Here is a 251,000-nt window from a genome sequence, read left to right as displayed (position 1 = left end):
AATGGCCTCTCCTTATCTTTGCAAAAATATGCACGAAAGTCCAGACTATGCAGCCATTGAAATGAATGGTTATTTATTTGCTAAACGAGAGCCCTATGTTTAATGTTCCTTAGACATAAGGTAGTCTGGAAAAGTCGCATTCCTACAGCTCCATACATCATTTATTTTACATACCCTAACTTCTCACAACAGGCAGCAGAAAAATATCTCTGAACAGCATTGTAAGTTGCTGAGAATTTTGTTTCCAACTCCATTACTGGAAGATTAAATGTTAACATGTTTACTTGCTTCTTTAGCAACAAAAACAAATTCGTGTACCATCTTGGTGCCCAACACATAAATGAATATAAAATGGGAGAAAGTTTGCAAATACCATAAACTAAAATCAAAAGCAATGGATGAAGAGTGAAAGTTCAAACACCAAAGAGAAAGCTTCACATAGTTTAGGTTTGTATGCAAAAAAAAAATATACTAATAAACGGCAATTTCTAACAATGTGTTCTTGCTCTTTCAAAGTAGAAAGAATTTTTTTTTCTTTCTATAACAGGGTTAAAATATAAGCCCAAACTTGGATGTGGACACATTCATTTTTAATATCCATGCTGACAGCCTCTCTTGCCTCACTTATCACTTAAACTCATGGCTCATCTTGATCACTGCAGTTTCTAACTCCTTTAGGGTTGGAGCACAAGGAAGAAGATGAGGTAAGAGAAGGGTAAGAGGAGTCAGAAAATTATTACTCAACTGTTACTTTCTGGAGAACCTATTTGGAGTACTATGCTCTTCACAGGTATGTTCACCACCACTTTCTCTTGAGGTTATTTCTGGGTTTGTCAGAGCCTCCCATCCCCAATCACCCCAGTGTTTCTAGACAGTTAGAATGCATTTTATTTTTCACTACTTCTCCAGCCCCTAGGAAGTAGGCCCTGTCTCTAGCTTCTCTCAGCTGAGGTCTGTTTTGTTTCCACTTCAAGTCAGCCCTTTTCTGTGACCCAACATGAAAGAATGGGGGAAAGAATAAGGACTTTGGAGTCGGACAGCCCTGGCTTTGAATGCCCACTCTGGTTTGGGGCAGTTTATTTTACCTCTCTGAGTCTCAGTTTTATCACCTATAAAATGGATATAGTAACTACCCACATCATAAGGAGAATGTCTGATTTTAAAAGATAACTGATATAAAGTACCGCCAGTTCCCTTCCAGCCTTGGACTGATTCGCAGAGGTTACAGCTCATGCGCACGTGCACGCATCAAAGGCTAGGAACTGAACCAAAGGGCCAGTGGTCCCCAAGGCGTGGTCCCTGGACCAGCACTATCGGCATCACCAGAGAACTTAGAAATGTAAACCCTCGGGTCCCAGCTCAGACCTATTGAGTATGCAATCTATGTGTTACCAAGCCCTCCAGGTGATTCTGATGCACACAAGTTTGAGAACCACCACCTAGGACTAACAGAAGTCAGGATAAAAGCAAGAAACAACTTTAGAATTTTTGCAGGTTGCACTTGCAAAGTGCTTTAAGTTGCATTGTTACTGTGTTACCGACAACTGTGTGGAAATAGAATAGTTTGTTGCCTGTAAGCCTTTTTGGGGCAAGACAATTGCAAATAATTGCTTTATTTGAGTTATTTAACATGCTTACTAAGTGCCAGGCACTGTTATAAGCATTTTGCAAATATTAACTCATTAAACTGTAAGGACAATCTTCTAAGGTAGGTACTAGTATGATCCTGTTTTTTGGTGAGGTATACTGAGGTTAAATAACTAGCTGAGGATCAAAGAAAGCTGGTGCGTGTTTGAGCCAAGACTCCAACTAGGCAGTCTGACTCCTGGGTTAAGATCCATGCTTTTAACCATGACTTAACGCTCTTGACCATCTGTTTTTTGCTTTCTATACAATGGAGGGTTGGACATTTACTTAAACTTCTTGCAATATTTAATGGATTCTTTGGTGATCAGCAACTAAATTGGTATTTTACACCTTTATGTAATAAAGAAACAATTATACAAACTCAGAATAATACCATATATTGGAAAATAGAATATTAATTTTTTTTACTTGAAGAAGATTCAAACAGGAGAGCAGGAGAAAAGAAATAACTCTATTTCTTGAAATTCCATTATGTATTTAGCAATAGCACCAAATCCTCAGACACATCCAGGATACACCCAAGGGAGAGAGGGTGTTCAGATGTTCACAGCATTTCCACAGACTAGGAGAATCCAGAGTTGAGAGCTGGGGATGGCTTTCTGGATTTTGTTTTACACCCAGAAGTAGTCCCTTTACAATTAAGGGCCGTGCGGAGGGACACTATTATTATTAAAACAATTGGACCCACGCTGATGTCTGGCAGTTGCTTTCCCCATTAAGGGGGATTTATAGCTTTTCTTTGTTTTTAATTTACAGGTTGATGAAGAATGTGTAATGTTTGTATTGTCACTAACACCAAACAAAAAGAACTGTGACTTGATTTCACAATTTATGAGGCTCATTTTATGTAACTGAGTATTTCACATTCTATCACATTAGGGTACTATATGGGCAAAAAATATATTTGGGTTTGCACATGATCTTCCCATCCTTTTCCAATGCTACAAATATGCCTGCAGGGCTCCTCCCAATGGTTCCAGTAATTCTAAATTTGATTTACCTTTGAGCCTCTCATCCATCTCCCAGCTCCTCTCATACCAAACCCTTATCCTGCCGCCCCCTCCCACTAAGCCTCCTCTTCCTCCTGAGCACTCTGAAATAATATCTATATTCCAGCTAGCCATCCTGCATTGTTTTCTTACTTTGGGTCAACAGACAAAAATTTCAGCCCTATCTTTGATGGACTGGGTGGAAGGAATCAGCTTTACTAGTGAACTGAATCCTACATTCATCCCACCACTAATCAACCAAAGGCTTGCAACCCTGATTCTGTTGTTGACTCCAAAATATCTCTAATAGCTGCCTGCCACAGACTGCCCCATAATGCTCATTATTCTCCTCCTTGCACTATTCTCAGTTTTGTGCAGCATGAGTCTCACCACGAGGCTACCCAGGGCTATATCCAGAATGGCCCCATCACTAGGGGTGGGATCACTTCACCAGTGTTTTTAAATAAGTGTCAATAAGCACACGTCCTTATGCCTCCAACCTTACCACATGCTCTTTCCTGTGCTGAAATAGTCTTCCTTGGCCACCCCACCTCCTCCCACTGCTTCCCCTCACCCACATCTGATTTACCCATCCGGCTTCAATGTGTCCGTCATATTTTAGTTTCAATGTCATCTTCTCCTGTGAGCATTTTCTGATTTGCCTTTCCCTCCCAAATCAGGCTCTGTGCTTGTGGTATCCTGTACCCCTATTAGGGCCCGTTAGACTTACTGATCACCACTAAGCTTAAGAGGACATGATCCACTGCACAGCAGCATCTAATTCATAGTCACACAGTAGCTGCTCAATAAATATTCTATGGCAAATGACTATGTTAAGGGATGGATGAAATGAGTACATGCATTAAAGCTTCCTCTACAACCCCAGAGTCCCACAGTCCCTGGGTCTCAGCCAGTTGGGTGAGCTGTAGGCTGAGTTGGTGACTTTAATGACCATATTGTAGTTTGGGAGTCTCCATGACAGGTAGGTACAAAGCGACAGTCTCACCTTTGGTTTGGGACAGAAAGAAACCACTCTTAAAGGCCAGAACAGTGGGGACAGAGTTAGCCATGGGTGTTCCTGGCATGAGTATTCGTGAAAAAACTGAAATGCACATTTCATAATGGTGTTATGAAAAGAATGCTTGTCTAAAATTAGGGAGGCCAAACATAGCCATATACACTTAATGTCATGAACTGCCTTTTCTAGAAGAGCCTTTAAAAATTCATTGGTAAAATGGAAATTATAATAGATTTATTTCAAAGGGTGGTTGTGGCAGTCCAATGAGAAAATCAAAATAAAATATATGGTACATAGTAGCCAGTGAATGTTGGCTACCATTATACTTATTTTTTAAATTTTGAATTTTCAAAGTATTGACTAGTGCCATGCTATGAATACAATAAACATTTAAGTATTCTTTTGAAAGAATAAAAGAATGATATATTACCAAACCCTAGTTCTAGTGCCGTGTTTTCCTTTTTCCCCCGCTAGGCGACACCACTGATCTACAGTAATCCACTGTCTCCAGCAGATAGTGCAGAGGTCTTTAGCATTCAGTTGATTAAGGAACAACAAAAGAGATGTCTATTCTAGAAAGTAACTATCCTAAATTATTCCTTTGTTTGAGTCTTCTTATTTCTCAGAATTGCCACTGGCTATCTGGGATAAATTTATTATTTTATTTCAGTGTGTACTAAAAGAGTCCTTGTTACTTAGGGAACGGATTCAACATTTACCTACAGGATGGAAAGCGGCACTCTACTACAGTTCCACTCTGCTGCTTCTTTTTTATAGAGATTTATTGTCACAAGAAAAGGGCACAGTTTTCCTCTAATTTCACAGCCTGCTTTTGTATGACACGTTGATACAATGTAGCAATTAACTATTAAAATATCACATAAAATTCACAGGAATGTTACAGGCAAGCTAATTTAATCCAAGGTCAAGTCCCCAAATCAGCAAAATAACTATGAAGGCAGGAGAGAGAGAAAATAAATGAAAGAAAAGGTAAGCAACAGCTGCTATTAAAAGTAACACCAGGCTTCTAAAATAGGGCTGAGTGTACTCCTAAAACTTTAATTATCCAAATCCTTCCAGAAACTAAACCATCAAAATGACATTACAGTACACTATAAAAATGTATTTACAGAGCAAAAGAGCAGTTGTCCCAGCATAACACTATGTCCTGAGGGTTTCTCTGCTCACAAAGAAAGATGCAGAAGAGAAATAACTATTGGGCCATGAAGAAAGTTCAAATTGTCACCGATATATTTTGTGAAATGCTAATTCCTAAATCCCTCAGCAGGGCTAAAGTTGAAAATGAATTAACTTAAGGTGGTTGTTTTCTGGTTTCTTTGTCATCTTATGGAGTGACTGAAATCTTTAGACTCGAAGTCTGCTTCCCAAATATCACTATTTATTAACAAGAGAGGAAGTGGGTTTACCAATGTTGTGGAGCTTATTTCTCAGAAATTTGGTGGACATTGAGATTCCGTTTCCCTCAAGAATACAAGTGCCAATTTACCTCCTATTTATTTCCAATAAAGCAGAGTTGCCTGTTTTGTACTTCAAAACAGAGATCCAGAAATATATGACTTCTATTTATATAAGATGCAGTGAATATCTTATATATTCATATATTCATAAGTGTATGAATTTATTCAAAATGCCTTCTGATAGTATGCCCATCTGCCCAAAGGCAATTGTGAACTTAAAAGAGAGGTCCCCAAATAAGGTGACAGGGGTGGCAGAAACATCCCACCTAAATGGAGAGCACAGGCATTTTGATGACATGCAGAAAGACTTCTTATTGGCTTTTTAATTGCAAGTATGCCTTCTAAGGGTATTGGAAGGAAGTATGGTAATACTCAGGGAGGAGAAGAGGCAATGAAGAGTGGAACAATGTTTCTGGAAAGCAGCATGTGGACATATGAAAAGGGAGAAACCTTGAAAAACATCCTCAGCAAAGGGAAGATGGAAAATGAGAAAAGCAATACCAAAAATTCTTGATATGGTACAAAGAGCATTACCAGAAGACACTAGTTCAGCTCGTGATGGTGAAAGCTGAGGAGGAAATCGATTACAGTCCAGGATGCATTACTGGAGAGAGTAGCTCTGGGCTGTAGCTGAACAGGAGGGAGCAGAGAGCAGGGAAGAGCCCGAGTCCCCAGCAGAAATGGTGACTGGTGAGAACAGGCAAGGATAACTGTGATGCTTGGCGTTCAAATAGGGAACACCCTAAAGGCTAATTATTTGATGCTGTTCAGTACTTTAAATATTCCTGTTATTTCTAGCTGCAGGGTGACCCTACCTACTCCTTTTTATGCAATTTTATTGAGATACATTCACATACCACTCAGTTATCCAAAGTGTACAATCAGTTGTTCAGAGTATCATCACATAATTGTGCATTCATCACAATTTTTTAACATTTTATAAGAATAAGAATAAAAATAAAAATAAAAGTAAAAAAGAACACCCAAAACATCTCATATTCCTACTTTTCCTGTATTATTCATTTACTTTTTGTCCCCCTTTTTTCTACTCATTTGTTCATACACTGGATAAAGGGAGTGTGAGCCACAAGGTTTTCACAACCACACAGTCACACTGTATAACCTATATAGTTATATGATAGCTTCAAGAATCAAGGACACTGGATTGGCCCTACCTACTCTTAATAGGAGCTAAGATTAGTTACTGTCAGAAATATGACACATTGGCCAAAGTGCATGAAACCAGCTAAGTGATCAGGAATCATAAATCCAAGCAATACTTCTTTGATAGTTTAAAAAAACAATCACAATTCCTTTGTTTACATAAAAAAATCAATGAGCACTTCAGCTATAATATCTCACAAAGAGATCAACTTCTACTACACATAAGTGGTTGGTGCCTGACCCCCTAAATTCTATTCACCCTATACTTATAGCCCAGCAACAAACAAACTGTACACTAGTGGCCCCTGTATGTGGCAGTTAGTAGTGGATAAGGAGAGGATGTATAGTGGAAAGTCTAAGACTCAATGACACAAGCCATAGATGCTACAAGTAATTCCCTTCTTTCGTAAATTGTCTCCAAAAGTGGTCTCCTGCAATCCCTCCCTTCTCTATCAGCACGTGCTCCTCCTCACACCAAGAAAAGGGGTCTAGTGACCAGGTGTGTGCTGGAGCTGACTTATACAGGTTGACTAAGAAATATGTCAAACCAACGGCTCACAAATTAAGCACAGGCATTATTTAAAATTGTTAATAATGTTAATTGACACAAAGTTAATAATACAGATTAAACTTAAAAAAGTATCATTTCTTGAGTCATCACATTGTGAATAACACCCCCCACCATAAATAAACAAACAAAAAAACCTGAGGAATATTCTTCCAGTGTTTGAAAACCATTGCCCAATTCAGCAAAGAAGTTACTCATCTCACTGACACACAGGTTATGTTCGGACATGTCTTTACTGTTTCACTGTCTTGTTAAGGTAAACAAAAATATCAACTAACATTCTTGTCAGAACTATACTCACTCATCAGTTTCAATACAAGAGTTGCACAAAATTAACTAAAGCATTCTGTGAGAAAGAATTGGCTACATGCAATTTACAATAAGAGTATAGTGTCTTACATATCCTATATATCCTTAATATCATTAATGGGTGTGTATGTATGTGTGTGTATGTGTGTGGGTATTTTTTTTTTCCTCCAAGAGTCAGTTGTTAAATATTTACCAACACACCTGATAACTCCCCCTGTCTTGAATCTGGGCTGGCATAAGGACTTGCATGAAAAACGGAATGTGATAGAAGTAAGATTCTGAGACTTTTGAGATTAGGCCATAGAAGACACGCAGCTTCCACCTGGGTCTCTTGGAAAGCTCACTCTCCGTAGCTAACTGCCAAGCCAGTTGACAGTTCCAGTTCACCTCGGAGTTGACCTCCATCTGACTGCAACTGCATGAGAATCTGAGCAAGAACCACCCAGCTGAGCTCAGGAAACTCACGGAACTGTGAGACATAATATCTTGTTGCTTGAAGCCTCTGGTTTAGGGCTGGGTGGGGTGAGATGGAGTGCCTTGCTACACAATAGTAGAAAACTGGAACACCATTTTATTCTGGGGAGGAGGCAGTGAGCCAATTGGACCCTTCACCTCACCACCCCAGGAACCCCTGGTTGGGGCCCTGTAGCCCTGTTTGTTCCAGGCCCACAGTGCAAAGACGGACAGACAGGCATGTTGGGATGGGGATGCAGTGAAAAGGGGTGATGGTTACAGAGAATACACATCCATGTTTGCATATAAATCTGAATCCCATAAAGCAAGTATCCACCAGAGACACAGCAAAATTCCGTCCAAAGAAACCTGACTCTACCCTGTTCACTCATTACTGGTCAACGACATGTGGGCCTCCTGGAAAGGCATGCAGCTCCTCCCACAGCTTCTTCCTTTTTGCAGAAGAAAAGTAGCCATTTCTCAGGCTAGTGCCATTTATATCACCACAGCCTCTTGATAAGGCTATGTCCTCACTGTATCTTATCTCATTATCTTATTCCCACTTCATAGTTGCACAGGGAAGTCAGTGAGGATTTCTGAGCCTGGGGGAGGGTACATGCCTGGAGCAGGTTCTGTGTTTTCTATACTTCCTCTTTTTCACCTGCTCCAAATGAATGCATTTTTATCAGTGTTTCAGAGAAGGAGAAAGTCCCGGGCACTTCCTTAAACCATAAATGCATAATCAGTAACTTTATTTTCTCTAAACATTGGGTCACCTTGTCTTGTTCCTGATGCAAAATGATGGCTAGAAGGGCTGTATGGAAGTACTTTGTACAGTTTAGAGAAGTAAGGCTGGATGGACCAAGTTTTGTAAATCACTTAAGTCCATTTAAAATTGGCCAACAGGTAAACACATATTTGCAGAGAAAATTCTCAATGAAAGCATCAAGTTTCTTAAGTGTAGCTGTATTTACAAAACCTGAATTCCATTATAAGGCATTTCTAGATAAGCAGGTTTTGGAGACTTTGGAATATTTTTGGCCATCTGCAGAAGGAGCTACCTACATACAAACTGGGAGGTTTCTATATATTATAAGCTTCAGCTCCTTAGTACATGTTATTCAAAGATAAAGTGCTGTTGCTACTGGTGTGATAAACTGTTCTTTAAGCAGGGATTTTCCATTCTCTCCTATACTTACCTCTGGTTACCAAGAACCATTCACAGCTCAGTAAGAATGAAAGTCAACTTTTCTGGATTCATGTTTCACTTTTTCATCCTGCCACTGCCCTCAAGAAGCTACGAATTATTAGCACTAAATTAATTTCAAATTGTAATTCACACTTCACATGCTTCATGAAGACCAATTGTTAAAATCGCTCAAGGAACATTATCTAACCATATTTGTCATTTGCTTTAAACCCCCTTGGACTCTTTGGCTGAGCATGAATTGAGAATTCCCAACTCTTCAACTCCTCAGGGTTTTGTTATTTGGAGTTACCATAGTGCTCGAAAGAATTACTGTTTCATTTCAACAAAATGTCTCTATCATTTAAATTTTTCACTAACTGATTGGGCTGTTTTCCACTTTGAAAACAGATTCAAAAAAGCTACAGTCACAATAAGGTAAACCAAAATACTCATGACCTTGACATCTAGAGATAGGCTGAGAAAAAAATCAGACTTTTTCCTTCCTACATGGTATGTCTTATTCAGTTCCTTGCCCCATAATCTTTTCCCTATTACTTTTATCTACTTGATTTATTTTCCAAACCTCCTCTATTTGGGGGCAGGGGCGTGGATAATTAGTTTCACTACAGTTACTTAGAACTTAGATGGTGTTTACAGTTCAAAATTAAAATTATTTTTTAAGGAAGCAAAGATATCAAGATAAAGAGGAAGAAAGTTTGGCCCCATGAATAGAGCAAAGAAGAGTGCCAACCAAGAATTGCTTAAGGATGTCTAGCCTGTCTGTCACCCAGAATTTGGGGCAATGATGGGGAACTGATGATCCCTAACAGGCTCATACTATACAATTAGCCTTACCACCCTGTACCATGTCCCAGGCAATGTTGGAGCAAGACAGAACTGGATTTGGGTCCTGGCTCTACTCTAGACAAAGGATTTCACTTCTCCAGAGTCTAATTTCCTCATTTCCAAGATTGAGATTGTGGCAGAGACTAGCTAATTTTTTAAAAAACTGGTTTCTCTTCCTGAGCACATAACCAGGCCACATTCCTCAGCCTCCCTACAGTTAGATATGACCCTGGGACCAAGCCAACAAAATGAGAGCAAAAATGATGGATATCAAGACCAGGCCAGACCCATAAAAAACTCCTACCCTTGGCCCTCCAAGCTCTCATCCCTCTTAGTAGATAGGACAGAGATGACACACAGGGCTACCTTGAGAGCCATGTGTTGAAGATAGTCTTTAAGTCACCCCTGGCCACTTGCCTGGGAGCACCAAATTGGACTGTTGCATGAAAAAAAAATAGACTTCTGTGGTGTTGAGTCTCTGCGATGTGGAGTTTATCTGTTGCAGCTGTCAGTGCTACCTTAACCAATACAGGAGTAATGACAGCACCTCCTGTCATTAAGTGAGGTAATCCTTGTAAGTCACATATTCTGTCTGGTACATGGGGAACACTCACCAAAAGTCAGCTCTTATTATTGTAGCAAGAGAAGCTGGCAAAACTGGATCCAGAGGGAAGCAGAGCACTTATACCTTAGAACCTGGAGGGGCGTTTGCACCTATTTCCATCAGTTTGGCAGAATGACTTTGAAAATTCACCTTCAGTGTAAGTGTTTGGCATTTTGAAGAATACACTAATTAAACATAAGAAATAATTGCTCCTCCAAAATACTGTACCACAAATAAGGTAGATAAATCCCCTAAATATACTTTCATCTTGACTACCAAAAAACTCCTAGGTCAAACAACAAGAAACCATATTTGATGACCAAAATTGGTAAACCAGATTTCAGTTTGGTTTCTTTAGTTTTAAATCCCTAGTTACAGTGACTCAGCTAGGCTTCACGAGGCCTGAGTAAACGTCCCCACTTGGTGAGGAACTTTTAACGGGAATCTCGGGAATTCATTCTGGTCTGTGCTCTGAATGTTAATGGAAAATGTTGGTATTTTTCCTTCTGCTGTGTTCCAAGGAGCAGCCTGACTTGTAATCTCCATGCAAGGCAGAATGAGTCAGCAGTCTCTGAGTCACTTCAGCAGAATGCATCTAAGTGGTCTCTGTCTCAGGTTTCAAATAGCAGCACGGCTGGTCAGGAGAAGCTCTGGGCTGAGAGCTCAGCAGAGCAGCCCAGAGCCCCAGAGAGAAAACAGGCCTCAACAATTCCATCTGAATGCAGCCCCAGATAAAGGCAATAAAATTTCAAGAGTTGAAATTGGCTCCTCAATTAAAGGAATAACGATTTGAAATAAAAAGATAAAGGAGAAATGGTTGAAATGGGCTTGGCAGGCAATAGGCTTGCAGGGACAGAAATAGTGTTTCATTCATTTAAGTTGTGGGGAAAAGGACTACTTTCAGGAACAGTATAGACACAAGAATACATCATGGTGGGATTGATCGTAATAAAGAGTGACCAAGTCAGTGGCTGGTTATTGTCCCTCCATTGTAAAGATGCTAATGACTTACAGCTTTTTGGGAGATGCGTTAAGGGGTGTAATAACATTACATGTTACTGAGGGCAACATTAAGGTGCTACCTCCAAGAGCAGCCCCAGTTGTTTCACTGGTACTTTATTAGAACAGAGAGATCTGTTCCTTTCCCCTAAAACTTAATATAATGCTTTACTAAGGAGTAAGCTAGGCCTGGGAAGCATGATCATGAACCCAGTTTGCTCATAAAAAAAGAAAGCCAATATTTGTACCAGCTAAGCACATACTTTGACAGCAATATCATTCCTTCTGATAAGCAAACTGGGAAGCAAAAGATAAGAGACAAGGAACCAGTACATTGATAATCAGTGACATATACGTTGAGAATCAGTGACATGGATTCCATTACGCTGCTGTGTGTGCCCTACAGGATTTGTGCTATGTTCAGACCCAAAGGGCCCAGATGCCACATCTGTGAAATGGGACTGCAGTATCTTTTCCATAGTTTTCACTTCCCATAGTCCTCTCGGTAAGAAGGGCTGCCCCTCTTACCGAAAAGCCATTTTACCCACGAGTCCTTAAATACTCATTCTGATCTCATATATTGAGCATCTCTCATTGGAAAGCATGGAAACTCTGGATTACTATGATTATTTGTTTTTCATAGTAGTTCTGGCAATAACATATAACCTTTATCAAATTACAACTATCACTTGTGAGATATACTAAAATAAAAATGAGAGACAAACAGATTTTTGTAGCTTTCTCCCAGTCACGTAGAGTGCTGGAGGTAACCCATCTGTCAAAGACAGTGGTTTCTGTCTTCCATACCAGAGAGCCTGCCTCTGAGGAATATGCTGCTTATGATATAAAGACAGATCCTTATAATTTTCTGGATATTTCCACCCAAAGAATTGGGTCATCAGGCAAATAAAGGTCATGACATATACAACTGTAGAACTGCAAAGGACCACAGAGAAATCAGGAATCCCCTTTCCCATATCCCTGACATGCCAAAGAACCTCAAGATGATTCCTTCCAGTGACAGACAGCTAACTACTTAGCAAAGTCATCCTCTCCATTTTTGGGCAGCTGGATAAGTGGTCCTATCTATAAATACATGGGCCATTCTTATCTTATCCTAGCCTTCAGCCACAGTTATCTGAGAAAAAACTGATTGGAAGGGAACAAAGAGGGTTGCCTTGGGTGCCTAGCTAGGTGGCTTTGTTTTCTTAACCTATTTATTTAAATTCAAGAGGAAATAAAAATCAGATATCAGCAGAGCAAATGGTAGCACCAATATGTGTTAACTAAGTATTTTCATTTATGTAAATATAACTAAGTGTAAGTATTTGTATTAAATAAGTATTTATAGTTACTAAGCTGCTACTAAGTACCCAGCACTAAGCCAGGAAATAGTAGGGAAACAGAAGTTGAAGATACTATCTGTGCTGGTTTGGATGTATTATGTCCCCCAAAAGTGCCATGTTCTTTGATGCAATCTTGTGGGGGAAGATGTATTAGTGTTGATTAGGTTGGAACTTTTTGATTAAGTGTTTCCATGGAGATGTGACTCAATCACCTGTGGGCAAGACCTTTGATTGGATAACTTCCATGGAGGTGTAACCCCACCCATTCAGGGTGGGTCTGAATTAAATCACTGGAGCCCTATAAAAGAGCTGACAAACAGAAGGAACTCAGTGCTGCACCTTAGAGAGCCATTTTGAAGAAAGCCATTGAAAGCTGACATTGACATTTTGGAGAATGCCATTTTGAAATGCAACCTGGGAGCAAGCAGATGCCAGCCACGTGACTTACCAGCTAACAGAGGTTTTCTGGATGCCAATGGCTTTTCTCCAGTGAAGGTACCCTATTGTTGATGCCTTATCTTGGACACTTTATGGCCTTAAGACTGTAACTTCGTAACCAAATAACCCCCTTTATAAAAGCCAATCCATTTCTGGTGTTTTGAAAAACAGCAGCATTCGCAAACCAGAACACTATCATTACCTTCAATTGATTTAAAACATTGTCGAAGCGTGATGAAATACATGAAAATAGTATATATATATATATACACTATATATATATATATAGTGTGTGTGTGTGTGTGTGTGTGTGTGTGTGTGTGTGTATGGTATGGGTCTTAACCACATATATACATGGTGCCTGGGTCTTAACCACACTTCAGAAGATAAGGAGGAGCTCTAGGGGAAGTCGTAGGAGCTAAGAATACTTCTTTGGAAATCAATGTATATTTAGAGGACAATAGTACAGTTGTTTCCAAACACCCAAATTAACATTGTCATTATTTTTAAAAGTGTGATCAACGGGAATGGCAAAGTAATGCGAAAGGATTCAGATAATCAGTAGGAACTGGGAAAATACTACTGCATCACAGAATGAGCTATGGAGAAAACCAAACTCTGCCTTTAACTTGGGTGGTTTTCAATTGATAGATTAAATAGCGTGTATTTTCTCTTTCAAGGAAGAATGTTACCAAGGAGTTCTTTCTCCATTTCTCTGCCACTTTTAATATCTCCATTATGCAAAAAGTGAAACTCTCTCCTTCAGTTGATAAGCATTTAAACTATGTACCCTTCTTTATACATGCAAATGTCCTTCTCCCTCCTCCCGAAGATCACACGGTGCTTCCCAAGATGTACTTAACAACCTGATTAATTACTGGACCTGTGTTTGAATTACTGTCAAGATTAAGATGATCATTTTTTCACTTATTCAGACTATTAAACATTCACAGTTTAAGTACCTGACAAAACCATTCGTATACCCCTATAATATAATGAAGGTATGATAAAGCCATGGTAAGTCTATAATATTAATAGCCATAAAATACATCACTAACTACACACAGTTCCTAAACAATTACAAGATTGTTTATGTTAATTTAGAAAGGAATTCCAAACAAGGCATTTAAAACCTAATAAGACACCATTAATTGAAGGGAGACAGGGGAGGGAGTGGGAAGAGAAAGAAAACCCTAAGGCTTGAACTAGTAGAAATGATTCTCAGAGCTACTGACCCTTGCAAGATCCATGTTTTCCTTGAATTTCTAGACACAAGGCAGATTTCTAATTGAAGGTGATTATCTGGTTACTACATCCCAAATTGCATGTTTTTCTTGTATTGATTCACATAAACAACTAATTATATGGAGCATGTATCAATCTGAAAGTCCATAGAAATAGTTGAGTCAATCTATTGACTACATCCAATGAGAACATGCTCCATAAACTATGGAGCATAATTATCAAGCGTGATGATCTTTAGTGATGCAGGCTGCCTCCTGGTACTCATATAAATCTCTGAGCTAAATCATGATGCCAATCAACCAGGAACAAATTTTACAAAGCCATCACAGAAAAAAAAAGTATCTGGCTTGCTCTTGGTTGTTCTGTGGTGTGGATACTGATATGCATGCCTGCCATTGTAGAAATATCATATTGATACATATTGATATATTCACCATCACCGTGAAAAAAAGAGAGTAGCAACATACAATTCTAAAAATCCAAAAGATAAATTCCTAATGCAGCAATTTTTGTCTCCATGAACTTGACCTGGGAGCTAGACATCTCAATCAAAGGTGGGTAGCTTAACGAGGGCAATACCACAGTAAAGAAATTAACAACTTCTGCACAGCAAAAATGTGCCTTTGTAAAATACAGTTCCCATTAGTTAGGTTAATTAAGATTAACATACAAGTCAGTGAAAACACCCAAAGTAGATAAAAGATAATTTACCAACAAAATGCAAAGGCAAGAGTCTCATTCATTCTGAGTCATTCACTTAACAGATTGAAGGAGGTTCCTTATTAATATTTTTGTTGTCACTCTTGATTACCAAAATAGCATGCATCCAAATAGCTTACAAGGCCTCTTGGAACAGTTTTGTGGACAAGGCACAGTGGTTAACAGAAAAACTAAAAGTGAACCTAATCACGTACAGTATATATCATCATTGCTATTATACATGTTACACATACACACACATATGTGGGTGTGTTTTAAGTTTTGTTTTACTGAGATGAACGAACTAGCACTTATCGTAGGAATAAAGGTTTGGCAGTTTTCATTGACCTGGCATAGTGTTTTCACCCAAAATAAGAACCTGCATCCCTAGCTAAATATATCACAAAGAAGCATTCACAGCAAAAGACGAACAGTGACTCGTGGGATGGAGAGAGCTGCGTTCCAGTTGCTCAGGCTGCAATTGTGTAAAAATCCATCATTGCCAAAAAAGCATTCCCATCCTTACCTCCAGGGCCATGCTCACATTGCTAATGGCCACTTTTATTTCCCCATCCGACAGTTCCTTTAGGTCTTTCAGCATTGCCTGTTCAATACTTAAACCTGTAGATGACAGAGAAAAACAGGATGTTATACTTGGGGAATTTTTTTTTTTTTTTGGTAGTATTAGGGGATTACATTAAGCATTAGCCCTGCTAATTTCAATATTTTCCCCTCTAATACCATTTTTATCCATAATGAACATGTGATGGTTTGAAGCTGTATGTACCCCAGAAGAGATCATGCTCTTTTAATCTATTCCTGTGGGTGCAGACCTATTGTGGGTGGAACTTTTTGATTAGGTTACTTTATCTGAGGAGTGGCCCGGGGTAGGTCTTCATCCTTTACTGGAGTCCTTTATAAGAGGATAAAAAACAGAAAGAAGACACAGAAAAGAGTCCAGAGAAGCTGAGAGAGAAAGGACACACACAGAAACTCAGAGAGGATGCCATTCCAGCCAAAAGCTGAAAGCAATGGAACCTGGGAGAGGGGACCAGCAGATGCTGCCATGGGCCTCGCCATGTGACAGGAATCCCAGATCACAAGCAGCCTGTCTTCAGGAAGAAGGTATCATCCTGTTGATGCCTGAATTTGGACATTTTTCATGGCCTCAGAACTGTAAACTTGTAAGTCAATAAATCCCTATTGTAAAAGCCAACCCATTACTGGTATAACACATTTCATCAGCTCTAGCAAACTAAAACAGAACATACACACATCAAGGCAAAAATTACCTTACTGCCCATATCTGCATCAGTTAGGATCCTAGCAGGAAATGGAACTCACTCCTTCTGGTTCAAAAGAAAACCCTCTAATGGCAGGACACTCACAGAGATGTGGTAGGATTGAGAAAACTAGATGAGATGGTGGGGTAGGTAGAGACTAGCAAAGGGACAGGGAAGGAAAGGGGAAAGGGATGCTCTGGAAACAACACTAAGCAGGCTATATGACAGCCTCTCTTTCCTCCTTCCTCTCCTGCTTCGACATGTTGCTAACTCTTCCCATTGACCAAACCCAACCAGAAGCCAATGTCAAAGGAGCCAAAAGATGAAATATTAGAAGCCTGAGCAACAAGGTCTGATGATGGAAAGCAGGGAGGGGAGAGGGGCAAATGAGGAAATACCAGCAGAGCCATTCAAACTTGCTGTATAATACCAAGTAAGGCCAAAGTTTGTTTTCACATTACATTTTGGTGAACCCCCATGTTTTCCAGATTAATTTTATTCAAAATGCACCTTATAGATAAATGTGACCCACAGAAATATTGTAATTAAGTTGGCTACCTTCGCAATAGGCTCTGGCAATAGGAGGTGTCAAATTCCTTCAATGTTAGGAGGAATAATCCAGAATGGTTGAATTACCCAGAACTGCAGAGTTTTAAACAGTTGACCAATGTGCTTCAATAAAATCTTTCACCAAAAAAACAGGAAAGGGGGGCTGGCTAGACATTTAATTCTCACTGTATGCTATTACATCTGATCAGGGCTAACCCCTTGGTAAGAAGATTCCTAAAAAAGCCGAGTAAAGCACATACATCTTTCCCAGATGCACATTAAGATCAGAGTCAACACCCTGCCCGACCAACTTGGAACACCCTGTTGGTCACAGCAGCATGGGGAAACAGAGAGGTACTAAATAGTTTTCTCTGGCTTGAAGATTGAACAGCCACAATCTATCACACTGCAGCATAAAATGATTTATAGAATATATTGTAACATAAAAAGGTTGGTCTAACTTTGAAAATGAATGACAAAAGGTATATCATTCCTGCCAGTGCCCCACCTACTTCAGACTTTCCCATCTTAATATATGCCAGCATGACTCCAAACCACCAGCACATGCATCTCTTTTCCTGAGGGCTTTCTTTGGCCACCAAAGCCTACTCTGCCCTTCTCAGAGAGAACGTTGGCAGTGTGGGGAATTAACACCCCCTGGCAGCAGCCCTAACATCCCAGTGGTATGCTGGCAAATGTTTAGCCACCAGCTCTCAAAACAAGAAAGGGAAAAACCCCACCTGATTTGTAATGTTTGCCCATTTCTGTGGTGTAAATATTCCCACCATGGCTGATTTCAAGTCACCAATGTGACTTCAACCAACTCACGAAGTTCCTGAAAATTTAACAATCAGCTCTTACAAGCCCGGGTTAGGGGTTCCAGCTCATCACTGCACCGGGGAGGTGGGATAATTCTGAGGTGCAATTCTACACTTTTTCCCAGAATTCCCTTATGGAATTTAGCTTTGGTTTCCACAGAGCTAACTTGCTTGATAATGTACCCCATTCCTCCATCTGAGTTTCCTGGGATCACTTCCCAAAAAACCACTTGCATTGGAGTCTTTGTCTCAGACATTGCCCCTAAGGGATCCCAAACTAAGGAAGAAAGCAATGTAATTTATGTTTGTACCCTAAAGATACATTGGCTGGTGTGCCAGTTTGAATGTATTGTGTCCCCCAAATGCCATTATCTTTGTAGTCTTGTGTGGGGCAGAAGTTAGATTTGCTTGGAATGTGCCCCACCCAGCTGTGGTTGATAATTCTGATGAGATGTTCCCATGGAGGCATGGCCCCACCCATTCGGGGTGGGCCTTGATTAGTGGAGCCATATAAATGAGCTGACTCAGACAGAGGGAAGGGAGTGCAGCTGAGAGTGATGTTTTGAAGAGGAGCAAGCTTGCTAGAGAGGAACGTCCTGGGAGAAAGCCGTTTTGAGGCCGGAGCTTTGGAGCAGATGCCAGCTGCCTTCCTAGCTAGCAGAGGTTTTCCGGATGCCATTGGCCATCCTCCGGTGAAGGTACCCGATTGCTGGGGTGTTACCCTGGATGCTTTGTGGCCTTAAGACTGTAACTGTGTAGTGAAATAAACCCCCGTTTTATAAAAGCCTATCCATCTCTGGTGTTTTGAATTCTGCAGCATTAGCAAACTAGGACAGCTGGGTTTAAATCCTGGTCTGGTCACTTGCCAGCCGTGGGGGTGACATTGAAAAAGCAAAGAAGTCTTTTTGTCCTTCAGTGTTCTCCTCCAGAAATTGGGTATAATAATAGAACCTGACTCTTAGAGATGTTGTGAGAATTCAATGAACTAATCCATGCTAGGTTATAGCATAAGAACCTGGTATACGTTAAGCACCCAATGAACTATGGCTCTTTATTAACGCTACAAAACAGATGATCCAAGAAATTCCTTGTTTGTAGAAGTTTTTCTTCTTTTCTAAAAACTTCTTGAGAAAGCCTAAACCAAGAGAACATATCATCAGCTCAGCTATCACTCTAAAATTAATTGACTTATAAAATTCTATTGTGCTTGACATTGCTCCTGCCACATTCTCAAAATAGAACCATCTCAGCACAGGGATTTCATTTAATGATGCATCTGGGGTGCACATTAGCCTTGTGAATTAACCACACATCCAGATACGAAGACTCAGAGAAGCTCCAGTACAGGCTGCCTGCTCCCAGGTGAGCCAACATTATGTGCCCCTAAAAATCTTCCACCAGCACAAACAAGAGGGAAGAAAATGAAGGCCCATGCAAGTTCGCCTGCTGGGGCCTGACAACAATGAATTCCACAAACTATCCCCACACAGGAGCTATAGGAGAACTGGGGGACGGTGTCACTCACCCTGAGCACTAGATTGGGTCTCCTTCAGGATGTCGATAATGTCTTCTCTTGGAGGCAAGTTAGGAAATTTCTCTTCCAGGATGGAAAGAATTTCCTCCTGTTTCTCTGAGATCTTCTCTGATTCCATGGTCATCCACTGGAAAAGTATGCTACCTGAAATGCATGAATAAACACAGCCTTGAAACCATCCAGTAAAGCCAGGACAGGGGCCGGGAAAATCAGTGTTTCCTGGCCTCTTGAGCTTTGTTTCCCTTTCCCTTTTTTTGCCTAGACCAGGGGCTTCCAGAGCAGAGAGTACAAGAAATGACTCTTTGAGAACCCTTCAGATACCATCTACCCAGCCTCACTTTTCCCCAAGCCATTAAGCTCTAGAACTTACCAACCCCTAGAACACACCATGGCAGAGTCCAAGGAACAAAATATGAGACTTTCCCCACCCACACAGACACTCAAAAATGATACCCATTGGTTTTAAATCACTTCAAAATGGAAGCTAATGATAAACTATTTAAAAATATAGTCCAAGTTATTCCCTTTAAAAGACCACAGAGAATATTGTTCCCACTCTTCTCATTATTGATTTTTATATATGAACTTCTTCATTTGAACAGCAAAATGATTGCAAAGTCCTGCTGCTGAATGTTCAGGAATTTGTCAAAGGTAGTTACCCTGGAGTCTAGTCCTGATTTTCCAGGCACCATTCACATGTTTCTGAAGTAATTTACTATTACCTAATTACAAGGATTCACAAGTTGGGTCGAAATCACAGGTTTAGATTACAAAGTAATTTGCTTATATGAATGACCTCTTGAACTTTTTCAAAGTACATGTTGAAAAAAGAGGAGTCACAACCCATCCCATTCCCTTGTCCCTCATCAGTGCCCAGAGTAACAAAGGATCACAAAGAGAGAAGTTTCACTTAATGACTCTGCACTGAGAAAGTGAAGTGAGTAAACCCATTTGCCCATTTTAAAAACAAATAATATTGCTTTCCCAGGTTACAAGGTTATACTGAGAATCAAAGGAATGCAAACATCATAATAAAAATTAAATGTTGCCAAATATACTTAAAGGATTCTATTCACTCATTCATTCGGCAAACAATCTCTGACAACTTGTATGTGCCAAGCACTGTGCTAGATGCTACTGATACAAGACTGGAATAGAGATAGCCCTGCCCTCGTGAAGCTAACAGCAGTTTAGGACCACACATAGGGAAGCACATAAACCTTCAGTGTAAGGAGATAAGAACTATCACTAGGGAAACAGTACTCTGAACCTAGATCAGAATTTTAAGGTCAGGGAAGATTTCCTGCAGAGAACAAATCTAAACGGAGACTGGAAGGATGCCTAAGGATTTAGAGCAAAGGCAAGGTAAAATGGAGAACCTATCCCAGGCAGAGCACGTGCAATGGCATCATGGTGGGAGCCAACTTGGCCAACTCAAGGAATGGAAAGCAGTTAAGTGGAGATAGATAATGAGGTTTTAGGGAAGAAATGTTGAAAACTTTGGTTGGAGAAGTAGACAGCAGCAAATCAAGAAGGAAGGGACTTACAAGCCTTCTTAAAGTTTGTCTTTCATATTCTAAAGGAAATGGGGAATGCTCAAATCTATGTTTCATAAGAAGCCTTGAGGCTTCCAGGTGGAGAATGTCTTAGACAAGAAATATTGGGAATTCAGTTAGGAGGCCAGCATGCAGAGGAGTGGACAAATGCAAGATAAATTATCATTTAAAGGTGGCTTCTGAATATGCCCCGACTTCTAATATACTCTGTGGTCTGACAATATCTGACATAAAATTCAAGGTGCAAACATGATTTTTCTACCCTTTGGTATTTTGAAAAAGATCCCCTCATCTTTTTTGGCTCTGATGGGCTAGGTTGTATTAAGAACAATGAGAAAAGCTGGATAAAATAAAAAATAAATCTGTGAAAGCATCAGAGAGTTACCCAGGCAAAAACAAAAAACAAAAAGCAAAAAAAAAACCAACACCCTGAGAAGCTAAGATCTTGGAGAGAAAGTAAATGCAGAGAAGAAAGCACAACATTTGATTGCTTTTCCCCTCCAGGTGTTACCGAATTCATTTTAAGTTGTAGTCAGTGGGTTAAGAAGATTAGCAGCTCTATCAGCAGTTTTACAGGACTAGGGAGACAAAAATTGGAGTTCAGAACCCTCCACAAAGAATGAGTCTTGGATAAATAGCCCGGGTTTTCAAATAGGACCCCTGAAGGGTTACATCCTAATACAAGGGTTGAAAAAGTATGATGTGCTGGGCCAAATTTGGGCCACTGCCTGACTTTTCAAATAAAGTTTTATTGGAATGCAGTCACATCCATTCATTTACATATTGTCAATGGCTGCTTCTGTGCTATAACAACAGAGCTGAGTAGTTGTGACAGAGACTAAAATATTTACTATCTGACCTTTAGAGGATAAGTTTGCCAACTCCTCCTGCCCTAGGAGAAGGGTGAAACAAAAATAGACCCATCTTTGTGAAGACTGAAATCCTGATTTGAGTCAGTTCAAACACAGACTAGTTTATGTTGATCTTCCCATCTTATAACTGCCATCAAGTACAAAAATAAATACTCTCCAGAGCAAAAGAATTACACCATCCATAGCCCCATAATTGTTAACTTTTCACATCCAATATTCAGCAATCAATAAAAATATTTCCAGGCATAAAGAAAATCAGATTAGATTACTGGAAACTCAAGAGGGAAAACAAAGAATCGAAATAGAACCAGAAGAGGTCAAATATTAGCTGGAGAATTACAATAAAGAGTCAAAATTTATTACAAAATAATCAAATGAAATTGTAAAATTGAAAATTTAATAACTGAATTTAATAACTCAAAATGTATTTAACAACAGATTAGACACACTGAGAAAAGGAGAACCGAATCAGAAAACACATCAGAAGAAAATATTTATACTGAAGCATGGAGAGAAAAAGATTAAAAATATAGAAATGAGGATGAGAGACATAGGGCACCTAGAGAATAGGACTAACACATGTGTAAGAGGAGATCCCCTTGGAATAAGAGAGAGAATGGGGCTGAAACAATATCTGAAAAGGTGATAATCATTTTTCAAAATTAATGAAAGGTATTGGTCTAACATTCAAGAAATACTATGACTCCAAATCAGGATAAACACAAAGAAAAACACCTCTGGGCACATTAGAGTAAAACTGCTAAAAATCACAAAGAGAAAAATCTTAAAATCAGTCAGTAAAAACGGGCATAGTGCTATGAAAGGAATTACAATGAAACTAAGAGCTGACTTCTCAAATGACATGATGAATGTCAAATGCAATGGAATTACATCTACAAAGTGCTGATATAAATAAAATACTGTCAATCTAGAATTCAATACTTACTGAAAACATTTGGAAAAAAGAGGATGAAATAAAGACGTTTCCAGAAAAAAAATCTGAAAGGATTTGTCACCAGAAGGCACATACTAAAAGAAATAGTAAAGCCCAAGGAAACTTATTCCACAGAGATGCAAAGAAATGCAGGAAGGGAAGGAGAATATTAGAGAATGTAAATATATGGGTAAATATAAATGCACACTGACAGTATAAAACAATTATACTACTATCTTACAGATTTAAAAATACATGTGTGCAATTCAAATATATTTCAATAGCACAAAATGCAGAAGTGGCCTAGTAGAGGTAAAGTGTTCTAAGGTAACTGGATTGTCATGGAAGTTATAAAAATATTAATTTATAAAATATTTAATTGCATTTAATTAGTTTCTATTATAACTACTAAAAGAATTTTTTTAAAAGAATTCAAAACTAAGAAGCTACTAGTGAGAGAAAAGTAATAAAATATACTTATTCAGTATAATAGCAGTGGAGAAAGGAGAGAAAAAGGGAAAAATGAGACAAATAGAAAATAAATAGCAAAATGATTACTTTAAATACAAATATGACAATAATCACATTAAATGCAGAGACAAAAGAAATCAATTAAGAGAAAAATTGTCAAACTTGAATTTAAAAACCAAAAATAAAGTACTGTTTACAATATCACACCTTAATAAAATGATATAGACGGTTGAAAGTAAAATGATGGAAAAATATATAACATGCAAAAACTAACCACAAGAAAATCAGTGTAGTATACTAACATCAGGCACAATAGTCTTTAATGAAGACAAAGATTTATTTTTTACTAAAGCGTCAACCTTCAGAAAGATACATCGATTCTGAAATTGTACCCACTAATATCATAACTTCTAAACATATAAAATAAAAATTGACACAACTGGATATATAGAGAGAGATAAATTCACTGGGAGAAATTTTAACAGAACTTTGTAAGCAACTCTAAAAGTAACAGACAAATAAAGACTAAAAATATTTGAGCAACATGAATAACAAAGTTGATATAGTTGATATATATTTGATATATATTGATTGCTGTTATCAACAAGTTCTGACCATACACTCTTTTCTAGAGCAAATAAAACATTTACCAAAATTGACCACTTTTTGAGACAAAATCAAATCTTAAGAAATTTCAAAGGACTATATTCATTGAGTGTGTGCTATGGTTACAGTGAAAATAGTCTAAAAATCAATAATAAAGCAATAACTAGAAAATCCTTTAATGTTTGAAAATTAAACAATATATTTGTAAGTAACTTATAGTGAAAGAAGAAACCACAATGTAAATTGTAATATATTTTTAATGGAATTATAATGAAAATATGACATTTAAACTTGTGGGATGCATCTAAAGCCATACTCCGAGGAAATTTTATAGCCTTAAGTGCAAATATCAAAAAGGAAGAAAGTCTAAGAATTAATAATCTAAAATATCCATCTCAAGATATTAGAAAAAGAAAAGATATTAGAAAAAGAAGGAAGGTATAATAAAAATAAGAGCAAACCTTAAAGACATAGGAAACAAGCATATAAAGGACAAAAATCAGTAAAATGAAAAGTTGATTTCTAGAAACAATTAATATAAATAGTTTTGAAAACTGCACAAGAAAAAAGAGAGAAAAGAGAGAAGTATAATTTACCAATATTAAGAAGGAAAAAGTGACAAACTACAGATTCCAAAGACATTTAAAGGTAATAAAAACAATAGCATTTTAATATGCTTTAAAATTTAGAGAAAATGGATGCTACCAAAAAAACTCAACCTACCAAAGCTGTCAGGAAAAAGAAATAAAAAATCTGAATGGTTCTACATCTATTTAAAAAGGAATTCATAGTTTTAAATCCATAGTTCCAAACATTTAAGAAAGAAATTGACCAATTTTACACAAATTTTTCCAAGGAACAGAGAAAGTGGGAACCCTTCCCAACTTATTTTATGAATCCAGCATAACCTTGATGCCATTACCTGATAGGGACATTATCAGAGAGAATTAGAGGTAAGTCTCTCAGAAAAATAGTTGCAAAAATTTTAAACAAAATAGTACCAAATCAAATTCAGTAATCTATAATACGATATTGCTTAATGACCAAGTAAGATTTTCCCAGGAATGAAAGGAGAAATTAACATTCCAAAGACAATCAATTCACCACATTAATAAAATGAAGGAGAAAAATCATATGATTATCTCAATAGGTGTAGTAAAACTACCCAGTAAAAGCCAACACTTTATCACTAAATGAAATTTCAGCAAAGTAGAAGACAACTCCTTTAATTTAATGAAGGGCATTTATAAAAACCAAATAAAGAAAGCAAACATCTTATTTGATTGTTTCATTTTGATTGTTTCTAATACTGAAAGACTCCCACCTTGATTCAAATATGAGACACGGATGCCTGCTATTCCTATTCCCATTTAACAGTGCACTGTGGACACTGGCCAGAGCAATAAAGCAAGAAAAAGAAACAAAAGTTATAAGTAAAGAAAGGAAGGGATAAAGATTGTCTTTCCTCATAGATGATATGATTATGCATGTAAAAAACTCAAAAGACTCTACAAATGAACATAGAATGTAAAACGTAGCAAGTTTGCAGACGTAAGGATACAAAACTGCCTGTAAGCACAAATAATTAAAAAAATCAAACTTAAAATATAATAAAATTTATGATAACACCAAAATATAAAATCCTTAGGAGAGGCGGGGCAAGATGGCAGACTGGTGAGCTGTATGTTTTAGTTACTCCTCCAGGAAAGTAGGTAAAAAGCCAGGAACTGCGTGGACTGGACACCACAGAGCAATCTGTCTTTCGGCATACTTCATACAACACTCATGAAAACGTGGAACTGCTGAGATCAGCGAAATCTGTAAGTTTTTGCGGCCAGGGGACCCGCGCCCCTCCCTGCCAGGCTCAGTCCCGGGGGAGGAGGGGCTGTCAGCTCCGGGAAGGAGAAGGGAGAATTGCAGTGGCTGCTCTTATGAGAAACTCATTCTACTGATTCAAACTCCAACCATAGATAGACTGAGACCAGACACCAGAGACTCTGAGAGCAGCCAGCCCAGCAGAGAGGAGACAGGCATAGAAAAAAAACAACACGAAAAACTCCAAAATAAAAGCAGAGGATTTTTGGAGTTCTGGTGAACACAGAAAGGGGAAGGGCGGAGATCAGGCCTTGAGGCGCATATGCAAATCCCGAAGCAAAGCTGATCTCTCTGCCCTGTGCACCTTTCCTTAATGGCCCTGGTTGCTTTGTCTATTAGCATTTCAATAACCCATTAGATCTCTGAGGAGGGCCGTTTTTTTTTTTTTGTTTTTTAAATCCTTTTTGCTTTTTCTACAACAATTACTCTAAGAAGCTCAATACAGAAAGCTTCAAAGAATTGAAATTTGGGCACGTCAAGTCAAGAGCAGAACTAAGAGAGCTCTGAGACAAAAGGCAATAATCCAGTGGCTGAGAAAATTCACTAAACAACACAACTTCCCAAGAAAAGGGGGGTGTCCGCTCACAGCCACCATCCTGGTGGACAGGAAACACTCCTGCCCATCGCCAGCCCCATAGCCCAGAGCTGCCCCAGACAACCCAGTGTGACGGAAGTGCTCCAAATAACAGGCACACACCACAAAACTGGGCGTGGACATTAGCCTTCCCTGCAACCTCAGCTGATTGTCCCAGAGCTGGGAAGGTGGAGCAGTGTGAATTAACAAAGCCCCATTCAGCCATCATTTGAGCAGACTGGGAGCCTCCGTACACAGCCCAGCAGCCCAGAACTGCCCTGGGGGGACGGCACTCACCTGTGACATAGCACAGTCATCCCTCAACAGAGGACCCAGGGTGCACAGCCTGGAAGAGGGGCCCACTTGCAAGTCTCAGGAGCCATACGCCAATACCAAAGACTTGTGGGTCAGTGGCAGAGACAAACTGTGGCAGGACTGAACTGAAGGATTAGACTATTGCAGCAGCTTTAAAACTCTAGGATCATCAGGGAGATTTGATTGTTAGGGCCACCCCCCCTCCCCGACTGCCCAGAAACACGCCCCACATACAGGGCAGGCAACACCAACTACACACGCAAGCTTGGTACACCAATTGGGCCCCACAAGACTCACTCCCCCACTCACCAAAAAGGCCAAGCAGGGGAGATCTGGCTTGTGGAGAACAGGTGGCTCGTGGACGCCACCTGCTGGTTAGTTAGAGAAAGTGTACTCCACGAAGCTGTAGATCTGATAAATTAGAGATAAGGACTTCAACTGGTCTACAAACCCTAAAAGAACCCTATCAAGTTCAGCAAATGCCACGAGGCCAAAAACAACAGAAAATTATAAAGCATATGAAAAAACCAGACGATATGGATAACCCAAGCCCAAGCACCCAAATCAAAAGACCAGAAGAGACACAGCACCTAGAGCAGCTACTCAAAGAACTAAAGATGAACAATGAGACCATAGTACGGGATATGAAGGAAATCAAGAAGACCCTAGAAGAGCATAAAGAAGACATTGCAAGACTAAATAAAAAAATGGATGATCTTATGGAAATTAAAGAAACTGTTGACCAAATTAAAAAGATTCTGGACACTCATAGTACAAGACTAGAGGAAGTTGAACAACGAATCAGTGACCTGGAAGATGACAGAATGGAAAATGAAAGCATAAAAGAAAGAATGGGGAAAAAAATTGAAAAACTCGAAATGGACCTCAGGGATATGATAGATAATATGAAACGTCCGAATATAAGACTCATTGGTGTCCCAGAAGGGGAAGAAAAGGGTAAAGGTGTAGGAAGAGTATTCAAAGAAATTGTTGGGGAAAACTTCCCAAATCTTCTAAACAACATAAATACACAAATCGTAAATGCTCAGCGAACTCCAAATAGAATAAATCCAAAAAAACCCACTCCGAGACATATACTGATCACACTGTCAAACATAGAAGAGAAGGAACAAGTTCTGAAAGCAGCAAGAGAAAAGCAATTCACCACATACAAAGGAAACAGCATAAGACTAAGTAGTGACTACTCAGCAGCCACCATGGAGGCAAGAAGGCAGTGGCACGATATATTTAAAATTCTGAGTGAGAGGAATTTCCAGCCAAGAATACTTTATCCAGCAAAGCTCTCCTTCAAATTTGAGGGAGAGCTTAAATTTTTCACAGACAAAGAAATGCTGAGAGAATTTGCTAACAAGAGACCTGTCCTACTGGAGATACTAAAGGGAGCCCTACAGACAGAGAAACAAAGACAGGACAGAGAGACTTGGAGAAAGGTTCAGTACTAAAGAGATTCGGTATGGGTACAATAAAGGATATTAATAGAGAGAGGGAAAAATATGGCAAACATAATCCAAAGGATAAGATGGCCGATTCAAGAAATGCCTTCACGGTTTTAACGTTGAATGTAAATGGATTAAACTCCCCAATGAAAAGATATAGATTCGCAGAATGGTTCAAAAAAAATGAACCATCAATATGTTGCATACAAGAGACTCATCTTAGACACAGGGACACAAAGAAACTGAAAGTGAAAGGATGGAAAAAAATATTTCATGCAAGCTGCAGCCAAAAGAAAGCAGGTGTAGCAATATTAATCTCAGATAAAATAGACTTCAAATGCAGGGATGTTTTGAGAGACAAAGAAGGCCACTACATACTAATAAAAGGGGCAATTCAGCAAGAAGAAATAACAATCGTAAATGTCTATGCACCCAATCAAGGTACCACAAAATACATGAGAGAAACATTGGCAAAACTAAAGGAAGCAATTGATGTTTCCACAATAATTGTGGGAGACTTCAACACATCACTCTCTCCTATAGACAGATCCACCAGACAGAAGACCAATAAGGAAATTGAAAACCTAAACAATCTGATAAATGAATTAGATTTAACAGACATCTACAGGACATTACATCCCAAATCACCAGGATACACATACTTTTCTAGTGCTCACGGAACTTTCTCCAGAATAGATCATATGCTGGGACATAAAACAAGCCTCAATAAATTTAAAAAGATTGAAATTATTCAAAGCACATTCTCTGACCACAATGGAATACAATTAGAAGTCAATAACCATCAGAGACTTAGAAAATTCACAAATACCTGGAGGTTAAACAACACACTCCTAAACAATCAGTGGGTTAAAGAAGAAATAGCAAGAGAAATTGCTAAATATATAGAGACGAATGAAAATGAGAACACAACATACCAAAACCTATGGGATGCAGCAAAAGCAGTGCTAAGGGGGAAATTTATAGCACTAAACGCATATATTAAAAAGGAAGAAAGAGCCAAAATCAAAGAACTAATGGATCAACTGAAGAAGCTAGAAAATGAACAGCAAACCAATCCTAAACCAAGTACAAGAAAAGAAACAACAAGGATTAAAGCAGAAATAAATGACATAGAGAACAAAAAAACAATAGAGAGGATAAATATCACCAAAAGTTGGTTCTTTGAGAAGATCAACAAGATTGACAAGCCCCTAGCTAGACTGACAAAATCAAAAAGAGAGAAGACCCATATAAACAAAATAATGAATGAAAAAGGTGACATAACTGCAGATCCTGAAGAAATTAAAAAAATTATAAGAGGATATTATGAACAACTGTAAGGCAACAAACTGGATAATGTAGAAGAAATGGACAATTTCCTGGAAACATATGAACAACCTAGACTGACCAGAGAAGAAATAGAAGACCTCAACCAACCCATCACAAGCAAAGAGATCCAATCAGTCATCAAAAATCTTCCCACAAATAAATGCCCAGGGCCAGATGGCTTCACAGGGGAATTCTACCAAACTTTCCAGAAAGAACTGACACCAATCTTACTCAAACTCTTTCAAAACATTGAAGAAAATGGAACACTACCTAACTCATTTTATGAAGCTAACATCAATCTAATACCAAAACCAGGCAAAGATGCTACAAAAAAGGAAAACTACCGGCCAATCTCCCTAATGAATATAGATGCAAAAATCCTCAACAAAATACTTGCAAATCGAATCCAAAGACACATTAAAAAAAATCATACACCATGACCAAGTGGGGTTCATTCCAGGCATGCAAGGATGGTTCAACATAAGAAAAACAATCAATGTATTACAACACATTAAAAACTCGAAAGGGAAAAATCAATTGATCATCTCAATAGATGCTGAAAAAGCATTTGACAAAATCCAACATCCCTTTTTGATAAAAACACTTCAAAAGGTAGGAATTGAAGGAAACTTCCTCAACATGATAAAGAGCATATATGAAAAACCCACAGCCAGCATAGTACTCAATGGTGAGAGACTGAAAGCCTTCCCTCTAAGATCAGGAACAAGACAAGGATGCCCGCTATCACCACTGTTATTCAACATTGTGCTGGAAGTGCTAGCCAGGGCAATCTGGCAAGACAAAGAAATAAAAGGCATCCAAATTGGAAAAGAAGAAGTAAAACTGTCATTGTTTGCAGATGATATGATCTTATATCTAGAAAACCCTGAGAAATCAACGATACACCTACTAGAGCTAATAAACAAATTTAGCAAACTAGCGGGATACAAGATTAATGCACATAAGTCAGTAATGTTTCTATATGCTAGAAATGAACAAACTGAAGAGACACTCAAGAAAAAGACACCATTTTCAATAGCAACTAAAAAAATCAAGTACCTAGAAATAAACTTAACCAAAGATGTAAAAGACCTATACAAAGAAAACTACATAACTCTACTAAAAGAAATAGAAGGGGACCTTAAAAGATGGAAAAATATTCCATGTTCATGGATAGGAAGGCTAAATGTCATTAAGATGTCAATTCTACGCAAACTCATCTACAGATTCAATGCAATCCCAATCAAAATTCCAACAACCTACTTTGCAGACTTGGAAAAGCTAGTTATCAAATTTATTTGGAAAGGGAAGATGCCTCGAATTGCTAAAGACACTCTAAAAAAGAAAAACGAAGTGGGAGGACTTACACTCCCTGACTTTGAAGCTTATTATAAAGCCACAGTTGCCAAAACAGCATGGTACTGGCACAAAGATAGACATATAGATCAATGGAATCGAATTGAGAATTCAGAGATAGACCCTCAGATCTATGGCCGACTGATCTTTGATAAGGCCCCCAAAGTCACCGAACTGAGCCATAATGGTCTTTTCAACAAATGGGGCTGGGAGAGTTGGATATCCATATCCAAAAGAATGAAAGAGGACCCCTACCTCACCCCCTACACAAAAATTAACTCAAAATGGACCAAAGATCTCAATATAAAAGAAAGTACCATAAAACTCCTAGAAGATAATGTAGGAAAACATCTTCAAGACCTTGTATTAGGAGGCCACTTCCTAGACTTTACACCCAAAGCACAAGCAACAAAGGAGAAAATAGATAAATGGGAACTCCTCAAGCTTAGAAGTTTCTGCACCTCAAAGGAATTTCTCAAAAAGGTAAAGAGGCAGCCAACTCAATGGGAAAAAATTTTTGGAAACCATGTATCTGACAAAAGACTGATATCTTGCATATACAAAGAAATCCTACAACTCAATGACAATAGTACAGACAGCCGAATTATAAAATGGGCAAAAGATATGAAAAGACAGTTCTCTGAAGAGGAAATACAAATGGCCAAGAAACACATGAAAAAATGTTCAGCTTCACTAGCTATTAGAGAGATGCAAATTAAGACCACAATGAGATACCATCTAACACCGGTTAGAATGGCTGCCATTAAACAAACAGGAAACTACAAATGCTGGAGGGGATGTGGAGAAATTGGAACTCTTATTCATTGTTGGTGGGACTGTATAATGGTTCAGCCACTCTGGAAGTCAGTCTGGCAGTTCCTTAGAAAACTAGATATAGAGCTACCATTCGATCCAGCGATTGCACTTCTCGGTATATACCCGGAAGATCGGAAAGCAGTGACACGAACAGATATCTGCACGCCAATGTTCATAGCAGCATTATTCACAATTGCCAAGAGATGGAAACAACCCAAATGTCCTTCAACAGATGAGTGGATAAATAAAATGTGGTATATACACACGATGGAATACTACGCGGCAGAAAGAAGGAACGATCTGGTGAAACATATGACAACATGGATGAACCTTGAAGACATAATGCTGAGCGAAATAAGCCAGGCACAAAAAGAGAAATATTATATGCTACCACTAATGTGAACTTTGAAAAATGTAAAACAAATGGTTTATAATGTAGAATGTAGGGGAACTAGCAGTAGAGAGCAATTAAGGAAGGGGGAACAATAATCCAAGAAGAACAGATAAGCTATTTAACGTTCTGGGGATGCCCAGAAATGACTATGTTCTGTTAATTTCTGATGGATGTAGTAGGAACAAGTTCACTGAAATGTTGCTATATTATGTAACTTTCTTGGGGTAAAGTAGGAACATGTTGGAAGTTAAGCAGTTATCTTAGGTTAGTTGTCTTTTTCTTACTCCCTTGTTATGGTCTCTTTGAAATGTTCTTTTATTGTATGTTTGTTTTCTTTTTAACTTTTTTTTTCATACAGTTGATTTAAAAAAGAAGGGAAAGTTAAAAAAAAAAAAAAAGAAAAAAGACAAACAAGGAAAAAAAAAAAAAAAGATATAGTGCCCCCTTGAGGAGCCTGTGGAGAATGCAGGGGTATTTGCCTACCCCACCTCCATGGTTGCTAACATGACCACAGACATAGGGGACTGGTGGTTTGATGGGTTGAGCCCTCTACCATAAGTTTTACCCTTGGGAAGATGGTTGCTGCAAAGGAGAGGCTAGGCCTCCCTGTATTTGTGCCTAAGAGTCTCCTCCTGAATGCCTCTTTGTTGCTCAGATGTGGCCCTCTCTCTCTGGCTAAGCCAACTTGAAAGGTGAAATCACTGCCCTCCCCCCTACGTGGGATCAGACACCTAGGGAAGTGAATCTCCCTGGTAACGTGGAATATGACTCCCGGGGAGGAATGTAGACCCGGCATCGTGGGATGGAGAACATCTTTTTGACCAAAAGGGGGATGTGAAAGGAAATGAAATAAGCTTCAGTGGCAGAGAGATTCCAAAACGAGCCGAGAGATCACTCTGGTGGGCACTCTTACGCACACTTTAGACAACCTTTTTTAGGTTCTAAAGAATTGGGGTAGCTGGTGGTGGATACCTGAAACTATTAAACTACAACCCAGAACCCATGAATCTCGAAGACAGTTGTATAAAAATGTAGCTTATGAGGGGTGACAGTGGGATTGGGAATGCCATAAGGACCAAACTCCACTTTGTCTAGTTTATGGATGGATGTGTAGAAAAGTAGGGGAAGCAAACAAACAGACAAAGGTACCCAGTGTTCTTTTTTACTTCAATTGCTCTTTTTCACTCTAATTATTATTCTTGTTATTTTTGTGTGTGTGCTAATGAAGGTGTCAGGGATTGATTTAGGTGATGAATTTACAACTATGTAATGGTACTGTAAACAATTGAAAGTACAATTTGTTTTGTATGACTGCGTGGTATGTGAATATATCTCAATAAAATGATGATTAAAAAAAAAAAAAAATCCTTAGGAATTAGTTTGACAAAAATGTGCCTCGCGTACAGTCAAACCAAGAACACAGTTTCTTTGGATTGAAGAATTGAAGATCTCAACTTTAAAATATGCAAAAAAGGCAATATTCATAAATTAATCTAATCAATACTGCACTGAACAGTCCTACAGAAAATTCAATGAAAAGAGATTTCTTACTTTGGCTTTTTGATTAGCTTAGACTTGACAATTAAAGGTGACACGCTGACAAAAGGGGAAAAATAACTCAAAAAGATGCTCAGTCATACTCTGAGAGTTTCCTGCATAAAAAAGGCATGCTTTGATGCAACTTTATCCCAGGGTCTTGTCCATGGCAAATTCTTCTACTTCACATTAGAAACCCCTTTAGTCACATTCTTTGTTAAATATCAGTAGCAGGATATACATCTGCCAAAGACACCTCTTAGCAAAATCAAACCTGTTTTTGTAGTGAAAGTTGAATTATTTCCAGCAAATTCCACAGTACCAAAGAAATACTTAAATCCATACACAGTAACCAAAAGTATCCCAGCTATTCACAGGCCATGAGGATTGACAACAAGCAATATGAAAAGCAATTATGAAAAAATACTAACAAACATTTTGTTCCACTAGAAAAAAACTTCCCACAATATTCTTTGTTCAAAAGAATGGAGAAGTGAAGGACCTCTTGCCAAAAGCAGTTGCAGTACATTAATATTAAACATGATCTAATGAAGTCACAAGTTGTTTGGGGAAAACATTCAGCACAGTAAAAGCATATTCTCCATGATAAAATCTTAGCAGAAAAGAAGGGATTTAAATCTCTTTTCCTGTTCCATCTGGGATTGATTTTTTCATACTGAAACAAAAATATTAAGGAATGAACAGTAGAGGGAGGGAAGGAGAAAGGATAAGAAAAGAGAAAGAAAGTATAACTTAGCTCACATTTTTGCCTGGAATGGTATAAAAAGAAGCATATTATTTGAGTGCTTCATAATCTAATAAGTTTAAAATGTTAAAAAGTTTAAGGTTAAGCTTATCTTTTTATGGCAGAAGAAATAACACTCCAAAGTTGAGGGAAAGTTTTGACTGTATATCTAGCTGGAAAAAAATAATTTTTTCCCCTGCCACCAGTCTTTTCTCTTCCTAAGCAAAACAGGCAATGTAATTCCCTTTGGACTTTGTAACCATTTCTGGAGGGTGATGATTCACTCTTTTGGGCAAGTGGGAAAGAGAGAGAGAAAATACCTGGCTCTGTTCCTTGCCTGTTTGACCTCCTTAAAAGGATCTTTTAGAAGCTGTTAATCCAGGCTACTAAAATAGCAAGCAACTATTCTTTATTAAATGTCAGATAGAAAGGAGATAATTTGTTTTTTAAAAACATAGGGCACAATTTTTCTACATCCTAAATTAAGAGCAGTTGCTGTTAGTTTGACTTTTCATCATGTAGCATCTATTTGTCAAGAGATTATACAAACAAATGGTAAAGGCCATTTGGATAGAGTGTGGTCTCGATGGAAACATGCCTGATAATCAGTGGCTGGAATCTCATCATTGCCAGCTGGTTCCCAGAAACACAGACACGTGTATACACACACAGTCCCCCAATGTGATGAGTCAGTAATTTAATACATCTTAAATTTGGCAATAGTTTTCAAGTACATGTCTCTGGGCAAGTAAAGAATACAGGCTGAGGAGTCTGGCAGGTCTTTAATTGTTTGCTTTGGCATAAACCCAGGGCATAACCAAGCATTAACTTAAGCTACCATGACTATATAATGTGGCTTTTAGGTACATTCCGGTTGCAGCTTGTTTGTAAAGGGTAACAAAAAAGATCTTAATGACAGATAAGGAGGAGGAAAAAAAAAGAAGAAGAAGGTGTAAAGGAAAAGAGGAAGAGGAAGGGGAAAAAAAACAAAGAGAAAAAAGAAGAACCACCACAACAAAAACAAAGATAATGAGGGAAAGGAAGAAGATGAGTCTACTTCTGAAATCAGGGTCATTATGATATCATCTGAATGAGCACATTCTGTTCATATACAAATAATTAGAAAGTTATCCTTTGACAATCTGTACCTTCCAGATGAAAATGATGCTAATAATTTGTATTCTGAAATGTCTACAGCTTTAGAACCTATTTATTGTAAGAAGCATTAACTTGAGAAAATGGGAATGATTTCAACTCTGTTCAATCCCCCACAAAACCTGATACACATTGGCCATAGCTGAGTCACCTATTGACATTCATCCATAACTGCCCTGCCGGGGCACAAAGCACAGAGCAACAGGGGAGACTGTTAGAGAAACGTAAGCAGATTATTTCTACCCTGGCAACATGGCACCTTCCTACTAATTGGCATGTAAATGATCTTTTAAGCAGCATCCTAATAATCAGGTTTTACCTCAATATTTGAATAAATGTTATCCCATAAGGCAAACAGCTTGATATATAGCTGCAGTGGTGAGGATAAAACTAAAAAGATTCCAATGTGATTGAGTTTAAATATCTATTTCCTGTATTTACAGGCAAACATCAGCATTGTCGAAAAGAATTTGGGACAGAAAGTAAGATTACAAGACTAAAGGTGTTGCTGATTAAAGAATAAAGTTACTAAAACAGTCCCTGTATGCTGATTGAGGCACGTGAAGCATCTGACACACTGTGCACTATTCTTGCATAAAGCGCTAGTGCATCAGTGAAACGGCTGTGGTTGGGGGGTATCTTAATAGATACCAGGTGTCTTCTTTAAGAAGACCAATGCAAGGAGAAAACTTTATAGATTTTGTTTTTAATGAGGAATATGATCATTGCAATTAATCGCTGTTCTCTTTTTTTCATTGACCGTTCATATCCAAAGTTGCAAACTGAAGGCTATTTTTACTCCTCCCAATTTATTGTTATATCTTGATTTCATTCCTTTCTCTATGTGATTCTAGTTTCATTGCTGAGTTTTTTATGGTTTATTATATTGCATACATTTTTATAAGCCACCTCAAATATTCTGGGAAGAAAGCATTTGCTTTCTCATAAATAAAAAAGTGAATAAGCTATAGATGGACAATTGACATGTGCAAGTAAATATTACATTTAATATAAATATAAAGCTAAAAGGACAGTGAGAGCATATACCATATGATTCCATTTATATAATATACAAAAACCATCAAAACCAATCTGTAATGTTAGTGGATAAATGCAGGGAAGTACATACCATGAAAGTCAGGATACCGTTTAGTTAGGAGGGAGTAAGTAGTGATGGGAAGGGGCACAAAGGTGTTTTATTGCTCTATTTCTTTACCTGAGTAATTGTTAGACGGGTGTTTACTTTGTGATAATTCACTGAGCTATCTATGTTTTGTATTCTTTTCTGTACATGCATTATACTTTACAAATGGGTTAAAATAAGAAATTATATATATATATATATAAAATAACAACCAATAGATGAAAATGAAAACAAATGCTTCCAAAATACCAAAACAAACTCTACTGGAAGTTCTAAAAGCTAAATAAAAAATGACTAAAAGAAAGGGTTTCTTACTGGAAGGAACAATAGCAAAATTATGTATATTAAGAATGTTGCAGGGGGAGGCGGGGCAAGATGGCAGACTGGTGAGCTGTAAGTTTTAGTTACTCCTCCAGGAAAGTAGGTAAAAAGCCAGGAACTGCGTGGACTGGACACCACAGAGCAATCTGTCTTTGGGCATACTTCATACAACACTCATGAAAATGTCGAACTGCTGAGATCAGCGAAATCTGTAAGTTTTTGCGGCCAGGGGACCCGCGCCCCTCCCTGCCAGGCTCAGTCCCGGGGGAGGAGGGGCTGCCAGCTCCGGGAAGGAGAAGGGAGAACTGCAGCGGTAGCCCTTCTCGGAAACTCATTCTACTGATCCAGACTCCAACCATAGATAGACTGAGACCAGACACCAGAGAATCTGAGAGCTGCCAGCCCAGCAGAGAGGAGACAGGCATAGAAAAAAAAAAATAACACGAAAAACTCCAAAATAAAAGCAGAGGATTTTTGGAGTTCTGGTGAACACAGAAAGGGGAAGGGCGGAGCTCAGGCCTTGAGGCGCATATGCAAATCTCGAAGAAAAGCTGATCTCTCTGCCCTGTGGACCTTTCCTTAATGGCCCTGGTTGCTTTGTCTATTAGCATTTCAATAACCCATTAGATCTCTGAGGCCCCTTTTTTTTTTTTTTTTTTTTAATCCTTTTTTCCTTTTCTAAAACAATTACTCTAAGAAGCCCAATACAGAAAGCTTCAAAGAATTGCAATTTGGGCACGTCAAGTCAAGAACAGAACTAAGAGAGCTCTGAGACAAAAGGCAATAATCAAGTGGCCGAGAAAATTCACTAAACACCACAACTTCCCAAGAAAAGGGGGGTGTCCGCTCACAGCCACCATCCTGGTGGACAGGAAACACTCCTGCCCATCGCCAGCCCCATAGCCCAGAGCTGCCCCAGACAACCCAGTGTGACGGAAGTGCTTCAAATAACAGGCACACACCACAAAACTGGGCGTGGACATTAGCCTTCCCTGCAACCTCAGCTGATTGTCCCAGAGCTGGGAAGGTGGAGCACTGTGAATTAACAAAGCCCCATTCAGCCATCATTTGAGCAGACTGGGAGCCTCCGTACACAGCCCAGCAGCCCAGAACTGCCCTGGGGGGACGGCACTCACCTGTGACATAGCACAGTCATCCCTCAACAGAGGACCCGGGGTGCACAGCCTGGAAGAGGGGCCCACTTGCAAGTCTCAGGAGCCATACGCCAATACCAAAGACTTGTGGGTCAGTGGCAGAGACAAACTGTGGCAGGACTGAACTGAACGATTAGACTATTGCAGCAGCTTTAAAACTCTAGGATCATCAGGGAGATTTGATTGTTAGGGCCACCCCCCATCCCCGACTGCCCAGAAACACGCCCCACATACAGGGCAGGCAACACCAACTACACACGCAAGCTTGGTACACCAATTGGGCCCCACAAGACTCACTCCCCCACTCACCAAAAAGGCTAAGCAGGGGAGAACTGCCTTGTGGAGAACAGGTGGCTCGTGGACGCCACCTGCTGGTTAGTTAGAGAAAGTGTACTCCACGAAGCTATAGATCTGATAAATTAGAGATAAGGACTTCAATAGGTCTACAAACCCTAAAAGAACCCTATCAGGTTCAGCAAATGCCACGAGGCCAAAAACAACAGAAAATTATAAAGCATATGAAAAAACCAGACGATATGGATAACCCAAGCCCAAGCACCCAAATCAAAAGACCAGAAGAGACACAGCACCTAGAGCAGCTACTCAAAGAACTAAAGATGAACAATGAGACCATAGTACGGGATATGAAGGAAATCAAGAAGACCCTAGAAGAGCATAAAGAAGACATTGCAAGACTAAATAAAAAAATGGATGATCTTATGGAAATTAAAGAAACTGTTGACCAAATTAAAAAGATTCTGGACACTCATAGTACAAGACTAGAGGAAGTTGAACAACGAATCAGTGACCTGGAAGATGACAGAATGGAAAATGAAAGCATAAAAGAAAGAATGGGGAAAGAAATTGAAAAAATCGAAATGGACCTCAGGGATATGATAGATATTATGAAACGTCCAAATATAAGACTCATTGGTGTCCCAGAAGGGGAAGAAAAGGGTAAAGGTCTAGGAAGAGTATTCAAAGAAATTGTTGCGGAAAACTTCCCAAATCTTCTAAACAACATAAATACACAAATCATAAATGCTCAGCGAACTCCAAATAGAATAAATCCAAATAAAACCACTCCGAGACATATACTGATCACACTGTCAAACACAGAAGAGAAGGAGCAAGTTCTGAAAGCAGCAAGAGAAAAGCAATTCACCACATACAAAGGAAACAGCATAAGACTAAGTAGTGACTACTCAGCAGCCACCATGGAGGCAAGAAGGCAGTGGCACGATATATTTAAAATTCTGAGTGAGAAAAATTTCCAGCCAAGAATACTTTATCCAGCAAAGCTCTCCTTCAAATTTGAGGGAGAGCTTAAATTTTTCACAGACAAACAAATGCTGAGAGAATTTGCTAACAAGAGACCTGCCCTACTGGAGATACTCAAGGGAGCCCTACAGACAGAGAAACAAAGAAAGGACAGAGAGACTTGGAGAAAGGTTCAGTACTGAAGAGATTCGGTATGGGTACAATAAAGGATATTAATAGACAGAGGGGAAAAATATGACAAACATAAACCAAAGGATAAGATGGCCGATTCAAGAAATGCCTTCACGGTTATAACATTGAATGTAAATGGATTAAACTCCCCAATTAAAAGATATAGATTCGCAGAATGGATCAAAAAAAATGAACCATCAATATGTTGCATACAAGAGACTCATCTTAGACACAGGGACACAAAGAAACTGAAAGTGAAAGGATGGAAAAAAATATTTCATGCAAGCTACAGCCAAAAGAAAGCAGGTGTAGCAATATTAATCTCAGATAAAATAGACTTCAAATGCAGGGATGTTTTGAGAGACAAAGAAGGCCACTACATACTAATAAAAGGGGAAATTCAGCAAGAAGAAATAACAATCGTAAATGTCTATGCACCCAATCAAGGTGCCACAAAATACATGAGAGAAACACTGGCAAAACTAAAGGAAGCAATTGATGTTTCCACAATAATTGTGGGAGACTTCAACACATCACTCTCTCCTATAGATAGATCAACCAGACAGAAGACCAATAAGGAAATTGAAAACCTAAACAATCTGATAAATGAATTAGATTTAACAGACATCTACAGGACATTACATCCCAAATCACCAGGATACACATACTTTTCTAGTGCTCACGGAACTTTCTCCAGAATAGATCATATGCTGGGACATAAAACAAGCCTCAATAAATTTAAAAAGATTGAAATTATTCAAAGCACATTCTCTGACCACAATGGAATACAATTAGAAGTCAATAACCATCAGAGACTTAGAAAATTCACAAATACCTGGAGGTTAAACAACACACTCCTAAACAATCAGTGGGTTAAAGAAGAAATAGCAAGAGAAATTGCTAAATATATAGAGACGAATGAAAATGAGAACACAACATACCAAAACCTATGGGATGCAGCAAAAGCAGTGCTAAGGGGGAAATTTATAGCACTAAACGCATATATTAAAAAGGAAGAAAGAGCCAAAATCAAAGAACTAATGGATCAACTGAAGAAGCTAGAAAATGAACAGCAAACCAATCCTAAACCAAGTACAAGAAAAGAAATAACAAGGATTAAAGCAGAAATAAATGACATAGAGAACAAAAAAACAATAGAGAGGATAAATATCACCAAAAGTTGGTTCTTTGAGAAGATCAACAAGATTGACAAGCCCCTAGCTAGACTGACAAAATCAAAAAGAGAGAAGACCCATATAAACAAAATAATGAATGAAAAAGGTGACATAACTGCAGATCCTGAAGAAATTAAAAAAATTATAAGAGGATATTATGAACAACTGTATGGCAACAAACTGGATAATGTAGAAGAAATGGACAATTTCCTGGAAACATATGAACAACCTAGACTGACCAGAGAAGAAATAGAAGACCTCAACCAACCCATCACAAGCAAAGAGATCCAATCAGTCATCAAAAATCTTCCCACAAATAAATGCCCAGGGCCAGATGGCTTCACAGGGGAATTCTACCAAACTTTCCAGAAAGAACTGACACCAATCTTACTCAAACTCTTTCAAAACATTGAAGAAAATGGAACACTACCTAACTCATTTTATGAAGCTAACATCAATCTAATACCAAAACCAGGCAAAGATGCTACAAAAAAGGAAAACTACCGGCCAATCTCCCTAATGAATATAGATGCAAAAATCCTCAACAAAATACTTGCAAATCGAATCCAAAGACACATTAAAAAAATCATACACCATGACCAAGTGGGGTTCATTCCAGGCATGCAAGGATGGTTCAACATAAGAAAAACAATCAATGTATTACAACACATTAAAACTCGAAAGGGAAAAATCAATTGATCATCTCAATAGATGCTGAAAAAGCATTTGACAAAATCCAACATCCCTTTTTGATAAAAACACTTCAAAAGGTAGGAATTGAAGGAAACTTCCTCAACATGATAAAGAGCATATATGAAAAACCCACAGCCAGCATAGTACTCAATGGTGAGAGACTGAAAGCCTTCCCTCTAAGATCAGGAACAAGACAAGGATGCCCGCTATCACCACTGTTATTCAACATTGTGCTGGAAGTGCTAGCCAGGGCAATCCGGCAAGACAAAGAAATAAAAGGCATCCAAATTGGAAAAGAAGAAGTAAAACTGTCATTGTTTGCAGATGATATGATCTTATATCTAGAAAACCCTGAGAAATCAACGATACACCTACTAGAGCTAATAAACAAATTTAGCAAAGTAGCGGGATACAAGATTAATGCACATAAGTCAGTAATGTTTCTATATGCTAGAAATGAACAAACTGAAGAGACACTCAAGAAAAAGATACCATTTTCAATAGCAACTAAAAAAATCAAGTACCTAGGAATAAACTTAACCAAAGATGTAAAAGACCTATACAAAGAAAACTACATAACTCTACTAAAAGAAATAGAAGGGGACCTTAAAAGATGGAAAAATATTCCATGTTCATGGATAGGAAGGCTAAATGTCATTAAGATGTCAGTTCTACCCAAACTCATCTACAGATTCAATGCAATCCCAATCAAAATTCCAACAACCTACTTTGCAGACTTGGAAAAGCTAGTTATCAAATTTATTTGGAAAGGGAAGATGCCTCGAATTGCTAAAGACACTCTAAAAAAGAAAAACGAAGTGGGAGGACTTACACTCCCTGACTTTGAAGCTTATTATAAAGCCACAGTTGCCAAAACAGCATGGTACTGGCACAAAGATAGACATATAGATCAATGGAATCGAATTGAGAATTCAGAGATAGACCCTCAGATCTATGGCCGACTGATCTTTGATAAGGCCCCCAAAGTCACTGAACTGAGCCATAATGGTCTTTTCAACAAATGGGGCGGGGAGAGTTGGATATCCATATCCAAAAGAATGAAAGAGGACCCCTACCTCACCCCCTACACAAAAATTAACTCAAAATGGACCAAAGATCTCAATATAAAAGAAAGTACCATAAAACTCCTAGAAGATAATGTAGGAAAACATCTTCAAGACCTTGTATTAGGCGGCCACTTCCTAGACTTTACACCCAAAGCACAAGCAACAAAAGAGAAAATAGATAAATGGGAACTCCTCAAGCTTAGAAGTTTCTGCACCTCAAAGGAATTTCTCAAAAAGGTAAAGAGGCAGCCAACTCAATGGGAAAAAATTTTTGGAAACCATGTATCTGACAAAAGACTGATATCTTGCATATACAAAGAAATCCTACAACTTAATGACAATAGTACAGACAGCCCAATTATAAAATGGGCAAAAGATATGAAAAGACAGTTCTCTGAAGAGGAAATACAAATGGCCAAGAAACACATGAAAAAATGTTCAGCTTCACTAGCTATTAGAGAGATGCAAATTAAGACCACAATGAGATACCATCTAACACCGGTTAGAATGGCTGCCATTAAACAAACAGGAAACTACAAATGCTGGAGGGGATGTGGAGAAATTGGAACTCTTATTCATTGTTGGTGGGACTGTATAATGGTTCAGCCACTCTGGAAGTCAGTCTGGCAGTTCCTTAGAAAACTAGATATAGAGCTACCATTCGATCCAGCGATTGCACTTCTCGGTATATACCCGGAAGATCGGAAAGCAGTGACACGAACAGATATCTGCACGCCAATGTTCATAGCAGCATTATTCACAATTGCCAAGAGATGGAAACAACCCAAATGTCCTTCAACAGATGAGTGGATAAATAAAATGTGGTATATACACACGATGGAATACTACGCGGCAGTAAGAAGGAACGATCTCGTGAAACATATGACAACATGGATGAACCTTGAAGACATAATGCTGAGCGAAATAAGCCAGGCACAAAAAGAGAAATATTATATGCTACCACTAATGTGAACTTTGAAAAATGTAAAACAAATGGTTTATAATGTAGAATGTAGGGGAACTAGCAGTAGAGAGCAATTAAGGAAGGGGGAACAATAATCCAAGAAGAACAGATAAGCTATTTAACATTCTGGGGATGCCCAGAAATGACTATGGTCTGTTAATTTCTGATGGATATAGTAGGAACAAGTTCACAGAAATGTTGCTATATTAGGTAACTTTCTTGGGGTAAAGTAGGAACATGTTGGAAGTTAAGCAGTTATCTTAGGTTAGTTGTCTTTTTCTTACCCCCTTGTTATGGTCTCTTTGAAATGTTCTTTTATTGTATGTTTTTCTTTTTAACTTTTTTTTTCATACAGTTGATTTAAAAAAGAAGGGAGGAGGCGGGGCAAGATGGCAGACTGGTGAGCTGTATGTTTTAGTTACTCCTCCAGGAAAGTAGGTAAAAAGCCAGGAACTGCGTGGACTGGACACCACAGAGCAATCTGTCTTTGGGCATACTTCATACAACACTCATGAAAACGTGGAACTGCTGAGATCAGCGAAATCTGTAAGTTTTTGCGGCCAGGGGACCCGCGCCCCTCCCTGCCAGGCTCAGTCCCGGGGGAGGAGGGGCTGTCAGCTCCAGGAAGGAGAAGGGAGAATTGCAGTGGCTGCTCTCATCGGAAACTCATTCTACTGATTCAAACTCCAACCATAGATAGACTGAGGCCAGACACCAGAGACTCTGAGAGCAGCCAGCCCAGCAGAGAGGAGACGGGCATAGAAGGAAAACAACACGAGAAGCTCCAAAGTAAAAGCAGAGGATTTTTGGAGTTCTGGTGAACACAGAAAGGGGAAGGGCGGAGATCAGGCCTTGAGGCGCATATGCAAATCCCGAAGCAAGGCTGATCTCTCTGCCCAGGGCATCTTTCCTTAATGGCCCTGGTTGCTTTGTCTATTAGCATTTCAATAACCCATTAGATCTCTGAGGAGGGCCGTTTTTTTTTTTTTTTTTTTTTTTTTTTAAATCCTTTTTGCTTTTTCTAAAACAATTACTCTAAGAAGCTCAATACAGAAAGCTTCAAAGAATTGAAATTTGGGCACGTCAAGTCAAGAGCAGAACTAAGAGAGCTCTGAGACAAAAGGCAATAATCCAGTGGCTGAGAGAATTCACTAAACAACACAACTTCCCAAGAAAAGGGGGGTGTCCGCTCACAGCCACCATCCTGGTGGACAGGAAACACTCCTGCCCATCGCCAGCCCCATAGCCCAGAGCTGCCCCAGACAACCCAGTGTGACGGAAGTGCTTCAAATAACAGGCACACACCACAAAACTGGGCGTGGACATTAGCCTTCCCTGCAACCTCAGCTGAATGTCCCAGAGCTGGGAAGGGGGAGCAGTGTGAATTAACAGAGCCCCATTCAGCCATCATTTGAGCAGACTGGGAGCCTCCCAACACAGCCCAGCAGCCCAGAACTGCCCTGGGGGGACGGCACTCACCTGTGACATAGCACAGTCATCCCTCAACAGAGGACCCGGGGTGCACAGCCTGGAAGAGGGGCCCACTTGCAAGTCTCAGGAGCCATACGCCAATACCAAAGACTTGTGGGTCAGTGGCAGAGACAAACTGTGGCAGGACTGAACTGAACGATTAGACTATTGCAGTAGCTTTAAAACTCTAGGATCATCAGGGAGATTTGATTGTTAGGGCCACCCCCCCTCCCCGACTGCCCAGAAACACGCCCCACATACAGGGCAGGCAACACCAACTACACACGCAAGCTTGGGACACCTATTGGGCCCACAAGACTCACTCCCCCACTCACCAAAAAGGCTAAGCAGGGGAGATCTGGCTTGTGGAGAACAGGTGGCTCGTGGACGCCACCTGCTGGTTAGTTAGAGAAAGTGTACTCCACGAAGCTGTAGATCTGATAAATTAGAGATAAGGACTTCAACTGGTCTACAAACCCTAAAAGAACCCTATCAAGGACAGCAAATGCCACGAGGCCAAAAACAACAGAAAATTATAAAGCATATGAAAAAACCAGACGATATGGATAACCCAAGCCCAAGCACCCAAATCAAAAGACCAGAAGAGACACACCTAGAGCAGCTACTCAAAGAACTAAAGATGAACAATGAGACCCTAGTACGGGATATGAAGGAAATCAAGAAGACCCTAGAAGAGCATAAAGAAGACATTGCAAGACTAAATAAAAAAATGGATGATCTTATGGAAATTAAAGAAACTGTTGACCAAATTAAAAAGATTCTGGACACTCATAGTACAAGACTAGAGGAAGTTGAACAACGAATCAGTGACCTGGAAGATGACAGAATGGAAAATGAAAGCATAAAAGAAAGAATGGGGAAAAAAATTGAAAAACTCGAAATGGACCTCAGGGATATGATAGATAATATGAAACGTCCGAATATAAGACTCATTGGTGTCCCAGAAGGGGAAGAAAAGGGTAAAGGTCTAGGAAGAGTATTCAAAGAAATTGTTGGGGAAAACTTCCCAAATCTTCTAAACAACATAAATACAGAAATCATAAATGCTCAGCGAACTCCAAATAGAATAAATCCAAAAAAACCCACTCCGAGACATATACTGATCACACTGTCAAACATAGAAGAGAAGGAGCAAGTTCTGAAAGCAGCAAGAGAAAAGCAATTCACCACATACAAAGGAAACAGCATAAGACTAAGTAGTGACTACTCAGCAGCCACCATGGAGGCGAGAAGGCAATGGCACGATATATTTAAAATTCTGAGAGAGAGGAATTTCCAGCCAAGAATACTTTATCCAGCAAAGCTCTCCTTCAAATTTGAGGGAGAGCTTAAATTTTTCACAGACAAAGAAATGCTGAGAGAATTTGCTAACAAGAGACCTGCCCTACTGGAGATACTAAAGGGAGCCCTACAGACAGAGAAACAAAGACAGGACAGAGAGACTTGGAGAAAGGTTCAGTACTAAAGAGATTCGGTATGGGTACAATAAAGGATATTAATAGAGAGAGGGAAAAATATGGCAAACATAATCCAAAGGATAAGATGGCCGATTCAAGAAATGCCTTCACGGTTTTAACGTTGAATGTAAATGGATTAAACTCCCCAATTAAAAGATATAGATTCGCAGAATGGATCAAAAAAAAATGAACCATCAATATGTTGCATACAAGAGACTCATCTTAGACACAGGGACACAAAGAAATTGAAAGTGAAAGGATGGAAAAAAATATTTCATGCAAGCTACAGCCAAAAGAAAGCAGGTGTAGCAATATTAATCTCAGATAAAATAGACTTCAAATGCAGGGATGTTTTGAGAGACAAAGAAGGCCACTACATACTAATAAAAGGGGCAATTCAGCAAGAAGAAATAACAATCGTAAATGTCTATGCACCCAATCAAGGTGCCACAAAATACATGAGAGAAACATTGGCAAAACTAAAGGAAGCAATTGATGTTTCCACAATAATTGTGGGAGACTTCAACACATCACTCTCCCCTATAGATAGATCAACCAGACAGAAGACCAATAAGGAAATTGAAAACCTAAACAATCTGATAAATGAATTAGATTTAACAGACATCTACAGGACATTACATCCCAAATCACCAGGATACACATACTTTTCTAGTGCTCACGGAACTTTCTCCAGAATAGATCATATGCTGGGACATAAAACAAGCCTCAATAAATTTAAAAAGATTGAAATTATTCAAAGCACATTCTCTGACCACAATGGAATACAATTAGAAGTCAATAACCATCAGAGACTTAGAAAATTCACAAATACCTGGAGGTTAAACAACACACTCCTAAACAATCAGTGGGTTAAAGAAGAAATAGCAAGAGAAATTGCTAAATATATAGAGACGAATGAAAATGAGAACACAACATACCAAAACCTATGGGATGCAGCAAAAGCAGTGCTAAGGGGGAAATTTATAGCACTAAACGCATATATTAAAAAGGAAGAAAGAGCCAAAATCAAAGAACTAATGGATCAACTGAAGAAGCTAGAAAATGAACAGCAAACCAATCCTAAACCAAGTAGAAGAAAAGAAATAACAAGGATTAAAGCAGAAATAAATGACATAGAGAACAAAAAAACAATAGAAAGGATAAATATCACCAAAAGTTGGTTCTTTGAGAAGATCAACAAGATTGACAAGCCCCTAGCTAGACTGACAAAATCAAAAAGAGAGAAGACCCATATAAACAAAATAATGAATGAAAAAGGTGACATAACTGCAGATCCTGAAGAAATTAAAAAAATTATAAGAGGATATTATGAACAACTGTATGGCAACAAACTGGATAATGTAGAAGAAATGGACAATTTCCTGGAAACATATGAACAACCTAGACTGACCAGAGAAGAAATAGAAGACCTCAACCAACCCATCACAAGCAAAGAGATCCAATCAGTCATCAAAAATCTTCCCACAAATAAATGCCCAGGGCCAGATGGCTTCACAGGGGAATTCTACCAAACTTTCCAGAAAGAACTGACACCAATCTTACTCAAACTCTTTCAAAACATTGAAAAAAATGGAACACTACCTAACTCATTTTATGAAGCTAACATCAATCTAATACCAAAACCAGGCAAAGATGCTACAAAAAAGGAAAACTACCGGCCAATCTCCCTAATGAATATAGATGCAAAAATCCTCAACAAAATACTTGCAAATCGAATCCAAAGACACATTAAAAAAATCATACACCATGACCAAGTGGGGTTCATTCCAGGCATGCAAGGATGGTTCAACATCAGAAAAACAATCAATGTATTACAACACATTAAAAACTCGAAAGGGAAAAATCAATTGATCATCTCAATAGATGCTGAAAAAGCATTTGACAAAATCCAACATCCCTTTTTGATAAAAACACTTCAAAAGGTAGGAATTGAAGGAAACTTCCTCAACATGATAAAGAGCATATATGAAAAACCCACAGCCAGCATAGTACTCAATGGTGAGAGACTGAAAGCCTTCCCTCTAAGATCAGGAACAAGACAAGGATGCCCGCTGTCACCACTGTTATTCAACATTGTGCTGGAAGTGCTAGCCAGGGCAATCCGGCAAGACAAAGAAATAAAAGGCATCCAAATTGGAAAAGAAGAAGTAAAACTGTCATTGTTTGCAGATGATATGATCTTATATCTAGAAAACCCTGAGAAATCAACGATACACCTACTAGAGCTAATAAACAAATTTAGCAAAGTAGCGGGATACAAGATTAATGCACATAAGTCAGTAATGTTTCTATATGCTAGAAATGAACAAACTGAAGAGACACTCAAGAAAAAGATACCATTTTCAATAGCAACTAAAAAAATCAAGTACCTAGAAATAAACTTAACCAAAGATGTAAAAGACCTATACAAAGAAAACTACATAACTCTACTAAAAGAAATAGAAGGGGACCTTAAAAGATGGAAAAATATTCCATGTTCATGGATAGGAAGGCTAAATGTCATTAAGATGTCAATTCTACCCAAACTCATCTACAGATTCAATGCAATCCCAATCAAAATTCCAACAACCTACTTTGCAGACTTGGAAAAGCTAGTTATCAAATTTATTTGGAAAGGGAAGATGCCTCGAATTGCTAAAGACACTCTAAAAAAGAAAAACGAAGTGGGAGGACTTACACTCCCTGACTTTGAAGCTTATTATAAAGCCACAGTTGCCAAGACAGCATGGTACTGGCACAAAGATAGACATATAGATCAATGGAATCGAATTGAGAATTCAGAGATAGACCCTCAGATCTATGGCCGACTGATCTTTGATAAGGCCCCCAAAGTCACCGAACTGAGCCATAATGGTCTTTTCAACAAATGGGGCTGGGAGAGTTGGATATCCATATCCAAAAGAATGAAAGAGGACCCCTACCTCACCCCCTACACAAAAATTAACTCAAAATGGACCAAAGATCTCAATATAAAAGAAAGTACCATAAAACTCCTAGAAGATAATGTAGGAAAACATCTTCAAGACCTTGTATTAGGAGGCCACTTCCTAGACTTTACACCCAAAGCACAAGCAACAAAAGAGAAAATAGATAAATGGGAACTCCTCAAGCTTAGAAGTTTCTGCACCTCAAAGGAATTTCTCAAAAAGGTAAAGAGGCAGCCAACTCAATGGGAAAAAATTTTTGGAAACCATGTATCTGACAAAAGACTGATATCTTGCATATACAAAGAAATCCTACAACTCAATGACAATAGTACAGACAGCCCAATTATAAAATGGGCAAAAGATATGAAAAGACAGTTCTCTGAAGAGGAAATACAAATGACCAAGAAACACATGAAAAAATGTTCAGCTTCACTAGCTATTAGAGAGATGCAAATTAAGACCACAATGAGATACCATCTAACACCGGTTAGAATGGCTGCCATTAAACAAACAGGAAACTACAAATGCTGGAGGGGATGTGGAGAAATTGGAACTCTTATTCATTGTTGGTGGGACTGTATAATGGTTCAGCCACTCTGGAAGTCAGTCTGGCAGTTCCTTAGAAAACTAGATATAGAGCTACCATTCGATCCAGCGATTGCACTCCTCGGTATATACCCGGAAGATCGGAAAGCAGTGACACGAACAGATATCTGCACGCCAATGTTCATAGCAGCATTATTCACAATTGCCAAGAGATGGAAACAACCCAAATGTCCTTCAACAGATGAGTGGATAAATAAAATGTGGTATATACACACGATGGAATACTACGTGGCAGTAAGAAGGAACGATCTGGTGAAACATATGACAACATGGATGAACCTTGAAGACATAATGCTGAGCGAAATAAGCCAGGCACAAAAAGAGAAATATTATATGCTACCACTAATGTGAACTTTGAAAAATGTAAAACAAATGGTTTATAATGTAGAATGTAGGGGAACTAGCAGTAGAGAGCAATTAAGGAAGGGGGAACAATAATCCAGGAAGAACAGATAAGCTATTTAACGTTCTGGGGATGCCCAGAAATGACTATGGTCTGTTAATTTCTGATGGTTGTAGTAGGAACAAGTTCACTGAAATGTTGCTATATTATGTAACTTTCTTGGGGTAAAGTAGGAACATGTTGGAAGTTAAGCAGTTATCTTAGGTTAGTTGTCTTTTTCTTACTCCCTTGCTATGGTCTCTTTGAAATGCTCTTTTATTGTATGTTTGTTTTCTTTTTAACTTTTTTTTCATACAGGTGATTTGAAAAAAGAAGGGAAAGTTAAAAAAAAAAAAAGAAAAAAGACAAACAAGGGAAAAAAAAAAAAAAAAAAAAAAAGATGTAGTGCCCCCTTGAGGAGCCTGTGGAGAATGCAGGGGTATTCGCCTACCCCACCTCCATGGTTGCTAACATGACCACAGACATAGGGGACTGGTGGTTTGATGGGTTGAGCCCTCTACCATAAGTTTTACCCTTGGGAAGACGGTTGCTGCAAAGGAGAGGCTAGGCCTCCCTGTATTTGTGCCTAAGAGTCTCCTCCTGAATGCCTCTTTGTTGCTCAGATGTGGCCCTCTGTCTCTGGCTAAGCCAACTTGAAAGGTGAAATCACTGCCCTCCCCCCTACGTGGGATCAGACACCCAGGGAAGTGAATCTCCCTGGCAACGTGGAATATGACTCCCAGGGAGGAATGTAGACCTGGCACCGTGGGACGGAGAACATCTTCTTGACCAAAAGGGGGATGTGAAAGGAAATGAAATAAGCTTCAGTGGCAGAGAGATTCCAAAAGGAGCCGAGAGGTCACTCTGGTGGGCACTCTTATGCACACTTTAGACAACCCTTTTTAGGTTCTAAAGAATTGGGGTAGCTGGTGGTGGATACCTGAAACTATCAAACTACAACCCAGAACCCATGAATCTCGAAGACAGTTGTATAAAAATGTAGCTTATGAGGGGTGACAATGGGATTGGGAAAGCCATAAGGACCAAACACCACTTTGTCTAGTTTATGGATGGATGTGTAGAAAAGTAGGTGAAGGAAACAAACAGACAAAGGTACCCAGTGTTCTTTTTTACTTCAATTGCTCTTTTTCACTCTAATTATTATTCTTGTTATTTTTGTGTGTGTGCTAATGAAGGTGTCAGGGATTGATTTAGGTGATGAATGTACAACTATGTAATGGTACTGTAAACAATCGAAAGTACAATTTGTTTTGTATGACTGCGTGGTATGTGAATCTATCTCAATAAAATGATGATTAAAAAAAAAAAAAAAAAAAAAAAGATTCAGCCTCAAGGGCTTATTTCAGTGTGTGGTCTAGAATAGTCAAAATTTGGAAACAACCCATATGTCCGTCAATAAGGGATTCCTTAAATGAATGGTACAGCCAAGTAATGGAGTACAAGGGTGCCTTTAAAACTGTAACTGCAGGAGAATATTTAATGATATAGAAATATGTTCAAGTCATATCAGTAAATGAAGAGACAGACTGAAAAGTACTACATATAATGTTTTCCTAATTTGGCCAGGGAAAAGATGGGGATTTACATTATGTTACGTTACGCTACATTACATTATGTCACATCATATTTTATCATATTATTGATATGATATATATACATAGAAATAAAATGAGAATGACATATATAAAAAAAAAAAAAAAAAAAAAAAAAAAAGAAGGGAATGTTAAAAAAAAAAAAAAAAGAAAAACAAGGAAAAAAAAAAGATGTAGTGCTCCCTTGAGGAGCCTGTGGAGAATGCAGGGGTATTCGCCTACCCCACCTCCATGGTTGCTAACATGACCACAGACATAGGGGACTGGTGGTTTGATGGGTTGAGCCCTCTACCATAGGTTTTACCCTTGGGAAGATGGTTGCTGTAAAGGAGAGGCTAGGCCTCCCTATATTTGTGCCTAAGAGTCTCCTCCTGAATGCCTCTTTGTTGCTCAGATGTGGCCCTCTCTCTCTGGCTAAGCCAACTTAAAAGGTGAAATCACTCCCCTCCCCTCTACATGGGATCAGACACCCAGGGGAGTGAATCTCCCTGGCAACGTGGAATATGACTCCCGGGGAGGAATGTAGACCCGGCATTGTGGGACGGAGAACATCTTTTTGACCAAAAGGGGGATGTGAAAGGAAATGAAATAAGCTTCAGTGGCAGAGAGATTCCAAAACGAGCCGAGAGATCACTCTGGTGGGCACTCTGACGCACACTTTAGACAACCCTTTTTAGGTTCTAAAGAATTGGGGTAGCTGGTGGTGGATACCTGAAACTATCAAACTACACCCCAGAACCCATGAATCTCGAAGACAATTGTATAAAAATGTAGCTTATGAGGGGTGACAATGGGATTGGGAAAGCCATAAGGACCAAACTCCACTTTGTCTAGTTTATGGATGGATGTGTAGAAAAGTAGGGGAAGGAAACAAACAGACAAAGGTACCCAGTGTTCTTTTTTACTTCAATTGCTCTTTTTCACTCTAATTATTATTCTTGTTATTTTTGTGTGTGTGCTAATGAAGGTGTCAGGGATTGATTTAGGTGATGAATGTACAACTATGTAATGGTACTGTAAACAATCGAAAGTACAATTTGTTTTGTATGACTGCGTGGTATGTGAATATATCTCAATAAAATGATGATTTAAAAAAAAAAAAAAGAATGTTGCAGGGATGAGCTGGCATTGAATGCAAATTTAAGTATCATAGCACTCACTGAAGCAATGCAGTCACAAAAAAGAAAATATATAACAATCTTGCAAAATTAATTTATGAGCCAAACAATGTTCTAGGCACCAGAGACACAACAGGGAAGCAGTAAACAAACACACTTTTGTTTTTTGAAATGAAGCTTTCAATCTGGAGTGAGGGAGCAAGAGGGAGGTGGAGACTATTGATAGAAAGAGAGATAAGTAGATGGATAGAAACAGCATTCCAAGAGGAGGGAACAACTTGTATAAACACATAAGACTGGAAAGAGGTTGGCATATTTGAAAAGTAAAAGGCCCTAGTGGCCAAAGCACAGTGGGAAACGGGGAAAAGAGCATCACACAGTGTTAGAGGTGGGCAGGGGAAAGATTATGTTGCAATTTGTAAGGGTGGAGTACTTGGATTGTGAGTGTAATGGATTTTACGCAGGGGAATGACATGCCCTGATTTACATTTTTAAAAGTTCATTTTGACTACTTTGTAGTCAGTTGACTGTATAGAAGAAATAGGACAACAGTTAGGTGGCTATTTTAGTAGTTGAGGAGAAACAGATTGGCAGCTTGGGTTGGTTACTAGTAGCGTTCATGGGGAAATGTGGATGGATCCAAGTTCTGTTCTACATGTTGAGCCAGCGGGACTTGCTGACAGTTCAATGTGAGGGCGGTGTTCCGGTTTGCTAATGCTGCTGTTATGCAAAATACCAGAAATGGATTGGTTTTTATAAAGAGGGCTTACTTGGTTACAAATTTACAGTCCTAAGGCCATAAAAGTGTCCAAACTAAGGCATCAACAAGAGGATACCGTCACTGAAGAACGACTGATGGTGTCTGGAAAACCTCTGTCAGCTGGGAAGGCAAGTGGCTGGCATCTGCTGGTCCCTTGCTCCCGGTTGCATTGCTTTCAGCTTCTGATTCCAGCGGCTTTCTCTCTTAAGTTCTGGGAGTCCAATCTTAGCTTCTCCAAGGCAAACTCTGGGCTTCATCTCTTAGCTTAGCATCTCCAAATGTTATTTCGTCCACATCTCCAAGCATCTCTTAAGCATCTCTGTCAGCTCCTAGCATCTCTGTCGGCTCCCAACAGTCTCTTAAAGGACTCCAGTGATCTAAATAAGGTCCACCCTGGATGGATGGGGCCACACCTCCATGGAAATATCTAATCAAAATGTTTCACCTACAATTGGTGAGTCACATCTCCATGGAAACACTCAAGCTAACGTTTCCACCCTACTCAAAAGATTAATAAATCTGCCCCCACAAGATTGCATTAAAGAACACAGCTTTTGGGAGGATATAATATATCCAAACAGGCACAGGCAGGGAGTGGGATGGGGTGGGAAGAGGAATGAATCGAGTATAACTCCTAGATTGTGGCTTAAGGAATTGGATGGTTGGTGGTTGGCACCTTTTACTGAGATGAATAAACCAGGCTAAAAGCAGGTTTGGAAGTACAAGAAACTCAAGCGTTCCAGTGGCTCTGTTAAGGTGATGGTACTAATTAGACATGCATATGAAGATGTCCCTTGGGCAATGGATATGAATCTGAAATTCTAAAGGGAGGGTAGGTACAGCTTGAGATGCAGGGAGTAATAATTAAAGTCTTAGAAGTAAATGAGGTCATCTAAGGATAGTGTGTGGATAGAGAAAAAATGTTGCAGGACAAAGTTGTAGGACACTCCAATACACTTAAAAATTGAGAGGAGGTGCTAACAAGCAAGACTGAGGAAGAGTGGCTAGAGGGGTAAAAGGCAAATCGGGACATTGTGGAGGAGGCAATCTACTGTGAAAGACTACTAAGGAGTCAGGAAAAATAAAAACAGAGAAATGCCATTTGGCCACATGGAGACAACTGGTGACTGGCAGGAGCTGTCTCAGGGGAGCGGTTGTGATGGAAGCTTGATTGGTAACAGCTGGAGGAGAGAACAGGTGAGGAAGTGAATGCAAGTATGGACAACTTTTCAAGGGGCTTTGCTGTAAAGAGCAGGAGAGAAAAGAAGTCATGGGGTTAATCTGGGGTCAAAGAAACCTTAAGGTATTTTTTATTTGGGTTTTTCTTAGGAGATATTAACTGAAAAGAATGGTGATGGGAATAATCTGGTAGAGAGGAAGAAACAGATGAAGCAGATTGATGGAAAGAGATGAGATCATTAAAAGAACAATTCTAGAGAAAGCAAAATGGGAAGAGATCTGGAACTCAAGTAAGGGGTTGATATTTGATAAGAACACTTTATCCATAATAATAGAAAGCACGATGGGTAGAGATTGGTAGATTGGTGCATTGTGGGATGGTAGCAAAGAAGTTCCTAGCTGATGACTTCTGTTTTCTCAAAGACGTTATGAAACTGTTCATCTGCAGAGAGTAGACGGGGGAGAAGGCTTGAGGATGCAGGAGAAAATGTGAACGGATCATTTTGAAGAGCAGAAAAGGGAACACACCAGGATTGCTGGGCAGTTGCCTGCTGATTTAAGATATGTTGCCATAAATTAAAAGTGACGTTATTTTCTCTGGTTTTTCTTAAGCAATGCCTAGCAGGTTGAAGCCAGTCAAGGAGCATGTGTTTATCCAAGGTTGAGGATTTGTCAGACAAGTAAGAAGGGAGAGAAGGGTAAAGTGTGTTTGCCAGTGAATAATCACAGTTAAGAGCATGGAATCTAAGTCTTCTAAAGAAGGAGGTGAGCCCTTGAGGGGTCATGGTTGATAGTGAGGAAGTGGCCAGGTCTTTGAACTGGAGCCTTCAAAGAGGTGGAAGAGCCTAAGGCAGGTGAACTGGAAGGATAGGATGTGGTGGTCAAAGAATAGGACATGAATTGGAGATTCTGGAAGTAGTATAGTTTTGTGTGCTTTCCAAACTTTTACACAGTGAGGAACACATTGAATATTGCAATTTTTAATAGCATATTGGGCTAAAAGACAAATATTTGGAGTGCTCTCCATGGACTGGGGGGGATCAATGTCTCTGCCCAGCTGAAATTCACTTACAGCCCACCAGTGTGCTTCAGCATGGAATGTTCTAGAATATGACCATGAAGATGAGAAGCAAAGAACAATCAAATTAGTTAAGTACCTAGATCATGGTAAATTCAGATTTTTTTTTTTTGGTACAAAGTTTATAATACTCTGTAAGTTCATAAACCTCCATAGAGATCTAATTATGATGCTTTTAAAGACTCGTCCAAGTCTCAGCAGTAAATATCTAGTCTCATGATATCTGGAAACACATTTTCAAAATTTCTTATGGCAAAGGAATGCACAAAAATTTTGCATTCCTTCAAGACCTGAAGAATATATACATGTTCCAGAAATGTGTGTCAAATTAATGATTATTTAGAGCATCCTCAAATACAAAGGAACATCATAGCTGCTTATAACATCTTCTTAGAAAGAGAACTATTCATATTATGAAAATACAAATGCTCAAATTTGTTATGGGAACATAAAAAAAAAAACAAATCCCTTTAGGTATTAATACACAATTGGACAACTAGGAAATCTAAATTTGAGTTCAACTAGTGCAGCGAAATTTGACTTGATTCCTTTCTTACATTTACTAAAAATTCAGGAGCTCTTTAATACTGGCCCATTGCCTTAAAGTGCTTCTCACCTCTGAACACATCGTTCACCTCTTTAAAGACAACCCCCTTGGATCACCACCCTGTAGTTCTCTCCTGCCAAAACTGTTCAGTGATGTTCCACCTCCTCTCCACATCCATGTATCCATGTACACCCATATGAACAATTTGGGCAAGGATCTCCAGAGCCCTCTTTCCACTGTAATAAATCACCTATTCTTCTACCTCCCAGCCTTAAGTGAAATCTGGCTGTCTCATGATAGTACCCATATTGGCCATCTTCATGAGTAGGAGTAATTCATTCTTTCACATCCCTATCCTAAGGGACAAGGATGTCATGTCCACATTCTGCATGCTTCCCAATGCTTCTTCAAGCCTAACTTTATGAAAAATATGCTTTTTTTAAAAAAAAACCTAGATCCTTTACCATAGCTTTAATTCTAAAAAAAAAATTAAACCAAGGTAACTAACAAAACAGTCTATATCCCTTTTAAATCTGAATATCACCATCACCACCAACACCATCACCATATCTTAGTACCAATGTATTACAGTTTGATATTATTTTACTATTTATAGAAAATCATGATGATAAGCTATTCATTGATTAGCTAAATAGACCATGTATTTTTTAAGAATAAGCCAAACTTGTCAGTTTGCAAAATATTTAAACAAAATATTCTGTTGTGCCTGCCTACACCCTACATTTGTGTTATCAGACAACTTCCCTCTTGACTGAGAGCCCCAAATGGCTTTATTTTCCTTCTACTCTATCACGAAGATAAATGACTGTGCTTGCTTGGTTTAGTTGAGGGCACAGTTTGCTGTAGAACATTTTTACAAATGTCCTTAGCCAGAAAAAATATTTAAGGACAGGTTTATTGGAGTCATTTGTTCTAAACCATTTATAGGAACTACATAATTCCTGGACCCCTTTTCCTCCAAATAGTGGTAGAGACAGAGGAGTGAAGGAAAGAGTCCTTAAAAGAGTTGTCAACATACTCTTGGTCATCTTCCTCCTTTTTCAATTTTTTCCATCTGTTAGCCACTGTTTTTCATTTTCTTGTGTTAAACCCCTCTGAGAAAGTTCTATAGCTAACCACTGTTTTTGTTTGCTAGGGTTGCTGTAATAAAGTATGACAAATTGGGTGGCTGAAAACAATAGAAGCTTATTCTTTTAGAATTAGAAGTCCAAAATCAAGATGTAAGCAGGGTTACTTTCTTCTGGCAGCTCTGAGGGATAATCTATTCCATGCTTCTCTGATAACTTCTGATGGTTGCTTGCATCCTTGGCATTCCTTGGCTTGCAGCCAATTCACTCCAGGCTTTGCCTCTGTTCATCACATGGCCTCCTTCTCACTGTGTGCGCTTCTTCTATTTTTTTGTGTCTCTTCTCACAGAATACCTCGTCTTAACTTTATTACATTAGCAAAGACCTTATTTCCCAATTAGATCACATTTGCAGGCACCAGGGGTTAAACTTCAACATATCTTTCTGGGGGACACAATTCAACCCACAGCAACCCATATTTAAGATCGATTGTTGAAAGTAAATGCCTTTAAGCGAAAACAAAAACAGTGTCCTAAGTGAGAAAATAACTGATTTTTCATGGTAATCTAGCATCCAAGTCAACTTGACACTGACAATTTCCAGCTTGAAAACCACTCTTTGGAAGTAGTAAGCTCCATCAATGGAGATGAAAGAGAAATTAGTGGGATAATTTATGACCTGGTGCTGCTGGGGAACCCTAGTACTTAGAGCAAGCTGTGACAAGGTGGGGGACAAGGGAGGTAATAATTTGTCTATTAAAAACTCCAACACAGTATCTTCAAAATGAGAAGTGAATATTTTGCCATCCAAATAGTACTACATAAGCCATGCCCATGTGGGTTTCGGGAGATATTTCCACATGGAAATGTGGAATTCTGAGCCATGTGCATGCTGTCCCTGGGCAAGAATCACCTCTGGAAGCTGTGAAAATGGCCAGACAAGCTACTCCAGCTCCCCAGCTGAGGTGCAGCAGCACTGTTTAATATTCTTGTCTAGTGAAACAGCAACGATCCTTTGAGCCTATTTTTAAATGCACATTTTTAATATTCCATATAATGCCACTCTTTAACAAACTCGTTACTCCCTGCTTCTCTGATGAAGCTTCCCATGGTCTTTAAAGGGATTGTTAACCAAAGAATGGATCGCACTCTTTCTGCATGAGCAGGTTGAGGCACTCCATTAAGCCTTCCAGTATTTACTAGAATGAGGCATTTCTCACCTCTGAGGAGATGAGCCAGTTGCTCATTGATGAGCTCGGGAGCCTCCTGGAGAATCTCGTTCACCACGAGGGAGGAGGAAGACTCTCGGAACTCAAACCCAGCATCACTCTGCTCAACTGGATTAATGACTTTGACAACTGCTGATTCTAAATTTTTGTCCTCACTGTAAAGCAAATGAAGGAGAGAATGAGAAAGAGATATAACACATTTTCTTCTTACTGTTTGGAATTATTTAATCTCTAGGTGTACACACAAATGCTATCCTCTATCCATTTTCTATTATCAATAGCTAAAGTAAACTCAAATGACCCAGAAGAGTAGACCCTTATTCTATATGTTTTCATGTTTCATTTCAACAAATCTTCAAGATTCTTAATATAACCTCCATCTCCATCTCTTAGCAGCTCCAACTCTTATTTTGCTGTTACAATAATAATAAAAACAGCTAATGCTTATTGAGCTTATTGAGCTGGTATGAGTACATACCAGACACTGTTCTAAGTAGTTTGAGTATATCATCATGCTTTCTTTATACTTTAAAATAATCCTATGAAATGGGTTCTATTAACATTATGCTTTTACAAATGGGGAAACTAAGGCATAAAGTGTTTAAGAAATTTGTCCAAGTTTATACAGCCAATAAGTGGATGAGCTAGTATTTAAATCCTGACAATCTGGCTCCAAAGCTTGAACATACAATCACTGTGCTATAGAGAAAAAAAAAATGCTACTGGATTATTTATTTCCACCATTATTCTTCATACATGAGATACAGTTGTATTTTTCAAGTCAAGAAGAAAGTGTGGATAAAACTAATTTTATTCATTCTGCTGTCAAACTCAAAGGAGTGGCAATAAAAGAAATGAAGATCTCAGTTTGCTTTTGAAAACATTCTATTGCATAAATAATCTCAAAGCCTGAATTCACAACTTCAGTTTGAAGCCCAGTATAACCTTTTCAATTTTAACAAAATTCTCCTTAAGCTTTCGGTTGACACACAGTTTTCATAGTTCGCACCTTTGGCTTCTTACATTGTCTTTATCCTTACCTATGTGCATTAGTTGATTTGAAAAAGTTAACACATAAATTTAGTGAAGCATGTGATTGTTCTGAATAACAATAATTGAAGTTAAATAGTCTACCCAGAACTCTCAGCCAGTTATCAACAATTGGTTGATAAATATCATTCAAAAGAATCTTGTTCCCAACAGCTTAAGAATAAAGATAGCCCTGTGCAGACAGATTATTTTTAAATAATTCTCTAGAATTGTATGTCTTGTACAACTGACATTATAATGCATTCACACATAAATATGCTTCTCAAAAAGTTTAAATAAAATTAAGCCTTGCACAAGTTTTTATTTCATATATATTAAGATATGATTCAATGTGTACTAGATAATATCATCAGCAATTAGCAAACTAGAAAACTGCAAAAAATTATCATCTCAAACTACTAAGGTGTTTAACTGATGACTGTTCCATTCAGCAGCAGTAAAAAGCTTTTCAAAAAGGCATTTTTGTGCTGGTTTGTAAGGTCCTTGAAGGCAGAGTATTTGTCTTGTTCTTTTTTATGTATCTTCAGCTTCTTGCACCATTTAGCAACTCTCATGTACTTATTGAAGGAGGCAGAGACAAAGTTCTTATCCAAATTCAACTAATTACTGTATGTAGGATCTTGGGCAAGTCATTTGTGACACTTGGTTTCAGGTTTCTTATCCATAAAATAAGTAATTTGAACTATATGAACTTTAAAAAATCCCATTAAACTCTTTAGTATAAAATACTACAAATGAGTTAACTAGTGACTAGTGAGTATGAAACAGAATAACCTATCTCTACATAATCTTACATTTTACTACCGAAATTTCCCTCTTAAAACTTTCAGTTTTAGTGTATAATTTTAAATTTTCATTATATATTTTCAGGATTAATACATAAGACTTCTGTGTTGCTATAAGAAAATGTTTGAAGTTATTTATTTTAAAATTATAATCTTAGTCAACTTTATGAGAACTTTCTACTTGAAGATGTCATATATGAAGTGCCAAAGTAAACATGGAAGATTAGCATAGCCCGAACTTCTCCATAAGATAAAAAAAAGATAATCACTTTCCTCTGATCATCTTCTGCCTTTAACACATCAACTAACTCACAAAAATTCTGAATAAGGTGATGCAATGCCCAGAGGAGCCTTCATTAAAAGAGGAGACTTCAGAGCCTCACACTGAGCCTTACCTTGCCAGCACATTGCTGCTAACAAGCGTTAGAGATAATTTCCCTTCATCATTGAGCTGATGCAGATTAATTTCATCTCGGAATATGTGGAATGATTCAGAGATATTTAGCTCTTCTAAAATAAACCTCGTCTCAGTGAAGTAGTTGAATTCAGTTCTTGGTATGTTCAGCACTGGCAGACAGAGAACCCCCGGTGGACCAACCTACCGGGGAAAAAGTTGACTTAATCACTGAAAACAGCAGAAGGAAAGAATACTACTACATTTTCTCAAGCCCAAGGATAACCGGTAAAGGAAATGTAAGTCCTTTGGCCTTGCTAAACCTTTTGACATTCATAGCCAATTTTTCCTGAACCTGATTAGTAGGGACTTATTCATTAGCATTGGCCCCTAATATTTTTTAAACTCTTGTTCCTCCATATGAAATTCTCATGCCTTATTTGAAATGCTTTATGTCTCACTTCACCTCCACAATTAAAATACATAAACACACACATCCTTCTCTTCAGGGACAACAAACTCCCTTGTCCTTAGGGAATTGTCAGGAAATGAGATGCCAGAAGCTGGCCTGTGGTGAAAAAGCTATGTCCCATCTAACTGGGATGCCTGTCACCTCAGCTCCTGCCATTTGTTTATATGCAGAAATTCAGGCCCAGTGTAGCTAAATCTTTAAATTATTCAAGAGAATCCAGAAATCTAGCTTTGGGGGTATTAGCTGTGATGTTGAATTATTACAATTTTTTTTTTTTTAATTCAAAATACTACAATGGTCAATGAAAACTTGTTTGTGAGCTAAATACAGCCCTTAGAACTACCAGATTGTTGTTGCCTTCTTAACAAATCTCTTATATTCTTTTTTTTTAAATGTTGCGATAGTGGGAAATAGGCAATGAGTAGGAGTTGAAGAATTTCAGAATCATGATAAAGTCATTTTTCTACAAATTTTAAAAATAAATGTGCTTTTAAAAAGAACTATGAATATATAAGAATAAACCTTAAATATCAGTGAGAAAATACAGGGCTTGATAACATGGAATTTTTGCATTAGGTAAATGGCCTTTCTTCTCACATCATCACCAGCTCTGTCACAAGCACAGTGCTTATTGCACAGTTGTAACCTTTTTATCATCAGTCTCCTGTAACTAGCATTAAGAGGACAGGGAATTTTATCTGGATTTTTTTTTCAGTTATTTTTCCAATTGCCTAAAAGAATTTGGCACATGGTAGAATTTAATAAATATTTCCTGAAAGAATAAGTGAATGATTCATCCACTGCTATGGTACACAAAGCACAGAACTACTCCAACAAAGTGGTTTATTCCCCACCTGTCATGTTAATACTGAATCACAATTGCATAATATACATTAGCAGTTTATATATGTGGATTCATTTTTCCTAATTAATTGATAGAACTATATCTAACTCCTGCTATTGAAACTTGAGTACAGAAGAAGAATGGCTCCATAGTCAAGAGCATGTGATCTGAACATATCCTGGCAGGACCTATACTAGAGTTGGAGTCGGAAGATCCAGATTCTAGCCCAGCCTCTGCTGTGCAACTTTGAGAAAGCCACTTTCCTCTCTGAGCCTCGGTTTTCCCCATCTGTAGAACTGAGCATACCTACCTGAATGAAAAGGATTTAAATGAGGTTGTGCATATGAGGTTACAAAGCTACTATATGCTGTGTGATAATACCCTGTGATATGTAGCCAGGTTCTCAGGAATAATTAAAACGAAGCACAGACCTCTTAGTGGATCCTGCTAAACTATGCAGAAAGCACAGAATTATAACAAATTCCCAAAATGTGACCGTTTGGTAGTTTCGTATGGATGAAAAATTTGGCCACTTCCATTTTTCTCTATGCTTGTGGCAAGCCTTAGAAGAAGAGACATCATGGATTGTTTATTTGTACATGACTTTATTTTTTGGTGAATAAAACAACTAATTCCCCCACTCCTTTTTGCTGGCTTTCATTATATTCATTCAAAGCATTATTGTTAGTGGTGGTATTATTATTATATATACTTTCCTCAAAAATCTATGCCACTAACAGACTAAAAATAAATCTGGTTCAATCAACTCTCTAGAAAAGAACATTTTTTTATTTCTAGTGTGTCAAAAAATACAGTAATCCCACAAAAACAAGAAGGATCATATAAGGATACAAACAACTGTATGTCAGCAAATTGGACCACCTAGACAAAATGGACAAATTCCTAGAAACATGCAAACAACCTAAGCTGATTCTAGAAGATCTCAATAGACCAACTGCAAGTAAAGAGATTGAATCAGTCATCAAAAACCTCCCCAAAAATAAAAGCCCAGGACCAGATGGCTTCACAGGGAAATTCTACCAAACATTCCAAGAAGAATTAACACCAACCCTGTTCAAACTTTTCCAAAAGTTTGAAGAGGAGGGAGCACCCCCCTAACTGACTCTATGAGGCCAAAATTTCCCTAATACCAAAGTCAGATGAACATACAAGAAAATAAAATTACAAACTAATTTCACTAATGAATATAGATGGAAAAATCCTCAAAAAAATTCTAGTAAACCGAATCCAACAGCACATTAAAACAATTACACACCAGGATTAAGTGGGATTCATCCTATGTTTGCAAGAGTGTTTCAACATAAGAAAATCTATTAATGTTACATACCGCATTAACAGAACAAAGGGGGAAAAAACCATAATCAAATCAATTGACACCGAAAGGCATTTGTCAAAATCCAGCATCCTTTCTTGATGAAAACGCTTAGAAAATGAAGAATAAAAGAAAACTTCCTTAACATGATAAAGAGCATATATAAAGAACCGACCATTATCGTCATTCTCCATGGTAAAAGAATTAAAACTTTTCCTCTAAGATCTGGAACAAGACAAGGATGCCCACTGTCACCAAAGTTATTCAACAATGTACTGGAAATTCTAGCCAGAGCAGTTAGGCAAGAAAAAGAAATAAAATGCATCCAAACTGGAGAGGGGAAGAAGTAAAACTTTCATTATTTGCAGATGGCATGACCCAATATGCAGAAAGTCCCAAAAAATCTACAACAAAGCTACTAGAGCCAATAAATAAATTCAGCAAAGTGGCAGGGTATAAAATCAACAATCAAAATCAGTAGTGCTTCTATACAGTGGTAATGAACACTATGAGGAGGTAATCAAGTCAAAAATTCCATTTCCAATTTCAACTGAAAGAGTAAAATATCTAGGAATAAATTTAGTGACAGATGTAAAGAACTTATATGTAGGAAACTAAAAAACTTTGCTGAAAGAAATCAAAGAAGACCTAAATAAATGGAAGGTCATCCCATACTCATGGATTGGAAGAATAAATATCAATTTATTTGATTAAAAATGTCAATTCTACCCAAAATGATGTACAGATTCAACAAAATCCCAATCAAAAATCCAACAGCTTTCTTTGCAGAAATGGAAAAGTCAAATCAAATTTATTTGGAAGGGCAATGATCCAAATACCCTTGAAAAGAAAAGAACAAAATTGACAGACTTTAAAACTTATTACAAAGCTACAGCGGTCAAAACAGCATGGTACTGGCACAAGGATGGATATCCAGACCGATGGAATCAAATTGAGAGATCAGAAATAGACCCTCACATCTATAGCCATTCATTTTTTAATGCAATTTTATTGTGATATATTCACATACCATACAATCATCCAAAGTGCACAATCAATTGTTCACTGTATCATCATATAGGTGTGCATTTATCAGCACAATCAATTTTTGAAAATGGCCAATTGATTTTTGATCCAGGCTGCCAAGTGTATTCAATTGGGAAAGAATAATCTCTTCAACAAATGGTGCTGGGAGAACTGGAAGTCCATATGCAAAAGAATGAAGGAGAACCATTATCTCACACCTATACAAAAATTAACTCAAAATGGATCAAAGATGTAAATGTAAGAACTAGGACTACAAACTTCCTAAAAGAAAACACAGGGAAGCATCTTCAGGATCTGTGTTAGACTTTACACCTAAAACATAAGCAACCAAAGAAAAAATATATTAATGGTACCTCATCAAAATTAAAAACTTTAGTGCATCAAAGGCCTTTATCATGAAAGTGAAAAGACAGCCTACTCAATGGGAGAAAATATTCAGAAACTACATATCCAATAAGGGTTTAATATCCAGAACATATAAAGAAAGCCCACACCTTACCAATAAAAATACAAACAATCCATTTTAAACATGGGCAAAATACTTGAATAGGCATTTCTCCAAAGAAGATATACAAATGGCCAACAAGCACATCAAAAGATGTTCAACATCATAAGCAATTAGGGAAATGCAAATCAAAACCAAAATAAGATACCATTTCACACCCACTAGAATAGCTACTACTCAAAAAAAAAACAAAACAGAAAACTACAAGTGCTGGAGAGAATGGGGGAAACATGAACACTAATTCATTGCTGGTTGGAATTAAATTGTGCAGCCACTATGGAAAACAGTTTGGCAGTTCCTTAGAAAATTAAGTATAGAATTACCATAAAACCCAGCAATTCCACTTCAAGGTATATACACAAAATATTTGAAAGCAGGAGCTCAAATAGATATTTGCACATATATGTCCATAGTAGCATTATTCACAATTGCCAAATTCATGGAAGTAACCTAAGTGTCCACCAACCAATGAATGGATAAATAAAATGTGATACATTCATACAATGGAATATTATTCAGCCATAAAAAGGAATGATGTTTTGATACATGTGACATGTATGAACCTTGAAGACATCATATTGAGTGAAATAAGCCAGACACAAAAGATCTTCAGTGTATGATCTCACTGATATGAAATAATTAGAATAAGCCAACTCACAGAGTCAGAATCTAGAGCATAGGTTACCGGGGTCCAGGTAGGGGTAGGGAATGTGGAGCCAATGCTTTCATTGTACAGAGTTTCTATTTAGGCTGATTGCAAAGTTTTGGTAATGATGGTGGTGATGGTAGCACAACATGTCAATATAATTAACAGCACTGAATTCTATACCTGTGTGTGTGGTTAAAAGGAAATTTGGGGTTGTATACATGTTATTAGAATAAAAATTTAAAAACAAGCAATCTTAGTACTATACCATACAAACAGTGAACCCTACTGTAAACAATGGACTATAGTTAATAGTACAATTATAAAAATGTTTTTTCATGAATTTTAACAAATGTACCACACTAATGCAAGGTGTTAATAATAGGGTGGTATATGGGAAGTCTATTTTATGCATGATTTTTCTGTAAACCTACAACTTCTCTAATGAAAAAAAAATCCATTGAACAAGATTAGAGTTTAATATGCATGTCTTGACACAGACATATTTATCTCCTAATACCAATTAATCTCCCTTGGAAAATTCAACAAATTTTAAGATAAATTTGATATAAAGCACGCACACAGAGAACAGAATTTTTATGCAGCATTTTTGTAGCTGCTACCCTAAAGCATTTCTTGCCTCCCACAGCTCATTCTGGAAGAGTGGTTTTCATGTGAATTTAAATACTCTAGATTAGCTATGCACAGTGTCAGAAGCTAAGGATCCAAACACAATTGGAATAAAACCAATCAGATTCTGGAAAATTTTAAATTTTGATGAAATTCATGGTGTACTTTTTAGGCTTTAAGGTGAAGCATATTACGAGCTGGTGAATTTTATGGAATGGAAATTCTAAAACAATTTATTCAAATGCCTTTTCTACCTCCATAGGCATGTTATATACTTCATATAGTAGAAAGATTCTTGCTCAAGAGAGATTATCACAGAAAAATCTCCTTACTGTGTAAAAAGTTCATGCTAAAGGCAAAATGAAACAGGAACTTACAGAATATTGATTTGACATATACTACCTCTGTTACTGAAAATTCCAGGCAATACACTTTGTATTACATGTAATGTTCATGCAGGTTATTCTGCACAAGACCATCCAGAAAGGATAAACAAGAAATTCTGACCCTTACTTTCATTAGCTGTCTTAAGTTCCATAAAAATAACCAACCATTATAAACATTTTTAAGTTTTAATTTGAAAATATTTATCTTATTGAAGCAATATTTTATGAAGAATATCAGTAAGGAATAACTAGAACAATGCCTTACATATAGCAGGTACTCAATAAATATTTGTTGATTAATGGATTGTAATACTTTTATTCTTTGTAATAAACTAGAATATGAGATATTAATAGGTTCATTGTCTTTCCAGAAAATGTTTGTTTTTAAAGGTTAGATATTAATTCAAATATAAAAACACAATATTTTTTCCCTCACCTTGTCTAGAAAGTAAGCATACGTGAAGGCAGAAATTAGAGAATCCAAGTCACAGGATTTATGTCCAATAACCACATGGACTTTCTCCAAGCGTTTGCTTCGATTCTGAAACAAATTCAAATGAAACATCACAATTTAACCTGCAACAGATCAATATATATATAAAAAAAACTTCGATCATTTTTAAAAGTATGCCTTAGCTATATTTATAAATCAAGGCTGAAATTCATAAATTTATCATGAAGTTTCACTTGAGAACATAAAATTGCACGTGTAACATTCATAAATGCTCACGTCATGAAGAGATTTAATAAGATTATTCACAACTTAACTGCATATGAACTGTATCTCTGAATCATAATTTTTAAGTAAAAATTTTGTTCTAGAGAGCTTTTGAATAGTTTTCTATATCAGTTCCTAATGAAAATGTTCTTCTTAATTTGAGAAACAAACAAGGTGACTTTATTCATATGTCCCTGGAATGCAATGTAAATACACAAACACAATTTGGTAGGGATTTATTTTTTCATGTCAGGTGACAGGATATGGTCTCTCTCCATTATGTTCTATAATTTAGCAAATGAAAATTGCAACATTCTCCCCCAGAGAAAAGGATATGATTAGTATTGTTGCTCTAAAAATACAAATTAGTTGTTATTTGTTATTTAAAAGTGTGGATAGTCACCTCTCTGGAAGAGAAGAGACTCTTTTTTCCTGGTTAACTCAAATAGCTACTTAGAATTTGTTTTAAGAGAAGGCTGATCCTTTTGAAAACTGACTGGGTTGGAGATTCCAAGAAACCAACAACTTCTTGAAAATTCTGTACCAAAACTGTCCAATATGGATAATTGTAACAAATTTGTATCTTTACAGCGTGTCAGAAATGACACAAGGGTACATTTCCCCATTTCCATTCTTTGTGTTAAAATTCTCTTTTCAGGACCCACTAGGAAGCCCAGCTGATTGTAATCCTTTTCTAAAGGGCTATATAAAAGATTAGACTGTTCACAACTGCTTCAACTAAAATGACTTGTTTATTATATACTTACAGGCAGAACAAGAAGAATTACTTAGTAACTTACTAGTTATTTTTAAAATGAATCTGTAAATTAGTTAGTGTTTATATGGAATTGCTGGTATCAGAATTGGAGACAAGTTATTAAACAACCAGGTTGTGGCCCAATGAACATAATAATGTAAATCTTGAAGGGGGCTGGATTAAAAGCATCTATCAGTTATAGACAAAGATTGCAGGATCAATGCTGCAGATGAGTCATCCAATATGTAGTATTGCCGCATTTATTCAAATAAACTAATATTTTAAAAATATTAAGGAGATAATGATCTTTAGTAAAATAACACAACTTAAAACTATTATAGAAGCTCTGAAGATAATTACAACACTCACCCCATCACCACTCTCCCAGCTTCCTTCCTCTCACCTCATAAATCTATATCTGGCCCACTTGGCTGAGTATCTTTTGATACTCTCAAAGCCTGGCTGCTTCTCCTATGTAAGACGGTCAAATATTCTAGAAGCACTAAATAAATTTAGGCAAATGGAATTATACTCCATTACAATACAAACAAGTGCATTAGAAAATCATATTACTGCAGAAAGCCATGATTCCGAGAAGCTCAAAGGTCTAAACAGACATTACCTCATTTTTCTCCTCCCAAATCCTGTTAGGCAGACAGCAAGATTAACAACACTTTTTATAGGTCAGAGGAATGAGGAGGGGCAGGATTGTCCCCAGAGCCCATGACCCAGCACAGCGAGCCCTGACTCTTCTGCCCTGTGCTAACTACCCCATAATGCCATAATGACTTCAGTTGTCTATGCAATGGATGAGCATGGGAATTGAGGGAAAACAGAGAATGTTAAATATGCATTCTAAATACAGTAAGCCTTCAGACATCTGTAGCATCGAAATTATCCCACAGTTGACCTATATGCTTGCTTGTCAAAGTTTGATAATTCCCTAGGTATGACTCTGCATTCAACTTTCATCTTGCACAAAAAAGGATATGGGAGAAATAAGCAGATTTGTGTATCACTTCATTTCCAAGCCCAAATCCAATTATTACTTGGAAAAAGAAAGGAGTCAAATAAGGCTTGTGAATCCAAAGCATCCTGGAACAATTCTGACAATGCCAGAAACTTCTAAGATTATGATCGATTCCTCCCCTTCCATTTAAAAAGAAAAAAAGTATAGTTCATCTTGCAGATCATGGTAGATGCTGGTGCAAAACTATAAGGGCTCTCTTTGGTGCCATATGTCTCTCTTTTCAGGTTCTCTTGTTTCTTCCCTGATCTCTGTTCTTCCCACCCATCAAGTTGCCTCATAATCAGGGCCTCTTCCAGGGCCATTCACTCATGTCTGCCATTCTCAGCTAAAGCACCAGGCCCCAGGTTCCAACACCCTCTTCCCTCAACCTTTCTCCATCACAATGCAACATCCTGGTGCCAGCTATCAGGGACCTATCTGTTTCTCCATTAGCAATTGCAATGGACAATTCATGCGAATAAGTGCTCCTGGGGTTAATGCATTACCCACCAAGGTAATGTACTTTCATTTTGAAGAGACCTTCCAGAGATCATACCATAATCCACAAAGATGACTGGAAATTTCAGGCTGGCTGAGAATGCTGGCCCAAAGAGAATGGACATGACAGTCAGAAGATACCTTTGGGTGCCTGCCAATGAACCTTAGACCAATAAGATATTAAAAAAGAGGCTAGTAAAAGGTGAATACTATAGTAACCATGCTCAGAGCCCTGCCCCCTTGGGGGAATAAAACAGGAAATGAGTTGTGTAGACTCACCCAGTAGGTGAGCTCAAGGAAGGTGTATGGTTTAGCTCTTCAACTAGAGGTCAAGAACAAGTACAGGCCCCAAGCTCTCAAGTTTCACGTCATAGATGACCTTGACAGTGTGAACAGAGCAAGCCGAGCATCAGCCCAAGTCAGAAGGGTCTGGGGACTTGGTTTCTGGGTGTCTGGGGCTGGCAGCAGGTGGTGCCTGAGATGCTGGGTCCAATCTGTGGCAATGGTGGCAACTGCAAGAGCAGCAGTGAAACTGGTTCACAGAACTCAGGAAAAGACTCCTGCCCAAAAAGATTCTTTTGCATCTTGCATGGTCCAACTGTAGGCTCCTTCCCCTTTCACATCTCCACATATTTATAGAATTAAAGATGTTCAATATTAATATATATGTCCTTGGATGCATTTCAAACTGGGGTCTGGATTATTCACCAGACAAATCACTCCCAAATAAAAGTAATATATGTACAATTTTATCAATTCAACTCATTATTTTCATTTGACAAATACTCAATAAAAATTTTTTGTGCCAGACACTGGTTCTAAGTCTGAGGGTACAGCAGTGAGTCAAAACAGACACAAATCCCAGCCCTCACAGTGCCTATATTTTATTGCAAGAAGACGTGATGAAGAAAATAATCAGATAATAGAAAATGGAGAAAAAGAAGTCAGGAAATGGGGAGAGGGCATGCTGGAGTGAGCATTGAGAAGGTGACATTTGAGGAAAGAACTGAAGTGAAGGAGAGGGACCTAAGGACAGCTCAGGCCAAGGGCATAGCAAGTGATAGAGGCCCTATGGTGAACACGTGCCCAGCACATTCAACACGTAACAACTGCTCATCGTGTTCACTTTCTGAATGTGTCTTCGCAAACTCCCAATCCGAAGTGAACAGATACAGTAAGTAAATGCCCATTCCCTGGTACCAACATATGCACATCAGACAATAATGCATCTTGGGAGCTAGAAGACTTACAGCTAATGCCTCCACCCAGCACTGCCGAAGCCCAACACAAAATGGAATACTGATAAGGGGTTGAAACAGATACCACACTGCTCTGTCATCTAGACTTTCTTCCAAGTTGATGGACAGAATCTTTCCATAATCGATATACAAAAGAAATTACATTGAACATGGCAGAATTCCAGATCATGATTTTAATATGCTTTTAAAATGTAAACCTATACACCACTAAAATGAGACTTCTTAATGAGGTTCACTTCTTATTTCTTTTAAAAGTCACCAAAATGTCTAAGCATGCAGATTCAACTGTCCATTAAAGGAAACTGCATTTGTAAGGAAAAAGCCCTTCCAAATACACTCACAGAAAATAGCAGAATTGATCAGAAAGAGTGCTTCTAAGTCCCTGCTGGAACTTTATACCCCTCCATCAGCTTTCCATAACTCCAGCCTCTCAGAAACCAAGGCTGCCCCTGCCTATAATTTTCCACATCTAAAGTCCCATAATAAACCTTTTTAATCAATAAACCTTGCAATATCGTTATACTATGACTTCACAATATCCATCCTCCCCAACTCTTTTTTCTTGAATATCCTGTACTTTTTTCAAAAATAATTCATTGAAATTAACTTTTTAAAAAATATTTTAGGCACAACCCACAGAAGTTGGAGAGTCCCTTTCCTTACACACTAAAGGAAGGCACATTTTTTTCTCTCTTCCCTAACCAACAAATGAAGAAACAGGAGAAAAAGAAGGCTCCTGATTTTCCAGGATAGTATCTCCAAGGAAACCTGAAAACGGAAATGAGTGGGAATTGGAGCTAGTGCTTCCCTTGACCACTTACTAACTCCAGGTCAGTGAGGGGTCTGCCTGCCCGGAAGCTGGGGGCGGGTGGTACAGGAAAGGGCCAGGGTTCCTCCCTGGGAGACCCCCGTCCCTGCCGCTTCCCAGATTCTAAGGTGAACTCAGAGGACCAGCAGGAGGAGACCAAATAGGTTGCTCATGACCTTGACCTTGGAGGTCCTTGATTCATGCTGGTTACAGTCAAAGGAAAGTCAGGCGGGAGGGGGTGTATAAAGGCACCCCTGCAAAATGGGCAGCTGTAGAGAAACGCAGAGAAACCATGTCTGCTCATTTGGTAAACAAATGAGATGTCCAGGATATGAGATGGTTTCTAGAACTCCTGACCTCTTGAATTTTCATAACCTTATCATTCCCTGGAGAGAGGTTGGGACCCAGAGGGAGAGAACGCTGGAGGTCATAAAGAATAGGGAATCAACCAAAAGTTAAAAAGCAAAGAAGGAAATGCTTATGTCTCCATCTTATGTCTCAGAGCAGAGGTATCTACACACACACACACACACACACACCCCACACCACATCACATCACATCACGTCACATCACATCACAGCATTGCAACATGTATATTCTGCCTACTTCCTGGAGTAAAGTTCAAAAAATACATTAAAATGATTTTGTAAAGTGTTGGATATTTGAGTATTACGTCATCACACATTTTCACCTTTCCTCTTAAAATTCTTGATTTTTGAGTCTATTCCACATTCTAATTTCTCCATTACTCTGGAAGACGTAACTATTGTGGTCATTTTATTTCCTAAATGTCTCAAGCACAGGAACAGGTACACCATGGGACTTTAACAAAACATGTCTTGATATACGTACATGTATAACCAGCAGGTCCAATCCTGGGCCCTGAACTATATCCATAAACCCCCAAGAAGAGAGAATTGTAATTAGCTACCAGGCATTACTTAGCCCTGACCCTAACATCTGGGTGATTAGTGGATGCCCAGTGTAATTTTAAAATTCAAGCTTAAATTATTTCCTGGCAAAAAAAAAAATTGTATTAACAATCAGAGTTTCTGGGGTTATTACCCCAGGCATCGATGCTACACAGTGATTTCTAAGGAATTCCAAAACTTCATAGGCTGCTTGTTCCCTCCTTCAGTGGGAAACGTGTTGTAAAGATCAAATAACTTCATATTGCCTATTCATAAATAGAATGACAATAAGACATACAAGCGCTTTCTCCAAAGGCTGGTAACTATCCAAATTTAAAAAGTCTTTTTTTTACAAAATGTTGATAATTTTTGAAGCTGGTGATGGGTATGTATTCGCTCTGTTCTCTGCTGGTGTATGTCAGAAAATGTAAATAATAATAATAAAATAACCCAGAGACCGGAACACAGAAGGTTTGCAAGGAAGGAAGAGAGGAAGAAAGGGAGTGAGGGAGGGAAGAAAGGGGGGCGGGGAAGGAGGGGGTTTTACTTGGCTTTATGAAAAGGCCTTTGATAAATGTGCTTGGCAACTGGTCAGAGGTGAATAAGCACCTAAAAAAACACCTGGTAAAAGCAGTCACTCTCTAAATATCTCTAAAAGAGTGAATCGAAGCAATAAAAAGCCCAATTGAGTTCAAGCGCAACCTATAGCCTAAGTTGGGATTAGAGTAGCAAAAACAGGAAAAGTGGTTTGTCTGCTGCCTCCCGTGCTTCCTTTTTCCTCCTCCTCCTGGAGTGTCCTCACCCACAGGCCCCAGCACACTTCCCATGCATTTTGAGTATTTTTTATCTTTTATCTTATGGGGGTGAGGGGGTGAGGGGGGTGGAGGGGGGTGGAGAAGAGCAGCAGTTTTTATTATACCATAAGCACACAACAAAGAAGGAAACAAGCCATCTCACGCCACACAAAGCCATCGCATGCCACCGTGGCGTGATTCAAACGGAATCTTCTGTGAATAACCGAACAAAGAAAATATTCTCAGGGGAACTAGAATTTAGGTTAAATCAGCAATACTTCCAAGGGCTGTCAGATTGACTCAGTGTCAGAGAAATTACTGGAGGAAAATAAAAGATACGGGAGGCTTGACCTTTTTTTTTTCTTTTTTTTAAATATTGACAGCCAAATGTTATATATATGCTCTTACGTGCATATATCTAAATGTCAATCCTGGCTGCAAATTAAGTCAAAACCAACTCATAGAGGTGGAGAAATAGCCCTGAATTGTGATTTCAATCTTGTTCACATGAGCACCCAGACATGCTTCCCTGTTTTTCACTTTCCCCGTCTATAGTAAAAAGAAATGTACTTCTATACAAGATGTGGATATGGACAGGGGATGTCTTCATAAACTGTTTTCTTCTCCGCCGCCCCCTCTCTTTTCAGCAACTTGCCCAGAGTCACACACTAGTAAATGGAGCCGAATCAAGGGACCGTGAGCTCCATGTTTAATTATGACTCTAGGTTGCGTTTTTGTTTTTTTAATAAACTGTACTTTAGAGCAGTTTTAGATTTACAGAAAAATTGCACAGAAAGGAGTTCCCATATCTTCCTCAAACATAGTTTCCTCTATGATTCACATCTTCCCTGAGTGTGGTCCATTTGTTAAAACTGATGCTCCAGTATTGATACATTATTAGTAACTAAAGTTTACATTAGGGTTCTCTTTGTGTTATACAGTTCTCTGTGTTTTGACAAATGAGAAATGCTATGTATCCACCATTATGGTATAAACTATTTCTTAACGATACATTATGGGAAAACTTAGTGTGACTCATAGAACATACTTGGCATGCATTAAATGTTTGTGTGGGACCTTTAAGGCACCCTTTATCAATAACAGAGAGAAGGGATCCAAATTGCAACAGGTACAATGCCCTTTGAAATGCTTTAATTTCCCTGTCTTTTCCCATCCTTTCAAACACGTTTTCATGACCCTCTGCTAAGAATACAGAACTTCCTGAAAAGTAAGTTGCTCATCTTTGTGCATACATGCCGTTGACTGCTCTGTAAGCGTGCAAGCATGTGTTTCCAGTTCTGCCCCGGTTTACATCTGTGCCATTACTACCGACCACTGCAAAGAGACTCACATGGAAGTAAAGAGGAAGTGAAATTACAGCTAACACCTATGTAGGATTTTAGAAACTGGATTGGCCCAGGCTAAGGGAATCCCATAAGATAGAGGCCCACCCACATTGGTTATTCGCCCAATTCCTGATGGAGGAACTCGCAGCAGAGGCTCCAGGGACAAAGGATTCCAAATTTTTCAACAAGGAACTCATGTCACTTACTTGAGCTCTCAAGTTACATGGTCTGATCCCCAGACCTGTTTCATCCGGAGCCTGACCTACCTAGCTTCAAATTATATTATCAGTCAAGGGGGGAAAAAGGTTAGAAAGCTGTGTATATGTTACTACATCTCAAATTTGCCCTGAAGAATGATATTTTAATAGCTAAATGACCCAACTTCTTACTGTTATTTTTTCTTCTTTAAAGTTGGTATAAGTTGTTAAAATTTGTTTTCTTTCTTGATTAAGGTATTTGCATTTCTACTTGAAAAAAAATCATGATTCATAAATAATTTTATTTTTCTTTAATCACTCCTTGTGCAAAAAACTAAGGAAAAAAAGGCTTCTGCCACTGTACACTAAGTTCACAGAACTTCCTTTGGGGAGCCTTCTGTCACATCAAGTCCTCTTTACATGTTGCCCCTTCTGAAGCCTGCCACTATGTGCTACAGCCTGCTCCAGATACTTTAATTATTTTTTGTCCCTCGGATCAGAAGGGCTGAGGCTAATTAGTCAGGTTTCCTCCTCCCATGAACAAGCCAAGGTGCGCTCAGACAACTTTTCCCAGAAGCTTTGCTTTTCTGCAGTCAGCTTTTCATTGTCACAAGGAAGAAGGAAGATCTATTGCTTTAATACTCATGAGCGTAAATGTCTCTGTTTGGAACAGACGTCAGGCAGGTGACACCACACACCTGGCATGTCTGACACTCGCTCCGACATGACTATAATGAACAGATCGGCGGCTGGAAGCAGGCAGGGGGAGATATATTTCCAGTGTGAGGCAGTCATGCAGGTTCTCAGGGAAATGTACAAGGGATATGCAGAGCAATTACCGCACTTTGCAAAGATGACAGTTTTTAATGATGCCATTATTTGCTACACTGTGTGTTTTTCAGTGAGAGAAGAACCCTCACCTTCCTGGTGACCTCTCATGTTCTCCACCTTTCCCTCACTCTCTAACCTCCCCTCTTAAAATATTTTGCAAATAGAAAATATTTTTCAAAACTAAACAATACTTGGCACACAGTAGGTAGGTATTCAATAAAGGTTTCTGTAAAATACCTGTTTTGTGGCACAGATTAGTGTAACAGGATGCAGATATAGATGAAGATACAGAAATACATCCATATATAAATTCTTACTTTAAAAGCATAAACATATTAACACTAATGTAGTACCATGATCTGGTAAGAACAGGCTTTCCCAATGAAAATTTACAAGTCCTCTAAGCATCAGATGGAGACTTGAGGTCCTTCTAACCTTGGAATAATAAGATTTTCTGATTCCAAGTATTAAATAACCTACTTTTCAATTGCCCAAACATTTTCCCTTTTCTACTCTTCTCTGTTGAAAAAATTGCCTGTAGTCTCTAAACATGGCCCTTTAATTGGAAATTCTTCAATGTATCAATATGAATTTTACATTTGTCATTTTAAGGGGCATAATCAATTGAACAGACTATGGAAAAGACCTTTAATACAGAAATATTTGAACAAGTTTTTCTGCCTTGATGTTCTAAATAAATCAGATGCCTATAAAAAAGAAAACTGTAATTATAGGAAGATTTCATTATTTCAATTTTTTAATTTATGTTTTTATCATAGTAGTATATATGTAACAAAATTTGCTATTTTAGCCATCTTTAAGTGTACAATGCAGTGGTATAAATTTCATTTACAATGTTGTGCTACCATCACTATTTAATTTTTAGCATAAGCAATATATTGGACTTTCAATTAAAAAGGCATATCCAGAGATTGATAAATGAGAAAGATTCAAAAATATTATAGAAGCCTTAATAATAGATAATAAAATGCAGCTTACCACCAAATCTTTTCCCATAATGAACAGCTGTAAAATATATGGCATCAGCTTTTTAATTTTTTTACCCATCTTATAAAATAAATCTTTGTTCATTTTAGGCTAGTGGCATGTTCAAAGACGAATCATGTCTTAATTAAAGATGTGACATTTTCTTACCATTTTAATTTCCTTAAGATAGTGTTTTTTCTAAGCAACTTCCTTAGAAGGAGGCTAGAACTCCAACAACAACCAGGATATTATATAGTGTTAAGCAAAATAAAATGGCTGCCTGCACTGGGCATTGCTGGGAGAGACTCCTTTACGAGAAAGGATTTTTCAGAAGACAAAACAATTGGCCTGCAGGATCTTTCTGAGAGAATAAAACAATGGAATGTACCCTACAGAATTGCAGATAAGCAACACCTGTTAATAAACCAGTTTTGATCCTGTAGGGATAGCTAACAGAATGGAGAAGCACACCATACCAATCAACGTATACCTGCTCCCCATTTTCTAGACCCCACTAGGTAAAATGGAAACTTAGTGTCACTTAATGTCATTCAATCAGAAAATTTCCTTGCTCACGTCCAAGTTTGCCCTGTATCAACTTCTCCTTTCCACCCCTTAGAGAAGCTCCTTTTCACATGTGGTTTGCATGCTGCCCAATTCATGAATTGTAAACTGCTCAAACAAACTCCCGTAAATAATATACTGTCTAACATTTTATTTTTACAGTTTTGGCATCAGAAGTGGGATCCAAAGGAGATTCCCCAGCAGGCCCCAGAAAAGCAGAGAAAAGACCAGGTGAAAGTTCCTGCTCAGCCCGTTTGTGTTCTCTGCTCTCTCACAGCACTGGGAGGTTGATGGCCGATTCCTCTGGGATCTGAGTTCCATAAGTTTCATTGGACTCTCCAGCTTTGTTTGAGCAGCATTAAAATTTGGGGAGCAGACTAAGGAACCAGATGAAATAAGTCTGAGGATCAGACAAAGGTGGGGTCCAGTTTGAGTTCCAGATGAAACAGGTGTGGGGATCAGAACATATAACTTGAGACCTCTACTTAATAACATGGGTTCTTCTTTGACAAAAAATTTGGAATCTGAGGTTCCCCCAGCCGGGATGCCAGACAGGTACTAGTCTTAAAACTATGGATCCCAAACCTTGTCTATTTTTACAAAAATGACTGTTCTACATTAAAGATAGCTTGAAGCTATAGTGACCACAATTGATATCCTTTTAAAAAAAATTTTAATTTTATTTTTGCTGCTAGATGACAATCTGCCTGCACAATAGCCTCACTTAAAAGTTATTAGAAAAAGAAAAAGCCAAAAGCAGATAGGAGGGGAAGGAACTACAAACCAACTCTATTGCACCTCAGGGTCCCTTCACAAAACCTTCCTCCATAACTGCCATAAGCAGTTCCTCCTGACCCCCTAAGGGAACGTGCTCAAGTCCAGAATCCTTTAAAGATTAAGCCTTCTACAGAACCTGACAAGCTCCTTAGCACGTAATTTAACCCTTGGACCCAAACTGAATTTAGAGCAATAATCAAGGATTTCCCTCAAACAAGACAAGCAAATATTCATAGAAGAATTTAGAATTATTTTAGGTGCATATGATCTAGGGTTACATGACCTGTATCAGCTTGTAAACCTGTTGGTATGAACTGCAGATGCTAAATCCTGGAAAGCAAAAGCTGATTGGACTGACTTAGAAAGGAGCCTACAGAATCCCTCTTTCTGTGATAAACCTGAGAGTTAAAAAGACCTGAGAAATGAGGCAAAACGTCTATGAGATTACACTTCAGGCTAAAGAAAATCTTAAAAGTCTTCTCCACAAAATTAATTGGAAAGCTTTAGCTCTCATAGTAAGTAATTAACCTCAACTTATCCCACCTGCCAAGAACAAAATTCTAATAAAAATGTAAGAGTAGTGCAAGGCCAGAAAACCAGTTATTTTATATAAACTAGTGAGTTTTGCATATCTATGTTTTGTGTCCCTATGTTTTTATGTCAGACTATAAGCTTTCTATTTTTGTCCACATGTTTGATGTATGATATTTCCTCTGAATGGTATTACCAAATTAACGTACAAAATTCCTTAAAAGAGCTCTAATTAAACTGGCTTAAAGAAAGATAGTGGCATATATATAAATTAATACTCCTAAATTTCCAGAAACTAAGGAAACTGAATATCTAATATTTCCAATAAAAAAAGAGTATTTGTAGAATTAAACCCAAATGTTTAAGAAAAAAATCAAGTTCACATAATTTTGGCAAAACTTTGGCAAAAGCATTAATTTAATGTTCTGGAAGCCCAGAATTTTCCAGACCATTAACTTCTGGTTTCTTTGTACCCAAGAGTTCAGTTCTCAGCTTATCTCTTTCCTTTCACATTTTACTATAAGTTGTAAGGAGAAGCCAGTCTGTGTTTTCAACATTTAATTTGGAGATCTCTTCAGTTACGTATCCCAGCTTGTCGCTTTCAAATTCTGCCTTCCATCCAACACCAGGACTCAATTTTGCCAAATTCTCTGCCACTTTAAAACAAGGATCACCTTTCTTCCAGTTTGCAGTGTTACATTCAACATTTCGGTCTAAGGCCTCATTAGAAATATCCTTAGAGTCCATATTTCCATCAACAGTCTCTTCAAAGCAGTCTAGGCCTTTTCTATCAAGCTCTTCACAATTCTTCCAGAATCTTCCCCTTATCCATTTAAAAAGCCATTCCAACATATTTGGTATTTGCAAATTCAGCAGCACCCCACTTCTCTGGTACCAAAATCTGTTCCAGTTTGCTAATGCTGCCATTATGCAAAATACCAGAAATGGATTGGCTTTTATAAAGGGGATTTATTAGGTTACAAATTTACAGTTCTAATGCCATAAAAACTAAGGCATCAACAGAGGATACCTTCACTGAAGAACGGCCAGTGGCATCCAGGACACCTTTGTCAGCAGGCACCAACACCTGGCCAAGTTGACACATGAACCTAACAATCTCAGACAGTATTCAAGGTCTTTAAATATATAAGTTATGAAAAATGTACTTTTGTTAGGGAAAAAGAAAATAGTTTTGTCCTAGAGTAAACTGACTGCTTATTGCAAAATGAGAAATAGGGAAGTGTAAGACAAAACCTGAATGGATATAGAAAGTTATTGAAAGTTTGCAGACATAAATTTTGTCAATGGTCAAAACTGGTTAAGATTTGATAGGTTTATTTATAAGATTTTTAAAAGAGTTTTCATATCAAAAGGTGTATACAAGCAAAATTAAAATTTGGTTTTCTTTCTGTTAAAATAATGTAATTTTTTTAGATGATTGGTCTCTTCTTAGTAAAGAGGTTGTAAAATATTTTTCTTGACCATCTGGGCAACCTGCCTAGAAGACGAAAGTTCTATATCTGATCAGTGTAATCTCCTGTGCTTTCTATGACCACATCATCCCTTATTGTTTTAGGGAACAAGATTTCTCACTTTTAAAAGAACTATTTTTTTTTTAAATCATGTTAACTCCTCTATTTACTTTTGAAATCTTTTATTGTCACTTTGTTTAAATAGGGAACCAAATACTGTTTCACAGTGAACCAGGATTTTATTTAACAAAGTGTTCAAATCTGACAACTTTGGACATTTCCGCGTCCAAAAATAAATGCTAAACATGATGTCTTCTTGATCTCAGACTGTCTTTGAGATTTTCCAGAGGGCCCCTGGAAAATCACGAAGGATGTGCTCTTTCAGCTTGTAAAGAAAGATGCTAAAAGTAGTTAAACTTTTTGAGGTTGTGAGTTACATATGAAATGTCAAATTAAAAAGGATTTTCTAACCTTCTGTTGGTTAAATTTGTATGAGTAAAATGTTATTAATATGAATATTTCAGAAATTATATAAAGCTCCTAGAGATTTGCCAATATCTTTACTGTCCGTGGGATAGACTAGTACTGATGTGCCTGACATCAAACAATAGGATAGTATAATTGGTCATAATTTTGGTTATTCTTAAAAAAATTACATGTCACAGAAACAATCAGATTTCCTTCTCAGTTGCATTATTTTTGTAATGTACTCTCATCAGAGCTTTCACTTTTGTAAAGCAGTAATAAGTTAGCCATGGCCATTTTAAGTATATTGTCACTTACAGATAATTTTTATCCTGATGCTTCCCTGAAAACACTTTGAATCAGCTAGAGGCCAGAGTGCTTCATCTTCAACACAAAGGGCTATCCCAGAGATCCACGGAAAGGACCATCCACAGGTTTCTAATGACATTGCTTAAATAACTTTGAGATCATATCACTGGCCTAAGTCAAGATTCCAAAATTCTAGTGGAGAAGTCAATGTGGTCATGAGATTACTAACATGAAATTGAGCAGAACAAGGATACATCACCTAGTACTGAATGATTATGGAATTTGTGAACATTATTGCTAATGTTCTAGTGTTCTATTTTCTAGTTACAAGGAATCCCTAACTCTTTTCCCTTAAACTATCTATAATTCATAAAACATTTATCTTCTTCTCCCTGCCTGATCTTTCCAGAATTCAGAAACTCTTATTGAATATTCTTCTTTTTAAGACAATATAATCATTGGCATAGATTCAATAAGACTCTGTCCTCCTTGTTAACAGGACATAACTGGAAACACTGGTTATATGATCAAAGATTTGACAAGAATGCCATGTTTGAGAATAATGCTCATTTAGCCTGATATGACCAGAGTCTTTAAGGACCTAAAGAGCCAATGTGTACAAAATCCTCTTGGAAAAATCAGCCTGGCAACTGACTCCAGGGTTCCCAGTCTCACAGGTGAGTATGGAAAGCAATTTCTGGCAGGCATAGGAACCAGCTGATACTTCGGGAAGTTAGAAAAAGAAGAATTCACCCAAATTTGTAGTACCTACAGGTGAAATTTGGTGCTGTGTTCTTGACTTGGCTTCCTGGCCTCAAGAGGCTTTTAAAAGTCCAATCTGAGGAGAGCTTCTGGTTGGCCAAGATGGTGGTATAAGATGTTCCAGGTTGCTGCTTTCCCACAGAATCTTTGAACAACTAGCAAAAAAGACAGTACCATCTTCTTCAGAACCTCAGACAAGAGTAACTGGTTGTAGTGACAGGGTGAGTAGAAATCAAGAAAATACAGCTTAAAAATGGTAGGAGAAGCATGTGGCACCCTTGCTGGCCCCTCTCTTTGGGAGACCAAAACAGAGCCAGCATGTGCCCCAATCATGAGTCCCTGGCCCTATTCTGCAGGGAGCAGAGTAACCCTTATCCTTGTACTACAGTGTCTGTATGTCAGTACCAATCTATGGGGTGGCAGTCTGAAAGACCAAACAAGGAAACTCATCTTTGGCTCACCCTCCCAGAACTTGCTATAAAGGCAGAAGCAGATTGCAGACAGCTACATCAGTGTGAAAAACAATTAAGTCCAAATGTCCTGGGACAAAGGATCACCTGCTTTAAATCATACACTAGAGTAACCAGAAGGGGAAGAAAATCTATTTCATAGGGAACAGAGGGGGCATTCAAATTCCTGTAAGTGGGGGAATTCCTAAGGCCACAAAGCAAGCATAAGCCCAGGACAAGACACAGGCTCAGAAAATATGGAGAGGAGCCTGCCTTTTATGTTCACCTCATGCTGATCTTTTTGATTCGAAAGCTAAACTCTGAAGGAGAGCAAGGCAGAGCCTATTAGCAAAGAAGTGAAAGGTGTCTTTTGTGTCATTTATTTGTTAGTACCTGGCACTCAAGAAAATACCTGTCATGTTAACCACCTAGATACAAACTTAAGGAACAGAAACCTCAGGGACTATGTCCCAGAGTTAACACTGTAAAATATTAAAATGTATAGTGTGCAACAAAAAATTATAAAACAAATAAAGAAGAAATGATGGTCCATACAAAGGAACAAAATAAAAATCCAGAAAATATCAATGAAGATGACCAGACTTTGAACATACTGGACAAAGACTTTAAAAAACTGATCCTCAATATGCTCAAAGAGATAAAGGAAAACACAGAGAAATAACTAAAGGATATCAGGAGAACAATGAATGGGCAATATGAGAATCTCAATAAAGAAACAGAAATTTTAAAAAGGAACCAAACAGAAATACTAGAGTTGAAGACAATAATTACTGAAATACAAAATTCCCTATAAGGTTTCAGAAGCAGATTGGAGCTGGAAGAAGAAAGAATCAGTGAAACTGAAAACAAGAAGATTGAAATATTCAGTAATGTTCACAGTGGCACTACTCACAATTGCCCAATGTTGGAAGTAACCCTAGTATTCAACAACTAATGAAAGGATAAATAAATGTGACATACACAGACACTGGAATACTATTCAGCTGTAAAAAGGAATGAAGTTCTGATGCATGCTACAACATGGATGAACTTGGAAGATATCATGTTGAGTGAAATAAGTCAGACACAAAAGGACAAATATTGTATGATCTCACTAAAATGAAATAGTTAGAATAAGCCAATTCACTGAGGCAGAAACTAGAATACAGGTTACCAGGGGACAGGGTGGGAATAGAGAATGGGGACTTAATGCTTAATTGTTGCAGAATTTCTGTTTGTGGTGATGAATGGTTTTCATACTGGATGGTGGTAAAGGTAGCACAACATTATGAATGTAATTAACACCACTGAATTACATATTTTAATGTGGTTATAAGGGGAAATTTTAGGTCATGTATAAGTTACCAGAGTAAAAAAATTTTAAAGAACCATAGGACTATATAACACAAACAATGAACCCTATGTAAACTATGGAGTTTAGTTTAATGCTATAATAACAATATCGTTTCATCAGTTGTAACTAAGGCTAAGTGTTAATAAAAGGGAAAACTGTGTGCGGGGGTGGGGCTAATAAGGAAGGGGAAGGTTGTTGTAATCTCTGTAGTTTTTGTATTTTCTGCATGATTTTTCTTAAATCTATCACTTCTCTAATTTAAAAAAAAAAAGGAGTCCAATCTGAGGTTCTTTATGAAAATTTCCAGCAAAACAAACTCATAAAAGCCTATATAATAAATTCATAAAAGCCTATCTATATTCTTGCTGTACCTATGTAAATAATCAGGCAAAATCTAACTAAAACAGTCTTATTTTATAATCAAATTCCTTGTCACCCTAAGACAAATGGTTGTTCTTGAGATAACCAATAAAAAGAAAAGTGAGATAGAAATGGAACTCTTTCTGATAGACTGAGACTAAAAATAAAATTTAAAATAAAAATAATAGACATTCTGACCTGGAGAGAGGGCTGTCCTGTCATCCACCCAACTGAGTAAATAACCCCACTCCAAGAGTCTTAACTGTAATTTAACAGCCACCCAATAAAACTCACTGAAATCAACAAAAGAAGAAAAAGGAGAATAGCTGACAAAGCCTATTCAACCGCCTGACAAGAAAAGAAATCATCAGTGGTGACTGGAGTGTTTTGATCAAGTTTCCTATGAGATCACTAGAAAAATGGCCATAAGGTGGGACTGTAAAATAAAATGGCCACCTGCACTGGGCATTGCTAGGAGTGACCCATTTCCAAAAAGAATTTTCCAGAAGACAAAAAACAATTGACCTGCAGGGGCTTTCTGAGAAAACAATGGAATGCACCCTACAGAATCACAGATAAGCAACACCTGGTAATAAACAGTTTGGGTCCAGTAGGGATTGCTTATCAGAATGGATAAGCATACCACACTACTCCATGTATATCTGCTTCCCATTTTATGAGCCCTGCCCCCATGTAAAATGGAAACTTCACATCAGTCAATCAAAACATCTCCTTCTTTGCTTCCACTTTTGCCCTGTATCAGAGCCCCCTATGCACCTCCTGGGTGAAGCTTCTTTCTACATATGGTTTGGATGCTGCCCGATTCATGAATTGTAAACTGCTCAAATACACCCTGATAAATAATATCTTGTGTAATATTTTATTTTAACAATACTATTCTTTAAAACTCTGTGTCTGCTCTGAAAATTCTAAATATTTTACAGTTGTGAGACTGTACTCTTCTCACTTTAACACTTCTACTTTATGACCAACACAAGGCCTAAGGCATAGACGTGCAGCCTTTTGAGGTAGTAATGTAGAAACAAATAGCTCCATTATAAATACTTGTCAATTATGGATGATGAATAAATCTGTGGTTTGAAGACCCACAGGAAAATTAATATTTTAGCAATAATGATCCTGAACTGATTAGGAAAGTATCATTTATCTTCACAAAGACCTGCCCTATGCTCCCCTCACAGAATTTTTGTGTTTTTGTTTTGTTTTGTTTTGGTCTTTTGCTTTTGTTTTTGTTTTAGAAGCAAAACTAAGGATCCTTAGATGTTTTTAAATATAAATTTTCACCAAAAGAAAACTATAGAGTAAGACTCCCCAATTTTTTTTGGAGCAAATTTTTAATTCATTCAAATATTGAGATTTCCAGAGTTAGAGTGTGACAAGGAGGGAAAAGATGCTTAAAACCAAAATCCTTGACAGGTTGAGCTTCTAGACGCAGTGATAGTACAGTATCAATAGTAAAATATGGGGTGGGAGGACCAAGAAAAGGCATGGTGAAAGGGTGGGACCATTGGATCTGCGAGGAGGTCCTCTCTTTCTACAGCTTTTCCAGCAAATCCCAGCTAACTGGAGAGAGAAAGCCAAGGGGCAACAACCAGTTAATAACAGAAGTGACAGCAAACAGTACTTCACTGTCATATGACTGCAGGGGCACATGTTTAAAAATTAGTGTGGTCAACTCTGAATTATCTTGGGGTCAATGAAGCAAATAGGGATTACTATAGTAATTTTTAAAAATTACATTATAAGTAGTGCCCCTTGATGAACTTTTAGAAAAGCCTCTCCTTCAAGGAAGGCTGGTGAAGGGGACAGAACAATGAGTTACAAAAAAGTCCTTTTCGTTTCTACTCCAGCCAGCTACAAACACAGTGTGATTATTTGTACACAGCAGTTCACTGTAAAACAGCGTGGTATGCAGAGGACAGGAGCTATTGAATGCCCTAAAGTGTTGGGAAGACTTCTCTCCAGGTGACCTTTTGTCAAGGGAAGTGAGATAAGCACTTCACAAGCCAAGAAGGAGCAGGAGCTTCTACTATTCTTTCCATGTTATTCATTAAGTTAAAAACCACTGTGCACCTGCCTAACAGGGAAATGATTATTGTAATGGTCCCTGGCTTGTAAGCTCTTACAGCAGTCAAATCTATTCCTGAATTGTAATGGCTATCTCCAAACTCTGAGCTGTTGATCCCTTGGTGTATAACCTGATTGGTCTCTGCAACATTGGGTATCTGTGTGACACCTGAAACTCAGAGCTAGAGCTCAGGAGATATGAATGTCAGTATTAACGCATACAGCAACTGTTAAAAAAAAAAAAAAAAAAAGCTGAAAAAGAGCCCAGACTTCAATTAGATATATGAATGAAGCAGATCTGGTTAAGACTAGGGCAAACGAGGCCAAAAGGTAAAGGTTGAAACTGATTGTGTGTTAAAACTTCAACTTCCATGTGAGACCAAGGGAAGAAATGTTTCTTTGGTGTAGGATCTATATTTTCTTAACAATATAACTTCTACAGTCAGTTTGTTCAAACACCACAATTACATGGAACTTTGAATAGGTTAGAGTGAAATAGCAACACATTCCAAAGTAATATGGGTGGAGAATAAAAATATATATTTGGAGCCCCCCTGAGGAGCTGGGGGAGGATACACAGGTGTTGGACTTCCTCACCTGGATTGTTGCTGACGTTCTCACAAACACTGGGGACTGACGGCTTGATGTGCTGAGCCCTCTGTCTTGGGGCTGGCCCCTATGAAGCTTGTTACTGCAAAGGAGAGGCTAAACCTGCTTATAATTGTGCCTAAGAGTCTCCCCCTGAGTGCCTCCTTGTTGCTCTGATGTGGCCCTCTCTCTCTCTCTAACTAAGCAAACTTGGCAGGTGATCTCACTGTCCTCCCCCCTACAGGGGACCTGACTCCCAGGGGTGTAAATCTCTCTGGCAACATGGGATATGACTCCCGAGGATGACTCTGGACCTGGCATCATGGGATTGAGAACATCCTCTTGACCAAAAGGGGGATGAGAAATGAAATGAAATAAAGCTTCAGTGGCTGAGCGATTTCAAATGGAGTCAAGAGGCCACTATAATGGACATTCTTACGCACTATATACATAACACTTTATAGGTTTTATTGTTTTGGAATAGCTAGAAGTAAATACTTGAAACTACCAAACTCCAACCCAGTAGCCTTGACTCCTGAAGATGACTGTATAACAATGTAGATTACACAGGGTGACAGTGTGATTGTGAAAACTTTGTAGATTGCACTCCCTTTATCCAGTGTATGGATGGATGAGTAGAAAAATGGTAACAAAACCTAAATGAAAAATAGGATGGATGGAGAGGATGATTTGGGTGTTCCATTTTATTTTTATTTTTATTCTTATTCTGATTCTTTCTGATATAAGGAAAATGTTCAAAAACAGATTGGGGTGATGAATGCACAACTGTATGATGATACTGTGAACAGGTGATTGCATACCATGGATAACTGTATGGTATGTGAATATATCTCAACAAAACTGAATTAAAAAAAAAAAAGCACCGGGCACAATGGTCAAACACACACACTCACACAAACAAATTCCTTATTGTTTAGAGACATATATTGAAGAATTTATAGGTAAAATGACATGAGGTCTGTGATTTGCCTTAATATATCCCAGGAAACAAAAGTATATATGTGTGTTATAGAAACAGATGAAATAAGATTGGCAAAATGTTGGTAATTATTGAAGCTAAGTCATAGGTCCACTGAGTGTCCATTATGCAATTCTTTCCACTTCCGTACGTATATGAAAATTTCCATAATAAAAAAGTGGTGGGGGGCCTTGTTCATCATCTCGGAAATATTAATAATTCAACTGCAGTCTTCCAAGCACTCCCCAAAGAAACCACCCAAGTTCCGAAGTAGTTCTAATATCCAGAAATACAGCTGGTCCCTCTTCAGTCCAGGAGTCTAATTTCACATCTGTAATCCCTTTACAAGGGATCACTGGTAAATCTCCCAAAGAAGGCACAGAGCTCTCAATTGTGCCTCCTGGCTTTTTGGGCTCCAATAGCACATCCTCTTTGGAAGCGTAATTGAAGGCAGGCTCCCAGTGCCTTTGAAAACTGCACCGCAGGAGGAATCAGAAGGCATCCTGCAGCACAAACCCACCAAGAAAGCTTTTTGTGAATTAGTTCCCTGCCCAGATGTGAACCAGCCATGGATACACTGTATACTGATGACATTTCACCCTTGGTAGATAGGTTAAGAAAAAGTAAGCTGCATTAAATAACCTCATAAGTACATTTAAAGGCTATGTGAACCAGGGCCACCACGAGTACAAAAATACATAACAAAAGCAGTCAGCATTTTCCATACCATATGCTTGTAAATGCTATTCTGCAGGGAACCAATTAAAACTATGGAATACTTAGAACACAGACATATGGAACTAAACAGGGCAACTTATCTTGTCACCATGGTGCTTGCTCAGTACATCTATTAGGGAGATGTAATACTGAATTGTTAATATAAATAAATGTTATCTTAATTATGAATACCAAAAGGCAACACCGGCACATAAAGCTTCTCACTCTCTCTCTTCCTCTCTCTCTTTCTCTTTCTCTCTTTCTCTCTCTCTCTCTCTCTCTCTCTCTCTCTCTCTCCTTTTGGTGGTGGTGGCATTCTTTAGAGTTTTAAATAGAAGTAAACCTGCTGCCTCCAAATACGTCACATTAAATATACAATACATAATTACGATAGAAAATAAGGCTAGGTTTTCTCACCTGTTACACTGGAATGCTAACAATAACATTCCACCAAACTGACAGGATTCTTGGTAAAATCCATTTTTAAGGTGTATGCAAAAGCACATTGGGAAGTATAACCCTGAGCTGGTGCTGGATATTTTTTTTCTTGTTACTGATGTAGAGAGAAGATGTAGATAAAACAAAATAAGCAATTATCAAGAATGACTCTGACAGAACCATTACAGTAAAAATAGAAAGAGGGCTTTATTAAGTTTTCCTGACATTAAAAAGAAATGAAAACTTAAAAAACACTCTGAATTACATTCAGAGGTCAGTCTAATAAGTAAAAGACAGTCGACATTTTCCATCCCATCACTGGAGTTTCATTTGGCATTACTGTTTAACTTAGAATTAGCGTTTAAAAGAACCAGATGCATAAATTCTAATGAGATGATTCAAACACGATAGGAATAATGTTAGCAACTTCAGGCTATAGCAATGCCTCAGATCCAGAACATGTCAGAAATATAGAAGAGATTAAGGAAAAGAGTAGAAAGAGCTCACAACTGAACTGAAGAAGTGTATTAACTATCACAAGATAAGATCAGAGAGAGGTGCCAGGGATGTTACTGTAGCTCCCAGGGACTATATTAATTAATCATATATTAACACCAAAATATCAGTAGCCAGTTTTCAATCACTAATTCGACACAACACAACCTGCTTTCTTATCAATAACCCTGCTGCAATTGTCTGTTAAAATAAGTTTACACTGCTTAGCCATTTTCCAGGCTTTCCTCCTGTGACACACCCCTCAGTAGGAAGTGTTCTAAACTTGCACACTTTCCCAAACCCCACACCTCTGCACAGGCAGTTCCTCTATCCAGAATTCCTTTACCTTCATCAGCCCAGCCCCAACCACCTCATCCACACAACCTTCAGGACTCTCCATTTCTGAATTGTTCACAGGTGTCACCGTATCTATTTGTCCTAAATTGTGAGCAACCTGAGGACAGGAACTGTGTTTTAGTCATCATGTAACACCAAAGCCTACAACATTCTGTGCACACAGATAGGTGCTTCACAAATGTTTGTAAATGAATGAATGAGGAACTTCGGCATAGGGCTCCCCAACATTTAATCCATAGCATTTCTAACCATCCTTCTTTACTATCTGTGTCCCTCTAACATGTATCTCAAACTTGGGAGAACATCAAAATCGCAGGGTAGAAGTAGGAGGCACCAGGAAGGACTTTTAAAACTAACATGACTTGAGCCCATTCTGCTATTTCCTGATTAGATAGATCCGGAGTGAGGCTGGGATGGCTATGTTTTCAGCAAGCTCCCCTGTTGACTGTAGTGCATGTCAAACTACGAATCAGGGCTCTTTGACATATTAACAGCAGAAATTCCTATTTCCCATGAGATTGGGGAAATCACTTCCATGGATCTGCTTGCAAAACCCATTTCAAAAGAAACGACTCAACTAGACACAGAGGGTCAGTCTTGGATTTTAGAAGAAAACTATTTAAATGGACAAATGAAAATAAAATATACAATTAAAAATCAGAACTCAAAGTCTCTCTGGATTTGACTGGGTGAAATACTGCAAACCATTAAAGACATTTCTATAAATGGGAGGAGTGGCTTGTTTTGCTTGCAAGTCCAGGAGCACTCCGAGTTCTGGTCCACATTGCCAGAGAGCCTGGGGCAAGGTTCCTCCTGGCCACATCCCTGCCTCTCTGTGGGGTCAGCTTTCCCCTGACTTTTCAGGACTTTTCCACAGCAGGCAATGGGGTGATACAAATTGAATGGAGACACTTCATAAACAGCTGCCTTTTTAACTTCCTTTCCTTTCTTTGACGTATCCCCAACTCTTGTGCTACCCAGGGCTCCTCCCCTCACACACAGACACACCTATTACACTTGGTGGTGGTGGACAAGATGAAACCCAACACCATCCCATTTTTAGTGGAATTAGCAAAAAGCTCTTCCATGCCTGTCACTCATTCAAATTCTTCTGTCTCTAGTATCACTGCTACCCAAATATGCTACTTTAAGCACCAGTTTTTAAATAACCATTGGTTCTTGCTAAGAGACTTGGACCCAAGAGGAAATTTTACATATAATTACCCCAATGCTTGACATCTCTAGAATTGCAGTGACTCGAGAGAAACGCTAATCAAACAACATTACATGAAATATTTTTAGGCATGGAATTTAATACAGGTTGATACATTTAAAAAAAGGTGTCTCCTCAGGACTTCGGAAGATACGTAAAGCTTTCTGGTAAAGAGGCAGGAGACAGAGGTTCTGATCCTAACTTCACCGCTAACTAGCTATGAGACCTTGATCAAGACACTCCTGTCTTCTCAGTGTCAACCTCTTCATCTCTCAAATAAGGAGGTTGGATCAGATGATCTCTAAGATTCCTTTCAGTTTTAATGCTCTAGAAAAGTCTACGAAAGAACCTGGATGTGGAAGGGGGATCTATGTCACTTAAGCTAACACCTCCCAAGTGGACTTGCACTTTCAAAGAGGATCTATAAATTTTTTTTTTATTAAATTCAGCTTTATTGAAATACATTCACACACCATACAATCATCCATGGTATACAATCAACTGTCCACAGTATGACAACATAGTTCTGTGTTCATCACCACAATCTATCTCTGAACATTTTCCTTACATCGGAAAGAACCAGAACAAGAATAAAAAATAAAAGTGAAAAAAGAACACCCAAATCATCCCCCCATCCCACCCCATTTGTCCTTTAGTTTTTATCCCCATTCCTCCACTCATCCATACACTAGATAAAGGGGGTGTGATCCACAAGGTCTTCACAATCACACTGTCACCCCTTGTAATCTACATTATTATATAATTGTCTTCAGGAGTCCAGAATGCTGGGTTGGAGTTTGGTAGTTTCAGGTATTTACTTCTAGCTATTCCAATACATTAAAACCTAAGACGTGTTATCTATATAGTGCATAAGAACGTCCACCAGAGTGACCTCTCGACTCCATTTGAAATCTCTCAGCCACTGAAACTATTTAGTCTCATTCTGCATCCCCCTTTTGGTCAAGAAGATACTCTCAGTCCCACGATGCCGAGTCCAGATTCATCCCCGGGAGTCATATTCTGCATTGCCAGGGAGATTTACAACCCTGGGAGTCGGGTCCCACGTAGTGGGGAGGGCAGCGAGTTCACCTGTCGAGATGGCTCAGTTAGAGAGAGAGAGGGCCACATCTGAGCAACAAAGAGGTACTCAGGGGGAGACTCTTAGGCACAATTATATGCAAGTTTAGCCTCTCTTTTGCAGTAACGAGCTTCATAAGGGCATGTCCCATGATCGAGGGCTCAGCACATCAAACCACCAGTCCCAATGTTTGTGACAACATTAACACCAGTCCAGGTGAGGAAGTCCAACACTTCCGCACCTTCCCACATCAAAGGATGGCTTGCTAATGATGGAATTCCAGGCATTGTTGCACTCAAGACCTTCTGGGGGCCTTCTAGGAACCTTTCCAAACATACCACCCAGAAGTGATCTCTCTTTGCTAATGACTTCCTCCTGAGGTTTGTTTGATCAATGCTTAAAAAATATTGAGACTTTAGAGAGCAATAACCAAGTGCAGTCAAATCAATGATATACCATTTAAAAAAGGGAAATTTTCTCTGAGTGATAAATAATGCACAGCTGAAGGCTTTTACAAGAATGGGCAACTCCTACATTTTAGAATATCACTTCCAGCCACTGGGACTCGGAGAGAATAACCACCTAGTGGAGGCACTGACTTGATCAAAATAGAAAACAAAATCTACTTAGGTATAGTGTAAAGATATACCATGACACTTAGTGGAGTGGGGGTGGGCGGTCTGGACTTAGCAGGAAGTGAGGATTTAGCAGTGGTGGTGTTATTGACAGATTCTGGGGCTGATCAGGCTATTTAGCAAAGAAGAATTAGGGATCAATAGTCACATTAGCAAGACACTGCAGGTCCTGCTGATTACTCAGAGATTGTGTTCTACAAAAGAAACAGATCAGCACTGTGGTCCATCAGATGAAGCTTGAGGCCCCTGGAGATATAAGGTATTGATTCTGAGCGGAAGACTGGAATAACCTCAAGGGCAGGTAGCTGTTCTCTTTAAAGGCTGCCAAAAAGGAGGAGAAGGAAAAGGAATGGGCAGATGGAGCAGTCTAGTCTTAAATCACATGGACATACAAGAGGCTCAGAGAGGGTGAGAATTCTTTGGAGGAAGGAAGGTGTCATGAACCAGAAGGAAAACCACAAGGTCCTTTTGCAGAAGCAATTGCCCCCTTTGCATGGTTTTTCTCATTTGCGGTCAAGATTCTAGTTGTACAATGAAAAGTTAATTAGAGAGGACCAGAAGTGACCAAGTGTCCAGAGAGTTCTTGACTCCCTAGAGCAGTGTTCTTTGGCTATTTTCTAAGAGATTTAGGGTATACTACCCATTTTAGAAAAGTTGGCAAGGAGCAGAGCAAAGATTCCTGATGAGGAATAGGGTTATTAAGCAGTGTAGGAATATTCTCCTTTTATGACCTGTAAATGAAGAAGCAGACAAAGTTTTCATTTCTCTAGGTTTATAGATTTTCTAACAAATAGTAGAAATGATAAATAGATTTTCTGTGCCCAGGTACTGTTGGTATTAAAGCATCTCTCAATTTTTTTCTAAAATTATAAAAAATCCAATTACCTGTTCTGATTAACTTCCTCCCTTACCCCAAAGCAGTTTCAATACAAGCAGTTAGTCTTGTGTTTAAGAACATATTTTTAAATATATAAATACACAGATACTTCCCTTTTCAGCCTTTTGGATCACCAAGATATTTTACTAGCACACAGAATTACAAAATGAAACACTTTCTATTATCGTGTGGATGAACTAACGATAATTCTTTTTATTGGAATAGTGCTCTAGAGTATAATAAGCAAATCCACAACTTTTATACCAATTGACCTTCACAACCACGCTGAAATGTAAACCAAAGAGGCTGTCTATAGGAAAGCATTTCCCAAAGTGTGTTCCAGAGACTATTAGTAAATATTCTGGAAAACGTTGATTTTAATGATGTAAACACATTTCCACATCTCAGAGCTGTTCAGATGCTTCATTGTGTTAATGCATTGCAAATATCTATGTGTGTGTGTGTGTGAGAGAGAGAGAGAGAGATTTCACAAACTTAATCTCTTTTTCATTGCATATCTTATAGACTACCAATTGAGATTGTTTATGCTCCACCATTTTGTTCAGACGTGATAGATGTCTACATCAAAATTTTAGCTATGTTATTTTCAACAATATTCAATAAATATTTATTAACATCTATTCTAGGAGCTGTGGATACTGCAAGCAACAAAACAGAAAAAAAAAATCTCTGCTTTTATGTAGCTTATATTCAAATGGGGTAGAAAGAAAGTAAACCAGGTAAATAAATAAAATGTGTACTATATAAAATAGTGACAAATGCTAAGGAGAAAAAAATACAACAGGGAAGTATAAGAGAGTGTGCATGTGTGCATTTATGTATGTGTGCATGCATGTGTGAGTGCATGGGTGTGTGGTAGGGGTGATAGTTTAGATAAGGTGACCAAAGTAGGCTCCCTATGGTGACTGCTAAGTAAGGCCCCATAGGAAGTGAAGGACGGAATTACTACCACATCTGGAAGAAAAGCATTCTGAGTAAAGGCTACAGCAAAGGCCCTGAGACGGGAGTGTATCGGGGAGAAGAGTTCAAAGCCTCATCTCCACTGTAAAGTTTATTGATTCTTTCAAGAAATGGGTCTAACATTTTGAAAAGCCAATAGTGTGCATGTTCTAATCACGCATCATTCTTGAGTCTTGTACTTCACTAGGAGGACTCAAAGAGTCAGATCCCTGGGGGTCCCCAAAACCTTTTCAGGGCATCCAAGAAGTCAAATCTATTGTCATAATAGTAAGTCAGCATTCTTTGCCTTTTTCACTGTGTAGACATTGGCACTGATGATAGCCAGTAAAACTGCTGAAGCCATGGTAAGAGTTGAGGCTGTGGCACCAAACTGCACTTGTATTCTATAAAACTACTCACGCAGTACAAACATTGCCATTTTCACTCAAGAATGTCCTTGATGAAACAGTAAAAATATTAATTTAATTAAAACTCAATCCTTGAGCACACATATCCCACATCATTTTAATATTCTCTGTGATAAAATGGGAAGTATGCAAAAAGCCCTTCTGCTACATTCTAAAAACAATGGTTGCCTAGAAGGAAAAACACTTGTGCAATTATTTACGCTGTGAGCTGAACTAGTTGTTTCTCACTAATTATTGTTTTTAAAAATATAATTATTTTTAATAAAAATCTATTATTTTATTAACTCTTCATGTATATTTTAATGAATTATAAGTGTGTTTTTTTAATTTTTCAGTTTTAATTACTAATATGGTGAATATAGATAGCTATAACACAAATAAAAGCTTTTGAATGTCCTCAGTAATTTTTAAGAGTGTAAAGGGGTTCTGGGACCAAAAAGTTGGAGAATCACTATATTAATAGAATAACCAGAAAGCCATACATGGCTACATATATGAGTATATACATATGTTTATATATATATACACACATGTATATATTTGTTTTTATTTATCTTTGTTTTAATTATCTTACACATGCTTTCTGATTAGAAAACCTCCACCTTAATCTAATATAGATGCACAAGTATATGCTTATAAGGTAATATATGTCTCAAAGTCAAAGCATATATAACATATTATGGACTTCAAATGTTCACAAAGTTATTTCTGTTTATGGTGTGAGTCTACAAAAAAATTATGAGAACCCTCCCTCAAATACTGAGGTTAATGTTAAACTGATGGTTAAGACTGTTATAATCACCAGTTTCATCACCAAGTGTATAAAGTGTTTGATTGAAAATGGAAGAAGTAGTATTTATTTTGTAACATTTCCCAATGAAATATGTTTGCACATGTAGGTCATTTTTGCTTGTTTGGGTCACTGATTTTGAAGGAATGAAGAAAGCTTAGTATAGTGGAAAGAAAATGAATTTTGAGACAAGAGGCAGGCTTGGAGTCCAGATCTGCTCATTACACGTGATACTTTTAGCAACTTACTTCCTCTTTCAGGCCTCAAGTTTCTCACTTTGAAAGAAGGTTCGCCTGTCCAAGCTTGCATACACGTGACTCCACTTACCAAGAATGCCCTTCTTCCCTTTCTCTACCTGTTAAATGCCTTCTCACCCCTCAGGACCTTCCTTAGATGTCTCCTCTCCTTTCAGTTCCCCCAGGCAGAGTTAGATGCAGCTCCCTCTTGACCCCTAGCCATTTCTACACATCTCTGTTTTGACAGGTATATTATATTGAAGTTGTTTGAATGTTTCCCTCTTGTAATTCATCCATTGATGCCTTGGAAGTATGGAGTGTGGCTTACACATTTTCCTATCCCTAGGGCCTAGTACAGCACAGGATACACACTAGAACACAATAAAAGTTTATGAAGTGGAAGGTTGGATAGGCAGACAGATGAACTAACTGCTTATCCACTTCCCCTGGAAAGTCCCTGGAGTATGTGGTACATGCCGTTTTTATTTCTGAGTGCTCTTATTGAGAACTTACTGTACAGGACTTATGAAGCTCAACAGATCTCCAAAAGACACACTGATTGTGATGGTTAATTTCATGTGTCATCCTGGCTCGGTTATGGTGTCCAGTTGTTTGGTCAAGTAAGCACTGGCCTGCTTGTCACTGTGAGGGAATTTCATAGATTGATTGCATCTGTGACTGATTATATCTACAATCAACAAAGGAGACTGCCTTCAGCAATAAGAGGAATCTCCTCATCCAATAAGTCTCTCAAAGAGAGAATGGAGGATTTTAGCAGTTGGAGACAGGAATTTCTATCTCTGCTATGGCCAGCCAGCTTCTCCTGGGAAATTCATCATCACCTTCCTCAAATTGCGCCCTGCCCTGTAGAATTCACACTTGCCAATCTCCACGATCACGTGAGCCAATTTCCTGTTGGTTCTTTTTCTCCGGAGAACCCTGGCTAAAATACTGATTTTAAAAATCCTGTTTCCAAGCAATATTTCCAAAAGGATGCGCAAGAAACTGCTAACTGGTTGCCTAGGAGAAGGGCACTTGGAGTGTCTAGAGAGAGAGAAGACTTGATTGTCAGTGTAGCCTTTTTGTAATTTAGCATACAAAAACTAAATAATAAAAATCTTATTTTCTACCATAAAAATATTCTCTACCATAAAAATATTGTGAGATCATCAAAGACAAGGTCCATATTTTAATCATTGGTGTATTCCCATGGTGTATTGCACACCCTTCATTTATTGTAATCCATCAACAAATGTTGGTGCAATCTCTTCCCGATCCAAAATTCTAGAATTCTAGGAATGGGGGTAAATCAGTAAGCATCACCTTTTAACCAAGGAATCTGAAAAACAGATTGGAAAGAAATAAGAGATAACAGAATAGAAGTAAAACACAGCATTTAGGCACCAGAAGAAAACATAGAGATATTCTAGTTCAGTGTCTCTCAAAGTTCAGCCATTCACATACCACCTTCATGATTTTTGCCACATCCATATATCACCTCTAATATTTGCTTACATTTTAATTGACTTACTTTTTTACTAAAGTAAATTTATTTCATAGGAAAACTGCATTATTCCTATAAATATGGAAAACCAATGTTACTTGCAAAGAGAACTTTAATGAACCACCTCAAGTTACCCAAGGACCAACATAACATCATCTGAATTCCTACAATACAAACTATCCCACCTTTTGGATAAAACTCTTCAGCTGTAACCAACCTTTCTCAAGAAACAACAAGCTGAAGACTTGATTACTTTTAGAAGTTAAATTTCATTATTCATTCTCTCTCCTTGGGAAGGCTGGTGGGAATATAAACAGCTTCGGGTAGCACTTGGAGATAACTGATAAGTGACATTCTTAGGTTGGCGTTTGTTTTGCACGTGAGAACCCAAGTGAATCCAGAAAGTGCAGAATTCCCTAACTGTCTCAATAAGGAAACTGAGTATGTCAAAACAATTGGCCCACAGTTCAGTTTTACTGCTTCTAAATATTGTTTAGGACTCTACTTTCTGTACTATTTATATTATGGAGACTGTTGCAGACTGACTGCAAAACTGGCCCCTTTATCCAACCCCTACAATGTGACTTTGCAGCTCTATCATCCAGAGGAGGAGTTCATTTCTCAATCTCTTAAATCTGGGCTTGCCTAAAGACTTGCTTTGGCCACAGAAGCACTGTGCTTTATCACTCTTTTTCTAAACAGCCTGCCACCACCATGTGAACAAGCCCAGCCAGCTTGCTAAAGGATGAGAGACCCCTTGGAGAAGAGCCCAGTTGTCATAACAAGGCCCCCTCGACCAGCTTGCTGCCAGCTGATGCCCAAGCACATGCTAGGGCCTAGTTAAGAGCAGCAGAGCTGCCTGCCTGATATATAACAGACCACAATGCATAAGGGAACCCAGCCGAGATGAGAAAAATCAGCCAGCTGACCTATAGGCTCAAAAGAAACATGAATGCTTACTGTTTTATACAACTATTACTCAGTTGGTTTGTTAAGCAGCAGTATCTAACTGTTACAGAGACCACTGATATTCAAGGGACAACAGTTACATACTGCATGTGTTTCTTGCTAAATACTCATTTTAAAATCCAGAACCTAATCAATGTTTTTCTTTCCCCAATCCAAATAGTTTGTTAAAAAAAAAAAAAAGGTAACTGAACAAGTAGCTATTCTACACTATTTCCCTCTTAAAACTGTTAATTCTATTAGCTTACAGCAGCCTGGATCCCTTACCCTTTGGCATTAAGGTTCCTAATATTCTGTTTCTTTTTGATAAGATTCTTTGGTGACCTTAAACCTAGTATTTTGTATGCTGTACCTTCTCTCCTCAAGAATGCTCAATCTGACTCCCTTGATGCATTTCCAGATACCTCTTAAAATCAACAGCAGTGGTGCCATTCTTAACTTTAGGCAGCAACACCTTGCCAGGGCATATTTCCATGATCACAGCCCTGCACGAATGGCCAAACATTTGACACACCAAAGTTACCACATGACAAGAAGAAAAAATTTTTCAATGGCTCCTCTTGCCCTAGCACTGTAATCTCTGGGACTCTTCCAAACAAAGCCCATATTCCTGCTACTTGAATAATGTGTTAGCCTGAAGAAAAATGAATGTAGAGTTTCTGCAGGTCGAAAATTCCACACCAAGAGACAAACTCATTAAACTCCCATTGGGTCAACTGCCTCTGTTCTCCATGTCTGAGAATGAAGCCTCTGGAATAATCAGTGTTGCTTTAAGGCTTGGCCTTCGGAGCACAACCAACCTGGGCTTGAATCCTTAATGGCTCTGTGATTTTAAGGAAGTGGCTACTCATCCTCTCCACAGCTAAATTTCGTCATAGACAGAAGACCTCATAGCGTGGCTGAGAGAATTCAAAAAGACAGTGTATCTGAAGTACTTAGCACAGTGCCTGGCACACAAGAGCACTGGATAAAGGGTAGTGACTGTCACTGAGCATGTGTATGCTGTCAACAACATGCACTACGAATGCCGCCCTCTGCTCCACGGACTTGTCTCCATATGCTTCCGCTGCCATGTTCCTCTCTTCTCCCCACTCACCTACCTCTGGCAGCACCCACTGTTACCAAGTCATGGTCTATCCAGCTGAAGGGCTGGCACAAAGGACGTTTGGGTTGTAGTTCCTGAGAAAGCAGGAATTAATTAGTCCATCCTTAGTTTCACCACAACCCCAAGAGCTTCAGTTCCATCCTAGAGTTAAGGAAATGTATGCCATAATCTGGTGGGTGTTAGTTTAACCTGGAATATCCCCCTTGGGTAATTACGAACCCACATTGAAGAACAAGAAAAATAGCTGCAATGTATTGAATAATTGTATTGGCTAAGTGCTTTATATGCGTTGTCTCATTTAATCCTCACAGCAACCCTCTAAGCTCTCTGCGATAGATTCTATCTTATCCCCAATTTACAGATAGAAAATTGAGGCTCAGAGATTTGAAAACTTTGCCCATTGATTATGTTGAAGGCACTGTAAGAAAAATAAATAATAAATGATTTTTGTTCTACAACTTTCCACCACCAAAGATTTCTTTAATAGTCTGTTTTCTCTGTGGAGTCCATGTTTTGAAAGTTTTTATCTCCCCTTTAACTGCATTATTAGTTTTGAAATATTAAAATGGATCATTGTCTTGGAGGAATCTCAAAGAGCTAGCACCCCTGGATTGGAACAGCTGAACTTACTCCAGCTGCTCCTTGTGCAGCTGAGGAAACTGACTCCCAGGAAGGGTCAGTGATTTGCCAAAGTGACACGGCGCCTACTTGCAAGGCAATGCATCAAAAACCAGTCTAGTTATTCCTTGGGGCAATGCTTTTTTCATTGCATGGTGCTACTCACAGGGGCTATTTGGAACCAATCACAAGTAGGAGGAAAGGAATTAGGGAAACAGAACCACTGAAGAGGTTTTTGTGATATAAAATCTTCATGCCAGCTGCTCTATATTTGCCACACTTTGGGCTTAGTGGTTACTTACCCCAAGGGAAGGAGTGAGGAGGTCCCCATTTTGAAACCAGGCAGCATAAAGGGAAATTCAAATGATTTTTTTAAAAGATAGATGATGCCAAAGGTGGATTTAAATACAGATAAAAATCATTCATGTATTATTGAAGTAGGAAGTTTCCATACAGGAATATGATGTGATGTTGGGAGGAACAATGAATTACGTGTTCATTCTTTTAAACTCTGGAGCTTGTTTTTACAATATGATATCACGTTGTCTAGGTGGGTGCTATAAGGACAAATACTGGAAGAAAACATCCCTCAGTAAATGGAACACAAGTAGGACTTTAAAATACAAACTTGAGAGTTAGGTGAGACCCTGCCCAGGGCAAATTAGAGCTTCAGACTTCTCACCACTGTCCTCAGCACCAACTAATCTTGGGTCCCTGGGAGGGGAATGGGAGTAACCACTAAAGTTAACTGAGCACCTTCTAATTACATGACAGATAGTAGACTAGGGATTTAGAAGAGATGAGCGGATTTGATCTTCACAGCAGCAGCTGCAGGGAAAGTGGTGACTGCATCAAAGGCAGCAAAACCAGGCAGGTACCGATGCAGACTCTGGAGCTGGACTGAGTGGGTTCAAACCCTGGCCCACTCCTTTCTACCTGTGTGAGTGCAAGTGAGTTACTCAACTTCTCTCTACATCTGTTTCCCCATGTGCACAATGGGGATAAGAGTATCTACCGATCAGGGTTGTTGTAGAAATTAAATTATTTAGTGCATGTTAAAAGAATTCATATATTGCTGTTGCACATGGTATGGGCTCAATAAATAATAATTTATTATTATATTTATAGTAAACTAAGGTGCAAAAAGGTAAAGAAACGTACCCAAGTTCACACAGCTGTGAAGTAGCCAAACTTGACATTCTGATTCCATGACCCTTGCTCCTTTTCTTATACCTTAGCTACTCAATCTGAGTGGATTGGATGTAAGGTGAAAGCAGTGGTCTAGGCTAGAAGCCTTATGATGCTCCTTTCACCAGTAGATGCCCCACACAGCACTAACCTGCATACCAATCTGAACCCATTTTCCCTAAAGCCTGTCCCCCAGGGCCAGCTCACTGAGTTCTGTAAAGAAAGCACTGTGCCTCCACTCTCTGCCTTTGTCTGGAATTTTCTGGCAAACTGTGCTGCTTTCCCACTCACACAATCACCAAAATGCACTTGGTCACCAAATAAATCAAGAGCTTTATGGAAACGAAAGGACTTTCACTTCCCACAATGACTGAAGAGGGCAAAACCACAACCTATGTAATAATTTTTCTAAGAGAAATTGTGACTACTTTTATCAAGAGGCCAGACATGTAAGCCCCTACTTTCTGTGTTAAATTTTATTCAAGTACAAGTAAATCTGATACTCTGAAATATGTCTGATTGTCTATTGGCTCAAAAATGGATGATTTTCACTTCTGGGAAGATGGCGGATTAGGAGAGACAGACCAAAATTCTCCTCCATGAAAAACATGAGTTAAAGGACAAAAAGCACTCCAGAACAGCAGTTCCAGGGTTCCACCAGCTGGACAGGGACTTCTACACCCATAGTGAGTGTGCACTTGGAGAAGATGAGAGACTGCATTTAAGATTGGTGAGTGTTTGGCCTGGAACACTACGGGGGGGAATGACATAAATATGCAAATCAAAGATGTCCAGCAAACTCCAAATAGGTTAAATCCAAAAAACCCACTTTGAGACACATACTGATCGGATTGTCAAATGATGAAGAGCAGGAGCAAGTTCTGAAAGCAGCAAGAGAAAAACAATTCACCACTTACAAAGGAAACAGCATAAGACTAAGTTGTGACTACTCAGCGGCCACCATGGAGGAGAGAAGGCAATGGCATGACGTATTTAAAATTCTGAAAGAGAAAAAATGCCAACCAAGAATTCTTTATCCAGCAAAGTTCTCCTTCAAAATTGAGGGGGAGAGGCGGGGCAAGATGGCAGACTGGTGAGCTGTATGTTTTAGTTACTCCTCCAGGAAAGTAGGTAAAAAGCCAGGAACTGCGTGGACTGGACACCACAGAGCAATCTGTCTTTGGGCATACTTCATACAACACTCATGAAAACGTGGAACTGCTGAGATCAGCGAAATCTGTAAGTTTTTGCGGCCAGGGGACCCGCGCCCCTCCCTGCCAGGCTCAGTCCCGGGGGAGGAGGGGCTGTCAGCTCCAGGAAGGAGAAGGGAGAATTGCAGTGGCTGCTCTTATCGGAAACTCATTCTACTGATTCAAACTCCAACCATAGATAGACTGAGACCAGACACCAGAGACTCTGAGAGCAGCCAGCCCAGCAGAGAGGAGACAGGCATAGAAAAAAAACAACACGAAAAACTCCAAAATAAAAGCAGAGGATTTTTGGAGTTCTGGTGAACACAGAAAGGGGAAGGGCGGAGATCAGGCCTTGAGGCGCATATGCAAATCCCGAAGCAAGGCTGATCTCTCTGCCCTGTGCACCTTTCCTTAATGGCCCTGGTTGCTTTGTCTATTAGCATTTCAATAACTCATTAGATCTCTGAGGAGGGCCGTTTTTTTTTTTTTTTTTTTTTTTTTTTTAAATCCTTTTTGCTTTTTCTAAAACAATTACTCTAAGAAGCTCAATACAGAAAGCTTCAAAGAATTGAAATTTGGGCACGTCAAGTCAAGAGCAGAACTAAGAGAGCTCTGAGACAAAAGGCAATAATCCAGTGGCTGAGAAAATTCACTAAACAACACAACTTCCCAAGAAAAGGGGGGTGTCCGCTCACAGCCACCATCCTGGTGGACAGGAAACACTCCTGCCCATCGCCAGCCCCATAGCCCAGAGCTGCCCCAGACAACCCAGTGTGACGGAAGTGCTTCAAATAACAGGCACACACCACAAAACTGGGCGTGGACATTAGCCTTCCCTGCAACCTCAGCTGAATGTCCCAGAGCTGGGAAGGGGGAGCAGTGTGAATTAACAGAGCCCCATTCAGCCATCATTTGAGCAGACTGGGAGCCTCCCAACACAGCCCAGCAGCCCAGAACTGCCCTTGGGGGACGGCACTCACCTGTGACATAGCACAGTCATCCCTCAACAGAGGACCCGGGGTGCACAGCCTGGAAGAGGGGCCCACTTGCAAGTCTCAGGAGCCATACGCCAATACCAAAGACTTGTGGGTCAGTGGCAGAGACAAACTGTGGCAGGACTGAACTGAAGGATTAGACTATTGCAGCAGCTTTAAAACTCTAGGATCATCAGGGAGATTTGATTGTTAGGGCCACCCCCCCCTCCCCAACTGCCCAGAAACACGCCCCACATACAGGGCAGGCAACACCAACTACACACGCAAGCTTGGTACACCAATTGGGCCCCACAAGACTCACTCCCCCACTCACCAAAAAGGCTAAGCAGGGGAGATCTGGCTTGTGGAGAACAGGTGGCTCGTGGACGCCACCTGCTGGTTAGTTAGAGAAAGTGTACTCCACGAAGCTGTAGATCTGATAAATTAGAGATAAGGACTTCAACTGGTCTACAAACCCTAAAAGAACCCTATCAAGTTCAGCAAATGCCACGAGGCCAAAAACAACAGAAAATTATAAAGCATATGAAAAAACCAGACAATATGGATAACCCAAGCCCAAGCACCCAAATCAAAAGACCAGAAGAGACACACCTAGAGCAGCTACTCAAAGAACTAAAGATGAACAATGAGACCATAGTACGGGATATGAAGGAAATCAAGAAGACCCTAGAAGAGCATAAAGAAGACATTGCAAGACTAAATAAAAAAATGGATGATCTTATGGAAATTAAAGAAACTGTTGACCAAATTAAAAAGATTCTGGACACTCATAGTACAAGACTAGAGGAAGTTGAACAACGAATCAGTGACCTGGAAGATGACAGAATGGAAAATGAAAGCATAAAAGAAAGAATGGGGAAAAAAATTGAAAAACTCGAAATGGACCTCAGGGATATGATAGATAATATGAAACGTCCGAATATAAGACTCATTGGTGTCCCAGAAGGGGAAGAAAAGGGTAAAGGTCTAGGAAGAGTATTCAAAGAAATTGTTGGGGAAAACTTCCCAAATCTTCTAAACAACATAAATACACAAATCATAAATGCTCAGCGAACTCCAAATAGAATAAATCCAAAAAAACCCACTCCGAGACATATACTGATCACACTGTCAAACATAGAAGAGAAGGAGCAAGTTCTGAAAGCAGCAAGAGAAAAGCAATTCACCACATACAAAGGAAACAGCATAAGACTAAGTAGTGACTACTCAGCAGCCACCATGGAGGCGAGAAGGCAGTGGCATGATATATTTAAAATTCTGAGTGAGAGGAATTTCCAGCCAAGAATACTTTATCCAGCAAAGCTCTCCTTCAAATTTGAGGGAGAGCTTAAATTTTTCACAGACAAAGAAATGCTGAGAGAATTTGCTAACAAGAGACCTGCCCTACTGGAGATACTAAAGGGAGCCCTACAGACAGAGAAACAAAGACAGGACAGAGAGACTTGGAGAAAGGTTCAGTACTAAAGAGATTCGGTATGGGTACAATAAAGGATATTAATAGAGAGAGGGAAAAATATGGCAAACATAATCCAAAGGATAAGATGGCCGATTCAAGAAATGCCTTCACGGTTTTAACGTTGAATGTAAATGGATTAAACTCCCCAATTAAAAGATATAGATTCGCAGAATGGATCAAAAAAAATGAACCATCAATATGTTGCATACAAGAGACTCATCTTAGACACAGGGACACAAAGAAACTGAAAGTGAAAGGATGGAAAAAAATATTTCATGCAAGCTACAGCCAAAAGAAAGCAGGTGTAGCAATATTAATCTCAGATAAAATAGACTTCAAATGCAGGGATGTTTTGAGAGACAAAGAAGGCCACTACATACTAATAAAAGGGGCAATTCAGCAAGAAGAAATAACAATCGTAAATGTCTATGCACCCAATCAAGGTGCCACAAAATACATGAGAGAAACATTGGCAAAACTAAAGGAAGCAATTGATGTTTCCACAATAATTGTGGGAGACTTCAACACATCACTCTCTCCTATAGATAGATCAAGCAGACAGAAGACCAATAAGGAAATTGAAAACCTAAACAATCTGATAAATGAATTAGATTTAACAGACATCTACAGGACATTACATCCCAAATCACCAGGATACACATACTTTTCTAGTGCTCACGGAACTTTCTCCAGAATAGATCATATGCTGGGACATAAAACAAGCCTCAATAAATTTAAAAAGATTGAAATTATTCAAAGCACATTCTCTGACCACAATGGAATACAACTAGAAGTCAATAACCATCAGAGACTTAGAAAATTCACAAATACCTGGAGGTTAAACAACACACTCCTAAACAATCAGTGGGTTAAAGAAGAAATAGCAAGAGAAATTGCTAAATATATAGAGACGAATGAAAATGAGAACACAACATACCAAAACCTATGGGATGCAGCAAAAGCAGTGCTAAGGGGGAAATTTATAGCACTAAACGCATATATTAAAAAGGAAGAAAGAGCCAAAATCAAAGAACTAATGGATCAACTGAAGAAGCTAGAAAATGAACAGCAAACCAATCCTAAACCAAGTACAAGAAAAGAAATAACAAGGATTAAAGCAGAAATAAATGACATAGAGAACAAAAAAACAATAGAAAGGATAAATATCACCAAAAGTTGGTTCTTTGAGAAGATCAACAAGATTGACAAGCCCCTAGCTAGACTGACAAAATCAAAAAGAGAGAAGACCCATATAAACAAAATAATGAATGAAAAAGGTGACATAACTGCAGATCCTGAAGAAATTAAAAAAATTATAAGAGGATATTATGAACAACTGTATGGCAACAAACTGGATAATGTAGAAGAAATGGACAATTTCCTGGAAACATATGAACAACCTAGACTGACCAGAGAAGAAATAGAAGACCTCAACCAACCCATCACAAGCAAAGAGATCCAATCAGTCATCAAAAATCTTCCCACAAATAAATGCCCAGGGCCAGATGGCTTCACAGGGGAATTCTACCAAACTTTCCAGAAAGAACTGACACCAATCTTACTCAAACTCTTTCAAAACATTGAAAAAAATGGAACACTACCTAACTCATTTTATGAAGCTAACATCAATCTAATACCAAAACCAGGCAAAGATGCTACAAAAAAGGAAAACTACCGGCCAATCTCCCTAATGAATATAGATGCAAAAATCCTCAACAAAATACTTGCAAATCGAATCCAAAGACACATTAAAAAAATCATACACCATGACCAAGTGGGGTTCATTCCAGGCATGCAAGGATGGTTCAACATAAGAAAAACAATCAATGTATTACAACACATTAACAAGTCAAAAGGGAAAAATCAATTGATCATCTCAATAGATGCTGAAAAAGCATTTGACAAAATCCAACATCCCTTTTTGATAAAAACACTTCAAAAGGTAGGAATTGAAGGAAACTTCCTCAACATGATAAAGAGCATATATGAAAAACCCACAGCCAGCATAGTACTCAATGGTGAGAGACTGAAAGCCTTCCCTCTAAGATCAGGAACAAGACAAGGATGCCCGCTGTCACCACTGTTATTCAACATTGTGCTGGAAGTGCTAGCCAGGGCAATCCGGCAAGACAAAGAAATAAAAGGCATCCAAATTGGAAAAGAAGAAGTAAAACTGTCATTGTTTGCAGATGATATGATCTTATATCTAGAAAACCCTGAGAAATCAACGATACACCTACTAGAGCTAATAAACAAATTTAGCAAAGTAGCGGGATACAAGATTAATGCACATAAGTCAGTAATGTTTCTATATGCTAGAAATGAACAAACTGAAGAGACACTCAAGAAAAAGATACCATTTTCAATAGCAACTAAAAAAATCAAGTACCTAGGAATAAACTTAACCAAAGATGTAAAAGACCTATACAAAGAAAACTACATAACTCTACTAAAAGAAATAGAAGGGGACCTTAAAAGATGGAAAAATATTCCATGTTCATGGATAGGAAGGCTAAATGTCATTAAGATGTCAATTCTACCCAAACTCATCTACAGATTCAATGCAATCCCAATCAAAATTCCAACAACCTACTTTGCAGACTTGGAAAAGCTAGTTATCAAATTTATTTGGAAAGGGAAGATGCCTCGAATTGCTAGACACTCTAAAAAAGAAAAACGAAGTGGGAGGACTTACACTCCCTGACTTTGAAGCTTATTATAAAGCCACAGTTGCCAAAACAGCATGGTACTGGCACAAAGATAGACATATAGATCAATGGAATCGAATTGAGAATTCAGAGATAGACCCTCAGATCTATGGCCGACTGATCTTTGATAAGGCCCCCAAAGTCACCGAACTGAGCCATAATGGTCTTTTCAACAAATGGGGCTGGGAGAGTTGGATATCCATATCCAAAAGAATGAAAGAGGACCCCTACCTCACCCCCTACACAAAAATTAACTCAAAATGGACCAAAGATCTCAATATAAAAGAAAGTACCATAAAACTCCTAGAAGATAATGTAGGAAAACATCTTCAAGACCTTGTATTAGGAGGCCACTTCCTAGACTTTACACCCAAAGCACAAGCAACAAAAGAGAAAATAGATAAATGGGAACTCCTCAAGCTTAGAAGTTTCTGCACCTCAAAGGAATTTCTCAAAAAGGTAAAGAGGCAGCCAACTCAATGGGAAAAAATTTTTGGAAACCATGTATCTGACAAAAGACTGATATCTTGCATATACAAAGAAATCCTACAACTCAATGACAATAGTACAGACAGCCCAATTATAAAATGGGCAAAAGATATGAAAAGACAGTTCTCTGAAGAGGAAATACAAATGGCCAAGAAACACATGAAAAAATGTTCAGCTTCACTAGCTATTAGAGAGATGCAAATTAAGACCACAATGAGATACCATCTAACACCGGTTAGAATGGCTGCCATTAAACAAACAGGAAACTACAAATGCTGGAGGGGATGTGGAGAAATTGGAACTCTTATTCATTGTTGGTGGGACTGTATAATGGTTCAGCCACTCTGGAAGTCAGTCTGGCAGTTCCTTAGAAAACTAGATATAGAGCTACCATTCGATCCAGCGATTGCACTTCTCGGTATATACCCGGAAGATCGGAAAGCAGTGACACGAACAGATATCTGCACGCCAATGTTCATAGCAGCATTATTCACAATTGCCAAGAGATGGAAACAACCCAAATGTCCTTCAACAGATGAGTGGATAAATAAAATGTGGTATATACACACGATGGAATACTACGCGGCAGTAAGAAGGAACGATCTGGTGAAACATATGACAACATGAATGAACCTTGAAGACATAATGCTGAGCGAAATAAGCCAGGCACAAAAAGAGAAATATTATATGCTACCACTAATGTGAACTTTGAAAAATGTAAAACAAATGGTTTATAATGTAGAATGTAGGGGAACTAGCAGTAGAGAGCAATTAAGGAAGGGGGAACAATAATCCAAGAAGAACAGATAAGCTATTTAACATTCTGGGGATGCCCAGAAATGACTATGGTCTGTTAATTTCTGATGGATGTAGTAGGAACAAGTTCACTGAAATGTTGCTATATTATGTAACTTTCTTGGGGTAAAGTAGGAACATGTTGGAAGTTAAGCAGTTATCTTAGGTTAGTTGTCTTTTTCTTACTCCCTTGCTATGGTCTCTTTGAAATGTTCTTTTATTGTATGTTTGTTTTCTTTTTAACTTTTTTTTTCATACAGTTGATTTGAAAAAAGAAGGGAAAGTTAAAAAAAAAAAAAAAAAAAGACAAACAAGGGAAAAAAAAAAAAAAAAAAGATGTAGTGCCCCCTTGAGGAGCCTGTGGAGAATGCAGGGGTATTCGCCTACCCCACCTCCATGGTTGCTAACATGACCACAGACATAGGGGACTGGTGGTTTGATGGATTGAGCCCTCTACCATAAGTTTTACCCTTGGGAAGACGGTTGCTGCAAAGGAGAGGCTAGGCCTCCCTGTATTTGTGCCTAAGAGTCTCCTCCTGAATGCCTCTTTGTTGCTCAGATGTGGCCCTCTCTCTCTGGCTAAGCCAACTTGAAAGGTGAAATCACTGCCCTCCCCGCTACGTGGGATCAGACACCCAGGGAAGTGAATCTCCCTGGCAACGTGGAATATGACTCCCGGGGAGGAATGTAGACCCGGCATCGTGGGATGGAGAACATCTTCTTGACCAAAAGGGGGATGTGAAAGGAAATGAAATATGCTTCAGTGGCAGAGAGATTCCAAAACGAGCCGAGAGATCACTCTGGTGGGCACTCTTACGCACACTTTAGACAACCTTTTTTAGGTTCTAAAGAATTGGGGTAGCTGGTGGTGGATACCTGAAACTATTAAACTACAACCCAGAACCCATGAATCTCGAAGACAGTTGTATGAAAATGTAGCTTATGAGGGGTGACAGTGGGATTGGGAATGCCATAAGGACCAAACTCCACTTTGTCTAGTTTATGGATGGATGTGTAGAAAAGTAGGGGAAGCAAACAAACAGACAAAGGTACCTAGTGTTCTTTTTTACTTCAATTGCTCTTTTTCAATCTAATTATTATTCTTGTTATTTTTGTGTGTGTGCTAATGAAGGTGTCAGGGATTGATTTAGGTGATGAATGTACAACTATGTAATGGTACTGTAAACAATCGAAAGTACAATTTGTTTTGTATGACTGCGTGGTATGTGAATATATCTCAATAAAATGATGATTTAAAAAAAAAAAAAATTGAGGGGGAGCTTAAAAGTTTTACAAACAAATGCTGAGAGAATTTGTTAACAAGAGACCTGCCCTACAAGAAATACCAAAGGGAGTACTACTGGCTGAGAAAAAAAATGATAGGAGAGAGAGGACAGGAGAAGGGCACAGAATTGAAGAATTTAGTAAGGGTACCTTAAAGGAAATAGAGAGAGGTAAAAAATAGATCTGACAAATAAAAACCAAAGGATAAGATGGCTGAATGAAGAACTGCCTTCACAGTAGTAACATTGAATGTGAACCAATTAAATTCCCAATTAAAAGATATAGACTGGCAGAATGTATTTAAAAATATGAACCATCAATATGCTGTTTACAAGAGACTCATCTTAGATCCAGTGACACAAAGATATTGAAAGTGAAAGATGGAAAAAAATATTCCATGCAAACTATAGCCAAAAGAAAGCAAGGGTAGCAGTACTGATTTCAGATAAAATAGACTTTAAATGCAAGGATGCCATAAGAGACAAAGAAGGACACTAAATTCCAATAAAAGGGACAATTCACCAAGAAGAAATAACAATCATAAATGTTTATGGACCCAATCAAGATGCTCCAAAGTACATGAGACAAACATTGGCAAAACTGGAGGAAGAAATAGATGTTTCCATAATAATCATGGGAGACTTCAATACATCACTCTCTCCTATTGATAGATCAAGCAGACAGAGGACCAACAAGGAAACTGAGTACCTAAACAATGTGATAAATGAATCAGACTTAACAGACATATATAGAGCATTACATCCCAAATTACCAGGATATATATTCTTCTCTAGTGCTCATGGAACTTTCTCCAGGATAGATCATATGCTGGGGCATAAAACAAGCCTCAATAAATTTAAAAAGATTGAAATTATTCAAAGCGCATTCTCTGCCCACAATGGAATGCAACTAGAAGTCAATAACCATCAAAGATCTAGAACATTCACAAATATCTGGAGGTTAAACAGTATACTCCTAAACAACCAGTGGGTCAAAGAAGAAATTACAAGAGAAATTGCTAAATATCTAGAGATAAATGAAAATGAGAACACAGCAAATCAAAACTTATGGGATGTAGTGAAGGTGGTATAGGGGAGGATTTATAGCTCTAAATGCATACATTAAAAAGGAAGAAAGAGAAAAAATTCAAGAACTAACAGAACAACTGAAGAAGCTGGAAAATGATCAGCAAACCAATCCTAAAGCAAGTAGAAGAAAAGAAATAACAAGGATTAGAGCAGAAATAAATGGTATGGAGAACAAAAAGACAATAAAGAGAATAAATAAAACCAAAAGTTGATTCTTTGAGAAGATCAACAAGATTGACAAACCTTTACCTAGATTGATAAAGTCAGAAAGAGAAGTCCCAAATAAATGAATTAATAAATGAGAGAGGGGACATTATTGCGGATCCCAAAGAAATTTTAAAAATCATAAAAGGATACTATGAACAACTGTATGCCGATAAACTAGACAATTTAGGAGAAATGGATAATTTTCTGGAAACACATGAACAACCTAGACTGACCAGAGAAGAAATAGAAACAAACCAATTACCAGCAAGGAGATCTAATCAAGCATCAAAAAGCTTCCTACAAATAAAAGCCCAGGGCCAGATGGCTTCACAGGGGAATTTTACCAAATTTTCCAAAAAGAACTGACACCATTCCCACTCAAACTCTTTCAAAAAACTGAAGAAAACAGAACACTACCTAATTCATTTTATGAAGCTGTGCCAGTTTGAATGTATTACGTCCCTCAGGAAAAGCCATATTCTTTGATGCAATCTTGTGGGGCAGATGTTTTAGTGCTGATTATATTGGAATCCTTTGAGTGTTTCCACGGAGATGCACCCCACCTAACTGTGGGTGATGACTCTGATTGGATAATTTCCATGGAGGTGTTACCCCACCCATTCAGGGTGGGACTAAATTAAATCACTGGAGCCATATAAATGAGCTGACAAACAGAAGGAACTCAGTGCAGCTGAGAGTGACATTTTGAAGAGGAGCTATGGCCAAGAGGGACACTTTGAAGAATGCACAGGAGCTGAGACGAGAGGAGCTGCAGATGAGAGACAGTTTGAAGATGGCCATTGAAAGCAGACCCTTGCTCCGGAGAAGCTAAGAGAGGAAAAACATCCCAAGAGCAACTAAGAGTGACATCTTGAAGAGGAGCTGTGGTATAGAGAGGAACATCCTGGGAGAAAGCCATTTTGAAACCAGAACTCTGGAGCAGATGCCAGCCATGTGCCTTCCCAGCTAACAGGTTTTCCGGACACCATTGGCCATCCTCCAGTGAAGATACCCAATTGTTGATGAGTTACCTTGGACACTTTATGGCCTTAAGACTGTAATTTTGTAACCAAATAAACCCCCTTTATAAAAGCCAATCCATTTCCAATGTTTTGCATCCTGGCAGCATTAGCAAACTAGAACAGAAGCCAACATCACTCTAATACCAAAATCAGATAAATGTACTAAAAGAAAGGAAAACTACAGGCCAATCTCCCTAATGAATACAGATGCAAAAATTTTCAACAAAATAATTGCAAATCAAATTCAAAGACATTAAAAAAATCATACACCATGACCAAATGGGGTTCATCCCATGCATGCAAGGGTGGTTCAACATAAGAAAATCAATGTAATACAACACATTAACAAATCAAAAGGGAAAAATTTAAGGATCATCTCAGATGCTGAAAAAGCATTTGACAAAATTCAGTATCCTTTTTTGATAAAAACATTTCAAAAGGTAGAAATTGAAGGAAATTTCCTCAATATGATAAAGGGCATATATGAAAAACCCACAGCCTGCATAGTACTCAATGGCGAGAGACTGAAAGCCTTCCCTCTAAGTTCAGGAACAAGACAAGGATGTCTGTTATCACCACTGTTATTCAACATTGTGCTAGAAGTTCTAGCCAGAGCAATCCAGCAAGACAAAGAAATAAAAGGCATCCAAATTGGAAAGGAGGAAGTAAAACTGTCATTATTTGCAGATGATATGATCTTATATTTGGAAAACCTGAGAAATGAATGGCACAAGTACTTGAACTAACAAACAAATTCAGCAACGTGGCAGGATACAAGATTAATGTACCTAAGTCAGTAATGTTCCTATACACTAGAAATGACCTAACTAAAGAGACACTCAAAGGAAAGATTCCAGTCACAACAGCAACTAAAAAAAAATCAAGAACCTAGGAATAAACTTAACCAAGAATATAAAAGACCTCTACATAGAAAATTACATAACTTTACTAGAAGAAATAAAAGGGGACCTAAAGTGATGGAAAGATACTCTGTATTCATGGATAGGAAGGGTAAACATTGTTAATATTGTCAATCCTACCCAAACTGATCTACAGATTCAATGCAATTCCAATCAAAATTCCAACAACCTACTTCGCAGACTTGGAAAAGCTAGTTATCAAATTTATTTGGAAGGGAAAGGGCCTCAAATTGCAGAAAACATTGTAAAAAAGAAAAATGAAGTGGGAAGACTCACACTTCTTACTTTCAAGCCTACTATAAAGCCACAGTAGTCAAAACATCATGGGACTGGCACAAAGATAGACATATTGGTCAATGGAATCAAATTGAAAATTTAGAAATAGACCCCCAGATCTACGGTTGACTGATTTTTTATAAGGCCCCCAAATTCACTGAACTGTAACAGCAAAGTCTCTTCAACAAATGGGGCTGGGAGAGTTGGATATCCATATCCAAATGAATGAAACAGGCCCCTACATCACACACTATACAAAAATTAACTCAAAATGGATCAAAGACCTCAATATAAGAGACAGTACCATAAAACTCCTAGAAGATAATGTAGGGAAACATCTTCAAGACCTAGTATTAGGAGGTCGCTTCTTAGACCTTACAACCAAAGCACAAGCAACAAAAGAAAAAATAGTTGAGGGAACTCCTTAAAATCAAAAGCTTCTATACTTCAAAGAAATTTGTCAAAAAGGTGAAGAGGCAGCCAAAGCAATGTGAGAAATTATTTGGAAACCATGTATCTGATAAAAGACTGATATCTTACATATATAAAGAAATCCTACAACTCAAGGACCATAGAACAAACAGCCCAATTATAAACTGGGCAAAAGATATGAAAAGACATTTCTCTGAAGAGGAAATACAAATGGCTAAAAAACACATGAAAAATTGTTCATCTTCATTAGCTATTAGGGAGATGCAAATCAAGACCACCAGTAAGAATGGCCATTAAACAAACAGCAAGCTACAAATGCTGGAGAGGATGTGGAAAAATCAGAACTCTTATTCATTGCTGTGGGAATGAATAATGGTACACCCACTGTGGAAGACAGTTTGGCAGTTCCTCAGAAAACGAGATATCGAGTTACCCTACGATCCAGCAATTTTACTTCTCAGTGTATACCCAGAAGATCTGAAAGCAGTGACAATGCCGATGTTCATAGCGGCATTGTTCACAATTGTGAAGAGATGGAAACAATCCAAATGTCCTTCAACAGATGAGTGGATAAATAAAATGTAGTATATACATACAATGGAACACGACACAGCAGTAAGAAGGAATGAGGTCATGAAACATATAAAAACATGGATAAAACTTGAAGACATAATGCTGAGTGAAATAAGCCAAACATAAAAGGAGAGATATTGTATGTTACCACTAATGTGAACTCCGTGAAAAATGTAATATGAGTGTCTTATAATGTAGAATATAAGAGACCTAGAGATAGACAGAAGCTAGTGAAGGGTGAATGATAATCTAATATGTACAGATATGATAATGAGGGTGAACTTAATGGTATGGAAATGATCAGGTGTGACTATGGTTCCTTAATAGGATTATAAGTATCAATGACACATTGAAGGTGAACATGTTTGTAAATGGTTGTTTAAAGGCATGTAACTCACAGAGTAGCACCGAAAACCTAAATAAGTGGTAGCATGATATACTTATACAGTATGACACTGGTGCAGAGGGTTAACAACAGAGTGGTATATGGAAAAAATACCCATTACATATTAAAGACTATATTTAATAGGAATATCTTACCAACACTACACTAATATTAGTGATAAATAATTACCAGCTGATAAGAGGTCTGGGATGTAGTATGTTATGATAATTGTTTAAAGTTGACAGTGATGATAATTTTACAACTAAGTGAAGAAAATGTAAGAAACTGTTTATCTTGGGATAGAATACATATATTAAGTGAAATTAGAAAGCCACTACTTAATAAATCAAGCCCTCAACTTGAGGCATTCTCTTGTGAAACTGAGGGTTGTAAATGGGAGGCTGAGCCCTCCTATAATTATGCCTAGGATGCACCTCCAGGGAATGTTTTTTATTGCTCAGATGTGGGCTTTCTCTCTCTAACCCCAACTCGGCAAATAAATTCATTAATCTACCCCCCTGCCCCAATGATGGACATGACTCCCAGGGGAATGAATCTCCCCAGCAACATGGGACATGACTCCCAGGAATGAGCCTGGCCCTGGCAGTGAGGGATTGAAAACGCCTACTTGATCAAAAGGGGGAGGAAAGAAAGGCAACAAGCTGAGGTCACAGTGGCTGAGAGATCCCAAAAAGAGTCGAGAGGCTATCCTGCAGGTTTCTCTTATGCAGGCTCCAGCTAGACATCCCAAATGGCCACAGTATGTTATGTCCTTACCAAAAGTAGTCCCCAAATACCTAGGTCCCTACCTGAGATTCTATAAAAGATTTACTCACTAAGTTTTATTTCTCAGAAACTTAAATCCACCAGAGTGTTCCCTATACCAGACAAGCCCTAAAACCCAGAGTCAACAACCTCTTTAAGAACAACAATCAGATGTGGCCCCCTTCCCCATGCTGTCAACACCCCCTTTTAACATGAACAAGTTAGGGTGCTCGCTGCCTAGACACCCAGGAAGATGGAGAAAGAGATTAAGTGAGAGGAAGGGGTAGCAACAAACAAGATAAGACTTAGCAAAAGTCTATGAATACTGAAACTTAATATAAATATGTATACTTTTTTAGATGCTGGGTTGTTAGAATAGCTGGAAGGAGGTAAATGACGCGGTGGAACTGTAACTTATAACATCTTTTGAAATTTGCTCTATAGCTATCGTTGAAATGTGCTTTGAAAGGCTTCACCTTTCTTTACATACCCTATATTGAATAATAAGGAAAGAACTCTGCAACTGTAACCCATAACAATTTTTTAAATTACCTATATAACTTCTTGTTGAGCTGTACATCAAAAGTTAACACCTTTTTATATGTATGTTATATTTTACAATGATGGAAATAGCTGAAGTTGTGGAACTGTGACCCATGAAATTCTTTGAAATTTGCTAACTACTTGTTAAATCATACTTTGAAAGTTATCACTATAATATATATATATATATATATATATATATATATATATATATATATATATGTTAAAGTTCACAATAAAAAACGTATTTAAAAAATTGATGGTTTTGGAAACCCCAGTACGAACTTCAGGGGTTCAGACACCAAAGTAGGAGAAAGCAGAAGCAGCAGCATTGTCATAAGTACAAAAGTAAGTGCTCAAATATTTTTTATTATGTACCTAACACAGTTTTAAGAGTTTTACATATGCTACTGAATTTAATCCTCAAAATGCCCTACAAAGGTGATTCTATTGTAGTTCTCAATTTATATATGAAGAAACTGATGCACAGAGAATTTAACTGATTTTCCCAGGGAGACTTGTTCCATAAATGCTTCCCTGGTGATCTCAGAATTAATCCAGCTCTCCCAAATGCCTAAATGGGGCACAGATGTAGCCTGAATTCATCTCAAATGTGGCAATGGAAATACCCCTATGCCAAGTCTCATATAAACACATGTGCCCAAGAGATGACCAAAGAGCTAATAGAGATTTTCATGGATTAATAATGTACAAAACTGTCAAAGAATCTCATGTTTCTCAATCAGAATCTTTATTTGGTGAATATCTACTCACTGCTATGACCATTAATAGAATATAAGTGTGGTTCTGAGTGAATTTCTAGCTTTAAAGCACGCAGTAGATTGCAATATTATTCCTAATTATTGACTATTCTTCCTGCAGGAAAATAATAATATGTCCCTGCACAATGCCATGCCACTTGCAATACTCCACCTCACCCCCATCCCACCACTCAGTATATCCCCATTTGGGGTTGGCTAAAGGACTTGCTTCAGTGGATGAAATATAAGTGGGAGTGGCTTACTCCAGTTTTGAGCAGAAAATCTTTAAGAGCCATCGCTGGATCCTCCCAGCTCCCTTGCTCTTCTCCTCTGCCAGGCAGTTGCTGCTCCTTTAGCCTGGATCCCAGAACAAAGAAGCCATATGAAGCCACAGCTGACCCTCAGCAACTTGTAACATGAGCAGGAAAGACACCTTTGTTGTTGACAGCCATTGACATTGGGAATTTTTGCTACCACAGCATAACCTAGTGAAAGGTGATTTAAGCAGTACAATGCCTAAATGATTCCTAAAACCCTCAGATGTCTGCTGGTCATTCCCAAACTGCACAAGGTTACCCAGCCACTCTGCATTGCCCTCCGTGTTAAGAAAAACAGAATGCTGTGTTGAGAAAAAAGGAACTGGGAAGGGCATGGGTTGTAGGAAATAGAGTATGAACAAAGATCACATCAGAGAAGCACAGTGACTAAACAAAAGTCATCAACAAAGCTAGAGGGGCATAAATAATGAAGAAGTCCCACAAATAACAAAGTATCACATAAGAACATGTATGTACCACTAACAATACGGAGGATGAGGACAAGAAAACAGAAAGCAAATAAGCATCCCAGTATCAACAGGGTTGCCCAGAAGATGATAACAAATGAAGAGAAGAAAAATAAAATATAATCTAAATAAGGGAAAAGACTGAAAAGGGGTAAGGGAACTATGTACTGTTTTGCTTTAAGAGGGAAAAAAATGTTTCACTCAAACACAATGTTTCCTGCAACAAACCCTTGGGGAAGGGCCACGTGTGTGTTTTATCCCTGAGATGATTCAAAGAATCCAGGTGGAAAGCCCTGCATCTCCTCAGACACTGCAGTCCCTTCACTCCTCTTCTCCCATTCCTGCCCTAAAGCCTGTTGACATATTTATGGTCCCCTCCTTCACTGCCAGGCACGGTGAAGCCAAAGGCCCCATTTTTTGTATGGGCAAAGCATGAAGAATATTAAATAACTTTAACAGCCACACATAATAGTACAAGCATGTATTGTGTGCAGGGCCTGCCTGCCTTATAGGTAATCGGAATCGATGGCTGCCTGCATGGTGGGATAGTAAAAAAATTCTTTCTTCCTTCTATACCTATTAGTCTCTCAACTGAGCTACGATAACTAAAGATGTGTTCCCTTGGCTTAGACTTTAAAATCCTAGATGACATGCAGCAATGTCTTATAGAGCACTTCCCCTGCAGTGGGATCAAGCAGCTGCAATGAAGAACGCAGGGAGGCATTTCCTCTGGGAAGCATTGCGTTGCACTTAGGGGACACTTTCTCCCATCTGCACCATCCCCTCCAGATTCGAATGCAGCCCTCAGATGTGGCAGGAACAAGCCTCTCACCTCCCAGCAAATCGATGCTCTAGACCTCCTCTACCCAAAATGTGGTCTGGGAACCCGCAGCTTTAGCATCTCCTGGGGGCTTGTTGGAAATGCAGAATCATGCCCCACCCAGACCTGCTGAATCAGAATCTGCATTTTAACAGGCTCTCCAGATGGATCCGTATGCTTGTTAAAGTTTAAGAAATACAGCTACAAAGACCAATCTTACTAAAGTAGGTGTATTATGTCCAGGGGTGTGTTGAAATGGTATAACAAGCTAAGACGCTCAGGTATAGTGTACTAGACATCTAGCTCTAACATTCATTAGTTGTGTGTCCCTGAGTAAGTTACCTAATCTCTCTGAGCCTCAGTTTCCCCCTCTGTAAACTGGCTTAATAATGTCTGTCTTCTCAGAGGATTGCCGTGAAAGTCAAATGAAATAACATAGGAAGCTGCAGAGGAAACACTGGTAGATATGAATGAACTCCCTTGCTTGCTGACCCAGAGTAGGTTTTGTTGCAAGGTAGGAAGCAGGATAAGAAGCAGAATAAAGATGTTTCCAGGAAATGAGGGCAGGAAAGAAGGCAAGAAATACTGGGCTCAATAAGACTAGCTTAATTTGAATGTTCCTGTCGGGCCCTCCATGTTTTCTGCTCTGTCTTTAGAAAAAGAGAAGCGGGTTCAAAAAGGATTTGGATAGCCAAGAGTGCTGGCACACAGGATTTACTTCCAGAGCCTTCTACCCCACAGCATGCTAATGATTTAGCCGTTGTGCATGATTTAACAACTACTCAGCTAAGTCTCTTAGAGTCGGTGACTTCCACTCCCATTCCAACCCTTACCAGAAAACATCTTCCCATGGATATTTCCTTGGGCATCTATTAAAGCTTCCCAACACACACCCATAAAGAAATTACTGTACTACATACAAGTCATTGTTGGACAATAGATTTGTTATCATGTTAGGCTGTTAGAACATCTGGTATCCTAAAAACCTGAAATTTTCAGAAATACAGAATTTCAAGCCCAGACTAACTTAAGCTCTGTCTCCCTAAATTTTCTTTCAATTATGTTTCAATGTTTCTCTTCAATTGTTTCACCAGTATGAATTAATCAAGTCATCAAGAAAGTTCAGAAAACACAGGCAACCCAGGATCTCTAACCACAGGCCAATGTATGTGATGTACCTTCATCGTTGTGCATGTTGAGTTTGGCAATCATATGGCTCTGTTCTGCTATGTAAAAAAAAGCTGGTCCAGGGATATGGTATGAGTCTTTACAAAAAGGAAAAATTCAGCTTAAACTACACCAAATTAACTAAACAAAATTAAAATAAAATTACTCCCTATTGCATCAATGTTGGATGTATTTAGGCTTTGGGTCAGTTAATTAGTATGAAATATAGTTGGGAGAGTGGGAACAGAGTAAAAGAGAATGAGAGAGAGAATATGAAAGAAAATTTGCCAGTATCACTTCTCTGCTGTAGCAGGGAAGGAGCTCATATTACAGGCAATAGGCTTCTTTTCCCCATAACTTAGAACTCTCAGTTGAAGCCACCAAAGCAAGATCCAGTCACCTGTTGCCCCTTTCACAGGTTTATCAGTGATGCCCAGAGCCCCTCTGGAGACCCTGCCTCTCAGCTGCCTTTTTCCCTTCACAAATGTCAACTTGGTCTCCAGAGCCTGTGGAGCTCAGTATGTTGCTCATATTCATTAGTCTCACTTTACAAACTATACATCAGAGTCCATCACACACAGCTCATAAGCTCAATGGGCTTGTTTTCTTATACAGAGGAAAACATAGCTTCAGCAAAATGTATTTCACCTTGGAATGTTTTCCCCTCAGAAAAGTGCACCATGTTTTTATTCTGCCATTTTCTTTCATGGAGATGAATCCAAACCACCAAACTGTCTATGATACTGGATCAATTTTTTTTTGTTCCCAAAGGCTTGGGAATTGGAAGACATGGATTCTACACACAACTCTGCAATCTGCAATCTCCTGGCCATGTGTCCTTGGACGAGGCCGGCCTTGTTTTTCTCATCTGTGAAATATAGTAATAGCTGCCCTCCCAAAGTTGATCAAATGAAACTATAGTTGAAAGTACTTGTGAAGTACTATATTATGTCCTGAGTTACCACACCAGGTGTAACAGCTACTAGTTTGCGCCATAAGGCTCAATCCTTTTTTAAATAATTGAGAGAGGAAATGAAAAAGAGGCAACGGCCTCTCTAGGAAATTCTGTTTCATGGTCTCAAACTATGGAGCTGTAACAGGCTTGCCATACTATGTGTAACAAAAATTTTAATTTAGCAGCAATGCAGCTTCAGATCATTTTCTCAGATCCATAATTTACAAAACCATCATAGTACTACACTATGACGTAGTACTACACTACACTACTACACTAAACAGCCTCTCAAATTTGTCAGGAGCACAGACCTATGTGACAAGAGGGCTAAAACCTATGTTTGGCTCTGTCACATTGTTCTTCTATGGGACAAGTTAATCCCTCGGAACCTCTCTGAGTCTTTAAATTTGGGGGATGTCACCCAGAAACCATTTGGAAAGACTTATCAGGAAATTTAAGAAAATATCTTTTGCTCAAATTACACATTTGACAAGCTATTTTTAGGGCATAATCCTAAACAGGGTAAAATATTTGATGTACAAATATATTTATTATAGTGTGATTAACAATAGCAGGAGGGGTACTCCCTAATTGTTTGACTATGGTATATATTTTTTATTAAAGAGTAAACTATTATTTAAAATGTTGATTCTGAAGAACATCTAATAATATAAATATTAAACAAATAATATTAAGTAAAAACAAAATCAGTATACCAAAATGTATGACTATCACATTTATGACCATTAAAAAAAATCTTATGTACAAGAAAGACTGAGGAAACTACTTGCTAAAATATTACCAAGAGTTATATTTCAATGAAAGTGGGCAATTTTAATTTTTTCTATCTCTTACGGACAATTTTTTCAGCTTTCCTATACTTCCCAATTTTGTTTAATGTTTATTATTCATATGAAATTTTAATAAGGGGTTTGAAATAGATGAAATATAAAGTTACCTGTTTCAGTGTAAAAGATCTATGGTTCTATAATAGTTTCAAATTTAAAGGTCTATACATTTTACATGTGGAATCCTGATGCTTGTTGTCCCACCACATCCTGAGATGACATCGTGATTAGGATAGCTGAAGATAAATCTTGTGGAGAGCAAAAATTTAAAAAAGGGACCCATAGTAATAAAAGAGGCAGTGCTTATGAGATTCATCAAAGCAATCTACACATATGCTATCATGTGTATGAACTGGTTTTTACAGAAATATCAAGCTTGGTCAGGCTATTTGGCCATGAAATAATTCCATACAAGTAAGAAATACATTTTTTCTTATAAGGCTCAAGTGACCTAATGGTTGGAGGGCTAATAAATTTTTCAAAATGTTTTAAAAGCCAGTTCTGTGATGGTGTTTTGATCTAAATCCCACCTCAGTGAGTTTATGTCTGGACTTTTCTGGAGTCTGGAGCCAAGAGTGATGGCACTTCAGGCCACAGTCCAGGGATACCAGCCAAGTCGCAAATACATGATAGCTTACAGACCCACTGCAATTGTTTTGGGTCCCAGACATTGTTCTATTTTAGAGTCTTACAAAGTAAAGCCACAATTAAATAATTGAAGGACTATTTCAGCTGGAGAATAAAATGTCTCCCTCTTACCATTTTCTATGACCCGCACACATTTCCGAAGACCGTACTTTCACTTTGCCCGTAATATAAAAGAAAATAAGTTCACCCAAAGATCTTGGTAAACACAGAATAAAGCAAAAGCTAAATCAAAAGTTTAGGTTTGTATTAATCCACAAGATTCAGTCAAAATACTGCCACCTTTCCATGGAAGAGTCCTGTCCTCCAAAAGGAAGTGGCCCTGGGGGTCTGCTTATGTTGTAGTCCCCGAAGGTTGAGAGCATATTTAGATCAGGAGCTACAGCACACAGAGCAAATCAACCTGCTAAGCCGGTGGTGGGCTGGAGGCTGTGGAAGGGGCTGAGGTGTAAAGCAGCAAGATTATGGGGGCAGAGAGGACTGTCCATTGCCTCCGTGGAGAGGGGCCCACCCTGCCGTCCCAGGGGAGTAGCAGGACATATGTCCTCTCAGGGGCTCCTGCAAGGGAGCAGCTGATCTGTCCACCTGCTGTGACAGTTCTGTGCCTTCTCAGAGCCATGTGCTAGTCTGGCCAGCACCACCAACCACTTGCTACAGAAAAACATGTTCAAAGAGTGCAGACAGGAGCAAAATGCTTCTAAATTCAGATTAAACATCTGCCTCTGCTCTTTCTCCATTTTGGAAAGCAAGAATCAAGCAGACACATGTCTCTAGTGCACCCTTTAATTTTAATGTAGAGGAGATCATTTTTTGCAGCAAAAACTAGATAATACCTTATTGAATTGATGGAACTTTTAAAGAAAAAAGCACCAATCATCTTAAAAGTTCTGTTTTTTTCAACTGAGGGAAAGAAATGGTTCTTATGGGTGAGAACTTATCCATCAAAACCTTTCAAATCACTGAAAGCCCTCTGCAGTCTCCCCCTCCCTCTCAGGCTTTTTTTCTCTGAGATCTTTTACGTGCCTGTGGTCACTGCTGTGGATTTTCTGTGCAGCCCAGAACCAGATTTAGTCCTCGACTCAGGATGGGTTTAGTAAGGGGGCTGCTCACATCTTTTACATGCCCAGGCCTATTATGCCTCCCACACCAGGCTCACTTTTTTAGAACCATCATTCTCCATCCTGACTCATGGTCACTTGTATAAACTGTGACATTTTGTATATCTGGCTTCACTGTAGAATGAGGTCTTCTACACAGATGACTTTTTCAGACAACTGAAGCTTACTCTGCATGTGGTTTCTTTTCTACATTTTCTACTTCAATTATCTGAGTTGGAAATTTTTCTGAAATTGATTATCGACCCCCTTTTCTTCTTTAATGGAACACTAAGCTTAAATTACCTTTTTTTTTTCCTTGATTATTTGGGGTCATTCCTATGAACATCAGTTATGTACTCACATCATTAACGCTATGCTTTCCAGAAGCTGTGCAGGTATTTAAGACTATTTATGCCAACAGACCTTATTGAGGGCCTGGGTCTGCTTTTTAAAGGGTCTGTTTGGTTTCGGTTTTGTTTGTGCAATTCCCTCATTGCATATTATCAACTATTACAGCGTCTGGCAACCATCTCTCTATCATTCCTCTCTGAGAAAACCAAGCTCGTGAATATTGTGACAAAACAAATATTGAATAATAATAATGACAATGATAGTTAACATTTGTGCATCTTTGCTGAGTTTCTGGTATTGTTCTGAATGATTTGCAGGTGTAATATCACCTATGGGCTCAGAGAGATAGCTTTGGGGATTTTTCTGCTAGGAAAGAACTAACTTTAAAGATAGATTTTCAACAATCAATTTTAACTGTTTGAAGGAAAGCTGCCTCTTCCCAGTTTTCAGATGAATGGGCGTTGGCTGATGTTACCACATAAGCAAATTCCAGACACATGAATTGATGCAAGTCATTCCAACGTGGTGTTTGGAAAGGTTTTCTTCCATGCCCCACCACGTTTCAAACTTGTTTCCCTCTGAATCCTTATTTCAGAAATACTAGGTTCAGGAAATTTAAGCACCAATATAGCTTGAGTTTCCTGGGCAGCCAAAAGCCAGGAACATTGATAATGGAGCAAAGCTCTGCAATTTTTCGAGATGTCCATCATTTCAAAAAGACTCCTGCATTGAAGGCTAGTAAGAGTACCTGGAAAGTCTGGTCCCATTACTTTGAATTTGCTGAAGTGGCAGCCCTGATCATGCTCTATCACAAGCAGTCTGCTGGAAGTATGAGGGGTCCAACTCAGGCTTTGTAGGAATTTATTCCGGGCATGGAGCCTGCAGTGTCACAGCTGGACAGAAATGGTAAAGAGGCCTGTCTGGAATGCCTTAACCTTTTCCTCCTGAGGTATCTGAAAGGTTTCCCTGCCAAACTCTCGCCCAGTATCAGTACTGCTCTAGAGGTAGCAAGAGAGCAGTCTGGGCCAACTCGGTGCAGTGGTTGGAATTGGGGGAGGCCAACTTTTAGTCTCTGAACCACACAAAGGAGGTCCTAAGGCTCTAATTGTTCCACTCTTTTTCGCAATCTACCCAGTGTGTTTTTGCAGAGACTTTTAGTGCCTCCATTTCCCTCTTCTGACTCTCTGCAATCCATACATCCTCTAATTCAACCAATATCTGCAGATTCCAATCAGTCATGCATAAAACTAGCCTCATTATTTTTAATAAAATGTAGAATTAAGTAAGTACTTATCATTTTTGTATGTATTAAGTATGTATTATAATGTCAGTGACCAGTTCCTACCTTTGAGGCAGACCAATCCAGTCTGTTTACCCTGAAAAAGTACGGGTCTTCTCTGAAGGTCCTGGGGCTAGGACAATCCCCAGCAGTCTGTCTGAAGGCTTGGCAGTTAGAAATGGAGCTGACTCAAAGACTAAAGCAATAAAGGGCTCATTTCTCATCAGCCCCTAAGGGATGGCACCACATTCAAAGAAATGCTTTGGATTCCTGAGTTTCTGGCTAATAAATGTTCTGGCAAGAGGCACACGTCTCGAGTACCTGACTTTGCTTTCAATGAGGAGAGAACCGATCCCACGGTCTCTGACAGGAATGAGCTCAGCTCCTCAGAGGAAACGGTTCTGCCAGCTTCTCCATCATCCCTCGCCCTTACCGCAGCAGCCCTTTAACAGGTATGGAGCATTCGTTTTAAGGATGCATCTTTATTGATACACACAAACTTCTTCCTATACAGAAAGTCAGGAAAAATACTTTCCTCAAATTCCCAGTCAAGATGATTACTCTGGAGACACTACAATATCTGTCTTTCTTTTCCTTCCTTCCTTCCTTTCTTCCTTCCTTCCTTCCTTCCTTCCTCCCTTCCATCTCTCTCTCTCTCTCCCCATCTCCAGTATCAACTCTAATATGGTTATTCATTTAGAGTTTTAGATATGCTTTCTTGACCCTATACCACATACTATAGAGCATGAGTTGATATATAGGTCACCCAGAATGTTTCTTCTGTGGAAGCCCATGTATTTATTGACCTAAACCCACTGTAGAAATGTCCCTGCTGAGGTTGTGTATGCATCCCACAGACTGCAGTGGCATCCACTCTCCCCACCTTCTCTTTGATGACAGCATTCCTGGGACACTGGTGAGTCTTGCATCCTTCTAGAGGCAGCTGACAGCCTCACCCCAGGCTCATGACCTACGTCTTGGGGCACATGGGCTGCAGTGACCTCCACCAATTACCAGCTGCTTGAATCACATCAGCTGGTAGCTTGTGAGTAGTAAGGAAAATTCAGCTGCCAGTCTGCCCTGTGCAGGGACCCTGACTGCCTGGCTAGCCAGATCTCCAGGGCTCTCTATCAGTCCCCAGATGATTCTTCAGGTACTTTTTTTTTTCTAAAGTTCATGTGAACTTGGACCATTTACCACCATGGAGTCTTCCTTGGCCTGAATATGCTTCTTTGCTGACCGAGTATGAAGTTGTAAGACATTTCCTAAATCACAGCCCAGGGTACGGGGCCTTCATTTCCCACTCTCCTTTTGTCTCTCTTGCCACTGGAAATGGTGTAACTAAGAATGGAGAGTATGACTAAAATTTAAGAACTGACCTGAACTACATGATTTGATTTCTGTCCCTATTCCAGCCCTGAATGGCAGGTGGAGGAAAAACCAGGTGGGCATTAGAGGAGAAAATAACCTGTGTTTTCACTCTCATTTCTAGTTGTAGTAGGGAGTATCCAGATCCAAAACATAGTCGGGTTCTCACTTGGGAGAGGGGCAATGGCTTGGAGGTGGGTAGTGAGTCCAGGAAAAAAAGCCCCACCCTTTGATTATCATCTCTGCTAGCTTGGGGTCCTGCTCTCACATTGCTTACTCTACTGCCTTTTCTCTATCGTTTTAACAACCATTGTGCTTATTCTGTATCTGTCAAGAACATACTATTTTTGGAGACCATGCTTGAAATGAGTGACTACTTCCCCTTTTGCCCTCTGTCTTCTGCTAAGGTTTTTTACAAAGATGCACCAACCACCAAACTCTGTCCTAACCAGGCAGAAGGCAGGTCCCCTCGAGAACCATTTGCGCCCTGGGCAGGAGTCATCCCTCTGAGGCCACATGGGGTTTACTTTTGCCATTCCCAATAAACAAATACCACATATCTAGGGAATGAGAGTTGGGTGACAGAAGGGGAGATCTAGAAAGGGGTGGGAGGTGTCAGGGATTCTGGCTTAATTTAAGACTAAAAGAACACACTGAGATGAAAAACAGAATTGAGAAAGTGCTTTCCCAACTTTAACAGAAATAAGCTCCAAATTACGTATTCAAAAACATTCTTTCCCCTCCAAAGATTTCTGTTCAACCCCAGGGCCTGGTCTATGATGCGAGAGTTCCTTTTCTCCTCACAAGGACAAACGAGTAACAAAGATCCTAGTTGGAGAAAACAGGCCCACAAACAATTTCTCTAAAGTTTTGACTTTTGGAGATGTGATCTGTGGCTAACAGCAATTACATTGTGCAATTTAAAATTCCTTTGTCTATCAGAATTAGCTGGGTCTAAACATGACGAGGTTACACAGGGCTGTCAAAGAGACTTTGATTATTTCAAACCATTAAAAGATATACATCATGCCTGCAGAATATCAAAACAAGCATTCAAGTAAGTAGGAAAAAATCTGGTGATTAGATTTTTGGGGGTGTCACAGAGATAAAATTTATATTCAACTTCCGATGGGAAATGGCATCAACATAACTCTTATATTCTATTTAATTCTGGTTAAATAAGCATCAATGAAAACCAGCATGATACATTTCTTCTTAAATTGTTTTTCAAAGTATTAACCTAATTTAAAAAAAAAATCCTACCATTTTATTCTGAATGAACTTGCCACAAATGAATGACGTAATTTTTGACAAAACTTTTCCTCCAAGGCCTAAAGCACAGATATCTAATACTATACTTGCATATTATATATTAAGTAAAAAGTGCATTACCTGGAGAATGTAAGTTATCTGGAGAAATGTGACACAAACAGTGACCAAAACACTTTTGCTGTGGCTAAATATGAGAGGCTAATTGTAATCTCTTACAAGAATCCTATTCCAAGAAGAAATAAAATCAGCAGTAATTGTTCTTCTAGCTAAAGTAGGAAGCTGGGAACAGTATTTCAAAAAACTGCTTCTGTCTCCTGCCTTTTTTTTTCTTAATGATATAGAGCGACTGCTCATCTAATGAAGGGACTCAGTAAATAAACTTATACATTACTTCAGACTGATTACTATGAAATAGGGAATTTTTCCATTCTGGCAACTGCTCATCAGAAATAATACAAACCTCCTGCTCACATCAGATCCTGCAATCTAAGTGTTTATTGTTAAATTATCATCTCTAATGGAATGGAGCAGAGGTGTGCCCAAAGCTCTGTATTTACCACCACTGATCACCATTCATTTTCAGCCACACAAAAATGTGGCCTAACTTGACTTTTATTTTTGACCATTTCTCACCCCTGACCAGGTAAAGAAAAAGAGATCATACTATACTTTCAGAAATGCAAGTCACTTTCTGCAATTCATATTTTCCTTCATGTGCCCAAGTGAAAATATACAGGGGTCAGCAACAACAAGTGAAACGATCACAAACCTTCTCAATTTTGAAATCCCAAAAAAGGCTCAACTCTCTGGCAGGCTTATGGTAAAAGACAACATACTTATATTAGCATTAATCAACTTTAATATATTCCTAAAGATACTTACAGTTAACTCATTGTAAATATCACACCTTCTCCTGCACTCTGAAAGGCGAAGTGGACACCTTTGCGTTTTCTCATCCTGCACTTCCTTTGTGGTGCCAAGGTAAATGAGTTACAGTAATAACCCTGCAAATATCCCACTGTGTGATTAAGACATCACCTTCATGCAGACTTTGTATTTTGGCTTCTACGAAGGTTTAAAGGTCGAAGGCATCATAAATTATGCATTTCCTCCTTTGTCAGGCCCATCAAAGGTATTTTCACTGTTCATTATAGATATTGCTTCTAAATGGGCAGAGACTCTTTTTTAAGTGCCAAAACAGAAACATTTCCATTACATTTATTACAGCTATGCTTGAGAGCTAAAACAATTTGAAATTAGGAAACTGCTGGAGTCTGTTGTTCCAGAATGTGTAGCAAATGTCAACATAACACAGTGAAATTATGGCTCACTGTTTGGACAGCAATAAAATGGAACATACCAGCCAATATGCTGGTCTCCTCCCAGGAGAACAATAGTCTGGCAAACCCCACATCACCAGCAACAGTTGGGGCTTTCCTCTCTGCCACCGTCCCCAATTTACAAATGAACTGGACGAGGGATTAGAGGGGCTCTATGATACACACTAGAGCATCCCTAACTCCTGCATTTGAGCAACCTCTAAGCAGGGGATCCTCGGGTAAACTATATGTTCACACATGTCCTGCCTACTGGGCACCCTGACTTCCTCACCTCTGTTTTGTCATCTCCAGCTGAAGTACAGTCCTAAGGGATTTTTTCTTTCTTTCTTTTTATTTTTTCCTTTTATACATCTGCAGAAAGCTGGGCTCTTTTTCTCAAGGAGGACCACACCCATTCATTCCCAAGGCTTCTGGAGCAAACTGCAGATTTGGCTGGATCTGCTTCTTTCTAACCTCAGGCCAAAGGATCCAAAGCTGGACACACTCGATCTAACTTCAGCCAAGCCAGGGCCACCCCCAGTTATGCGCCCTGTCTGGCTGTGGTGGAGAATTCTGGAGACAGACTATCCGCTGTATGGTCCAGAGTCCTACAGTCCCAGAGATTCTTTCCAGGGGACAGCCTGAACACCCTGAGAAGTAAGTGGCAAAGTTCTTCCTTTCTCCTCTGCTGCAACGCTCTTTCCTCCCCAACCACACACACATATACACACATATAGCCTTGCTTCCTCAACTTACCAGTTTGGACTTGGCGCGTTGCAAAAATTCTTCCATGTCTTTTCCAGAGGTTTGAACCTGGGGCTCCCGGAGGGGCACAGAGGGAGATCTCCGTCAAGAGGAGAGGAGCGGGGTCGCAGGAAAGTGGCCCGCCCAGACGCAGCGGAGCCACCAGCTGCTCCCTTCCACCGCTCGGAGGCGGCTGAGGCCGTGGCTGTGCCCTCGGCTGCCTCGGTCCCAGGCGCCCCCGCCCCCGCCGCGGCCTGCGCCCTGGAGACCGCTCCCGGCGCCCGACTCTGCCCTAATAAGGAAAGTGGGTGTGCCGCCCGGGAGCTCCAGGGCGCGCCCCGCACGCTTGCTGGCACGCTCTTCCGGGGCCGGGTATCGGCACCGGGACGAGGGGGCGGAGGTGTTGGGGGATGGCGAGGGGCTCCTCGGCCAATCGCAGGGCCCCGCTGCGGCCTCCTGACGTGGCGCGCCGAAAGATGCTGCAACCATGGACAGCGCCCAGAAGTGCGAGCCAAGTGCAAGGGGCTGCTGCAGAGGGAGGCTCTGCCGCAAGCACCGCTACTGTCAGAGAGGAGAGGTGGGAAGGAGAAACAGGCCTGGGGAGAGACCCCTCCTTGGCCAGCGCCTCCCTGGCTGGCTGGCACGCTCAAGATTGCTCCAGCGGTCACTTAATGAGCTGGCTCTGCTGGGCTGGCCAAAGGATGCACGCAGCTAGATTGGGGGGAGGGAAGGGGGAGATTGCTGAGCTAAAAAGCGGTACGACCTTGATGGAAAATTATTAAAAGAGCAGACTTGGAGGTTGTGCTTGGCTGCCTGTATCCCTCTATGCTCAAAATATATCCATTCAGCCATTGGCACCCACAATTCACCCCAACTGGGTGCCCTTACGTTGGCCCTGGGGCTAATGCATAGATAGATCTTTCTGCAGTCCCAGTCCACGCTCTGGCATATATGCTCAGAAAAAGCTGGTGCAATAGAACCTTTACTCAAAGCATGATCCACAGGCCAGCAATATCAGCATCGAAGAGCTTATTAGAAGTACAGAATCTCAGAACTGCATCCCCTACCTACTGAGTGAGAAGAGCCTGCATTTTTACAAGATCCTCAGATGATTACTAAGCATATTAAAGGTTAAGAAGTATTGCAATAACCACTTAAATTTATAGCTATAAATCTCATTTATGCTGTGGAGTTTTATTGTGTGTACTCACCAGCCTTATCAGGTCTCTGTCTCATCACACCAGGCTTTCTCTTACATCTTTGCACATCTGCCTTCTTACCCCCTCCCTAGGCTCCATTGCCTGGATAACTTACGCTTCAGCTGTCGACTTAGAGAAGTGGTCCAAACTCTGACTGCATATTAAAATCACATTAGATTTACCCAGGGCTTTAAAACATACTGCTACCCAGTCTCTATCCCAGACCAATTGAATCAGTATCTCTGGGCATGGGACCACAGCATCAGTAAGGTGTAAAAATGATCCAAGCAATTTTAATGTGTGGTCCAGATATGATCCACCAGTTTCCATGTTTTCATCTCTGTCTCTTTCTCTGTGTGTCTGTGTCTCATGATCCAATTATTTTTGATTCAGGAGAAGCCAATGAAAAGAAATCAGCAGAGTCCCCAATGTGATTAAAGCAGAGTGTTAGGAATATTAAGCTCCAGGTTACATTCAGGTGATGAGCTGTGTGGAAGCTGCAGATTCTATCAGCTCTCTTTGCTGACTTCAGTAATTTAAAACCATCCAAGTAATATAAGCATTTTTTTCCCAGACAGGGCTGCATTCCTTTCTGGAGACTCTAGGGGAGAATCCATTTCTTTGCCTTTCCCTGGTTCTAGAAGCCACCCATATTCCTTGGCTAGTGGTTCCCTCCCTCCATCCTCAAAGCCAGCAATGTTGCATCTCCTTGACAATTCTTCTATAGTTACATCTCTCTCTGACTCTCTTCTTCTACTTTTCTCTTCCACTTTTTAAGGTCCCTTGAGATTACATTGGGCCCACTAGCATAATTCAGGATAATTCCTCTATTATAAATATCAAACATAATTCCATCTGCAACTCTAATTTCTCTTTGCCATATAACCTAAGATCTTCTAGATTCCAAGAATTAGGATGTAGACATTTTTGTGAGGCCATTTTTCTGCCTACCACAAGTTATTCAACTGCTATCAGTGTGTGATCCTCAGTTTCTTATATCTTCATCCACAGCAGCCAGAAATCTAGTGCCTTTAGCTCTAGATCAGAAATCTTCAACCCTGGCTGTATAGTGTAATCACCTGTGTGGGGGGTGGGGTGGGGGTTGTGAAAAATACTGATGGCCGATCTCTGCCTCCAGAAACTCTGAATTGGGCCGAGGCATCCATATTTTTTGAAAGCTCCCCAGGTAACATCTAGTGTAGCCAGAGTTGGGAGCCACTGCTAATGTTAGAAAAGTATGCCTTCCCCCAGTCACTCAGGTGCAAAGCCCGAAGTCCCCTTTGACTTCCTCCCACCCCTGTGGCCTTACAGTCCCCAGGTCCAATGTCCTCAACCTTCAAACAGGCCTCCTCCAACTTCCTGCCTTTCTATTCCAGGCACTATCATAGTAATTCAATTATTTGCATCTGAACTTAATGTCTGTCTCCTCCTCTCTAAAACCCTCTGCACTTGTCTCCAAAACAATCCCACTTCCTCAAGTTCTTTTCTTTTCACTCTCAGATTGAAATTCTGGAGATCCTGGATCCCTCTCATTTGAGATCTCTATCTGATCTCTACTTATTTTATCATTAATTATCTTGGGTAGATTAGCAAAATGACAGTGTTGGAAAAAGGAAGGGATTTTAGGGATCATCTAATCCAGTCCCCTTATTTTTCATGAGAGGATGCCAAGGCCCAGAGTAGTTCAGCATCCTGCTCAGAGCTTCTCAGAAGCTCTTTCGTTCATTCCTTCAGTGCTTATTGAACACCTACTATGTTTGTTAGGCATTATGCCTAACCCAAGATGCATGAGGCATGATCCCTGCATTCAAGGAGTTTATTACTATAATACAAGATAAATTCAGTGATTGAGAAATGAATCTGGTACTGTATTAGTTGCAATACAATATGGTGTGATGACTAAAACCTGGATTCTCTTATTGTTCGGCAATATTGTAATGCAAATTCCTTGATATTTCTCAATGAAAGAAAGTGAGAGGTGGGATCAGTGTTTCCTCCCCTTGAATCTAAGAGGGCTCTGCAACTTCCTGACCAAGAAAACATAGCAGAAATGGCACCATGCCAGTTTCTGGGACTAGGCCTTCAGAGATTGCAGCTTCCACTCCTGCCTCTTGGAATAGCATGCATTTGGAACCATCACTGTTCTATGATGCCACATGGAAAGGCCCACACAGAGAGGCGCCAAGGACCCTGGCTAACAGCCCAGTGGCCAGCTTGTGAGTGAACCATCTTGGAATTAGATGCCCCAGACCCAGTGATACCACATGGAACAGAGTTAAGCTGTTCCTGCTGAGCTCTGCCCAAATTCCTAATCCACAAAACCATGGGATATAATAAAATTATTGTTATATAAGGCTTTAAATTTCTGGGTAATTTGTAACATAGCAATCAATAACCAGAACACCTGGCCATTTATAGGCTAAGTAACTTTGGGCAAGTTATCCTATCTAATCTTCAATGTCTTCATCTACAAAATAGGAATAATCCTCTCTCTTAGAATTGCTGTGAAGGTTAATATCATATGTAAAGCATCTAATTCCTGACTGAGAGCTGCCATTATTGCCATTACAAAGGGTCTGTTAAGATGATAAAAATAATGCAGTAGCTTAAAGTGGAAATAAGGGTCTCCATGAAGAGAACCCAATAAGAAAGAATCTCTAGCTGAATTGCAGAATGGATCAGCAGTCATTAAAAATGTGGCATGATCAGATTATACTATAATTTGTGTCTATCCTCCACCAAGCAACAACTCCTCCTAAGGATTGCATTCCTTTGGCAATCTGGACTTCATGCAAAGAGAAACCTGTTTCAGAGAAAGGCACAGCAGATGCTCCAGCCAGTGATGTTCGCTACAATAACGCATCTGCCTGCACTACACATTGATGAAATTTAAGCTCCTTGGAGCAGGATTTATGTTTTATATTCCCAAATTACCCTGCCCTTACGTGACACTGGGTTTTTCCTTTAGTAGGCTGTCATAGGAACATTGTACCTCTGCAACACCACAAGGTGTTCTTATTGGGATGAAATTTTCCTTTTCAGAGTCGGCCCCTGGTGCTTACACTGGCATTATGTTAGAATCCTTGGATATGAGATCCAGCTGTTTGCCTTTGGGCAAGTTGACTGACGTCTCTGATCATCAGTCTTCTCATCTGCATTACTGAAGAGAAACATGCTCTAGTTACTTTATATGATTGTTGTATAACAATCCCCACACATATCAGAAAATGTTAAATGTGGAAAGAAGAATAAAAAGGAAATCTCATTATTTCTTCATTTTCGTTTTTAAAAATACCTGACATGTACCATCCTTTTAAAATAGAATGTAATTGGAACAGCAGTTGCTGACTCACCCTTTGGGCATGTTTCCTTGCTAGCTGTCTTACTGACCAAGAGGTGTGGTCTCTTTGACGCATTGTGTGTTAATGTTTATGTTTGCTGGCTTTAAATTATTTCAAGTGGAAAAAGATGTTCAAGAAATTGCATCTCCCACTTGGACTAGATTTAAAAGCATTTCAATCTGTTTTTAAGGATGAAGGACAGGAGCTGAACCAAGGTATATTAACTAGTGCCTCTCATTTAGCTTGTAAGCAACCATTAAATGCCTGCTTTTCACCCTGCGGATGGTCAAATGCTACTTTTTTTTTTTTTAAGGAGACCATATACTGTAATTGTCTCTGAGCTTCTTTTCAGAAAGAAGAGGGGTTATTAGAATTGTCCATGGTTGTATTCGAGTGGCTGGTCCCAGGTTTATTTGGAAGATCATCCTGAGAGTCAAATGTCCAGGCTTTGAATAGGGCACATTCCACCTGCGTCATTTCTGGGAAACACAGACATCTTGTAGAACAATGAATTTAATTTGAAAGGACAGCAGAGGAGAGGGGAAGTACGCTGGCTCGATGAGTCATCAGGATAATGAGGCAGTAGCTGTTGCTTTCAGATCTGTTCTGCGGCCAGTGAAAGACGAGAGGTGATGACCTTAATGCCACCACTTCCTCTCAAAACGACACTATTAAGGACAGGTGGTTCAAAGTTTATACACTCTCCTCCCACAGAGTGGAAGTGCGTGTTTCAGAATTACAGTATAAATTCTAACTTGAGGTCCCGTCTTGCATTTCCATTGGGAAAGTATTTGGCAGGAAGAGTGGATTAATTACAAAATGTCTAAACTCTGAGAGCCTGCAACCATGATGTTGCTTCCTTGTAACAACCCTACAAGGTTTGAGACAATGGAGACTAAAACTATTGCATTTTAGAGATAAAGAAACTGAGGCCCCAAATTGTTTATTGACATGCCCAAAGATTGAAATCCAGAACTCTGGATTCCAAAGTCCAAGCTTTTTTCACTGAAAATGCTAATGTTTATTGAGCAGTTACTTTACATGAAGCACCATTAAATTAGTCAAGGTTTCCTAGGGAAACAGAATCAACAGATGTCTGTAAATATGAGATTTTATAGAAGTGTCTCACAACTGTGGAGATGCATGAGTCCAAATTCTGTAGGGCAGGATGCACACATCCAAATTCCATAAGGCAGGCCATAAGCTGGCAACTCCAATGAAGATCTTCGATGGAGAGGCTGGCAAGCTGAAGCAGAAATGAAAGTTCTTTATTCTCCAGTCTTCAAGTGATTGGATTAAATCCAACTGATTGTATTCTCTCATTGCAGAAGACACTCCCCTAGTTGACTGTAGATGTAATCAACCACACATGCAGTCAACTGATAATTTAATAAACCAGCTTTCTGGTTTATTAACCAGCCATGAAATGTCCTTGCTGAAATGGTTAGGCCAGTATTTGCTTGACCAGACAACTGGGCACGATCACGAGGCCAAGTTGACACATGAACATAACTATCACAACCATGCTTATCATTTTACATGTATTAATGCATTCAGTCCTCATAACAAATGTATAAAGTAGGCAATATTATTATTATCCCCTGTTAAAGATGTGAAAACTAAGATACAAAAAAGGCAGTTTGCCCCCAAATTACCCAACTAGTAGCCAAGCCAGGATTCCAACCCAGGTGATGAAGTCCAGATCCCAAGTCTAACGATTGCATGCAGCTGCCCAACTACACTACCTAGGAGGTCGCCTGGGAAATTCCAACGTCAAGAAAAGACTAGAGAAGAAAGAAATGCTTGCTCTGATCCTCTTCCGATTGCTCTTTTGCCACACTTAGCAGAAAGCCCAGGAAGGAGCTGGTTGCACCCTTGCCTGACCAATACTACTTGGCCACATAAATTTCATGTCTGCTATTTGAAGATGCAGCAGAATAATCACAAGAAGGGAAGACGTGAATGCCCCAGATGCCTGCATTTCAGGAGTGACTAAAACTCCCTGCCATATATTCTGGCTCAGCTAAACACTTCTTCATTCCCACCCGGATAAAGTGGAAAATCACCGTGTACTGTGGTCAAGAGGCTTGAATTTAGTCCTTTGAATGAGTTACTTTAGCATCTCCAGGTCTTTGTTTCCTATGAATAATGAAAGACTCAAGTGGATTTTTCCAAACTTAAAATTCTATGACTCCAAGACAGACTCATACAATCATTATATCCATGAGGATAAATTAAGTCTTATTTTCAATAAAAAGTCCTTGAATATATTTTTATCTTTAGATGTTTTATAGGACTCAGAGGGATTGTGTCAAAACGGCATAAAAATATTTGCTTGCAAAAAAAAATCATGTGTTTTAAGGAATGTCAACTTATAGTTCAGTAATTAAGAGATATAAACCAACAAGCTTGGAAAGAGAAAATTAACAGGACTTGTTAAAGTTATCTGGTTTCTTATGGTTCAAATGCTGATGTCCTCAGAGGAATTGTCTATTCATGACAGGAAGCCTAAAGAAAAATGACTCAATGTTCAGATTAAAAAGATTGCTGAATGTTGCTTAACAGACCACTGATCTCTTTTCTTAAACAATAGTGATATTTCACTCAGAAAAAAGGAATTCAGCATTCAATGTGTTTCCAATAATATTGCTTAGAAAATAGTAAAATAGAAATGGATATTTTAAAACAATCTGTCAATTTAAATGAGGGTAAAAACTTATTTATTCTGAGTTTCCTTACTCCAACTCTCTGTATCGTAAAACCACTGGAATTCCAAGAGTAATGGAAGAAGAAAATCCAATTTTATTAACATGGAGCCGTAAGGTCCAGCCACAGAATTTGTCTTCTTTGCTGTCTTTTCTTCAGCCTGGACATCACAGCAAACAGCTTGCTTCCCAATAAACATTTCTGCCATGCTCTTTCTGGACCCACTCTAGATTATATCACTTGGAATTAAGCACCCTTGGGAAGTGTTGGCATCCAAGTATTTCCATCACCTCACAGTTAATCAAGTTAATATTCCACCAGTATTATCTCAGAAATTCCAACAGTATTATCTCAGAAAATCAAGTTAGGAACAGATACTGTCTTCTGGATTCCTGCTCCCCATCCCCTACTCCAACACTTTACTTCCTATGAATGAAGCAAAAAGCCTTTATTTGCTTCAAAGCAATTTCAGGATGTAGCTCAGCAGATGGGGAATGCCTGCTCTATTATCACCCCAAAACAGCATGTAAGAACCTAATTTGTCATTTCCTTATTTAACAACAAATTGACATAGATCCATTTTCCCCAATATTCTAGTTAGTTGAAAAACTTCATTAATGTACAAATCCCAAGAGGAAAGTTATTGTTTCTGGGAGGGAAAGAGTCATGAAAATCAACAAAACCATCCAGTAACAGTGGGCAGACCTGGGGTGGCAAATATTTTAAGTGAAGACTATATCATTCACCAAGTTCCAACTTAAGGTATTCAGTATTCACATCTGCTCCCTCTAGTGGGACCGTACAGCCCCAGAGAGCAGGGCTTTGGTCTGTATCTACTCACTGCATCCCACACAGTATCCTTTTTATAGTAGCTCTTCAAATAATTATAATTGTTGATCAATTCCTCTGAAGCCTTAAAAAAGAAAAGCTCATTAGCCATATAGAAGCTGGAGGTAATGCAGGTACTTTTGAAATATGTTAACGTTTTCTCTAAAGGTATCAAGAGGGTGGTTTGCAATTGTATTCAGACATTAACTTCCAGAATTCTGACTCAGGTTAACACAGACTGGAAACATGCTATATGGAGAAACACAGTAAATCACTAAGACCAGAATTACTGCTGGACCATAAAAGTAAAGAAAACAGGAAAACCAAAACATATTTTTAAACGATCTCAAATATACCTCTTTTAATGCCATTTCAATTCTTAAAATATTTGCAAATGCAAATATGCCCATTCAACACTGAATAATTAAAATTGAGGCTGACAGTTAACTCTGCACACAACAGCCTGGAGCAGAGAAAACTGACTGGGGTTGGAGAGAGGTGCAGGAAACCTGGATTGTTTCCCTTTGTGATAAGGGAATGTACTACTAATCCAGAGAGTCTGGGAGCACTGAGAAGTGACAATTCTAAATGGAGAAAGACACTTAGAGGGAAGGGAAAAGAATTGAGAATTTGTTTGGACTTCACCAACATGCCTATAGCAAATCCCTGCATAATGAAATTCTCTTCCTCATCATTATATTGTCAGTCAGTCGATGTTTATTGTTTCCTAATTTAATTTCAGATTATTCATTGAAAGTGTATAGAAATACAATTTTTTTTTTGTACACTGATCTTGTATCCTGCTAATTTGCTGAACTTGTTTATTAGTTCTAGTAGTGTTCTAGTTTGCTAATGCTGCCAGAATGCAAAACACCAGAGATGGATTGGCTTTTATAAAAGGGAGTTTATTTGGTTACACAGTTACAGTCTTAAGGCCATACAGTGTCCAAGGTAACACATCAGCAATCGGGTACCTTCACTGGAGGATGGCCAGTGGTGTCTGGAAAACCTTTGTTAGCTGGGAAGGCACGTGGCTGGTGTCTGCTCCGAAGTTCTGGTTTCAAAATGGCTTTCTCCCAGGACATTCTTCTCTAGGCTGCAGTTCCTCAAAAATGTCACTCTTGGTTGCACTTGGGATGTTTGTCCTCTCTCAGCTTCTCCAGAGCAAGAGTCTGCTTGCAATGGCCATCTTCAAACTGTCTCTCATCTGCAGCTCCTGTGCTTTCTTCAAAGTGTCGCTCTTGGCTGTAGCTCGTCTTCCAAACATCCCTCACAGCTACACTGAGTTCCCTCTGCCCATAAGCTCATTTATATGGCTCCACTGATCAAGGCCCACCCTGAAGGGTGGGGCCATGCCTCCATAGAAATATATCATCAGAGTTATCACCTACAGTTGGGTGGGGCGCATTTCCATGCAAATCTAATCAGCACCAAAACGTCTGCCCCACAAGACTGCATCAATGAATATGGCTTTTTCTGGGGAACATAGTATATTCAAACCAGCACAAGTAGTTTTTAAGTGGATTCCTTAGGATTTTCTATATACAAGATCATGGTATCTGCAAGTAGAGATAGTTTTAATTCTTCCTTTCCAATCTGAATCCTTTCTGTTTGCTTTTCTTGCCTAACTGCCCTGTCTAGAACCTTCAGTGCAATGTTGAACAGAAGATACAAAAGTAGATATACTTGCTTTGATCTCAGGGGGAAAGTATCCAGTCTTTCACCTTGAAATATGATTTTAGCTGTGGATTTTTAGGAAATGTCCTTTATCAGGTTGAGGAAGTTCCTTCTATTTGTAGTTCCTTGAGAGTTTTATCATGAAAGAGTGTTGGATCTTGTCAAATGCTTCTTCTGTGTCTTTTGGGGTAATTGTTTGGCTTTTGTTTTCTTTTATTCTATTAATATGGTGTATTGCATTAATTGACTTTAAGACTTTAAACCAACCTTACACTCCTGGGATAAATCCTATTTGTTCATGGTGTACAATTCCTTTTATATGTTACTGCATTTTGATTTTTGGTGTTTTGTTCAGGATTTTTGCATCCCATATTGGTCTATTTTTCTTTTCTTGTGATGTCTTTGATTTTTGAATCTGAGTAATCCTGGCCTCATAAAATGAGTTGGGAAGTGCTCCTCCACTTTCTATTTTTTTGGAATAGTTTGTAAAGAATTGGCATTAATTCTCTAAATATTTAGTACAATTCAGCAGTGAAGTCTGTACCTGGGCTTTTTTGTGTGGGCAGTTTTTTTAACTACTAATTCAATCTCTACTTGTTGTAAGTCTGTTTCTTCTTGAGTTAATTTCAGTAGTTTGTGTCTTCCAAGGATTTTGTCCATTTTGTCCAGGTTATCTAATTTATTAGCATACATTTGTTCCTAGGCTAATTTTGACTCTACTTTGTTTTCATTTTAGTAACTGACTTTATAAAATGCAAATCTACCAAACATCCAACCCAATGCAGGGTGTAAACAGGGACAGAAAACCCTGACAATACACTTGAGAAGAAGGTATCCTGAAGGGTAGATGAAAGGACAGAAGTATGGAGAGTGGAGTGAGGGAGCACGAAGGGATTATTATCAGTTCCTACATGACACATGTTGTGTTTGTCTTTTTTAACTTTGAATCCACAGTTCCTGAAAAATATTAAGTATTTAATAAATGTTTGCTGAATGGATGAATGAATAACAAATAAACGAATGAGGCATCAGAAAAAAACAACACCTACGCAATGGTTTAGTTTTAGTCACATTCCCAGATTCTCTCATTCCATCGACACCATGAAGGTCAGTGATTTGTCAGACCAAAGAATTTGGTTGCCCAGTGTTCTGGTTTGCTAATGCTGCCATTAAGCAAAATACCAGAAATGGATTGGCTTTTATAAAAGGGGTTTATTTGGTTGCAAAGTTACAGTGTTAAGGCCATAAAATGTCCAAGGTAAGTCATCAACAATCAGGTACCTTCAGTGGAGGATGGCCAATGTTGTCGGAAAACCCCTGTTAGCTGGGAAGGCACGTGGCTGGCATCTGCTCCAGAGTTCTGGTTTCAAAATGGCTTCTCCCAGGAAGTTCCTCTCTAGGCTGCAGTTCCTCAAAAATGTCACCCTTAGTTGCTCTTGGGGCGTTTTTCCTCTCTTAGCTTCTCCAGAGCAGAAGTCTGCTTTCAAAGGCTGTCTTCAAACTGTCATCTGCAGCTCCTCTTCTCAGCAACTACACGTTCTTCGAAGTGTCCTTCTTAACTGTAGCAAGCTTGCTCCTTCTGCCTGAGCTTATATAGTGCTCTAGTAAACTAATCAAGGCCCATGCTGAATGGGTGGGGCCACATCTCCATGGAAACTATCCAATCGGAGTCATCACCCACAGTTGGGTGGGGCACATTTCCATAGAAATAACCTAATCCAAAAGTTCCAAGTTCATCCACACTAATATATCTGCCCCCACAAAATTGCATCAAAGAAAATGGCTTTTTCTGGGGGGCATAATATATACAAACTGGTACACCCAGGAAACCCAAAGGTAAAGTTATATTTGTATGCTTTCAACACTCTTTCAGAATAATTATCCAGCTGAGTGGAAATTTATTCTCCTTTCCTCATCCCCAATGCTTCTCACATTCCAGTGTAGTGTCATGATGCTATGTATTTTTTTTTTTTCATCACTCCAAACAGAATACTTACCCTTTAAGTATTAACACCACATTCCCATCCATGCCCCACCCCCCACCCTGGGTAACCTGTAATCTACCTTCAGTCTCTATGAATTTGCATATTCTAGGAATTTTATATCTTTTAAATCATATAACATTTGTACATTTGTGTCTGTCTTATTTCACTCAACATAATATCTACTATATTCATCCATGTTGTAGCATGTATTAGAACTTCATTCCTTTTCATGGCTAAATAACATTCCATTGTATGTATATACCACATTTTTTATCCATTCATTCGTTGATGGACACTTGGGTTGTTTCTGCATTTTGGCTATTGTGAACATGGGTGTACAATTACCTGATCGAATTGCTACTTTCAATTCTTTAGGATATAAACATAGAAGTGGAATTGCCAGGGCCGAATGGTAATTCATGTCTAACTTTCTGAGGAACTGCCAAACTGCTCCCTGCAGCAATATGCACCATTTTACATTCCCACCAATAATGTACAAGGGTTCCTATTTCTCCACATTGTCACCAACACTTCTTATTTCTATTTTTAAAATAATAGTCATTCTAGTGAGTGTGAAGTTGTATCTCGTGTGGTTTTGATTTGCACATTGCTTCATGTGCTCACTGGCTATTTGTATATCTTGTTTGGAGAAATGTCTATTCAAGTCCTTAGAATGAGTTAGGAAGTGTTTCTTCCTCTTCAATTTTTGGGAAGTGTTTGAGAAAGATTGGTATTAGTTTTTCTTTGAATGTTTGGTAGAATTCATTAATGAAGTCTTCTGATCCTGAGCTTTCCTCTGCTTGGAAGTTTTTGATTAATGACTAAATCTCTTTAGTTGTTTTTGGTCTGTTGAGATCTATTTCTTCCTGAGTTAGTGTAGGTATTTTAAGTGTTTCTAGGAATTTGACCCTTTCATCTAGGTTATCTAATTTTTTGGTATACAACTGTTTATTGTATCCTCTTTAAAACGTTTTATTTCTGAAAGGTTGGAAGTAATGTTCCCCTTTTCATTTCGATTTTTGTTATATAAGTCTGTCTCTCTTTGTTTGCTTGTCATTCTAGCTAAAGTTTTGTCAACACTATCAATCATTTCAAAGAACCAACTTTGACTTTCATCAAATCTCTCTATTGCTTCCATTTTCTCTATTTCATTCATCTCAACTAAAAACAATATATTCTTGAACAACCAATAAGTCAAAGAAGAACTCACAAGGGAAATTAGGAAATGCCTTGAGGAGAATGAAAATAAAAATGGTTTATAGTATCATCCAAATCTTCTATTTCTTTATTGATCTTCTGTCCAGACATTCTAACTTTTATTGAAAGTGGCATATTGAAGTCTCCTAGTAATAATGTAGAACCATCTATTTCTCCCTTCAAAACTGTCAAAATTTGCTTCATATATTTTGGGTCTCTATTGTTAAGTGCATATATGTTTGTAATTGTATGTTTGTATTATTTCCTCCTTCTGTTCACTTCGGATTTAGTTTGCTCTTCCTTTTTAGATCCTCTATATGTGAGATTAGGTCTCTGATTTGAGACCTTTCTTCTTTTTTAATGTAAGCATTTATAGCTATACATTTCCCTGAGTACTGCCTTTGCTGCATCCCACAAGTTTTGGTATGCTGTATTTTTGTTTTCATTCTCCTCAAGGCATTTCCTAATTTCCGTTATGAGTTCTTCTTTGACTTATTGGTTGTTTAAGAATATATTGTTTGTACACTTAGGATGGATTGTATGGTGTGTGAATAAAACTGTTTTAAAAAGTGTATTGTTTAATTTCTACATATATGTGAATTTTCTAGTTCTCCATCTGTTACTGATTTCTAACTTTATTCATTCCACCATGGTCAGAGAAGATATTTTGTATGATTTCATTCTTTGAAATTTACTGAGACTTGTTTTGTGACCTAACATAATGTCTCTCCTGGAGAAAGATCAATGTGCACATGAGAAGAATGTGTATTCTATTGTTTGATGAAGAGTTCTATATACATCAGTTAGGCCTAGTTGGTTTATAGTATCATCCAAGTCCTCTATTTCCTTATTGATCTTCTGTCTAGACGTTCTATCTTTTATTGAAAGTGGCATATTGAAGTCTCCTAGTAATAATGTAGAACCATCTATTTCTCCCTTCAAAACTGTTAAAATTTGCTTCATATATTTTGGGTCTCTATTGTTAAGTGCATATATGTTTGTAATTGTATATTTGCTTGATGAATTGACCCTCTTAATTAATATATGCTGTCCTTCTTTTTCACTTGCAGCAGTTTTTTACTTAAAGCATATTTTGTCTGATGTTAATATAGCCACCCCAGCTTTTTGTTGGCATTTTCATATTTTGTTTTGTTTTGTTTACATTGTCACTCTCAAAATACTTATGTCTTTGAATTTTTCATTCACTTTCAAACTACTTGTGTCTTTGAATTTAAGGTGAGTTTCTTGTAAACAACATATATCATGTCATCATTTTTATCCTTTCTGCTCATCTTTGCCTTGATTGGAGTGCTTGAATCCATTTACATTTAAAGTAAATGTTGAAAACACAGTCCTTTCTTCTGCCATTTGCTATTCAGTTTTTTAAGTCATACTTTTTTGCCCCTTAATTTTTCTATTACTGCGTACTTTTGTATTCGACTGATCTTTTGTAATGAATCACTTAGAATTTCATCTCATTTCCTTTAGCATTTATTGATGGACAGATCTAATAGTGACAATCTCCCTCAGCTTTTGTTTACCTGGAAATGTCTTATTAATTTCTCCCTCATTTTTGAAAGACAGTTTTTCCAGATATGGATTTTTGGTTAGCAATTTTTTTCCTTTAGCACTTTAAACATGTCATCCAACTATCTTCTTGCTTCCATGTTTTCTTTAAGAAATCAGCACTAAATCATATTGAGTCTCCCCCTGAACATGGCGGATTGCTTCTCTCTGGCGGCTTTATGGATTCTCTATTTGTTTTGACAGTTTTATTATATGTGTCTCAGTATGGATTCTTTGTATTTATACTTTTTGGAATTCATTGAGCTTCTTGGATGTGTATTTTCATGACTTTCATTAAATTTGGATATTTTTAACCTATTATTTCTTCAAATATTCTCTCTGCTCCTTTCTTTCTTCTCCTTCTGGGACTCTCTTATGTATATACTGGTATGCTTGATGGTATTAAACAGGTCTCTTAGGTTCCATTCACTTTTCTTCATTCTTTATAGTTTCTGCTCCTTGGACAGGATAATATCCATTCTCCTAACTAAAATTCACTATTCCTTCTTCTGCCAGCTCCAATATTTTGTTGAAACCCTCTAGGAAACTTTTTATTTCTGTGTCTATGGTCTTCAGCTCCAGTATTTCTGTTTGGTTTCTTTCCATGATTTCCATCTCTTCATTGAAATTCTCATTTCGTTCATATATTTTCTTGATTTTCTTCAGTGCTTTGTCCATGTTTTCCTTTAGCTCTTTCAGCATATTTAAGACATTTTTTTTTGAAATAAATTCAAACTTACAGGAACAGTTGCAAAAACAATACAAACCCCATACACAGAACTGCAGCATACCCCGACCCCCCTCCCCTGATACCCCAATTTTAACATCCTGTCACACCCTTTCTTTCCCTCCCTCCCTCCCTATTAAGACAGTTTTTTAAAAGTACTTATATGGCATGTCCAAAGTCTTGATTTCCTCATTGATTATTTTTTAACCTTTATTTTGTTCCTTTGAATGGGCCATCATTTCCTGTTTCTTTGTATGCCTTGTGTTATTTTTTGTCTATGCAACAGTTTAATATTTCAATCTATTAACTCTGGAATTTTATGTTTTAACTCTGGAACTCTGAAGTGTATGTTCCTTAAGCTTGTATCCAGCTAATCTTATGACAGAGATTTCCTTGAATGCCAGGAGCTAGCAAAAGAAAAAAAGGAAGGAAGGAAGGAAGGAAGGAAGGAAGGAAACACCTAACCCAGTCTTTGCAAACTGACTCTGTATGAGTGCTTTCCTTCAGAGCTTAGTCAGCCTAACAATGAGCCTTAAAAAACAGCCTGGGGGGCAAGGCGAGAAGGCGGCATAGGGAGGTGTGGAATTTAGTTAGTCCCTTGGAGCAACTAGTAAGCAGCCGGAACAACTAGAAAATAGTCTGGAACAACCAATGGGGAGACATCTGTGACTGGACATCGTACACCAGTCAGGAATGGGTGGAACGGCTGAGATCACAGCATATAACTGTAAGTAAAGCTCCCCAAACTGCAGAGCTAGTGCCCCTCCCCCACTGGCATAGCAGGCTGAGTTGCAAAACTTCATTGTGGGAAAAAGAAGCACTCCCTGCCAGGAGCAATGGAATGTAGCTCAACCAAGCTCCAATTGTGGTTTTAATTAACAAATTTGGACTACTGAATAAATGCTATGAACAAAGATAAATCCAGAGCAAGCAGGAAAGGAAACCAGAGGTTGAAAGAGGAAGGCTAAGGGTATATATGACACCAGAAGGAAAGGTGGAAGATAAAGACTGGGATTGTATAACTTAGTGAAATCTAGAGTGATCAATGATGGTGATTAAATGTAAAAATATAAGAATGCTTTTTAATGAGGGAGAACAAATGAATGTCAACATTGCAAGGTGTTGAAACTTGGATGGTATAGGGGGGAAAATACAATCAATGCAAACTAGAGTCTATACTTAATGGTAACATTGCAAGATGCTTACATTAATTGCAACAAAGGCAATATACCAAAGCTAATGTCTTTAAGAGGGGGATATAAGGGAATGATATGGGTTTCTTGGTGGTGGTGATGTTGTCTGACCTTTTCATTGTATTTTATTTCTATTTTTCTCGTATCTTTTGTATTTTTATTCTTCATATTCTTTTCCCACTTTTTCTCTTTCTTTGGGGAAAAGATGCAAATGTCCTCATATAGATTTGGTGGTGAAAGCATAATTGTGTGATTATACTGGGAATCACTGATTGTTTACTTAGGGTGGATTGTATGGTGGTGAATAAAACTTAAAAAATAAACAGAGGGGACAACGCACCCCTCTGCCCGCGCCGCAGATGTCCCAGGCCCGGGAGGTGTGGGCTCGGGGCTGTGGCAGAGGCAGGGGTTAGGGGCGCCAGGCATGCCCTAAGCGGAGCCGCCAGCGGCCAGGGCCAAAAGAACAAGCGGGGAGAGGCGGGGCAAGATGGCAGACTGGTGAGTTCTTTGTTTTAGTTACTCCTCCAGGAAAGTAGGTAGAAAGCCAGGAACTGCGTGGACTGGACACCACAGAGCAATCTGACTTTGGGCATACTTCATACAACACTCATGAAAACGTGGAACTGCTGAGATCAGCGAAATCTGTAAGTTTTTGCGGCCAGGGGACCCGCGCCCCTCCCTGCCAGGCTCAGTCCTGTGGGAGGAGGGGCTGTCAGCTCCGGGAAGGAGAAGGGAGAACTGCAGTGGCAGCCCTTATCGGAAATTCATTCTACTGATCCAAACTCCAACCATAGATAGACTGAGACCAGACACCAGAGAATCTGAGAGCAGCCAGCCCAGCAGACAGGAGACAGACATAGAAAAAAAACAACACGAAAAACTCCAAAATAAAAGCAGAGGATTTTTGGAGTTCTGGTGAACATAGAAAGGGGAAGGGCAGAGCTCAGGCCCCAGCTCAGGCCCTGAGGCGCATATGCAAATCCCGAAGAAAAGCTGATCTCTCTGCCCTGTGGACCTTTCCTTAATGGCCCTGGTTGCTTTGTCTCTTAGCATTTCAATAATCCATTAGATCTCTGAGGAGGAATCTTTTTTTTTTTTTTTTTTTAATCCTTTTTTCTTTTTTTAAAACAATTACTCTAAGAAGCCCAGTACAGAAAGCTTCAAAGACTTTCAATTTGGGCAGGTCAAGTCAAGAGCAGAACTAAGAGAGCTCTGAGACAAAACACAGTAATCCAGTGGCTGAGAAAATTCACTAAACACCACAACTTCCCAAGAAAAGGGGGGTGTCTGCTCACAGCCATCATCCTGGTGGACAGGAAACACTCCTGCCCATCGCCAGCCCCATAACCCAGAGCTGCCCAGACAACCCAGTGTGACGGAAGTGCTTCAAATAACAGGCACACACCACAAAACTGGGCGTGGACATTAGCCTTCCCTGCAACCTCAGCTGATTGTCCCAGAGTTGGGAAGGTAGAGCAGTGTGAATTAACAAAGCCCCATTCAGCCATCATTTGAGCAGACTGGGAGCCTCCGTACACAGCCCAGCAGCCCAGAACTGCCCTGGGGGGACGGCACTCACCTGTGACATAGCACAGTCATCCCTCAACAGAGGACCCGGGGTGCACGGCCTGGAAGAGGGGCCCACTTGCAAGTCTCAGGAGCCATACGCCAATACCAAGGTCTTGTGGGTCAGTGGCAGAGACAAACTGTGGCAGGACTGAACTGAAGGATTAGACTATTGCAGCAGCTTTAAAACTCTAGGATCACCAGGGAGATTTGATTGTTAGAGCCACCCCCCATCCCTGACTGCCCAGAAACACGCCCCATATACAGGGCAGGCAACACCAACTACACACGCAAGCTTGGTACACCAATTGGACCCCACAAGACTCACTCCCCCTCTCACGAAAAAGGCTAAACAGGGGAGAACTGGCTTGTGGAGAACAGGTGGCTCGTGGACGCCACCTGCTGGTTAGTTAGAGAAAGTGTACTCCACGAAGCTGTAGATCTGATAAATCAGAGATAAGGACTTCAATTGGTCTACACATCCTAAAAGAACCCTATCAAGTTCAGCAAATGCCACGAGGCCAAAAACAACAGAAAATTATAAAGCATATGAAAAAACCAGACGATATGGATAACCCAAGCCCAAGCACCCAAATCAAAAGACCAGAAGAGACACAGTACCTAGAGCAGCTACTCAAAGAACTAAAGACGAACAAAGAGACCATAGTACGGGAGACAAAGGAAATCAAGAAGACCCTAGAAGAGCATAAAGAAGACATTGCAAGACTAAATAAAAAAATGGATGATCTTATGGAAATTAAAGAAACTGTTGACCAAATTAAAAAGATTCTGGACACTCATAGTACAAGACTGGAGGAAGTTGAACAACGAATCAGTGACCTGGAAGATGACAGAATGGAAAATGAAAGCATAAAAGAAAGAATGGGGAAAAAAATTGAAAAAATCGAAACGGACCTCAGGGATATGATAGATAATATAAAACGTCCGAATATAAGACTCATTGGTGTTCCAGAAGGGAAAGAAAAGGGTAAAGGTCTAGGAAGAGTATTCAAAGAAATTGTTGGGGAAAACTTCCCAAATCTTCTAAACAACATAAATACACAAATCATAAATGCTCAGCGAACTCCAAATAGAATAAATCAAAATAAACCCACCCCAAGACATATTCTGATCACACTGTCAAACACGGAAGAGAAGGAGCAAGTTCTGAAAGCAGCAAGAGAAAAGCAATTCACCACCAGGAATGTAGACCTGGCATCGTGGGACGGAGAACATCTTCTCGACCAAAAGGGGGATGTGAAAGGAAATGAAATAAGCTTCAGTAGCAGAGAGATTCCAAAAGGAGCCGAGAGGTCACTCTGGTGGGCACTCTTATGCACACTTTAGACAACCCTTTTTAGGTTCTAAAGACTTGGGGTAGCTGGTGGTGGATACCTGAAACTATCAAACTACAACCCAGAACCCATGAATCTCGAAGACAGTTGTATAAAAATGTAGCTTATGAGGGGTGACAAGGGGATTGGGAAAGCCATAAGGACCACACTCCACTTTGTCTAGTTATGGATGGATGAGTAGAAAAATAGGGGAAGGAAACAAACAGACAAAGGTACCCAGTGTTCTTTTTTACTTCAATTGCTCTTTTTCACTCTAATTATTATTCTTGTTATTTTTGTGTGTGTGCTAATGAAGGTGTCAGGGATTGATTTAGGTGATGAATGTACAACTATGTAATGGTATTCTAAACAATCGAAAGTACGATTTGTTTTGTATGACTGCATGGTATGTGAATATATCTCAATAAAATGAAGATAAAAAATAAATAAATAAATAAATAAACAGAGGGATACAAGTGCTGGAGAAAATGTGGAGAGAGGGATGTACCTATTTCCTATTGGTAGGAAAGTAGAATGGCACAGCCCAGCTGGAGGGCAGTGTGGTGGTTCCACAGGAAGCTAACTATATGGTGGCCATATGGTTCTGCAACCCATTATTGGGTATATACTTGGAAGAATTGAGAGCAGGGACATGAGTAGACATTGTACACTGGTGTTTACAGCAGCCATATTCATGATTCACAATGGATGGAGGTGGCCTAAGGGTACATCGACTGATAAATGGAATGGTGAACTGTGGTATATACATACCATACAATCCTGAGCGGCAGCAAGAAGAAATGAAGTTATGAGCTTTGCATCTAGGTGAATGGACCTTGAGGACAGTATGTTGAGTGAAATAAGCCAGAATCAAAAAGACAAACATTATAATGCCTCACTAATATGGACTAACTATAATGTGCAAACTCTGAGAATTGAATATGAGAGCATAGGTTATCAGGGGAAGGTTTATGGTAAAGTCTCCTAGATTGTAAGCTCTTACAGCAGTCACATCTATTCATGAGTTGTATTGGTTACCTCTAAATTCTGAGATTCTGAGCTGTTTGTGTATAACCTGGTTGGTCCCTGTAACTTCTGGTATCTGTGTGACACCTGAGACTCAGAGCCAGAGTTCAGCAGCTATGAATGTCCGCATTACCCCATACAGCAAATATTTAAAAAGCTGAAAATGAGATCAGAGTTCAATTAGAGTTATGAATGAAATGGATTTGATTAGAACTAAGGTAAACCAGACTAAAGGAAAAAGGAAGATATTGACTATGTTTTAAACCCTCAGCTTCTGTGTGACCAAAGAAGAGATGTTTATTTGGTGCAAAATCTATACTTTCTGTAGCAAGGTATATAATTTAACTTGTATGGTCAGTTTATTCAAACACCATAATTACATGGAAACTTGAATAGGGGGTGAGATCTGATTGGTTTGTCCATGTTAGTGTGAAACCTCAATACATCCCAGAATAATTTTGGGCAGAGTGTAAGGAGTATTTGCACAGTATTTCCCCAGGGCCTGGGGGAAAATGTGGAAACATTAAACTTCCCCACTTGGAGAATTCCTGATATTCTCACAAGCACTGGGGACTACCATTGTAGTAGGCCAAGTCCCTCATCTTGGGGCTTGCCCTTATGAAGCTTGTCACTGCAAAGGAGAGGCTAAGCCTACTTATAATGGTGCCTGAGAGTCACCCAGAGAACCTCTTTTGTTGCTCAGATGTGACCTGTGTCTCTAAGCCAACCTGGCACGTAAACTCACTGCTCTCCCCACTATGTGGGACATGACTCTCAGGGGTGTAAATCTCCCTGGCAATGTGGAACATAATACCTGGGGATGAGCCTGAGTCTGGCATTGTAGGATTGAGAAAGACTTCCTGTCCAAAAGGGGGGAAGAGAAATGAAACAAAATAAAGTTTCAGTGGCTGAGAGATTTCAAATGGAGTCAAGAGGTTATTCTGGAGGTTATTCTTATACATTATATAGATATCCCTTTTTAATTTTTAATGTACTAGAATAGCTAGAATAGCTAGAAGGAAATAGCTAGAAGGAAATTCCTGAAACTGTTGAACTGCAATACAGTATCCTTGATTCTTGAAGACGGTCGTATAACCATATAGCTTATATGGTGTGACAGTGTGATTGTGAAAACCTTGGGCTCACATTCCCATTATCCAGTGTATGGACAAATGAGTAGAAAAAGGGGGCCAGCAAGTAAATGAATAATGGGGGGGGGAGTATGAGATGTTTTGCATGTTCTTTTTAACTTTTATTTTTATTCTTATTCTTATGTTTTGGAGTAATAAAAATGTTTAAAAAAATTGATTGTGGTGATGAATGCATAACTATGTGATGATACTATGAACAATTGATTGTACGCTTTGGATGGCTGTATAGTATACAAATGTATCTCAATAAAATTGCATTAAAAAAAAAAACAACCCAAGGCAAAAGAGCAGGGCTCTTTCCAGTTTTTTCTATGCATGAATCTTGTCCTGGGCATGTGCAGGTGGCCTTATGAATTCCTCCATTCATATGGACGTTCCAAATGCCTCTCCTCCCCCAGGAAATTTCCAGTACTCCCTCCTGGTCTAAGGTACTGTATTATATGTCATAAAGCTGGTAATCCTTTGTCCTAGGCAGCTGTGGTCTGGACTGTTTTGTTACAGTGTTTTAGTTGCCCTCTGAGCTCCTTGTACATCCAGAGCAAGTTCTGGGAACAGCAGGCCAGAGATGAGCATCCTGGTTCAGTCCTTCAGGCTTCCACCAGACAAGATGGCACTAACATACATGCAACCCAAAATGTACATAAGGGATACTCTGCTCCCTCTAGAACCAGGACCAAGCAGCCACTCTGGGAGCAAGGGCTGGCTCCATACTGAGCCAGGAAGGGGTGGAAAGGGCCAGCAAATGTTCAATGAGGTAATCCTACCATTTTTAAGTTGCTATTTTCTTGATTTGGCACTCACCCAGTTACTGCAACCCTGTAACCATTTTCTGGACATCTGAATAAGATAGTTATGCCAGTTTCTGCTTGTTGTTTAAAAATTTTGAGGGAGTCATAACTCCGGAGAATCTCACTCCACTATCGTGATGTCACTCCTTGATGTTACCTCCTTAAATCTTTATTTTTACCATCACTTGAAATTGAAACTTATTCATCCTGTATCCCTTTCTGTCAAGACCTCCCTTGCTGACTGCACTGACCATTTCAAGCCAACATTAATGATAAATTTATATCGTAATATTCTTAACAATGGAATGGTGGAAATAAAACCCTAAAAACTTGATTTCTCCATCTCAAGTGGCAAACATTTCAAAGGCATTGGTGAAGAAGATATTTCAGGGGTATGGTGGTGATTTTAGTTGCACCCTTCAGCAAATGTTTGGTGGGCAACTGCCACTGATACATATGAAAAAAGAAAGCATGCAGAGGCTACACAATTTAAGGTGCCCATAGTTCAGCAGTATGAGGAACAGCTCAGATCCAGAATCTGATCATACTTCATGTTCATATTACTTAATAAAAGATAATTACTTTGTACATGGCTTTCAAATAATTAGAATTTTTCCAGTGACTTTGCAATATCATTTGATGTCTATGTGAAAGTGAATTATAGACCTTACAATCATGGGGCTCAAGCATTCCCTAATGGCTTAATCTCATAAACAGCTTCTTATATCACTGCTGTACTTTTCTAGTGAGAACAAAATTATAGCATACATAAAATATGACATCTTAGCATTGTGTTCTCACAGAGCACTCTGTGGAAGCTAGCACAAATCCTTCTTTTAAGGGTATTTAGTTTCTATTGTCAAGGGTATTTTGATCCCACATTTGTTATATAGGCACATTAGTTTCATAGAATCACTGAACTTCAGGTTTTACGTATTGAATCCAACCTTATCACACTTCCATTCTACTGATGAGTAAATTGAGGCTTGTCCAAGAGCATACAGTTATTAGTGGTGAAGTGGCTACTACTATTCTCTTATCTGGTGGACGGCCATTACTCATCTAACTGGGAATTTCTTGAGAAGCTTCCCTTAGGGAAAACCTACAAGGAGTGGTGAGGGAAAAATGGAGCAACAATCTATTTGTCTAAATCAGCAAATCAAGCCTGTTGTGCAGAAGGGTGATAGACAGGGCCGTCAGATTCCTTGCAAAGCCCAGTAGCAAAGTAGGACCTAGAATTCTGGGGACTTTGATCCCAAATTAGCACTATGTCCATCATGCCAGATGTTTCCTCTTCATTTATAATTTCTCATAGAATTATAGTTCCCTACAGTTAGAGTACTCAGTGGCCCAAACTTATATTCCAATGCAACACAATTCCAAATTCTATTAATAAAAGTGTTTTACTAGTAACTGTGGGACCACAGGAAAATGTTAGGAAGATCCCAGCCTGTGGGCTTAAATGAAGGATATGAGAGACAATGACGGAAAGTTAAATAAAGGCCTCCTGGGGACTCTGATCATTCTATTCTTTTATCCCTCTCTGAGTCACCAAGTTTGATGTTCCTTACAAATCAACAATGTGTGCCAAAGCAATTAGTTTAAAGGTTTTTATAAATAACAATTTTCCAAAGTGCAGAGTTCTCTTGGATTACTACACAGCCATGCCAAATCCCTGCAAAATATAGTTGTCCTTAATTGACCATACTTGGTTGAGTACAAAATATGCCCATATATACCCAAAATTGTTTTCACCTCTAATCAAGCTACAGGAAAGAAAAGCAAAAGAATACAACAGATATTACAAATTATCAATATTATAATATAAAAATTATGACTAACAATCATTACTGCTTTAAACACTGGCATGGATTTTGAGGTGAAAATAATGGGTCCTCATAAACTGTTAGGACTGAAGATCTGTACACACTTTCTAGCTGTATAGTAGTAAATGTTTAACAATCAGCTCTTTAGAAAACAAAAGCTCTATGTTGTAGCATTTGTCAATTTCCATGATGCAAATTCCTTAACCGTGGCCAATTTCAGCTACCAACACAACGTCAATGAACACGAAGTTGGGAAGAGATGCAGACAATCGGCTCCCACAAGCTGGTACCAGCCAGCTCCATCACACCATTGACTCTTTCTAAAAATATACATCAAAGGTGCTTAAAATGTGCCTACTATTTGACTCAGAAAATATAGTCTTAGGAATGTAATCTCAGAAAATAAAGTAGAGTAAAAAGATGCACACGCAAGAATGTTTCCCACAAGGTTGTTTATAATATCAAAAATTTGAAAAAACTTATTATCCATAAATAAAGGTTGATTAAATTATTTTCACCTATAAAGTGAAATAATGTTATTAAAATAATATTTTACCTATTTATATTTACATATACACATCTATATATATATGGGTATATTGCTGATGTAGGAAGACATTAATGGTATTTTGTTACATGAAAAACCCTTGTTGCAAAAGTCATATCAATAGTGAGATCTTGCTTTTCTAAAAGCATATGTTTGGCAGAGACTACTGTAACTGAGAAGTTGGATTTAAGTGATGATTATGATGACTGAATCTTTATATAGATATTCCTTTTTTCTTTCTTGTGTATTAGAGTAGAAAGAGGATAACACCTGAAATCTCTGAGCTGTAATCCAGCTGCCTTGATCTCTGATAACGATTGTATAGCCTTTATCTTCTGCCTCTGTGATTGTAAAAACCTTATGACTGACCTTTACTTGTACCCATTTTATCCAGTGTTTTGACTTTAGGGTCTTATGATCACTAAAGAGGGTCCCTAACATTTATTAATAAAGGGCTTTGGGTCAGCCTAGAGCTAACCCACCCCAACTTCAAAGCTATCTTGATAATCAAAACTGGATCTAACCTAAATGGGCCCCCTGACATGTGCATTAGCTTAGACTTTAACCTATACCTCATTAAAATACTAAAAATCATGCCCATCATCATAATAAGGCCACCAATTTCTTACATATGTTCTGTGACTAAGCATGTAATCAATCTGCACATGGTAAATTATTAGATCACCTCTAAACACATCATCTGGAACCATGGTGCTCCTTATGCTAAAACCTGCCCATTTTTTGATACTATAAAACTATCAGAATTACTATAATTCAAGGATACAGATTTTTAGGATGATAGGCCATCTGATCTCCTGCTTTGTGCCTAGTAATAAACTCTTTCTCTCTTTGAAACTCGAGTGTCTCAGGAATTGGTCGTTTGAGCGCATCAGGCAGAGAATACACTGCTTTTGTCCCGTATCACTATCATCTACCAATATCCATTTTTTCCTTCCTTTTTAGTTAACAGAGTCTCCAATGGTTATTTCAAATAAAGAAAACATTTTCCCGCCTCCCTTGCAGTTAATGTGACTAAGTTCTGATCAATAAGGTATACAGAAGTGTCTTTAAAGGAGTGGGTTTGCTCTTCTTCACACCTTCCTCATCCTGCAGACTGGAATAGAGACAATGGTTGGAATTTAGGCAGCCATCATGGACTATGAGTTGAAGGTATGTATATGAAATCATGGCTCAAGAAGAAGAGAAGATCCTGGGTCCCTGGGCAGCTTATCTTCCAGCTTATATAAACTATATTAGTTTATACAGAAAACCTAATACTATCTGATACATACACATATTTTTGCATTGGAAATATCTAAAAAGATATACATCTAAGCTGGGTTGTAGGAGATCTGTGATTTTACTTACTTATTCTTTCTATTCATCTGTATTTTCTAATCTATCTTCTACCAAAAAAATCATTGTGTAGTTTCAAGGGGAGGAGTATTACTAGATAGGAATTTTGAGGACAGAATGTCATTAAAGACATAAATAAAACATGATACAAAAGGGCAAAAAAAAATTATCAGTTTCAAGTGCTTTAGTGTATCACTACCACTCCCTTCTTCCAAAGAAGGAGGTGAGGGGTGGGTAGTAAAAATGGTGGTCCTTGATTTAAACAGTTGGATAAATTGTTCTTATCAACAAATCTTTTTTTCCCCAAAGCTAGTTTAAAGTTAAAATAATGTATTTTCTTTTTTAAAAAAAATATCACCAGGTAAGTAGAACCAATCCAAGTAGAAAGCACTTTATTCACTTTGGGAAGAAACAAACTTCAAATGAAGATGCTATACAACCGCCCTGAGAAATTGGAACTGACTAGTTAAAGAAGATAGAAATAGCAGTCCCACATAAGTAAACAGAGACCAAAAGATAAACCTGTTAAATGATCCAACCCTCTCAGTAGTATGTATTTAAGGAGTAGTATGTATTTACAGACCTATGGCTTTTGGGATGAGATTATCACTGCCAGTTTTTAGAACCCTCCACTTAAAAAATTCAAGGGAGTCACAGCCTCCAGAATTCATCCTATCACTTCAATGACATGGGGTTTTAGAACCAAGCATTTCCGAAATTAACTACTGGTTCTGCTATATACCAGCTGGAATAGTTTTTTAAATTCTTTGAATCTCATTTTCACATCTGTAAAAGAAATAATAATGCCCACCTGGAAGTGTTGTTGTGAGTGCTCAGTAGGATGATATATAAAGCTCCTGGCACTTAGCAGATATTCAATAAACATTGGTTCCCTCCCTGATCAGTTCGGATATGGGCAATTTCTTAGGCTGAATAATGCCACCCCCCCAAATATGCCAATGCCCTAATCCCTGTGAATATGCTACATGAAAAAGAGACTTTGCAGGTGTGATTCTCCAGCGGCCCCAATGTAATCACAAGGTCCTTACAAGAAGGAGGCAAGAAGATCAGAGTCAGAGAAGGTGATGTAATAACAGAAGCAGAAGGGAAAAAGAGATATGATTATGGAAACAGAAGTCAGAACAATGAAACCATGAGTTTAGAAATGTGGGCAGCCTCTAAAAACTGGGAAAAACAAGGAATGTATTCCCCATATAGGTTCCAGAAGGAATGCAGCTGTGCCAACACCTTGATTTTAGCCCTGTTAAGACCCATAGCAGACTCAATTTATGTTGTTTTAGGCCACTAAATTCATGCTAGTCTGTTACGACAAATAGGAAAATAATGCAGATGATTAGCTCCAACAGTCTTTCACCCCCTTCTAGTGTGCCTTCCTGAACTGTAGAGATTAGAAAGCTAAAAACCCCGTTTTCCAGAATCTCTTGCATCTAGAGTTCTGACCACACAGCCTCAATTTGTTATACTTCTGCAAACTTTGGAAAATGGAAGTGAGGCAAAGTTCGTTTTCCTGCTGTTTTTAGTTGAATTTCACTGGGAAACAAGGTTGGGAGATGTACTTCTGCAGCAGCATTCTGGCTGGGAGCTCTCAACTCCCAACTTTCATAGAATTCACGAGGCAGTTGCAGAGAAGGCAATGGCAGGTTCCCAACCCAGCAGCAGCCTCCAGACTCCCCACTTTCATGGAAGGGGTGGTTACTCCCCTAACTGGCAAGTTCTGCGGTGTCCTGGAAGTGATTCCCAAGGGTCCAACCTTGAGCTTGCTCCCCCTATCTTTCCACTGATTTTGTAAGCAATTCATTCTCTTTGCTGCAACTGAACCCTGACTAACACAACCTCCATTCTTAAACCATCCCAGGTAAGGCAAAGTTCTCCGCTAGGAATCCTGGATGTTCTGAGATAATATACATCAAACTCTCAGGTAGTTTTAACAACTCAACTATTATCTCAAGACCAACCAACTTTTCCCTCGTATCATGGTGCGACACCCTTTACCCACATTTCTTTAACAGTGTCTTCCCAGTTTTGAATTTTCCTTTTAAACTGGATCAACACATGATATTACCATTTTGATGGGTCTGGGAAGTGAGGATTGCTTTTAAGAAATGTAAAGACATTGTAAGGTAATGTCTCTTAGTCCAATGAAATTATCTATTTAATTTGGATTTAATCCAAATTATCTATTTAATATGGATTTCGTATAATTTTCACATCCCAAAATATCATTCTTTTTTTAATTTTTACCAAATATTTAAAAATGTAAAAATCATTCTTAGTGCTCAGAAGGTACACAAACAGGCAGTGGCCCAATCCCTGCTATAGAACCTAGTCTGCCCCTTCCAACTTGACCTCAAATTCTCACAGTGATAAAAACATGGTTAGACAGCCATGACAGAGATGTTGCCTCCTAAAGGTCAAAGTGACCCTATCTAGTGCACATCTCCTCATGGTCTAGCTGCCACCTCCCTTCCAATTCCATCTCTTGTATCCCCCAACCCAGCTTCCATACGCCACATAACCCATCTCCAGTCACATCAGATGACTTGCTTTCCCAAATAAGTCAGATCATTATAAACCTCTGTGGCTTGGTTCACGCCATTCCCTCCAACCAGAACACCCTCCCCCATGCCCCTAATTCACTGATCTTTGCTTATTCCTCAAAACCTAGCTCAATGTCACTTTTCCTTTCCCCAGAAAAGTGAGGTGAGGACAGTGGTTGGTAAATAGTCAACATGCACAGAATAGAATGAATGAGGCAGAGCCAGGTGGGAGCCCTTCTGATGGGAAAAGGGGTCTTAGCCATGCATAGTATAAGGTGGTCTATCTGCAAATTAAAGATGAAAAAATGGAGGGCAAGAAGAGAGTACTGAAGGCAAACAGCTTACTTCTCAATGTCACCCAGGCCCAACCTGTCCAGAGGAATGTGAGTGATTTGTCCCAATGAGCAGAAAGGTTCCCTGATGCTGAAGCTGCAGAGGCAAGCACTCTTCTGGCAGCAGTCACCAGCGCAGATCGCTCTTTCCTTGGCACACACTTGGCAGCATCACCACTGGGATCTCAGAGGAGATGTTACAGAACACTTTAACATTTTCAGTAAAAATCCCAATTTATTTTTCTTGTTTTTTAGAAAGCTAAAATAAACTTTGATTCTGTAAGGAATATGCTCATAATCAATGAATCTTAAGAAAGTGAACAAAGTGGAAGATTAATTTTTAGTAAGGAGAGTGGAAGGGCAAATTGCAAATAAATTAAGGCATTGTTACCTTGTTAAATTGTGTAAAGATAAAATGGCACAATGATGTCACTGCAAAAAGTAATGAGTCACAGCTTTGTTATAGCACAAAGAACCATTTTTTTCTGACCACTTAGATGATTCAAAAACAGAATTCTATAATTCTAAAGTTTTAAGTAGACTGGAGGGTTTCAAATTCTAACACCAAACAAATGCTGACTTTTTATTTTTAAACAAATTTTACTAACTTTTCCTAAAAACAAAGACTGAATAGAGCCCAGGCTTCCTAAGTGTTCCAGTCCTGCTCTCGTTATTTCAATTTTAACCATTTTCTGTTCATAAAACACTGGCTGAGCCATGCCAGCTTCTAGCTTCTTGCATTTTTCTGTTACGAGTTCTTGAAGATTAATACAAGATAAGAGACAATTGAAGAAAGTTTTGCATTTATTGTAGTTTGCTTTCACAAGGATTTTCAGCCAAGACTTTTTGCTGTAAATCTAAGTTTGGTCATTAACGATCATTAGTGTCACATCTAAGAAACAACTCCGGTCAGCGCTATTAATTAAAAACAATCAAAATGTGCCATTATGCTCCTAATTACAATATTTACTCAGATGGCATTATTTATCCACAAGAAAAAAATTATGCCAGGCAGCTGCTAGAACTTCCACACTAAGCACAGGAGAAGCATGAAGCCCCAATACACTGGAACGACATCCTTAAAGAGAAATAGTCACCTCTTGCACTTATATAGAATACTTTGTTGATAACTGCAATAATGCATTGCACCTTCATATACATGCAGCCGTTGAATGAGATGAGACACAAAGGAGCTAAAAGAAGCTTCTGTTCCTGAAAAGACCTGGACCCATACCTCCCCCAGGTCAACTGGGAAGAAACTGACTGTGTTGGCTACTGCTCTTGTTTCAGCTGTATATTTTATTTTACTATTTTTTTTATTATTATTTAAGGCTTTCCTTATTTTTTAACTTTGAGCTTAGCAATGAATTTTAAAGTATATTACTCTAATTTATTCATCATTTGAGCATTTTGTAGTAGGAAGGCATTTCAGAGTATCTGATCTCATGAAGCTCCTAGAAATGGAAATCTCGTCATATCTGTTTTTTAAATTTCGTATCAGGTTAACTTGCAGATTTTACAATGACACCTGTGATGAACACTGTTTTGTTTTGTTTTGTTTTGTTTTATCTTCATTTTATTGAGATATATTCACATACCACGCAGTCATACAAAACAAATTGTACTTTCGATTGTTCACAGTACCACTACATAGTTGTACATTCATCACCTAAATCAATCCCTGACACCTTCATTAGCACACACACAAAAATAATAAGAATAATAATTAAAGTGAAAAAGAGCAATTGAAGTAAAAAAGAACACTGGGTACCTTTGTCTGTTTGTTTGTTTGTTTCCTTCCCCTGTTTTTCTACTCATCCATCCATAAACTAGACAAAGTGGAGTGTGGTCCTTATGGCTTTCCCAATCCCATTGTCACCCCTCATAAGCTACATTTTTAAACAATTGTCTTCGAGATTCATGGGTTCTGGGTTGTAGTTTGATAGTTTCAGGTATCCACCACCAGCTACCCCAATTCTTTAGAACCTAAAAAGGGTTGTCTAAAGTGTGCGTAAGAGTGCCCACCAGAGTGACCTCTCGGCTCCTTTTGGAATCTCTCTGCTACTGAAGCTTATTTCATTTCCTTTCACATCCCCCTTTTGGTCAAGAAGATGTTCTCCGTCCCACGATGCCAGGTCTACATTCCTCCCCAGGAGTCATATTCCATGTTGCCAGGGAGATTCACTCCCCTGGGAACACTGTTTTTTTAATTGCTTATAGTTTACATTACTTTTAAATTTTTATCGTAATAGTGCATGCACTTTGTTATAAAAGTCAAATAGAGCTAAAAATATTACAACAAAAAAAACTGCAGTCTCTTGTCTCCCAAGTACTTTCACCTCGAGTCCTGTTTCTCAAGGGCAACCACTTCTTGTACTATGTGTCTCCATATTTTTAAAGAATATATTTTTATCAGTATTTCTTGATTCATCAATTTTAGATGTTATATATTGTTCTCTGGCAAAGGAAGCTAAGGATCTGGGTTTCACCTCCACCCCTCGCTTTCCTTCCCACATCCTCCTAATATAGTTATACCATATCTGGTTAAATCAATACTCAGTTTTTACATTATTATGACCATGTAAATATTGTTGATTTTTGTGTCAAGTATGGTAATTACATTTCCTTTCTTGGACAACATTTTGTTCTTCCTGAAAGCAATTATTTTTCTAATTTTTTTTATTAACAAGGTTTCCTGTGTATCTTAATCTCTCATGCATGTTTAATACATGATCACAGCCATCACCTGTGCCCCTGAATTCCTCATCCACAGAGTTCTCCCTCAGTGCTCCTATTCAACATGGAGCATACTGCACAGCTGCCACGTGGAGGTTTTCACTCCTTGTGCCCTTGTGCTGGGATCCCATTCCTGGATGCTGAAGTTTCCTTTTCCTTGTTTGTTTTTCCCTCTCCAGGCCCTTGAGGTAAGTAAAGTAGACATGTGCTCAACAAGCATCAGTGTCCTGCATGGATGTGCCAATGACTCAGCAGGACCTCTGATGGGGTTAGCTTGTGTGTTTGCTGGAGGGACTAAACAATCACCATAGTTTTCAGGTTGCACAAAAGCTGCTGGTGTCCACAGTTGGTTTAGAGGCTATTGAGCCTTTCACCTTTTAGTGATCCATGTAGGTTTGCACTAAGAGGCTTCCAGTGGCAAAAATGAGGGACCAAAGACCAGAAGCTCCTTCCTAAGTATTTCATTAACATGTACACCATGCCAGGAGGGAAAGTTGACCTTAGTATTGACCGATATTGGGTGTTTTCCCATCCTTGTGAATGGCGGTTTAGAGCCTGATATAATTTAATTTTTAAAAAAGCTAAGTTATGCAATGCTTCTTTCACATTGTCAACAAATTCATGATTTTCTATTTGTTATATAATTTAATATTAATATATAATTTAATATACTATATCATATAAATGATATAATTATTTCATTTAATCATTCAAGTAGTACTTTTTTTATCTTTTTAAACAGGAGACACACAGAAGTAACTATAAACTTAACGGGCTAGCACAGAAGAAGGAGACAGGATGCAAAACTCCTTTTTATTGTGTGAAATCATTTGAAAGCAAGTTTGAAAACAGTTAAACTGTTTTAAACAACAATAGGAAAAGTATTGGCTCAAGTAATTGACAAGCCTGGGATTAGGACCACATTAAGGCAGCAGAGTGCTTGCTGAGACTCAATGTCCTCAGGATTCAGTTTTCCTGTTTCTTGGCTCTATTCTTTTTGTGCCTTTTCACATGGTGGAAATATGCCTACCAGCAATTTCAAAGTGATATTTTACCATGTCCAAGTGCAGCTGAAAATACAGTGTTTCTCTCACAGAAGTCCCTACAAAAGTCTCATTGTCCCTTATTGAGTGTGTCTCTATTTGGGTCACATGCCCTTCAATGAACTAATCCCTAGGGATGGAAGGCTTCTTTTGGACTAGGGGAACAGAATTGAAAATTCAGAATAAACCCTCATACCTTTGGCCAACTGATCTTGGACAAGGCTGCCAAGTCTAGTCAGTGGGGAAAGAAAACCCTCTTCAACAAATGGTTCTGGGAGAACTGGAAAGCCATACACAAAAGAATGAAGGTGGTGCCCTACCTCATCTCACATACAAAATTAACTCAAACCTTAATAAAAGAACAAAACCATAAAACTCCTAAAAGAAAAGATAAGGGAACATCTTCAGGACCTCGTGTTAGGCAATGGTTTCTTTAACGTTACACCAAAAGCACAAGCAACAGAAGAAAAAATAGATAAACAGGACATCATCAAAATTAAAAACTTTGTGCATCAAAGGGCTGTCTTATGAAAGTAAAAAGACAGTCTACAGAATGGGAAACCAAATATTTGATAAGGGTTTAACATCTGTGCCAGTTTGAATGTATTATGTCCCCCCAAATGCCATTACCTTTGATATAATCTTGTATGGACAGACCTATCAGTGTGAATTAGATTATAATTCTTTGAGTGTTTCCATGGAGATGTGCTCCACCCAACTGTGGGTGATGACTCTGATGAGATAATTTCCATGGAGGCGTGGCCCCGCCCATTCAGTGTGGGCCTTGATTACTGGAGCAGTATATAAGCTCAGACAGAAGGAGCAAGCTTGCTACAGCCAAGAGGGACACTTTGAAGAATGCACAGGAGCTGAAAAGAGAGGAGCTGCAGAATGAGAGACAGTGTGAAGACAGCCGTTGAAAACACACTTTTGCTCCAGAGAAGCTAAAAGAGGAAAAACGCCCCAAGAGCAACTAAGAGTGACATTTTGGAGGAACTGCAGCCTAGAGAGGAGCATCCTGGGAGAAACCCATTTTGAAACCAGAACTCTGGAGCAGATGCCAGCCATGTGTCTTCCCAGCTGACAGAGGTTTTCTGGACATCATTGGCCATCCTCCAGTGAAGGTACCCAATTGTTGATGCGTTACCTTGGACACTTTATGGCCTTAAGACTGTAACTGTGTAACCAAATAAACCCCCTTTATAAAAGCCAGTCCTTCTTGGTGTTTTGCGTTCCAGCAGCTTTAGCAAACTAGAACAACATCCAATATATATAAAAATTTCTACAACTCAACAACAGAAAGACAGGTTGTTAAAATTTAGGGAGGTGGATAATATGAGTATTGGCAAGGATATGGGATTTAGGAGCCCTTTTGAACTGCTGCTGGGTGTGCAGATTGGGGAAATTGTTCTGGAGATGTGTATGACCAAGAACTGTGAAAATTACCCTACATATGCTAGGACTCAGTATATATTTCCAGGGAAATTCTCATACAGGTCTATGAAAGGACATGTACAAAATGTTCATCACAGTATCATTTGTGGTAGAGAAAGTTGGAGGCAATCCAAGTGTCTACCATTAGGAATAACATATAAATGAAATGCTAGAGAACACTATGCAGCAATTAGAAGCAATATAAGCCACATAAATATACAGCAACACAGATGTGGCCCTCTCTCTCTAGCTAAGCCAACTTGGCAGGTGAAATCACTGCCCTCCCTGCTACATGGGATCAGACACCCAGGGGAGTGAATCTCCCTGGCAACGTGGAATATGACTCCCGGGGAGGAATCCAGACCCAGCATTGTGGGATGGAGAACATCTACTTGACCAAAAGGGGGAAGTGAAAGGAAATGAAATAAGCTTCAGTGGCAGAGAGATTCCAAAAGGAGCTGAGAGGTCACTCTGGTGGGCACTCTTACACACAATATAGACAACCCTTTTTAGGTTCTAATGAATTGAAGTAGCTGGCGGTAGATACCTGAAACTATCAAACTACAACCCAGAACCCATGAATCTTGAAGATGATTATATAAAAATGTAGCTTATGAGGGGTGAAAATGGGATTGGGAAAGCCATATGGACCACTCTCCTTTGTCCAGTTTATGGATGGATGAGTAGAAAGATGGGGGAAGGAAATAAACAAACAAACAAACAAACAAAGGCACCCAGTGTTCTTTTTTGCTTTAATTGCCCTTTTTCACTTTAATTATTATTCTTGTTATTTGTGTGTGTGTGGTAATGAAGGTGTCAGGGATTGATTTTGGGGATAAATGCACAACTATGTAATGGTACTGTGAACAATCAAATGTACAATTTGTTTTGTATGACTGCATGGTATGTGAATATACCTCAATAAAATGAATTTTAAAAAAAGAAAAAATATATATATACAGCAACATGGACAACCTTAAACACAGTTGTTAGCAAAAAAAAAAGTAAGGAAGAGAATGAAATCTACAGCATACATCATTTTAATAAATGTAAATACCTTCACACAGAAAAACCATACACACTCTACAAAACAAATGTTATATAAGGATCCACCCCAACAATATTAGAATGGTTGCCTAAGAGTGGAGGGGAGTAGGCAGGAAAATGAGAATGGACAAAATCAATAAAAGGAAAATAAATAAAATAAGAGAGGATGTGATGGTTACGTTCACATGTCAACTTGGCTAGGTTATGGTGTCCAATTATTTGGTCAAGAAAATATTGGCCTGACTGATACCGTGAGGACATTTTGTGAATCTAAATCAATAGTAGTTGTGCCAGTTTGAATGTATTACATCCCCCAGAAAAAGCCATATTCTTTGATGCAGTCTTGTGGGGCAGACATATTAGTGGGGATTAAGTTGGAATGTTTGGGTTAGGTTGTTTCCATGGAAATGCACCCCACCCAACTGTAGGTGATAACTCTGATGAGATATCTCTATGGAGGCTTAGCCCCACCCATTCAGGGTGGGCCTTGATCAGTGGAGCCATATAAATGACCTGACAAACAGAAGGAACTCAGTGCAGCTGTGAGTGACATCTTGAAGAGGAGCTACAGCCAAGAGGGACACTTTGAAGACAGCACAGGAGCTGCAGATGAGAGACAGTTTAAAGACAGCTGTTGAAAGCAGACTCTTGCTCCAGAGAAGCTAAGAGAAGACAAATACCCCAAGTGCAACTAAGAGTGACATTTTTGAGGAACTGCTGCCTAGAGAGAAACGTCTTGGGAGAAAGCCATTTTGAAACCAGAACTTTGGAGCAGACTCCAGCCACGTGCCTTCCCAGGTAGCAGAGATTTTCTGGATGCCACTGGCCATCCTCCAGTGGAGGTACCCGATTGCTGATGTGTTACCTTGGACACTTTATGGCCTTAAAACTGTAACTGTGTAATCAAATAAACCCCCCTTTTATAAAAGCCAATCCATCTCTGGTGTTTTGCATTCTGGAAGCATTAGCAAAGTAGAACAGTAGTCAATTGCATTTATGGCTGATTACTTCTACAACAACAAAGGAGATTGCCTTCAGCAATGAAAGAAGTCTCATCCAATCAGTTGAATGCTTTAAAGGGAGAACTGATAGTTTCAGCTGTCAGAAAGAATTTATTATCTCTACTTCAGCCAGCCAGCTTCTGGAGAATTCATCAAAATCCTCATCAGAGTTCCTAACTTGCTACCTGCCCTATAGAATTCAGACTTGCCAAGTGTCATGATCATATGAGTGGCATGAATAAAACTCATGATATGTCAGTTCTGTTTCTCTGGAGAACCCTGACTAATACAGAGGAGTTGCACAGACCACTGACAAGAGTATGCAATGACATGGGGAGTGTATTAACCCTCTACTCATTAAGTTCAGGGAGAGGAATTAAAACACTTGCCCAAAGTCATCTAAACTATAAGATGCAAAGCAAGATCTTGATACCAAATCTTGTAAATTCAAGCCTAATCAGATAACTATTCGTAAACCCTAGTCATTGTTTAGACACATACTATCTCATTTGATCCAGCAATCTAGTGAATTAAACAAGATAGATCTCATTATCACCATTTTACCAATTAGGAAACTGAGACTGTGAAGTTACTTGACCATAGCCATAAAGTTAGCAACTGCTAGATCTGAACTTAAAATGTGGACTTCTGCTTCCATAGAAATGACTTCATCTTTTGGGGATTGAATCATGTTCTCCACAATGGCATGTTCAGGTTCCAATTCCTGGTCCTGTGGGTGTGAACTCATTTGTAAATAGAACCTTTAAAGATGTTATCAGAAAGGTTAGAAGATAAAGTCAAGGACATCTCTCAAAAAGTATAATAAAGCAATGAAAAGTTAGCAAATAGGAGACAAATGATAATAGTTTTAGTATACCAATACAGGAAGACAAATACCTGCCTAATAAGAAAGCCAGGAATAAATAAGAGAGAAAATGGGGAAAAAAATAGATTAAAGAAATGGTAAAAGAAAATCACCCGGAACTTAAAGACACAGGTCTCTAGACTGAAAGGGCACATCAATGTCAAAAAATAAAAATAAAGGAATGGAAAAAGATCCTTTCAAAGGTACATTTTCATGAAATCTAAAATATCGGAGATAAACTTTTAACAGGGGAAAATACTTCACTTGACCTTCAGTCTTCTCAACAGCAACATTTAAACTTTGAGAATAAAATTGTTATGCAGAAATAATTTTCAACCTAAAATTCTACACACAGCCAAAATACCCAGTTTCAATTATTATTCTAAGGTCCATAAGTTTCCACATATTAGTATTTTATAAAAAGTTGAATACATCTTGCAATTGTTAGCTTCAATTGCCAATCAGTTGTCATCAAGATCTGTTTGTGTCCCATTGACACTTTCTGGTAAAATTAAGACAGGGCCAACAACAAAGTATCACTAGTCAATAGTAAAATAGACATTTTAAAACCTGCCAAAACTCTATTAACCCGCCATGCACCCTTTCTAAACACTTGATGAAAGCCATGCTCCAAGAAAACTAAATGAGCAAACCAAAGAATAAGGAAGACAAACGATCCATAAAACTGAGGATCCCATAGAGGAAAGTGGTAAAGTCCCAGGATGACAACAAAAAGATATGCCCAGGATAACAGGTAAGTAATACAACTAAAAAGCAAAAGGATGGAGGTCTCTGAGAAGAAGAAAGGGACTCTTAGGGACCACATAACATGCTTAGGCATGTAAGGGGAAAAAAATCTGTTGACAGACATAAAATAGATGTGAAGGGAAAAATTATGGATAAGCCCATAGATATATGAAATTTAAAAATTAAAAATAGCCATTAATTCTAGGAAAAATAAAAAGTTATGCAAAAAATTATATAATCATATAAAATACTTGGCTCTACAGTGAACAATATTTAAATGATCATAATAATGCAAGCACTGAATATGGATTCAACCAAAAATCCTTTGGAAGGATGGAGAATGGAAAGTGACTGACATTTAAAGGAGCAAAATCTTCATCTATCCTAATAGGAAATCAATAGGTAATGTCAAAATGATTATAAATCAAGAAATATCATTATAAGCATAATCTTAAGAAATGCATAGACCAATACAAAAAGAAATAGCCAACATAGTTAAAATGTTTGGTTCTAGGGAATGCAATTGGGGTCGTAGGTGTAAGTAGTACAAGGGACTACTATTTAGGGTTATAATACTTTCGGTACTATTTGATTTTTTACCCTTTATTTAAAAAGTGTTTTTAAAAATCACTTTTATGGAAAGGAGTTAATAAGATAGAAAAATGTGTGTCTTCTTTCTTATATCTTGCCCAACTCCCCCAGAGTTATTTCTTCTTTCTTTGAGCCCCAATAATACTTTGTATATTGCTCCATTATAACCTTTCTCACATTTTACAGCCACTGTTAGTTCCTGCCAAGCCCTCTTACCTCTGTGGATATGACCATCCAACCTCAACAGATACCACCTGGCACCAAAAACAGCTAGCCTGATAGGCTGTGAAAACAACCTCTCCATAAATAAACGCATCTCTCTAGGTCTGAGAGCTACAGCTAGCCCACTTGCCCACCCACTCCTTCTTCCTCCTTCCCCATGGGTGGTCAGTCTGCTTGATTTGATTTCTATACAAGTGCCTGGTTTCTAGTCCCCACTGTGGTATTTCGCTATGATTTGAGCCTATTTCTGGACCCTCCGACTCTGCAATTAGGATCTTTTGCTCTTAACTGGGTCTCATCAGCAACTCTGACTCTAGAGATGGGCTGGGCTTCCGACATCTCCCTTCCACTCTCTGGTATCTGCATCCACCTTGCAGAAGCTGAGATCCTGGCATTCTCCTGAGAATGAATCTCCACAGTTCAGAAGTTCCCAGCATCACAGCACACCCAGGGGCCCTCAAGTCAAACCCCATAAATATTTCTTCTAGAGTAGAGCTGACTCCAGTTTGCTCTTTTCCTAGGAATCTTTTGGTCCATTAACATCTTATGGAAAAACGCTGCCTCTTTTTTCTTTCTTTTTTTTTTTTCCATCCAAATGCCATGTTTACCTCTACAGCTCTTGGAAGAAGTAGAGTTGGATGGACCTTAAGAGATTTTCAATAAATATTTGTTATTTAATATTAACCAAATTAGTTCTTCCAAGTTAACACCAACTTTCCCTATCGACTGGTTCCTTCCTCCTCACTATTGTTTCCAGCCCACCAATGTTTTTGAGCTGTGACAGTCACAATAGAATTAATTCATTTGCAGTTCTCCCCACTCTTGACGTGAGATCCCTGAGTTTCTTATGCATTTTTATCTCTCTCAGTGCCTAACACAAAACATGGAGCATAGTAGGTGCTCATGAATGTTTGCTGGATAAATGAATTAGATAAAAGATTGGATGAATAAATGAATCGCTATTCCTGATAATCTCAATAGAGGCCACAAATACATTTTTCCATCCATTAAATATTTATATGCAGAGGACAACAAAATTTCCCATAAGAACAGTTATTTGTTCTTTAGGAAAAGTTTCAGTTCTCTTATAACAGTGGAAAGTACAAGATGGTTTAATATAATTTGGCTGGGAATCCCATATACTCATCAGTGTCAACAGAATGGGATATCTAAGAGGTACGGTTTCCCAAACTTATCACTACTGAAGTTCAGCTTTAAATGGTGCACCAGCCCTGCCATATGTAACTGTAATTGTCGCAAGACCTCCATCAGGTGGGGAGACCTCCTATCCAGAGAGGCCTCCCTGATCAGCCCCCTTAAAACTGACGCCTTCATACTCCCCATTGCCACCACAGGAACTCTCTGTCACCTTTCCTACTTCACTTTTCCCTGTAGCTTACCACCATTAGAAATACTCAAATTTTACTTACAACTTTGTTATTGTCAGTTTGCTCCATCCCCAGCCCTCGCACACTAAATGTGAACAAAAATTTTTGTCTGTTTTTATAGTCTCTATAGCCTTAGAACACTGCCAGGCACACAGAAAGCTAGGGGAAAAAAAAAAAACAGTGTTGAATTACTGGTTTTTCAAAAAGTCACCTTTTTCTTTGTTCAAAAAGAAAATGGAAAAACGAATAAATATTAGCCCAAAATCATTCTGTCCTTTTCTCTTTTATTTTTATTTTTTATTTTATTTTTTTTTAAGATAGAAAGATTTCTTTATTAACGACCCCAACCATATTTCTTTAGATACAGGAGTTTTGAACTCAAATACTTAGGAGAAAACAAGTTAAGACTGCATTATCCTGCAACTCATTACCAATAACATATTGCAAAGCAAAACAGCTCGGGAAAGAGGGTGGAAGGAAAGGGGAGGGAGGGAGGGAAGATAAAGAAAAAGTTGATCAAGTGAAATTATTCTTTGTTTTTTGTTTTTTAATTCTTGGGAATTATGAAGTCCTTACAAGCACAGCTCATTTCTGCAGATTATTTTCCAAATGTGTACAAAATGGAACCAAAACGGAGAATCCCTTAAGAAACTGAAGAGGTGCAACATTCAAAGCGACGATTACCCAGTAGCAAGTGCTCCAGCCTTCAGTTGCCAGCCACTTCCTCCTTCTGTGCCCAAGAGTTAGCGGGATGAAAATGTCTTCCCCGTGATTGCTTTTATTTCCTTTTTCTCCGCATCCATGTCTTTTCTCTTTTAAAAGACCTCAGTACCGGCACTGATCTTCCTAAGCACATTTCAACTTCAGGAGAGGAGCGCCAGCTTACAATATTAATGAACATAAACTCACCTGTAATCCTCTTACTTAGCCAAGAAAGAGGATTTTAACAGGTATAGAAATTTGCTTAAACACCAACACCCAGGAAATCATGGAAGAACACAATACAATGGAGTAAATAAAAACATTGAGACATACCATCAATAGGCAACTGGTGATATCAAAATGCCAAAATTTGAAACACTTCCTAAAAAAACTATTTGATCTCTTCTAATAAAGTTAGACTTACCCTATGACCTAGAAATTCCACTCTTATGTATTTCCTCAAAAGAAATGAATGCATACGTCCACAAAAAGGCTTGTATAAGACAGTTCAATACATAGCAACCCCAAAATGTAAACAATCTAAATGTTCACCAATAGAAGAACAGGTAAACAAACTGTGGTACTTGCATACAACAGTATAATACTCAGCAATAAGAAACAAACCACAGGAAGCTAAGTATGTGGGTGCCATAAGGTCCCGCAACCTCATTAGGGGGCATTTACTTGGAGTATCTGAGAGCAGGGAGATGAATGGACATTTGCACACTGGTGTTTATAGAGAGAGTATGCAATTTGCAATGGGTGGAGGTGGCCTAAGGGTACATCAGCTGAGGAACAGAATGGTGAACTGTTGTATGTGCATACAATGGAATATTAACCAGCTGCGAGAAGGAGTGAAGCTGTGAGACCCCCAATGAGGTGAATGGATCCTGTAGACAGCATTTTGAGTGAACTACCTACAGACGCCGGAAACAAAGGCAAACACTATAATGCCTCACTAATATGGACTAACTGCAATGTGTAAACTCAGAATTGTACCTTAGAGCACAGCTTATCAGGGGAATGCTTACTGTAATGGTCCCTAGATTGTAAGGTCTTACAGCAGTCACATCTATTCCTGAACTGTAATGGCTATCTCCAAATTCTGAGATGCTGATCCCTTTGTGTACAACCTGATTGATCCCGGGAACTTTGGGTATCTGTGTGATACCTGAAACTCAGAGCTAGAACTCGGCAGATATGAATGTCAGTATTAGCACATATAGCAACTGTTTAAAAAAGCTGAAAAAGAGTCCAGACCTCAACTAGAGATATGAATGAAGCAGATGTGGTTAGGACTAGGGCAAATCAAGTCAAAGGGTAAAGGACAATACTGACTGCATTTTAAAACTTCAAATTCCATGTGAGACCAAGGGAAATGATGTTTAGTTGGTGCAAGATCTATATTTCCTAAACAATTTAACTCATACAGCTTGTTCAAATGCCATAATTACATGAAACTTTTAATAGGAAGTGAGACCTCGTAGGTTTGCATGGGTGAGTGTGAAATAGTGACACATCCCAAAGTAATCTGGACAGGGAATGAAAATATATATGCAGGGCCCCCCTGAGGAGCTGGGGGAAAATGTCGAGGTGTTGGGCTTCCTCAACTGGTTTGTTGCTGATGTTCTCATAAACATTGAGGACTGGTGGTTTGATGTGCCAAGCCCTCTATCATGGGACTTGCCCTTATGAAGCTTGTCACTGCAAAGGAGAGGCTAAACCTGCTTATAATTGTGCCCAAGAGTCTCCCCCTGCGTGCCTCTTTGTTGCTTAGATGTGGCCCTCTCTCTCTAGCTAAGTCAGATCCCTACGTGGGATCTGACTCCCAGTGGTGTAAATCTCCCTGGCAATGCAGGATATGACTCCAGGGGATGAATCTGGACCCAACATCATGAGATTGAGAACACTTCTTGACCAAAAGGGGGATGCAGAATGAAACAAAATAAAGTTTCAGTGGCTGAGAGATTCCAAATGGAATCAAGGGGTCACTCTAGTGGGCATTCTTATGCACTATATAGATAACCCTTTTTAGGTTTTAATGCATTGGAATAGTAGGAGTAAATACCTGAAACTATCAAACTGCAACCCAGTATCCCTGACTCTTGAAGATGATTGTACAGCAATGTAGCTTACAAGGGGTGACAGTGTGATTGTGAAAGCCTGTGGATCACACTTCCTTTATGCAGTATATGGATGGATGAGTAGAAAAATGGGAAGAAAAAACTAAATGAAAAATAGGGTGGGGGGAGATGATTTGGGTGCTTTTCTTTACCTTTATTTTTTATTCTTATTTTCACTTTTTCTGGTACAAGGAAAATGTTCAAAAAATAGATTGGGGTGATGAATGCAGAACTATATGATGGCACTGTGAACAATTGATTGTACACTTTAGATGATTGTATGGTATGTGAATATATCTCAGTAAAACTGAATTTTAAAAAAACCAGTGATTCATGCAATATGAATATATCTTAAAACCTTGAGGACATTATATTGAGTGAAATAAGTCAGACACAAAAAGACAAATATTATGTGATCTCACTGATATGAAATAATCATAATAAGCAAATTTGTAGAGTAAGAAACTAGAAAACAGGTTACCAGGGACTAGTTTGGGGGTAAGGAATAGGGGGTTAATGTTTAATTGGTACAGAGTTTCTGTTTGGGGTGATGGAAAATGTTGGTAATCAATGGTCATGATGGTAGCACAACATGGTGGATATAAATTAACAGCACTGAATTATATATTTGAATATGGTTAAAAGGGGAAATATTAGATTGTATACATGTTACTAGTATAAAAAAAATTTTAACCATAAAACTATGCAACACAAACCATGAACCCTAATGTAAACTATGGACTACAGTTATTAGTATAATTATAATGATATTGTTTCATCATTTGTAACAAAGGTCACACTGATGCAAAATGTTAATTATAGGGAAAACTGGGGTAGGGCGGAAGTGGGGTATATGGGAATTCTGTACTTTCTGCATGATTTTTCTGTAAACCTACAGCTTCTCTAAAAAAAAAAAAAAAAAAAAAAAAAAAAAAAAAAAAAAAAAAAAACTATGTTGAGCAAAAGAATCCAGACACAAAAGGATCTCAAGTATGATTCTATTTATATGAAGTGAGAGAACAGGAAAAACTAATCCTTGGAGATAGAAATCAGAGCAGTGGTTGCCTCTGGTTTGGGAGAGGGGGATTGACTCCACAAGGGAACTTTCTAGAGTGAAGGACATGTTCTATATCTTGACCTGTGTAATTGCAACACAAGTGTATACACTTGTCAAAAATCTTTGAGCTATAGACTTAATAATGTGTGCATTCTACTGCAGGTAAATTACTATAAGTACCCTCGGCATTAAAAAAATTAAAAGAGCTATGCAAATAAGATTTGTACAATTTTCTAAATTATGTCATACTACAATGAAACATTTTACTTTAAAAAAATATATACCTGGACTGAAGGGGAGGCTGTTGGGATGGGGGTCCTGGACTGGGACAAGGATAGATTCCAGGTGCTAACACTCCCGACCTGCTTCCACAGAAGCTGATCCTGCTGCAGGGACATGAGCAGCCAGTATGCAGATCAAGTACAACCACAAGGGAGACCTCCTCTTCACCATAGCCAAGGACCCCATTGTCAATGTACGGTACTCCGTGAACAGTAAGAGGCTGGGCACCTACACGGGCTGTGTGGTGTATGGACTCTGACTAGGACAACAAACATGTCCTTACCGGCTCGGCTGACAATAGCTGTCATCTCTGGGATTGTGAAACAGGGAAGCAGCTGTCCCTCCTCAGGACCAACTCAGCTGTCCAGCCCTGTGGCTTTAACTTTGGGGGCAACATCATCATGTTCTCCCAGACAAGCAGATGGGCTACCAGTGCATTGTGAGCTTTTTCAACCTGCAGGATCTGAGCTAGATCAACAACAACAAGCCCTACGTGAAGATCCCTTGCAAGGACTCCAAGATCACCAGAGCCATCTGGGAGACCCTGGGGGATTGTGTCATTGTGGGCCATAAGAGCAGAGAGCTCAACCAGTATGGAACCAAGTCTGGATAGGGATTGGTGAATGTTAAGGAACTCTCCCAGCAAATCAATGAAATCCAGTTATCCAGGGACATGAACATGTCTGTCACCACGTCCAAGGATAACAAACCCAAGCTCTTTGACTCCACAACCCTCAAACACCAGAGGACTTTCCCAACAGAACATCTGATCTACTCTAGCTGCACTCTCTCCCAACTATGACCACATGGTGCTAGGAGGTGGTCAAGAAGTCATGGCTGTAATCACAAGGTCCATGAGGATTGGCAAGTTTGCGGCCAGGTCCTTCTACCTGGCCTTTGAAGAAGAGTTTGGAAGAGTCCAGGGTCATTTTGAACCAATCAATAGTGTTGCCTTTCACCTTGATGGCAAGAGCTACAGCAGTGGCAGAGAAGATGGTTATGTTCACAACCACTACTTTGACCCACAGTACTTTGAGTTTGAAGCTTAAGAAGCTGGATCCCCATCCAGGCCAGGGAGGCTGCTCACAGAAAGTTTTGGACTCTGAGAAATAAATTAGTCTGGAAATAGATAGATAGATAGATAGATAGATAGACCTGTCAAATTTTCAACTGTGGGAAGTGTAATTAAGCAATGCTCCCAGCTGCTGAGCTCTGAAATCCATCATGGTGTTGGAGCTAAGGTTATACTTCCCATTGGCTGGTCCCCACCAATGGTTAATTGCAGCAGGGATACTAAGGCAGGTCTGTTCCTAGAAGATGCAAGGCCACTCTAATGGATGACTTTGGTTCTAAGACTCCCCATCAGACTTATGGAAATGTTCTTAGAACAGCATCACAGTCTAAGACTTTTCTCACCCAAACTTACTTCTTTCCCCCTCTTCTACACAGCAGTCAGACCTGCACTGCAGTCTGACAGCTCTCCCAAACTTCTCCGTCTCCTTCTCCATTTACCCTCACAGGCATTTTCCTCAATAAATCTCTCACATGCAAATTACCATCATAGCATCTGCTCCTTGGAGGACCCGAACTAACAAAACTCTTTAGGAAAAAGTACGAAGATCAAGACAAGAAGTCATATGCCAGGTAAAAAAAAAAAATCAGCTGTCAGTTAATGAGAATATTTAGAATATTATAGAAAAGTTTAACACTGACTACATATATGACAAAGAGAGCCTTGCTTGACTATTTACTTAAAGTAATGTTGATTATGATATCCAAGGGAATTGAGCTTTCTTTGAAACCACTGATTTTACTTTGCTGAATGCTGCTGCCCAACCTCAAAATACTTCCAGCCTTAGCTTCTCACCACAACGCTACCCTAGTCTTAAAAAAGCCAAAATAAACTGACAGTCTTAGTCATTACCCATCATTGAGGACATGCTAACAGTGTTGTTGAAAATAAAAATCAGGTCACAGAGATCATGAAGTTACCAAGGACCTTGATGAACTGGCTGTATCTGGATAGCTCCAAAAGCCATCTCAACTTGTTTAATTACCTAATGTAATTCAGTCCATCAGGCTACTTCAGGCAGGAACAGAGAGTATAACAACAGCATTTAATCTCATCTCGCCTTGCCAATGACTCCTTATGGCAACTCTGGTTTGAATGATAGGTTCTGTCATTCAATAGATAGTGTTCTGTCATTATCCATTTGCAATAATGACTTTGTGGTCACAGCAGTGTGGCTTAAGATTGGTCAACACATCATACATTTTCTTCTTCTAGATACTCTGGACATTCTATCTGAAGAGTTGTGTTATGTGGAACACTGCTTCTTTTTTTTTTTTTTTTTTTTTTTGGGGGGGGGGCATTCCCAGAACGTTAAATTTACCCATGATAGCTTATCTGTTCTTCTTGGATTATTGTTCCCCCTTCCTTAATTGCTCTCTATTGCTAGTTCCCCTACATTCTACATTATAAACCATTTGTTTTACATTTTTCAAAGTTCACATTAGTAGTAGCATATAAGATTTGCCTTTTTGTGCCTGGCTTATTTCACTCAGCATTATGTCTTCAAGGTTCATCCATGTTGTCATATGTTTCACGAGATCGTTCCTTCTTACTGCCGTGTAGTATTCCATCGTGTGTATATACCACATTTTATTTATCCACTCATCTGTTGAAGGACATTTGGGTTGTTTCCATCTTTGGCAATTGTGAATAATGCTGCTACGAACATTGGCGTGCAGATATCTGTTCATGTCACTGATTTCCGATCTTCCGGGTATATACCGAGAAGTGCAATCGCTGGATCGAATGGTAGCTCTATATCTAGTTTTCTAAGGAACTGCCACACTGACTTCCAGAGTGGCTGAACCATTATACAGTCCCACCAACAACGAATAAGAGTTCCAATTTCTCCACATCCCCTCCAGCATTTGTAGTTTCCTGTTTGTTTAATGGCAGCCATTCTAATCAGTGTGAGATGGTATCTCATTGTGGTCTTAATTTGCATCTCTCCAATAGCTAGTGAAGCTGAACATTTTTTCATATGTTTCTTGGCCATTTGTATTTCCTCTTCAGAGAACTGTCTTTTCATATCTTTTGCCCATTTTATAATTGGGCTGTCTGTACTATTGTCATTGAGTTGTAGGATTTCTTTATATATGCAAGATATCAGTGTTTTGTCAGATACATGGTTTCCAAAAATTTTTTCCCATTGAGTTGGCTGCCTCTTTACCTGTTTGAGAAATTCCTTTGAGGTACAGAAACTTCTAAGCTTGAGGAGTTCCCATTTATCTATTTTTTCTTTTGTTGCTTGTGCTTTGGGTGTAAAGTCTAGGAAATGTCCGCCTAATACAAGGTCTTGAAGATGTTTTCCTACATTATCTTCTAGGAGTTTTATGGTACTTTCTTTTTTATTGAGATCTTTGGTCCATTTTGAGTTAATTTTTGTGTAGGGTGTGAGGTAGGGGTCCTCTTTCATTCTTTTGGATATGGATATCCAGCTCTCCCAGCCCCATTTGTTGAAAAGACCATTATGACCCAGTTCAGTGACTTTGGGGGACTTATCAAAGATCAGTCAGCCATAGATCTGGGGATCTATCTCCGAATTCTCAATTCGATTCCATTGATCTATATGTCTATCTTTGGAACACTGCTTCTTAAGCATAGGGACAGAAAACATAAAGTGCATTGGATCTTTTTAACTAGGTGATCATATCTTCCACCTTAGTTGGAACTGTAGTTTATTTTTTCATTACTGTTTTCAGGAAAATGAAAGTGACTCAGGATTCCGTGGGTTTTGTTTCTCCAGAGGAAAAGGAAAACCTACCTCAGTTCAGGGTTTCTCTCAAAAATAGGTGTTTATTCTCTGACTTTATTGGAATAGATCACATTATATCTCCCTAGACCATTCACCCTCTTGCTCTAATTCTCTCATTTTCTTTTAACCTCAAACCTCATATATGAAGACACTGCTTCCTACTCCTCTGAAAAAAACTGAAGCAATCAGAAGAGAATTTCCACATGCTCCTATCATCACCAATTCATAGACCTACCAGCTTCCATTCACATATACTCTGCCTTCCCAATTGTTACTATAGATGGGTTTTCCACGCCCTGCCCCTCACATTCTCAAGGCTATTTGTAATTGATTTATTTCCTCTCTCCTCCATCATCAATTTTCCTATTGCTTCTGGATCACTCTTCAGCATACACATGCTATAATTTCACCAATATTTAACCACTACAAGAGAAATAAGAACCATAACAACAGCCACAACAAAACTCTCCTCCCTGCCAGGAACCACCCCATGTTTCTGCTTCCCTTCATAACACCAACAAAACAATGCTTCAGAATTGTCTAGATCCATTGTCTCTAATTCCTCTCTTCCCATTCTCTCTCCAGTGAGGCTTCCTCCCACATCACTTCATCAGAACTCTTCCTATCAAGGTCAACAGTGACCACATCGTTGCTAAATTTACTGATTAATTCTCAGTCCCTACCTTACTTTGGCCCAGTTGCACACTCCACCTTGACATACTTTTCATTTGACTTCCAGGTTACCACCACTCCTGGTCATTCTCTTACCCCTTGGTCATTCTCTTACCTCTCTGGTTGCTTCTCTATCTCCTTTGCTGGTTCCTCTTTTTCTTCCTATGGGAATACAAAGGGACTCAGCCATGTACTTCTTCTCTTCTCAATCAACACTCACTCTCTTGTTGATCCCACCCAATCTCACAGTTTTGACTTATATCTATATCCTGATAACTCCCAAATTTGCATCTCTACATTGGACCTCAGCCCTGAACCCTAGACACGTATCCACTCACCAGCTTCACATATCGACTTGAATGTTTAATAGAAATCTAAACTGAACATGTCAAAAAGCCAAACTCCTGACCTTCCCCATCTCAGTTAATGGCAATTCCATCCTTCTAGCTACTCAAGCCAAAAATCTTAAGTCTCCTGTCTTTGTCTTATCCCCCACACCCACCTAATCTATCATAAACTCCTCTTGGCTCTATCTTCAAAATATATCCATAATCAGACTGCTCCTCAATACTTCCACTGCTGCTGGTCCAAGCCATCACCATCTCATCAGGATTATTGCCATACTCTCCTAACTGGTTTTCCCACTTCCATTCTTGTCCCTTTAAAATCTATGTTCAACATGGCAGCCAAAATAAGATACTTCAAAGTGGAAGCCAAATTGTGTCACCTTTCAGCTCAAAACCCTCCAATGGTTCCCACTCTTAAAAGTCAAACAGATTTTCTACAGGATTTGGCCCCTTAGCTGCCCTGATCTCTCACTAACTCCCTCTTCATTCACTTCCCTCCAGCCACACTGTCTCCATCCTTTTCCCCAAATCAGCCTAGCATACTTCTACCCCAGGCCTTTGCACTGGTTGTTCTCTCTGCCTGAAATGCCCTTTCTCCAGAAAGTCTTCCAGGCCCCCCAGCTTTCCCTTTCCATGCTTCAGTTTCCTTATTGGTAATTTGGTAAACTTGAGGTAACAATGCTATTCAACTCATACGTACACAGTAAGATTGTCTTGACCTTAGTGGAATCACACTATGCATATTCTTCTACAATTCCCCATCATAAACTTTAAAATACGTCCCAGAAAGATCACATATCAGTACATATAATCTTTTGCTACCCTCATTTATTTTAACTGCTGCATAATATTCCACAGTATAGGTATATAATATTTTAGTTTAGTTATAAGGACATTCAGATTGTAATCTATTTTTCCTCTATTACAAACAATTCTCCAATGTGAAATATTTCTCAGGATAACTATCTAAAAGTGGAATTTCTGAGTTAAGGCAAAGTATATTTCTAAAAAGAGATTCTAAGAAACTTCTCTCTAAAAAGATCATGCTAGTTTACATACCTACCCATTTTTCTGCACCTTCCACCATTAAATATTAGTAATCTTTAGTTTTTGCTAATCCAAAGAGCAAAACCATTATTCTCCAATGATTTCAAATGCCTTCTTTATCATATACTAAATTACTGTATATATTCAACTACCACATCTTAATATTTTAATGTCTTACTTCTTCCCTTTCAGCTCTCATACCTTTAATATTTCTTTTGATTTCACTGGCTAGGGCCTCCAGCACAATGTAGGATAAAAACAATTTTCATAGGCTTTTTCTCTCATTGCCAGTCTAAGAGGACATTCTTGCAAAATTTCCCAATAGATATCATGTTTGGTTTATTTGAGTTGTTTTTGTTTTTGAAGTTTATCAGATTAAGAATGTTTCCTTCTATTTAGGATTGTTTTTAATCCCACCAAGATAGGCATATGATTTTTCTCCTTTTTTTCTGTTAGTCTGGTGAATTGCAGTGATTGATTTTTTTCAATGTTAAGCCAGTCTGTCATTCTCTAAATAAATCACATTTGGTCATGATCTATTATCCTCCTAAGTAACACTAGATTTGATTTGCTAATAATTTGTTTAGGACTTTTGCATTTACATTCATGAGAAACTTTAATTTTTCATAATATCCTTTGCAGATTTCAAAAACAAGTCTGTGTAAGCATCAACAAATAATTTTTAAATTCTTCCTTCTTTTTCTCTTTCCTGGGAGAGTTTGTGTAAAATTGGTGTTATTTCTTCCTCAGATGAGTGGTAGAATCCTCCCGTGAATGTGTTCTACCTTACTCTCCTTCTTTTAGGAGTTTTCTTTGAGGGAAGGGGTTTTATTTGTAGAAAGGCTTTTAATTACATATTCATTCTCTTCAATGGATACAAAATGGCACAGATTTTACATTTCTTGTAGCAGTCTTCAGCACGTTCTGCTTTTCTAGTAATTTTTCCACTTCACCTAAATTTTTGAATTTATTGCCATGAATTTTGTGATGGTTAGATTCATGTGTCAACTTGGTCAGGCAATGGTGTCCAGGTGTCTGGTCAAGTAAACACTGACCTATCTGTTACTGACCATTACTACTGACCAGAAGGCTGGTTTATTAAACCAGCAGTCCATTGACTGCACCTGTGACTGATTACATCAACGAAGGGCGTGTCTTCCGCAGTGAGAGAATTCAATCAACTGGATTTAATCCAATCAGTTGAAGACTTTTAAGGGAGGAAGAGAGAAGACCTGAACTTCTTCTTCAGCTAGGCAATGTCTCTGAGGAGTTCATCAAACACTTGCACTGGAGTTGCCAGTTTGGTGCCTGCCCTGTGGAATTTGGACTTGTGCACCCTACCCTATGGAATTTGGACTCATGCATCCCCACTGTTGTGTGAGAAACTTTTATAAAATCTTACATTTACAGATATCTCTTGTTAGTTCTGTTTACCTAGAGAACCGTAACTAATACAAATTTGTTCACAATATCCTTCTATCATTTCAATATCTTATTTAATATCAGATATGGGCTATGTTCACCTTCTCTCTTGATTTCTTAACTAGACATTAGAGATCAGCAATTTGGGGGCTGTTCACAAGCTAGACTCTCTTCTCAACACTGTGTAGCTCACAGAATGCTTCCTGAAAATACGGCTTGTTCTGTTATTCTTTACTCAGCCCCAGCCGCTTCTCTTCTTCATGCAAAGTATGCGAACCCATGTGTCCATCCCGACATTTGGTGGTTGTGGTGGTTTTGCTTCTCGGGCATAGCCTTTACTTTGGAGAATTGTGCTTTCTTGGTTTCATTTGAATTCTGTAGTCACAGGGGTCCTCTTGGCCCCATCCTGCATCCCAGTTTACATTCCACTGCATTGTTTCCTGTTTCTCCTAAACTGTGATTCAGTCACAGGCCTGTCTCCAAGTTTCACTGCAGATAGCTTTTGTGCTTGCTTCTATTTTCTGTTGTTGTTGTTGTTGTTGATTTTGAATAATTTCCAAATGCAGAAGTAGGAAAATATCTTTAACCCACCTTCTAAGATTAGACCAGATGATTGCTATATTCAACGTGGTAGGATTTGACTCAGATACAATGAATTTATAATTATAGTTGGAGAGAATTATCATTTTCAAAATATTGAATTTTCTAATTGAGGAATATGGTATTTCTCATCATTTGTTTAGGTCTTCTTTTATGTCTTCCAATAACATTTTATAGTTGTTGTTTTTTGATAATGTTGCACAAATACTTTTAGTTTTATTATTAGCCATTTCATATTTTTTTATTTCTATCGGGAACTGGAATGGTTACAGTCACATATGGAAAATATATTACTTTTTGAATTTTAATCCTGTATCCAATTGCTCTGCTAAGTTCTCATTGGTTCCAGCAGTGTTTCATTTTATTCACTTGGGTTTTCCAGGAAAATAACCATGTTGTCTGCAAATACAGTGATAGTTTCCCTTCTCTTCCTTTCTAATATTTACATGCCTCATTTATTTTCTTGTATTATTGCATTGGCCTGAAACTCCAGTAAGAGTAGTGATGGTTAACATTCTTATCTTGTTTCTATGGATAAAGAGAATACTTTCAATGATTCATCATTATGTGTGATTTTTTTGTACAGATTTCTAAGAGGTACCTTTGTAAAGTTTAGAAAGTTTCCTTCCATCCCAGTTTGTAGCATGAATTGGTCTTGAATTTTGTCAAATATTTTTTCAACACCTAATGAAATAACAAATGATTTTGCTTTTTTTAAGCTATTAACTAGTGAATTAAATTAAGAGTTTACCTAATGTAGAAACTTCCTTGCACTTCTACTATTAGCCCTATCTGGTATTAATATATTATTTTTTAAATGCATAGTTGATAGAATTTGTTAGCTTTTATGTAGGAATCCTGCGTATCAAGTTTATTAATGAATTTTGCCTGAGAGTTCTTTTCTGTGGGCACAATCCTTGCTCAGTTTTTGTGCAAGGATCACACCAGCCTCACAGAATAAGTTAGGGTTGCTGTCAAGCTAATATATCATAGGAATTGTGTGTGCCTTAAAAATTTGTTAGAAATCACCCTTAAAAAAATCGCTATCTGGTGACTTTTTAAGAGTTAGATCTTTTACTATATTTTTAAACTTTTCAGTTTACTTATCTATCCAGATTTTCTATTTCTTTAATTTTTCAGAATATTAACAATTTGCCTAAATACTCAAGTTTGTGGTATAAAATAATTTGTTAACATAGCTGATTAACAGATACTCATTAAATGAATGCATTCATCCCATAACCTTTTGATGTTCTATGGATCTATGGCTAAATTTTCTCTCTTATACCTAATGCCGTTTACAAAAAAACTTTTTTCTTTGATTAAACATTCCAAAAAATTTAGGCATCTTACTATTATTATGAAAGAAACAATAGGTTTATTATTGTTATCATTATTTCCAAGGCAAACATTTTCTTAAGTATTTTTATGTTAATTCTTAATTTCTTAACATCATGGCTAGTGAAGGTAGACTGAATAATTTTATTTCTTGTAATATATGTTGGAACATGTTTTGTTTTGGTATAATAGATGGCCAATATTTGTAAATGCCCCATCTGTCCTTTTTAAAAATGTGTTCTTTCAATTTTGGGGCTACAAAATGGTACAGAGATAAATATATACACATATACATATATATATAAATACACACACACACACACACACACACACACACACACTTAGCTATGTTATTTATTCAAAGCCTTCAAATCTTATCTGTTTACTCAATCTATTAATTTCTTAAGTTTACCACAATGGTTGCTAATTTATTGATCTTATTATCTTTATCAATTTTTGCTCTTTACAGTTTGAATCTATACTTTTGGTAAAAAAAGTTTTTGTTTGTTTTGATTTATAGCTTTAACTATGGGAATTTATTTGCCTATAAGCTTAAAGTTTTGAAGCTGTGAAAATGTCTAAATCTAGACAGCATAAAGATGATACCAGCTGCTGGCGATCCTGGACTCCTCTGTAGCGTGGCAAAGTACACGGCAGCATCTGCTGGTCTCTCCTTTCTCTTCTGGGCTTCCTTGCTTTCAGCTTCTTGCTCCTGTGGCTTTCTCTCTTTGTCTGAATTTCATTGCTAGGTATCCATTAAAGAGATCACGGCTGCAGTGGTGAGGACAACAGCAGTAGCAGACATAGAAATGGTAAGAAAGTTTTTAAGAGTATGAAGTATTATTGTGTTGAACATTTGTTGTTGTTTGGCATTGGATTCTATTTTAGTTGATATTAATATTACAGCATCTGCTTTCTTTTTATCTGAATTTGTCTGGTATATTTTTCTCAACGTCAACCCTTATGTGTTATTTTATTTGAGGCATGACTTTTGTTAATAGCATATGACTATATTTTATTTTATTTTACTTTGTATTCTATCCAAGACCCAGGTTTGTGATTACTGACATATTTGGATTTATTCTTGACCCTTTTTAAGCACATTAAGTCTGCATCTTTCCAAGTTTCCTTCTGTTTTTCTGTTTCTTCAGGTAAAGTTCTTCTGTTCATTGAGTCATCACCTCTCTTTTATGACCTTTGTCTCTAAACATTTAGTGATCCTGGACTTGCACATTCAGTTTTGAATTTGAGGTTCCCCTCAAATTTCCTCAAGTTTCATTTCTTGTGACTGCAAATTAGGATCCAAGAATAATTTGTCATCTGGAATAAGATGGCAGATATTGTAGCCTTCTTGCCAGGTGTCGCCACCCATCCAGGGCACAGCCCTTATTCTCTTTCCAAACTCTCCCACTCATGGGGGGCAGCCCATTGACAAGTCCCTCTGCTGCTCAGCACTGGGCATATGTGTGTCAGAGGAAGTCCACCTGCTCCCTAGCCAGTCACCCTCACAGCTACACCAGGGATCCTTCCTCTTCTACCCTCAGGATTTCAGCATCCCCCTTGCTGCTCCCACTTTCTCCTGGACATATCTCCCAATGCATCTTGTCTCTCCTAGATTACAGCAATTAAGAGGATGGCCTTCTGGTCCCTGAACACTCAGCTCTTGCTCTATAAGAACTGCCAACTGATTGGATGAGACCCACCCACATTATTTGCTTAAAGTCAACTGACTGTAGATGCTAATCCCATCCATGAAATACCTCCATGGGACAACTAGGCCAGTGTTTGACCCAACAGCTTGACACCATAATTAACCTAGTTGACACGTTCAATTAGTCATCACAATATGGTAACAGCGCTGTGGTCACAAATTTTTTCAGAAGTCCTTATCAGTTAGTACTTTATATTTAAGCATACAAGGGTGAAAAACCATGATGTGTGAGATTTAATCTGAAATTCTTCCAAAAAGGGGGGGGGGGATAAATTAGATATGATGGGAAAATGTTAACAATTCTTAAAGCTAGGTGATGATTACATGGGTGTTCATTATACTAGTTCCTACCTTTCTGTTCAAAGAGATCTATAAATAAAGTTTTGAAATATTTTAATTAAATTTAAAAGGCAAGAAATTTTATGACTTTTTTAAAGTCAATTTATTCCCTAATAATGTAAAATTATTATTATTTACATTTTAATGATTTTAGAAAAAGGATAAGTTTGGGGTTCAGACAGACCTGGGATGGAGTTCTTCCCTTGACACTTTTTAGCTTAACAAGGAACAAAAGAGTGTATCAGGTGAAGACGTTACTAAAGGTATATCATGAGAAAGTGAAGAGCCCTTTCTAATCAGAGGAACTGGTGTGCTACATGGCTGGAAATAGGATTAGATAAAGCAGGTCTGGATTATGGAAGTACTTAAAAGTCAGGCAGGAAAGTGCAGATTTGCTGAAAGAAAGTAGAACATTGCTATTTAAGGGGCAGCTTAGTTTTTTGTAAGTAGATACGTGAGCTTCTCCTATTAAAATTCTCCTATTAATCTAAATTAGCAATTATAATTGTACTGAAAGTGAATGTTTACCATGTTATTTTTCTCATGCCACTAACAAAATTCTTCCTAGGATACTAAAATCAACTGGAGAAATAGAAGGGAATGTAGATGAGACCCAGAGAAAATCGGAGGGATTGGCCTTTGCTGAGAGGGCAGGAGGTGAAAACGGGAGCAAGTGTAGGGTGGTCTACAAGTTAGAATAAATGGGGAAGATGAGGAACTTTGCACCTGAGAGTGAGGTATCAGTTGAGAATGATGCTAGAAGAAAGACTATGGAAGTCTGAAGAGAAAAAAAGAATGCCAGCAGTGGACAACAAGGATTGCTGGACAGGATTATCGTCAACTTGTGGCTTAAGCTCATGAATTTACAGTGAATCCAGTCCACTCGCTTGTGTGATTTATCCAACAACATTTAACTGCTCAAATGGAAGCATGGAGAAGACAGATGGTAGGGTTCTTTCAAGGTTGGGGTTTTATCAGAAAGGATGATGGACAAAAAGGAGAAGAAAAGTTGAAGACATTTCTAAGGATTAATTCTATTGAACTATGAAATCTGGCCTAGATAAGAAGGGAATAAAGTGAGGAGACAGTGATGGTGATTAATGTCTAAATGATGTCAAAGTTTTATGTCCATGGGTTCCCCAAGAGAGCAAACTGGAAAGACGAGAGGCCATGGTCATAGAGCAGGATATCCAAAATTGAAACTGCTGATATAGTAGTTTCTGGCAATGACAAGGTCTAAGACCTGACCATAGGACTAAGGGGCTGAATTGGAGTGAAATTAATGATCATTAAAGTGGGGCCATCACAGGAGACCCAGGGTTAGCCTGATAGTCTGTCCTTCCTTCTTCTGGTTAATTGCCTTTGGTGAGAGAGAAAGAAAGCACACTCCATACCAGGCAAGAACCATGAAGCCTGTCCTTGGTTCATACCCTCTGTGATGCCCAACAATCATTATTTAGCTAATGGATGCTTTATGGTACATGGAATGGCATCTATATTTTATATAATCCAAGGCAAGCCTCGTTTAATCCACAATGCTAGGGTTAGTTGGGGAAATATGGTCTGGGAATGGGAGCTTGGGGAACAAGGAGGTGGCATGGAGCCTGTCAGCGGCAGAGGGAAGAGAGTTTAAAAGAGAAATGAAGAAAATAAGGGCTGTTCCATAATGTTGCCTTAAGGTCAGACCTGGCCAGTTTTTACATAGTACACACTGAATTTGGTATGCACCTAAGAGAAGCTTATAATCTAAAATTAGTCAGACAAATTTGATTTTTATTGTAATCAGTTATTTCAACAAAGAGCATTACCTGCTTCAGAAAGGATTACCCAAAAGGTTAAGGTCTCTTTTTGTACCCACAGAAGCTCAAAACAGGATCTGATTTCAAGCTAGATGAGGATGGATTCTTTTTGTTTATCAGTGGCTGCCTGACAGTGGAAAGATTAGTGCTTGCTTGTTAAATTGTGAACAAGGTAAGTAGCTTCTGCCTTCTTGTGGCTTCTCAGGGCACATACAATGGTACCTGAACCAGAAGTACCCATTCAGCTATATGAACATATTAAGCCATCAATAATTGCTGTTCTTTTCCATGCTTGTAACTGTTAGGCTCCATACTCAGCTCTGGGGATGAGCAAAGGGAAAAAGATAAGCTTAATGTGAACTGTGTTGCAAGGATGTCCACTTTCCTTCGACCATTTATCCAACAAATGTTTTAGAAAATGTCTTGCAAGCTGGGCATTCTGCTAGGTGCTAGGATAGAGACTAGAGAGAGTTTTAGTCCTCAAGAGATTACAATCCAGAAAAGGAGATGGAGAAACAGGTATTTTCACACATTGAGGGATTATAATTGCTAAGATTCATTCATTTATAAGCTCTGTACCAAATACTTTGTCAAGCCCTGGGGATATATACAGACATACCGATACAGTACCCCTCACCCCCTCCTTGACTGAGATATGGCAAGCATATCATGTAAGAAAGAGGAGGCAATCCCACCTAGGGCAATCAAGCAAAGAGGCATAGGAAAACATTCCACGCATAGGGTCAGAATCAAGAAATCACAATGCATTTGAGAAACTGCAAGTAGATTCGAATGGTTGGAGCTATCAACTGGCATGGGGGAGGAGTGAGAGAGGAAGCTGAGGAGTGCATATAAAAGAGCATGTACATCGTGTTAAGGAATTTCAACTTTACTCTGGAGATGATGGTGAGCTATTTCAGGATTTTTTTGAGCAGGGGAATGACATAATTGGGTGGCATTTAAAATATATTTCTCTGCATCATTGTAGAAACTGGCTTTGTATCAGGTATGACTGAATTGAGGAGTGTGATTAGAAGGTCTACGCAATGATCCTGACAAGAAAAGAAATAATAAGGGTCTGAAGTAAGACAATATCACTGAGGATAAAACAGCCAAATCTGATGCATTTGAGAAATAGCAAGAATAGACCAGATTTTGGTGGGTGATTAGAAGTGGAGCTGAAAAGATTGAAGGAGTCAAGGATGACTCCCAGGTTTCTGCTTTGGACAACAAGTAGATTATGGTACCTGTTCCGGTTTGCTAAAACTGCAATTACGCAGAAATGGATTGGCTTCTATAAAGGGGATTTATTAAGTTATAAATTTACAGTTCCAAGGCCATAAAAGTGTCCAAACTAAGGCATTGACAAGAGGATACCTTCACTGAAGGAAGGCCAATGGCGTCTGGAACACCTCTGTCAGCTGGGAAGGCACGTGGCTGGTATTGGCTGGTCATTTTTTCCCGGTTATGCTTCAAAATGGCTATCTCCAAAATGTCTCTGGAATTCTGTCTTTGCTCCTTTCTCTCAGCTCCTGTGCATCCTTCCTTCTTTCTCCCAGGGTGCTTCTCTCTAAGGATCTGGGGGTCCTCTCTTAGCTTCTCTGAGGCAAACTCTGAGTTTCAACTCTTAGCCTAGCATCTCCAAATGTCCTTCTGTCTGCATCTCTAAGTGTCTCAAAGCATCAGCGTCTGTGTTGGCACTCATCTTGTCTTAATGGACTCCAGTGAACTAATCAAGACCCACCCTGAATGGGCAGGGCCACACCTCCATGGAAACAACCCAACCAAAGTTGTCACCCACAGTTGAAGGGGTCACATCTCCATGAAAACATTCAATCAAAAGATCACACCCTAATCAAAAGACTAATAAATCTGCCCCCACAAGATTATATTAAAGAACATGGCTTTTCTGGGGAAAATAATATATCCAAACTGGCACAGTACCTTTACCTGATATAACAACAGAAAAAGAAGCATATTTCAATGTAGATGATCACAAAGCAGTTTCTGTACTAAGGGAAAAGACCAAAAGAGCAGGTTTGGTTAAACACGTAAGTTCAAAAGGTAGGGGCAGGCCCTTATCAAAATGAAAAACTTTTGTTCTACCAAAGAATGCAAAGACAAGCCACAGACTGGGAGAAAATATTTGCAAACCACATACCTGATGAAGGCCTTATATCTAGAATGTATAAAGAACTCTCAAAACTTAATGGTATGTGAACAAACAATTCAATTAGAAAATGGGTAATATATTTCATCAAAAACATGAACAGATATTTCACTGAACAGGATATATGGTATATAAGCACATGAAAAGATTTTCAACATCAATCACCATTTGGGAAATACCATGCTAATGTATCACCACATACATATCAGAATCACTAAATAAAAAACAGTAATAACACCAAATGCTGGCAAGGGTGCAGAGAAACTGGATCAATCATACATTGCTGGTGGCATTTATCCCAGAGAAATGAAAACTTACCTTCACATAAAAACATGAATATTTGTAGCAGCTTTATTCATAATAGCCAAAAACTCAAAAGAACCCAGATGCCCTTCAATGAGTGAATGGTTAAACAAACTACAGCACATCCAAACCATGGAATTATGCTGAATAGAAAAATAAACAATTTCACATGTATCATGTATACCATTCTTGAAATAAAATCATAGAGCTGGAGAACAGATTAGAGGTTGACAGGGGTTAAGGACAGGGTGGGGGAGACAGGAATTGACTGTGGTTATGAAAGGGTAGCACCAGGGATCTTCGTGATGGGCCTATTCTGTATCTTGACTCTGGTGGTAGCTCCACAAATCTAAACACATGACAAAATTTCATAGAACTAAACACACACACACACAAATGAGTGCATGTAAAAGTGGTGAAATCTGAATAAGCTCTGTTAATGGTACCAATATCATTTTCCTGGTTTTGATATTGTACTACATAGTTATACAAGTTATTACCACTGGAGAAAATGGGGCAAAGGATACACAGGTTTACATTACTTTCAAACTTTCTGTGAATCTGTAGTCATTTCAAAGTAAAACATTTTTAAAATTATATATATAAAAGAGAAGAGACAAAAGAGTTGATTCTAAATGGATGGAGGGATTAGTAATAAACAGGAGGGATGGTGCTTCTTCCACTAAGAAAGGATAGGAAAACACATACAGGTGCAGGAAACATGTAGTTAGGATGGAGGATCAAAAGATAAAAAGGTTAACACTTCATGCTGTCTATTTTCTTTATAGATTTGGAGGCACAACAACCCACTAAAAGTGAGAAGGAGGTGGTAATGCACAAAGCTTGAGTGAGCTGATGGTTTGGAATACCACTGAGGGAAATGTGAGAGGGCATTTGCTGGCAACACTATATTGCACAAGTTTCCTAACTTCCCATTATTATCTCCAGCTCTATCCAATAGAACTTTTGGCAACAATGGAAATATTTTATATCTGTACTGTCCAATACAGCAGCCACTAGCCACATGTGGCTATTGAGCCCTTGGGATGTGGCTAATGTAACTGAGGAAGTGAATTTTCAATTTTATTTTATTTTAAATAATTTTAATTTAAATAGCCACATGTGGTTAGTGGCTGCCCTACTAGTGCGCTAATGAAGGCACGAATAACGAAGCTGTAAATGTTCCACCACAATCCTGTCCTTTTAAGGGCTTAGAGAAGATCCAGGCCTAATATCCAAAGTATATAATTTTCTTCCCTCTCTGTGTGTACTGAAGCTGCAAATCGTTATGAAATCCTTGGTTCTCCAAGCTTCAGTAGCCAACTTTCAAGCAATAACTTCTTCTATTATTTCCGAATTTCAAATCCCCTTTGTCATGCTTATATCCCAAACTACTTGACAGCAAGCTCATATTAAAGCATGGCCTTAGAAAGTCTGAAACGATAGCATGTCTGGGGTTTTCAGACGTTTCTAAGCCCAGAACGGACCCTGGATAGCACGTGTGTGTGTGCCAACTCTGGCAGTGTGGCTGAGTTGCTGAGAGTGACAAAAGCAATTAAAGAACAACCTCCAGACACCACCAGGGACAACTGCCAACCTCAACTCGTATCACCCTCCCCACAGCTCTCTAAATTTCCACATTCACTGCCAGACACTCCTGAAGCACAGCAAGGACTTTCCAACCTTTCATCCTTGAGCAAATGGACAAACTAATGAAGTAACTTAAGTCCCCGATTGATGCTCCTTCACACCACTACCACCAGGACAGCCTGTCCGAGTCCCACATCAGGCTCACGGCACAGACATTTCTCTGGCTCCAGCACCCTCGCAGGTCTTTATCTCAGTCACATTAGGATAAAGAATGGGGTGTGCCCATCTATGGTGACACAACACAGAAACCCAGTAAACTGAGACCATCAGCATCTCCTCTCTCACATACTGCAATCACTCCTCAGAGAGCAGGTTTGGAGGAAACAAGGAAGTGACCCTCACTCCCGAACATTCTCCCTGGGACCCCCCATTCCACAACAAAAACTGCTGCACAGGCATGTTCCAGCTGATTCTCCTCCAGTCAGCAATTCTTTGCAAGAGGTAAGACCTAAAATCTGTTGCTGGAAAAAGTTCCTGGGGCTGCAACTTCCTGAGAATATGACTGGTTAAAGCAGTTTTGGAATTAGAGGCTTTAAGTGATTCGGAGCCAGCCTGCCTTCTGCTCCTGTATTGGCTTTTCAGAGATGCTCTGAGAAGATTTTGCAACATGGTCGGCCTTTTCCTTGTAACCCGAGCGCTGGGCTGATGACTCAACTGTTTCTCTGGGAGGGAAGAACAACCTAGCGGAGCCTTTCAAGGAGAACTTGCACATTAAAAATTGATGTGGCACTTTAAAGTTTAATATTTAAACAAAATGCTTAGTGTTTACTGGTACCACACATTTTTGTAGTTTCTGAATGCTGAGAAAAGTCTGTTGGGCTAGGAAAGCAGTCCTAAGAACACTGTTTAATATTCATGGTATATATATTCCTAAAGAGTCAATCTGGGGTTTTTAGCTTCTGAGTATTCTGGAATAATGCTTTTTCTTCAGCTTAGAGACAAGATTTTTAAGTTGGAAGGACTGACTGCCATCTCTCCTAATGGCCATCAGTACTGGAAAAAACCCAAATCTCTGCTTCTACACAAGCCAATAAGACACAATGTCTTATTCCTGCAAGACATTAAGAGAACCTCCATTAACTCTAAATGATAAGACAAAAATCCAATTATTTTTAAAATGCATTCTCATTGAACAGAGTTCTTTCAGAGGGAGGGAACATGGCAAAAATGAACAGTGGCCAAATATTCAAAGAGTAGGAATCAAATATCTATACCTACAATCCAGGACAAAGGTAAACAAATCAAAGGAAAAGAATAAAGAAAACTATCCATAATTAAATAGTCTGGCCATATTCAGGTGGTATTTATAGGGGTGAAATATTAAGTGTGGGCTATAAAGTAATGAGGCAGTTTCCATAAGTCACCCACAAGGACCAGTCTCAGTATATTCTTGCCACCCTCTGGGAGCTGGCAGTGACAGAAGAGGATCTGCAGTTTGGAATAGTGTGTGTTCCAGTATGGGTATCAGTTAAGGTTCTTGTGTGTAGCTAACAGAGACTCACTCTGGATAATTTACACCAAAGGGAATTAGTGGGAAGTCTTATCAAGTATACAATATATGAAGGTTAATTTCATGTGTCATCCTGGTTATGGTGTCCAGCTATTTGGTCATACAAGCCATGGCCTGAATGCAACTGTGAGCGTATTTCATAGACGAGGACTTGTAGCTATAGTTAGTTAATTGCATCTATGACTGATTGCATCTACAGCCAACAAAGGAGATTGCCCTCAGCAGTGAGAAGAGTCACCTCATCCAATCAGTTGGCAGTCTTAAAGCCAAAACTGTGGATTTCAGAGTCAGAGAGAAGAATTTCCATCTTTACTTCAGCCACCCAACTTCTCCTGAGGAATTCAACTTAGCCTTCATCGGAGTTTCCAATCTTGCAGCCTGCCCTATGAAATTTGAATTTGCCAATCCCCATGATTACATGAGCTAATTCCTATAATAAATCTCTTAATATTTTACACACACATACATATATATACATATATATATATACATACACATACACATACATATACATATATATCCTGTCAGTTCCATTTCTCTGGAGAACACTAACACACCATATAAGTGACAGAAAGCTGAAGAACTAGGCTGGGAATGGAGTGGGTCAAAGCAGCTGGAGGCAAGAACACCTGCCTGGCTGAGACTTGCCATCACTGCCCTTCCTAACACCCTCCAGTGCCCTCACAGCTACCTGCTGCTCTGACTCCCTTGCTCAAGAGTCAAAACCCTAGGAGAGAGGGCCTCATTGTTCAAGCTTAAGATGAATGTCTGTCTTGGCTGTTCTGAAGGAGGAGCAAAGCCTCACTCATTCAGCAACTATTATTTTTTGAGTATGTACGAAAGGCTAGGCACTGTTCTAGGCTCTGGGGATTCAGGGGTGAGCCACATAGACAAAGGCTCTGCCCTCAAGGCACTTACATCCTAAGGGGGAGTCAGGCAATAAATGAGCAAGTGATGAGTGCAGTAAAGGAAAAGGACAGAGAAGGGGTGACTATAGTCAGGACTGTGGTCAGGGAACACCTCTTTGAGAAGATAGCATGTGATCCCAGACCTGGAGGCTATGAGGGAGTAGCCTTGGAACCATCTGGGGCAAAGTGATGGTTTGTAGGCAAAGCAAGAGCAATGGCAAACCCCTAGCATGTTAGAGGAATTGGGGACAGTGCAAGCTATAGGAAGAAGAGCAGTGTCAGGAGAGCAATGCTCTCCTCTCCTGATGTTTCCTTTCATGGGCCAGCCAAGCACCTCTGGCCTCTCTCTGCCCTTTGGTCCTAGCCTCTGCTGGCAGTGGAGGAAGAATAAGTCCCCATAGGAAACTGGGATGCTCTGAGGGGAGAGAGCAGCCTTCTAGTAGATGAATGTGCCAGTTTGAATGTATTGTGTCCCCCAAAACACCATTATCTTTGATGCAGTCTTGTGTGGGCAGACATATTAGTGTTGATTGGATTGTAATTCTTTGAGTGCTTCCATGGAGATGTGACCCACCCAACTGTAGGTGATAACTCTGACTGGATGGTTTCCATGGAGGCGTGGCCCCACCCATTCAGTGTGGGCCTTGATTACTTCACTGGAGCACTATATAAGCTCAGACAGAAGGAGTGAGCTTGCTACAGCCAAGAGGGACACTTGGAAGAATGCACAGGAGCTGAGAGAGTAGCTGCAGATGAGAGACAGTTTGAAGACAGCCGTTGAAAGCAGACTCTTGCTCCGGAGAAGTTAACGGAGGACAAATACCCCAAGTGCAACTAAGAGTGACATTTTTGAGGAACTGCAGGCTAGAGAGGAACGTCCAGGGAGAAAGCCATTTTGAAACCACAACTTTGGAGCTGATGCCAGCCACATGCCTTCCCAGCTAACAGAGGTTTTCTGGACACCATTGGCCATCCTCCAGTGAAGGTACCCTTTGTTGATGGACACTTTATGGCCTTAAGACTGTAACTGTGTAACCAAACAAACCCCCCCCCTTTTTTTTTTTTTGTTTGCGTTCAGAGTTTAATGCATATAAAAATTAGGTTTTAAAATACACTTCAATAAATTATTAGAGTGAAATCCCTTGAAACCACAGCCTAGATAAAGAAATACAACTTTTCCAGCACCCCAGAAGTCTATATCATGCCCTTTTCCAATCATTATTCCCATTTCCTCTAACTTCTGACTTCTGACACTATAATTATTTTTGCCTGTTTCTGAACTTTAAGTAAATGGTGTCATACAGTAAGTACCTTTTGGGTGTGGCTTCTTTCATGCAACATTATGCCATTTATCCATATTGTTGCATGTAGATGTAGTTAGTTTCTTTCATTGCTGTATTGCATAAGTATAACCTATTTTTTTAATCATCATTTTATTGAGATATATTCACGTACCGCGCAGTCATACAAAACAAATCGTACTTTCGATTGTTTACACTACCATTACATAGTTGTACATTCATCACCTAAATCAGTCCCTGTCACCTTCATTAGCACACACAAAAAAATAACAAGAATAATAATTAGAGTGAAAAAGAGCAATTGAAGTAAAAAAGAACACTGGGTACCTTTGTCTGTTTGTTTCCTTCCGCTATTTTTCTACACATCCATCCATAAAGTAGACAAAGTGGAGTGTGGTCCTTATGGCTTTCCCAATCCCATTGTCAACCCTCATAAGCTACATTTTTATACAACTGTCTTCGAGATTCATGGGTTCTGGGTTGTAGTTTGATAGTTTCAGGTATCCACCACCAGCTACCCCAATTCTTTAGAACCTAAAAAGGGTTGTCTAAAGTGTGCGTAAGAGTGCCCACCAGAGTGACCTCTCGGCTCGTTTTGGAATCTCTCTGCCACTGAAGCTTATTTCATTTCCTTTCACATCCCCCTTTTGGTCAAGAAGATGTTCTCCGTCCCACGATGCCAGGTCTACATTCCTCCCCGGGAGTCATATTCCATGTTGCCAGGGAGATTCACTCCCCTGGGTGTCGGATCCCACATAGAGGGGAGGGCAGTGATTTCACCCTTCAAGTTGGCTTAGCCAGAGAGAGAGGGCCACATCTGAGCAACAAAGAGACATTCAGGAGGAGACTCTTAGGCACAAATATAGGGAGGCCTAACCTCTCCCTTGCAACAACCGTCCTCCCAAGGGTAAAACCTATGGTAGAGGGCTCAACCCATCAAACCACCAGTCCCCTATGTCTGTGGTCATGTTAGCAACCATGGAGGTGGGGTAGGCGAATACCCCCGCATTCTCCACAGGCTCCTCAAGGGGGCACTACATCTTTTTTTTCTCCTTGTTTTTCTTTTTTTTTTTTTTTTTTTTTAACTTTCCCTTCTTTTTTAAATCAACTGTATGAAAAAAAAAGTTAAAAAGAAAACAAGCATACAATAAAAGAACATTTCAAAGAGACCATAACAAGGGGGTAAGAAAAAGACAACTAACCTAAGATAACTGCTTAACTTCCAACATGTTCCTACTTTACCCCAAGAAAGTTACATAATATAGCAACATTTCTGTGAACTTGTTCCTACTATATCCATCAGAAATTAACAGACCATAGTCATTTCTGGGCATCCCCAGAACGTTAAATAGCTTATCTGTTCTTCTTGGATTATTGTTCTCCCTTCCTTAATTGCTCTCTACTGCTAGTTCCCCTACATTCTACATTATAAACCATTTGTTTTACATTTTTCAAAGTTCACATTAGTGGTAGCATATAATATTTCTCTTTTTGTGCCTGGCTTATTTCGCTCAGCATTATGTCTTCAAGGTTCATCCATGTTGTCATATGTTTCACCAGATCGTTCCTTCTTACTGCCACGTAGTATTCCATCGTGTGTATATACCACATTTTATTTATCCACTCATCTGTTGAAGGACATTTGGGTTGTTTCCATCTCTTGGCAATTGTGAATAATGCTGCTATGAACATTGGCGTGCAGATATCTGTTCGTGTCACTGCTTTCCGATCTTCCGGGTATATACCGAGAAGTGCAATCGCTGGATCGAATGGTAGCTCTATATCTAGTTTTCTAAGGAACTGCCAGACTGACTTCCAGAGTGGCTGAACCATTATACAGTCCCACCAACAATGAATAAGAGTTCCAATTTCTCCACATCCCCTCCAGCATTTGTAGTTTCCTGTTTGTTTAATGGCAGCCATTCTAACCGGTGTTAGATGGTATCTCATTGTGGTCTTAATTTGCATCTCTCTAATAGCTAGTGAAGCTGAACATTTTTTCATGTGTTTCTTGGCCATTTGTATTTCCTCTTCAGAGAACTGTCTTTTCATATCTTTTGCCCATTTTATAATTGGGCCGACTGTACTATTGTCATTGAGTTGTAGGATTTCTTTATATATGCAAGATATCAGTCTTTTGTCAGATACATGGTTTCCAAAAATTTTTTCCCATTGAGTTGGCTGCCTCTTTACCTTTTTGAGAAATTCCTTTGAGGTGCAGAAACTTCTAAGCTTGAGGAGTTCCCATTTATCTATTTTCTCTTTTGTTGCTTGTGCTTTGGGTGTAAAGTCTAGGAAGTGGCCGCCTAATACAAGGTCTTGAAGATGTTTTCCTACATTATCTTCTAGGAGTTTTATGGTACTTTCTTTTATATTGAGATCTTTGGTCCATTTTGAGTTAATTTTTGTGTAGGGGGTGAGGTAGGGGTCCTCTTTCATTCTTTTGGATATGGATATCCAACTCTCCCAGCCCCATTTGTTGAAAAGACCATTATGACTCAGTTCAGTGACTTTGGGGGCCTTATCAAAGATCAGTCGGCCATAGATCTGAGGGTCTATCTCTGAATTCTCAATTCGATTCCATTGATCTATATGTCTATCTTTGTGCCAGTACCATGCTGTTTTGGCAACTGTGGCTTTATAATAAGCTTCAAAGTCAGGGAGTGTAAGTCCTCCCACTTCGTTTTTCTTTTTTAGAGTGTCTTTAGCAATTCGAGGCATCTTCCCTTTCCAAATAATTTTGATAACTAGCTTTTCCAAGTCTGGAAAGTAGGTTGTTGGAATTTTGATTGGGATTGCATTGAATCTGTAGTTGAGTTTGGGTAGAATTGACATCTTAATGACATTTAGCCTTCCTATCCATGAACATGGAATATTTTTCCATCTTTTAAGGTCCCCTTCTATTTCTTTTAGTAGAGTTATGTAGTTTTCTTTGTATAGGTCTTTTACATCTTTGGTTAAGTTTATTCCTAGGTACTTGATTTTTTTAGTTGCTATTGAAAATGGTATCTTTTTCTTGAGTGTCTCTTCAGTTTGTTCATTTCTAGCATATAGAAACATTACTGACTTATGTGCATTAACCTTGTATCCCGCTACTTTGCTAAATTTGTTTATTAGCTCTAGTAGCTGTATCGTCGATTTCTCAGGGTTTTCTAGATATAAGACCATATCATCTGCAAACAATGACAGTTTTACATCTTCTTTTCCAATTTGGATGCCTTTTATTTCTTTGTCTTGCTGGATTGCCCTGGCTAGCACTTCCAGCACAATGTTGAATAACAGTGGTGACAGCGGGCATCCTTGTCTTGTTCCTGATCTTAGAGGGAAGGCTTTCAGTCTCTCTCCATTGAGTACTATGCTGGCTGTGGGTTTTTCATATATGCTCTTTATCATGTTGAGGAAGTTTCCTTCAATTCCTGCCTTTTGAAGTGTTTTTATCAAAAAGGGATGTTGGATTTTGTCAAATGCTTTTTCAGCATCTATTGAGATGATCAGTTGATTTTTCCCTTTTGACTTGTTAATGTGTTGTAATACATTGATTGTTTTTCTTATGTTGAACCATCCTTGCATGCCTGGAATAAACCCCACTTGGTCATGGTGTATGATTTTCTTAATGTGTCTTTGGATTCGATTTGCAAGTATTTTGTTGAGGATTTTTGCATCTATATTCATTAGGGAGATTGGCCGGTAGTTTTCCTTTTTTGTAGCATCTTTGCCTGGTTTTGGTATTAGATTGATGTTAGCTTCATAAAATGAGTTAGGTAGTGTTACATTTTTTTCAATGTTTTGAAAGAGTTTGAGTAAGATTGGTGTCAGTTCTTTCTGGAAAGTTTGGTAGAATTCCCCTGTGAAGCCATCTGGCCCTGGGCATTTATTTGTGGGAAGATTTTTGATGACTGATTGGATCTCTTTGCTTGTGATGGGTTGGTTGAGGTCTTCTATTTCTTCTCTGGTCAGTCTAGGTTGTTCATATGTTTCCAGGAAATTGTCCATTTCTTCTACATTATCCAGTTTGTTGCCATACAGTTGTTCATAATATCCTCTTATAATTTTTTTAATTTCTTCAGGATCTGCAGTTATGTCACCTTTTTCATTCATTATTTTGTTTATATGGGTCTTCTCTCTTTTTGATTTTGTCAGTCTAGCTAGGGGCTTGTCAATCTTGTTGATCTTCTCAAAGAACCAACTTTTGGTGATATTTATCCTCTCTATTGTTTTTTTGTTCTCTATGTCATTTATTTCTGCTTTAATCCTTGTTATTTCTTTTCTTCTACTTGCTTTAGGATTGGTTTGCTGTTCATTTTCTAGCTTCTTCAGTTGATCCATTAGTTCTTTGATTTTGGCTTTTTCTTCCTTTTTAATATATGCGTTTAGTGCTATAAATTTCCCCCTTAGCACTGCTTTTGCTGCATCCCATAGGTTTTGGTATGTTGTGCTCTCATTTTCATTCGTCTCTATATATTTAGTAATTTCTCTTGCTATTTCTTCTTTAACCCACTGATTGTTTAGGAGTGTGTTGTTTAACCTCCAGGTTTTTGTGAATTTTCTAAGTCTCTGATGGTTATTGACTTCTAATTGTATTCCATTGTGGTCAGAGAATGTGCTTTGAATAATTTCAATCTTTTTAAATTTATTGAGGCTTGTTTTATGTCCCAGCATATGATCTATTCTGGAGAAAGTTCCGTGAGCACTAGAAAAGTATGTGTATCCTGGTGATTTGGGATGTAATGTCCTGTATATGTCTGTTAAATCTAATTCATTTATCAGATTGTTTAGGTTTTCAATTTCCTTATTGGTCTTCTGTCTGGTTGATCTATCTATAGGAGAGAGTGATGTGTTGAAGTCTCCCACAATTATTGTGGAAACATCAATTGCTTCCTTTAGTTTTGCCAGTGTTTCTCTCATGTATTTTGTGGCACCTTGATTGGGTGCATAGACATTTATGATTGTTATTTCTTCTTGCTGAATTGCCCCTTTTATTAGTATGTAGTGGCCTTCTTTGTCTCTCAAAACATCCCTGCATTTGAAGTCTATTTTATCTGAGATTAATATTGCTACACCTGCTTTCTTTTGGCTGTAGCTTGCATGAAATATTTTTTCCATCCTTTCACTTTCAGTTTCTTTGTGTCCCTGTGTCTAAGATGAGTCTCTTGTATGCAACATATTGATGGTTCATTTTTTTGATCCATTCTGCGAATCTATATCTTTTAATTGGGGAGTTTAATCCATTTACATTCAACGTTATAACCGTGAAGGCATTTCTTGAATCGGCCATCTTATCCTTTGGTTTATGTTTGCCATATTTTTCCCCTCTCTCTATTAATATCCTTTATTGTACCCATACCGAATCTCTTTAGTACTGAACCTTTCTCCAAGTCTCTCTGTCCAGTCTTTGTTTCTCTTTCTGTAGGGCTCCCTTTAGTATCTCCAGTAGGGCAGGTCTCTTGTTAGCAAATTCTCTCAGCATTTGTTTGTCTGTGAAAAATTTAAGCTCTCCCTCAAATTTGAAGGAGACCTTTGCTGGATAAAGTATTCTTGGCTGGAAATTTTTCTCACTCAGAATTTTAAATATATCGTGCCACTGCCTTCTTGCCTCCATGGTGGCTGCTGAGTAGTCACTACTTAGTCTTATGCTGTTTCCTTTGTATGTGGTGAATTGCTTTTCTCTTGCTGCTTTCAGAACTTGCTCCTTCTCTTCTGTGTTTGACAGTGTGATCAGTATATGTCTCGGAGTGGGTTTATTTGGATTTATTCTATTTGGAGTTCGCTGAGCATTTATGATTTGTGTATTTATGTTGTTAAGAAGATTTGGGAAGTTTTCCCCAACAATTTCTTTGAATACTCTTCCTAGACCTTTACCCTTTTCTTCCCCTTCTGGGACACCAATGAGTCTTATATTTGGACGTTTCATATTATCTATCATATCCCTGAGGTCCATTTCGATCTTTTCAATTTTTTTCCCCATTCTTTCTTTTATGCTTTCATTTTCCATTCTGTCATCTTCCAGGTCACTGATTCATTGTTCAACTTCCTCTAGTCTTGTACTATGAGTGTCCAGAATCTTTTTAATTTGGTCAACAGTTTCTTTAATTTCCATAAGATCATCCATTTTTTTATTTAGTCTTGCAATGTCTTCTTTATGCTCTTCTAGAGTCTTCTTGATTTCCTTTATATCCCGTACTATGGTCTCATTGTTCATCTTTAGTTCTTTGAGTAGCTGCTCTAGGTGCTGTGTCTCTTCTGGTCTTTTGATTTGGGTGCTTGGGCTTGGGTTATCCATATTGTCTGGTTTTTTCATATGCTTTATAATTTTCTGTTGTTTTTGGCCTCATGGCATTTGCTGAACTTGATAGGGTTCTTTTAGGGTTTCTAGACCAATTGAAGTCCTTATCTCTAATTTATCAGATCTACAGCTTCGTGGAGTACACTTTCTCTAAGTAACCAGCAGGTGGTGTCCACGAGCCACCTGTTCTCCACAAGTCAGTTCTCCCCTGCTTAGCCTTTTTGGTGAGTGGGGGAGTGAGTCTTGTGGGGCCCAATTGGTGTACCAAGCTTGCGTGTGTAGTTGGTGTTGCCTGCCCTGTATGTGGGGCATGTTTCTGGGCAGTCGGGGAGGTGGCCCTAACAATCAAATCTCCCTGATGATCCTAGAGTTTTAAAGCTGCTGCAATAGTCTAATCCTTCAGTTCAGTCCTGCCACAGTTTGTCTCTGCCACTGACCCACATGTCCTTGGTATTGGCGTATGGCTCCTGAGACTTGCAAGTGGGCCCCTCTTCCAGGCTGTGCACCCCGGGTCCTCTGTTAAGGGATGACTGTGCTATGTCACAGGGCAGTTCTGGGCTGCTGGGCTGTGTAGGGAGGCTCCCAGTCTGCTGAAATGATGGCTGAATGGGGCTTTGTTAATTCACACTGCTCTACCTTCCCAACTCTGGGACAATCAGCTGAGGTTGCAGGGAAGGCTAATGTCCACGTCTAGTTTTGTGGTGTGTGCCTGTTATTTGAAGCACTTCCGTCACACTGGGTTGTCTGGGGCAGCTCTGAGCTATGGGGCTGGCGATGGGCAGGAGTGTTTCCTGTCCACCAGGATGGTGGCTGTGAGCGGGCACCCCCCTTTTCTTGGGAAATTGTGGTGTTTAGTGTATTTTCTCAGCCACTGGATTATTGCCTTTTGTCTCAGAGCTCTCTTAGTTCTGCTCTTGACTTGACGTGCCCAAATTGAAAGTCTTTGAAGCTTTCTGTATTGGGCTTCTTAGAGTAATTGTTTTAGAAAACGAAAAAAGGATTAAAAAAAAAAAAAAAAAAAAGGGCCCTCCTCAGAGATCTAATGGGTTATTGAAATGCTAATAGACAAAGCTACCAGGGCCATTAAGAAAAGGTCCACAGGGCAGAGAAATCAGCTTTTCTTCAGGATTTGCATATGCGCCTCAAGGCCTGAGCTCCGCCCTTCCCCTTTCTGTGTTCACCAGAACTCCAAAAATCCTCTGCTTTTATTTTGGAGTTTTTCGTGTTGTTGTTTTTTTTCTATGCCTGTCTCCTCTCTGCTGGGCTGGCAGCTCTCAGATTCTCTGGTGTCTGGTCTCAGTCTATCTATGGTTGGAGTATGGATCAGTAGAATGAGTTTCTGATAAGGGCTGCCACTGCAGTTCTCCCTTCTCCTTCCCAGAGCTGACAGCCCCTCCTCCCACGGGACTGAGCCTGGCAGGGAGGGGCGCGGGTCCCCTGGCCGCAAAAACTTACAGATTTCGCTGATCTCAGCAGTTCCACATTTTCATGAGTGCGGTATGAAGTATGCCCAAAGACAGATTGCTCTGTGGTGTCCAGTCCACGCAGTTCCTGGCTTTCTACCTACTTTCCTGGAGGAGTAACTAAAACTTACAGCTCACCAGTCTGCAATCTTGCCCCGCCTCACAAACCCCCTTTTATAAAAGCCAGTCCATCTCTGGGATTTTTCATTCCAACAGCATTAGCAAACTAAAACAATGAAGTTCTACTAGAGTTGTCATCTCTGCCTCGCTTGTGGGGTACTTTTCAGAGTCCTGAAGTGGATCTATATTTCAATGGGCAAAACACTTTTATGTACCATTCACTTAAACAAATTTATTCTCTGAATTTTTCTAGCAGATTAAATTAAGCAGAATCTCCCTGGGAACGTGGAATATGATTCCCAGGGAGGAATCTAGACCTGGCATCATGGGATGGAGAACATCTACTTGACGAAAAGGGGGACATGAAAGGAAATGAAATAAGCTTCAGTGGCTGAGAGATTCCAAAAGGAGCCGAGAGGTCACTCTGGTGGGCACTCTTATGCACAATATAAACAACCCTTTTTAGGTTCTAATGAATTGGAATAGCTAGCAGTAAATACCTGAAACTATCAAACTACAACCCAGAACCCATGAATCTTGAAGACAATTGTATAAAAATGTAGCTTATGAGGGGTGACAATGTGATTGGGAAAGCCATATGGACCATGCTCCCGTTTGTCTAGTTTATGGATGGGTGAGTAGAAAAATGGGGAAAGAAAAAAAAAAGGCACCCAGTGTCCTTTTTTACTTTAATTGTTCTTTTTCACTTTAACTTTTATTCTTATTATTTTGTGTGTGTGGTAATGAAACTGTCAAAAATTAATTTTGGTGATGAATGCACAACTATATAATGGTACCATAAACAAATGAATGTATGCTTTGTTTTGTATGACTGCATGGTATGTGAATATATCTCAATAAAAATGAATTATAAAAAAATAAAATAAATTAAGCAGAATAAAAGTAATAAATCTGTATGATTTATCACATGCATTGACCGGCTGAGTCTCATCCAAATACAAAAGTTGAGATGGTTGTCAAGTTCATCAAAATAGACTGTGTGTAAGAAGAAAAAGTAAATGAATACTTGGGCACCTTATAACTTCAGGGTTCCTGGGAGGGGCCATTGCTTGTCTAGAAAAATCAGAGATGAGACCTGGCACTTATATTAGGAACTGATGCACTTAGTCTTACCATTTCCCACATGCCTGTTTGGATACCTTAATCCTTTAGGTCTCCGTTACCCCCATTAGCAAGATCTAGGAATAGAAGCAATAAAGATTAAGCTAAAGGTAACCGTTTGGGGGCCACCATATATCAAAAGGGCAATAATTAATTTTTTGTACCCTGTTAGTCTCTTTGTTAACAATGCCTGATTTGGAGTTAGAAGGGGGTCAGTGTCAAAAAATTGTTGCAAAAGGAGAGGCTAGGCCTCCCTATAATTGTGCCTAAGAGCCTCCTCCCGAATGCCTCTTTGTTGCTCAGATGTGGCCCTGTCTCTCTAGCTAAGCCAACTTGAAAGGTGAAATCACTGCCCTCCCCCCTATGTGGGATCAGACACCCAGGGGAGTGAATCTCCCTGGCAACGCAGAATATGACTACCAGGGAGGAATGTAAACCCGGCATCATGGGATGGAGAACATCTTCTTGACCAAAAGGGGGATGTGAAAGGAAATGAAATAAGCTTCAGTGGCAGAGAGATCTCAAAAGGAGCTGAGAGGTCACTCTGGTAGGCACTCTTACACACAATATAGGCAACCCTTTTTAGGTTCTAGTGAATTGAAGTAGCTAGGAGTAAATGCCTGAAACTATCAAACTACGACCCAGAACACATGAATCTTGGAGATGATTGTATAAAAATGTAGCTTATGAGGGGTGACAATGGGATTGGGAAAGCCATAAGGACCACACTCCCCTTTGTCTAGTTTATGGATGGATGAGTAGAAAAATGGGGGAAGGAAAAAAACAAACAAACAAACAAAGGCACCCAGTGTTCTTTTTTACTTTAATTGCCCTTTTTCACTTTCATTATTATTATTATTATTTTGTGTGTGTGGTAATGAAGGTGTCAGTGATTGATTTTGGTGATGAATGCACAACTATGTAATGGTACTGTGAACAATCAAATGTACACTTTGTTTTGTATGACTGCATGGTATGTGAATATATCTCAATAAAATGAATTTTTTAAAAAAAATTGGTGTGAGTAAACTCAAGGAAGATATTAACACCAAGCTAGTTCTCTGAAGCTGGAGATGAGCACTCTGCTAAGTGTTGCCTTCTGAGCCTCCAATCCATAATGACTCTTGTGAAGGGTGAAAACGGAAAGCATTCAATTCACCCACAGTCCAGTCTTCCTTGCCTCCTTGCCCTCTTTTGCCTCTTTGTCCAGTGGTGGAGGAGCAAGCCTCAGAGAACCAATGCTGTGTGGGACAGCCTTGGAAGGAACAGCCACAAAACAAGGTCCCCAGCTTTAGAAAGCCACCCAAACACAAATCTCCAGTTAAAATTCCTCATTTTTCCTTTATTTTGATACATGACTTTACCTTACAATTTTGAACCCTATTAAAATGTACATGCCCCTGAAATAGTGGATTTCAGATCCTTCTTAGATTTTTCTAGAAGACTTGGAAGAAATCAGAGGGGATTTGGCTTCCTGGGGGTTGAGGAAAGACAGTGGTATGAATCAGTAATAGAAGACAGTCAGCTCTCAGGCAAATTTCACTATTGCCTAGGACAAGCCCTAGCCCCATCTCCCTATTACCCACCTGGGATCTGGCCTTCCACCACCAGCAAATCCCTTCCAAGTGCCCCAATACCTAAGCACCCTTCTCACGGCCTCCCACTCCCAACTTACTGGCCTAATCCTGGCTATTACAGTCATGTTAAGCTTTACCCAGACCCTCAACAAGCACGTACATGTGACCGGGCCAAAGGCCTAAAGTATTCACATACATCATCTCATTTATTTTGTGGCTTTGCTCAATCATTCCTTCCAACCAAAATGTCTGCCTCCACCACTCCACCAAGCAAATCCCATTCCTCAAGTTCAAACACCTCTTCTATATAGCCTTCTATAAAGATCTCCCCTCCCACAACAATTTCCTCCTAATCCAAATTCAAAGCACAAATTTCCTATAGTAATCATTTGGCAATTATCCAGGCCAGCCTTACAATTTCTTTCAATGTTCAATTCTCTCATATGCCTTGCTTCTGTAATTAGGCCAGGGCATGGACACAAAGTATGTCTTTTTGTGATATTACACAGGACTACCTTCTTCTAATAACACTTTAAATTTACACTTCTCTCCATCCCATTCATGTTCAATCCCCTGAACTTTGTAAGATTGCTAGAGAAAAAGTATGCAATGCTCCTGGTCCATAAATAACTACCCCTTTAAATGTTCAACAATCCTGCAAAGCAGGTTTTATGAACTCCCTTCTAGGGGAGACAACATGGAGGCATAGAATGTTAAGGAATTTGCTAAGAAATGACCATCGTTCACTTATTGTGCCAGATTATGTTACTCTAGCACATATCCCCAAAATCTATTACTATTTGGATCCTCTCTTAATTTGCCAGTGATGCTATCACAAATACCACAAGCTAGTTTTGGCTTAACAACAGGAATTTATTGGCTCACAGTATTGAGGTTAAAAGAAGTCCAAAATCAAGATATCCATAAAGCTTGCTACACCCAAAGACTGTAGCATTCTGGTGTTGGCTGATGGTAATCCTCAGGGTTCCTTGGCTATCCCACCACATGGCAATGTCCTCTCCTTTCTCTTCTCTGTGACTTCCAGGTGCTCTTTACAAAGCCTTCAGTAATCCAGTTTAAAGTACACCCTGCTCCAGTTGGTCACACCTTAATTAAAAAATAACATCTTCAGGACACCTTATTTACAACGGGTTCACACCCACAGGAACAGGATTAAGACTAAGAACACAGAAGTGATAGCATCAAAATGATAGTATAAGAGAGCTCCAGGAATGTTTCCCCTTAGAGATGCTAAATAAATAGGTAGATTCAACTTGTTTGGAAACTCAGAGAATGACAGAGACTGGGAAAAGATCCATAAATGCTGAATTGAAGAACATGCACACACACACACACACACACACACACACACACACACACACACACACACAAAGAGGTATGAGAGCAGCATAGACCTGCCAGTCCATGTAGTTCATAAGACACACAACAGAAGTGTTCCTGCCTGAGAAATCCCCACTGTGGTTGGTGACAACACAGACACCCACTGCAGTGACTTAGAGTCCCCCACACATTCAGGCATGGGGATCCAAGGCCATGTAATACCAAGGAGGGGCTCAAGCATACAAAATGCTACCCTTGGAAATCAAGATGACCCACGGCATAAATATTGGCAAGCTGTGTACACTCCAAGCCCAGTCTCTAATTGCTAGTGCATCTAAAAGAAAAAGTCAGGTGTTTTTGAACACTGACCCCATCTGGTTCCATGGATCATGATTCCTTCATGTGGAAGTTACTGGAGGCAGAAAAGTTGCCCAAAGAGGGGAACTGAACCACTATAAGGCAGGGCAGAATCAGGGATGAAAGCTGAAATGAAAAGGTGGCCCAGAGCACAGGATAGCAATTGAGCAAATCAGAACTGCTGGGGAGGAAAATTTGTATAAAAACAAAGAGATTAACCCAGGACTCCTGGAGGAGGAACAGAAGAAAGGCAATTCTCTCTTGGTGGGGAAACAGTCACACATAATACATAATACATAAATAAACTTAACAAGCCTGAAGCAAGAAGCAGGTGCCAAAAGACCCAAGAAAATCTGAACTGTTAAACACAGGCTGCTCTAAAGGCTCAGTGTAAATTGGACCAAGCATTAAAGAAGAGCTTTTACACAGAGACAATCTCTACTAAAACCCTAGACATGAGGGAAAAACTGACTTCCAGAGTTAGCACATCAAAACAATCAAAAGCCCAGACATCAACAAATGATCAAAAGCCATACAAAGAAACAGGAAGAGATAGCTCATATAAGGGAACAAATTTAAACTTCAGAAGGAAACAGACTGTGGAACAACTAATTGAAGATGCTCAGTCAAATCTCCTAAATCAATTCAGGTAGCTAAAGGAAAATACTGATGTAATTAACTAAAAGATAAAAGGAAGACAGTGTGTGAACAAAAAGAAGAATTATAAAGTTTAAAAAGGAATATTACAGGGGGGCGGGGCAAGATGGCAGACTGGTGAGCTGTATGTTTTAGTTACTCCTCCAGGAAAGTAGGTAGAAAGCCAGGAACTGCGTGGACTGGGCACCACAGAGCAATCTGACTTTAGGCATACTTCATACAACACTCATGAAAACGTGGAACTGCTGAGATCAGCGAAATCTGTAAGTTTTTGCGGCCAGGGGACCCACGCCCCTCCCTGCCAGGCTCAGTCCCGTGGGAGGAGGGGCTGTCAGCTCCAGGAAGGAGAAGGGAGAACTGCAGTGGCAGCTCTTATTGGAAACTCATTCTACGAATTCAAACTCCAACCATAGATAGACTGAGACCAGACACCAGAGAATCTGAGAGCAGCCAGCCCAGCAGAGAGGAGACAGGCATAGAAAAAAAACAACATGAAAAACTCCAAAATAAAAGCGGAGGATTTTTGGAGTTCTGGTGAACATAGAAAGGGGAAGGGCCCTGAGGCGCATATGCAAATCCTGAAGAAAAGCTGATCTCTCTGCCCTGTGGACCTTTCCTTAATGGCCCTGGTTGCTTTGTCTCTTAGCATTTCAATAACCCATTAGATCTCTGAGGAGGGCCCGTTTTTTTGGTTTTTTTTTTGTTTGTTTTTTTTAATCCTTTTTTCTTTTTCTAAAACAATTACTCTAAGAAGCCCAATACAGAAAGCTTCAAAGACTTGCTATTTGGGCAGGTCAAGTCAAGAGAAGAACTAGGAGAGCTCTGAGACAAAACGCAATAATCCAGTGGCTGAGAAAATTCACTAAACACCACAACTTCCCAAGAAAAGGGGGGTGTCCACTCACAGCCATCATCCTGGTGGACAGGAAACACTCCTGCCCATCGCCAGCCCCATAGCCCAGAACTGCCCCAGACAACCCAGTGTGATGGAAGTGCTTCAAATAACAGGCACACACCACAAAACTGGGCGTGGACATTAGCCTTCCCTGCAACCTCAGCTGATTGTCCCAGAGTTGGGAAGGTAGAGCAGTGTGAATTAACAAAGCCCCATTCAGCCATCATTTCAGCAGACTGGGAGCCTCCCTACACAGCCCAGCAGCCCAGAACTGCCCTGGGGGGACGGCACTCACCTGTGACATAGCACAGTCATCCCTCAACAGAGGACCCGGGGTGCACGGCCTGGAAGAGGGGCCTACTTGCAAGACTCAGGAGCCATACGCCAATACCAAGGTCTTGTGGGTCAGTGGCAGAGACAAACTGTGGCAGGACTGAACTGAAGGATTAGACTATTGCAGCAGCTTTAAAACTCTAGGATCACCAGGGAGATTTGATTGTTAGAGCCACCCCCCCTTCCCTGACTGCCCAGAAACACGCCCTATATACAGGGCAGTCAACACCAACTACACACGCAAGCTTGGTACACCAATTGGACCCCAAAAGACTCACTCCCCCACTCACCAAAAAGGCTAAGCAGGGGAGAACTGGTTTGTGGAGAACAGGTGGCTCATGGATGCCGCCTGCTGGTTACTTAGAGAAAGTGTACTCCACGAAGCTGTAGATCCGATAAATTAGAGATAAGGACTTCAATTGGTCTACAAATCCTAAAAGAACCCTATCAAGTTCAGCAAATGTCACGAGGCCAAAATCAACAGAAAATTATAAAGCATATGAAAAAACCAGACGATATGGATAACCCAAGCCCAAGCACCCAAATCAAAAGACCAGAAGAGACACAGCACCTAGAGCAGCTACTCAAAGAACTAAAGATGAACAATGAGACCATAGTACGGGAGATAAAGGAAATCAAGAAGACCCTAGAAGAGCATAAAGAAGACATTGCAAGACTAAATAAAAAAATGGATGATCTTATGGAAATTAAAGAAACTGCTGACCAAATTAAAAAGATTCTGGACACTCATTGTACAAGACTAGAGGAAGTTGAACAACGAATCAGTGACCCCAAAGATGACAGAATGGAAAATGAAAGCATAAAAGAAAGAATGGGGAAAAAAATTGAAAAAATCGAAATGGACCTCAGGGATATGATAGATAATATGAAACGTCCAAATATAAGACTCATGGGTATTCCAGAAGGGGAAGAAAAGGGTAAAGGTCTAGGAAGAGTATTCAAAGAAATTGTTGGGGAAAACTTCCCAAATCTTCTAAACAACATAAATACACAAATCATAAATGCTCAGCGAACTCCAAATAGAATAAATCCAAATAAACCCACTCCGAGACATATACTGATCACACTATCAAACACAGAAGAGAAGGAGCAAGTTCTGAAAGCAGCAAGAGAAAAGCAATTCAGCACATACAAAGGAAACAGCATAAGACTAAGTAGTGACTACTCAGCAGCCACCATGGAGGCGAGAAGGCAGTGGCACGATATATTTAAAATTCTGAGTGAGAAAAATTTCCAGCCAAGAATACTTTATCCAGCAAAGCTCTCCTTCAAATTTGAGGGAGAGCTTAAATTTTTCACAGACAAACAAATGCTGAGAGAATTTGCTAACAAGAGACCTGCCCTACTGGAGATACTAAAGGGAGCCCTACAGACAGAGAAACAAAGAAAGGACAGAGAGACTTGGAGAAAGGTTCAGTACAAAAGAGATTCGGTATGGGTACAACAAAGGATATTAATAGACAGAGGGGTAAAATATGACAAACATAAACCAAAGGATAAGATGGCCGATTCAAGAAATGCCATCACGGTTATAACGTTGAATGTAAATGGATTAAACTCTCCAATTAAAAGAAATAGATTTGCAGAATGGATCAAAAAAAAATGAACCATCAATATGTTGCATACAAGAGACTCATCTTAGACACAGGGACACAAAAAAACTGAAAGTGAAAGCATGGAAAAAAATATTTCATGCAAGCTACAGCCAAAGAAAGCAGGTGTAGCAATATTAATCTCAGATAAAATAGACTTCAAATGCAGGGATGTTTTGAGAGACAAAGAAGGCCACTACGTACTAATAAAAGGGGCAATTCAGCAAGAAGAAATAACAATCGTAAATGTCTATGCACCCAATCAAGGTGCCACAAAATACATGAGAGAAACACTGGCAAAACTAAAGGAAGCAATTGATGTTTCCACAATAATTGTGGGAGACTTCAACACATCACTCTCTCCTATAGATAGATCAACCAGACAGAAGACCAATAAGGAAATTGAAAACCTAAACAATCTGATAAATGAATTAGATTTAACAGACATATACAGGACATTACACCCCAAATCACCAGGATACACATACTTTTCTAGTGCTCATGGAACTTTCTCCAGAATAGATCATATGCTGGGACATAAAACAAGCCTCAATAAATTTAAAAAGATTGAAATTATTCAAAGCACATTCTCTGACCACAATGGAATACAATTAGAAGTCAATAACCATCAGAGACTTAGAAAATTCACAAATACCTGGAGGTTAAACAACACACTCCTAAACAATCAGTGGGTTAAAGAAGAAATAGCAAGAGAAATTGCTAAATATATAGAGACGAATGAAAATGAGAACACAACATACCAAAACCTATGGGATGCAGCAAAAGCAGTGCTAAGGGGGAAATTTATAGCACTAAACGCATATATTAAAAAGGAAGAAAGAGCCAAAATCAAAGAACTAATGGATCAACTGAAGAAGCTAGAAAATGAACAGCAAACCAATCCTAAACCAAGTAGAAGTAAAGAAATAACAAGGATTAAAGCAGAAATAAATGACATAGAGAACAAAAAAACAATAGAGAGGATAAATATCACCAAAAGTTGGTTCTTTGAGAAGATCAACAAGATTGACAAGCCCCTAGCTAGACTGACAAAATCAAAAAGAGAGAAGACCCATATAAACAAAATAATGAATGAAAAAGGTGACATAACTGCAGATCCTGAAGAAATTAAAAAAATTATAAGAGGATACTATGAACAACTGTATGGCAACAAACTGGATAATGTTGAGGAAATGGACAATTTCCTGGAAACATATGAACAACCTAGACTGACCAGAGAAGAAATAGGAGACCTCAACCAACCCATCACAAGCAAAGAGATCCAATCAGTCATCAAAAATCTTCCCACAAATAAATGCCCAGGGCCAGATAGCTTCACAGGGGAATTCTACCAAACTTTCCAGAAAGAACTGACACCAATCTTACTCAAACTCTTTCAAAACATTGAAGAAAATGGAACACTACCTAACTCATTTTATGAAGCTAACATCAATTTAATACCAAAACCAGGCAAAGATGTTACAAAAAAGGAAAACTACCGGCCAATTTCCCTAATGAATATAGATGCAAAAATCCTCAACAAAATACTTGCAAATCGAATCCAAAGACACATTAAAAAAATCATACACCATGACCAAGTGGGGTTTATTCCAGGCATGCAAGGATGGTTCAACATAAGAAAATCAATCAATGTACTACAACACATTAACAAGTCAAAAGGGAAAAATCAATTGATCATCTCAATAGATGCTGAAAAAGCATTTGACAAAATCCAACATCCCTTTTTGATAAAAACACTTCAACAGGTAGGAATTGAAGGAAACTTCCTCAACATGATAAAGAGCATATATGAAAAACCCACAGCCAGCATAGTACTCAATGGAGAGAGACTAAAAGCCTTCCCTCTAAGATCAGGAACAAGACAAGGATGCCCGCTATCACCACTGTTATTCAACATTGTGCTGGAAGTGCTAGCCAGGGCAATCCGGCAAGACAAAGAAATAAAAGGCATCCAAATTGGAAAAGAAGAAGTAAAACTGTCATTGTTTGCAGATGATATGATCTTATATCTAGAAAACCCTGAGAAATCGACGATACAGCTACTAGAGCTAATAAACAAATTTAGCAAAGTAGCGGGATACAAGGTTAATGCACATAAGTCAGTAATGTTTCTATATGCTAGAAATGAACAAACTGAAGAGACACTCAAGAAAAAGATACCATTTTCAATAGCAACTAAAAAAATCAAGTACCTAGGAATAAACTTAACCAAAGATGTAAAAGACCTATACAAAGAAAACTACATAACTCTACTAAAGGAAATAGAAGGGGACCTTAAAAGATGGAAAAATATTCCATGTTCATGGATAGGAAGGCTAAATGTCATTAAGATGTCAATTCTACCCAAACTCATCTACAGATTTAATGCAATCCCAATCAAAATTCCAACAACCTACTTTGCAGACTTGGAAAAGCTAGTTATCAAATTTATTTGGAAAGGGAAGATGCCTCAAATTGCTAAAGACACTCTAAAAAAGAAAAACGAAGTGGGAGGACTTACACTCCCTGTCTTTGAAGCTTATTATAAAGCCACAGTTGCCAAAACAGCATGGTACTGGCACAAAGATAGACATATAGATCAATGGAATGGAGTTGAGAATTCGGAGATAGACCCTCAGATCTATGGCCGACTGATCTTTGATAAGGCCCCCAAAGTCACTGAACTGAGCCATAATGGTCTTTTCAACAAATGGGGCTGGGAGAGTTGGATATCCATATCCAAAAGAATGAAAGAGGACCCCTACCTCACCCCCTACACAAAAATTAACTCAAAATGGACCAAAGATCTCAATATAAAAGAAAGTACCATAAAACTCCTAGAAGATAATGTAGGAAAACATCTTCAAGACCTTGTATTAGGCGGCCACTTCCTAGACTTTACACCCAAAGCACAAGCAACAAAAGAGAAAATAGATAAATGGGAACTCCTCAAGCTTAGAAGTTTCTGCACCTCAAAGGAATTTCTCAAAAAGGTAAAGAGGCAGCCAACTCAATGGGAAAAAATTTTTGGAAACCATGTATCTGACAAAAGACTGATATCTTGCATATATAAAGAAATCTTACAACTCAATGACAATAGTACTGTCGGCCCAATTATAAAATGGGCAAAATATATGAAAAGACAGTTCTCTGAAGAGGAAATAAAAATGGCCAAGAAACACATGAAAAAATGTTCAGCTTCACTAGCTATTAGAGAGATGCAAATTAAGACCACAATGAGATACCATCTAACACCGATTAGAATGGCTGCCATTAAACAAACAGGAAACTACAAATGCTGGAGGGGATGTGGAGAAATTGGAACTCTTATTCACTGTTGGTGGGACTGTATAATGGTTCAGCCACTCTGGAAGTCAGTCTGGCAGTTCCTTAGAAAACTAGATATAGAGTTACCATTCGATCCAGCGATTGCACTTGTCGGTATATACCCGGAAGATCGGAAAGCAGTGACACGAACAGATATCTGCACGCCAATGTTCATAGCAGCATTATTCACAATTGCCAAAAGATGGAAACAACCCAAATGTCCTTCAACAGATGGGTGGATAAATAAAATGTGGTATATACACACGATGGAATACTACGCGGCAGTAAGAAGGAACTATCTCGTGAAACATATGACAACATGGATGAACCTTGAAGACATAATGCTAAGCGAAATAAGCCAGGCACAAAAAGAGAAATATTATATGCTACCACTAATGTGAACTTTGAAAAATATAAAACAAATGGCTTATAATGTAGAATGTAGGGGAACTAGCAATAGAGAGCAATTAAGGAAGGGGGAACAATAATCCAAGAAGAATAGATAAGCCATTTAACGTTCTGGGGATGCCCAGGAATGACTATGGTCTGTTAATTTCTGATGGATATAGTAGGAGCAAGTTCACAGAAATGTTGCTATATTAGGTAACTTTCTTGGGGTAAAGTAGGAACAGGTTGGAAGTTAAGCAGTTATCTTAGGTTAGTTGTCTTTTTCTTACTCCCTTGTTATGGTCTCTTTGAAATGTTCTTTTATTGTATGTTTGTTTTCTTTTTAACTTTTTTTTCATACAGTTGATTTAAAAAAGAAGGGAAAGTTAAAAAAAAAAAAAAACAAGGAAAAAAAAAAAAGATGCAGTGCCCCCTTGAGGAGCCTGTGGAGAATGCAGGGGTATTCGCCTACCCCACCTCCATGGTTGCTAACATGACCACAGACATAGGGGACTGGTGGTTTGATGGGTTGAGCCCTCTACCACAGGTTTTACCCTTGGGAAGACGGTTGCTGCAAAGAGAGGCTAGGCCTCCCTATGGTTGTGCCTAAGAGCCTCCTCCTGAATGCCTCTTTGTTGCTCAGATGTGGCCCTGTCTCTCTAGCTAAGGCAACTTGAAAGGTGAAATCACTGCCCTCCCCCCTACGTGGGATCAGACACCCAGGGGAGTGAATCTCCCTGGCAACGTGGAATATGACTCCCGGGAAGGAATGTAGACCTGGCATCGTGGGACGGAGAACATCTTCTTGACCAAAAGGGGGATGTGAAAGGAAATGAAATAAGCTTCAGTGGCAGAGAGAATCCAAAAGGAGCCGAGAGGTCACTCTGGTGGGCACTCTTACGCACACTTTAGACGACCTTTTTTAGGTTCTAAAGAATCGGGGTAGCTGGTGGTGGATACCTGAAACTATCAAACTACAACCCAGAACCCATGAATCTCGAAGACAGTTGTATAAAAATGTAGCTTATGAGGGGTGACAAGGGGATTGGGAAAGCCATAAGGACCACACTCCACTTTGTCTAGTTTATGGATGGATGAGTAGAAAAATAGGGGAAGGAAACAAACAGACAAATGTACCCAGTGTTCTTTTTTACTTCAATTGCTCTTTTTCACTCTAATTATTATTCTTGTTATTCTTGTGTGTGTGCTAAAGAAGGTGTCAGGGATTGATTTGGGTGATGAATGTACAACTATGTAATGGTACTGTGAACAATCGAAAGTACGATTTGTTTTGTATGACTGCGTGGTATATGAATATATCTCAATAAAATGAACATTAAAAAAAAAAAAAAAAAGACATAATGCTGAGCAAAATAAGCCAGGCACAAAAAGAGAGATATTGTATGTTACCACTAATGTGAATTCTCTGAAAAATGTACAATGTTTTATACTGTAGAATGTAGGGGACCTAGAGATACCAATTAGTGGAGGGGGAATGATAATCTAATAAGAACAGGTAAACTATGGAGGGTAATCTCAATGTTATGGGAATGCTCAGGAATGATTATGGTTTGTAAACTTTCTTGGATATAGTAAGATCATGTTGGAAGCAATAGAGTTATTTTAGGTTTTTTTTTTCTCTTATTCCTTTGTTTTCTTAGGGGTTGTTAATTTTATTGGGGTATGGTAGGAACATGTTGGAAGCAATGTAGTTATTTTAGATTATTTGTTTTTCTTACTCCTCTGTTTGGACATGGTTTATTAATTTTCTTGGGGTATGGTAGGAACATATTGGAAGCAAAGTAGGTATTTTAGGTTATTTGTTTTCCTTAATCCATTGCTTTGTTTGAAATGTTGTGGGGTTTTTTTGGTTGTTGTTTGCCTGTTTGTTTTTAATTTTTTGATAAACAAAGTTAAAAAATTGAAAAAAACTCAGTAGAAAAATGGGAGTAAAAACTAAATGACAAATAGGGTGGGATGGGGGGAGGGTTTGGGTATTCTCTTTTCACTTTTATTTTTTATTCTTATTCTGATTCTTTCTGATGTAAGGAAAATGTTCAGAAATAGATTGTGGTGATGAACGCATAACTATATGATCATACTGTGTACAGTTGATTGTATTCCATGGATGACTGTATGGTTTGTGAATATATTTCAATAAAACTGAATTTAAAAAAAAAAAAGGAACATTACAGAACTTATGGGAATTTAAAAACACAATAATGGAGATTAAAAATACATTCATGAGTTCAATGGCAGATTTGAACAAACAGAAGAAAGAATCAGCAAACTAGAAGATAGGACAAGTGAAATTATAAGGTCAGAAGAGCAGACACAGAAAAGAATAGAAATAAGTAAGCAGGGCATAAAAGACAGCATGTAGCATACCAACATACACATATGGGAGTCCCATAAAGACAGGAGAAGGAAAAGGGGGTAGAAAGTATATTTGAGGAATGAATGGCTGAAAACATCCCAAATCTTATGACAGACATAAATATATACGTGCAAGAAGTGCAACATACTACAAACAGGATAAACCCTGATAGACCTACTAAAAGACAGACTAATCAAAATGCAAATGCCAAAGTTAAAGAGAGAATTCTGAAAGCAGCAAGAGAAAAACAATTTGTCACACACAAGGAGTCATCAATAAGACTAAGTGCTGATTTTTCCTCAGACCGTGGAGGCAAGAAGGCAGTAGAAGGACATGTTTTATGTACTGAAAGAGAAACACTGCCAGCTTAAAACTCTTTATCCAGCAAAACAGTGCTTCAAAAATGAGGGAGAGAAAACCTGCCTGATCAAGACGGCAAATAGACAATTCAGGGCTCTGTCCCCCCCACAGACATTTTGAACAATAAGCAAGATTGGCAGAAACAAACAAACAAGAACTGGAAGAAAATCTTTCTCAAAGCTGCAGAAAACAATTAAAGGACTGCCGTAACAGAGGGAGTGCCAAATAAAGAAAAAGACTACTTAAAAGTGAAAGGATCTTGTGGCACCCTGGCTGGCCTCTTCTCCAGCCCTCACAAGCTCAGCACAGAGCCAGCCTACACTACCAGTGCAGATTCCTGATCCTCATTCTGGAAGGAGCAGAGTAGCCCTGGTGCACAAACAGGGAGCATGTATGTCTGATGTAATATGTCTGGTGGTGGCCTAAGGGACTCAGCTTCTCACAGCTTGCCCTGAGTGTGGACGGCAGCTCATGGAACAGTCCTACAGAATGCTGTGAGAGCACAGTCAAGTTGTGCTGCCTGGAGCAAGGGTTTGCTATCTTTAGTACATACAGTGCAATGCCAAGGACCATAAGGAAACTGTTTGCTAGGGAAGAGGGGACATTGGTATCCATGTAAATGGGGGAATTCCTAAGGCCACATGTGCATGTTTAAGACAAGATGCATATGCAGAAAGTAGCAGGGAAGCCCCTAGACTTTGGCCAGGAGCTATTCCCTAAACTCATTGTATGGATAGGCCTGGAAGGAAAGCATTCACACATGTCAATCCTCAAGGACTGGGAAAGGTGTTTTCTTTTTCTTCTTCTTTTTTTATTTTTGTCAGCTCCTGGCATTCAAGGAAAGCTCTGTCATAACATTAGCTGGATACAAGCTTAAGGAGCAAATATCTCAGAGTCTAAATTCCAGCAATAACACATTAAAATATCAAAATGTCCAGGTTTCAACAAAATATTACAAAACATACAAATAAACAGGAAGTGATGGTCCAGGGGAAGGAGAAAATTAAAGCATTAGAAACCATCATCGAAGAGGATCAGACCTGGTGCATACCCAACAAAACTTTTTTTTAAATGGTCCTAATTGTACTCAAAGAGCTAAAGGAAAACATGGAAAAAGAACTAAAGGAAATCAGGAAAATGATAGATGAGCACAAACAGAATATCAATAGAGAAATGGAAATTATGAAAAGGAACAGAGCTTAAAGTAAGAGACAGAGAAATAAAATATTCCCTAGAGGTGCTCAACAGTAGATTGGAGTTGGCAGAAGACAGAATAAGTGAACTTGAAGATAAGACAAATGAAATCATCTTGTCTAAGGAGCAGACAGAAGAAAGCATGAAGAAAAGTGAACCAATACTGAGAAATCTATGGGACACCATCAAGTGTACCAATATATGCATTGTGGGAGTCCCAGAAGGACAAGAAAGAGAGAAAAGGACAGAAAGAATATTCAAAGAAATAATGGTGAAAACTTCCCAAATTTAAGGAAAGACATGAATATACATATCCAAGGCACTCAATGAACTCCAAAGAGGAAAAACCCAAATAGACCCATGCTGTAGCCTCTTAAAATCAAACTGTAGGATGCTAAAGATTAAGAGAGAATTCTTAAAGTTGCAAGAGAGAAGCAATATATCAGGTACAAGGGAGCCACAATAAGATTAAATGATGATTTCTCATCAGAAACCACAGAGGCGAGAGGGCAATGTGATAATGTTTTTAAAGTGCTAAAAGCAAAAAACTTCCACCCAAGAATTCTATATGAGGTAAAACTGTCCTTTAAAAATGAAAAAGAGATTGAGACATTCCCAGATAAACAAAAGCTGAGGTAGTTTGTCACCACTAGACTAGCTCTATAAGAGAAGCTAAAGAGAGTTCTACAGGTTGAAAGGAAAGGGCAATAGACAATAGATTGAAGCTGCATGAAGAAATAAAAATTGATGGCTAGGTAACAATTGGAGTAAAATGAATGCCAGTACTATTGTATTTTTGGTTTGTAACTCCATGCTTTACTTCCTACAGAATAGAAAAGAAAAATAAATGAAATGCAATTATAAGTCAGTGGTTTTGGACTAATAAATTATAAACATGTAATTTGTGATAAGAACTACATAAAGATCAGAGGGCAGAAGAGTATAGGAACATATTTTGCATATACTATTGAAGTTAAGTTGGTAGCAAAGCAAACAAATTGTAACAGATTCAGGATGTCAAATTTAAGCCCCATGGTAACTACAAAGAAAATATTGAAGACTGTGCAAGATCATAGAGACAGAAATTATGGTACAGGTTACCAAGAGCAGAGAAGAGGGGAATGGGGAGTTAATGCATAATGAGAATAGGGTTTGTTTATAGAGATGGGAAAGTTTTAGTATGGAAGGAGGTGAGAATATGACATCATGAATGCAATTAATTCCACTGACAGGTATGCTTGGAAGTGATTGAGATGGGAAAGTTTATGTTGTATATATGTTCCCGCAATCAAAAAAAAAAAGAGCAACTAAAAAGCAAATAAAAATTAAATGTAATATGTGATCCTGCATGGGATCTAACAAGAGAAGGAGAAAAGTCTCAAAAGGACATTATTGGGTGGAGGCTTGTGGGAAGATGGTGGTGTAGGAAGCTCCAGGAATTGGTCCCTCCACCAAAACAACTATGAACTGGCAGGAACTGTCTGACTCAACTGCTTTGAAACCCCAGAGTCTGTGCAGTATCCAAGGAGTAGCTGGAGGAAGAGGCTGGTAAACTGCTGGAAAAACTGGTACATTTCACCCTCCCTACAACAGCTGCATCTCCCATTCCCCTGCCTCATGGCAAGCAACAGTGGGGACTGCAGCCTGAACTCCTGGTGCAGCTTGCTGATGCCAAGTTGGGATATAAAGCCCTAGGCCAGGCCAGGCGGGGCAAGATGGCAGACTGGTGAGCTGTATGGTTTAGTTACTCCTCCAGGAAAGTAGGTAGAAAGCCAGGAACTGCGTGGACTGGACACCACAGAGCAATCTGACTTTGGGCATACTTCATACAACACTCATGAAAACGTGGAACTGCTGAGATCAGCGAAATCTGTAAGATTTTGCGGCCAGGGGACACGCGCCCCTCCCTGCCAGGCTCAGTCCCGGGGGAGGAGGGGCTGTCAGCTCCGGGAAGAAGAAGGGAGAACTGCAGTGGCAGCCCTTATCGGAAACTCATTCTACTGATTCAAACTCCAACCATAGATAGACTGAGACCAGACACCAGAGAATCTGAGAGCAGCCAGCCCAGCAGAGAGGAGACAGGCATAGAAAAAAAACAACACGAAAAACTCCAAAATAAAAGCGGAGGATTTTTGGAGTTCTGGTGAACATAGAAAGGGGAAGGGCCCTGAGGCGCATAAGCAAATCCCGAAGAAAAGCTGATCTCTCTGCCCTGTGGACCTTTCCTTAATGGCCCTGGTTGCTTTGTCTCTTAGCATTTCAATAACCCATTAGATCTCTGAGGAGGGCCCGTTTTTTTTTGTTTGTTTGTTTTGTTTTGTTTTGTTTTGTTTTTTTAATCCTTTTTTCTTTTTCTAAAACAATTACTCTAAGAAGCCCAATACAGAAAGCTTCAAAGACTTGCTATTTGGGCAGGGCAAGTCAAGAGCAGAACTAGGAGAGCTCTGAGACAAAACGCAATAATCCAGTGGCTGAGAAAATTCACTAAACACCACAACTTCCCAAGAAAAGGGGGGTGTCCGCTCACAGCCATCATCCTGGTGGACAGGAAACACTCCTGCCCATCGCCAGCCCCATAGCCCAGAACTGCCCCAGACAACCCAGTGTGACGGAAGTGCTTCAAATAACAGGCACACACCACAAAACTGGGCGTGGACAAGAGCCTTCCCTGCAACCTCAGCTGATTGTCCCAGAGTTGGGAAGGTAGAGCAGTGTGAATTAACAAAGCCCCATTCAGCCATCATTTCAGCAGACTGGGAGCCTCCCTACACAGCCCAGCAGCCCAGAACTGCCCTGGGGGGACGGCACTCATCTGTGACATAGCACAGTCATCCCTCAACAGAGGACCCAGGGTGCACGGCCTGGAAGAGAGGCCCACTTGCAAGTCTCAGGAGCCATACCCCAATACCAAGGACTTGTGGGTAAGTGGCAGAGATAAACTGTGGCAGGACTGAACTGAAGGATTAGACTATTGCAGCAGCTTTAAAACTCTAGGATCACCAGGGAGATTTGATTGTTAGAGCCACCCTCCATCCCTGACTGCCCAGAAACACGCCCCATATACAGGGCAGGCAACACCAACTACACACGCAAGCTTGGTACACCAATTGGACCCCACAAGACTCACTCCCCCACTCACCGAAAAGGCTAAGCAGGGGAGAACTGGCTTGTGGAGAACAGGTGGCTCGTGGACGCCACCTGCTGGTTACTTAGAGAAAGTGTACTCCACGAAGCTGTAGATCTGATAAATTACAGATAAGGACTTCAATTGGTCTACAAATCCTAAAAGAACCCTATCAAGTTCAGCAAATGCCACGAGGCCAAAAACAACAGAAAATTATAAAGCATATGAAAAAACCAGACAATATGGATAACCCAAGCCCAAGCACCCAAATCAAAAGACCAGAAGAGACACAGCACCTAGAGCACCTACTCAAAGAACTAAAGATGAACAATGAGACCATAGTACGGGAGATAAAGGAAATCAAGAAGACCCTAGAAGAGCATAAAGAAGACATTGCAAGACTAAACAAAAAACTGGATGATCTTATGGAAATTAAAGAAACTGTTGACCAAATTAAAAAGATTCTGGACACTCATAGTACAAGACTAGAGGAAGTTGAACAACGAATCAGTGACCCCAAAGATGACAGAATGGAAAATGAAAGCATAAAAGAAAGAATGGGGAAAAAAATTGAAAAAATCGAAATGGACCTCAGGGATATGATAGATAATATGAAACGTCCAAATATAAGACTCATTGGTGTCCCAGAAGGGGAAGAAAAGAGTAAAGGTCTAGGAAGAGTATTCAAAGAAATTGTTGGGGAAAACTTCCCAAATCTTCTAAACAACATAAATACTCAAATCATAAATGCTCAGCGAACTCCAAATAGAATAAATCCAAATAAACCCACTTCGAGACATATACTGATCACACTGTCAAACACAGAAGAGAAGGAGCAAGTTCTGAAAGCAGCAAGAGAAAAGCAATTCACCACATACAAAGGAAACAGCATAAGACTAAGTAGTGACTACTCAGCAGCCACCATGGAGGCGAGAAGGCAGTGGCACGATATATTTAAAATTCTGAGTGAGAAAAATTTCCAGCCAAGAATACTTTATCCAGCAAAGCTCTCCTTCAAATTTGAGGGAGAGCTTAAATTTTTCACAGACAAACAAATGCTGAGAGAATTTGCTAACAAGAGACCTGCCCTACTGGAGATACTAAAGGGAGCCCTACAGACAGAGAAACAAAGAAAGGACAGAGAGACTTGGAGAAAGGTTCAGTACTAAAGAGATTCGGTATGGGTACAATAAAGGATATTAATAGACAGAGGGGAAAAATATGACAAACATAAACCAAAGGATAAGATGGCTGATTCAAGAAATGCCTTCACGGTTATAACGTTGAATGTAAATGGATTAAACTCCCCAATTAAAAGATATAGATTCGCAGAATGGATCAAAAAAAATGAACCATCAATATGTTGCATACAAGAGACTCATCTTAGACACAGGGACACAAAGAAACTGAAAGTGAAAGGATGGAAAAAATATTTCATGCAAGCTACAGCCAAAAGAAAGCAGGTGTAGCAATATTAATCTCAGATAAAATAGACTTCAAATGCAGGGATGTTTTGAGAGACAAAGAAGGCCACTACGTACTAATAAAAGGGGCAATTCAGCAAGAAGAAATAACAATCATAAATGTCTATGCACCCAATCAAGGTGCCACAAAATACATGAGAGAAACACTGGCAAAACTAAAGGAAGCAATTGATGTTTCCACAATAATTGTGGGAGACTTCAACACATCACTCTCTCCTATAGATAGATCAACCAGACAGAAGACCAATAAGGAAATTGAAAACCTAAACAATCTGATAAATGAATTAGATTTAACAGACATATACAGGACATTACATCCCAAATCACCAGGATACACATACTTTTCTAGTGCTCATGGAACTTTCTCCAGAATAGATCATATGCTGGGACATAAAACAAGCCTCAATACATTTAAAAAGATTGACATTATTCAAAGCACATTCTCTGACCACAATGGAATACAATTAGAAGTCAATAACCATCAGAGACTTAGAAAATTCACAAATACCTGGAGGTTAAACAACACACTCCTAAACAATCAGTGGGTTAAAGAAGAAATAGCAAGAGAAATTGCTAAATATATAGAGACAAATGAAAATGAGAACACAACGTACCAAAACCTATGGGATGCAGCAAAAGCAGTGCTGAGGGGGAAATTTATAGCACTAAACGCATACATTAAAAAGGAAGAAAGAGCCAAAATCAAAGAACTAATGGATCAACTGAAGAAGCTAGAAAATGAACAGCAAACCAATCCTAAACCAAGTAGAAGAAAAGAAATAACAAGGATTAAAGCAGAAATAAATGATATAGAGAACAAAAAAACAATAGAGAGGATAAATATCACCAAAGTTGGTTCTTTGAGAAGATCAACAAGATTGACAAGCCCCTAGCTAGACTGACAAAATCAAAAAGAGAGAAGACCCATATAAACAAAATAATGAATGAAAAAGGTGACATAACTGCAGATCCTGAAGAAATTAAAAAAATTATAAGAGGATACTATGAACAACTGTATGGCAACAAACTGGATAATGTTGAGGAAATGGACAATTTCCTGGAAACATATGAACAACCTAGACTGACCAGAGAAGAAATAGAAGACCTCAACCAACCCATCACAAGCAAAGAGATCTAATCAGTCATCAAAAATCTTCCCACAAATAAATGCCCAGGGCCAGATGGCTTCACAGGGGAATTCTACCAAACTTTCCAGACAGAACTGACACCAATCTTACTCAAACTCTTTCAAAACATTGAAGAAAAGGGAACACTACCTAACTCATTTTATGAAGCTAACATCAATCTAATACCAAAACCAGGCAAAGATGTTACAAAAAAGGAAAACTACTGGCCAATCTCCCTAATGAATATAGATGCAAAAATCCTCAACAAAATACTTGCAAATCGAATCCAAAGACACATTAAAAAAATCATACACAATGACCAAGTGGGGTTTATTCCAGGCATGCAAGGATGGTTCAACATAAGATAATCAATCAATGTACTACAACACATTAACAAGTCAAAAGGGAAAAATCAATTGATCATCTCAATAGATGCTGAAAAAGCATTTGACAAAATCCAACATCCGTTTTTGATAAAAACACTTCAACAGGTAGGAATTGAAGGAAACTTCCTCAACATGATAAAGAGCATATATGAAAAACCCACAGCCAGCATAGTACTCAATGGAGAGAGACTGAAAGCCTTCCCTCTAAGATCAGGAACAAGACAAGGATGCCCGCTATCACCACTGTTATTCAACATTGTGCTGGAAGTGCTAGCCAGGGCAATCCGGCAAGACAAAGAAATAAAAGGGATCCAAATTGGAAAAGAAGAAGTAAAACTGTCATTGTTTGCAGATGATATGATCTTATATCTAGAAAACCCTGAGAAATCGACGATACAGCTACTAGAGCTAATAAACAAATTTAGCAAAGTAGCAGGATACAAGGTTAATGCACAAAAGTCAGTAATGTTTCTATATGCTAGAAATGAACAAACTGAAGAGACACTCAAGAAAAAGATACCATTTTCAATAGCAACTAAAAAAATCAAGTACCTAGAAATAAACTTAACCAAAGATGTAAAAGACCTATACAAAGAAAACTACATAACTCTACTAAAAGAAATAGAAGGGGACCTTAAAAGATGGAAAAATATTCCATGTTCATGGATAGGAAGGCTAAATGTCATTAAGATGTCAATTCTACCTAAACTCATCTACAGATTCAATGCAATCCCAATCAAAATTCCAACAGCCTACTTTGCAGACTTGGAAAAGCTAGTTATCAAATTTATTTGGAAAGGGAAGATGCCTCGAATTGCTAAAGACACTCTAAAAAAGAAAAATGAAGTGGGAGGACTTACACTCCCTGACTTTGAAGCTTATTATAAAGCCACAGTTGCCAAAACAGCATGGTACTGGCACAAAGATAGACATATAGATCAATGGAATCGAATTGAGAATTCGGAGATAGACCCTCAGATCTATGGCCGACTGATCTTTGATAAGGCCCCCAAAGTCACTGAACTGAGCCATAATGGTCTTTTCAACAAATGGGGCTGGGAGAGTTGGATATCCATATCCAAAAGAATGAAAGAGGACCCCTACCTCACCCCCTACACAAAAATTAACTCAAAATAGACCAAAGATCTCAATATAAAAGAAAGTACCGTAAAACTCCTAGAAGATAATGTAGGAAAACATCTTCAAGACCTTGTATTAGGCGGCCACTTCCTAGACTTTACACCCAAAGCACAAGCAACAAAAGAGAAACTAGATAAATGGGAACTCCTCAAGCTTAGAAGTTTCTGCACCTCAAAGGAATTTCTCAAAAAGGTAAAGAGGCAGCCAACTCAATGGGAAAAAATTTTTGGAAACCATGTATCTGACAAAAGACTGATATCTTGCATATATAAGGAAATCCTACAACTCAATGACAGTAGTACAGACAGCCCAATTATAAAATGGGCAAAAGATATGAAAAGACAGTTCTCTGAAGAGGAAATACAAATGGCCAAGAAACACATGAAAAAATGTTCAGCTTCACTAGCTATTAGAGAGATGCAAATTAAGACCACAATGAGATACCATCTAACACCGGTTAGAATGGCTGCCATTAAACAAACAGGAAACTACAAATGCTGGAGGGGATGTGGAGAAATTGGAACTCTTATTCACTGTTGGTGGGACTGTATAATGGTTCAGCCACTCTGGAAGTCAGTCTGGCAGTTCCTTAGAAAACTAGATATAGAGCTACCATTCGATCCAGCGATTGCACTTGTCAGTATATACCCGGAAGATCGGAAAGCAGTGACACGAACAGATATCTGCACACCAATGTTCATAGCAGCATTATTCACAATTGCCAAAAGATGGAAACAACCCAAATGTCCTTCAACAGATGAGTGGATAAATAAAATGTGGTATATACACACGATGGAATACTATGCGGCAGTAAGAAGGAACGATCTCGTGAAACATATGACAACATGGATGAACCTTGAAGACATAATGCTGAGCGAAATAAGCCAGGCACAAAAAGAGAAATATTATATGCTACCACTAATGTGAACTTTGAAAAATGTAAAAGAAATGGCTTATAATGTAGAATGTAGGGGAACTAGCAATAGAGAGCAATTAAGGAAGGGGGAACAATAATCCAAGAAGAACAGATAAGCTATTTAACGTTCTGGGGATGCCCAGGAATGACTATGGTCTGTTAATTTCTGATGGATATAGTAGGAGCAAGTTCACAGAAATGTTGCTATATTAGGTAACTTTCTTGGGGTAAAGTAGGAACATGTTGGAAGTTAAGCAGTTATCTTAGGTTAGTTGTCTTTTTCTTACTCCCTTGTTATGGTCTCTTTAAAATGTTCTTTTATTGTATGTTTGTTTTCTTTTTAACTTTTTTTTCATACGGGTGATTTGAAAAAAGAAGGGAAAGTTAAAAAAAAAAAAAAAAGAAAAAAAAAAAAAAGAAAAAAGACAAACAAGGGAAAAAAAAAAAAAAAAAAAAAAGATGTAGTGCCCCCTTGAGGAGCCTGTGGAGAATGCAGGGGTATTCGCCTACCCCACCTCCATGGTTGCTAACATGACCACAGACATAGGGGACTGGTGGTTTGATGGGTTGAGCCCTCTACCATAAGTTTTACCCTTGGGAAGACGGTTGCTGCAAAGGAGAGGCTAGGCCTCCCTGTATTTGTGCCTAAGAATCTCCTCCTGAATGCCTCTTTGTTGCTCAGATGTGGCCCTCTCTCTCTGGCTAAGCCAACTTGAAAGGTGAAATCACTGCCCTCCCCCCTACGTGGGATCAGACACCCAGGGAAGTGAATCTCCCTGGCAACGTGGAATATGACTCCCAGGGAGGAATGTAGACCTGGCACCGTGGGACGGAGAACATCTTCTTGACCAAAAGGGGGATGTGAAAGGAAATGAAATAAGCTTCAGTGGCAGAGAGATTCCAAAAGGAGCCGAGAGGTCACTCTGGTGGGCACTCTTATGCACACTTTAGACAACCCTTTTTAGGTTCTAAAGAATTGGGGTAGCTGGTGGTGGATACCTGAAACTATCAAACTACAACCCAGAACCCATGAATCTCGAAGACAGTTGTATAAAAATGTAGCTTATGAGGGGTGACAATGGGATTGGGAAAGCCATAAGGACCAAACACCACTTTGTCTAGTTTATGGATGGATGTGTAGAAAAGTAGGGGAAGGAAACAAACAGACAAAGGTACCCAGTGTTCTTTTTTACTTCAATTGCTCTTTTTCACTCTAATTATTATTCTTGTTATTTTTGTGTGTGTGCTAATGAAGGTGTCAGGGATTGATTTAGGTGATGAATGTACAACTATGTAATGGTACTGTAAACAATCGAAAGTACAATTTGTTTTGTATGACTGCGTGGTATGTGAATATATCTCAATAAAATGATGATTAAAAAAAAAAAAAAAAAAAAAAGAAGGGAAAGTTAAAAAAAAAAAAAAAAACAAGGAAAAAAAAAAGATGCAGTGCCCCCTTGAGGAGCCTGTGGAGAATGCAGGGGTATTCGCCTACCCCACCTCCATGGTTGCTAACATGACCACAGACATAGGGGACTGGTGGTTTGATAGGTTGAGCCCTCTACCACAGGTTTTACCCTTGGGAAGACGGTTGCTGCAAAGGAGAGGCTAGGCCTCCCTATGGTTGTGCCTAAGAGCCTCCTCCCGAATTCCTCTTTGTTGCTCAGATGTGGCCCTGTCTCTCTAGCTAAGGCAAGTTGAAAGGTGAAATCACTGCCCTCCCCCCTACGTGGGATCAGACACCCAGGGGAGTGAATCTCCCTGGCAACGTGGAATATGACTCCCTGGGAGGAATGTAGACCTGGCATCGTGGGACGGAGAACATCTTCTTGACCAAAAGGGGGATGTGAAAGGAAATGAAATAAGCTTCAGTGGCAGAGAGAATCCAAAAGGAGCTGAGAGGTCACTCTGGTGGGCACTCTGACGCACACTTTAGACAACCCTTTTTAGGTTCTAAAGAATTGGGGTAGCTGGTGGTGGATACCTGAAACTATCAAACTACAACCCAGAACCCATGAATCTCGAAGACAGTTGTATAAAAATGTAGCTTATGAGGGGTGACAAGGGGATTGGGAAAGCCATAAGGACCACACTCCACTTTGTCTAGTTTATGGATGGATGAGTAGAAAAATAGGGGAAGGAAACAAACAGACAAAGGTACCCAGTGTTCTTTTTTACTTCAGTTGCTCTTTTTCACTCTAATTATTATTCTTGTTATTCTTGTGTGTGTGCTAATGAAGGTGTCAGGGATTGATTTGGGTGATGAATGTACAACTATGTAATGGTCCTGTGAACAATCGAAAGTACGATTTGTTTTGTATGACTGCGTGGTATAAGAATATATCTCAATAAAATGAACATTAAAAAAAAAAAAAAAAAAAAGACATAATGCTGAGCAAAATAAGCCAGGCACAAAAAGAGAGATATTGTATGTTACCACTAATGTGAATTCTCTGAAAAATGTACAATGTTTTATACTGTAGAATGTAGGGGACCTAGAGATACCAATTAGTGGAGGGGGAATGATAATCTAATAAGAACAGATAAACTATGGAGGGTAATCTCAATGTTATGGGAATGCTCAGGAATGATTATGGTTTGTAAACTTTCTTGGATATAGTAAGATCATGTTGGAAGCAATAGAGTTATTTTAGGTTTTTTTTTTTCTCTTATTCCTTTGTTTTCTTAGGGGTTGTTAATTTTCTTGGGGTATGGTAGGAACATGTTGGAAGCAAAGTAGTTATTTTAGGTTATTTGTTTTCCTTAATCCATTGCTTTGTTTGAAATGTTGTGGGGTTTTTTTGGTTGTTGTTTGCCTGTTTGTTTTAAATTTTTGATAAACAAAGTTAAAAAATTGAAAAAAAATCAGTAGAAAAATGGGAGTAAAAACTAAATGACAAATAGGGTGGGATGGGAGATGGTTTGGGTATTCTCTTTTCACTTTTATTTTTTATTCTTATTCTGATTCTTTCTGATGTAAGGAAAATGTTCAGAAATAGATTGTGGTGATGAACGCATAACTATATGATCATATTGTGAACAGTTGATTGTATACCATGGATGACTGTATGGTTTGTGAATATATTTCAATAAAACTGAATTAAAAAAAAAATAAATAAAATAAAGCCCTAGGCCCCCAAACTCTGGGGGTGCATGGTCTGATCGCTGATCATTGCTTTTGATCAGCCACTTCAGGTCACTGGGGACTGGCTCTGATGGCAGCCATTGTTCCAACACCCCTCAGGCAAAAACACCAGAGGAATCTTAAAGACAGTACCCTTCCTCAAAACTACAGAAAACAATTTAAAGGGCTGCAGTAACTGGGCAAGTGCCAAATCAAGAAAACACAGCTTCAAAAGCCATAGGAAAAGCTCCTGGCACCTTTACTGGCCCTTCCCCCACCCCTCCCCAACAAAGGATGGAGCCAATCTGCCTCTCATTTTGGGTTCTTGGCTCTGTTCCAAAAGAAGCACATACTGGGGTGTCTATGTGTCAGTACCAATCTATCAGGTAGAAGTTTGTAAAACTGAACCAGGAAACTTGTCTCAGTCTCTCACAGAAACTGTTCTTAAGACAGAGAAGCAGTTTGCTGAGGGTGTAAGAAACAATTAAGTCAAAGCAGCCTGGGGCAAAGGACTATCTGCATTAAACCACACAATAAAGCACCCAGAAGTCTATTTCAAAGTGAGCAGAGGGGGCATTCCAACTTCTGTAAACTGTAAACAGGGGAATTCCTAAGGCCACTAGCAAGCATAGCCCAGGAAAAGAAGCAGGTTGTGAGCCTCCAGAAAGGCTCAGGTAAGACAAAGAGAAGCCTGCACTTGGCATTCACCTTGGGCTGATCTTGATAGGAGGGCTAAGCTCTGAAGAAGACCATTAGCCAAAGCAGAGCCAATTTGCAAAGACTGTAAAAGGTACTTTTTGCTTTGGTTTGTTTATTTTGGTTAGCTTCTGGCACTCAAGAAAATCTCTGTCATATTACTAGCTAGACATAAATTTAGAGAACAGACAGCTCAGGGACTAAATGCCAGAGCTAGCACTTTAAAATATTACAATGTATAGTGTACAACAAAAAGATTGCAAAACAAAGAGTGACATCGTCAAGATTGTGACATAAAACACATGGAAAAGATTCCCCACAGGTATGCAAGGGTGGTTCACATAAGAAAGTCAATTAATATAATATACCACATTAACAGAATGAAGGAAAAAAAACCACATGATCATCCCAATTGACCCAGAGGGGCATTTGACAAAATGCAGCATCCCTTCTTGATAAAAACACTTAGAAAACTAGGAATAGAAGGAAGCTTCCTCAGGATCATAAATGTCATATATAAAAAATCCACCACTAACACCATAAATAGTGAAAAACTGAAAACTTTCCCTCTAAGATCAGGAACTAGATGAGGATACCCACTTCCCCACTGATATTCAATACTGTACTGGAAGTTCTAGCCAGAGCAATTAGGCAAGGGAAATAAATAAAAGACATCCAAATTGGAAATGAAGAAGTGAAACTTTCCCTATTTGTGGATGACATAGTCCTATATATAGAAAATCCTGAAAAATCTGCAACCAAGCTACTAGAACTAATAAACAAATTCAGCAAAGAGGTGGGGCACAAGATCAACATGGCAGAAATCAGTAGTGTTTCTATACACTTGTAAAGAACAACCTGAAGAGAAAATCAAGAAGAAAATTCATTTATAAGAGCAACTAAAAGAAACAAATACCTAGGGAAAATTCTAACCAAGGATGTAATGGATTTATACATAGAAAACCACAAAGCATTGCTAAAAAGAATCAAAGATCTAAATAAATGGAAGGACATTCTGTGTTCATGGATTGGAAGACTAAATATTGTTAAAATGTCAATTTTACCCAAAGCAATTTACAGATTCAGTGTAATCACTATCATAATTCCAACAACCTGCTTTGCACAAACGGAAAACGCAATCATCAAACTTACATAGAAGGGTAAAGGCCCCAAGGAGACAAAGCAATCTTGAAAAAGAACAAAGTTGGAGGACTCACACTTCCTAATCCTAAAACTTATTGCAAAGCCACAGTAATCAAAACATCATAGGACTGGCACAGGGACAGACAAATAGACAAATGGAATTGAATTGAGAGCTCAGAGATCAACACTTACATTTATGGCCAACAGATTTTTGACAGGGGTGCCCAAGTCCGCTCAATCAGGAAAGAATAGTCTCTTCTACAAATGGTGCTAGAAAAACTGGATGTCCATATGCAAAAGAAGGAAGGTAAACTCCTACCCTATACCATTTACAAAAATGAACTCAAATGGATCAAAGACCTAAATATGAGACCCAGAACTATAAAACTACTTGAAGAATACATAAGGAAGCATTTTCAGGACCTTGTGTTAGGCAATGATTCCTTAGACTTGACACTCAAAGTTAGAGCAACAAAACAAAAAAACAAATAAATGAGACCTCATCAAAATTAAAAACTTCTGAGCATCGAAGAACTTTGTCATAAAAATAAAAAGACAACCTACACAATGGAAGCAAATATTTGTAAACCACACATATTTGATAAGTGTTTAAAATCCAGAATATGTTAAAAAATCCTACAACTCAACAACAAAAAGACAACTCAATTTAAAAATGAGCAAAAGACTGAATAGACATTTCTCCAAAGAAGATACACAAATGGCCAAAAACCACATGAAAAGATGCTTAACATCATTAGCCATTAGGGAAATGCAAATCATAACCATAATGGGATACCATTTTACATCCACTAGAATGGTTACTATTTAAAAAATGGAATGTTACAAGTGATGGAGACGATGTGGGGAAATAGGAACAATCATTCATTGTTGGTGGGAATATAAAATGGTGTAACCGCTGTGGAACACAGTTTGGCCATTCCTCAGAAAGTAAAGTATAGAATTACCATATGAACCAGCAATTCCACTTCTATGTATGTACCCCAAAGAATTGAAAGCTGTGACTCAAACAGATATTTGCACACCAATATTCATAGTGGCATTATTCACAACTGCCAAAAGATGTAAGCAACCCAAGTGTTTTGGTTTGCTAAAGCTGCTGGAATGCAATATACCAGAAATTGGTTGGCTTTTACAGTGGGGATTTATTAGCTTAAAAATTTACAGTTCTAAGGCTGTGAAAATGTCCAAATTAGGGCATAAACAAGATGATACCATCTCTGAAGACAGGATGCTGGCATCTGAGACAACTGTCACATTGGAATGCACATGGCTAGTGTCTGCTTGTCCTTTTCTTCTGGGTTTCATTGCTTTCAGCTTCTGGCTTCAGTGGCTTCCTCTCTCAGCTTCTGTGGGTGTGTCCTTGTCTTTCAGCTTCTCTGGGGCTTCTCTGAGCTCTCTGGACTTTTTCTGTGTGTCCTTTCATAAAGGACTCCAGTAAAAGAATTAAGACCCCCCTTGAATGGGGTGGGTCACATCTCATTTGAACTAACCTAACCAAAAGATCCCACCTACAATAGGTCTGCACCCACAGGAATAGATGAAAAGAACATGGCATTTTCTGGGGTACATAACAGCTTCAAACCACCACACCAAGTGTTCATCAACCAATGAATGAATAAATAAAATGTGGTATATACATACAATAGAATATTATTCAGCCTTAAAAAGAAACGAAGTTCTGAGACATGTGGCAACACAGATGAACCTTGAAGACATCATGGTGAGTGAAATAAACTAGACCCTAAAGGACATGTTTTGTATGATCTCACTGATATGAAGTAATTGTAATAAACAAATTCATAGATCAGAAACTAGAATATAAGTTACCAGGGGCTGGAGTGTGGTAGTGAATGAAGAGTTAATGTTTAATTAGTATGGAGTTTCTGTTTGGTTTGATGGAAAAGTTTTGGCAATGGATGAAAATGATTAAAGCAGAACTTTTTGAATACAATAACAACACAATTGTATATTTGAAAAGGGATAAAAAGGGAAATTTTAGGTTGTGTATAAGTTACCACAAAAAAACCATAGAACTGTACAACCCTAATGTAAACAGTGGGCTAAAGTTAAAAGCATAATTATAATAATATTGTTTCATCAATTGTAACAATTTATGAAATGTTAATAATAGGGAAAACTGTGTGTGAGAAGAGGAATATGGGAACTCTGTACTTTGTGCACAATTTTATATACATCTATAACAGCTCTAAAAATAAAGTATATTAAAAAGAAAATCAAAACAAAACAATACATATATGTATATATAAATTTAAAATAGTGAAGGATAAGGAACAATCTAAATGTTCCCAAATAAGGTAATGGTTAAATAAGTTATGGTGTATCTACAGCATGGATACCATATAGCCATTTAACATGTGTTTGAAAACTATTGGAGCATAAGAAAAACTGTGTCAAATCTCAAATATGTAAAATATAGAGCTGTATCTGCATAGTAGGTTGATTGCATGGAATTGAAACCAGCTCTCAACAGTTATCTTTTGGTGATAGTCAAGCATATAGGTGACTTTTATTTCTTTGTACTTTTGTATATTTTTCAAATTTTTCTACAATGGGCTTATTTTTGTAATCAAGAAACAACATTAAAAATAAAACTGGAGAAGAGGCAAGATGGCAGCATAGAGAGTGTGCAATTCAGTTAGTCCCCTGTAGCAAGTAATAAACAACCAGGAACAACTAGAAATAATCTGCAACAACTCCTGGGGGACAACTGTGACTGTCCACACATCATCCACCAACCTGGATTGGGTGGAATAGCCAAGATCACAGCATAAAAACTGTAAGTAAAAACTGCAGAACTGTGCTGGAAGCCCCCTCCCCCCATGGCAGGCTGAGCTGCAAGACTTCGCTGTGGGAGAAAGCAAAATTCCCAGAGTGAGCGAATATAGCACAGCCTAGCTCCAACTGGGGTTTTAATTAACAAATGTGGACTACAAACATAGTCAAACACTTAACGAGCAACAAAGTACCCTGAAGTTGCTTCCAGTGGAGAGGAGGTGGAGCTGACAGGAAAAAAAATAATTTAAAAAAATACACAGGCTTTTAGAGACAACTGATCTCAGAGAGCCAGAAAATGCCTGTGCCCTGGGAAAGAAGACTGGGTGCTCTCTCTAACAGGCAAAACTGGGGGGCCATGGACTGGCTCTGAAAAGGGGCTTTCTTTCCCTTTTTCTCTCAACCTGACTGGCTCAGTGGAGAAAGCCTCAGCCATTTTCAGTTTGCAACACTCTGACCCAGACAGGGATGGAGTTAACAGAGTCAGAGAGACAAAGGAGTAATTCAAATGCAGAAGATAAACCCCTAGGGGGTGCATCTTCTCTAAGAGGAAGGAGATGGGGCCCAGCTCTGGTGCCTATCCTCCCTTCAGATCTCAGACCCCAGGGCCTGAGGGAAAACAGTCAAAACAGAAACAACCTAAGCTGAGAACAAAAGGGACCACACCTCTTTACACCAATCAGGAGTGACAGGCTGACAGGTGCCACCTGCTGGGCAAGTTAGGAAAAGCACAGTGGCTAGAGGCCCCACAGGAAAGTCTGTCAATATTCTAAGACACACCCTCAGGGAAACTTGACACTGAATATAGCCCCATTCTGAGACCTGAACCCTTTCTGGTCTGGGAAAATCTGAGTAGGGTAACGAAGGAAACCAGAAACCTAGACAACAGAAAAACACAAATCACAGTAGGAAAAATGAAGGTATGGTCAAGTCAAAGGGACAAACTTACACCTCAATTGAGATACAGTTGAGATATTGTTTCAGTTTAATGAAACAATCAATTAAAGATTTTCAAAGAAATATGATAAATCAATTCAAAAACAAAATCAATGAGTTCAGGGAATATACAGCAAAAGAGATGAAGGATATAAAGAAAACACTGGGCAAACATAAGGTAGAAATCAAAAGTTTGAAGAACAACTGGCAGAATCTATGGAAATGAAAGGCACAACACAAGGGATAAAAAACACACAATAAATACAACAGCAGATCTCAAGAGGCAGAAGAAAACATTCAGGAACTGGAGACCAAGACACCTGAAATCCTACACACAAAAGAACAGATAGGGAAAAGAATGGGAAAATATGGGCAACATCTCAGGGAATTCAAGGACAACATGAAGCACATGAATGTATGTGTCATGGGTGTTCCAGAAGGAGAAGAGAAGGGAAAAGGGGCAGAAGCAATAATAGAGGAAATAATCAATGAAAATTTCCCACGTCTTATGAAAGACATAAAATTACAGATCCAAGAAGCGCAGCATACCCCAAACAGAATAGATCTGAATAGAGTACACCAAGACACTTAATAATCAGCTTATCAAACATCAAAGACAAAGAGAGAATCCTGAAAGCAGCAAGAGAAAAGCAATCCATCACATACAAAGGAAGCTTAATAAGACTATATGTGGATTTCTCAATAGAAACTATGGAGGTAAGAAGGAAGTGGGTAATATGTTTAAGATACTGAAAGAGAAAAACCACCAACCAAGAATCCTATATCTGGCAAAACTGTCCTTCAAATATGAAGGTGAGTATAAAATATTCTCTGACAAACAATGAGAGAGTTTGTGAACAAGATACTTGTACTACAGGAAATGCTAAAGGGAGCACTACAGATAGATAAGAAAAAACAGGAGTGAGAGGTTTGGATCATGATTTTTAGATGATGGTAGCACAACAATGTAAGTACACTGAACAAAGACTGTATGGTTAAAAGAGGAAGGTTAGGAGCATGTGGGACACCAGAAGGAGAGCGGATAGATAAAGACTGGGACTGTATAATTCAGTGAAACCTAGAGTGCTCAATGATTGTGGTAAAATATACAAATATGTTTTTACATGAGGGAGAATGTCAACCTTGCAAGGTGTTAAAAATGGAGTGTTATTGGGGAAAAAATAGAATCAATGCAAATTAGAGACTCTAGTTAACAGAAACATTGTATTATGCTTCCTTTAATGTAACAAAGGCAATATACCAATGCAAAATGCCTATAAGAGGGGGATATAAGGGAGGGTATGGGACTCTTGGCATTGGTGATATTGTCTGACTCTTTTATTGTACTTTAGTTTAATTCTCTTTCCTTTTGTTGCTTTTTAGCTGTCTTTTTTTCTTTCTTTTTCTTTTGTCTCTCTACCTTCTCTGGCTCTTCCTCCTTCTTTGTGGAAGAAATAGAGATGTCCTTATATAGATAGTCGTGATGGTGGTGAATACATAAATACATGATTATACAGGGAACCATCGATTGTTTACTTAGGACCAAATGTATGGTGTGTAAATAAAATCATCTTTAAAAATGTGGGTTGATGAAGAAAACTTGAGGGCATTATATTGAGTGAAATAAGTCAGACACAACAGGACAAATATTGTATGGTCTCACTGTTATGAACAATTTATCATATGTAAACTCATAGACATGAAATATAGGTTACCAGGATATAGAATGAAGTTAAAGAATGGGGAGCAGTTGCTTATTATGAGCAGAATGTTTAACTAGGTTGAACTTAAGTGTTTGGAAATGGACAGAGGTGATGGTAGCACATTATTGTGAGAATAACTAACAGTGCTGAAAGGTGTGTGAATGTGGTGGAAAGGAGAAGCTCAGAGTCACGTATGTCACCAGAAGGAAAGTTGGAGGTTAAAATATGGGAATGTATAAAACAGTGAATCAAGTGGTGGACAATGTCCATGATCAACTGTACAAATATTAGAAATCTCTCTCATGAACTAGAACAAATGTATGGCCCATTAACTAGAAGTTAATAATAGATGGACATATAGGAAAAATATGTATACCTATTGCAAACTATATACTACAGTTAGTAGTATTTTAACATTCTTTCATCAGCAGTAACAAATGTGCTATACCAATACTATGAACCCATAATGGAGGGAGTGGTTAGGAGTATGGGAGGATTTGAGTTTTCCTTTTTATTTTCATACATTTAGTTGAATTGATTATATTCCCTGCAAAATGGCACAGATATTTTCTCAGTGCTCTAAAAGCTAAAATCCAATTATAACATGATGAGTCTAGAGAAACAACTCCAACCAAAGTAAAGAAAGGCCACACTGGCCTTCACATGCCATCCACCTGAAGCTACCAGAAAAATGCTGCTGAAGTATGAATGTGCTCAAAAAACAAAATACCCAATCTTGATCCCAACCAGTCCAGCCCTACTCAGCCCAAAATGTTACCTAATATCCCAGTGGGAGTACTAAGGAACAGAGCACATTATAGAGTCTTCTCCTGTCTAATAGTAAAGCCAAGTAATTTAGAACCTGTGTCCCAAGATCCATCACACTCCTCTGTAGCACAGGGAGCACACTCATATATTTACCAAGAACCTGAAAATACAAAATGTTGACTATGCAGTTACTAGAAAATGTATCATTCCAGGTGATTTTACATTGGCACATGTCATGCTGTATTTCAGTTTCCTACTACAAATGAAAAAAAAAAAAATGGAGTTCATTTTCTACAAGAAAATTTCATCAAAAAAAAAACAAACAAACAAATCCACCAATACACGGGCTATCAGAACATATAAATATATTTTAAAGAAAAGCTCACAACAGCTGCAGCATTCTTAACCATACCGGCTGATGAATTCCGATTCATCCACCATAACTGATTTACTATGAGAGTATAATTAGTGCTGTTGATTACTATCTGGTGCCAGATATCCCAAATGCCCCACCTTCATGCTAATTAATCTTGAAAACTTTCCAAGCTTTCCTCTACCCTGCCTGCCTCTCTTCCTGCATCGGTGCACACATAGCATTTGACTAAAACAGCGCAGTAAGAATGGCATCACTAGGTCTTGCACACAGTTGGCACTAAGTAACTGTTTGTTTATTCAAGCCACTGCTCCTTCATCACAGTAATTCTCATTAGAATGGAAAACCAAGAGCCCTGATTAAGGCTTAGGTCACTTTCACTGGCATTGATTTTTAGGCCACAGAAACCCATGGGCCCAAGTTGTTACCACAATACAATCTTTAGAAAACCCAGAGTCATCACAGGGGTAATTTGGCGGGAGTCCTCTGAATTTAGACCCTGAAAGATGAATAGCTATACCATTTAGGATGGATTCACATGCCAATGATCTAAATGAAATCAGTGCCAATGATCTAAATGAAACTCTAATAGTAACCAGGCAGTGATGGTATTAAAAATTAGACCAAAGGTCTAAAAGCACTAAATAATCACTAATCTTTTACACAAACAACATGAATATGGTTTTCACTGAACTATATGTGAATTAACTAAGTATATTTGATGTACGACAAGGCAAATTTTATCTTCAACAAAGATATGATTCACAAACCTTTTCATCCTGTGGTCTCTTCCCCATTCTGCTCTGCCCTTTTGAGGAAGGCTACAATCTCATAAATCCAGCACTACCCCTCTATTCCAAGCAATTCCCCCAAAATGTGGTAGATTTTTTTCAGGAGTCATCACTGTGAAAGAGTGGTTTAAATTTCTTATCATTATAGTATTGGTGAAAAAGGCTGGGAGGTGGAGGAAAATACCCAGAATGGGCCCAAGAAGTGGAAGAAGGAAAGTCAAAATAACCAATTTGAAAGCCACTAGACAGACAATGACAATTAAATACAATACATGAACCTGGACTGGATTTAATAATGGGACATATGACAAATAATGGACTATAGTGTTAGCTTTATATCAATGTTAAATTTCTTGAACTTGATAACTGTACTTAAGGTGGTGACAAAGTGAATGTTCTTATTCTTAGGGAATGTACAGAAAGTATTAAGTGATCAAGGGGCATGAAGTATGCAACCTACTCTCCAAAGTTTTGAAGATAGATAGATAGACAGACTGGATGGATGGATGGATGGATGGATAGATGGATGGATGGATGGATGGATGGATGGATATAATGATACAGCAAATGTGGCAAAATATTAAAAGTTTGTGGGTCTGGGTGTCTGGGTGGATGGTATGTTGGAGTTCTCTTTATGAATTTTATATTGTTTTTTGCAACTGTCCTGTAAGTTTGAAAGATTTCAAAATAAAGAGTTTTTAAAAATCCAATTTGAAAAATCACAGGTCTCTAACACCTCTGGCACGTTCTATAGCAACTCACATTCACACATCCTAATGGAGGATGCACACAACTGCTCTAATAAACTAAACTTTCTATTTGAGAAACAATAGCCTTGTGATTCAGCTATTAAATAACTGTTGGATAGGGAGAGAAAAGAAGTGATTGAGGATGGGGATTCAGTGGCATTTTTAATTTGCAGCACTAGCTTCACTTGAGATGACAACCATTATAAGTGCTAAAGGTTGGTCTGGTGAATTATACAAAAGGCCCTGGTGAGATGCACTTACGTCACAGGAAACTTAACACTTTTTTTTCACTCCAGCACAACACACGTAACATCAGACCTGCCTGGCAGCATCTGCAGAAATGAGCCCCAAGGCCATTGGGACAGTATAGTCTGACTTTAACATTAGGATTTACACTCCTCGGAGTACTTAAACCAGGGCTCAGCTCCCCCAGGCACTTCTTTGCCTGATTCTTCACTGAGTCCTCTTTCCCCTTGTCCCCCCAACTGAGGGTGTTTCCCAAGCCTCATTTCTTGACCCCCTTCCACTCTTCTCTCTCCATATTTTCTACATAATGAACTGCTGCAGTCTCAGAACTCTAGTTCTCACTTCTATGCTTCTCAAGTCTTCATCTCCAAAATCAGAAATATTTACTAAATTGCTACAAAGCAACATATTTTAAAGTTTAAAAGTGATAGAAAACCTACAACTACTTTAATAAAAAAAACTTTTTAAGTGATAGAAGAAATCATTTTAAAAAGCTCATGTTTCTGCAAAATTAAAAAATGTCTACACATGCAAAAGTAAACAAAAATTAAAAGGCAAACAATAAACAAGAAAAATATTGCAATAACTACAACCACATCAAACTAACATATGATGTGTAACTATAATAAATAATATAAAACAAAAATATTAGATAATTCACAGAAGAGGAAATACAGATCTCTAACACATATGTGGGAGGAAAAAAAAACACTGGTAGAAATGCAAATGTAAACAATTCAAAGAGAAAAAGTAACCATAAACTCAGATTGTAATGCATGCACAAAAAGGCTCATTGTATCATTACCACATTGGTTTGTATCAAACCAAGGTAAATCAAACAATACAGCAAAATAAGGCATAAAAAGAAGACCTTCAGAATATAAGTTTCTGAATAGGTCAGAACAGGATAGTTTACCTAACAGGAAAGTTCACTGGGGCTTTGCTCAAGTTTGTTCACTCCTGTTTTTCAGGCAATTATTAGAAGTTTGATGATCTAATTTTCAAGTTCAAAACAAATTAGCAGCAACTAAAAAACAAAACAGACCAGAGCCTGACACATCAAAAAAATTTACTATTTGGTTTATACAGACGGAGAGTAAGAAAAGTGCTTTTTAAAATTTCCCCTCCACAATTGTCAAAATTTTTTAAATGTTTCTAAACAACCCATATTTCTGCCAGTAAGGAAATGGGTGAGTAAGCTATAGCACACCCACTCGGTGGAATACTCTACAGTCATGAAAATAAAATAAGAAAGACCTCTAGGTACTGAGATGGAGTGGTCTTCAGTTAATATCATTAAGTGAAGAAAGCATTTTGTAGCATGGTGTATGTAGTATGCCACTTTTTGTGAAGGAAAAAAAACAGGAATGAAAATACATATTTCTTGTTATTGCAAAACAATATGGAACGATAAACCAGAAACTAATCTGTAGGGCATTGAGAGAGGAAGTGGGTAGAAGGGATAAGGATCAAGGTAAGACTTCTCTGAGTATACTTCTTTATATAATTTTTAATTTTGACTCATGTAAATGTTTTATATAATTCAAAAACAAAATTAATTGAAAGGGGGAAAAATCTATACCATAAACTAAAAACAAAATGAAACAAACAAATATATATTAAAATTTTCATATAGCTACATGGAGGAAAAATTATTTCAAGTAATTTTTAAGCTTAATACATTGCTATACATCCTTACTTAAATATAAGTACAAAAAGCACTGCAAAGAAATCCTAATCTTCCTTCAGTTTTTCGTAGCACTAGTATTGAAACTGTTGTTTTAAATATTGTAGGGTAAAGCAAATAAGTAATTTTTGTTGGTGTTATTAAGAACTAAGTTTTTAGTGTAAAAATAGAGATGCAAATATAGAATAAGGAAGGTAAAAAATAATCTGTAATGCTAAATTTGAATTAGAAATATCATTATGAGCTTGTGGATTTTGGAAGCAACAAAAGTCCAATCGCATTTAGAACACCCAGTATCTGTATCTTGGTTTCTAAATACCACTACCCCCTAAAAGAAACCAGAGTTTCTCAGAGAAGGTCTGATTCCATGTCTGGGCAAGGAAAGCACAAGATGAGGCATCTTGTTTTGCCAGAAAGCAAGGAAGTACTCAATCAAAGAATAATGAGGTTATATCAGTATGACACAGCAACAAACTGTAAAGGCTTCCACAGGTCAAATTTGGGAAAATTTTAGCAATAAAAATAACAATGACTTCATACTCATTAGGATAGCTATCATTTTTTTTTTAATGAATAGTAAGTGTTGGCAAGGACGTGGAGAAATTGGAACTCTCATACATTGTTGCTGGGAATGTAAAATGGTAGATCCTGTGTAGAAAAAGGATTAGTGATTCCTCAAAAAGTTAAACAGAACTACCATATGACCCAGCGTTTCCACTTCTTGGTATACACCCAAAAGAACTGAAAACAGATTTTTGCCCAGTGTTCATGGCAGCATTATTCACAATTGCCAAAAGGTGGAAACAACCCAAGTGTCCATTGACAGATGAATGGATAAATAAAATGTGGTACACACACACACACACACACACACACGCACACACCACACACACACACACAATGGACTATTATTCAGCTCTAAGAAGAAGTGAAGTCCTGGTATATGCAACAACATGAATGAATTCTGAAAACATCCTGAGTGAAGCCAGACACAAAAGGAAAATATTGTATGGTTCCACTTATATAAAATACCTAGAGTAAGCAAATTTCTAGACATAGAAAGTAGATTAGAGGCTCCTAGGGACCAGGGAGGAAACAGGGATGGAGAGTTATTGCTTAATGGGTGCATGGTTTCTATTTCATGTTGTGGAAAGTTTGGTAATGGGTGGTAATTCACAATACTGTGACTGCAACTGATGCTACTGAATTATACACTCAAAAATGGTTAGAATGGGAGATTTTATGTCATATATATATATATATCCACAATAAAAATTTAAAAAAAGAATAATGACTGTAATGAATCGTTAAATACTGAGTAGACGAAAAGCCATAAGTCCTTATATAATACACAAAGAAAGCAAAAGAAAAATTCTCTGGCCAAAGTGGTTTATCTCAACAAGCTTTTATATCCAACCTCCTGTCACAGGAACTACAGAGGACAGAGGAACTAGTTAAATGATACCGTAACATTCACTACTTAGGTATGACTTTAGATCATCTCAGCCTCACCTGTCTCCAAGGTCCCTTTCTTCTGTCTCAGTCTTCCCTGCAGACTAACTCTGCCTGACTCTAGTGGACTTCACGTGGGCGCCACCCTATGCAGCTGCACATACCAAGGCCTCCTTTAGACACAGACATGAAACTCTGGGACCAGCTTTGTGCTGCTCGTGCACAGACTGGAAAGAGGAAGGGATTGAAACCCTGTGGGGTCAACACAAATCACCCCACATCAGTGGAATAGGAAGTCAATGGATGAATTCCTCCCCTTTCCTCCTCTTGACAGATTCTCTTTAAAAAGCCATTTATAGATTTATACAGTCACAAGGCACAATACAAGATAGTCAGCAGTTTGATAACACATCCTCATATTGACGTATTGACATATTGACTTGCAACCCGTGTCCTTTCCTCTTGGTCACCGGAGCTCCCCCCCCAATACAATTGTAGCATATAAACATTTCTCATAGGCTCTGATTTCTGAAGAATCCAGGTTAAAAGTGACCCTCTGAGGAAACAATCAGAACAGGGGAATTCTGAATGACAACCAGGCTGGTCTGTTCAAAAAATCATTGTCCTAAACAGGGGTGTGTTTTATGCTAGAAGAGACTGAACAGATACCACAACTAAATACAGTGTGTGCAACTTGACTGGATCCAGTTGGACAAAACCAGCTATAAAAGATATATGGGGGATAACCAGAATATTTTTAATATGGACTGGATATTAAGTACTACTTGGAAATTATAGTTAATATTCTTATGTGTGATTACGTTTCAGCAGTTTGATAAACAAACGTCTTTATTCTTAGGAACTGCATGCTGAATATTTAGGGCTGATGTATTGTTAGTCTGCAACCCACTTCCAAATATTTAGAAAATATATGCATGTATATTTATACATCAAGCTAAAGTAATCCTGTTACTAATTGTTGAATTTACATGTTAATAATTATTGACTCTATGTTAATAATTGTTGGATCTATGTTATATGAATAATTGCTGAACATAGGTGGTGGTACATGTGTGTTTATAGTATTAATCTTTCAAATATTTTGTATGTTTGAAATTTTTCATTAAAATTTTTGGAGAAAAGGGTTGTTACTTAAAGATATAAGTATCAGCTATACCTGTTCCCAAAATCAAAGTAGCTATTCAGAACTACTCATTCCTTGAAAGATACAATTATACTTTCAAATTCAGTAAACCAACCACCATGTATATGAAAAACTCCAAGAGGGTCTTTTATAAGAGAGATAAGAAAAAGATGATGCCAACAAGCATGCTGGAGCAGATAAGTTGGGGGTGGTGGGACAGGAGAAGGAAAAGAAAGTGTAAAATCCTAAAATGTTTTTCTAGAAGAAGATACTAAAAACATCTGAGAATTTTTTCTGATTATCTTCATGTTTAAAAATTAAAGTTTTTACTTAAACTGAGAAGCTTGAAGACTTCAGTTTGTTTAATTGCAGGTAGACTCACTGGAATTTTCTAGAACAGAAAGTGCAAACATGCTGAGCACACTGCCTAGTACCAAGACGGCCAAAAGACAGTTCAAACTGGATCTGGCTCAATTTCCTAGAAAAATGGCACCATCTGCTGGCTGGGCAGTCAAAGATCTCCCATTGCTTTTTCACTTTCTTGATTTGATACACAAGAATTTTTAATTTTGATGAACTCCCATTTGCCTATTTTATCTTTTGTTGCTTGTGCTTTTGATGTCATGTCTAGGAATCCATTGCCAAATCCAAGGTCGTGAAGAAGATTTGTCCCTTTGTTTTTTTCTAACAGTTTTGTAGTTTTAACTCTTACATTTAGGTGTTTGATTCATTTTGAGTAAATTTTTTTATATGGGGTGAAGTGGGGTCCAACTTCATTCTTTGCCTGTAGATATCTAGTTGTCCCAGCACCGTTTGTTGACGAGACTGTTCTTCTCGCCATTGAACGGTCTCAGCATGCATGCTTGTTGAAAACCCATTGACCATAGACGTATGGGTTTATTTCTGAACTCTTAATCCAATTCCGTTGATCAATATGTCTATTCTTATGCCTGTACCAACTGGTTACTGAGGCTTTGAAGTAAGTTTTGAAATTACAAAGTGTGAGTCTGACAACTTTGCTCTTCTTTTTCAAAATTGTTTTGGTTATTTGGAGTCTCTCGCAATTCCATATGAATTTTAGGATCAAATCTTCTATTTCTGCAACAAAATTAAGTCCTTGGGATTTTAACAGGGGTTGCGTTTAATCTGTAGATTAATTTGGGGAGTATTACCATCCTAATATTAAGTCTTCCAATCCAAGAAAAAGGGATTTTTTTCATTTATTTAGGTCTTTGATTTCTTTTAACAACATTTTGTAGTTTTCAGTATACACATTTTGCACTTCTTAATGACAAGGAATACTTTATTTCTAATGATTTTATTCTTTCTATTGCTATTGTACATGGAATTGCTTTCTTAATTTCCTTTTCAGATTGTTCATTGCTAGGGTATAGATAAGCAACTATTTTAGTGTGTTAGTTTTGTTTCCTGTAACTTTGATAAATTCATTTATTAACTCTGATACTTCTTTTGTGAATTCTTCAGACTTTTCTATATAAGATCATGTCATCTGAGAATATAGTTTTACTTCTTCCTTTCCAGTTTGGATGCCTTTTATTTCTTTTATTTGCCTACTTGCTCTGGCTAGAACATACAGTTTAATATTGATTACAGTGGCAAAAATGGGCATCCTTTTCTTGTTCCTGATCTTAGTGAGAAAACTTTCAGCCTTTCACAGATGAGTTTAATGTTAGCAGTGAGTTTTTCATTAATGCCCTTTATCATGTTGAGGAAGTTCCCTTCTATTCCTAGTTTGATTGGCGTTTTTATATGAAAGTGTGTTGGATTGTGACAATGCTTTTTCTGCATTAACTGAGATAGCAATGTGGTTTTATTCCTTCATTCTACTAAGTGGATTATGACTGATCAATTTTCATATATTGGGCCACCCTTGCATTCCTGGGATAAATCCCATTTGGTTATGATGTATAATTCTCTTAATATGCTACCTGACCCACTTTGCTAGTATTTTGTTAAGGATTTTGCATCTGTAATCATAAAGAATATTGGTCTATAATTGTTTTTTTCTTGAGTTGACTTTATCTGGCTTTGGTATCAGAGACTGTGTAATCTTTTAAGACAGGCATCTTTCACTTATCATAATAGCTTAGAGATTCAGTCATGAATCAGTCATGTTGTTGCATGTATCAGCAGTTTGCTCCTTTTTATTACTGGGCAGTATTCCATTGCATAGATATACTCCAGTCTGTTTATCCATTTATTTGTTGAAGAGCATTTGGCTATTTCCCCGTTTTGGGCAATTATGAATAATGCTGCTGCAAACATGAACAGGCTTTTGTGTAAACATAAGTTTTCATTTCTCTTGGACAGATGCCTAGGAACATCCTAGATGCCTAGGATTACTAGGTAATATTGTAAATGTATGTTTAACTTTACAAGAAACTGCCAAACTGTTTTCCAGAGTAGCTGGAGTTCCATTTGTTGCACATCTTTGTCAGCACTTAGTATTGTCAAGGTTTTGTTTGTTAACCATTCTAATAGCTGTATAATGGTATCTTGTTGTGGTTTTTGTATGCACTTCTCTAATGACTAATGATGATGAGTATCTTTTCATGTGCTTATTTGCCATTCATTTGTCCTTTTAGTGAAGAATCTGTTCAAATATTTTGCCCAATTTTTATTGAGTTGTTAGTATTCTTCTTGTAGTGTGAAAGTTCTTTATATATTCTGGATATAAGTCTGTTGCATATGTGATTTGCATTAATTTTCTCAAATCTGTAGCTTGTTTTTTCATTCTCCTAATAGTGTCTTTCACTGAGCTAAATTTTTTATTTTGATGAAGTTCAAATTATCCATTTTTTTTTCCTTTTATGCATAATGCTTTTGGTGTCTTCCAATCTAAGACCTTTTTACTTAATCCAAGGGCATGATGACAACTTTGCAGATTATTAGTCAGCAAACCACATCAAACCTAATTCCTCTCTCTGATTTTGAGTTGTTTAATATTATGAAGAAAATAATTTGGGGAGCAATTGTAAGACTACAAATATTTCATGCAGCATCAGTTATGTTTACAGAAGCAAAGTGAATAGAGGACAGAAACAATTCTGTAAACTGAACAGTGTGGGGATGATAAACGAGGGGAATTTCAGGGCATAAAAAATGTAAATTTAATTGTACTAATATAGATCTGGTCTCAGAGTAAAAACAGTTAACTCTTTTTAAAAACTCAGTGAAATCATCAAATAATAGTATGTCATGAAATATTTTAATTTTGGCAATTCTGTAAATTATATTTCCAATCTTTCAAAACAATTTGCTTTTGTGTTTTTTTTTTTTCCTTTAAAAGAAAACACTAAAGGGGTGTGGGTCCTCTTCTAACATTTTTTTTACAATTCTTTTTTAGGGTGATAACCATAAAATTATAGCATTTTTAAGGTTAATGTAAATATATTTTGAATACAAATCTACTTTATTTGCTTATAAGGCTTACAAGAGCTCTCCTATTTGTTTATCACTTCCCCTTCTGTTTGCAATGAGATCTTTCTTATTTTAAAAAAAAAAAAAAAATTTTTTTAAGGAAGCTACAATCTCACCAAAGAAATCTGTTTGCAAATCATATGCAGAGTCATCTGTCACTTTTCAAGTTGGCCCGCCATAGGACTTGCTGAGCTCTGGACTCCTTTGGGTCATGTGTCCTGGGAGGCTTGAATCACACAGGCCCTTGGTGATGCTGGCCGTGCACTGTCAGTGGTTTGTTGACTCCTGCTCCCTCTGCTGGCTCCATGGCTCAGTGATCACCCCCAAAAGAACGCAACTTCAGGCCTAGAATGGGCCTCAGAAAGCGGCAGAGTCTACTGCAAATGGGGAAACTGAGCCCCAAAGAGAAAGGGGCCAAAGCCTGTGTTCCCATGACTCCACACAGCCCTTACCATTACAAAATAATTCAGAGCTATTCAAGTAGTCTAGCACTTAGAGGTATTACTAACCTGGGGTGTCCTATGTTAAAAAATTTAAAATGTGTTTCAAAGCACATATATTATAACTATAATGTACACATATGGTTGACATTTTGACAGAGCTAACTGAAAGGTTAAAAAAAAAAGTTCTGCTACTGATACTAGTGATACATATAAAAATGATGACGCTCAAAACCAAGACAGACATAAAATAGTACATTTAGTGAGCTTCCACTTTCACGGAAGTCCAGAATGCACAAAACCATAGTGATAGAAATAAAATCAGTAGTTGCCTTGGGCAGGAGGAGGCACTGTGTGAAAATAGTCTCAAGAGAACTCCCCAGGGAGATGGAACTATTTTATATCTTGATTGTGGCAGTGGCTACGGGCATATACATTTGTCAAAATTCACTGAGTTACATATTTTAAACAGACGCATTTTTATTGTATAGAAATAGTAATTCAATAAAGTTGATTTTAAAAGAAAAAAAAAAGTTCTGTAACGACAAATCCAAAACTTTATTCTGTTCTTTCAATGTGGACTCATTAAAAAAGAACAGTAAATACAAAAAAAAAAAAAAAAGACACCCTCTTGCTACAGTATTTAGCGATGAATTTTGTAGAAAGATTAAAAACTAGATCCAAAAGTCAGGTTAGAGAATATAATCACTATTTCCAAATATTTTCTCAGAAGAGAATTAAGCATTAAAGACAACACACTGACAGGAGAAATAAAACTGTGGCTTGAGCACCATGGTGGATGGGAAAGTCTTCCCTGTCCCAATCTCGCATGTGTAGGCAGGGCTTGTTCACCAGCGAGCTGAATGCATGACAAGGGGCAGAGGCAAAAGCAAGAGTAACTAATTGTGCTCGTTAGTGCCCTGCACTTCATCAAAGCATCTGCTCTAGTGTTGGTACCTGGCTGGTGGACAGGATTGTGATTTCAAGCTGCGTCTCTGCCCAGACCACGCAGAGGAAGCTTTGTCTCTGGTGTATGGTGCTTACACCAGAGACTGACCCTGTTTTGCTGCCTCTCTTCATAAGCACTCCGTCATAATTATTACTACATGGCACCAGGTCTTATAATCTCATGCATGTCAATTAGGGGTTAAATGGGGAAAAAAAAGGGCTCTGGATTCTGTGATCAAAATAAGTTTGTGAAAGCTGAGTGTGAGTATGATTGAAAGAGGAAGGCTAGGGTCATGTATGTCACCAGAAGGAAAGCTAGAGGATAAAAACTGGGACTGTAAACCTTAGTGAATCCTAAAGTGGACAATGATAGGTTAATTGTACAAATATAAGAATGTTCTTATATGAGCTAGAACAAATGTGTATTACATGGTGTTAATAGTAGGGTGGTATATGAGAAAAAATACAATTAATGCAAACTAAGGTCTATAGTTAACAGTAACACTGTAATATACTTTCATTAAATGTAACAAAGACGTCATACCAAAGCAAAATGTCAGTAATAGGGGGATATAAGGAGTATGGGATTTTTTTTTTTTTTTGGAAGAAATGAGACTGTTCTCATATTGACAATGGTGGTGAATACGTAACTATGTGATTATACCAGCAGCCATTGATTGTACACTTAGGATGGATTGCATGGTATATGAGTAAAAGTGTTCCCTTTTTTAAAAGAATGGGAGCATAAAGGGTATGGGATATTTGGGGTTATTTTTTATTTTTATTTCTTTTTCTGGAGTAATGAAAAGATTCTAAAATTGATCATAGTGATAAATGCACAGCTATGTGATGATACTATAGGCCACTGATTGTATACTTAGGATGAATTATATGGTGTGTGAATATATCTCAATAAAATTGCATGAAAAATTAGTTTGTGAAAAAGCAGGTTAATTAAGTGTTGTCTGCTATACCTATATCCCAAGAGAAGGATACTTTATGTTTTCCAAATTTTTTGACTCCATGTCATTGGTGTTCTGAGAAATCAACTGACAGACATTGTTTTGGGCATGAGAAAATCCAGAGAATACTAGATTATTTGAGACAGGGATAAAAATGTAACAATAACAACTAAATATACTCAACAAGCTGATAAGAATAAGAGTTAGCACTTACATAGCATTTAAAACATTCTAGGCACTGCTGTAAATTCTTTGAATTAACTTGTTTCATCCTCCCATTAACCCTGTTTTACAGATAAGGGAACTAAGGCAGAGGAAAGTTCAGCAGCTTGATGGAGATTACAGAATTCGTAAGGGACAAAGCCAGAATTCAAACCAGGCTATCTGGCTTCATTGCCCATGCTTTTAATGACCATGCTACTGTGCCTCTCAGCACTATAGAAGACCATAAAGGTGCAGATGCTTCAGACTCTCGCTATTCCAAGAGTGGTCCATGGATCAGCAGCAACCACATCAGCTGGGACCTTGTTAGGAATGCAAAGAAAGCCTCAGGCCCCACCCCAGACCTACTGAATCAGAATCAGCATTTTAACAAGATCCCCAGGTGATTTGTGTGCACAAAAAGCTTGAGGAGCATTGCTCTAATTGAGAAAGCCTTAAGTCTTTCTTGTTTTGTTTTGTTTGGCTTTGTTTTGCCTTGCTTTGCTTTTGGTTTTGGTTTTTTTTTTTTAGTTCCAGCCTCCTTTCATAATCTGATGACAATCATGAACCCTTCACATAAAAATAAGCATAGGATTTCAAAGAGTTCATGGATTAATGTTTACGACCCTGTTGCCGAGGGCTTGTAAGGTGCTGGGAACCAGCTCGTTATTCCTTCCATGCATCATTACATTTAGTCCTTAAAAACCGTCTGTTGATAAAACGGAAACTTGGGGATGTTAAGCAACTTGCCAGTCGCAGCTAGGAAGTACAGCACCAGAGTCAATCCTAGCCTCTCTGCCAACAGGGTCCAGCTATAATGCCAAGCTACAGAGGGACAATTCAGCCATGGTGATTCTGACGAGCATCCAAATAGAACCTTCCCTCTCTTTGGCAAAACCACCCTCTCCATCTACAGTGCAGCTCTGAAAGAAGCACAGATGGAGTGAAAAGTATGGGGACACCTGCCTGGAGAGGGAAGTTGGCCAGATCAATCCTGGCAATCCATGTGATTATGAATGTCCCATCCAGA

At 38.8% G+C, this 251,000-nt stretch overlaps 1 protein-coding gene and 1 pseudogene across 1 annotated transcript; one reads left to right on the top strand and one right to left on the bottom strand.

Moving 5' to 3' along the window:
* Positions 1–7,513: 7,513 nt before the first annotated feature.
* LOC119545163 (protein prune homolog 2-like) lies at positions 7,514–129,896 on the bottom strand. Its single transcript, XM_037850745.1, has 7 exons — positions 129,697–129,896; positions 67,161–67,265; positions 60,863–61,065; positions 58,624–58,787; positions 19,168–19,320; positions 15,519–15,613; positions 7,514–7,600 (listed from the first exon to the last, which is right to left on the bottom strand). The coding sequence occupies exons 1-7, from the start codon at positions 129,730–129,732 to the stop codon at positions 7,514–7,516; spliced, it is 843 nt and encodes a 280-aa protein (XP_037706673.1). The 5' UTR covers positions 129,733–129,896.
* Positions 129,897–155,493: 25,597 nt separating this feature from the next.
* Positions 155,494–174,874, top strand: LOC119545162 (annotated as a pseudogene).
* The last annotated feature ends 76,126 nt before the right edge of the window (positions 174,875–251,000 follow it).

Source organism: Choloepus didactylus, chromosome 10, assembly GCF_015220235.1.
Source record: "Choloepus didactylus isolate mChoDid1 chromosome 10, mChoDid1.pri, whole genome shotgun sequence".
In the NCBI taxonomy this organism is placed as follows: domain Eukaryota; kingdom Metazoa; phylum Chordata; class Mammalia; order Pilosa; family Megalonychidae; genus Choloepus; species Choloepus didactylus.
The sequence above is the reverse complement of the archived record's forward strand: the minus strand, read 5'-3'. Positions and strand labels throughout refer to the sequence as shown.

What these genes read in the sequence shown, in the direction of transcription:
- LOC119545163 (XM_037850745.1), bottom strand. Translation starts at nt 129,732, where the DNA reads ATGGAAGAATTTTTGCAACGCGCCAAGTCCAAACTG. An exon ending in ATGCTTACTTTCTAGACAAG is followed by an intron (nt 61,066 to 67,160) that starts GTGAGGGAAAAA and finishes TTTCCCCGGTAG; the next exon opens with GTTGGTCCACCGGGGGTTCT. An exon ending in GACCCAATCTAGTGCTCAGG is followed by an intron (nt 15,614 to 19,167) that starts GTGAGTGACACC and finishes TGTCATCTACAG; the next exon opens with GTTTAAGTATTGAACAGGCA.